The sequence below is a fragment of the Heloderma suspectum genome, chromosome 5 (assembly GCF_057233095.1).
Source record: "Heloderma suspectum isolate Gila_16-S chromosome 5, 16-S_ref, whole genome shotgun sequence".
In the NCBI taxonomy this organism is placed as follows: Eukaryota; Metazoa; Chordata; class Lepidosauria; order Squamata; family Helodermatidae; genus Heloderma; species Heloderma suspectum.
Window position 1 is genome coordinate 4327231 of NC_139462.1, and position 285785 is coordinate 4613015.

General features: G+C 48.6%; 6 protein-coding genes across 7 annotated transcripts in view; 2 read left to right on the plus strand and 4 right to left on the minus strand.

Annotated features, from left to right (window-relative positions):
• The first annotated feature begins 2817 nt into the window (after window positions 1-2817).
• Window positions 2818-15629, plus strand: LOC146343521 (uncharacterized). Of its 2 annotated transcripts, none has more exons than XR_014792554.1 (3): window positions 2818-2904; window positions 6223-6299; window positions 14234-15629. XR_014792554.1 is itself a non-coding variant. In XM_084860167.1 (3 exons), the coding sequence occupies exons 1-3, from the start codon at window positions 3115-3117 to the stop codon at window positions 14263-14265; spliced, it is 312 nt and encodes a 103-aa protein (XP_084716293.1). In that variant the 5' UTR covers window positions 2845-3114; the 3' UTR covers window positions 14266-14844. The 2 variants fall into 2 exon arrangements, 1 of the variants encoding a protein (XP_084716293.1); XM_084860167.1 differs by having other exon boundaries at window positions 2845-3317; window positions 14234-14844.
• A 31698-nt stretch (window positions 15630-47327) lies between these two features.
• Window positions 47328-54166, plus strand: TEX261 (testis expressed 261). The gene is made up of 6 exons (XM_084855246.1): window positions 47328-47452; window positions 49046-49125; window positions 49718-49871; window positions 51194-51261; window positions 52049-52151; window positions 52784-54166. Exons 1-6 carry the CDS (start codon window positions 47383-47385, stop codon window positions 52897-52899), a joined length of 591 nt encoding a protein of 196 aa, XP_084711372.1. The 5' UTR covers window positions 47328-47382; the 3' UTR covers window positions 52900-54166.
• A 4473-nt stretch (window positions 54167-58639) lies between these two features.
• On the minus strand, window positions 58640-73005 carry ANKRD53 (ankyrin repeat domain 53). Its single transcript, XM_084855248.1, has 6 exons — window positions 72762-73005; window positions 65804-65939; window positions 63853-64052; window positions 62831-62995; window positions 62330-62450; window positions 58640-60946 (listed from the first exon to the last, which is right to left on the minus strand). Exons 1-6 carry the CDS (start codon window positions 72851-72853, stop codon window positions 60209-60211), a joined length of 1452 nt encoding a protein of 483 aa, XP_084711374.1. The 5' UTR covers window positions 72854-73005; the 3' UTR covers window positions 58640-60208.
• Window positions 73006-74613: 1608 nt separating this feature from the next.
• Window positions 74614-121453, minus strand: LOC146343524 (shootin-1-like). Its single transcript, XM_084855247.1, has 16 exons — window positions 121361-121453; window positions 114696-114748; window positions 114486-114546; window positions 112764-112858; window positions 110400-110556; window positions 105011-105087; window positions 104301-104382; window positions 100037-100131; window positions 97253-97399; window positions 95680-95833; window positions 94851-94977; window positions 92415-92464; window positions 79997-80109; window positions 79168-79227; window positions 76105-76393; window positions 74614-75549 (listed from the first exon to the last, which is right to left on the minus strand). Exons 1-16 carry the CDS (start codon window positions 121395-121397, stop codon window positions 75338-75340), a joined length of 1809 nt encoding a protein of 602 aa, XP_084711373.1. The 5' UTR covers window positions 121398-121453; the 3' UTR covers window positions 74614-75337.
• Window positions 121454-123371: 1918 nt separating this feature from the next.
• On the minus strand, window positions 123372-206994 carry ATP6V1B1 (ATPase H+ transporting V1 subunit B1). The gene is made up of 15 exons (XM_084860168.1): window positions 206984-206994; window positions 206778-206892; window positions 183040-183095; window positions 174588-174686; window positions 157964-158057; window positions 147765-147842; window positions 146468-146607; window positions 144662-144763; window positions 139768-139865; window positions 138783-138906; window positions 138506-138656; window positions 134885-134967; window positions 134523-134627; window positions 133145-133274; window positions 123372-123777 (listed from the first exon to the last, which is right to left on the minus strand). Exons 2-15 carry the CDS (start codon window positions 206887-206889, stop codon window positions 123617-123619), a joined length of 1533 nt encoding a protein of 510 aa, XP_084716294.1. The 5' UTR covers window positions 206890-206892; window positions 206984-206994; the 3' UTR covers window positions 123372-123616.
• Window positions 206995-230717: 23723 nt separating this feature from the next.
• VAX2 (ventral anterior homeobox 2) overlaps window positions 230718-285785 on the minus strand; it is a 55349-nt gene continuing 281 nt past the window's right edge. The window contains exons 1-3 of the mRNA XM_084855249.1: window positions 285219-285785; window positions 257292-257479; window positions 230718-231463 (exon numbers count right to left, since the gene is read on the minus strand). The exon at window positions 285219-285785 is cut by the window's right edge and continues 281 nt beyond it. Coding sequence (XP_084711375.1) covers window positions 230981-231463; window positions 257292-257479; window positions 285219-285525 — 978 coding nt within the window. The 5' untranslated portion in view covers window positions 285526-285785 and the 3' untranslated portion in view covers window positions 230718-230980. The remainder of the gene's footprint in view (window positions 231464-257291; window positions 257480-285218) is intronic.

Consider the following 285785-nt stretch of genomic DNA (forward strand, 5'->3'; position numbering starts at 1 on the left):
CTTCGTAATGGGCTTTGTGGATGGAGTTAGAAAGGAAGGATACTGGACTGACATATCTCCATGTTTCTGGATGTTGGGATGGGGTCTTGAGGAGTGCAGGATGGGTAATTTGGAGGAGTGGTCTACAGAGGATGAACATGGTGTTCAAGTGACAGCACCCGCAGAAGACGAATGAATCGCAACCCCACCGTGCTGATTTGGAGAGAGGACTGCTGCTTGTCTTTTATCACCTGAACCAGGTTGTGCTCTGAACACTTCCCAGCTCACCAGTTATGTGGCCCTATTGAGACTCTGCCATTGGAGTTAAAATCCCACAAGTTGCTGGACCAGGTTTTGGTCTGGCCATGAGCTGACAGCTTGACTAGCTCTTGGGCCCTGGCAGCTGCATGAGTTGGAGTCCCAGGGAAGAGGGGAGCGGAGGAACAAGGTGCTGAAATTTCAAAAAGGAGGTACTGTGGGATGCTGGATTGGGACATTTTGGTATGGGCGTGTGAGCATGTAGCCTTCCTCAACCGGGTGTCCTCCAGATGGGTTGGACTACAACTCCAATCATCCCCAGTCACACTAACCCTTCCCCTTCCCCCGTACAGTGTGCTTTCTGCATTTAGCACAATCTTTGGTCCTCTCCTCTCCAACTTGTTTGGTGAGGACCAAAACCAGGCAAGTCCCTGGCTGTCACGGATCCAGCAAGCACAGTACCAGTGTTATGCCGACAGCATGAGGAAACAGGTTTGGATGGTGTCCATGTGGAGATGGATGAAGCTGCCCTCTAGAGAGATTCAGCTAGTGTGTGATATTCCAGCACTTGTGTCAAAGGGTTCCCACATGCATGGAACACATGAAAAATCATCACCCGTACTGGATTAAGGGCTCTCTTATTCTATATGCAGCAGGAAGAGTGGCAAAGAAGAATCACACAGCTGCCATCTGGCTGTAGCTTTCATGTGGTGAGTTGATTTATCTGGCACAGGGACTGGTGGTACAAATGGTCGTGATGCAGGCTCTGTGCCCTTAACAGTGCTGTGGCGGGCAGAATCTCCCTGCCTCTGTGTCTCCATGGCCTGTAAATCGGTGATAACTATGCTGGGGGTCCACCAAATAGCCTCAGGGGGCGTGGAGGAGCTGGAAGCACGCCAGCCCAGCCTTCCACCTCCTGGCAGCGATTTCCAGTTGCCAGTCCTCCCTGCCAGCCCGCATTATAAGCCCATATGATCTCTGTAAACCGCCCAGAGAACTTCGGCTGTGGGGTGGTATAGAAATGTAATAAATAATAATGATAAATGTAATAAATAATATAGGGCACATCGATGAAAATCCCGGGCAGAGAGCAGAAGCAAGGAAGATGCACTCCATGCTCTGGGCTAGCGCAGTCACTCAGTTAAGGAAACGGATTCATCACTTGAGTTTTAGTTCAATAACTGATTAATGGATTGATTATATTTGCATACATTTACATAAGCAAAATCAAGGGCTCTGAAACAAGAAAGCTGGCTTCCTTGGCATTTAGGATTCAGGGGTGCGCAACTTCCCGGGACCAGGGGTTGGGTTGCTGCACCCGTCCCCTGTTCCCGCTGCCACTGACATTGCCCCTGCCTTCGCCTCCTTGATATGTGAACCAGGGGTGCAGAACCTCTTCCAGCCAGGGGCCGGACTGCATTGCGGAATAGCTTTCAGGGGCTGCATTCCAGTGGTGGGCAGGGCAAAGGGTGCAAGGCCCCAAATGTCAAGGATATCCACCTGCTTTAGCTTAAAGCTCTGAATGCCAGTAACAAAACCTTCAGAGAGGCATTTCAACCTTTCAGAAGGGGTGGCGGGAACTGCATGAAAGCCAGGAAACCACCACGCAATCCGTGGTTGGGGGAAAGGGGGAGGGATCAGGGGAGGGGGCGTGGCCATCTGGGGAACTCCAGATCGGGACCCCAGGAGGGCTGGATCTGTCCCTGGGCCTGAAGTCTGGCACTCCTGGTGTCAGTAAATGAGACGCTGATGTGAGTTTGGCTGGAGGATAACTGGCTGTGGAAACCACCCTGCGGCTTGCTCCAGGTGACTCAAGCAAGTGAGCCAAGTTGTACAGAAAGGCGACTGAAAGGAAGCTGAAAACAAACCTGGGTTTACTAGCCAGGCTGATCTGGGGAAATGTCTTCCTCTCCCCAGAATATGGAGATGAGTGAGCAGGAAGAAAACCCGACATTGGTATTTTGTCTTAAGCACAAGGCCTCTCGTGAGCAAATGAGGAAGAAAGATCCCCTTGCTGCCTTCCATGTATCTTGCAGGGTTCACGTCACACTCAGGTCCCCCACCCCTCAAAGCCAGACTCTGTGTGACCTTCATCTCTGTGGAGTGGATGGCACAAGGAACCAGAGAGGGCGTGAGGAAGGAGGGATGGACAGACGGACGGACCAGTGAGAAGCAGAGAAGGCCTCTTTCCTGCTGTGCATTGTTGGTCCTGCCGCTTTCCTGCTCAGAGGCATCAGGCGCTGATCTTTGCCACGTGGTTCCTTGTCACCTCAGATAAGAGAAACAGCAATTGAATGTGACTCTCCGGCTTGAGGAGGCTGGGGTGGGCTGATGGTGCCCCAGACGTGATGACCCCCCCGCCCACGGGGCATTTGCTGCATGGCTCAACATGTGGTGGGCAAGACCCTCGAATGTTTAGGTGTGATGTCAAGGAAGCTAATGAAGAGGCAGAGCAGCACGTGTGTTCGTGTGGGTGGGCGTGCAACGGGGCTGGTGAGGGAGAGAGAGAAGGAGGGGGAAATGTGCTGCCCTGGGTGATGACAGGCTGCGCAAAGGGGAGTCAGCAGGGAGCCAATCCACACTTGTCGGGGTGGGAGGGGGGAAGGAGACGGAGAGGCAGACGAAATGGCAGATTCCTGTGACGGGGGGCGGGGGTCCTCCAAAGCTGTGAGTGTTATTGGGGGGGCTCCGGCTGGGCGGGCTCCCACGTGGAACAGGATGTGGGTCCCATTGGAGTTGCGATGTGCTGAGGCCGTGTAGTGGAGGCGGGGGAGACGCCTGGACCTGGGAATTCAGGGATTTCAGTTTGGGAGGGGGTTCCAGACCGGGAGAAAGCCTTGCTGCTGCCCAGGAAGTCAGCTGCTGCCTCCGGTTCCGATGCCATCGTCCTGTGCTTCCCAGAGCTCCGCTGCCCGCGGGGCCCAGCGCTTTGCCAAGGAAGCAGCATGCGGGCCCCCGAAGCCAGCAAGCCCCACGCGCTGCTGCAGCTCCCGCAACTCCTCTGATGCTCCCGGCTTGGCCCCCCACCCCCCAGGGCCTCTCCTGCTTCTGCCCACCTGGCCCCCACCTTCTGGCCCCAGGTGTGTGTGTGTCGGGGGGGAGTATGTTTCGAAGTCGGACACTGGCAACCCCACCTGAGCGCCCCGTTGGGCCTTCCCCGGTGGGGGATCCTGCCGATGAAGTCACCGTGGAGACGTCACAGCCTTTGCGGCGCCTGCCCCTCCTGCAGCACCCCGGAATGTCCGGCGATCCAGGCGAGGGGTGTTCAGCCTCCGGCCCATGGGCCACATCCAGCCCGCCGGGTTCCCCAGAGGGCCACTCCCCACCCGCAGCCATAGCGCTTTCCCCCTCGCCCGCCGCTCGCTTGGTGGGCGCCCCGCTTTCCTGCGTCTTCCCCCTGTTCTAAAAGCTCGAAATGCCTCCCTAGAGGCTGAGCTCCCGGCAGCGGGGGCTTGAAGCGACAAGAGGCTGGCCTTTGGGCCCCGCCCCGTCTTGCCCTCGGCCCCGCCCCTTCACCGTTGCCCCGCCCACCGCTGGGATGCGGCCCCAGAAAGCTTCCCCAAAATGGAATTCACCCCTTGGGCCAAAAGGGGTCTGTCGCCCCTGATCTAGGCTGTGTGGGGGGAGTTCCTGGGGTAAGTGGCAGTGGGGATGGGTGGGATGGGATGGGACGGGACGTAGTGGTGCTGTGGGCTTTCCCCCACATGGCCTCCAGAGTGGCCTGGGGGCAGGCCAGGTGGGCCCAATGCTACGGGGGTGTCTAGCAGTGGCCCATAAGCGTCCCCTCCATGCACCCAAGCAGCCACGTGGAGGAGCACGTGCTAGGGTTCAGGAACCCCAACAAGACCGTCCCGCTCGTCTCTGCTGCCGCCATCGCCATGTCCCAAGCCACTCCCGCTTCGGACATACAGCACTGCACCATGTTACAGTGTCTTCGTGCGCGTGTGTCACTAGATTTCAGTGCAGGGCATTGCCGATGCTCATGAACTTCAGGGCTGGCGCTGAGGGTAGGCCTGTTTGGGCACCTGCCGAGGGCCCACGCCCCAGCAGGGGCCCACTGCCGAGAGCCCCTGGAGCGGCTCCTCCTCTTCCTCGTGGCAGCCTCCTTGTTCGCCTGCCTCTCGCCCTGCCCAGACAAGGGTGGTGGTCAGCAGCAGGAGGCTGACATGCCGCTGCCTGCTTGCTCCCTGGCTCTCGGCCTGCCAAGCAAGTAAGCGGCATCCATGATGAGAAAGGGGAGCAGGGGCAGGAGGAGCGGCGACAATGCTGGTGGGAAGGGAGACTCATGGAAGGAGGGGCCCATGGAGGATGTCTCGCCCAGGGGCCCCCCAAAACCTGGAGCCAGCACTGCTCATGAGGAAGGTTCGCCCCAAAGTGAGTGAGAGGACTGCTCTCCTCTTGAGCTACTGAACTACGTTGTAGGCCCAGGCGCAACAAATTCCGTGAGTGCTGCTTTTGGGTAGAAAGGTGGGGTAATTTTTGTGAACCGCTCAGAGAGCTTTGGCTACTGGGCAGTGTAGAAAGGGAATGAAATAAATAGATCAACGCAACTCAAAATAAAGACACCTACTTATTTCGACATCTGTGTCCTGCATTTCTATGGTAGATCATACTCAAGGTGGTCTGCCAAACAAAAATGTAAATCAATGAACAAATCAAAGTAGAGTCCTAACAATAAAAACAATAGATACCAAACAACACGCAAACACCAATGAGACAGCGTCATAAAATCAAATCAGCAGACAGCAAAAGAAAATGAAGTGTCTAGATGTTATTAAGGCTGCACGAGGCTCACAGGTGCTGCTGCTTTGTCCTGCCCTCTGGACTGCGTGCCGCGATGTCATTGCTCGTGACCCTCCTTTGCTCCTGCGTTGCGTGCCCTACGGCAGAATTCTCCAGCCTGGGGCCCTCCAGGTGTGTTGGGCTGCAACACCCAGTATCCCCCAGCCAGCTGGATGGGGAATGCTGGAAGTTGTTGTGCTGGAGACCTGGAGGGCAACAGGCTAGGGAAGGCTCCCTGCGTAGACAGGCATGATGGGGTGCATTAAAGGGACCAGTAAGGGAACAGAGGACTGCGACAGGTAGAAGAAGTGGGGCTGCAGCTGAAGTCAGTGCCATGTCAGGCGGGGCATGGACCATGGTCCAAAAGTAGGAATCGGAGCACAGGGAGAAAAATCAAGTCGAGCAGCTGGCATTTTGAGGAGCCTTCCTCCAACTTGGAGGAAGTTGCGCAGCAACTTGGTGCACAACTGGATAGGCCGAAAATATCCTCATCCGAAGAATCCACTTTGTTGCAGGGAATTCAAATAGAAGGATTTGCTTGAGAATCTCGCTTCCAAAGGGATAGCCTCTTCCTTCTCTCCCTGACTCCACCATTGTTGTGTCCACCTCTCGCAAAATTTAGATTTGTTTAAATTTAGATATTTAGATAAAGTCATGTCTCCTCCCACGTATACCTGCTCGGAGCCTTAGGTCATCTTCAGAGGCCCTCCACTGGTTGCCCCTGCTGAAGGAAGATAGGCAGTTGGCTACAAGAGAGAGGGCTTTCTCAGTGGTGGCACCCCACTTGTGGAATAAATTCCCCAGAGAGGTTTGCCTGGCACCTACATTGTTATCTGTCTGATGCCAGGCAAAGGCCATTCTTTTCTCCCAAATATTTTAGAATCCTAGTTCTAGGTTAGTATGGCTGTTCTATTGATTCTGGTCTGTTTATTGTTTTGCATATAATGTATTTCATTCTTTTAAATATTTGTATTCTATTTTATATTTTAACTGTTATATGGTAGGTAGTTTAATTTTTAACTCTTGTAATCCACCCAGAGAACATTAGTTATTGGGCGGATTAGAAATGTACTAAAGAAATAGAATTGTAAACTCCATGGGGTCAGAGACCTGTGTGGTTTTGCTTATGTTGCTCTGTAAAATGTCATGTTATTGATGGTGCTGAATAAATACTAATTTCCCCTTCTCTCTGTTTATCTCTAGAGTTCAAGCAGCTCCAGCTCATTGGGAGATGGTTCCAGGGCCTCTGGAGCAGCCTCCCCCGATCTACTCCCCTCCAGGTGTGTTGGCCTACATCTCCCATCACCCCTCGCCAGCGTGGACATGGGTGGGTCTGGGGGTGATGGGAATTGCAGTTCAACACATCCAGAGTGCCTTAGAGGACGTTTCTTGCAAATTCTAAAATGTTCAGAGGTCCAAAGTCCCCATCCTGAAATGTCTGCCCAATTTCAAATGTATGCAAGTTGTCATTTGCAGCTTTCTGTAACACGGACAGCCTGGCAGGACACACACACACACACACACACACACTGCTGTACTAAGGCAGGCCTCTTGTTCGCACATGCCTTGCTCTGGGTTGGCTGGCTCTGCTGTCTTCTGCTGGGGGCCAGGCAGAGTCTCAAACGCTGTCCTGCCAGGATCCTACCCACATGTGCAGAAAGCATCCCAGCTGGTTGCTTTGGGGATTTTTCCCTGTCTGCATCCTTCCTTCTTCCTTTTCTCTCTGGCTTGACAGTGTCCCTCTTATTCACTCACTGGCAATCCACTAAAGTTTGCAGTTTGGGTGCTGCATTTTCTCCTTCCTCATTCTCTTCTTATATGGGCTAGTATTTTTCAAAGTCATGCTGCATCACGACTCTCTCCTGATACTGCCAAAACTCTTGTTCACCACCTCATAGTTTCTTATGTTAACCACTCATGCTCATCTTAGTGGTTTTCCACTTTGGGATCCTAGTATGAATGCTGCCACATATGTTCTGTGAGAGTAGGTGCCTGAATGGGCTAAAGTGATTTTCCTTTTCCCTGCCCATCCCTCCTTCCTTTTCTGTCGTGTCTATTAGATGGTAAGCCATTGACTGGGGTTGTAAACTACCTCAAATGCATTGGGAGACTGGAGGTATGTAAGAACATAAGAAGAGCCGTGCTGGATCAGACCAAGGGTCCACCTAGTCCAGTATTCTGTTCACACAGTGGCTGACCAGCTGTTGACCAGGAACCCACAAGCAGGATATGAGCTCAACAGTACTCTCCCGCCCATGTTCCCCAGCAACTGGTGTACACAGGCTCACTGCCTCTGGTACTGGAGGTAGCACATGGCCATCAAGACTAGTAGCCATTGATAGCCTTTCCCTCCAGGAATTTGTCAAGCCCCCTTTTAAAGCCATTCAAATTGGTGACTGTCACGACATGCTGTGGTAGCAAATTCCGTAGTTTAACTATGTGCTGGGTGAAGAAGTCCTTCCTTTTATCTCGCCTGAATCGTCCACCGATCAGCTTCATGGGAGGACCCCTTTGGGTTCTAGTATTTTGAGAGAGGGGAAAAAAATGTCTCCCTGCCCACATGCTCCACAGCATGCATCATTTTGTAGACCTCTATCATGTCTCCCTTTACCTTCCTTTTTTTGAAGCTTAACAATCCCAGCTGTTGTAACCTTCTCTCGTAGGGGAGATGCTCCAGCCACCTGATCATTTTAGTTGCCCTTCTCTGCTCTTTTTCCAGCTCTACGATGTCTTTTTTTAGGTGTGGTGACTGGAACTGTACACAGTATTCCAGGTGTGGCTGCACCATAGATTTGTATAGGGGCAGTATGATGTTGGCAGTTTTATTCTCAATCCCTTTTCTAATTATGCCTAACATGGAGTTTGCCGTTTTTTACAGCGGCTGCACACTGGGTTGACATCTTCATTGAGCTGTCCACCACGGCCCCAAGATCTCTTTCCTGGTCAGTCACTGCTATTTCAGGTCCCATCAGGCTATACTTGAAGTTGGGATTTTTTGCCCCAACGTGCATCACGTTACATTTGCTTACGTTGAACCATATTTGCCATTTACATGCCCATTCTCCCAGGTTGGAGAGATCATCTTGAAGCTCTTCACAATACCTTTTTGTTTTAACCACCCTAAATAATTTGGTGTCATCCGCAAACTTGGCCACTTCACTGCTCACTCCTAATCCCAGATCATTTATGAACAGGTTGAAAAGCATTGGTCCTAATGCAGGTCCCTGTGGGACCCCACTATTTACTTCCCTCCATTGGCAGAATTTTCCATTTATTCTTCCTCTCTGCTTTCTTAAGCAGTTACTGATCCATAAGAAGACCTGACCTCTTATTCCATGACTGCTAAGTTTTTTCAGGACTCTTTGGTGAGGGACTCTGTCTAAAGCCTTTTGGAAGTCCACGTAAACAACGTCTACCGGATCACCCCTGTCTACATGTTCATTGACACTCTCAAAGAACTCTAAAAAGTTAGTGAGACAGGACTTACCTTTGTGGGAGCTGTGTTGATTCTTTTTCAGTAGGGCTTGTCTTTCTATATGCCTATTAATTTTATCTTTACAAATGCCTTCAACTAATTTACCCAGAACAGATGTTAAGCTAACCAGTCTGTAATTTCCCAGATCCCCCCTGGATCCCTTTTCGAAAATTGGGGTTACATTTTATTTATTTATTTATTACATTTATATTCCACCTTTTTTCCTCTAAGGAACTCAAGGCGGTGTACATAATTCTCCTCCTCTCCATTTTATCCTCACAACAACAACCCTGTGAGGTAGGTTAGGCTGAGAGTCTGTGACTGGCCCAAAGTCACCCAGTGAGCTTCCATGGCCGAGTGGGGACTAGAACCCAGATCTCCTGACTCCCAGTCCAGCACTGTAGCCACTACACCACACTGGCTCATTGGCCACCTTCCAGTCCTCTGGTATAGAGACTGATCTTAGGGACATGTTGCATATTTTGGTTAGAAGATCAGCAATTTCATATTTGAGTTCTTTGAGAACCCAGTGATTTATTTGCTTTCAATTTATCAGTGAGATTGAGAATGTAATCTTTTGTCACCTCTGTTTGCCTCAGTTCCTCAGACTCCCATCCTGAGTTCAGGCACAGGTATCTGTCCTATGTCTCCTGCAGCAAAGACAGATGAAAATAATTCATTCAGCTTCTCTGCAATCTCCTTGTCCTCCTTCAGTTCTCCTTTAACTGCATTGTCATCCAATGGTCCAACTGCCTCCCTAGCTGGTTTTCTGCTTCTGATATATTTAAAGAATTCTTTATTGTCAGCCTTGATGTTGTTAGCGATATGTTCTTCAAAGTGCTTCTTTGCAACTCTTATTGTCCGCTTGCATCGCCTTTGTGCCAGCTTGTGCTGCCTTCTGTTTTCCTTACTTGGGCAAGACTTCCATTTTCTGGAGGAAGCCCTCTTTTCTTTAATAGCATCCTGCTCATTAACCATGCCTCTTGGACTTGGTGCAACCTTTCCTAACCTGTGGCATACGTTCTAGCTGGGCTTCTATGTAAATGCACAAATAAGTATATTCATTGTCATTCCATGCATCCACTCCTCTTTTTGTCCACTTCACAGACTTCCTCTTAACTTTTCAGATGCCATTGGAAATTGCTTCACCCTCCTCATTCTAAATCACTTGGTTCTCTTGTTCAGCCCAGCCTTTCATCTCCATCTCATTCTTTTCATGCCTCCTGATTTCAGCCTCACACCCATTCCTGTCCTTTTCTCCCACTGGAGAAAAATTGCATTTAAAAGACTTTCCTCAGGCTTTCCTTGGCTAGCCATCGCTACAAAGTCTTTGCGTCTTGAGTCAATTAGATGGTGAGCCTGCAGGCAGAAACCTTGCTTAACTTATTGTTAATGGGGACAGTGTGTACGTGGGCAGGCAACTGTTAAGTGCTGGATTTGTGTCAGATACCTGAACCCTCCTTGCCAATCCTAACTTCTGTAGCTGGCTAAGCGCTGTCTGAGGGACGTGGGTCCTCTCTCCCAATGTTGCTACTAGTGGGGATTGAATTTTGAAATCCTGAACATTTTAGCATTGGGGGTATGGGACGTGCTGTGCCAGCAAAAACGGATAGATTTTTAATTGATGCATCAGTGTGCGTCTGTGGCTGTAGGAAATATATGCGCAGAAGTTAGCATTTCAAAGATCCCTTGGCATGGCATGGCACCAGACCTCATGGAAATATGCATTTGACTGGCTCACTATTTTTTTATCAGCCCTTTGTTGCCTGCTTCTTTTTTTAAAGCATAATTATTATTTCTCTGTTCAAATGTTTTTTGGGGAGGGCTCATTGTATACCAGTGGACGCCATTATTGAGTCAGTTTGCAAATGTAAGTCAATTAGCTAATTGGAGCTGGCAGGGAGGCCACAGCAAAAGAAGCAAGTAATTAAAAATGGTCTGTGCTCCCATAATTGAGATTATTTCAGGGTTGCCTAGGATAGGGATTTATTTATTTATTTGGTCCATGGGAAAAGCCTCATTTTATGCAAAGTGAATGCCCAAACTGCCACGCAGCTGGGCTTTTATTCAGGATTAATAATACCATCCATTTGTTAGTGACAATGATTTCTTTAGACCCCCACCGCCACCCCAAAAATGTCTTTGCAAATTATAGGCCCAGCCTCTCAGGATCCATGTTAAACAAACCAAAAAAGACCTTCATTTGAAAACCAGAAGCCATCAGGAAAGTGTTGCCTTGACTTGCACAAGACAGGCAATTTATACTGATGCCTATTTTGCCAACTTCAGATGTAGTTTTGACATGAACCAGGGGTGCTGATTGCTGAGGGCAGGCTGAGCGGGGTGAATGCATCACCCCGTTGGGATGAAAAGTGACTGGGGGGCGGGGCTGGCCTGGCTGGGGCTCCAGGAGGAAGGGGCGTCATGTCTCAGAGAAATCCATGTCTTGAACATCGAGATCAGCCTTCCCCAACCTGGTTCCTTCCAGATGTGTTGGACTGCAACTCCCATCACTCCCAGCCAGTATGGCCAACTCCAATGGTAGTTGCAGTCCAACACATCTGGAAGGAACCAGGTTGGGGAAGGCTGATCCAGATTCACAAGACGGCCAGAGGTCTCCGCTCAGGAGTGAGTTGGTTCATTGAAGTCAATATGAGAATGTCTGTCTTGCTCACCTCCGCAGTTCCTGGCTGGGTCCATCACTTCTTCTTTTCCTGGGATGACCTCCTCCCCTCCCAGACCTCGTTTCTGCTCCCGCTTCTTCCATGTCCCCTTTTTCTTGCCCGTCTCTAGGATCTCAGCCCATGGAAACCAGAGACCCCTCTACCTGCTTTTCACATCATTGCTGCCATTCAAGCAGGGGTGTTGAACCTTAGACCCAGGGTGGCAGAGGGGGACAGTACTGGCCTGCCTGGGGTCCCAAGGGGTTCCCCACACGGAGCTTTTATCCTGCCATGCTCTCAGAAGTTTGCAGGCTCTTTAGATGATGCCATTACCCTCCAGGGTGTCTCCTGCCATTTCTTCTAGCCTATCTCATGTTTTCCCCAAATGCAAAAAAATGTGGTATTTTTTCCAGCCCAAAGAACAGGGGCATCATGACCTCCCCGTGAAATTCTCCAATAGCGGGAGAAACCGCTGTGTCTGCCTGCTGTGGGCGCTTGTTTTCAGTTGTTGGGGGTGCTGTCAGGATGTCAAAGGCATTGAGGATGGAAGCGGGGTTGCAGGGAAGGAGACCCAAGCAGATTTGACAGGAGCGAGGGCAAGAATCACCTGCCGGTTAGGTCTCCTGCCTCTGCATTGCTCACTTGGAGGGAGAAGAGGGTGAAATGCCTCCCTGCAAGGAAGGGAGACACATCTGATCCCCCACCCCACCAAGCTCAGAAGCAATGTCCTCTGTTGTTTCAGAGCACCCTATTACATTCAGTGGGGCTTACTCCCAAGTAAGTGTGCTGAGGGTTGCAGACTTACAGGGTGATCTTTTGTCTGCTTAGAAGTAAGTCCCATTGAGTTCAATGGGGTTTACTACCATGTAAGTGTGCCAAGGGTTGCGGACTTATGGCACAATCTTACATTTTATGTCTACTTAGAAGTAAGTCGGAGGTTTCCTGGGGGCTGCTAGAAAACAGTACAGCAGAATTTACGCTATGAATACAGGAACACATGCCAGGGAGGGAGGGAGGCCTGCCCTCAGTTCAAACCACATGGCTGCTGTGTAAAGAAGCCCTTCCTAATTCCACAAAGAAGCAGAAATCAGGACGCTCCGGAGAGGATGTGGGGTTTTGCGGGGGTTTTGCTTAATGTAGAAACACCCTAAGGCTCCTTTCCTCTGGCCTCACCCCCTTTCCCCCAACTGCCCATGGTTGGGTGGTTTCCCAGCATTTGCAGGTCCCTCCCCTTCCTAAAAGCTTGAAATGCGCCCCCCCCCCCCGATGATTTGCTGCTGGCCACTGTTAAAATATGCTGGCATTTTTTGTAATGTTGGGCCCACCTTTTTGGCCTCCAGCCCCTTTGCCCGCCACTGGAATGCGGCCCCTGAGGGCTTCTCCAAAATGGGATTTGGCCCTCTGGCTGAAAGGGGGCTGAACGCGATACTCCTCCATCAAAGGTGTCGTCATTGCTGCTACGGAAAAAACCCATGCGCACATCCCAGGTGCTATGCCAGAGCTTCTGACCAGTTTCTGCACACAAGGTACCCCCATTTTTTCTTTCACACGGGAGGCAGAGTTCCTTGGGCAAAGTGCTGCACCTGGGGCTTGATAGACACCCCCCGCCCCTGAAAACATGGGATATGCTGCTTCACCCAGTGAGTGGGGGACCTCCTGGGCTCACTCTGTACTAGTGCTTTTGCTCGGGATTGAAGTGCACCGATAACCATTGGGGCATGTGGTGCATTCCGGATACCGCTTTTCCAGCGTCATGTCTCACCTTTTATTCTGCATTATCCAAAATACCACAACAAATGTCATTGTGTGTGCTACAAGGTGTCAGTGTACCAGAGGGTGACCATGATGGGATCATATCAATATGACAGAGGTGTAGATCCGGCCCAGGATGGATACCCTTGATAACAACGACAATCACAACATATGAAGCACCTTCAGTTTAAGCCTTAGGCACCTGCAGGCTTCTTACCATCTGCGCAGGTTGAAGAAAAAGCTAACGGACACCAAAGGGGGGGGGGGGCACGTATGGCGAGGAGCAGATTGCTGTACTGCCACGGCCGCCTGCCAAGGGCTGAGCTCTTCGCTCCGAAGTGGAAAATCCAGTGGGCCGTGCTGATCGTGAGCATTTGCCAGCCACCCTGAGGCAGGGGCAGAAAGTGAGTTAATAAACTTGAGGGGAGATTTCCCCCTAATGGGCCTGAAAAGAGTCACAGATTTGATCTAAGAGCCTGTGTGCCAATATGCCATTTCCAAAGTCACTCGGACCTCTCATGTTACTGTACCACCTCAGAAGGCATGTGGGGATTGCTTGTTTGAATGCTTCTGCATGCCAGCATTTCTGCATGTGGAAAGCTAGTATATCAGGGTGAAAGCCAATGCTGGATTCCTTTATCCTGATGTTTCCAGAAGGCTAGTCATGTAAAGTCTCTTGCAGCAAAAACAACAAAGTGTCCTGTAGTGCCTTAAAGCCAAACTAATATATTATGGCACAGCTTTCATAAACTAGAGCTCATTCCATCAGAAGCATGGGGGTTATACATCCAGGGGAGTCTATAATCTTGGGCTGAGGATAACACTTCAACACTATCTGATGAAGTAGACTCTAGTCCACAATAGCTTATGACAGCCTTTCCCAAGTAAGGTATTACAGGACTCTGGTGTTTTTGCCCTGAAGTGCTAGCTTTCTACATACAGGGAGAATTTGATCTGGGGGATTTTTCAAACGGAGCTGGCATAGTTGTGGAGAGGACCATACCACTGGTGCAGCAGCATGTTTGAGTTAGCTCTTTGGGATTAATATTTGGTTTTAGATTCGGGGCTAGGGAAAGAATGGAAAAACTTTTTTTAACATAATCATTTCTATTCCTTCTCTTTTTGTCACAGCCATAATGCAAAGCAAAGGATAACTTTATATTTGCATACATTTAAATGAATTAAGAAATTGTAAGAAAAACAAAAGAGTGGGGCGGTGGGTAGGGGGAAGAGAGGTTTGTCTTGTTCACACCTGATTTAGGGTGCTTCCACTTGTAACCCTCTCCTCTTTTCTCACCACCTCTATTGTCTTTTTTCTTACCAGAAAAATATGTTATGTTGACAAAGATGGAATAGCTGCACAGTGCCTTTTGATGTGCAAAGCTACAAGCCATCCATCTGGAAGCCCCTTTAGGATGCAATCCTGTGGCTTTCTTCAGACGGAGCTTTTGTCCTGTGATTGAGATGACTCCCTCACGGAAGTTTGCGAGCTATTTACATGACGCCATGACCCTCCAAGGCGTCTCCTGCACTAAATGCCATTTGTTCCATTTTTAAATAGACCGCAGATAATGAGCTATCAAATTAGCCCACTTGTGTTCCGGTTGAGTTCCCTCCGTGAAAAGAGGAAACGCGACAAGAAGAGGAGCGAGATCAAAGAAAGAGATGGAAGACTCAGATACGGGAAAAAGGAGGGAGAAAGGCGGAGAAGGAAGCGGGTGAAAAAGGAAGTTGTTGTGATCCTGCATTTAAAACGGAAGCAGAAAGCCCTGTTTGAAATGCAGAATTTTAGGCTGGTGTAGAGATGCCCCATGTTGATCTGTTGAAGGGTTTTGTGCATCTGTAAAGGCTAACACATTTATTGTGACATAAACTTTGGTTGTTGTTTGTCTATAATTACCTAGAAGTGGGATTAAATTGAGTATCTATACACACAACACTTAATATAGCACTGCTTAATCTTGCAATTTCCTTCCTCGTGGCCAAGATCCTCTTGTAACATTTCCTCACAAGTAAGTCCTGTTCAGCTTCCTGTTGATTACGGCTGGAGGATCAGTGCTAATGCACCTCTCTTATCTGCCTAGGGGGGACACCCCCCTCCCCATACAGTAACCCAAGACCTGTTCAGTACAGCTTCTAACAGCTGAACACAATAATTTATTATGTTTTTAAAAAATTATTTTCAAGATCTGTATCCTGGCTTTTTATTAAAAACAACAACTTCAAGGCAGTTTACAGTCAAGATTAAAATACACAATTGTTCATAAAGAAATTATCAAGACTTCACAAAAACAGTCTAAAACAGGGGTGGGGAACCACAGGCCCAGGGTCCCAATCTGGCCCTCCTGGCATGCCAATCCGGCCCTCCGGAGTTTCCAGATGGCTCCTCTCCCTTCCTCAACCAACAAATGTTTGGTGGTTGCCTGACTTTTGAGCAGTTTTTCCTCCATTCTAACAGGCTAAAATGCCTCTGCTGAGGTTTTGCTACTGGGAAGAAGAGCTTTAAGCGGCAATATGCTGGCATTTTTGGCCCCACCCCTTCACCCCGCCCAACACTAGAATGTGGCCCTTGAGAACTTCTCGGACTGAAACAGGCTCCCCACTCCTGATGCATAAAAACTATACACATCTGAAAGGCAACAACAGGATAAAAGTATATTAAGGTAAAAACGGTGCTCTGCAAATGTGCTTTGAAAAAAATAAAGACTTCTCTGGCCATCTAAAATTGAGCAATGAAGGGGATGGTAGGCCTCACAGGAGAGAGTGTTCCAAATCTTGGAGGCCACAGAAGAAAAGGCCCTGACACAGGGACTCATCTGCCATGTTTCTGATGATGATGGTGGGGGTCTGAAGCAGAAGAGCAGCAGCGTGAGGCACACTCACAGGGTGGAAGAGGACTGTTAAAATACTCTGCTCTCAGGCTTTCTAGGGCTTTCAAGGTCAGCACCAGCACTGGAAAAATCAAGCCTGGAAACAAATTGGCACCCAGTGAAGCTGCTGGCCTGGGATCAGCATAATACGTTCTGACTGACTGCAGCCATATTTTGAACCAATGGGAAACTTCTGGATGCTTTTGAAGGGCAGCTCCATGAAGAGTGCAAGACCATAATGTAGCCTAGAGGAGATGTGGCACTTAGAATGGTCGTGCTCTTACCATGCAGCTCCATTCATTTTGATGGGGCTGAAGGAGGAGCAGCTCTCAATGGATTGTGTCTTTTGTGGCAGATGATGATAGAGGAGCAAAAGTGGTGTATGGGAGCTCAGCTTCTATGTGCATATGTATATGTCTGCTTTTCCTCTGCTGCTCACAAGGAAGAGTGGGGAGGGAGAGTTTTTGCTAAGTGGTCTTGCAGCCGGGGCATGATGCATTATTAATCCCCTAAATGATCCTAAGAACCACATCTGGGAATCCATTTAGGTCATGGGAGCTACACACCAGCTGCTCTCCAGAGAGGCTGAAGAGAACATCTCTGAATTGTTGTAGCTTTATGCTACAACAGAGCTCACTTTGCTCACAAAGTGAGCTCCATTTGAAGAGAAATTGCTCCCTCCCCCCTGGATTGTTCACCCCAAATTATTTTATTTTGTGTCATCTTCTGTTGCTCAACCCCAACACTTTGGAAGTGTGTATGGAGGGTGTAATGGCACTCTCCCTATAGCCTAATGTGGAAGTGACTGGCAGTCACTTCTAGGCGGTGACCAGTGCTGCAAAAATGCAACTTGCACATACATGCCAATAGTGCAATCCAAAACGAGTTTACTCAGAAGAAAGTCCCACAGAGTCCAATGAGTTTACTGCCTAGTAGGTGAGTTTGGGATGTCTTCTGTGCCTGTTTACTTGGAGGTAAGTCTCACTGTGTTCAATAAGGCTGACTCCCAAGTAAGTGTGTATTGCTGTGTATTATTTTGCAACACATAAAATTATGGCTTATGAATACTATTATTGTCATTATGAATAATGTAGTGCTGTAGAGTGTTCCAAGTGCTTCCCATACGTTGCCTTGTAATACTTTCAGCAACCATGTGAGGTAGGCCAGTATTGTCATCCCTGTATTGCAAAAGGGGAGCTGTTGTTATGTAAGAGAAAGGCGTGCTGAAGACAACCTCGTGAGTTCACGGTGGAGGTGAGATTTGCCTCCTATGAGTTCATGCGCATAAGAATATAAGAACATCAGAAGAGCCCTTCGGGGTCCATCTAGCCCAGCATTCTGTTCACACAGTGGCCGACCAGCTGCTCTTCGCTCAGTCTTCCGAAACTCGGTGCCTTCCAGGTGCGTGGGACTACAACTCCCATCATATCCAGCCAGCACGGCCAGCCATTCTGATTTTATTTATTTATTTATTTATTTCTATACCGCCCAATAGCCAAAGCTCTCTGGGCGGTTCACAAAAACTAAAACCAAACAACACACAATAAAACAATTTAAAATATATAGAACATTAAAACCACAATATAACAATACAACCACAATAAAACCTAGCAGCAGTACAGGAGTTTAAAATACAGATTTAAAACAGCAAAGATAAAAATTTAGAAAGCTAAAATGCCTGGGAAAATAAAAAGGTCTTCACCTGGCGCCGAAAGGAGTACAATGTAGGCGCCAGGCGAACCTCACTAGGGAGCTCATTCCAGAGCCGGGGTGCCACAACAGAAAAAGCCCTCCTCCTAGTAGCCACCCGCCTCACTTCCTTTGGCAGGGGCTCACGGAGAAGGGCTGCTGCTGATGATCTTAAGGTCCGGGCAGGCACATATGGGAGGAGGCGATCCTTCAGGTAACCTGGCCCCAAGCCGTTAAGGGCTTTGAATGTTAACACCAGCACTTTGAATCGGGCCCGGAAATGGACTGGCAGCCAGTGCAGCTGGAAAAGTACTGGCGTAATATGAGCTCGCAGGCCAGTCCCTGTTAACAATCTTGCTGCCCTATTTTGGACCAGCTGAAGTTTCCGGACCGTTTTCAAAGGCAGCCCCACGTATAACGCATTGCAGTAATCCAGACGAGAAGTTATCAGAGCATGGATAACTGTAGCTAGGCTATCTCTGTCCAGATAAGGGCGTAGTTGGTATACCAGCCTAAGCTGATAAAAAGTGCTCCGTGCCACTGAGTTCACCTGTGCCTCAAGTGACAGTTCTGGATCCAAGAGCACCCCCAAACTACGAACCTGATCCTTTAGGGGGAGTGCAACCCCCTCCAGAACAGGTTGAATATCACCTAGCCGGGCAGACGAACCACCCACTAACAGTACCTCCGTCTTGTCTGGATTGAGTTTCAGTTTATTGGCCCTCATCCAGTCCATTACCGTGCCCAGGCACTGGTTCAGAACAGCCACTGCCTCACCTGGTTTTGATGAGAAAGAGAGGTAGAGCGGGGTGTCATCTGCATATTGATGGCACCTCAGCCCACACCTCCGGATAACCTCCCCCAGCGGTTTCATGTAGATGTTAAACAGCATGGGGGATAGAATAGAGCCCTGTGGAACCCCATGGCACAATTGCCATGGCACAGAGCAATAATCCCCCAGCACCACCTTCTGGAATCGGCCATCCAAGTAGGAGCGGAACCACTGTAGTGCAGTGCCTCCAACTCCCAACCCAGACAACCTATCCAGAAGGATACCATGGTCGATGGTGTCGAAAGCCGCTGAGAGGTCCAGGAGAATCAACAGGGTCGCACTCCCCCTGTCCCTCTCCCGGCAGAGGTCATCCCACAGGGCGACCAAGGCAGTTTCCGTTCCAAAACCAGGCCTGAAGCCCAATTGAAATGGATCTAGATAATCCGTTTCATTCAAGAGTGCCTGGAGCTGTCCTACAACCACCCGCTCAAGCACCTTGCCCAGGAAGGGGATGTTGGCCACTGGCCTATAATTGTTAACATCCTCTGGGTCCAGGTTAGGCTTTTTCAGGAGTGGTCTCATTACTGCCTCTTTTAAAGCGGCAGGCACCACTCCCTCTCTCAAGGAGGAATTTACAACCTCCTGGACCCAGCCGGACAACCCCTCCTTGTTTGATTTAATAAGCCATGAAGGGCAAGGGTCAAGCACACAAGTGGTCGATCGGACTTGGCCAAGCACCTTGTCCGCATCCTCAGGCCTCAGTAACTGAAACTCATCCAATAAAAACTGGACCAGACGGTGCTCTGAACGCCTCTACCAATGGAACTGCATTAATGGTGGTGTCCAACTCATGACGAATGTGAGTGACTTTATCCTCAAAGTGCTGCGCAAACTTGTCACAGTGTGCTACCGAGGGTTCCACCATCTCTCTCCCTGGCCCAGAATGTAACAGGCCGCAAACCACTCAGAAAAGCTCCGCTGGACGACACTGAGAAGATGCAATGCTGGTGGAAAAGAACTGCCTCTTTGCCACCCTCACCGCCACAGAGTAGGCTCGATAGTGGGCTCTTACCTGTGTTCGGTCAGACTCAGCACGAGTTTTCCTCCACATGCGTTCTAGCCGTCTCCCCTCTTGCTTCATTGCCCTCAGCTCAGGTGTATACCAAGGAGCTGGCCGGGCTCTGCTCAGAGGGAGAGGGCACTTGGGCACGATCGTGTCAACCGCCCGAGTCATCTCTGCATTCCACAGAGCGACCTGGGCTTCGACAGGAGCACCAGCCATACCAGCAGGAAAACCCCCCAGAGCCCTCTGGAATCCATCGGAATCCATTAATCTCCGGGGGCGGACCATTTTAATAGGTCCCCCACCCTTGCAGAGGGGAAAGGCCGCCAGGAGTCTAAACCTCAGCAGGAAGTGATCTGACCATGACAAAGGGACAGATGTTAATTCCTCCACTTTCAGATCACCATCCTCCTGCCCAGTCGAGAAAACCAGATCAAGCATGTGTCCTTTTATATGCGTTGGGCCGATGACATGTTGGGACACCCCATGGTTGTCATGGCGGCCATGAAGTCCTGAGCCGCCCCGGATACAGCGGCCTCGGCATGGAAGTTGAGATCCCCCAGGACCATCATCCTGGGGGTCCTCAACACCAAGCCCGAGACCACCTCCGTCAGCTCAGGCAGGGAGTCCGATGGGCAGCGGGGTGGGCGGTACACCAACAGAATCCCTAATCTGTCCCGGGTACCCAACACAAGGTACAGACACTCAAGATCTGCACTCGAATGAGCAGGAAGCCTGGAGAGGGAGATTGAATTCCTATAGACCACGACAACCCCCCCTCCCCGACCCTCAAGTCGGTGTTGGTGCTGCACTGAGTACCCAGGAGGGCACAGCTGGGAGAGAGTGACCCCTCCCAGTTCCCCCACCCAGGTCTCAGTAATACATGCCAGGTCAGCCCCCTCATCCACAATTAAATCATGGATGAGGGAGGTCTTATTTTGGGCCGACCTGGCATTCAGCAGCAGCACCACCAGACCCGAGGGCAGACTGGTAAGGCTGCCAGGAACCATCAGGTTGGGGGAAGAACCAGAAGAGGGGACAGCTGTAAGGTGTCTATCCCCTCTTCTCCTCAGCTGGCCTGTTAATCCCTCAACGCCATACCTCCCCCTGCCCGTGACCACAGTTATGGTGGCACCTCCCCCACCCCCTGAGTTGTCCAATAGTCCTCCCAGGCACATATTAAAATATTAAGATATAAAATATACAACAGTTTAAAAGAATATAAAAGAGATAAAAGAGAACAGCAGCTAAGAAGGAGCAGATAGTCCACGTTTGCCCCTTCCCCTGGTCTTTAAAGCTGCTGCCCTCTGCTGCTGCTGCTATTTGCTGCTGGTGTTGTGGCTGCTGGTGTCTCTGGAGAGGCAGGTGGGTAGATCTTGCAACTCCAAGTGCGATGCTAAGTGCTCCTTCCTGAGCAGCCTCTGGCAGCCCCGCCTTAAGTACCTGTGGGTGGGGGCAGAAGCAGGCTCAGGCTCAGGATCCACCTGGTGCAGCTGCTGGCTGGTCCTCCTTCCCCAGGCTCCATTCTGATGCACCCGCTCTACGCACATGGGTACGAGCAGGATGTGCATCTTTCTGCAAACATATGGAGAATATCACCATGATGGAAAAATGCCACGTGAGAAGCAATGGTGGCAAAGGATGAACTGGGCTGGATCTGGGTCACATAATTCAGCCTGGCTGAGGGGGGGCTTCAGCCCAGATCTCTCAGATCCGAGTGCCTCTCTGGTGGACACCTTGGCTCTGAAACAGGATCTGGCCCTCAGAGGTTTCGCCCCGTGTCCCCCAAACTCCTAAGGGCACAGGCCTACTCCTTTTTTCAACCCATTCAGAGCAGGCCTGTGGGATGGATGCAGCCCAGGGCAGAGTCCATCTGGGCTGTGACCAGGGGCGTTGCTAGGCCTGGGCTGATGGGATCCCATCCTCAGAGCCATTCTCCGTGGCGCGGGACCCCTTTCCCAGAGCCATGAGCGTTCCTTGGTGCCAAGGGAAGGGTTTGTTCTCAGCTTAATTGCCACAAAGGGGGCAATTTCAATGGGGATGGCAGCTGGGGAGGGAAGGGTTAACCCCCTTCTCACCATGCTGTGATGGCCTCCAACACCCCACCCCACCCCACTGGGGCAGTTAAGCTTAGAGAAAATCCTTCTATTGATACCCATGGGAAGATGGGGGCCCAGATCTTTTAAGTGCCCAGCAGTACTCCTACCTGCGGCCGTTCTTCCTCGGTGGCAAAATTGCCTTTCCTGCTGGAGCCCCAGCGAGTTGCCAGAGCAGGGACACTGCTCCATCCCTCCTCGGGCCGCTTGCTTGGATTCGAGTTTTGCTGGGGCAGAGCATGGATCCAACTCCCCCACCACCACCACTGTCTGTCTCCTGCCAAAGGAATACCGAGGGGCCCTTGGACAGGGAGATGTTGACTTGGCTCACCCACAGTGCGGAAAAGCCCCTTGGGAAAACACTGACAAGGGTCATATCCCCAGATCAAAGCCGGGAACTGAATGGCTGTCAGCTCCAAGGTGTGGATCTCTTTCAGCAGCTTATGCAACCTGGTGCTGGCAACATGCAAGATAATTTGCCTGAGAGGCCAAGAGTGAATCTGACAAGGAAAAGGGTGATAATATCAGTGATAATGACAAAGAGACAAGACCGAGGCACGGGCAGGGAGCAGGGGGAGCGAGTGGCAGGGCGAGCACCGCCTGAGGTGGTGCGCAGCTTGGCAGTGGGAGGGAAAGCATCAGGAGCCCAGAAGGTGGCACATCTGTGAGCACAGCTGGGCCATGTGCGGGGTGAGCTTTGCCCCCCTCCCCAGCTCAGCTATGCAGAGAAAACCCACACAAAGCAAAACGGGACCGGTCGGGCCAAGGCAGGTGGCCGTGATAGGGCAGAGCAGCACGGCGAAGTGAGGCCAAGCCCGGGGAAGCCCAGAGCACACTTACAAGTGGCCTCCTTGCTCAAGGCGTCTCTCTGCGTGCTTTCCAGACTTACAGAATCATAGAATAGTAGTAGGGTTGGAAGGGGCCTACAAGGCCATCGAGTCCAACCCCCTGCTCAAGGCAGGAATCCAAGTCAGAGCATCCCGACAGATGGCTGTCCAGCCTCGTCTTGAAGGCCTCCAGTGTGGGAGAGCCCACCACCTCCCCAGGTAATTGGGTCCATTGTCGTATTGCTCTCACAGTCGGGAAGTTTTTCCTGATGTTCAGCCAGAATCTGGCTTCCTGTAACTTGAGCCCATGATTCCGTGTCCTGCACTCTGGGATGATCGAGAAGAGGTCCTGGCCTTCCTCTCTGTGACAACCTTTCAAGTACTTGAAGAGTGCTATCCTATCTCCCCTCAGTCTTCTCTTCTCAAGGCTAAACATGCCCAGTTCTTTCAGTCTCTCTTCATGGGGCTTTGTTTCCAGTCCCCTGATCATCTTTGAACCCTCTTCTGAACCCTCTCCAGTTTGTCTGCATCCTTCTTAAAGTGTGGTGCCCAGAACTGGACACAGTACTCCAGATGAGGCCTAACCAGTGCTGAGTAGAGGGGAACTAGTACTTCCCGGGATTTGGAAGCGATGCTTCTATTAATGCAGCCCAAAAGAGCATTGGCCGTTTTTGCAGCCACATCACATTGTTGGCTCATATTCAGCTTGTGATCGACAACAATTCCAAGATCCTTCTCGCTTGTAGTGTGGTTGAGCCGCGTATTCCCCATCTTGTAACTGTGCATTTGGTTTCTTTTTCCTAGGTGCAGAACTTGGCATTTAACCCTATTAAATGTCGTTCTGTTGTTTTCTGCCCAGCACTCCAGTCTATCCAGATCACTTTGAATTTTGTTTCTGACTTCCAAAGTATTAGCTATCCTGCCCCATTTTGTGTCATCTGCAAATCTGATCAGCATTCCCTGCACCTCCTCCTCCAGGTCATTAATACAAATGTTGAAGAGCACTGGGCCCAGGACTGAGCCCTGCGGTACCCCGCTCGTTACCTCTCCCCAGTTTGAGAAGGTCCCATTGATAAGCACTCTTTGAGTCCGATTCTGTAGCCAACTGTGGATCCACCGGATCGTTGTTTCATCTAGCCCACTTTGAGCTAGTTTGCTTATCAGGATATCATGGGGCACTTTGTCGAAAGCTTTGCTGAAGTCGAGGTATATGATGTCTACAGCATTCCCACGGTCTACAAGGGACGTGACTTGATCAAAAAATGAGATCAGATTTGTCTGGCAGGACTTGTTTTTGACAAATCCATGTTGGCTTCGATTAATCACGGCATTGTTGTCAAGGTGCTTCCAGATGGATTGCTTTATCATCTGCTCCAGAATTTTCCCTGGGATTGATGTCAGACTGACTGGTCTGTAGTTCCCAGGTTCCTCCTTTTTACCCTTTTTGAAGATAGGGACAACGTTAGCCCTCCTCCAGTCATCTGGCACTTCCCCCGTCCTCCATGATTTGAGAGAATAGACAGTGGTTCTGAGAGTTCTTCTGCCAGTTCCTTTATGACTCTAGGATGCGGTTCATCTGGCCCTGGAGATTTGAACTCATTCAAAGTAATCAGGTGTTCCTTGACCATATGCCTATGACTTCCTCTGCTCAGGAACACACAGAGCTCTGGGCACCGGGGATAACTGCGGGGGTGTGCTCTGTGGCGCACACCTGGCCACTGTTCACGTGGCACCAGGCCTGCTGGGCTGCCCCGTGGCTGCAGCCAAGTGGAGAGTGAATCCTGTGACGTGGGCAGTGACCCCTGCGGCTACACACTGCGATGGAGGCTTGTCTGCCTTTACTTGCCATCTCAGCGCGGAACCCTCAATAAACTTCTGAGGGTTCACAGGAATGCAGTTTGGGAAACCAGAGACTGATCGATCCATCGGTCACATGTGAACTCTGCCAAGCACTTTGAAATGGTGTGCCTGGGCTTAGCCCGTTCCATCTTCACAGTGACCCTGTGAGGTAGGCTGGAGGAGCGAAACCCAGTTGTAACGTGACCAGGGTCTCGAGCTGGGGATCAGGACCAAGGTGCCTGCCCCTCAGCACGGCCGTGTTCGCTTGCCAGAGGAGGGAGCTCTGTGCCAGCTTTCGGGGCCCTTCAGGCTTCAGCACCACTACTGCAGGGGGCCAAAGGGCAGTCTTGCAGCTCTCAGCTCAGCAGGGATCAGGTCGCACAAAGACCCAACAGGATTCCACTTGGTCCTATAAACAAGACAGATCTGGGTCTACTGGTAGATCTCCGGGCGATTTGCAGTAGATCAGCAAGGATTTTCTGACCCAATTATTTAACAGTAGTCCTAACCAAATGAATCCCAGCCCCTATCCCTGTCCTGAACCATGCTGCTGAAATGCAGTAACTTCAGGTAACCAGGAGTGGTTTTGTGTGTGGAAGGGCCGCAAGCTCTATTCAGTTCTGGTGCTCAAAGCAGAGTCCCGGGCTCAGAATTCTTTCCTTCTAAGGATCTGTCTTTCACACCTGGCTCCCCCGGGTGGATCTCGGGGTCCTAGCAAAAAACCAAAGCCAGTCCTGGAAGCTGGACGCCTGCCCACCTCTGCTTGGAAGCTTTTGATTCTGCCCAGATCAGCGTTTTTCGCTCAGGCCCCGGCTCAGCTGCTCTCAGTCGGCCTGCCTCCCTCACCTGTTGCTTGGCTCAGCTACCTGCCTGCTTGGTAGCTGCTTTGTCCCCAGACCACCGGTTGTGACCCTGTTCGCCTGGCAGCGGCAAAGGGGAAAGCAGTGAACGGCCAAGCTTATTGCATCTCACCAAGGCAAATCCTGGACTTTTCTTTCTCTCGTCTTTCTCACGTCCATCCCAGAACATAGGGAGTGTTACGGAACAGCTGGGATTTAAGGGAAATGCTTTTAGGCCTGTCAGTTCAGGATCTGGGAGCCAAAACAGCCATTACTTTAAATCCATATAGCACCTACATCTGCTTTCTTCTTCATTTTTACTCTAGAGTATGCACAAGGTCCCCAATCTGGATCAGGACCCTGGTGCAGAGGGTAGGAGGCTTTTAAGATCTAGATTGGGGCCCCTGCACCTACTCTGGAGTAAAAAATGAAAGAAAGAAAAAGACACAGCCTCTAAGGACATCAGAAGAGCCCTACTGGATCAGACCAAAGGTCCATCTAGCCCAGCATTCTGTTCACACAGTGGCCAAGCAGCAGCCCACGGGCAACCCACACTCAAGACAGGAGAGCAACAGCACCCTTCTGCCCATGTTCCCCAGCAACTGGTGTACATAGGCTCACTGCCTCTGATCCTGGATTTAAAGTCATGTCTGTTTGGGCTTTGAATTGTCACACATAAAGGGAGCAGAATATGTCATGGAGTCCATCCAGTGTCCACATTTCAGCACCACAGACGGGAGGAGTTTTCAACGGCATGTGCTGGGAAATGCATCTGTTCTCCCTGAACACCCGATTAGCAATACCTAGAAAGGAACATAAGAGGACAAGAGTGCCAGTGTGGCAGCTGCCCCGTTCTCTTGAGCCACACTCCAAGTTCCCTGAAGTTCACACCCCATGCACAGCCTTCCTAATGGCTCTGGGATTCAGGGAGTCCCATCCATCCCAAGGTGAGAAGACAGGAGAGAGGCCAGGGGGAGGCGGCCAAGACCTTGCCTCTCTGAACCGCATTAGCAGCTCCCAGAGGGCCACACAGACAGGAGCCAGCAGCGCGGTTGCTTTGATTCATCTGTGCAGAGCTGAAGTCCTTCTCCCTCGAAAGGAAAGGTCCCAAGAATCACGGTGGGCGTGAGAAAGCACACTGGGGGTGCTCCCCAGAATGCCCAGGGCTGCACTGATGGCAGGAGCGCCAAAGATGAGGTTGGTGACCCCTTGCTTCCCGCCCCTCTGTAGCAAAGGCCTGGCTGTTTAGGGAGAGCAGCACTTGGAGCTGGATTAAGCATGGGCCACTTCCGCTCATGGATGCCACGAAGCAGCAGTGGGCAACCTGGGGAAGGAGGGAAGGCATGCTGAGGACAGAGGAAAGGTGCCCCCGGCAGGCGCCCCAGGCTAATGGAGTAAGCAGGGTTACTTTCTGAAATGTTATTGGTCCTGTGATTAAGATAAACACACACTGGTACATTGAACTGCAAGGGCGGATACATGTGACCTGGCTGCCCTTTTAATACACTGCAGAAAGTAAAGTCGTTCAGTGCTGTTGGGTCTACTCAGAACCAAATCTCTTCATGTTCAGTGGGGCTTACTCCTAGCTAAGTGTGCTAAGATTGTAGCCTTTAAGCAGCTTGTTAAACTTTCTTGATCTTGATCTTCATAGAGTCATAGAATAGTAGGGTTGGAAGGGGCCTACAAAGCCATCGAGTCCAACCCCCTGCCCAATGCAGGAATCCAAGTCAGAGCATCCCTGACAGATGGCTGTCCAGCCTCGTCTTAAATGCCTCCAGTGTGGGAGAGCCCACCACCTCCCTGGGTAATGGGTTCCATTGTCGTATTGCTGTAACAGTCAGGAAGTGTTTCCTGATATTCAGCCGGAATCTGGCTTCCTGTAACTTCAGCCCATTCTTCCATTTCCTGCACCCTGGGATGATCGAGAAGAGATCCCGGCCTTCCTCTCTGTGACAGCCTTTGAAGTCCTTGAAGAGCGCTGTCCTATCTCCCCTCAGTCCTCTCTTCTCAAGGCTAAACATGCCCAGTTCTTTCAGTTTCTCTTCATAGGGCTTTGTTTCCAGTCCCCTTATCATCTTTGTTGCCCTCCTCTGAACCCTCCCCAGCTTGTCTGCATCCTTCTTAAAGTGCAGTGCCCAGAACTGGACACAGTACTCCAGATGAGGCCTAACCAGTGCTGAGTAGAGGGGAAATAGTACTTCCTGGGATTTGGAAGCTATGCTGCTATTAATGCAGCCCAAAATACCATTGGCCTTTTTTGCAGCCACATCACATGGTTGGCTCATATTCAGCTTGCGATCTACAACAATTCCAAGATCCTTCTCACTTGTAGTATTGTTGAGCCACGTCTCCCCCATCTTGTAACTGTGCATTCAGTTTGTTTTTCCTAGCTGCAGAACTTGGCATTTATCCCTATTAAATGTCATTCTGTTCTTTTCTGCCCAGCACTCCAGTCTATCAAGATCACTCTGAATTTTGTTTCTGTCTTCCAAAGTATTAGCTATCCCGCCCAATTTTGTGTCATCTGCAAATTTGATCAGCATTTCAACTTCTTTATCTTTCAAACTATTCCAAACCTGAGAGCAAATTCCTACACGCCTTTGAAATAATTAACCACTACGATCATAACCCTTGCCAGAGGCTGTTGTGCTGTCCACTGGCTTAAAGGCAGGCTTTGGAAAGGATCAGATGAGTTCACAGAGGGTAGGGCCATTAGCCAGGACAGGCAAATATTGTTGTTGTTCAGTCGTTCAGTCGTGTCCGACTCTTTGTGACCCCATGGACCATAGCACGCCAGGCCTTCCTGTGCTGCGCTCTCTCCCGGTGTGTGCTCAACTTCATATTCATTGCATTGGTGATGCTATCTAGCCATCTCAGCCTCTGCTGTCCCCTTCTCCTTTTGCCTTCAATCTTTCCCAGCATCAGGGTCTTTTCCAGAGAGTTTTCTCTTTGCATTAGGTGGCCAGAATATTTGAGCTTCAGCTTCAGTATCTGTCCTTCCAATGAGCACTCAGGGTTGATTTCCTTTAGGATGGACTGATTTGACGTCCTTGCAGTCCAGGGGACTCGTAAGAGTCTTCTCCAGCACCACAGTTCGAAAGCATCGATTCTTTGACGCTCAGCCTTCCTTATAGTCCAGCTCTCACAGCCATACGTTGCTACTGGGAAAACCATGGCTTCTTCATATTCAGAGGCAGAGGAGACGCCCAATTCCCAGATGCTGGGACAGACATTAGGGGGCAGCTATTTCCATCAGGCTCTGATTATGAGCCTCCCAGGACACCTGGCTGACCCTCATCAGAGGCAGAACACTGAGCTTAAAGAACTTTTGGTATCATCCACCATGCCAATTAAGTTCAAGCCCTTCATTAGGTTCTTCCCATCATCCCCTAGATGTCTCCTCAATATTGGGGATGGGGCTGCCCCTCCCCCCATCCTCTCCTTGACTTGCTCCTCGTCCATTGCTCCTCGTCCATTGCCCGGTTCCATTGCTCGTTCCCAGCTGCACGTGTACCAGTCCCCAACCGCGGTGCATTCACAGTTCATAAAGCACATCAACGCTTAGCAGAACTGACAGAGAAACCTTTAGTGGAACAAACGGGAATATAGTATCAGGCAAGGCTGACCGAGCCATGAACTGCATCCAAACACAGAGCAAATTATCATCAACTAAAATAGCAAGCGGTTCAGATCACTTATGTGTGAGGTACCAAATGCAGCTAGCATGTCAGGCTGCATTAGTGCATGGATGCATAAGGAGCGGTGACCTGGCATCGGCCTGCAAGTTTCCTGGGACGTGCATGGCAAACTTCACCCTGACAACAGCCACACCGCGCTGAATGCGCCCCGTTGGTGAAGCGACAGGTGATCCCACACCCTGCGTTGGCGTCATTTGGTGCCTTGGGAGGAGAGCACGGGGGGGGGGGCAGTCTCAGTGTGCACCTGGGCGTGTGAGCAAACCTAGGCTGAAATCCAGCCCGGAGTCCTCTGCGCAAGTCCCACTGACATGAAGGATCCTGGCCTGGGATAGATTCTGCCTCTTGATTGACCCTCCGGATCTACATTGGTATAGCCTTGCTTCTTGTTGCTATTCTGAAATGCACAAAAGCCAGAGTGCAAAGACTAGAACAGATGTCCCCCGCCAGAACCGCTTACAAACCACAGGCATGGCACAACAAAGACAAAGGGCCCGGGGGAGGGGAGCACGTTCCAGTTCATGGACATTCACTCGAAGAATGACTGAGAGGAATGGCCAGCGATAAGAACCCTGTTCACACAATCAGATGGTTCGAGTGGACATGGGAAGTGGGTAACTTCAAAACTGGATTACTGCAATGTGCTGTAAGTGGGGCTGCCCTTCAAGTCGGTCCGGAAGCTGCAGCTGGTGCAGAAGGCTACAGCCAGGTTGCTTAAAGGAGTGGCCTATCAGCAGCATATTACACCTATGCGGAACTGCACTGCCTCCCATATGCCACTGGGCCAGGTTTAAGGTTTGGGCACTTGTTTACAAAGCCCTAAACAACTCAGGAACAGGGTACTCCAGGCATCACTTGACCCCTTCCCTGCCTGTTTGGTTGCCGTGCCTATCAGGGGATGCCCACAATTTCAGAAGTCCAATCCATCATGGCTTGGAATAGCACCATTAGTGTCATAAGGATGACTAGGGCTGTCCATTGCCAGGAAATCCAGCCCTTTTTGGGCGTGCTGGATTTCTGTGGTGGCCCCGACTTGGCTTGCATTTGCAAGCAAAGCCAGGGGTTTGTTCCTGAAATCCAGGAATTTTTCCAGTTTTTTAAAAATTGCATAAAAACTGATTTGTGCAAATATTGGCTGTAATTTGCACGAATTATGTGAACTTTGGCTGATTTGCCAAAATTGGGCCAATTTGCAGATTTCCGGGATTTTTAATCTGTGCAAAGCGTAATTTGCACAAATGTTGGACCTAATTTGCACAAATTATGCAAACTTCAGCTGTAATCTGCGGCTGCAATTTGCGCAAATCACAGTTGAAATTTCCATAAATTGCACAAATTTGCACAGGAATTTGTAAAAATTGCTTTTTATGCAAATAGAAACCCCTGGAATCTGCAAATTAGCCCAACTCGATGCAGATCAGTTTGAGCCAGCTTGCAGGAGAGTGAGACGAAGTCCGAGGGGCCAAGCTGATTAAAGCTCAGGGATCTTCATCCCCTGAATAGATTCTTTCAAAATCCCTACTCCCCACCATGACCAATTAGGCAGGCAGCAACCCTTCTGGGTTTTTAGTGCCTTCTGAAGACATACTTTTCCCAGTAAGCATTCCCAGGAAGGTAGCCTTATCTTCTGAATATACTAATAATATGCAGTATTTGATGATATACAGTATTTAAGGGTTTTACCCTTAAAGACAGCTACAAATAATTTTAAACCTCCTAACAAATAAACAAATAAGTACCTTATGCTGTATTTTTGTACATTGCTTAGAAATTACTTGTAATACAAAAGGTCCATAAATATGGTTAAATAAATACATAATGTGGGGTGAGCGCATCTCCGCGGCAGGCTTCATATGTTCACTGGCTCTGTGCAGGAGAGCACGCATGTGAAGAGTTCAGGTGTGATCCTGCTTCTCTCTCTCCACACACCCACCATGCCCTCTTGGGTCATCTGTGCGGGGAGGAACTCAGTGGCAATGGGGTGCCAGGGGGTGGGGTGGACCTTGCTGCTGCCTCACCTTTCTCTCTTGATGGCTGTTAGTGGGACATTTCCCTGAAATCCTTCTGGGGGAGTTACTCCAGCTTTCCATCCCGAGTCTGGACCATATGTACGTTCAGCATTGTGCTTCTTCATACCAGTTGCTGGGGAACATGAGCAGGAATGATGGGAGTTGCAGTCCGACACATCTGGGGGGTGTCAGGTGGGGGAAGGCTGAGTGAAATGTCCATCAGCCCTGTACCTGACCCTTCACATCTCTGGCAGAGAAGTCAGCTTTTGCCTTCAAAGAGCTCATTCCATAATCAACCTGCTGGTTTTTAAGTTGCTGCAGGGCCCTTTGCTGGTTTTACTGTTACAACAGGTGAACATGGAGATTCCTCCAGATGTGCTCAGCTTCCTAGGGGTTCCCTCTTCCCGGATTCCTACCTCGGAGCAAAGGTGGTCACCTTCAAGCATAGACCGTCTCTCCCCACCTCCGGTCCTGTGCCAAGCAACGTGCCTTTGCTTCCGTTTGCCTTTTCCTCCCTGATGCCGGCACGCGGATGGTTCCGCTTGACTTCTTCAGCAGGCAAAGGCGGCCTGGCTGTCCGGCCCCCGGGGGAGCCTACCCAGGGATGCTTCCCAGCCTCGTGGTGCTGTTTGGAGCCGGGGAGAGGGAGAAAACAGGCCTGCTGATGGAACTGTGCTGTTTCTCTGGCTCAGTTCACACCTGCCATTGCCTTCATCCTCACGCCATTACGGACGGCTGGCGCGGCGGGGTGAAGAGCACTGGGGCTCTGAGGGGCTGGCGGTTGTTTTCTCCTGAATCAAGTCTTTGTGTGTGTGTCTGATTTGTTCTCTTTTGCACTCTGGAGGTCCAGGAGGGATTGTGGGGTGGCGGAGGAGAGGGCATTGCTGCAGCTCACATTCCAAGTATGCGGGTTGATTGACCACCAATCATTCTTCTAGAAGCATCTCTGGAGCGTGCCAGCTTGCAACAGGAGAGTTGGAGGGGCTGTCCAGAGGTCATTTACAGCCTGCTCTTCCTCCACACAGCTCCTAGTAGTTCAGTCCCACTAAGTTCACTGGGGGGGGGAGGGTGTTGAAGTAAGTATACTTAGGACTGCAGCCTGCCCTCACCGCCTGACCCTGTGTATGTTGACTTGCCCAGCCGGGTCTCTTTTCCCGGTACCCATCAAGGTGCGGAGCACCCAGGGTGGCACTGCTTCTTCGCACACCCTGGTTTTTCCTTGGAAGCTTCAGCTGGTGCAGGATGCTGCGAGGAGCCGCCTCTTGATGGGGACGAGCCGCTAGAGGCCCCTTCCGCTGGTCCTCTCGCTGGCCCTGGCGGCCGGCTTTCAGAGCTCAGGGACGCATCGGCAGGCGCTGGGCCACTTTGAAGGAGGCGGGAGGCGAGTCTGTCTGTCTGGGGTTCTGTTGCTTTCAGTAGCCACCCATCCGCCAAACTCCTGGGCTGCCAGGCTAGGCTCCACAAGCAGCAGAAGCAGGGAAGAGGCTCAGCACTTCTCTTCGGGCTCATGGGGGGCTCCCTTTTGAGGTTCAGGGCTTTGAGCTTGGCATGTCAGGGCACCCTCAGACTGGTCATCTGCTCATGCCTAGAGGCCCAGCTCTCTGACATGTACCAGCAGCACCTGTGCTGTGCTGTCACCTGCCAGAACAGGCGAGGGGGGCACGTGTCTTTTGGGCCCGCCCTTTTTGCCTTGGGTCCTGCCCACCACTGGAATGTGGCTCCCCATAGTTTCTCCAAAACTGAATTCAGCTAAAAGAGGTTCAACACCCCGACTTGCAGTCACGTGCCAAAAATTAATCCCTTACAGTGGTGATGGATGAACTCGAGCAACTTGCCACAGGCACACATTTCTCCTGCAGGCTCTTTCCCCCATCTACACATGTGCTCAATATGTTGTGTGAATTGGTGCTCCATGTGTGCATGGATGTGTCCTCATTTGCACAGGGATATCTGGCACTGAACAGCCCTGACTATTTGGGACGTATCCATTTGTGTGTGTGAGTGAAGTGACACTTTTCTGGGTGTTTATGTGCAATCTTTTCTGTGTTGGCATCAAAGTGCCTCTTGGAATTTGCTGTCACACTCATGCGCACGCACACGAGACTGAGGTGGGCCGGCTTTGCTTCACTTTGCTTTGCTCTCAAATGCCCTGGAGCTGCCTGCGGGGCGTGGGAGGAGGGGAGTGAGCTGGCCCAGGGCTGCTGCACAGGTGCAGAAGTGGTGGCGTTCAGAGAACGGTCACTGAGCACCATCACTGGGTCAGTGTGGTGACTTTGCATCAGGGAGAGACTGCCAGCCTGCATGGATGCAAAGTGGCTTCAGGGGGGCTGAGCATCTCTCTCTCTCTCACACACACACACACACACGTACACAGATATGTCCCTCCTCCCTCAAACCAGTCCTTGCCAAAGGATTCCAACTTTTGCACAAGCTCTAGTGTCAGGATTAGAATAAAGCATGCTGCTAGGGAAAAACATGAGCCCAGGGACGGGTAGCTTCTCTCGCACAAGCTGGCCTTTTGCTGGAACAGCTCAGGCACTAGCCAGATGGGGAAGGCCACATGGCACTGGCAAGGGGGTGAGTGGACTTCTGGAACCCCGTGCATAGTTCTGATCACCTTCCCTCCTCATAGTATCAGAGGGTATCATAGATTTGGAAATGGTGCAGAAAAAGCAGCAATGCAAACGACTGAGAGGCTGGAGTCTCTTCTGCCAACAGCACTTACCTGAGATAATTAACTGGAACCTCTGGGTTCAGGGACAGTCTACCACTTAGTACCAGAACCTGATGGGAGGGCGGCAGGGAGCACAACAAGGGAGGCATGTTACTTTCATGCCCAGCTTGTGGGCTTCCCAGAAGCAGACAGCTGGCCACTGGAAACAGGATCCTGGCTTAGATGGACTCTTTGATTCTGCCCTCTCCCACGCCGCCCCTCTTTTTGTGACCCCAGGCTGCAAAAATGAGGTTTTGCTATTGAGAACCCAGCATGAGAAGGCCCCTTCCAACCCTACTATTCTATGATTCTATGAGTGAGAAAGTAACTGCTTTTCGAAAGAAAATCGTGCTATGGAGAGGGCATTCTGAAAATGGATGTTTGGAAGTGTTTCCATTGGCATGTGATTTTGTTGCTAAAAACGAAGTGTGTCACCTATACAACCTCTCATATCTGCACACTTAAAAAAATTGGAAACGGAATTTTCTAACCTGTTTAGAAATCTTAAAAAAGGGTTTCAGTGGGTTTTGAACTAATTTGTTAAAAATATAAAAATGCAACACCTTCCGATTAGTTTGCAAGAACAACTTATTGACATCAGGGAGATGGAAATTCACTAGCTGAATTTCAACAAAAACCTTTGCATAATTGGTGGATAGGACTGAAAAATGAGTATTATGATTTAGTAAGCGCAGCCAGCGATGCACCTCTCCCATTTGGATCTACGTATCTTTGTGAGGTGTCTTTTTCAGCTACGACAGCCATTAAAACCAAGTATTGAAATAAACTGAACTTAGAACCAGACCTTCAAATCGCTGTATCACTAAGTGTTAAACCAAGATTTTAAAAAATAATGAAGGATATTCAATCACATTGATCTCACTAAAAATGTTATTAATCATTCTTTTTAGTGAGAGCAAAAAGGGCTTTTGAATCATTAATAAATAACATAAATTATTTTAAGAATATTCATAGACTCATAGAATAGTAGGGTTGGAAGGGGCCTACAAGGCCATCGAGTCCAACCCCCTGCTCAATGCAGGAATCCAAGTCAGAGCATCCCTGACGGATAGCTGTCCAGCCTCGTCTTGAACGCCTCCAGTGTGGGACAGCCCACCACCTCCCCCAGGTAATTAGTTCCATTGTCGTATTGCTCTTACAGTCAGGACGTTTTTCCTGATGTTCAGCCGGAATCTGGCTTCCTGTAACTTGAGCCCATTATTCCGTGTCCTGCACTCTGGGATGATCAAGAAGAGATCCTGGCCTTCTTCTCTGTGACAACCTTTCAAGTACGTGAAGAGTGCTATCCTATCTCCCCTCAGTCTTCTCTTCTCAAGGCTAAACATGCCCAGTTCTTTCAGTCTCTCTTCATAGGACTTTGTTTCCAGTCCCCTTATCATCTTTGATGCCCTCCTCTGAACCCTCTCCAGTTTGTCTGCATCCTTCTTAAAGTGTGGTGCCCAGAACTGGACACAGTACTCCAGATGAGGCCTAACCAGTGCAGAGTAGAGGGGAACTAGTACTTCCTGGGATTTGGAAGCTATGCTTCTATTAATGCAGCCCAAAAGAGCATTGGCCTTTTTTGCAGCCGCATCACATTGTTGGCTCATATTCAGCTTGTGATCGACAACAATTCCAAGATCCTTCTCGCTTGTAGTGTGGTTGAGCCACGTATCCCCCATCTTGTAACTGTGCATTTGGTTTCTTTTTCCTAGGTGCAGAACTTGGCATTTATCCCTATTAAATGTCATTCTGTTGTTTTCTGCCCAGCGCTCCAGTCTATCCAGATCACTTTGAATTTTGTTTCTGTCTTCCAAAGTATTAGCTATCCCGCCCAATTTTGTGTCATCTGCAAATTTGATCAGCATTCCCTGCACCTCCTCCTCCAAGTCATTAATACAAATGTTGAAGAGCACTGGGCCCAGGACTGAGCCCTGCGGTACCCCACTCGTTACCTCTCCCCAGTTTGAGAAGGTCCCATTGATAAGCACTCTTTGAGTCCGATTCTGTAGCCAACTGTGGATCCACCGGATCATTGTTTCATCAAGCCCACTTTGAGCTAGTTTGCTCATCAGGATATCATGGGGCACTTTGTTGAAAGCTTTGCTGAAGTCGAGGCATATGATGTCTACAGCATTCCCACGGTCTACAAAGGAGGTGACTTGATCAAAAAATGAGATCAGATTTGTCTGGCAGGACTTGTTTTTGACAAATCCATGTCGGCTTCGAGTAATCACGGCATTGTTGTCAAGGTGCTTCCAGATGGATTCCTTTAACATCTGCTCCAGAATTTTCCCAGGGATTGATGTCAGACTGACTGGTCTGTAGTTCCCAGGTTCCTCCTTTTTACCCTTTTTGAAGAGAGGGACAACATTAGCCCTCCTCCAGTCATCTGGCACTTCCCCCGTCCTCCATGATTTCTCAAAGAGAATAGACAGCGGTTCTGAGAGTTCTTCTGCCAGTTCCTTTATTACTCTAGGATGCAGTTCATCTGGCCCTGGAGATTTGAACTCATTCAAAGTAATGAGGTGTTCCTTGACCATATGCCTGTCGATCTCAAGCTGCAATCCTGCCCCTTCAGCCTGTACTTCGCCTTTGCCAGGGGGGTCATAGACCCTCTTTTGGGAGAAGACTGAGCCAAAGTAGGAATTGAGCACCTCTGCCTTTTCTTTGTCATCTGTTATCGTTTTGCCATCCTTATTTAATAGCTGAACCACCATTTCTTTCCTCTGCCTTTTACTATGCACGTAGCTGAAGAAAGTCTTTTTGTTGTTTTTAGCATCCCTCGCTAGCCTCAGCTCGTTCTCAGCTTTAGCCTTCCTGACACCATCCCTGCAATTCTGTGCTACCTGCCTGTACTCTTCCTTTGTTACTTGGCCTTCTTCCCACTTCCTATATGTGTCCTTTTTTGTTTTCAGGTCATCCCTAAGCTTTTTGTGAAGCCACATTGGCTTCTTCTGTTGTCTTCCACCTTTTCTTCTTGTTGGAATTGTTTGTGATAGTGCCTTGAGAATTTCCTTTTTTAAAAGCTCCCACCCATCTTGGACTCCTTTTCTCGTTAGCATCACTTGCCATGGGACCTTACTGATCATTGTTCACTCAGCAACATGATGATCATCGCCATGTGGAGCCAAGTTCAAGTCATGCTCCGGTTGCTTTAGTTCCCTCATCTGTGGAATGGGGATAATGGCTTCATCCTACAGGAGGGATCAAAGCAAAGGGCTAACTAGCCAGAAGGAGGCTCATGGCCATCCCAGACATGGGATGCCGGTTGGCCAGCTCCCTCCCCCACCCCCAGCTACTCACAAGATGATTCCTGCTCCCCTGATGGCTGGAACGCTCTCTCAGAGGCCCCCCCATCAGGCTTCTCATAGCTAGTGCCTCCAGATGTACTGGACTGCAACTCCTTTCATTCCCAGAGAGCATGGCCAGTGGTGGGAGCTGTAGTCCAGCACATCTGGAGGGCACCAGCTTGGGGAAGGCATATCGTCTCATGCCTTCCATTCAAATCCCTCCCCCAAACTCACTGAATCTTCCAAGCTTTGGACTGAACCCCTTAATTCTCACACCAAACTGATTCAGGGTCGGTCTGTGTCGCTGCATTGGCTGACATTCATCTCCTGTTTCCCTTTGCCTCTCTCCTCCCTTTGTTGATCCCCCCTTGAAAAATTAAACTGCAGGCTCCTTGCGGTAGAGACCTATTTTTTTTTAACTCATATTATTCTGAAAAGTACCATGTACACAACAACAACAACAACAACAACAATAATAATAATAATAATAAAAAAGGGGCAAAGCCTTTGAGGTGTGTGTGTTTAATGCACATGCAATAAAGCTCTTTTTTTCTCTTTAGGTCCTGAAGGGAGTCCATTAGGTCAGCATCTCTCTGGATTGATCCCAGAAGGATGCTATTTGAATATGGTCACACCATCTGCTCTGCACGGCTGCTCCACTTTGCTGATCAGGAGAAGCGATGAGGCCACTTAAGACAACAAGCCAGTGACACAAATGGAGGCAAAGAGGGCTTTGTTTTCGCGCACGGCCCAGCGCACTTAAAGGCCTGACAAGGCCGGGCCAGCTGTGGCGCTTCCAAAGTGCAGACAGCTCAACTGCCCCTTTAAGAAGACCTTCCTCCTTCGCCAGAGGCAGCAGACACAAGCGAGATGGTTGCTGAGCCAGGACTTCGTGTTCGCCAGGTAAGCAGAGGCGGCGGACGCCATCGCTGGCCCCGTCCGTGCTCTGGCCTGGTCACGGAGTCCATCCAGCTGCAGCCGAGGGAGCCGCTTCTCCATTTCTCGGCGCACCTTGGTGGTTTGCAGCTGCTCCTCACATGGTAGCAGGCCTGGGGGGTGTTTGCTGCTGTACTTGATTTCCCGATGGTTATCCACGGTGTAAGTGGGGTGAAGAAACAGTCCACGTGGAAGAAGTGCAAGCAGCAGGAAGCCCTTAGAACAGCTCTCCCCATCCAGGTGCCCTCCAAATGTGTTGGACCACACCTCCCCTAATTCTGCAATGATGGGTGCTGCAGTCCAACACATTGGCAGTGTGCCCAGTTGGGGAACAAATTCACTAAGTGTTCTTAGGCAAGCCTCCCCCTCTCTCTCAGCCTCCCCCCTCCCCCAGGATTGCCACAAGGATGCCTGAGAGAATGCAGGTGTGGAGCTTTGACCACCCAGGAAAAGTACAAAATAAACGCTACGTACAATGAGTAAAGAACACAGTTTGAGAGCCTCTGGCTTTCTTCACACAGAGCTTTTACCCTGCGATTGAGACGCTCCCTCACGGAAGTTTGCCTCTGTGACCCTCCAGGGCGTCTCCTGCGCAAATTAGCCTGCTGTGTTCCGCTTGAGTTCCCTCCATGAAAAGAGGAAAAGTGGCAAGAAGAGGAGTGAGATCCATGACAGAAATGGAAGACCCAAGACTTCATCACACAGAGCTTTTATCCTGCTGCTGAGATTGCTCCTTCATGGACGTTTGCGGGCTCTTTACATGATGCTGTGACACTGCCGTGACCCTCCTGCACTAACTGCCCTTTCTTCCGTTTTTAAATAGATCGCAGGTAATGAGCTGTCAAATCACCCTGTTGTGTTCCGCTTCTGTTTTGAAAAGACTGACAGCTGCAAAAAGAGGAGCAAGATCAATGAAAGGTAACAGAGGACTCAGATATGGGGAGCAGGATAAAAGCCCGGTGTGCAGGAGCCCGGTGTGCAGGATGTGAGGCTGGTGCAGAATGTCCCTGGTGCCCCTCCGCTGGCACCCCCTCCCCTTGGCACGCTTGGTCTCTGCAACACACGGGGCCCTGGGCCCAGCTGCCTTCGGCTGAGACAAGCAGGGGCTGCGCAGACAGGCCCCCTGGGGAGCCAGAGGGCCGGAGCAGAGCAGGGCAGGTGCTGTGCACCTCCCCCTTGAGTCCACCGCCCTGCCAGGTCAGCTGGAGCTCTGCCCGAAAACATCCCATTGCCCCCCGCCGCCGCCCCTCCCAGGCCACTGGTTCACCGCGCTCGGTCTTGTCGGCACAGGTTCTCCAGTGGTTCAGGCAGGAGGTTTTCCAGCCCTACCCGGAGTTACTGCCGGGATTGAACCTGGCTGGGGCCTTTGCATGCAAAGCAGGGGCTCTGCCACTGAGCTACAGCCCGGGAGCCCTGCCCTGCACCGAAGGGAGCTCGATGCCTCCCTTGGAGAAGTGGTTCCAGTCCACAAAAGTGTAAGCCCTTCCCTTCAGCTTTGATTGTGCAATGGCTCAGCCTTCCCCTGGGCTCAGCCTTTAGCAACTCCGAAATGCTTTCCGTTGCGACAGCAGCCAGGGCTGCCCCCATACAACGCTCCCTTAGGCCAGGTCAGAGCATTTGTCCATCGGGGGCCATTTCCCTAAGGCGGTTCCTGCTGCCCAAGACCCCTCAGCTGCAGATGCCAGGGCCTGGCTGTGAGGCGACCTTCCACATGCAAAATGTGTGTTCTGCTGCCCAGTCGTGGCTTACAGAAACAGAGGATGAGTTGGACTGGCCTTCCCCAGCCAGGTGTCCTCCAGATGTTTTGGACTACAACTCCCAGCATGACCAATAGTCCTTGTGTGAAGAAAGCCAGGGGTTGGGAAATGCTGAATCAGACCACCTAGTCCAGGCTCATCTGCACTGACCAACGGCAGCTGTGCAAGCCCTGAAGCAGAGAGCTCTTTCCCAGCCCAGAGCCTTGCTTTCTCTGGAGATGCTGGAGCCTGAGCTGGGGATCTTTGGCCTGCAGAGGCAGCACCTGGCTCTGTCCCCACATCAACTCTTGCAACACCGTTACAGGAACTAATGATGTCATCCACAACATCGGGGCCTTCTTCCAGCTTATCCTCCACGGTGATCACCGCCACCCTTTGCCAGCAAGGCCCTGCACTCCACAGAGGACAAACAGGCCAGATGCTGCGCAAAGGGATAAATGGACACAAATCTGGCATCAGAACTGGCCATATTCAGAAATTGGGGGGGGGATTTCAGCCTCCCAGGACCCTCTGCGGATGACCTTAAGGTGGCCACTCTTGAACAAAGGAACTTCAAAGACAGACTGCAAAGAAGAACTCATCAAGGGATTCGGCTCTGTTTCCTGTGGTTTGAATTAGGACGATCCTGTTGTTGTTTTAATCACACGGCCTATGTTAATCTGCTCACCACGGCAACGCTGTCTGTGTTATCATTCAATGTTTTGTGAATGGCAACCGGTAAGGTAACCATCCCTGTCTGTGTGTTGTGCATTTCCGTGCCCTCTTGACCACAAGGTTCACAACTCACAGCACGTGTGTCTGAATCTGCCAGTCTGAGGTAAAGACCTCACACCTCTGATGAAGCAGACGGAGTCCAGGGAAGCTCATCCTGCCAGGACGCTGACTGTGCGTCCATCTCTGAAGCACCACAAGACCCCTCGTGCCTTTGCTGCAAGGGCCTCTCGTGGCTCCCCCTCCGGAAATGGCCAGGCAGGCGGCTGTGGAAGCGGGAGAGGCAGCTCACTCATCAGGTGCGGGGGCTCAAAGGAGCCTGGAGGGAAGCAGCCCAGATCGGCAAGAGGCAGCCCAGCTGGAAGGCAGCCAAGGAGCCAAGCAGGCAGAAGGGGGTGCCCTCGCTCCATGGCTGAGCTCACGCTTTGCAGGCAAAGCCCCGCGTTGCACCCCCGGGATCCCCAATTCAATGGCTGCCTACAGAGGAGTGGGAGCTGGGACGCCCGGACCCCAGGGCCGCTCCCTGCCCCCCCTTGAGACCTTTGCAACAGCCACGGTTCCCCAAGATCCCCCCCCCGCATTTATTACATTCTGCCCAACAGCCAAAGCTCTCTGGTGAAAGCAACTGGGCACATATCCAGGGGGACTCTGTGTTGCGCCAGCCACACTGAAATTAATGGGACAGACCCGATCCTGCTCTTGCACATCTCCTGCTGTCCATTTCTCTGGGGAGACAGAAATTGCAGGGGGGAAAGGGTGGTTTACTCATTGCAGGTTGCAGAACTCCAGGCTTGGAGCCGCGGCAGCCTTGCCTGATGAAGCGGAGCCCTGAACGCCCAACCTTCCCGCTGGCTGGCTTCATTGCCGAACTGCGTGGCAAAGGACTCCCCCCCCCCCCCCAGACAGACATGGACACAAGAAGGAACTGTTAAGCTTTGGCATGAAGCTCATCCCAAATGCCACATTCTCCTTCCTGACCAGTGCACCCGATCCCAGCCAGGCCCCACAAGAGGCAGCTGCGCTGTTGGAGAAGCAGATCTGCCCTGACGTCTGCGGCAGTTTCATTGCCGAACAGCCTTAATTAAGTGCATTTCATGCTCCTTCACCTCCTCTAAATGGCATTTTCCAGGTTCTCGCTCTATATTCTCCAGCTCTTCTTTCCTGAAGGGAAATGCTATGATTGTCACAGATCGGCCAGGATGGCCGGCTCGAGCATCAGCAGGCAATGCGAAGGAACATTTGCCCCTGCACACCACGAGCAGAGCCCGCCTCTGGGACATTTCAGACGCTTCCATCAGAGGCGGCCAGACTGGGCTTCCCAGTCTGTCAGGGAAACCAGAAGTGAGAAGATCGGGTCTGACAGACAGGGCAGGGCCAAGACGTCATGATGCACCCAGGAGCTGGGCCAGGCAAGATGAGGAGTGTGTCCCAGACTCCCTTGCACCACTGCCGAGTGTGGCAGGGCAGCACACTGAAGGCGGATGCAACATTCAAGTGTGGTAGAAGCCGTTCGATTGTCAGCATCCGGCAAACACACATCATGCACTTTGGCAAAAGGAGCTCCTCGTGTTTTCTGCATGGCTCAGAAAACTGCTGAAAGCATCTGCTGCAGCCTTGCCTAATCTGGTGCCCTCCAGGCATGTGGGACTGCAACTCCCATCATTCCTAGCCAGCATGGGAGTTGCAGTCCAACACATCTGGAGGGTGCCTGGCTGGGGAAGGCTGGTCTACTGGCAAATGTCTGTCACTGTCCACATGCACCTGGAACAGCTCTGCAACTCTTCTTAAGGGGACTACACAGACCCACCGGGGTGGGTGGGAGATCTGACCAGTGGAGGCTGGTGGCCCCGATGTCAGTGGGGTGGTGCACCCGCTCTGGGTTTCAGTCAGAGCGCTAAAGGAACTCTCCAAGGTGCTCAGATTGCTCCTTTAGGGTTCTGGCTGAAATCTGGAGCAGATGCTCCACCCCACTGACATCGGGGCCACCCCTCTTCACGGCGGCTAACCATGGTTGTCTTGGCTGCGTGGGGCCTCCACAGACCGATGCAGCAGACTCCTGAAAGCCGCCTTGGGTTCCTTGCAAGAAGAAAAAAGGCGGGATATAAATGCAATAAACAAGTAAGTGCTGTGGAGCAGCAGGGGAGGCTGCCCTTGCCCCCCTGCCCTGCTTCTGGGCTTCCTGGAGGCATCTGGTTGGCCACAATGGGAAACCAAATCCTGGACTCGGTGGACCTTTGGTCCGATCCAGGAGGGCTCTTCTGGTGTCCTCAAAATGTTTGAGCTTGTTGTTGTTTGCGTGTTTGTTAAGGGGAAGGATGAACAAGTGTATATACAGCCACCTAAGTGTCGCTCATGGGAAATGTTATTTCTATTTTTATCCCGCCCGTCCCTTGGCGCTTAGCTGGCATGCATGGTTCTCGTCCCATTCCTATCCCGCAACAACCCGGTGAGGTGGGTCACGTGGAGAGCATGAGGGAATGCCTGGCCTAAGGTCAGGCAATGAGCTGCATGGCTGAGGGGGGCTGTGAGCCCAGGTCTGCCCAGGTGACATCCAACACTGATGCTGCTACGCTCCTGTTCGACACCAGACGTGAAGGAGGAGAGGTCGTGCAAGGCTGAGCTTGGCACATCTCCTTGGCCCGTGAACACACCGGTTTGGCCTTGCCTGAGAAGCCAGGTCCACATCATGGGAGAAGAACCACGGGAGAACATCTGTCTCCTTCACCCTCAGTACGTGAACTTCTCCTGTCGCAAAGGGATTGCCATGGTTGGTCAGCTGGTAGGAACGCTCCAACTGTGGGGTTCAACCAGCGCTGGCTCTTTCACACATGCAGGTCGTCACTTGATCTGATCTGCCAGATTGATTAACACGGATCTTGCACAACCCCTGGGACCTTTTCCAGAGTTCACGTACTCTCTACTTGTAGCTAGCCGGGCCCGACAGTATGAAGATGCGTTTCCCCATCCCCTTCTCCCATAACACAGGTAGGCAACCTACAGCCAGCAAGCTGCATGCAGCCCTTGGAGGGCTTCGGTGCGGCCCTTGCAAGAGCCCCCGCCTAAGTGCCCCCCCACAGCTGGCAGGAGATTCACCACATTTGCCAAATGCCCCATCTCAACTGTGCTCCCCCAGTCCGCCAAACAGCTGGGCATGGCCAGGGTCATCTGCGCAGGCCAGATGTGGCGAACCTCTTCCAGCCCAGGGCAAGTCCAGCTTCAGGGAAGCTGCATTCCAGTGGTGGGCGGGGCTGAAGGAAAAAGGGGCGAGGCCAAGAATGCCAGCCTATTTTGGCTTCAAGCTCCTACTGACCACAGCTAAAGCCTTGGAGGGCCCTTCAGCCTTTTAGAAGGGGGCAGGAATTGTCCTCCCCTTGGAAGTGTGTATGTGTGGAAAGCTCTGTGCGTGTGCATGTATGTATGTTGGAGGGGGGACCCCAGGCCCTGCCCACCACCGGCTCTGGCTCTGCCCTCTAGGAGGCGCCCTGACCCAGAGCTACAAGCGGCCCTGGAGAACACAAAGGGTCGGGGCTGCATAAAACAAGGATCCTTGAAATCAAAAAGGGGCCCTCATGATTTCATATGATTTTAAAGGGGAGACCCACAAAACCATCACTCAATCACAGAGCACATCTGCCTACATGGACTGAAATGGAGAAATCATGGATGCGCCAGTCGTGGGCACAGCCATGGTGCAAAAACAGGGATCCTTGGCAGGGATCCTCTTGATTTCATATGATTATTACAGAGCAAATCCCCCAAACTATCATCATATCACAGAGCATACCTGCCTCCACTGACTAAACCAGAAAAATCATGGATCTGCCACTTGTGGGTGCAGCCACGGCACAAAAACAGGGATCTGAGTCAGGGAGCCTCAGCATTTTAACCCCCAAACACCTTCATATTGCAGAACATATCCATGCCTGGGAATGAGTGACAAATAACATAGATCTGAGGCTTCATAGCACCGTGATGTTATAAAAACATGGATAAGTCACATAATTCAATACAGACACTCTGAATTTTTACATTGGGTCCTCCCCGCCCGCCCACCCCCCATCAAAGCACAGAACTCATCTTTGTCCAAGTATGCACACTAAGAATCCTAGACCTGCTGCCACCCAGCAGATCCCAGATCTGCTGCTTCACGTCAAATGGTGTGAACCATTTATGCAAGGCATGGATCCTGATGTATCATCTGGATTTTATATGCAGTGCATTCAAAATCATAGCTGAATCACAAAGCAAATCCATGTCAGTGGCATGGATCCTATATTTCTCAGATCCAGGATGGCAAGAAAAGAAGGATTCAAGATGCAGTTCCTTATGGGTCTTCTGGATTTTTATATAGTGTCCCCACAAATGCATCATTACCTCACAGATCACATCCATGGCCACAGTTGTTGTTGTTGTTGTTGTTCAGTCGTGTCCGACTCTTCGTGACCCCATGGACACGTGACCCCCATTCGTGACCCCAGGGGGGCCATGCCAGGCCCCCCTGTCCTGCGCTCTCTCCCGGAGCGTGCTCAAGTTCATATTCATTGCATCGGTGATGCTATCTAGCCATCTCATCCTCTGCCGTCCCCTTCTCCTTTTGCCTTCAGTCTTTCCCAGCATCAGGGTCTTTTCCAGAGAGTTTTCTCTTCGCATTAGGTGGCCAAAATATTGGAGCTTCAGCTTCAGTATCTGTCCTTCCAGTGAGCACTCAGGGTTGATTCCTTTAGGATTGACTGATTTGACCTCCTTGCAGTCCAGGGGACTCGTAAGAGTCTTCTCCAGCACCACAGTTCGAAAGCAGCATGGCCACAGAGTAAAGTATTAAAATTATTGATCCTGTATTTCATGGAGTAAGCATGATGTAAAAACATGAATCTATAATCATCACACTCCCATGCTTCTCAGAACCACCATGGCATAAAAACCTGGATTTGGGGGCATGGATTCTATGGATTTTTTAAAAAGAAGGTGCCACCAAAATAACCAGCAAATCACAGATCATTTCTGTGTCCATGGTCTTCATTATGAAAAATCATGGATCCACGGATTTGTGGTGTTGTCATGACGCAAAACATGGATCTGGGGCATGGATATTCATGATTCCCCTGGTTTTTTCTGGGGATGCCTCCAAAATCACCATCAAATCACAGATCATGTCTGTGTCCAGGGACTGAACCATAGAAAGCTCTGATCCAGAACTTCATGGTGCAACTATGGTGAAAAGCTTGGGTCCAAGTTCCAGATCCTCATGGATGTTCTAAGTTTTTATGTGGGAATCTTGAATTGGGCATGGAATGCCCAGTTCCAGCCAGTCCCCTAGCTGCCATTTTTGTTCTAACTGAAGTTTCCGGATTGTATTCAAGAGCAGCCCTACATGCAATGCATTGCAGTAATCTAACAGGGTTACCAGGGCATGGATAATTGAAGCAAGGATGTCACTATACAGAGTTGTAGCTGCTGTATCAGCCCAAGGGGGTAGAAGGCGCTTGAGCCTCAGAAGACACTTGTACCTCTAGCGACAAAGTTGGGTCTAGAAGCACCCCTAAGCTATGGGCTTGTTCCCAGTATTTGGGGGCTGCAAATCCTTCCCAGTTAGCACACCATGCACCTGGAGAGTCAAGCCACCCACCAGCAGTACCTGTCTTGTCCGGATTGAGGTTCAGTTTATTGGCCCTCATTATGTCCATGACCATGGCCAGGCACTGATTAAGCACATCCACTTCCTCACCGGGATCAGATGAGAAAGAGAGATGGAGCTATGTGCCATCAGCATGCCAATGACACTGTACTCCAAGTCTCCTAATGACCTCCCTCAGCAGTTTCAATGTGGACCTTAAGTAGCATGTGGGACAAAATGGAACCCTGTTGGGCCCCAAAGCATGCCATGGAGTTTAGCAGACACCCCCCAGCACCGCCTTCTGTAAATGGCCATACAAGTATGAATGGAACTATTGCAAAGCTGTACCACCCACATGCAACTCAGCGAGCCTGTCCTGAGGGATGCCACGGCGGATGGTATTGCAACCTACCGCAAGGTCCAGGAGAATCAACTGGGTTGCACACCCCCTTCTCTCTCTCTCCCTTAGCAAAGCTGAGGGTGACCACTGCGTTATCTGTGCTGGAACCAGGCCCAAACCCTGACTGAAGCTGGATCTAGAAAATTAATTTCATCCACGAGTGATGGGATTTGATCTGCTACCACCCTCTCATGCACCTTGCCCAGGAAAGGGATGTTAGCTACTGGCCTATAATTATTCAGATCTGCTGGATCCAAGGATGTTTATTTCAGAAGTGGCCTCACCACTCTGGCCGGCGGGGAAGAACTGACAACCTTCCGAAATGAGCCAGTCATCTCCCTTCTGGATGTCGCAAGCCGCATGGGGCAGGGGCGCTTGGGCTGACTTAAACAAGCCCCTCGCCCACATCCTTGGGGGCAGGTGTGCTCTGTGGTATGATGGTGTTTGGGGGTGTCTTTCTTGTTAAAATAAGTGGGATCCTGCCCCGGATCCTTGTTTCGCGCCGTGGCTGCGCCCACGAGCGGCGGATCCCTCACTTTCCTTTTTCAGGTGGGTGCCGCAGGTGCGCCCTGTGATGTGATACGGTGTTCTGGGGCGCCTTCTAAAAACCACGAGGGTCCCGAATTTCCCTGCTTTCGCGCTGCGGCTGCGCCCCCGAGCGGCGGACCCGCGGTTGTCCTGGTGCGGGCCGCGGGCGGGCGCGCTCCCGCCGCGGCGGCAGCTTGCGGGACGCGCTCTGTGGAACTCGCGCGCTGCTCCCCGGCGCCCAGGGGCGGCTGGCCGGGCGGGGGCTACGGCGCCCGGGGCCGCGCCGGCCCGGCCCTCGCCCCGCACGCGCCGCGCCCGGGGAGCAGGAGCGCCGCGCCCGGGCCAGCCCCGCGGAGGCGGCGGAGCGCGCGCGCGCGGGCGGGGCACGGGGCGGGCCGGGCCGGGCCGGCCGTAGTCTGAGCAGCCGCCCTCCGCCCCCGGTCGGGGAGGCGCGCCGCAGAGCCACGCCGCTCGGCCTGCCGCGGGCGACCAGACGCGGGTGCCCGCCCACGGCTGGTCGGCGGGCAGCTGCGCCGCTTCTCTCGACCGCCCGGGCGAGCGCCGCCACGGCGCCAGGGCCCTCGGCCGGCCGCGCAGCGCAGCGCAGCGCAGCGGCCTGCTCCGGGCACGGCTGCCGCTGGCGGCGCCCGCGCGGGACCGGCTGCAGGCGCCCTCCGCGCCGCTAGAGGCGCTGCGGGGCGGCGGCCGCGCCCCCCCGCCCCGCCTCCGCGGCGGGCCCGCCCGTCCCGCTGGCCGGAAGCGTGGGCGGGGCCGCGCTGAGGCGCCGGGGGGGCGCCGGCCGCGGCCACGACGACGGCGACGATGTGGTTCATCTGCGCGCTGAGCTGGCTCGCGCTGCTCGTCCAGGCCGCCTTCGTCACCCTCGGCATCGGTGAGCCGCGCTGCGGGCGCCCGTGGCCGAGCAGCCGCGCGCCCCCGCCCCCGCCCCCGCCCCGGCGCGCCCTGCGGCCTCCCCTTCGCGCGGGGCTCCCCGCCGCCCTCCTGCTGCGGCGGCTCTGCCGGGGCCGGGTCGCTGCCGCCGCGCGGGCAGGGCGCGCTGCGGCGGACGGAGGGGAGCCAGAGGGCCGACGGGCGCTGAGCCATCGGCAGGGCGGCTGGGGATGATGGGAGCTGCAGCGCGGCCCGTCTGAGAGCCCCGGGGAGCGGGAGGCTGCTTCAGCGGAGCCCCCACGTTCAGAGGCAGCATATCTGGCGGCCAGCTGCTCGGGGAAGCGGTAGGGGCGGGCGGTTGGCTTTGTGCCTTGCGCATGGCCTTTCGGGAAGAAACCAGCCAGTGCGCGGAGAGTGCATCAATTTACCAAGCGGGGATCTTGCCTTAAATCACTGGTTGCCGTTGGTCTTCTCTCTCGTTCTTTCCCCCCTCCCCCCGATCGGCCTCCCCCAACCTGGTGCTTCCCAGCTGTTTTGGAGTGCGATTTCCATCCCCAGTCATCATGGCCATGGCGTGCAAGTCCCATCATCTCCAGCTGGTATGGCCAGTGGCAGTCCAGCACATTTGGGGGGCACCAGCTTCCCAAAAGCTGATCTACATCATTCCATCCTGCTGCTTTCAGATATATTTAAACCAAAAATAAGCACTGAGAAAGCACTCTGTAAGAGCTATGCTGACTGAGACCAAAGGCCTATCTAGTCCATCTTTCTGTTTGCAAAGCATCCAACCAGATGCCCCCATGGAAAGCCCACAAGCAGGGTGCAGTAGTACCTTCCCGCTCAATACCCCAGCAACTGGTATTGAAAGGTAGACTGCCTCTGATACTGGAGGTAGCATACAGCCGTCATTAGTAGCTACTGATAGCCTTATTCTCCATGAATGGGTTTAGTCCCCTTTTAAAGTGGTTCAAGTTGTTGGCCATCATGGTGTGCTGTGTGCAGAAGTGCTTCCCTTTATCTGTTCTGAATCTCTTACCATTCAGCTTCATTGGATGATCCCGGGTTCTAATATTATGAGAGTGGGAGAAAAGCATCTCTGTCTTCTCCAGTGGTGTGGTCCCGTACTACGGGGATGTTGCAGTCACTGAATATTGAAAGAGTTTAAGCAATGTAAGAAAGACTTGCAAAACAAAATGTGGGTTGTGCTACTTGTGCAGCAATTGGAACAACAAATGGCAACAAAATCATGTTGCTTGAGTGCTACAGTGAGGGATATCTGCTGCAGAGAGCAAAAAATGCACATTTGTCATACCTATAAAATGTAGCCATAAAATGAGTACCTGGAAAAGCTCAGGGGCACAGTGTTTGAAACTTGAGATAACTACAGTTAGCAAGCTGAATATTTAGTCTTAGCATGTGATGTGAACCCACCTCTGGAGACACCAAAGCCACAAGGCCTGGAGTTGATTACAATTATATTGCTGCTTTGGAGTCCATAAGCAAGACGTTATATGGCCAGAAATGAAGGAATTGCTCTTTTTTCTCTCTCCATGGTTGCATTTTGTGTCCAACAAGCTCCTTTTCTTCATTCCAGCGGCTGGCTTGTACTACTTGGCGGAGATGATAGAAGAGTACACAGTAGTCACTAGCAGGATCATCAAGTACATGATTTGGGTAAGTCTCTGGCTGCCTTCCCTGTCCTTCATTGATGAAGTCCAGATCATGTGTGCAAGTAAGCCCTGCTTGTGTAGTGTGAGATGGGTAGGACAAGGGGGGCTTAACCTGCACCAGTATTCCCCAGGCCACATGTTTGAAGTTGAGGGCAAGAGGGCCAAACATTTGGGAGTTGTCTAAAACAGTCATGCTTCCAAGCTCAAGGAAGCAAGAATGCTGCTACAACTCTGCTCTGTGGTTTTATGGGCATGAGGAGGATGCAAGCTATCTCTGTGATCTACGTTCCCTTCAACCAGGGGAGCATTCCTGTCAGCTGCTCTGGGGGCAGCTTGTTTTAGGGGGGAATTTCCTTTGTTCCTTTTACTTTAACCTTGTAATCTCAGATTGTATAAACTTGTAGAAGTACACCAGAACCTTAGGGAATACATTTGAATATGTATCTAATTTGATGGGAAAACTGCAAGCTAGTAGAGACCCCAGAGGGATCGAGCAGGCTGGGGGAGATGTGATCAGCCGTCCTTTCATCTGCAGCCTGCTTGGCCTTTGGTTGGTGAAGCCAGTTGAACTGACTGTGATCTGTGCTCTCGTTTAGTTCTCCACAGCTGTGCTGGTTGGTCTGTACCTTTTTGAACACTTCCCAGGCCTCATGGTTGGTGTGGGCCTCTTTACCAACCTGGTCTATTTTGGATTACTACAGACCTTCCCCTTCATCATGCTCACCTCTCCAAACTTCATACTGTCCTGCGGTGAGTGCATTTGAGTTGCTGGGAGCCAGATGGAGTGTTCTTTGCATTCTCCCAGTGTTAAAAGTCTGCATTGCTGTGGCTGTACCAGACCTTTGAGTCTTGAGAATCTCAGCGGGCTTTATGATTCTCTTGTCCTCGTGGATAGCTTTCTTGTCCTCGTGGCTGATGAGCAAAGTGCTGTACCAGCCTTTCCCAACCTGGTGCCCTCTGGATGTATTGGACTACAACTCCCATAATCCCCCAGTCAGCATAGATTGCAAGCTACTTGAGGCAAGGAACTGTCTTCGTACTGGCTGGAGGATTATGGGAACTGTAGTCCAGATGGCACCCGGTTGAGGAAGGCTGCACTGTAGAGCTGCCACTGTGTTTTGCTCTCCAAGTCACCGGAGGAAGCAGGTCACAATTACTCCCTTTGGTTGTCTAGAGGAAGGGAGAGCTGTGAGAGGGAAGCCTTAGCATCAGACTCCTTCTGGTTGGAGTCTGATACTAAAATTGCTGCTGTTAGTGGAGATGGAGAACGGTGATGCAGCTAATCATAGGCTGAAACCAGCCGCTCAGTTGGTGTCTTGGAGGATGTCGAAAGCCAGAGTAGATGTTAAGATGTAGCAGAACAACTGGGCACTTTCTCAATCTGTACCTGTTACAGAGGTTTGGGCAGCTAGAGAATAAAGCTGTTGCCCGCACATAATGCAAAACTTACTTTGGGAAGGCTTTTTCTGAGTTCTCAGCCTGGACTACTGTAATGTACTGAGGAAATCAAAACATTCAGTCTAAATACTTAATCTGTCACTGAACCTAAGGCTCAATGCGTACATGCATTTGTGAATATTTTTTCCCTGTTACCTTTGTTTCTACTACTTGGGGCAAGGATCTGCCTTCTTACTTGTTCTGTAAAACCCCATGTACATTGAAGGTGCCATAGAGCTCATGCTGCATCAACAAAACTAGTATGTATTTGTTTTTGCAAAGTTGCTCAACTTAATTGCTTCATTTTGAACCTAGTACTCAGAGGTTTTTAATGGGGAATGTTAATGGGGAACCAGTAGAAGGGGAACAGGATTGCAGTTCTATGATGATGCTGGCAGCAGGTCAAATATATTACCACAAGGAGGGCTAGAAACATGCATTTTTGTTTAAAAGAAACCTGAGATTCTCTGAAATCAAACTCAAGTTCCAGATTCCATAATTTGGCCATAAACCAGGTCTAATCCTCTGTTGCTTTCCATTACTTCTTGCACAGCTGCCTGCAGAGGTCTGGGGTGACTGGGGATGGTGTTGGAGGGGTTGTTTCTCATCTGGCAATTTGCTCTTTCCTTTGGCAGTGCTGGTTGTGCTGAATCACTACTTAGCTTTCCAGTATTTTGCAGAAGAGTATTATCCATTCTCAGAGGTAAGAGATGTCATTGGATAAGGAGGCGGGGAAAGCAGGGTTGAGGTGCCATGATAAAGTTCTCAAATTTTTGAAAGAGCTGGTCAAAAAATGCCAAAAGGTGTGGGATCCTTATAGCAAAGTGTTTTTAGGATAGCTCTTGACTCCAAAACAATGGAACCTGTTCTTTTTGAGGTTGGTTTTAAGCACTGTTGCTACAATCTGAAGGGTGCCCACAGTTAAGCAAACAGCTGGTCTGTTCCATTCCCTTCTGTAGTTCTTCTACAGGAATAGAAGAACTACAGGAATAGCCTCGTTTCTCATTGCATGAAGGGGCAGCCCTAGTCAGAGCTCTCGAAATCTCTGGGTCATGCCCAGCGCATGCAGTTAAATAGCAGTGGATCCTAGCTCCACATAAGTGGGCTTGGGGTTGTGTTTGAGTGAGGGGCTGCTCACTACATAGGCCGCCGTTTTGAGGGAGTGTGTCAGTCACCCGCCTAGAGCATGTGGCGGGGCACCTGCCATGGTTCACCTGTGGAGCTAAGCAGGATTGGGCCTAAGCACCTGGAGTCTCGAGTGTCTTTGGAGAAGGGCAGGATGCCAACGCAATAAGCCCTCTATGCCGCTTGCTGTTCTTCCATGGCAGTTTGCAAATGTTGCTGATCCTGGGGGGAAAAGACATTGTCAAAAACACCTTCAGCTCTGATGTGGCTTTCTGGGGCAGTGGCTGCAGGATGCCTTGTGTTTCTGGGTGGGCAGGCTTGGCTGTGGTGGCTTTATTGACATTTTCTTCATGTTTCATCCCCAGGTTCTTGCCTACTTCACCTTCTGCCTGTGGCTAATCCCCTTTGCATTCTTTGTTTCCTTGTCAGCTGGGGAAAATGTGCTGCCATCCACAGTGCAGCCTGGAGGTGAGTTCTCCTGGCAGATTCTTTATATCCAGGGCAGGGGGCACTCTCACCATATTGTGCAGCTGGAACAATGATGCGTGTGAAGTGGCTTTGCCTATTTTTGCATAGCTGTGGATCTAGAGGAGAATTTTCTCAAAGGGACTGGAAGGAAGAAGGGAAGCAGCTGTGTAGATTGGGAGTGGTAATGTGCGGGGCCAGGGAATTGCAGCTAGCCGTGACGGAGGCAGAGGCACTGTGCTAGGCTCATTTCCATCCTCCCAGTTGCTTTACATTTCATAAGGCATCACCCACAAGTTCTTTAGCCTTAAAGACCAGAAACGACTTTCTGGATATGTGGATGCCTGGCATGCCAAGGGCCCTATCTTGCATTCACCCCAGCAAACTGATCTGTTTTCATAGATAAAGGGGCAAATCCCTAGTCTTGGTTATGGAGCAAGCAGTGGCTTGTCAGAATTACAAGCCCTACAGTGCAGCACTTGTAGGCCACAGTGGAACTATCAGCCAAGGGAGGGCTGACTCGCGCTGCATACTTAGCCAGAGGGCGGGTGAAATAGGGGATGGGGAAGGCAGTATCCAGGTTTACCTGACTGCATCCTGCGTTTAGCTTTGTCTTCTTCTCTTTGCCTCCTCAGACGATGTGGTATCGAATTATTTCACCAAAGGGAAGCGGGGGAAGCGCTCTGGCATCCTTGTCATCTTCTCATTCATTAAGGAAGCCATCTTGCCAAGCCGCCAGAAGATGTATTGATCCCTGTCCCTCCATGTCTTCTGCTCTCACGTGGACATTGTAATCCAAACGGAGTGTGAGGTTCCTGTGCCTCAGCGTTCACCTCTCCCTTATGTCTGTCCAAAGGACATATTTGGGACATGCTGGGCAAGCAACCCCAGGCATGGATAGCCCACATCTGGGAAGGTGTCCTTTGGACCACTCTGTCTTTGCTAGTTTGCTTGTGAGGTGGGTGTGGTCAAGGAAGGTGATCGCCTTCTAGAACTTTGGATCCTGTCTGTGCTACATTCTGGATGGAGGCCTGTGCTGACCTGTTGTTCATTGTTCCTGTTGAAAGCCAAAAAATTTCCACAAAAGGTGCTTCATTCATGGATGTGTCTTCCTTGGTATGAAGTTTTCCAGGCTGAATGGGGGTTTACACAGACTTAAGATCAAGGCACACAGACCCTCCTGCCACTAGAATTTTTCCATTGTGTCTGTAGAAATCTATGGAGAAGCAAGGGAGAGTGGACTTCCATAGGCACTTGTAAAATACATACCTGATGTGGAGAGATGAGCAGAAGGTATGATATGACTCCTGCATCTATCTTGGATGATATTTCTGGAGACAAATCTGTGATCAGCACTTGTGTAAATGGATCCTGGCCTCGGGGACCAGGAATTGCTTCTACCCCCATTTTTACTGGGCGTCTTTTCCTTTTGAGGATTCCTCAGGCCGCTGTAGACAAAATTGGGTGATCTAGAGATGATTATTTGCACAGATTTCCTGGATCTCCACCGTTCCTTCAGCATTTGAGTGTATAAATAAAAAGACCTGTTCAAAAATGAAGATTGCAGGCATATCCCTCTCTTGCAAAGCTTTAATTTGGAAGCTGCCGTGATGAGTGAAAATCAAGCTGCACAAATACCTGAGAATCTTGGGGAAAGAGCAACTTGTTTGCAAAGAAATGACCAGAACCTGCTGACAATGCCTGAAATGCAAAGGGCTTTTTGTAGCATCTGGTCCCCCTGGTTACTCAGACTGGGCAGCCCCCATCTTGATGTTCTGGAATGGCTTTTGAAGGGTTCCACGAGATGACTGGAAGAGTCAGAGCCACTTAAGCGGCCGAAAGACAGTTCCTACACTCCATGCTGGGGATGCAGAGAATATCATTTTGTTCTTCATCAAAAATGAATGGAAGTTTGGTTTCTATTGCATTGCAGCACACGATCTGCGTTAATAAAGGTGTTGGGTGAAAGCTGCCTCAAAAGCAAGGAAAGTGAGCAGCTCTTCTCATACAGTCGTCTCTTATTGAAGCCAGGGCTCTGAGTTCTAAACATTTTAGCAGGCTTCAGTCAGATGGTGCAGAAGGCACATCAGAAGCAAGACAAGGCAAGAGGCGGGGTGCCCACTGGGAATAGGCATGAACCACAGCTTCAAGTGGGGCTGGAGTGAGAGGGCAGAAGCATTTCCGGAGTGGTCCAGCACTTGCTTTTGGATGGATTCTGGGCCAATCTGGAAATGACAGGACTTCGCTGCAAGGAGGGGAAGGTGTGTTTGCCCTCCCCCTTGGAGGTATAGAGCAGGGGTCCCCAACTCCTGGAACGGTACCGGTCCATGGCCTGCTAGGAACCGGGCCGCAGTAGGGGTGTGCGAAACCCCCTTACCTTGGGTTTGCGGGGCGGGGGAGGCGATCCGTCTCTCCCCCCCCGGAATCCTTGCTGGCCCCGGCTGGCTCCGCAGCGGGTCCGCAGAGCTGCTGGCTGGCTCTGGCTTCTGGCCGCTGGGACGCAAATGGCGTCCGCTATGCGGACGCCATTTGCATCCCTGATCTGCAAGTAATGGGCTATGTAAATCTTTATGTAGCCTATTACTGCAAAGAACAGGGACGCAAATGGCATCCGCATAGCGGACGCCATTTGAGGCCCGGCGGCTGGAAGTCCACCTGTGGGGGGACCCCCCCCCCCAGTGGATGGAAAAATTATCTTCCACGAGACCGGTCCCTGGTGCAAAAAAGGTTGGGGACCACTAGTTTAGAGGACCTTCAAGCTCCATTCCAGCTTTATGATTCAGGGATGTTTCTGTGTAACCTTCCCCTCATCAGAATACTTCACTTTGCACGAAAGGCAGATGAGGCAAAATGACCCCCCCCCCCCCATTCCAAGATGCATAACCCCCTAGGAATATGTGACGGGGTGGTTCCGTTCTCTCATGGGGTGGGTTCTCCGCATGCAGATCTCAGATTAGGTCCCCAGCAGCTCTCGAGTCCAGACTGCTGGACCGGAAAAGAGCTTCAAGAGCTGCTTTCAGTCGGCTAGATGGAGCCTCTGGTCTGCCTCAGGAGGCATGTTCCAAAATGCAACATGTGAAAGCAAAGTCAACTGAGACACTTGCTAGGGTGCTTTGGGAACACGATCTGTTCTTAGGGTTGGCCTTGGCAGAAATCTCTGCCGTTACTACCAAATTGACAAGCCTGGCTGCCTCATGCCAGTGGAGGCCTGTGCAGCGGGGGAGCAGGGAGGAAAGGGAGAAGAGTGAAAGAAAGCAATGGGAGAAAAAGGGAACGGTGTGCCTCTGAACACCATGTGCTGGGGAACATAATTGGGCGGGCACTATTGTCTGCCTGTCCTGCATGTGGGTTTCCCAGAGGCATCTGGCTGGCCACACTAGGAAACAGGATGTTGGAGTAAGAGCAGAGAGGCCCTTGGCTTGATCCAGCTTCAGGGCTCTTATCATGATAGAGGGAGGGGCAAATGGGAGAAGACTGTTGGCTGGCTGGGGGTGTGAGTGGCTATGGGGGTGGCACCGGGTAACCCTGCCCACCACTGGCATGTGTCCTATGAGAACGTGGCCCTCCGGCTGGAAAAGGCTCCCTGCCTGCTGTATGGAATCGCTGCTGGTATGCAAACAAGGTCCTCAGGCCAAAATGTCCCCTACCGTGACCTAAACACTAGTCAGGAGTTACCATTTGCTGATAGACAGAATTTCAGGCGATTTCAAAGAGATCTTGCTGCATCGTATGCGAGGTCTGTACTTCCAGGCTTGGCATTCACTGCTGCCTAGTGACCCAACTCTGCCATGCAGCATGGGTGGGAGGTCTTTAGGCAGGCTGTAGGCCCAGCTGTAATGATGGCTCACTCCTCTTTCCCTGGTAGTGGGGACCTGAATCTTTCAAACATGAAACTGGCAAGATTTACTTGGTGCAGAAACAAAGGTGTATGAGAAAAGCAAGCTGTTGCATATGCACCTACGTGGCTCCTCCCTTGCCCGGCTTTGTACTTTGCATGTAGAAAGTTCCTCCGAAGACATATGAAAATAAGGACAGTGATAAGGAAGAATCCTTAGGTGCTTCCAAAGCTTGGGCAATGTACAGCTTAGCAGGGTAACTGCAGTAGATTGTGCCCCTTAGAAACCAAAGGCTGATGGTTTCTGTCACAGAACATGTTGAGGTCAGCACTCAGCTGGCTTTGCTCAATAGGTTTCTGTCCATATGCGAAGAGCCCTGTCTTTTTGTCATTTTCCTGTAGAATAGCCTTCCCCAACCTGTTGCCCTCCAGGTATGTTGGATTCCAGCAGCCCCTAGCCAGCACAACATATCTGGAGGCCACAGGTTGGGAAGGCTGATGTAGAACCTTAGAACTGAGAAGGATTGGTCCACCTCCTTGGTGGACTTAGATGTGTTCATACTCTGTGTCCGATACCTGATGGAATATGATGTCCAGCATCTTATTTAAACATTAACTCTACAGCTGTAGAATGTTTGAAAGCCAGTTTCCTGCTTCTTATAACTGGACATCAGCATCATGCACCCCCCAGAAGGCAGAAGCAACACACACTGCTGCTATTCTCTTCCCACTGAAGTGAAAGGCAGCCCTTTACCGATGTGGGACAAACTAAAGTCCTGTGACACAGGAGCAAAACTATCTGATAGCTGAAATCCCCTATCAGATGGTAGTAAGCATTGGATGTTAGTATTTAACTCATCCAGGTATGATGTCGTCGTTGTTCAGTCGTGTCCGACTCTTCATGACCCCATGGACTATAGCACGCCAGGCCTTCTTGTCCGCTCTCTCCCAGAGTGTGCTCAAGTCCATATTCATTGCATCAGTGATGCTATCTAGCCATCTCATCATCTGCCGTCCCCTTCTCCTTTTGCCTTCAGTCTTTCCAAGCATCAGGGTCTTTTCCAGAGAGTTTTCTCTTCGCATTAGGTGGCCAAAATATTTGAGCTTCAGCTGCAGTATCTGTCCTTCCAATGAGCACTCAGGGTTGATTTCCTTTAGGATGGACTGATTTGACCTCCTTGCAGTCCAGGGGACTCGTAAGAGTCTTCTCCAGCACCACAGTTCGAAGGCATCAGTTCTTCAGTGCTCAGCCTTCCTTATAGTCCAGCTCTCACAGCCATACATTACTACTGGGAAAACCATAGCTTTGATTATGCGGACCTTTGTCGGCAAGGTGATGTCCCTGCTTCTCACTATGCTGTCTAGGTTTGCCATAGCTTTCCTCCCAAGGAGCAAGCGTCTTTTAATTTCATGGCTTCAGTCACCATCTGCGGTGAGCCCAAGAAAATAAAATCTGTCACTGCTTCCATTTCTTCCCCTTCCATATGCCAGGAAGTGATGGGGCCAGATGCCATGATCTTCGTTTTTTTAATGATGAGTTTCAAACCAGCTTTTGCACTCTCCTCTTTCACCCTCAACAAGAGGCTCTTTAGATCCTCTTTGCTTTCTGCCATTAGGGTGGTATCGTCTGCGTATCGGAGGTTGTTGATAATTCTCCCGGCAATCTTAATTCCGACCTGTGATTCATCTAACCCTGCGTTTCTCATGATGTACTCTGCATATAAGTTAAATAAGCAGGGCGACAATATACAGCCTTGTCGTACTCCTTTCCCAATTTTGAATCAATCGGTTGTTCCATGTCTGGTTCTTACTGTTGCTTCTTGACCCTTGTACAGGTTTCTCAGGAGACAGGTGAGGTGGTCTGGTACTCCCATCTCTTTAAGAATTTGCCACAGTTTGTTGTGGTCCACACAATCAAAGGCTTTAGCATAGTCAATGACGCAGAAATAGACGTTTTTCTGGAATTCTCTTGCTTTCTCCATGATCCAGCGAATGTTGGCGATTTGATCTCTAGTTCCTCTGCCTCTTCGAAACCCAGCTTGGACTTCCGGTAGTTCTCGGTTCGCATGCTGCTGAAGCCTAGCTTGTAGGAAGGTATGACATACCAAACGGTTAATTCGTTACCATACATGAAGTAAACCCACTTTTAGCAGTATTTGATCAGAATTCTTTACTGGGATGCCTACGTTCTTGTTTTTATTTTAACTGGATGATCAGGAACAATCTGTCCCTGCTGTCTACCCTCACAGAACTAATCAACTAATCAATAAACTTTGGGGTCTGTTTTTTAGAGTAGAAAAGGGTTAAACACCCCCTCCCAGAGCACATTTCCCCAAGCAACTGGGTGGGGATGCTAATTTGTAAGGGTGGGGGGGAAGCCCTCACATCCTCTTTTGGCTTTCTAGCTTTTATCATTGTTTTTTTTTAGTCTCTTTTAGTCAATTTTTTAATCCTGTACTTGAGGTTTGTGGTTTAAGCGTACTCTATCGCCTCCATATCCAGTTGCCAAACTCACATACATACTTAACTTGCCTGGCTCTTTACTTTTTGTGTCTAATTGCTGTGGCTCCCTTATCATCCCAGTTCCCATTCTTTCGGGTTGCCCCATGCTGATACCATACGTAATCATTTTTGGCCCAAAATCATGAAGACAAATAAATGTAGCAGCACTGGTGAAAATGAAGTACAGAGTGGATACTAAAATGCACAAAAGACAGGATCTCACAGACTACAATATGATCACAATGTAGGGACTGAAACTGGAAGGCAACTTTCACTCCAGGAACGTGAGAGTTTGAATGTGTCAAATACAGGAAGGTTTCTTCTTAATTTGGCACAGACTATATACAAGAGTGGGAGGGAGGTGCTGCAGCTCGGTGGCCAAGCACCTGCTTTGCGTGCAGAAGGTCCCACCTGCAGCCCCTGGCAGCATCTCCAAGCAGGGTTGGAAAAGACCCCTGTCTGAAACCCTGGAGAGTCACTGCAAGTCACTGCAGAGCAGGGGTGGGCAACACCCAGTCCAGAAGCCATCTGGGGCCCACCACAGGTGCCCTGCACCCCAATTTCCCCAGCACACGTCACCACCTCTACTAAACTGGGCACACACGGCTTATGCAGAATTTCTGAAGCATGGTGGCAATTGCAGTGGCAGGGTGTGTGTGTGGTTTCGGGGGGGGGGGGGGTTGCACTGCCCACCTCTGCGTTACGGTTTAGGATGGTTCACTGGATGACACCAGCTCAGGTCAGTGCAGACTACTGATCAACTGAAAAGGTTTTAAACACTGAATGGATGAAACCAATATAATAGCTTATTTTAAAATATTCCAGAAGTGGTATGTGTTGGAGCCATGCCTTGGGGGAGCCATGCAACGGGAAAGAAGGCCTTGTACACAGTCAGACCCTTGGTCCATCTGGCCCAGTATTGTCAACACTGACTGGCAGCAGTGGCTCCTCAGGGTCTCAGGAGGATTCTGTTCCAGCCCCACCTGGGGATGCTGCCAAGGACCGAAACTGGGACCTTCTGTGTGCAGAGCAGGGGCTCCAATGCTGAGTTACAGCCACTCCCATCTTTCTAGGAAACAGGCGCATGAGGAATAGCCTGGTTCTTCCAGTATAGTTCTGCCTTGTCCCTCAAGTTAAGATCCTCAGGCAGTAGGATCCGGCCTGCAGAGACTCTAATTCTGCATTGCGGCGGGGGGGACCCAAGAGAACAGCAGACTAGCAAGAGTTCTTGTGGGCTTTGTTTGCAAGGCTGCAGTCAGGATATGCAGAGAAAGGGTTGCTTGGTTATAGCCCCCCCCCCCCCCATGCATGCAGGAGAAAGGGCAGAATAAAAATCTAAATGATAAACTCGTAAGTTTCTCCCACCTGGGCACACTTAACAGAATTGACCTTGATATCATTTACCTGGTCACTTTCCTCAGAATGACAAGGGCGGGTTGGGAACCCCCAGTTATGCAGGGGTTCTTTTCCACGTACCCAAAGTGTGACCTCATGACCATGTGAGCACATCAGAACTCAAAGCCAGTTAAAGGGTGGTTATTTCAGGATAACTGATTGCATAAGTGATCCTCATACCACTAGAAATCCCCCCTTTAAAAAAAAAAAAGGAATGTGCAGACAACCAAATTCTATGCTGTGATCTGCCACACAACCGAGGCAGATGCATTAAATGAAACAAGCTGCCCCAGGTTATTTACAGCGTGGTCCAAGAGCACAAAAACGTCTAGCACTGACTGCTGCTGACTTCGTTTTGGATGGAGGAGGTCCCTTCGCCACTGGCACGATCGGACTCCAGCCTCGGAGACAGCACCGTGGGGTCGCCGTAGGTAGAGAAGTGGGCCTTCAGTGTGCGTATAAAAGCAGGGTCGAGGGTCTGCCGCAAGCTCATAGCCATCTGGTCTGTCCATTTATGCTCTGGGCTTGGGGGGCGCCTGTGCTTCAGGTCAAAGAGGTGCACGGGCCGGAGATCCTTTGGGACCTCCAGGCGGGTGGTCCGCATCCGGGGAAAGAGGCTTTTGGCAATTACATCAAAGGGCAGCTCAGGCACAACAGAGACCTTTCCCATGTTGTCCATCTGAATCTCGGGGTCTCCAAAGGCATTCTTGAAGAGCAACAGGAAGGAGGTGAAGTCATGATCCATAGACTCCTCTGGGTCAACCCCCAGCCGGACTGTGTTTGGCCACACGATACATGTGGCTGGCACAGAGGAAAGATTGGTGCTGACGTTCCATGGCCCCTGCCTCCAGTCCTTCGGCAACACACCAAAGTCAAAGACTTTCTCTCTGGTCAGTGTACTGGGGGAGGTAGTTAGGCTGACCATTTTTCCTGCCTGCTTCCAGAGAGCCACCGACGTCTGACGTCTGTTTGCCACAAAGCCCAGGATCCTCTCAGAGGGGAGAGGCAAATGCTTTTTTGCTAGCCATCGTTCAAATGCCAAGCTGTTACAGAAATCCAACTCCATCTGTAACAAAAACACACAAAGACGCAGGTAAGGGGTGGAGTCATCTGTGCATTTGGGTGCGCTTGAGCAATCATCACCTCCCAAACCCTGATCTAAGTTTTCCTGCTTATCTTGCAGTGATGGGGCCAAGATCTGCTTGACAGACTTGAGAGCTGAGCAATCCAGCAGCTCAGCTTTAGTAAGACAGATCTTAAGTTGCCAAAGAGCTGAGGGTTTCTTTTGAGTCCTCATCTCATCTCGCCACTCAGGCTCTGCAAAGGTTGTGTTAATCTGGGGACAGGCAATGCGGTGCTCACGGCTGCTGCAGTGCCTGCGGATACCTCCACCTGTGCCTGTAATGTGCTCTGCTCTTACCTGTGATGTATTTGTTTCATTTTAACATTTAAATTGTTTTTCTGAGTGGCCTGGAGCACTTCAAATCAAACGAAGAGGGGGGTGTCCCACACACAACATGGAGAGGGTTGGCAATTCTACCAAATATGAGCAGGGGATCTATTCAGTACTGCCTGTCTCGCTGGGAATCCAATATGAAGCCTGTGGCTACTAATGTACATAATGAGACACATCTAATTAATATAATGCGCATATTGTCATTAACACCAGTCCTACCACGCTACAGTTTGTGGACAGCTTACCCTTAAAGGATGTGTCTGTACCAGCCTTCCCCAACCTGGTACCCTCCATATGTGTTGGAGACCAACTCTCATAATCCCCCAGCCAGCATAGCTGGCTGGAAGCTTATGGATGTTATAGTCTAACACATATGGAGGGCATCAGGTTGGAGACGACTGTTCTATACTATACATTTATACTGGTTTTGTATTAGAATAGTTTTGGGCTGCAATCCTAAATGCACTTATTAGAGGGAAAGGCTGATTAAACACAGTGGGACCCACTTCTGAGTAAACATGCATAGGATTGCACTGTAACGGTCCCAGCTTCTTCCAAAGAAGCCAAGGAAATGGTTAGGGGGCTAAGAATCTTAAGTTAGAGATCCCTAGACCCCACCCCCTCACAGGACCACAATCCTGAGTTCCTTACAGAGAGGGAGTAACTATTAAACCACTTTAAGATAGTAGTGTAGCGTCATATTTCCAGACTATTGGTTAGATCCTGACCAAGTCTGCAATCCTATACACACTTACTTTGGGAGTAAGGGTACAGATCACCGACTCTGAGTAAACATGTATAAGCACACAGCCAGAGCGTAATGACAGACACTGTATGAAAATACCATATAAATTCAGATAATTTCACCCACCTTTTAAAGAGCCGGGCTCCCCACACAGTAAAGGAGCTGGGGGGGGGGGAGAAGGAGCACTGATACCCAAAATGTTTAAGGAGGGGGCGTTGTCTATCTGTCCAATCTGAGACGTCTCTTACCTGCTTTTTTCTAAGGAATTCTTTTTCCCTCCTCTCGCAGTCCATTTTGATTTCATTCAGTCTGCAGACCTCCTGAGCAAACTTTGCCTTGTCCACTTTCCACATGGCATTGGAAAGATATCTGCAGAGACAGAGCAGTGCAGTGGAGGTGTGGTGGAGCGGCCACAAATGAACAATGTGCTCATCAAACGTGACAAACATGACAAGAGATTCATGAAATTTCCTGTACAGACATTTCTAGTGTGAGTATATGATCACTTGGGTGAACAAAGGATGCTTTCAGGATTAGACATGGAAATCTCTCCACCAAGTCTTCTGAGGTAGGTGGGTGACTCGTATCCACCACAAACATATCTACTGCCTCTTACAGGCTTTTACCTCGAGCCAAGACTGAGACCATCTAGCCTGCCGTGAGTCAGAGCACACAGCTGCCCTCCTTGCATGTGCCCCTGATACTTCGCATCATCTCTTACCCTTAGTGCCTTGTTGGAAATTACTCACTTAGCACAAGTCCTGTTGCCCCACATTCTGCACACGTCAATGGGCTCATGCCCCTCTGAGTCCTTGGCATGGACATCAGCCCCAGCGGCAACCAGAGCCAGGATGCAATTTTCACGTCCCTCGCTCGCTGCCTTGTGAAGTGGAGACACCCCAGATAGGTTCTGTCTGAGAAGTGGGAATTGAGGGTTTTAGGGAATCATTTCCAAAAAAGTAGTCACCAGATGCTTTTCCAAAATGCGTTGCTCAGGGTGAATTGTAAACAATTAAGGAGCCTGTGGAGGAGACCACACTCGAGCTAAGAGATAGCTGTCCCTGAGACTTAGTGGGTTTCCTCTCCTCTAGAGTTTTAAGTGCTGCAAAGTCATAAGCGTTAGTCATCACCGTAAGCAATGAGAGCTTTAGGCACAGATATAGGACAGGCACCTCCTCACAATCAGCAGGGCTGTGAGAGGAGGACAGAATGCCATGCAGCTGCACAGATACACTATCTCCCTCAGGGGATTTGGACTCATTCATTATTTTAACCCAGAATGAGTCCTTGGTTCTGCTGGCCCTCTTTTACTCTCCCTGACCGCTCCCCCACTACTGACTGTCAGTCCCACCCAGGGAAGAAGGCCTTGAGGGAAGACCCACTATGTCCTATGGAACAGGAAGGCACAACGCAGCGGCCCCGTTTTATGGGATCCCCTCCCTGAGAAGGTCCGCAAGACAAGAGCCTGGTGCTGCCAATCTGTAGAAAATGAGTGGGTTTGGCTCCAGGTTGCCCTTTAGGGATATGTGGGTTTACTGCTGGATTCATTTTATGAAAACAGTTGAGGTCTGCTATCTCCCTTGGCTTTCTCGATAACGAAAGGCAGACTTCGAATAGAATGAAATAAGTAAGTCAGCCCCTAACCTTCCCCTCATGTGGTCCACGTCTTATCCATCATACATGATTTTAAGGCTCCTGGTCAGGGGAACCCCCTACACACTGTTGGTTGTCCACAGGGCCATGATGATGGGAAGAGGAGGCAGGGGCTTACACGTTCACGTCTGCCCCTTTGTTGATGAGGTACTGCAGGCACTCCAGGGCCATACTCCCACTCTCCCTGCTCATCACTAGGTGGATGGGTCTCCAGCCTGTTAGGCTGGCTAGATCCGTGTCAATCTTGAATTTCTCAATCAGCATTTTTATGCAGTCCAGCCGGCCATGCAAAGCAGCACTGTGCAGTGCAGAGAAGCCCTGGCATGGAAAAGAGGAGAAAAATTACTGGACCAGTTGCTGTTATGTTGCACTTAACAAATCTTTCACAGTTCAATTTCCAGCCTGCTTCCACTGAAACCAGGTTCACATGAACACCAATGGCATTAAGAACTTCAGTAGCAATTACTCAGCAGTGAATGCCCTACTTCTGTACAGTTCAAACCCTCTTTGTACACAGGAGAATATCCCTCAATTTATCCCTGCAGGGAAAGGTAAATTCTATAGGACAGAAGAGCAGATGTAGTCTCTGGAGAGCTGGGTTCAAATCTCCAGCCATGAAATCCACTGGGTGAACATTGGGCCAATCACCATCTTATCCTACCTTACAAGATTATTGTGAAGATAAGGTGGGATAAGTCCCATGTATGTTACTCAGGGAATATGAAATAATCATACATTAATTGGGATGCTAAGACTACTGAGTAAATTGAGTAAATTTTGTATAGAACAGCATTGATTATTAATTATGCTACGACTAAAATAGTAGTTTTGGGGAAGAAGAAAAAGAACTAATACATGGCTAAACTTGGCTAGAACTATTTTCATGCCTATGGGATTAATATTGAGCCTCTAACCTACTTTTTCTTCAAATAAACAGATACTCAAAGAACTGATGCTAAGTAGTGGAATCCATATTCAGTTTCTCAAATGTCTTATTCTAATTTGGTCTGGAGAATTATTTTATAATCCTTTCTGCAACTCCTTTAAGAAAAAACATTCACAGCCTTAAGACTAGTGTATGCCCTCTGTTTTGGGGGGGAAGGGAAATTCAGTAACATCCCAACCCACCAAAGACTTTGTATGTATGAGTCTGGGGAGGTGGAAGATATTTTTTCATTAATTATTAAGTCTACCCTTATATGAGCATCCAAGGCTGAAGTTTCTTATTTGGATTCTTTGGATTCCTGGCAAATAGACCCCTCTGCTGGACCAGATATATTCATTGCTTGTAGGCAAAGATGTATTCGTTACCACCCAAGCAGCGAAATTTGCTTGGAATTTGCTTAGCTCAGCTAAGAAAATATGGGCTAGGAAAATATGAGACATATCTTTAAAAAACTTAGGGGGGAATGGATGGGAGGAGTTTTTTATATTTTATTTTTAACACCTATAGTTCACTGTAGAGGGGTTATGTATTAATACATATGACTGCTGAATATATTCTGTTTGTTTATATTGTGGTAGCCTATGGCCTTAAACAATAAAGTTTAACTTTTGTACTAAGAATACGACTTCAGAGAGAGATGGAGTTGAGAGAGGAGGAGCTTGTTTAAGGCCATCTCTGACCAAGATTAGATTTGAAGTGGGGGGTGGGGGTTCCTGCTCACACTTTTAGCCATTTACACCCCACTTGTTCTTAAGGGTGAAAGACAAAAGTGAAATGTTCAGTAAAATCCCCAGAGTTCTCTGCTCTGTTTTATAGGTAAGACTCATTCTGCGCATGGTGGACAGCCTGGGATGGGATGGAGAGTTATTCTCAAACAAAGGCTGTGTTCAGATCATAACTCTTAGCAGATCTCATTTCATTTCATCTTTTGGCACTTAATTATTTTTGTACATTCCCCATTCAGAAACACTCCCTCCTCCTGGAACTGTAGGCTTTTAAAAATAATGCTGCATTTGTAGTCACACCCATGCATCCAAAACTCTGAATAAATAAGATGAAGTTTGCCAAAAATGCACTCCCCCTGCCCCGCAAATCAGAAACCATGCAAAACAGGGGGACTTACATTAATATCGGCCTCGGTTGGACTCTCAGTTTTTTGCATACAGACCTGGAGCCAACGCACATGCCCCGCACTGGCTGCGTAGTGCTCATCCCCTGTTCTAAGTTTTGGCTGGGCCGGTTTGGCTGATTTGGGATAACTAAACAAGAATGCAGGTGCAAGTTAATCATTCCAGGTGTCTTAAAAAAAAAAAAAAAGTTTGTGGAATTCAACAATACTGTAATGCAAAAATGGCAGGTCCTTTTTACCCTTCATTTGGCTAAAATTATTATTAGTATAATAATCATTAGTATAATGGTAGATCTGGATAGGCAGAAAGTTGGACTAGATGAGTTTTCCAGGGCTATAATTCCCTCTACTTTTGATATAATAGCGTGTCTTTGCTTATACTGCCAAAGTGGCACTACTCACACACAAGTAAGAACTATCAGCTGACTTAGAAAACCCCAAAAGCATACAGGAGTACAAAAAGTATTTGGAGGTTGGAGTAGTTTACAGCAGCCTTGCAATGTAGTTTAGTGTCAATATTACAGTTCAGAGATTGGGCTGAGGGTAGTTTGCATTCCCAGTCAAAAAAGCTCCAAAGCCTCAGGTTGCATTGAGGCTCAATCTGCTTAAACTGCCTCCTCAGACCACCTCCGAGGCCAAATTACGCACTCAGTTGCATGCAGACGCCTCACACCTCATTGATTTGTGTGCAGTCTGGTTGCACTTTTAAATGTCCAAAAGCAAAAACAGAAAACAAGAAATCAGACTTGCACAAACTGCACTTGGAGTACGTCCAAAGTTACAACAGGGTCTTTATTGCTAACTTGCTTTTTTAAAGGCAGTTACCCAGGGGCTGATATAACACATGCACACCAGGAATACACTGCAGTATTTTCTTATGGGGCGTCCCTTGTTATTTATTTGCACGATACTTTTAATCTGCAATGTGGTTTATAACGTAATCTTGTTTTTTCATTCTCTTCTCACTATAGTTAATCTACTCCAGTTATTTTCTCTCCTGTCTCTTCTTAAGCTCTGTTTGCTTCCATACTAGCCTTTCCCTCTGCAATTGCTATCCTTTGTTCACTCACTTTTTATAGAGTGCCCAGACAACATCATTGTCAAATCATTGCAGTCCAGTGTTTGCTTTGTTATCTTCTCATGTTTTCTCAGATTTCTGACATTTAAATTTGTGGGAGGGCAACTGCAGTACTGGCATTTTCAGCATGAACAGGCAAAGTGCTATCAGGCTTTTAATTATTAGTGATGAACTGCCCCTTAATTGCCTTCTGGACAGCCTCTCTTAATTGCCCCAATGCATGTTTTTGTTCTGCGGGTGCAGGGAGACAACAAGGTGTTAATTGTTCTTCATTATTTTTCCTTTTCCTTTTTATAATGAAATAATGCTACATTGCTATAAAAAATGAAAAAAAAATAATGAAAAGAAACCAGTAATTATAACTCCCCCTACCTTCACAGGAACAGAAATGGACATTGCAGCAATTCAGAGAGGCTATTCCAGAAGCAAATCATCACTAACCTTCCAGTCCCAATAAACAAGGCAATTAAATGGGTTCAGTCTGTTACTGTTAATTAAGGTGGGAAAGGTTCTTTGCTGAATGGGATTTACTTAGGAGTAAACATTAAAGGAGACCCTTGACAAAGGGAGGGGGCAGTACTGGATAGTACTGCTATATTAAGCTTTGTGTGGACCTTCTGTTTTAATTCAAATTCCAGCTCGCTCCTGAAAAGCAATGCACTAAATGGCTCTAGTGGAAGAACCCTGCTTAGGCCTGAGCTATACAGGCAGCACTCCAGAAGGAGCGGGCCTGTAAGCTTCCGCTGCAGGGAAGTGGATGCCATTTTCGACTGCTGCTCCCTGGACGATGCTGCGGCATCAAGCTACTGTTTGGGTACTTTGGAAGCCTTGGGCTGCCACAAATTATTTCAGGATGGGTTCAGTCTTTGGTCTTGCACTGATAAGAATTAGTAAGGGAAACATCTTTGGATCCATTTTTTAAAATCTATAATAATAAAAGGCATGGCTGTCTGTCTGCACCACAGCATCAAGACCATAAAACGATGACACCTAACTTGGCATGCATACTAAGGGGAAGCTAGGGGCATGTACCTGAGTTATTTTGTTTTTAAAACACGTTAATTAATTTAAATGGGTCCATGTATTTGAAGCCTGCAGTTGTATCATCCATCACTAGATGGTAGACTTCCCTAACCTGTGCATTACAGTAAAGTAAAGCCAGGGCAGATCAGAATCGCTACCTCCTCCTCTGTGTTGTGGGGCAGCACCCTTCAAGGAAATGGAGTGGACAGATCCCTCCTCCCTCAGGGGGCTATGGGGTGCATCATTGCAGGGTCACACCTAGGGGTGCCAGTGGGCATTACTTTATTCACACAGGGTGGGCACAATGTGCATAAGCTTGCTTAAAGGCTTCCCTGTATCAATCTATGGGCTATATTTATTTCATTTCTATACCGCCCAGTAGAAGCTCTCTGGCAGTTCACAAAAATTAAAACCAAAAAGCATACAGTAAAACAATATAAAATATAAAAACATTAAAATTTAAAAACATTAAAACCACAGTATAACAATACAACCAGAATAAAACCTAGCAACAACACTGAGATTTAAAATACAGATTTAAAACAGCAAAGCTAAAAGTCTAGAAAGCTAAAATGCCTGGGAAAATAAAAAGGTCTTCACCTGGCGCTGGAAGGAATACAACGTAGGTGCCAGGCGAACCTCAGTAGGCAGCTCATTCCACAGCTGGGGTGCCACAGCAGAAAAGGCCCTACTTCTAGTAGCCACCCACCTCACTTCCTTTGGCAGGGGCTCACGGAGGAGGGCCGCTGAGGATGATCTTAAGGTCCGGGCAGGCACATATGTCAGGAGGTGATCCTTCAGATAACCTGGCCCCAAGCCATTAAGGGCTTTGAATGTTAATTCCAGCACTTTGAATCAGGCCCAGAAATGGACTGGCAGCCAGTGCAGCTGGAAAAGTACTGGCATAATATGAGTTCATTGGCCAGTCCCTGTTAACAATCTTGCTGCCCTATTTTGGACCAGCTGATGTTTCTGGGCCGTTTTCAAAGGCAGCCCCATGTATAATGCATTGCAGTAATCCAGAAGAGAAGTTATCAGAGCATGGATAACTGTAGCTAGGCTATTTATTTATTAAATTTATTGATCGCCCATCTGGCTGGTCACCCGGCCACTCTGGGCGATGTACAATAATAGAAACAGTTTAAAACAGTAAAATTCTACATTAAAAACATCATATTTCTAAAAATACTCTAGCCCACCCCAAATGCCTGCCTGAACAACCACGTTTTTAATGCACGGCGTGCACGGCGGAAGCTCATTAAAGAGGGGGCATGGCAGAATTCCCTAGGGAGGGAGTTCCACAGAGTGGGGGCCACCACAGAGAAGGCCCTCTCTCTCGTCCTCACCAGTGTAGCTGTCCTGGCTGATGGGACAGAGAGAAGGCCATCTGAGGCTGATCTTGTTAAGTGGCCTGTCTGGTGGTGCTGGAGGCGCTCCTTGAGATAGGCTGGGCTGGAACCATATAGAGTTTTAAAGGTCAAAACCAACACCTTGAATTTGACCCGGAGAACAACTAGTAACCACTGCAACTCCTTCAGCACTGGAGTGATGTGATTTCACCAGCAGCTGCCTTTAATCAGGCAAGCTGCTGCGTTCTGTACCAGCTGCAGCTTCTGAATTGTCTTCAAGGGTAACCCCACTTAGAGCGCATTACAGTAGTATAAACGAGAGGAGACCAGGGCATGTACTACTGATGGGAACAGATGGTCAGGAAGGTAGTGGTGCAGCCGCCGTATAAGATGTAGCTGGTACAGCGCTGCCCGGCTCACAGCTGACACCTGAGCCTCCATGGACAGCTGGGAGTCTAAAATGACCCCCAGGCTGCAGACCTGGTCTTTCAAGGGTAGCCCTACCCCATTTAACACCAGGCCAACATCCCCCAACCTCCTCGTCTCCCACCAAAAGTACCTCGGTCTTGTCAGGGTTCAGCTTATTCCTCCCCATCCAGCCACTCACCGTCTCCAGACATTTGGACAGGGATTCTACAGCCAACCTTGGTGAAGATTTGAACAAGAGGTAGAGCTACGTGTCATCCACATATTGATGACACCGCGCCCCAACCTCCTGATGATAGCCCCCAACAGCTTCACATAGATGTTGAATAGCATTGAGGAGAGGATGGAACCCTGTGGTACCCCACAAGTGAGCGGCCACGGGTCCGAAACCTCCACTCCCAGTGCTACCCTCTGGTACCTGCTGGAGAGGAAGGACCGGAACCACCGCAATACGGTGTCTCCAATGCCCAACCCCTCCAGGAGGTCCAAGAGGATACCGTGGTCAACAGTATCAAAAGCTGCTAAGAGGTGGAGAACAAGGAAGGGGCATTCACCCCTATCCACAGCCCTCCTCATATCATCCACCAAGGCGACCAAGGCCGTTTCTGTCCCATGCCCAAGCCTGAAGCCTGACTGAAATGGGTCTAGATAATCGGCTTCTTCCAAGTGTGCCTTCAACTGCACCGCCACCACCCGCTCAATCACCTTGCCCCAAAATGGCAGATTCGAGACTGGAAGAAAGTTGTTCAGAACTTGGGGATCCAAGGAGGGCTTCTTTAAGAGTGGTCTTATCATTGCTTCCTTGAGGCTATCTCTGTCCAGATAAGGGTGTAGTTGGTATACCAGCCTAAGCTGATAACAAGTGCTCCATGCCCCTGAGTTCACCTGTGCCTCAAGTGACAGTTCTGGATCCAAGAGCACCTCAAACTACGAACCTGATCCCTTAGGGGGAATGCAGCCCCTTCCAGAACAGGTTGAACATCACCTAGCTGGGCAGACAAACCACCTGCTAACAGTACCTCCGTCTTGCCTGGATTGAGTTTATTGGCCCTCATCCAGTCCATTACGGTGCCCAGGCCCTGATTCAGAACAGCCACTGCCTCACCTGGGTTTGATGAGAAAGAGAGGCAGAGCCGGGTGTCATCCAACCTGTTTAAGCCTGGTCTGCTCACTCATCTATAATAAAATAAGTTGTGTGTGTGCGTGTGTGTCAGCGCCATGACCGTGAAACTTGGTGCTTCCTATGGAGAACCTAAGGTGTGCACCTTGAGGTTATTTTGGTTTTTTTAAAGAGCATTAATGTAAATTGATGTAAATGCATCCATGTGTTTGAAAACTTGGTGATCTTCCATCATTAGGTGGCAGACTTTTTTCACCACAGCATAACTTCCTTGGATATTCTTCAGACCACCTTGCCAATTCATTTTCATAAACTACCCAGAATTCATTGTGAACCTGCTTATCTCTATACTTTCCCTTTAATACAGTTTCTACTTTTTTCTTATTAAATTGTTAATTATTTCTTAATATGAATGTTCAGTTGTTCAGCGCTTGGCATTTTATAACAAAGACACCCTATATTGTTTTGGGGGAGGTGAGTTAACAATTTCTTAGTAGCCTTCTTAGCGATTCCAATAAAGCTAAAACAATCCTTCTCTTAAAATGCAGCACAGCAGTAAGTAGAGAAGTACTGGAGCAAGAACAAAGATTCTTGACTCATTCACCCCATGTGCTAATTTGCTACACACAGAGAGTGGTTGTGGGGGAGCAGTCAAAATGGTAATCCCCATCTGCAATTTGAAGTGTTACGGTCTATTTTATCACCGAGGATGCCGCCACCACCTGATTCTGCTGAACAGGTAGATCAGGCTTCATTCGATTGGGAGGCAGAATAAACATTTAAAGTATGTAAAATGAAATAATCCTGGTTCCAGCCGTCACTTTTCCCACTCTTGTTCACAGTCACAGGCCCACGAATGCACACTTCTTATTCTTCTTTATAAGCTTCAGCATCACTCACACACCCACACCTGCACACGGGTGTCTACTAGAGACTGGCTAACTCATCTGCCTCAGACGCTGTTTTTTACTCAGATGGGGCACCTAGAACATGGGTGCCCCCATCTGGGTCAGACCAAAGACTTATCTATCCCAGCATCCCGCTTTGCACAGGAGCCAACCAGCTGCCTCTGGGAAGCCCACCAACAGGACAGGAAAGCGAGTGCCTGTTGCTTGTCCGGGCAGCTGCTAATTGAAGCCATCTGGTCTCTAGAGATGGAGATTCCATGTGCTTATAGTGGCCAGTAGACACTCTCCCCCATGTCTACTATTCGTATATTATATTTTCAACCTGCTCAGTAACAAAAGTTCTGTGGGTGGATTACATAAAGTTAAAATAATAAAATGCTGCAGTACAAGAAAGATGCAACAGAGTTTGTCCAGTCCCTTTTTAACGCCGCCCAAGCTAGTGGCCACTACCACATCTTGTGGCAACCTCACAAAGTGGGGAGGCGGCCCTCCGGCTCCTTGCGCAGGCGGCTGAAGCCGAAGCCCAGCAGGCCGGGCGCGGCGCGGCGCGGGGGGCGCAGCCCCAGCGTCTGAGCGTAGGCGGCGGCGCTCTGGTAGCTGTCTGAGCAACAGGGGGCGCTGCCGGGCCGGGCCGGGCCGGGCCAGAGCGGGCCAGGGCCAGGGCCAGGGCCCGGCCCCCGCTTCCCCGGCCGGTGGCAGCCTCGCCGCATTTGGCGTGGGCCAGGCTGCCTCCGAACGCGCGCTGCCGCAGGGGAGCGGGCCGCAGCTCGCGCGGAGCCCCTGCTTCGCCTGCGGGAGGTCCCGGCTCCCGTCCCCGAGCAGGGCCAGGAGGGAGCCCCGCCGCAACCCCGGGGGGCCCCCGCGGCCTCGCCCCCGCCGCCCCGTCTTGCAGGAGGAACCCGAGGGGGCCGGCCTCTCCCCGCCCGCCGGCCTCCGCGCCCCGCTCGCTTCGCCCGGGAGCGCCGACGCGGGAGCGGCGCAGCCCCGGCCCGAGGCAGCCCCGCCCGCCCCGCGCGCGCGCCGCCGCGGCGGGCCGGTCGTCACTGGCCTGTGGGAGCCGCTCGCGGAGCCGCTGGCGTGCGAGCTGCGGCTGGGCCTGGCCCGGCTCCGGCTCCGGCTGCCGCCCTTCGCGGTCGCCATGGCGGCGAGGCGGGAGCGCGGCGGCCGGCGGCGTTGCCCGGGCAACCGCGCGAGGCGAGGCGCGGCGGGGCCGCGGCCGCGCAGCTGCCCGGGCGAGGGGGCCGCCAACCCGCGGCCGGGGCTTCGGGGCGGGCCCGCCGGACGAGTCGGACGGCGCCCTTGGCCGGCGGCATCTGGACGGCGCCGGGTTCGGGCGGGCGGACGCGCGGCTGAGAATTCGGGAGCCTCGAGCCGGCCTCCTCCGGCCCGGCGCCCTCCAGAGCGGTCGGGCCGCACCCCGTCATCCCCAGGCGGCTCGGCCCGCGGTGTTGCAGTGCGCCCCACCGGAGGGCGCCGGGGTGGGCAAGGCTGTGCCGCAGCTCAAGGAGCAGGAGTGCCTCCCGGGAGTTCGCCCTCAGCATCGGGACTGGAACCCGCTCCGGGCTCCACCGCCACCCAAGGCGATTTTCCTTTCAGAAGCCTAGTCCTTGTGTGGCGTGGGCTGGAGAACACGCATTTCTGACGGGGAGTCAGAAGGCCTCCCCAGTTTACTGCAAGGCACTGAGTTCCCGCAGTCGATTCTAATCTGACCTTTTGCTTTAACCGGTGGGCTTCAGGACCAACCCCCCCCCCATCTCCTCCAAGTGGCCCTTCAAGTGCTTCAACCGACCCAGGTGCCAACCTGGTAAACAAGTAAACCAGAATGAGCCCGTTATATATCCTTGTAAAATGCCCAGAGAGCTTTGGCTATGTGGCAGTATAGAAATGTGATTATTATTATTATTATTATTATTAACATTAATAACTATTAATAATAATGACGATGATAATATGTATGCATATGTCTGTGTGTGTATAATATGTATGCATATGTCTGTGTGTGTTTATATGTTTGTATGTAAATGGTTGCATATTATATTACATTGCACTTTTAAGTTTTTAAAGTTTTTAAAAATCTTTGTAAACCACCCAGAGAGCTTTGGCTGTTGGGCAGTACAGAAATAAAATAAATGACATGAAATGATTACTTTTACCTGTTGCTTCACATGATACCAACCATTTTTCTCCAAAAGTTTAAAAGACTCTTTTTACAGGTCTGTTATATACACAAATATTAGTTTGCTTTTAGCTTGAAAAATGTGTTTCAGTAATTGATTATTGTTGTTTTTATGCTTTTAAGCCACTTTTTTGGAGGGGAAAAGCAGAGTAAAAAGTCTAGTTTAAAATATAACTATATCAAGGCTGTAGTGCTATACATCTCTACCTGGGAGTAATTCCCATTGAATTCAATGGGTCTTACTTTTGAAGACACATGCATAGGAAGGAAAGGAAAGGTTCCTCCTGTGCAAGCACCGGTCATTACGGACCCCTAGAGGGACGCCGCTTGCGCTGGCGTTTTCATGGCAGACTACAGCGGGGTGGTTTGCCGTTGCCTTCCCCAGTCGTGGCTACCTTTCCCCCAGCAAACTGGGCACTCATTTTACCGGCCTGGGAAGAATGGAAGGCTGAGTTGACCTGAGCCGGCTACCCGAGACCCGGCTTCCACTGGGATCGAACTCAGGTGGTGGGGAGAGTTTCAGTTGCAATACTGCCGCCTACCGATTGCACTGTAAAGAAGTTAATCAGTCAGGCTGGAGTTCTCTACCCAGTTTCCTGGGAGTAAGCACTGTTGAACTCAATGGGACTTAGTTTTAAGTAGACATAGGACTGCGTTATAAATATACTTTGTGTCACAAAGGTAATGATAATTTTTAAAGTAAAAAAATAGAGCAAAGAAGCATGAACATATCAAGAGAAAGGTTTATTCATTGGTTGTTACTCTGGAATATGACATTGCAGGGTGCTAAATAATTGATGTACATATCTTTAAAATTCAGGTACGACTTGCTGATTCATCAGATAATAAATTATTTCCCCCTCTAATAACTGTGGTTTACATTAAATATCAACTGCATCAGGACATCACATTTAAATACTTTCTGGTTTTAATGCAGTTAAAATTAACAGCCTAGCCCAATATTAGAGCTTGGATTACATGTAATTGACACAGTTACTGTAGCCACACTGATCTTGCACTGGCGTCCCAAGATCATAATGGGGGTTGCACAACAGCCCTCAAGTAAATCTGTTTTTTCCTGGTTCTGGGTCTGGCCTTGCACAGCCAGGACACGCAAGGTTGCCTCGTCCCTTTCCTGACAGACACAGACTTTTTGCATCACATGGAACTGCTATGAGGTTATAGTTGCACCTGTTGAATTTCTCACTGGTGTGTACCAGTTTATAACAGCTCCACATGATACAACAAGCCTGCGTCTGTCAGGAAAGGGAGCTGACCACCCCAAATCCAGGGGCACGATCCAGGAGCCAATTCTCCTGTGCCAGCCCTATTAAAATGAGTGGGAGCCAGCATTCAATTCACTGGTATGCATACCTATTGTTTCAGTCTTGAAACCACAAGGAATTCAAGTTTGGAGACAATGGAAGAATTGGGTGTGAGCCCTGTTTTTATACTGTGTTTGTCTTCACCTCTTTGCCTTTCCAAGCAGCTCTTGGAGACGGGATGGCTTTCAGGCTGCTCTCCTCTACTTCGGTGTAGGCCCATGGTGTGGGAGTGATCCTCCTGCTAGCCTGAAGAGATGCTGCTCTCTTCTGAAACCGAACCGCAGCCCAGTCCTCTAGATGTAGTGGGGCCTCAGCTGCAGGCTTGTCGGAGTCGCCTTAGAAAACAAAGACATCCATGCAGATATCACATGAGCTCTAGTGGCAAGCAGATCTGACGCAGATGTGGGAAATGCAGGTTCACATCCCTGCTTGCCTATGAAGCAAGCTGAGTCGCCCTAGGTGACTTTGTTTGAAATCTACTTGAGCAGTTGCAGTGCTCAAATTTGCAACTGTCAAATGGCAGGCTGTGTACTGCAGGGCATGTTTATGACAGTTGGACACCTGTCTGTTGAGGATGCTCTAGTCTGGATTTCCTGCACTGAGGACTACATGTCCTACAAGGATCCCTCTGCCTTTATGACAATCTATGACTGCCCTTCCCCAACCTGGGGACCTCCAGATGTATTGGACTACAACTCCCATAATCCCCCAGCCAGCTATGCTGGGTGGGGGATTATGAGAGTTGTAGTCCAACACATCTGGAGAATATGAGATTTGATATATATGATTATATGGATATATAATCCATAGGTAGCATCTGCGCAGAGGGCCATCCCTGGAAAATAGGGACAACTGGAACATTAGAAAAGTTTCAGCAAGCAGCTTTCTACCTGGTAGACCTTTGCTGGGATTCACGCAACTCTGCATGCTGGGATGAGGGTTCCTCGGCAGCTCTGCCTCTGATGTGGAGTAGAGACCCCCCACCTCGGCCCCTCCAGCTTTGATGAGTGGGTTGTATGCTGTTGCTGTGGCAGGTTGCTTGTGCAGGGCTCGAGTCTCGGCTGGGCAGTCGACGATCTGCCGGCGTCTCTGCAATATTGACTCCAGCTGATTGTCCGCGAGCTTCTTTTGGCTGCCTTTGCGCCGGACTGATCTCCTGACTGGCCTCTTTATAGTACTCTAGGCAGGACAGAGTTGGAATGAACCTGGATGCCAGCGAGTCTTAAGTCCTCTGCCCAAAGGCAGGAACATCTCTCATGGACCAACCTCCCCATTCGCTATTGGGACAGCAGGGGGGATGTGCCAAGAGCAGGCCTATTGCAGAACACCTCCAAATGCCTTACGCAAACAAGCCAAGCCGTAGGCAAGGGAAAGGCCACTGCAAGCCCCATGAACCAATCTATTATACTCACACCTGTATATCACTTGATTTTTCTACACTTGATTCCTGGCAGCTGAAAGTGTGAACTGACTTCAGGTAAGGCAAAATCCTATCTATGCTGTTAGATCCAGAATGGTCCATTTAGATGCACAAGTCATCCCTTGATGTTGCAGTTACCACGACCCCTGGAAAATCTGTTAGGGAAAAGATGGAAGAGCTGCACAATGCCTTTGGATGGTTAATGCTAGGACCCTTCCGTCTGGAAGCACCCAAACTTGCATGTGTGAATTAGGACTTTGTTTGTGAGGATACAACGGTGAGGAGGAGGATAATGTAAGCCGCCTTGAGTTCCTTGCGAGAGGGAGAAAGGCGGGGTATAAATGCAATAAATAAATAAATAAAGTATTAAGCACTCAAGGTTTAAATGGTTTAACAGATTAACAAAACCAGTCAGGCACAATTAATCAGTGGAAACCAATTTTAATTGGCACAGTGGCAGTTAAAGCACACTTTGGGGGGAGCAATTTTGCTTCTGGAGTGTTAACTATTATTTTTCATTAATTTTTTGTTTTCTGTTAAGATGGCCTTTCCCTTGAATCAGGACTAGTTGCTTTGTTGATGAATGTAAGTTCTCTCAAGCTTCTCTAAATATTTCAGAAGGATACTGAGTTTTGGATAATATACACATTTAAGCCCTGAGGTGCAAACTAGTGCTAACACTTCAGAGGCATTGTGCAGCTATTCTGTTTTTTTTATTTCCATAACAGATTTTTTTTTCTGGTAAAAAAATAGATGGAAGAAGCAATGGGAAACCACAGAAGGGCTACAAATGGACAATGAAAACATTGGCATATCTGCCTTTTTACAGTTGTACATCTCTTGCTGACATTGGGCCGATCTCCATTGCGCCCGCCATCACAATGAATTCGGTGTCCTGTTGGGTTAAATGCTCTCACATTAAAACGTGATTATCCACACTCGCCCATTTTCCCTGTTGCAGTGCTTCATCGAATGTGCGAGCTCAGTTCACACTCGAGCGCTGTGCTGTTTTCTTGCCCTTAAAGATGGAGGCTCTCATTGGAGGATCAGAAACTCTTCCTGTTTCTGCTGATTTCATGCCCACCATGCTCACAGCTCTTGACGGCCCCATGTCATCTTCCGGCTACTGATCGTATAGCTTCCTCAGCACTCAATGTTTCCTCAGCAACAAGCAAAGGGCTGGATGTGCGCGCGCTTGTCTGATCTTGGAAACTAAGCAGGGTCAGCCCCGGTCAGTAGTTGGATGGGTGACCGCCTGGGAATCAGGCTTCCTGCATTGAGCAGGGGGTTGTTCTATCCCTTCCAAGGAGACTAGGTTTCACCCCCTCCTATCCCCTGCTTTGGATTTTTTTTTTTAATTAAGGCGTTACCGTCCAAGCATCGTGGCTTCTCTGCGATGTTTTTCCCCCCTAATTCGGGCATGTTCTTCGAAAATTCGAAGATTTGATGAATTTTCGAATCTTCGAAGATCATGCCTGAATTAGAAAAAAAAAACATTGCGGAGAAGCCACGATTCCCAGGCGGTCGCCCATCCAACTACTGACTGAGGCCAAGCCTGCTTAGTTTCCAAGCCCTTTGCTTGTTGCTGAGGAAACACTGAGTGCTGAGAAAGCTATGCGATCAGTAGCCGGAAGACGACATGGGATGTCGAGAGCTGTGACTGGACAGGAGGGAAATACAAACACCGCCGTATATGGACATGCAGGGGAGGGGACTACGACCAGATACAGTAGCGAAGGCAGAAAATCAGAGCACATTAAGGGGAAATACTGGGATATCAGGGTATTGAAAGTAGGAGCACGGAAGCAGGAAATTCCAGTTCCAATTCGAGGTGGCGACTGTGTAGTGTGAAAGACGGGTGGTGAAACCTCATTGGAAGTGAAAAAAACCATAAGTGTAGATCAGCCCATTGTCATATTTTCCCCCTGAAAACTGATGATGGATTTCAGACAAGCAGCTGAGGGAGTGAGCAAGGGTGACTGGGTGGATTCTCTGGGCACATCACAGCCAAAGGGGCAAAGCTGCAACTCACATCTCCCAACTCACCACATCTCTCACCTCTCCCAGTATGCCCCTCTGTGCAAAAGAATGGTAAGAACTGATCAGCTACAGCCCAAACTCTTAGATGTCATATAGGTAAAGGTAAAGGTGTCCCCTACCAGTCGTGTCCGACTCTAGGGTGCGGTGCTCATCCCCGTTTCTAAGCCGAAGAGCCAGCGCTGTCCGAAGACACTTCCGTGGTCATGTGGCCGGCATGACTGAACACCGAGGTGCACGGAACGCTGTTACCTTTCCCGCTGAGGCGGTACCTATTTATCTACTTGCAATTTCTTGCTTTCGAACTGCTAGGTTGGCAGGAGCTGGGACTGAAGGTGGGCGCTCACTCCGTCACACGGCACTCAGGTCTCGAACTGCTGATCTGCCGACCTTCCAGTCTGCAGTTCAGCGTCTTAACCACTAAGCCACCGCGGCATACGCTAAAAGCCCAGAATGAAGGCCCAGAATGCAATACACTGACTGAAGCCCTTCTTACCAGGAGGCCCTGGAGCTCCATCGTAGTGCTTCTGCGCTTACTCACTGCAGCAGATGGTGCCTTGGGAAGAGATGGACGGAAAATCCCATGAGGTAGCATTTAGTCCCCATCCCTTCCCCTAAAGCAGGGGTGCAGAATTTTGGGCCTCACGGGCCAAATCTGAATGTCCTGGGGTCCCAGTCCAGTCCTCTGAGGACTCCCTAGAAAGCCATCACCCCTTCCTCTTTCTCCTGACTGTTGAATGTTTGTGGTTTCCTGGCTTTTGCGAGGTGTCCCCCACCACCACATCCTAAGAGGTTGCAGTGCCTCTCTGTTCTCAGGCTAAACTACTGGCAGACCTTTAAGCAAAAAATTGCTGGCTCTTTATTTTGCATTTCAGCCCCATCCCCTCAGCCTTTGGCCTCTCCCCATTTTGCCTTTGGCCTCTCTCACCTTCCACTGGAATGCAGCCCCCAAGAGCTTCTCCAAAACTGAGTTTGGCTATTGGGCTGAAAGAGGTTCAACACCCCTGCTCTAAACCAGTCTTCCCCAACCTGATGCCCTCCAGATGTGTGGCACTCCACTTCCCATCATCCCTGGCCAATGTTACCAATATCACACTGGCTGGGGATGACGGGAGATCAAGTCAAAGACATCTGGAGGGCACCAGGTTGGGGAAGGCTGCTCTAAGCAACTTTCCTGTAGGGTTGAGCAGTAACATTATCACTCATGAGAGCCTCGTTGTTCTGATTCTCTGATTCAGCCACTCCAAGGAGAGCTTGAGATGTCTCCTCACCCCCAGGCAGGGCCAATGCTTCCCTGGCCCCTTTGCTTCCCACTCCCCACTTACTTTGGAGATGGTCCCAGCATCCCTCCTAGCTGGCCGCAGCACCACCCCACTTTTGATCCGGGCTATCATTTCTTCCACCGCTTTTGCTTTCATATCATCAGTTCTGGTGTCGCCTAACCATAAGGAAAGGGAGACAGCTCAGTTCCACCCATGCTGTTGGTGCCTCTGAAATCTAATTGTTTGGATTATTGCTACATTGCCACATATGGAATGCTTTAGTACTGGGTGTTTTAGATGCACAAATATTAACTACACACAGCTTACTAATCAGTCACAATGTCTGTGAGACCTCAGTCCAGATATTGTGTCACAATTAGATTTTCTATCTTCCCTGGTCCCTTGAAAACAAAGAAGCAGATATTTGAACTTGAAATGTAGAATTCTGCCCTGAACAGGCACACCAAAATTCATGCTAATACCCAGAATGCAGGAACATTACTTGCGGATGAGACTGGAGGACAGCCTGCAGAGGAAGAATCACAGGGGAACCTGCATGAGAGTGAGAAAGAGGCTGAAGGTCAGTCAAACAGAGGCGATGAAACCCAGGCCTACAAGAAGAAGAAGAGAAGAGTGGTACTAGTGGGAGACTCCTTGCTGCATGGGACTGAGACCCAAGTATGTCGCGAAGACCCGTGGACTCGCCAGGTATGTTGTCTCCTGGGAGGACAGATTAGAGACGTGGCTGAAGGGTTGCCTGCACTCATAAAGCCCACTAACAGGTATCCCTTTCTTCTCATCCATGTGGGAACAAATGATACCGCCAAGCGGAGCTACGAAGAAATCACATCAGACTTTGAAGCTTTGGGAAGGAAACTCAAGAACTTTGGGGCCCAGATAGTTTTCTCATCCATCCTTCCAGTAGTTAGAAGAGGGAGAGAAAGGGAACGAAAAATACTCCGGGTGAATGACTGGCTACGAAGGTGGTGCCGACGAGAGAGATTTGGATTCTGGGACCACGGGCTGTACTTCCTGGAAGATGGGCTGTTGGCTAGGGACAGGTTGCACCTCACAAAGGATGGGAAGAATGTGTTTTGCCACAGCATGAAGAACTTCATCAGGAGGGCTTTAAACTGAATCCTACGGGGAAGGGAGAGGTAATGCTGGGGGTAACAATGGACGTAGGCACATGCACTGCAATGGAGAGAACAGCTCTGATAGCACCCAATAATAGTCTTCAGACACATGTAGGAAGAAAGCCAGACTATGAAGCACATGGTCTTTGATGTCTATATACTAATGCCCAGAGTATGGGAAACAAACAGAACGAACTTGAACTCTTAATACAAGAGGGAAATTATGACTTGATAGGTATAACTGAGACTTGGTGGGATGACTCTCATGACTGGAATACAGCAATTGAAGGATATAACTTGTTCAAAAAGAACAGGAGGAACAGAAAGGGAGGTGGGGTTGCACTGTATGTGAAAAATACATATCTCTGCACAGAAATACAGGAGGAGGAGCTTGGTAGCCCCATCGAGAGCGTCTGGGTTGAAATAAATGGAGCAAAGAATAAAAGGAACCTGGTGGTCGGAGTCTACTACCGGCCACCCAATCAAGGAGAAGACAAGAATGAAACTTTTGAAAAGCAAATAGCCAATGTTTTAAGAAAGCATGATGTAGTAGTAACGGGGGACTTCAATTTCCCCGATATTTGTTGGGAGACAAATTCTGCAAAACATGAATTGTTTTCATGGAAATTCCTGACTTGTGTGGCGGATAACTTCCTCCTACAGAAAGTAGAGGAAGGAACTAGAGGATTGGCTATCCTTGACTTGATCCTAATCAACAGAGATGACTTATTGGATAAAGTAGCAGTTACAGGAACTCTGGGGGGAAGCGACCATGTTGTACTTGAGTTCTTGGTTCTAAGGGAAGCAAAAGCTGAGTGTAGTCAAATGTGTACCCTGGATTTTAGGAAAGCTGATTTTAATAAACTCAGAACAATGATCAGTAAGGTCCCATGGCAAGCGACGCTAACGAGAAAAGGAGTCCAAGATGGGTGGGAGCTTTTAAAAAAGGAAATTCTCAAGGCACAATCACAAACAATTCCAACAAGAAGAAAAGGTGGAAGACAACAGAAGAAGCCAATGTGGCTTCACAAAAAACTTAGGGATGACCTGAAAACAAAAAAGGATACATATGGGAAGTGGAAAGAAGACCAAGTAACAAAGGAAGAGTACAGGCAGATAGCACAGAATTGCAGGGATGGCGTCAGGAAGGCTAAAGCTGAGAACAAGCTGAGGTTAGCAAGGGATGCTAAAAACAACAAAAAGGCTTTCTTCAGCTACGTGCAGAGTAAAAGGCAGAGGAAAGAAATGGTGGTTCAGCTATTAAATAAGGATGGCAAAACGATAACAGATGACAAAGAAAAGGCAGAGGTGCTCAATTCCTATGTTGGCTCAGTCTTCTCCCAAAAGAGGGTCTATGATCCCCCTGGCAAAGGCGAAGTACAGGCTGAAAGGGCAGGATTGCAGCTTGAGATCGATAGGCATATGGTCAAGGAACACCTAATTACTTTGAATGAGTTCAAATCTCCAGGGCCGGATGAACTGCATCCTAGAGTAATAAAGGAACTGGCAGAAGAACTCTCAGAACCGCTGTCTATTCTCTTTGAGAAATCATGGAGGACGGGGGATGTGCCAGATGACTGAAGGAGGGCTAACGTTGTCCCTGTCTTCAAAAAGGGTAAAAAGGAGGAACCTGGGAACTACAGACCAGTCAGTCTGACATCAATCCCTGGGAAAATTCTGGAGCAGATGATAAAGCAATCCATCTGGATGCACCTTGACAACAATGCCGTGATTACTCGAAGCCAACATGGATTTGTCAAAAACAAGTCCTGCCAGACAAATCTGATTTCATTTTTTGATCAAGTCACCTCCCTTGTAGACTGTGGGAATGCTGTAGGCATCATATACTTCGACTTCAGCAAAGCTTTCGACAAAGTGCCCCATGATCTCCTGATGAGCAAACTAGCTCAAAGTGGGCTAGATGAAACAACGATCCGGTGGATCCACAGTTGGCTACAGAATCGGACTCAAAGAGTGCTTCTCAATGGGACCTTCTCAAACTGGGGAGAGGTAACGAGCGGGGTACCGCAGGGCTCAGTCCTGGGCCCAGTGCTCTTCAACATTTGTATTAATGACTTGGAGGAGGAGGTGCAGGGAATGCTGATCAGATTTGCAGATGACACAAAATGGGGCGGGATAGCTAATACTTTGGAAGACAGAAACAAAATTCAAAGGGATCTGGATAGACTGGAGCGCTGGGCAGAAAAGAACAGAATGACATTTCATAGGGATAAATGCCAAGTTCTGCACCTAGGAAAAAGAAACCAAATGCACAGTTACAAGATGGGGGATACGTGGCTCAACCACACTACAAGCGAGAAGGATCTTGGAATTGTTGTAGATCACAAGCTGAAGATGAGCCAACCATGTGATGTGGCTGCAAAAAAGGCCAATGCTCTTTTGGGCTGCATTCATAGAAGCATCGCTTCCAAATCCCGGGAAGTACTAGTTCCCCTCTACTCAGCACTGGTTAGGCCTCATCTGGAGTACTGTGTCCAGTTCTGGGCACCACACTTGAAGAAGGATGCAGACAAACTGGAGAGGGTTCAGAGGAGGGCAACAAAGATGATCAGGGGACTGGAAACAAAGCCCTATGAAGAGAGACTGAAAGAACTGGGCATGTTTAGCTTTGAGAAGAGAAGACTGAGGGGAGATAGGATAGCACTCTTCAAGTACTTGAAAGGTTGTCACAGAGAAGAAGGCCGGGATCTCTTCTTAATCATCCCAGGGTGCAGGACACGGAATCATGAGCTCAAGTTACAGGAAGCCAGATTCCGGCTGAACATCAGGAAAAACTTCCTGACTGTAAGAGCAATATGACAATGGACCCAATTACCTGGGGAGGTGGTGGGCTCTCCCACACTGGAGGCCTTCAAGACGAGGCTGGACAGCCATTTGTCAGGGATGCTCTGACTTGGATTCCTGCCTTGAGCAGGGGGTTGGTCTCGATGGCCTTGTAGGCCCCTTCCAACCCTACTATTCTATGATTCTATGAACAGACCTACTGGATGAGACCAATGGCCTATCTAGCCCAGCATCTGTTTTTTTAATAATAAAATAATAATACATTAATTGATTAATTAAGTTCTCTGTATATCACCTTTCTGCCCTAAGAAGATTCCCCAAGAAACCCAAAACAAACAAACAGATCAAGAACAGACCTCTCATTAAAAAATTCCAGAAAGTGGAATCAACCCCGTACCAATTCCCACAGTGGCCATTCAGATGCCCCAAAGGGAAGCCCACACCAAGCAGGGCATTAAGAGATCCAGTAGATTTCTGCCTCTGAACACGGAGGATTCATATGGCCACAATGTATCGCTGAGAAAAGCCTCTTTCCATGAATTTGCCTCATTGGCCTTCAAAGCCATTTAAGGTCTCAGCCATCAGCACATCTTTTTGCACTGAAGAGTGCCTGAGGAACTATGGATGGAGGTCCGTAACATTGTTCAGGAGGCAGCAACGAAATCCATCCCAAAGAAAAAGAAATGCAAGAAAGCAAAGTGGCTGTCTGATGAGGCTTTACAAGTAGCTCACGAAAGAAGGGAAGCGAAAAGCAAGGCAGAAAGGGGAAGATATACCCAACTGAATGCAGAGTTCCAGAGAATAGCAAGGAGAGACAAGAAGGCCTTCTTAAATGAACAATGCAAAGAAATCGAGGAAAACAAACAGAATGGGAAAGACTAGAGATCTCTTCAAGAAAATTGGAGATCTCAAAGGAACGTTTTGTGCAAAGACGGGCATGATAAAGGACAAAGAAGGCAGGGACCTAACAGAAGCAGATGAGATTAAGAAGAGGTGGCAAGAATACACAGAAGAACTATACAGGAAAGATCTGAATGTCCCTGATAGCCATGATAGTGCGGTCACTGAACTTGAGCCGGACATCCTCGAGAGTGAAGTCAAGTGGGCCTTAGGAAGCATTAGTAACAACAAAGCTAGCGGAGATGACAGTATTCCAGCCGAGCTATTTAAAATCCTAAAAGATGATGCTGTTAAAGTGCTGCATTCAATATGCCAACAAATCTGGAACACTCAACAGTGGCCACAAGACTGGAAAAGGTCAGTTTACATTCCAATTCCAAAGAAGGGCAATGCCAAAGAGTGTTCAAACTACCGCACAATTGCGCTCATTTCACATGCCAGCAAGGTGATGCTCAAAATCCTACAAGCTAGGCTTCAGCAGTATGCGAACCGAGAACTACCGGAAGTACAAGCTGGGTATAGAAGAGGCAGAGGAACTAGAGATCAAATCGCCAACATTCGCTGCATCATGGAGAAAGCAAGAGAATTCCAGAAAAACGTCTATTTCTGCTTCATTGACTACGCTAAAGCCTTTGATTGTGTGGATCACAACAAACTGTGGCAAATTCTTAAAGTGATGGGAGTACCAGACCACCTTACCTGTCTCCTGAGAAACCTGTACGAGGGTCAAGAAGCAACAGTAAGAACCAGACATGGAACAACCGAGTGGTTCAAAATTGGGAAAGGAGTACGACAAGGCTGCATATTGTCACCCTGCTTATTTAACTTATATGCAGAGTACATCATGAGAAATGCCGGGTTGGATGAATCAGAGGTTGGAATTAAGATTGCTGGGAGAATTATCAATAACCTCCGATATGCAGACGATACCACCCTAATGGCAGAAAGCGAAGAGGATCTAAAGAGCCTCTTGTTGAGGGTGAAAGAGGAGAGTTTAAAAGCTGGTTTGAAACTCAACATTAAAAAAACAAAGATCATGGCATCTGGCCCCATCACTTCCTGGCATATAGAAGGGGAAGAAATGGAAGCAGTGACAGATTTTACTTTCTTGGGCTCCAAGATCACCGCAGACGGTGACTGTAGCCATGAAATTAAAAGACGCTTGCTCCTTGGGAGGAAAGCTATGGCCAACCTAGCCAGCATAGTAAGAAGCAGAGACATCACCTTGCCGACAAAGGTCCGTCTAATCAAAGCTATGGTTTTCCCAGTAGTAATGTATGGCTGTGAGAGCTGGACTATAAGGAAGGCTGAGCGCCGAAGAATTGATGCTTTCGAACTGTGGTGCTGGAGAAGACTCTTACGAGTCCCCTGGACTGCAAGGAGGTCCAATCAGTCCATCCTAAAGGAAATCAACCCTGAGTGCTCATTGGAAGGACAGATAATGAAGCTGAAGCTCCAATATTTTGGCCACCTAATGCGAAGAGAAAACTCCCTGGAAAAGACCCTGATGCTGGGAAAGACTGAAGGCAAAAGGAGAAGGGGACGGCAGAGGATGAGATGGCTAGATAGCATCACGGATGCAATGAATACAGAACTACAGAAGCAGGACTACAGAAGCAGGCAAGCTCCCAGAGAGCGAGCGAACAGAGCGAGCGAACAGGGGGAGCAAACAGGAGTTGGCCAGGGGAGTTGCAGTGGTTGAAGAGACAAAGGAGACAAAGGAGACAGAGGCTAAGAGGTAAGTGGGTTGCAGGAAGCCCAGGGCGCTGCCCTTTATCCTTCTGACTGGCTGTGAGCTCACCAGGAGCTTCTGAGAGCTCCAACTGAATTGGAGGGGTGTGGCCTGAGTACTCCCAGCAGCTGACTGGGCGGGAAGCTTCAGTCTGTTTCCCGCCTCCCAGCTGAGCAGAGCAGAGCAGAGCAAGCTGCTCCAGCTGGTCCAGGGACTACAGAAGCAGGCAAGCTCCCAGAGAGCGAGCGAACAGAGCAAGCAAACAGGGGGAGCAAACAGGAGTTGGCCAGGGGAGTTGCAGTGGTTGAAGAGACAAAGGAGACAAAGGAGACAGAGGCTAAGAGGTAAGTGGGTTGCAGGAAGCCCAGGGCGCTGCCCTTTATCCTTCTGACTGGCTGTGAGCTCACCAGGAGCTTCTGAGAGCTCCAACTGAATTGGAGGGGTGTGGCCTGAGTACTCCCAGCAGCTGACTGGGCGGGAAGCTTCAGTCTGTTTCCCGCCTCCCAGCTGAGCAGAGCAGAGCAGAGCAAGCTGCTCCAGCTGGTCCAGGGACTACAGAAGCAGGCAAGCTCCCAGAGAGCGAGCGAACAGAGCGAGCGAACAGGGGGAGCAAACAGGAGTTGGCCAGGGGAGTTGCAGTGGTTGAAGAGACAAAGGAGACAAAGGAGACAGAGGCTAAGAGGTAAGTGGGTTGCAGGAAGCCCAGGGCGCTGCCCTTTATCCTTCTGACTGGCTGTGAGCTCACCAGGAGCTTCTGAGAGCTCCAACTGAATTGGAGGGGTGTGGCCTGAGTACTCCCAGCAGCTGACTGGGCGGGAAGCTTCAGTCTGTTTCCCGCCTCCCAGCTGAGCAGAGCAGAGCAGAGCAAGCTGCTCCAGCTGGTCCAGGGACTACAGAAGCAGGCAAGCTCCCAGAGAGCGAGCGAACAGAGCGAGCGAACAGGGGGAGCAAACAGGAGTTGGCCAGGGGAGTTCGGCAGGGGAGGTCAAGGGGGAGGCCCCTAACATTTTTTTTTTATTTTTTTTTACTAACTTTTTTTCATTTATTTGTCTTGTAACACACACTTCCACACCAGTGGGACTCTGCTTTTAACCTCTACTGAGTAGAGGAGCAGGCACAGGCTAGTCTAGAACAATCACAAAGCTAGACACAAAAAGGGAGAAGAGGCTATGGAAGGACAAGACTCTCCAGTGGTGGTGACCTGCAAGGTGTGTGCAATGTTTGTTTTCTTGCCTGAGAACAACATGGCCTACACCTGCAACAAGTGCAAGTTGATCACGCTGCTGGAGGAAAAAGTAAGTGGACTGGAGCGGCGACTGTCAACCCTCCGGGGAATAAGAGAACACGAAGAGTTCTTGGACAGAATGGGGGAACTACAGCAGCAAAGGGCAGACCAGAAGCTTGAAGAGCAACAGCAAGATGAGGCAGTGGGAAATGCTGAGGTGAAGAAAAATGGAGTAGAGGATACTCCTTGGAAAACGGTGACAGTTAGGAGAAGAAGAACTAGACGCCACTCTGCACCAGTGGAAGCGGTGGAGCTGTGGAACCGATTCCAGGTACTTGCAGATGAGACTGGAGGACAGCCTGCAGAGGAAGAATCACAGGGGAACCTGCATGAGAGTGAGCAAGAGGCTGAAGGTCAGTCAAACAGAGGCGATGAAACCCAGGCCTACAAGAAGAAGAAGAGAAGAGTGGTAGTAGTGGGAGACTCCTTGCTGCGTGGGATCGAGACCCAAGTATGTCGCGAAGACCCGTGGACTCGCCAGGTATGTTGTCTCCCGGGAGGACAGATTAGAGACGTGACTGAAAGGTTGCCTGCACTCATAAAGCCCACTGACAGGTATCCCTTTCTTCTCATCCATGTGGGAACAAATGATACCGCCAAGCGGAGCTACGAAGAGATCACGTCAGACTTTGAAGCTTTGGGAAGGAAACTCAAGAACTTTGGGGCCCAGATAGTTTTCTCATCCATCCTTCCAGTAGTTAGAAGAGGGATAGAAAGGGAACGAAAAATACTCCGGGTGAATGACTGGCTACGAAGGTGGTGCCGACGAGAGAGATTTGGATTCTGGGACCACGGGCTATACTTCCTGGAAGATGGGCTGTTGGCTAGGGATGGGTTGCACCTCACAAAGGCTGGGAAGAATGTGTTTGGCCACAGCATGAAGAACTTCATCAGGAGGGCTTTAAACTGAATCCTACGGGGAAGGGAGATGTAATGTTGGGGGTAACAATGGACGTAGGCGCATGCACTGCAATGGAGAGAACAGCGCTGATAGCGCCCAATAATAGTCTTCAGACACATGTAGGAAGAAAGCCAGACTATGAAGCACATGGTCTTCGATGTCTATATACTAATGCCCAGAGTATGGGAAACAAACAGAACGAACTTGAACTCTTAATACAGGAGGGAAATTATGACTTGATAGGTATAACTGAGACTTGGTGGGATGACTCTCATGACTGGAATACAGCAGTTGAAGGATATAACTTGTTCAAAAAGAACAGGAGGAACAGAAAGGGAGGCGGGGTTGCACTGTATGTGAAAAATACATATCTCTGCACAGAAATACAGGAGGAGGAGCTTGGTAGCCCCATCGAGAGCATCTGGGTTGAAATAAATGGAGCAAAGAATAAAAGGAACCTGGTGGTCGGAGTCTACTACCGGCCACCCAATCAAGGAGAAGCCAAGGATGAAACTTTTGAAAAGCAAATAGCCAATGTTTTAAGGAAGCATGATGTAGTAGTAATGGGGGACTTCAATTTCCCCGATATTTGTTGGGAGACAAATTCTGCAAAACATGGCCCCTCCAGGAAATTCCTGACTTGTGTGGCGGATAACTTCCTCCTACAGAAAGTAGAGGAAGGAACTAGAGGATCGGCTATCCTTGACTTGATCCTAACCAACAGAGATGACTTAGTGGATAAAGTAGCAGTTACAGGAACTCTGGGGGAAAGCGACCATGTTGTACTTGAGTTCTTGGTTCTAAGGGAAGCAAAAGCCGAGTGTAGTCAAACGCGTACCCTGGATTTTAGGAAAGCTGATTTTAATAAACTCAGAACAATGATCAGTAAGGTCCCATGGCAAGCAATGCTAGCGAGAAAAGGAGTCCAAGATGGGTGGGAACTTTTAAAAAAGGAAATTCTCAAGGCACAATCACAAACAATTCCAACAAGAAGAAAAGGTGGAAGACAACAGAAGAAGCCAATGTGGCTTCACAAAAAGCTTAGGGATGACCTGAAAACAAAAAAGGACACATATAGGAAGTGGAAAGAAGGCCAAGTAACAAAGGAAGAGTACAGGCAGGTAGCACAGAATTGCAGGGATGGCGTCAGGAAGGCTAAAGCGGAGAACGAGGTGAGGTTAGCGAGGGATGCTAAAAACAACAAAAAGGCTTTCTTCAGCTACGTGCATAGTAAAAGGCAGAGGAAAGAAATGGTTGTTCAGCTATTAAATAAGGATGGCAAAATGATAACAGATGACAAAGAAAAGGCAGAGGTGCTCAATTCCTACTTTGGCTCAGTCTTCTCCCAAAAGAGGGTCTATGACCCCCCTGGCAAAGGCGAAGTACAGGCTGAAGGGGCAGGATTGCAGCTTGAGATCGACAGGCATATGGTCAAGGAACACCTCATTACTTTGAATGAGTTCAAATCTCCAGGGCCAGATGAACTGCATCCTAGAGTCATAAAGGAACTGGCAGAAGAGCTCTCAGAACCGCTGTCTATTCTCTTTGAGAAATCATGGAGGACCGGGGAAGTGCCAGATGACTGGAGGAGGGCTAACGTTGTCCCTATCTTCAAAAAGGGTAAAAAGGAGGAACCTGGGAACTACAGACCAGTCAGTCTGACATCAATCCCTGGGAAAATTCTGGAGCAGATCATAAAGCAATCCATCTGGAAGCACCTTGACAACAATGCAGTGATTACTCGAAGCCAACATGGATTTGTCAAAAACAAGTCCTGCCAGACAAATCTGATCTCATTTTTTGATCAAGTCACCTCCCTTGTAGACCGTGGGAATGCTGTAGACATCATATACCTCGACTTCAGCAAAGCTTTCGACAAAGTGCCCCATGATATCCTGATGAGCAAACTAGCTCGAAGTGGGCTAGATGAAACAACGATCATGTGGATCCACAGTTGGCTACAGAATCGGACTCAAAGAGTGCTTATCAATGGGACCTTCTCAAGCTGGGGAGAGGTAACGAGTGGGGTACCGCAGGGCTTAGTCCTGGGCCCAGTGCTCTTCAATATTTTTATTAATGACTTGGAGGAGGAGGTGCAGGGAATGCTGATCAAATTTGCAGATGACACAAAATTGGGAGGGATAGCTAATACTTTGGAAGACAGAAACAAAATTCAAAGTGATCTGGATAGACTGGAGTGCTGGGCAGAAAACAACAGAATGGCATTTAATAGGGACAAATGCCAAGTTCTGCACCTAGGAAAAAGAAACCAAATGCACAGTTACAAGATGGGGGATACGTGGCTCAACCACACTACGAGCGGGAAGGATCTTGGAATTGTCGTCGATCACAAGCTGAATATGAGCCAACAATGTGATGTGGCTGCAAAAAAGGCAAATGCTATTTTGGGCTGCATTCATAGAAGCATCGCTTCCAAATCCCGGGAAGTACTAGTTCCCCTCTACTCAGCACTGGTTAGGCCTCATCTGGAGTACTGTGTCCAGTTCTGGGCACCACACCTTAAGAAGGATGCAGACAAGCTGGAGAGGGTTCAAAGGAGGGCAACAAAGATGATCAGGGGACTGGAAACAAAGCCCTATGAAGAGAGACTGAAAGAACTGGGCATGTTTAGCCTTGAGAAGAGAAGACTGAGGGGAGATATGATAGCGCTCTTCAAGTACTTGAAAGGTTGTCACAGAGAAGAAGGCCAGGATCTCTTCTTGATTATCCCAGAGTGCAGGACACGGAATAATGGGCTCAAGTTACAGGAAGCCAGATTCCGACTGAACATCAGGAAAAACTTCCTGAGTGTCAGAGCAATACGGCAATGGAACCAATTACCTGGGGAGGTGGTGGGCTCTCCCACACTGGAGGCCTTCAAGACGAGGCTGGACAGCCATTTGTCAGGGATGCTCTGACTTGGATTCCTGCATTGAGCAGGGGGTTGGACTCGATGGCCTTGTAGGCCCCTTCCAACCCTACTATTCTATGATTCTATTCTATGAATATGAACTTGAGCACGCTCCGGGAGAGAGCGCAGGACAGGAAGGCCTGGCGTGCTATGGTCCATGGGGTCACGAAGAGTCGGACACGACTGAACGACTGAACAACAACAACCACACATTTACAGTATGCTCTGCAAAGCAGGGCTTCCTTCGGTATGTCCAGAATCTACCATCAATTTGTTTCATGGGATGACCCCGAATTTTAACATAATAGGAGAAAAAAACTTCTCTGTCCACCTTCTCCACACCATGCATAATTCTCAAAGCACACATTTCGTAAACCCGTTTTATAAACTCACTGTAGCCATTTTGTTTCCAAACTAAAAAGCCCTCCTCCAAATGAATTATCAACGTACCCTTCCTGTCCTTTCCTGCTTCCCTTCCCTCCCCATTTCCTATCCATCGGCTTTCCCCAACCTGGTGCCCTCATTGGCTAGCTGGGAATGATGGGTGTTGCAGTTCAACACATCTGGAGAGCATCAGATTGGGAAAGGCTGCTCCATGTGACGTCAGGGTTTCTGACGGGGAGAAGAGGGGCAGAACCACTCGTTTGCGCAACGCTCAGAAGTTGCCATGGATGGATGAATAGCTCATTCTGACCACCAAAGTCCAGTCCTCACCCTCTGGAACTTGGTCCTGGACCTGAGCTAGGTGTGGCAGATAAATTCTGCACCTGAGTGGCACTGCAGAAGCTCCCTCCCTCCCTCCTCCACTCACCGTGTTTCACTTGCCCTGCTCCCTTCCGCTGTCGGATGACCATCAGGGGGCTGTGAAGTTAGATCAGGTAAAGGTAGGTTTTGAATCTAATGATGCTGGATTCCTGCATAAAGACCTTCTTAAGCAATTGTATGCAGCCACAAAGTCACGTGTAGCATGTAAATGGAAGTCTCCAAAGCAGTCAACTAAAGAGCAGCAGATGGATAAAATTTGGGAGCCTATGGCTATGTATAAACTTACTCAGCAAGTGCAGCAAGAAAGGAATCCTAATTTTAAGAAAGATATTATGGCACCATGCTTTCCATTTATTTAGTACGTTGAAGCCCTTCAAACTTTTGATCAAATTCTAAACAAGTTGCCTATTTTTATTTTTTTTTACTAATACACACAAAATAACACGCACTCACCCACACTCCTTTTCTATGCTGTATAAGTTATATTTTTTACTGTTTCGTTAGGTATTGAGCTTCTACTTAGGCTGTTTTCCTGTAAATGTTCATTAAGCATATCAGTTATAACTAAGAATTATAATTAATGGATTCCTTTGTTTCTTTAGTGATCTTGATATATTATTACATATGGTCTTCTTTTTGCTGCCTTTATTTTGTTAATTTTATTTTGAAATAAAATCACATTTCATGGTAAAGGAAGAAGGGCCACACTTTTCTCCATGTGGCACTGCTGATGTAGTGGATACCTGCATTGCGCAGGGGGTTGGACTCGATGGCCTTGTAGGCCCCTTCCAACCCTACTATTCTATGATTCTATGATTCTAGTCTCCCGCAGGAGATCGCCTTCCCTTCCCTGATGCTGCAACGTGTTTTTATCTTGTTCAAAATGGTGTTGCTAAACTCTCTCATGGGAACGCAGAACACAGGAAGCCGCCTTGCGCCAGGTGAGAGGACTTGTCCATCGAACCCAGCGCTCTCTGTTCTGACTGGTACTGGCTCTCCGGGATGGACTAGAGGGCCTTCCCGACACCTGCTACTTGATCCTTTTTTTAACTGGAGGTGCCAGAACCTGGACTTAGCTCTTTCTGCATCAAGGCGTGATGTGCGCACTCCCTCCCTCTCTGATGTCTCTTGGATTATGTCCCTCTTCTCCTTAGGAGTCATACAGCAGTATTTTCAAATCCATGTGGTACAGCTCTTGGTGGGCTATACCACTTTGGAATGGAGAAGGGGGGAAATGCACAGGCAACTGCTCTGGTACATAAAATAAGCTTTCTGCACAAGAAAAATGACATGGTCAGAAAGATGGGTTCTAGCCTTGCCTGCTTTCTGACATGCAAGGCATCCATGTGCAGGGAGCTTACTTTCTATGCGGGGTGGGGGGCCTGCACATGTACAATCCCCCACCTGCATTCTGAAGTGGTACAGTCCAGCAAGAGGGTACCTCTTGCCTCTACTGATCATGTGACTAAATCTTGGAGGTCTCTGTCTCTGTCATGGATCATAAACCTCTTGGACAGGAGATGGGCCACTTGCACATGCTGAAAGGCTGCTGGCAGCCAAGTAGTCTCCATTTACTGAACCATAAGACGAAGCATAATCCAGACAAGATAGATGTGCGCCTGGCCAGGAAAAGTGCCGATGCAGGAAGAGGGGTTCGGCCTGTGTTGGCGCCCTTGAAAACTGGCTTGGCCCCTTGACCAGGGTTGTATTTGCCCAGCTCAGGCTGGAATGCCCATTCCTGGAAAGGTCAGACCTGGCTGTGGTGACACATGTCTGAGTCACACCAGATTGGATTAGGGGCGAGGAACCGCTTTCAGCCCGAGGGCTGAATTCCATTTCAGAGAAGCTCTTGGGGGCCACATTCCAGTGGTGGGTGGGGCTGAGGGCAAAAGGGGTGGGGCCAAAGCACTGAGCATACCCGCAAATTGTAGCATAAAGGCTCTTCCTGGCAGCAACTCAGGCTTAGGAGATGCGCATGGGGAAAACTGCACAAAAGGGAAGGCAGTGGGTCCAGGGGAAGGGGGCATGGCCCTCTGGGAAACCCCACAGGGCCAGATTAGGACCCCAGGCTGGTTGGATTTGGCCCACGGGCCGGAGGTCCCACACCGCTGGAGTACTGCACTATGCTCTACCTGGGGCTGCCTCTAAAGGGTCTCTGGGCACTGCAGTTGGACCAGAATGGGGCAGCGAAATTGCTGGCTGATGCTCCGCCTTGGGAACATATGAGGGCCATTTTACAACAGCTGCACTAGCTTCCAAGTCATTTCTGGGCACTAGGCAAGGTGCTGCTGATTACTTCTAAAGCCCTAAAGGTCCTGGGGCCTAAACGTGGGCTTGGACAAAGCCTTTGCACCCACCCACACAGACACACCAACGCCTCTGAAGTATAGGGTGTGTTCTCCTAAACAGGAACGGTGGGCCTCCTGAAATGCTAGGACCGTGAGAGTCTGCAAGATGTGGCCTGGTGATGTGTGACACTTACTCCACATGAGCAGGGCAGGTTGGTGGAGGGAGAGGCGGCGGAGGCGGCGGAGGCAGGGGAGCCAAGGGGCATTCTTCAAGAGGTGGGGCATCTGCAGTCCCCTGTGCCTCCTCTTCCAGGGATTTCACTGCAACGAGAATGGCACAGTCTCAGGAACCAAGGGACAGGCAGGTGTGTTTTTTGTTTTTACGGGATGAGAACAGACAGAGAGCTGGTCTGGAGCAGGGAGCCGTTGCTGATCTTCACAAAGAAATGGCTGGCCAGGGATGCATGAAATCCAGACAGTCAGGGTGAAGACAAATGGAACACTTTTACAGCAGGAGCCAGCTGCGCACGATGTGGATCGACTGCCGTCTGGGATGTTACCAAGACGCCCAATCCCTATAACAGTTTGGGGCTTTTAAACAAGTTTCCTTTCAAACAAAGCCAAGAAGGCGGTGGATGAAGGGATAGATGGACAAATATTCATGCAACACTTAAAAAAAAAATCAACCCTGTGGGCAGCTCCCTCCTAGAACATAGTTTCAAGGGAGAAGCAAAAATGACATCTGAGCCAGCATTTGACTGGCTAGTATGCACATCCGTTGTTGGGTGTGTTTTTTAACAAATTAAAAAACCAACAATATTCTGTGCCCAGGCAATCCAAATTCTGCACCAAGAAAAGCTGGGTTCTGCAACCTGTATAAATCGTGCACCTTTGGACAAGGGCATGGTCATTGTGCATGGCCCTATGGGGAATGCTGGTGGGCCAGTTTGGGCCCTTGGTTCTGCACCCCTGCCTTAAAGGAACAAGATGGAAGAATCTGGCAACCACATCTAAATGCTGCACCTCTCTCTTCCAACGTGGAATTTCTCTCCTCTGTTTGGAGCAGTCGCTTTTCCAGGCATTCTTTCTCTTCTTCCGCCATGACCAGCGAAGTCTGGAGCTTGTGCAGTTCTTCCTGCTGTGGCCGTTCCCCTAACTGGGCCTCCAGATCCTTCACCTGGAGAGCCAAAGGGGACATGAGCAGGACACTCGAAGCCAAAGGGAAAGTCCCTCCCCTCCGAACACCCAAGAATGTGGAAAAAGTGGAAAGAGAGTGGCATGGGGGGGGGGTTCTCCCTCACTCGTATCACTCGAACTCGGCACCAGTCAATGAAATGGGTAGGCAGGAGATTCAGGGCAGATGAGAAAATGCCTTCCTTCGCACAACACAGAGTTCACTTTCTGAATTTGCTGCCACAAGATGTGGTGATAGCCGCTGACTTAGCTGACTTTAAACGGGGATTAGCCAAATTGATCTCCAAGGAAGGGAGAGCTGATCTAATGGCTCTTAGTCATGGAGGCCAGCTGGAACCTTCAGCTGCAGAAGCCGTGTAGCTCTAATCCCAGTCGCTGAGGGACAAATGGCAGGGGTGGGGCTTGCCTTCCTGCCCTGCCGGTGGCCTTCCCGGGGGCGTTGGGCTGACCTGGCCACCGTGGGAGGCCGGAACAGACGGAGCGCCTTGCTGTGATCCAGTAGGCCTCTCCTCCTGTCTTAACATCCTTCTGTTGGGCAGGGGTGTCCCTGGAGGCCGTCCTGCCATGAGAGGAGGGCAGGTGGCTGTGTCAGGTGGCAGATCTGGGGTGCTCTGTGGGCTCCCAGCCTGTGTGCGTTCTTGGGAATTAGCCCCACTGACACAGTAGACAGAAGGCGCTCCCTTGGCCGAGTCAGGCGCTTGGTCCATCATGCCAGTATCGGCACTGGCTCACCAAAGCCTTTCCCTGGCTTACCCAACTGGAGGCCCCAAGGATCCAACCCAGGAGCTTGGAAAGGCACAGAGGTGGTGCTGAGGGCCAAACTACTCATGGCGTTAATGCTTCTTTGCATCTAACCAGCAGGGCTGCTGTGGTGGTTGCTGTTTCGAAAGCAAATGGCATGAGATGGGGGGTGTGTGTGATGATTAACAGTATTAGAGCAGGCGTGGAGGGGGGACTGAACTCTTTCCTCCCTTGCTGTGGTCCCAAGGAGAACCCGTCCTCTGAAGGGGCTCTTTGCATTGGGGGACACCCCCACCCCACTCCAGATGTCAGGACTGCACCAAATGTCATGCTGGCTGGGAATGATAGGAGTTGCAGTCCAACACATCTGGAGGGCACCAGGTTGGGGATGGCTGTCTTGGTGTGTTCCTGGGTGTCCCATTTGCAGGCACAGAAGCAAAAAACTTCTGAACACCTGAATAAGTGGGCTCTGGAACAATTCTGCCCCAGTCTAGTCCAAACAACATTGCATTCCATTTCAGGCATTTGTCACCCTGCACCTCCTTCCCTCTTGGAAGAGCATCGTTTGGTTCCAGGAGACTCCGCCCAAATGTCATTCTACACAAGGGCAAGAGCTCTGTCCCTGTTGAGGCACATGGGCAGGAAGAGTCTAATGACTCACCTTGGCCTGGTGTTCCTGCTTGGCTTCTTCCAGTGCCCGGGTCAACTTGGCCACCTCGTCCAGGGCTCGGAGAAGCTGGACATCTGGCCCAGCATTCTGCATCAGGATCGTGCTCTGCCGGTTGGCCTCCTTCTGCTTCACCAACATCTGTGAAGTGGGTGGTGAGGAGGGGGAACTTAGTGCTAGGGCAGGAGCTTCAGTGGCAGAAATCCAGAGCAGGCCTCACCTTCTGCCACAGTCTCCCCTCGTGAAATTGGTCCAGTCACACATGCCTCCGTTTTGTACGCAGATGCTCCAGTAAGCACACAGAGCTCCACTTTCCGGTGTTTGGGAATTTGCACATGCAAGATCCTGTGACTCTCTCTCTCTTTCTCTCTCTTTCTTCAAACAAGCAGGCAGGCAGAGTTTCTTGCTCTTGCGATCACTCTGAAAACCGCTTAACCTTAGTTCTACTGGGCAGTGTTAGCCCCTTTGTAGACAGTTATTTTTGGAGGTGGTAAATATGTGGGTGTGGGGATCCCAGCATAGTTCTAGTGTGGCTGCTTATGAATTGCCAAAAAAAGAGGGCAGTGATTTGCATAACATTTGCGTAAGCTAAGTTATACATATGGATGCGATTTTAGAAACAATCATTCTAATTTAAATAGAATTACAGTGCATCTCCCCACAGCACAGGAGACTGTGGCCAGGGGACCTGGGCGCCCTGCCTGTTCAGTCTGGCAGCTGGGGATGGGCAACAGTCAGGGGACTCAGGGCCAGAAATATTGGAACAAGGATAACTGTTTTGGCAGTTGGCCTCTGTACACCACCACATTGAAGTTGAAAGGAAGCACACCCAGATGGGAGCGAAGTCAGGACTTTCAGCTGTAATTCAAGGGGTTTGACAAAAGTGGGGCACTAACCATCCAGGAAGGACAGCCAGTGGCATACGCACACCCCCGGCGTTGGTGGCTCATAAGTAATGGAACAAACCAACATCATTTCAAACTTAAGGATCGCCTTTAATACCTGAAAATCCTTTGCAGTCAATGACTGCCTGAAGTCTGGAACCCATGGACGTGACCAAATGCTGAGTTTCCTCCCTCGAGATGCTTTGCCAGGCCTTTACTGCAGCTGCCTTCAGCTGCTGCTTATTTGTGGGTCTTTCTGCCTTCAGTCTTGTCTTCAGTAAGTGAAAAGCATGCTCTACTGGGTGGAGATCAGGTGACGGACTTGGCCATTGAAGAGCATCCCACTTCTTTGCCTTGAGAAACTCTGGGGTAGCTTTTGCTGTATGTTTCAGGTCAATATCCATCTGCAATATGAAGCGGTGTCCTATCTGTTTGGCAGCATTTGGCTGAATCTGAGCAGAAAGTACAGCCCTATACACTTCAGAATTCATCCTGCTGCTTTGATCAGCAGTTAGGTCATCAGTAAACACCAGTGACCCGGCTCCATTGGCAGCCATATATGTCCATGCCATAACACTGCCTCCCCCATGTTTGACAGATGATGTGGTATGCTTTGGATCATGAGCTGTTCCTTTCCTTCTCCATACTGTTCTCTTCCCATCATTCTGGTACAAGTTAATCTTGGTTTCATCAGTCCAAAGAATCTTACTCCAGAACTGGGCAGGCTTTTTTACGTGTTTGCTGGCAAAGGCTGATCTGGCCTGTCTGTTCTTGAGCGTTACCAGTGGTTGCACCTTGTTGTGAAGCCTCTGTATTTACATTCATAAAGCCGTGTCTTGACTGTAGATGTTGACAATGACATGCCTACCTCCACAAGAGCGTTCTTGACCTGGCTAGATGTTGTGAAAGGGTTCCTCTTCACCATGAGCAGCATTCTGCAGTCATCCACTTTAGTTGTCTTCCGTGGTCTTCCAGGCTTTTTGCTGTTGCTGAGCTTGCCAGTTAATTCCTTCTTTTTCAGGATGCTCCAAACTGTTGTACTGGCCACTCCCACTATTTTTGCTATCTCTCTGATGGGTTTATTTTGTTTCCTCAGCCTAATGATGGCCTCCTTCACTCGCATGGACACCTTTGGACCTCATGTTGGGGGTTCCAGTGAACAGCTACCAAATGCAAATGTAACACTCATTTCCTGGTACCCAGGAAACAGGCCACACCTGGCCATGCAGCTGCTTGTCAGCCATTCGTTCCATTACTTATGAGCCACCAATGATGGGTGTGTGTGTATGCCACTGGCTGTCCTTCCTGAACAGTTAGTGCCCCACTTTTGCCAAACCCCTTGAATTACAGCTGAAAGTCCTGACTTCGCTCCCATCTGGGTGTGTTTCCTTTCAATTTCAATGTGGTGGTGTACGGTGGCCAACTGCCAAAACAGTTATCCTTGTTCCATTATTTCTGGCCCTGACTGTAGGTCTTGCCTTTAAGTTGGAACTGCACAGTAGAGCCCTTCAAGCGGAGAACTCTTCAAAACAGAGGACAGTCCTCTGGCAACCCTTCAAAGAGAGGGCTGCGGCCACCCTATATATTTTCCGAAGAGCTGCTATTGAGAGGCCATCATGTTTTCCCAGCATTCAATAGACATCATCTTATTGTTGGGAAAATGTGATTCTTCCCTAGCATGCATGCCTCCTGCTTCTGTGGTGCCGGGAGGACGATAGGCACCTATTGGCCAGCGCCTGGGACATCACTGTTGACTAACTCTATATTCCTTGCCCCTCCCATGCCTGTGTCATTTAGTTTCTTTCTTGTTCAACTGAAGTGATTATACCTTTGCCCATATCCAGACACAATTGTGTGTGTGTGTGTGGGGGGGGCCTGCTACTTGAATTCATACCTGGTAAGCAAAGGCCTCTGCTTGCTGCCTCAGTTCCTCTTCCAGATCCAGCTGCTGAGACATCTTTCCATATTCCTCAGTGACCTGGCAGAATACTGGAGAATGTGCCAAAGGAGACATCCATCGACATTGCATTACACCAGGGATGAGAAGGCAGGCTGTGTTGCTACAGCAACCAGAGGCTGAGATGCCCTCAGGGTGGACTCTTTGTGATTCCTTCCAAAGCCCAGTCCTGACCTTCACTCCCCCAAGGGTTGCCACATCCTTCCTTTCAAGGCCACTGGCCCCGCCCTACCCCACGTTTGCAACAGGAGTAGCCACAAGATGCGGCCATGGCCATCAGGGCAGACGGGTTTAAAACGAAATTAGACAAGTTCATGGAGGACCAGGCGATCAGCGGCTCCTGCTCATGGTGGTGATATGCTGCCTCCAGGATCAGAGGCAGCGCAGCGATGAATGCCAGTTCCTGGGGAACCAGAGTGGGAGAGGACTGCTGTCAGACCAGCACCAAGCGCAGTCCCACTGCCAAGAGCCCCTGGACCGGATCCTTCACTTCACCCTCGCAGCCTGCTTGCTCACCTGCCTCTCGCTCTGGCCCAGACAACAGTGGTGGTGAGAAGGAGGAGCAGCAGATGCCGCGGCCATCTTGCTCCCTGGCTATCATGCAAGCAAGTGGGAGAAGGTAGAGGCACTGAGGGAGGGGGTCCAAGGAGGGGGTCTTGCCTTAGCAACCCCCCCCCCCAACCTGGAGTCGGCACTGACTGCTGCCCTTGGATGCTGCTTGTGGGTTTCCCATGGGGGCATCTGATCGGCCTCTGTGGGAAAGAGGATGCTGAACGAGAGTGGCCTCTGGCCTGATCCAGCAGCAGGGTGTTTCCTAGGTTCCCATGTTATGTTATCTTCCACCCCCAGAGCTCTTAAAAGGTCAGCAGTCCTATTTCCATTGAGTCTCTTCTTGCTCATCTCATCCATAATAGAAGATGATCTCTGCTGGATCAGAACAAGGATTCACCTAACCCAGCTTCCTGCCTCCAACAGTGGGCAGCCAGATGCATCAGGAAAGCCCTCAAACAGGGCAACAGCTCTCCCCTGTTGTTCACCTCCAGCAACTGGTTTTGAGAGACAGACTGCCTCTGATCATGGCATTTCGATTTAGCTCTCAAGGCTGCCAGTGGGTTCCCCCTTCTCCCAAGATGCCTGGTTCTGCAGCTGGAGTTGCCTCCCTTCCTGAGTTGGCATTTCCTTCATGGTCACTCACTTGTCTAGGCTTTTATTTTTTTGGAAGGCCTTTATTGGGGGGGGGCTGTTGGCTAATGGGTCAGCTTCAGACTTTGTGTCTTCCACATTGTGAGGGGGCTGGATTCTATCTGGCACAATCTACTCTTTGTTTCTCTAGGATCCATATTGTGGTCCATCAAATATGTGTGTAAATTTACAAAGCAATGTCATTTTAAAAAATGTATTTTTCTTGTAACACACACTTCCACACCAGTGGGACTCTGCTTTTAACCTCTACTGGGTAGAGGAGCAGGCACAGGCTAGTCTAGAACAATCACAAAGCTAGACACAAAAAGGGAAACGGGGCTATGGAAGGACAAGACTCCCCAGTGGTGGTGACCTGCAAGGTGTGTGCCATGTTTGTTTTCTTGCCTGAGAACAACATGGCCTACACCTGCAACAAGTGCAAGTTGATCATGCTGCTGGAAGAAAAAGTAAATGGACTGGAGTGGTGACTGTCAACCCTCTGAGGAATAAGAGAACACAAAGAGTTCTTGGACAGAATGGTAGAACTGCAGCAGCAAAGTGAAGAACAGAAGCTAGAAGAGCAACAGCAAGCTGAGGCAGAAGGGGACAATGCTGAGATGAGGAAAAATGAAGTAGAGGATACTCCTTGGAAAAGGGTGACAGGAGCAGAAGAGCTAGAAGACACTCGGCACCAGTGGAAGTAGTGGAACTATGGAACCGTTTCCAGGTACTTGAGGATGAGACTGGAGGACAGCCTGCAGAGGAAGAATTACAGGGCAACCCCACCTCCCTTTCTGTTCCTCCACATGAAAGTGAGCAAGAGGCTGAAGGTCAATCAAGCAGAGGCAATGAAACCAAGGCCTACAGCTACAAGAAGAAAAGAGTAGTAGTAGTGGGAGACTCCTTGCTGCATGGGATCAAAACCCAAGTATGTCGCGAAGACCCGTGGACTCGCCAGGTATTCTGTCTCCCGGGAGGATGGATTAGAGACATGACTGAAGGGTTGCCTACACTCATGAAGCCCACTGACAGGTATCCCTTTCTTCTCATCCATGTGGGAAAAATGATACCGCCAAGCAGAGCTACGAAGAAATCATGTCAGACTTTGAAGCTTTGGGAAGGAAACGCAAGAACTTTGGGGCCCAGATAGTTTTCTCATCCATCCTCCCAGTAGTTAGAAGAGAGATAGAAAAGGAAAGAAAAATACTCTAGGTGAATGACTGGCTACAAAGGTGGTGCCAACGCGAGAGATTTGGATTCTGGGACCCCGGGCTATACTTCCTGGAAGATGGACTGTTGGCAAGGGATGGGTTACACCTCACAAGGGCTGGGAAGAATGTGTTTGGCCACAGCATGAATAACTTTACCAGGAGGGCTTTCAACTGAATCTTACGGGGAAGGGAGATGTAAAGTTGGGGGTAACAATAGACGAAGGCTCATGCACCGCAATGGAGAGAACAGCTCTAATAGTGCCCAATAATAGTCTTCAGAAACATGTAGGAAGAAAGCCAGACTATGAAGGACATGGTCTTCAATGTCTGTACACTAATGCCCAGAGTATGGGGAACAAACAGAACAAACTTGAACTCTTAATGCAGGAGAGAAATTATGACTTGATAGGTGTAACTGAGACTTGGTGGGACGACTCCCATGACTGGAATACAGCACTTGAAGGATATAACTTCGAAAAGAACAGGAGAAACAGAAAGGGAGGTGGGGTTGCACTATATGTGAAAAATAATATCTCTGCACAGAAATACAGGAGGATGAGCTTGGTAGCCCCATCGAGAGCATCTGGGTTAAAATAAATGGAGCAAGGAATAAAAGGAACATGGTGGTCAGAGTCTAAACATCAGAGTCATGTTTAGCCTTGAGAAGAGAAGACTGAGGGGAGATAGGATAGCGCTTTTCAAGTACTTGAAAGGTTGTCACAGAGAGGAAGGCCAGCATCTCTTCTCGATCGTCCCAGAGTGCAGGACACAGAATCATGGGCTCAAGTTACAAGAAGCCAGATTCCGGCTGAACATCAGGAAAAGCTTCTGTCTGGTAGAGCAATATGACAATGGAACCCATTCCCTAGGGAGGTGGTGGGCTCTCCCACACTGGAGGCATTCAAGATGAAGCTGGACAGCCAGCTGTCAGGGATGCTTTGACTTAGATTCCTTCATGGAGTAGGGGGTTGGAGTCGATGGTCTTATAGGCCCCTTCCAACACTACTATTCTATGCTTCTAAGAATGCATGCACAGGCATAATCGATCAGACTTATCCAACAGGTAACTGGTAACCTCACAACTAGACTACTGCAATGTGCTCTATGTGGGGCTGCCCTTGTGTGTGGTTCAGAAGCTGCAGCTAGTGCAGAAGGCAGCAGCTGGGTGCTGACTGGGTCACCCAGCTATGCTCACATAACACCTGTGGTAAAAGAGCTGCACTGGCTGCCTATTAGCTACCGAGCCACATACAAGGTCATGTTGTTGTCATACAAAGCCCTAAGCAACTTGGGACCATGGTGCCTGGCAGTCCGCCTTCCCTTCTACATACCCAGGCAACCTTTAAGCTCAGCAAAGGAGGCCTTGCTGGTCATTCCGAAACTAAGGGAAGCCTCTAGTGGAGGCTTTGCGGAGGGGAGGGAAGGAGGCTGGGGAGGCCATAGGATTTGTCTTATGGCTGCTGCCCTGGTTTCTTCTCTTCCCCTCCCCAGGAACACCCCCTTCACCCCCTGCAAACTTGCATTTGTGAGCTCCTAGCAGCAGCCAGCGCGGCTCTCTGCGCTGGCTGCAGGGGGGTGAGGGAGGGGGCAGTGAGTGTGGCTCTGTGCGCAGATCCAGGAACCCAAAATATCCTATGACCCCCAGACACTGTCTAGGGGACATAGGATTGCTCCCTAAGTCTGATTTTAATATTTATTGTGAACAGCTGAGGGATTTTATTATATTCAGCATTATATAAGTGTCACAAATAAATAAACAAACATGATAATCGACAGCAGACTCTTCCAAGACCCCTTCCCCAACTCACCTTGTTTGACCCTCTTCAAAGCCCTCTGATTGTGCTCCACCAAAGCTTGCAGAGTCTGCGTCTTCACGCGTTCCTCTTCCAGCTTTGCACAAAGGAGGTTTTAAAAACAATAAGTAGAATAAACATCATAATATTTTGCATTTACAGAGCAGACGTATGTGCAAAGTGCTGCACAGACATTATTATTACAACAGCCCTGCAAGGCAGGCCAGTGTTGGTCTCCCCCTGTTGCAGATTGTGAGAGTGGAGGCTGTGGGAATAGTGTGCTTTGCCCCAGGGCTACATAGTGAGACGGCTTGGCTCAGCCCACTCTGACCGGAAGACGCTCTCCTAGATCTCAGGCAGAGAGGACGGGCCCGTTCCCAGCCCCTGCTACACGAGATGTTCTGCTGGCTGAGCCATGGGCTGACTGGGCATGGAGAGGCACAAGAGGTCTCAAAGGTGGACCAGTTTGTGCAGGGCAGGCGCCCCTCCTTCCCTCTGGGTCGGCCCTGGCAGCGCTCTTCCTGGGCCACAACAGCCAGCCAGCAGGGCAGGAGCTCGCTGTGCACTGCAGCAATGCTTCGCTGGGTGGGGATCCCGGGTCTCCAGGCCTTCCAGAACGTGAGGCTTGGAAACTTAACGGCACTCGGCCGGCACTTGGTGGGCCCCCCCAACCCTCAGCCCTGAAGCCAGCTGGCCGCTCCCTCCCTCGGGGTAACCCGCAGTACCTGCTCCCGGAGCACCTTCGCTTGCACGACCAGTTCCTTCTTCTCGCCCAGCAGCTGGGAAAGCTTTGCTTGAAGGTCTGGGGCACACGAGGGAGACAGGGAAAGGTGAGTGGCCGTGGGGCTCCATCCTCACGTGACATGCTGGCGGTGGCTGGTCAGACCCCGGGGCTTGCTCTTCTGCCCCCACCCTGCTCAGGCTGCACATCAGGCAGCCACGCTTCTCCCACTGGCCCATTTCACAGGTGCTGAGGCAAAACCCTGACGTGTGTGTGTGTCTCCACGAGTGATTTACTCTGAGCTGGCTACATTTGGAGGTCGTTAGGGATACATGATGACGTGGCCATCCAGCAGCCACCCTGGAGCTTATCAGGGAAAATCCGGATTTTCTGAGACTGCTTAAATTTTCCTGCTTACAGTCCAATTCATTTCCTCAAGTCGGGTTCTCCCCGGTATAGTTGCTGTGTGCCCCAACCCCTGCATTGACCTCAGGTATGCCAGCCCTGCCCAGGGGTGTGCCTTTCACCATGATCCCGGTCAAAGGGTGTTTCCCAGCACACACCAATTAGTGTCTACACCGAAGTAACTCCCATCGTGCTCAGTGAAGCTTGTCCCCTGAATTCCCACATCAGAATTTACAGAGATCCCCCTCAACTGACATGGCACAGTTTAAAGCACAAAGTCCCTACAGGCTGTAAAGTGTGATCTCAAGGCTCTGATTCTCCGTTGTTTGGGGACGCATCTATATGGCACTGCTTTGACCCCCCTTCCCCGTCACAACTGCACAGCAATGCAGCTTCGAGTCAGCATGCCCTGCGATACACTCACAATGTACTGCACGCTTCCCTTACAGACTCACCATGCCCTTTTGGGGGGCCATTTTACTGAAATGCGCAGCTGTGCAGTCCTGTGAGTGTGGAGGTCCAACAATTCAGTGGCTGTTTTGTATTTGAGGGGCTCTGCTGTGTCTTTCCATCTCTTTTTATGTAAAAAGTGGGTGTTCCGTGCACCTTCACTTCCACACCATCAGTTTGTCAGTTCCCCAGCCCAAGACTCTTGCGATGGTTCGCACTCACAAGTGTGAACGCTATGTGCCTAGCCATCACTCAGAAATGGTGGCCAGAGTGATGTTGGTCCTTCCCCAAGACCCCCCACCCAGCCCTTAGGTACTCAGTCCACAACTGTTGCAAAGATGCGAAGCTGCAAAACTCTGCAAAAGTGTGATTAAATAGATGAAAACACCCCTCTGTAGCTGCGCTGCTGCAAAGGGATGGGGGAAGTAAAGGGGCATCACAGAGACGCAGGCACTACACACGCCTACAACATGCCCACTGTAAGATGCGAAGTCAGTTCAGAGAAGGAACAGACAGCCCGCAACCGCAGGGGAACCTGCAGCAAACCAAAAAAATTGCAGTAAAACGACTCCTTGGAACTCCGCTTTTTCCAGGAAAAAACCACAGATGGCTGCGAAGTCGCAACTGTGTCATTTATCAGGAGGGACCTTGACTCGTGTTAATCTGGTGCTGAAAAGGGTTAACAAAGAGTAAAAATGGCTGGTTTAATCTGGGAGAGGCCTACAGGAAGAGCCCCTAGAAGACCCCAGACTCATAAGCAGCTTTGTATTCCGGACTCTTGGCCCCTGGGCAAGAAGACCGTGAAGTTTGATTCTATACTAAATGATGTTATTTCACTAACTGAGACCCTAACTGAGATTTTTTCAGGACTGTTTCTGAGGAGGGAAAAAAATGCAGCAGTCTTTACAAGCGGCTTCACAGAACTTGCTCAAGGCCACGATGTGCTGGCAGAGTGTCTAAATGAGATGAACAGCAGAAGTGAGCATGCTCAGATGCCTACTGAGAGGAGGAAAAGTACTGTTTTGACTTCTCGTGGTGTACCCCTGCTGATAAGAGAATGCCCCTACTCGATGCTAGTTGGGCAGGGAAGCATAGCCCTGAGCACGAGCGACAACTGGGAGGAGGTGTTTGGGCGGATATGACCAAAAATGGCCAAAGATGACCGGGAGTTCAAAGAAGATATACCGAAGAGCAATGCGTCAATCAAGATCGCAAGCCCAGATGGCAGACTTTCGGTCATATGTGGAGAGATTTAAAGTAGCCCGTTCATAATAGTGCCAAACACGTTCCCCGGACACATGAAATCGTGGGAGATAGATGGGACACCTTGTTTCTGATTGGTGAGCAAATGCTCTAACCACGTACACCCCATTTCCTATTAGAGGCTGATTGTCTCATTGCTCCTTGGGCCCCACCTTTGACCAGAGCAGGGGTATAAAAGCCCAGGGAATGGGAGCTCCAGGGTTGTTGGTGTCTTTTGTTCCTGCTGCTGCTCCACTTCCCTCTTTCTGCCGTGCCACCAAACCCACGGACTTAGGTAACTACAGACCTTTTTAGATTCTTAGAATTTGGGACTTAGAATGATTTCTGAGTTTGGGACTTGGAGGTTGTATCTAGGGAGGGGATTTGGAATCCCATCTTCAGAGGTGACAACTGGAATTATTCCCAAGTCTTGAGTTTTCTGTTCACTCCAACTCCTTCCTCTACTCTTCCTCTGCCTAGAGGAACTTAGTAATGCTTCAGCATAAGTTTTGTATTCAAGTAAGAAGCAGGAGGCCATGGGAGGGTTAACACATAGGTTGAATTGTTTTCGTTTAGCTTTGAACTGCAAGTAGTAAACAGGAGTAAGTTGGAAAGAGGAGTCATAACAATGTTAGAAGCTCAAGCCCTTATCTTATTGGCCAAGTTCATAGTACCAGCTTTGGCAGTTGCAATTCTTTTGATTTATCTTCTGTTTTTGTTGCATTCTCTTTCTCTGTTATTAGAGAATTTCTAACGCTCATATAACCACCATGCTATTTATTTTATTTTGTATTTCCCCTGAATTTTCAGCAATAAAGCCATAAATATGGTTTCAAGTTACAATCTTGTCTGTAGTGGTGTTTTGGGTTGATGTTTACCTGTTGGGATTGCTTAGTTACCCACTGGGGTGCTTCCAACCCATCTGGTGCAGGTTCTGAGGTTAAACAGGACCAAATTTACAACTCGCACTAGCCCCAAAGTAAAAGCCCGGTGTAGATGGGGCCCAGGTTTATTGCCTTAGGAAGTAACTACTTCACACCTTCATTATAGGAATCCTGCACAGCATTGGGTTAGAAAGGGGGCTGGTTTCCCATCCCTGTGTTCCCACCCACCCCTCTTTCCCAGCACAAGCATATGTGTGTCTACTCAGAAGTAACTCCCAATGTGCTCAGTGAGGCTTGGCCCCAAAATGTGCACTCCAGGGAGTCACTGAGATTCCCATGAATTGAAATAACGCCCTTAGGAGCCTTAATGTCAAAGCTTCGAAGTTTCTGTTGATCCAGCAGGGCAGCTGGATCACTGTGTTCCTCCTCTACTGATGGTTTATTTAATGAAGCAAGTAATGTGTGGGAAGGGAGAGAGAGAAGGAGATTGTTTGTCAGGGAGAACACTCTGTTCTTTTAATGATTGTCACTTTAAGAAAGTACTTAATGCAGGTGCAGGGAAGGGGGAGAGAGAGAGAGAGAGAGAGAGAAGGAGTGATTTTTATGGAGAAAATGGTGTTTCCTGTTTCCCAGCACAAAGATATGCGGGTCTACCTAGAAGTAACTCCCGTTGTGGTCGATGAGGCTTGCTCCTGAAATGCAGGTGCACCTGGAGCTTCAGGGAAAGGAGAAGGGGGGAGAGCCTGGGGAGGGGAGCCTCTCTTATCGGTTGAGTAGCCCCTGCCAGTCAGATGATGTTCACTCCAACCCCCACCCCCACCGGGAAGTATGTTCTGTGAAGTGATTTTTGCTGGTGCGGAGCACTCCCTCATGGAGCCCTGCAAAGACCAAAGTGCAGCAAAGCTGATTCCTATTAAAAAAAAATTGATACTCCTCCATTTGCTTCTTCTTCCGTTGTTGTGGAAACACCCCCCGCCCCCGGAAAACCAATCCCTGGCCTGCATGCTTTGCTCTGTTGCACTGCTTTTGCCACCCAGGCCCCTCCCAAGCCTTTCCAGGGAGGGGTTCCACACGCAGACCTTTCGGGTCCATTTGGATTCTCCAGCACTGGTTGTTCCAAAGTCCTGGTCAGGAGTTCCAAAGGGAAGCACCACAGTCCAGGACTCAGCCCCAGAAAGCTCAGCCTCAGAGGAGGGCTCTTAGGCATCGACCCCCCGAGACTGGCAGAGACCCCCTCCGGGGACTGCCTGAGGAGGCAGCATTCGGAGAGCCCCCTCCACTCACACACAGCCTTCCGCCCTGGATAATGGTTCCTCCCCAGAAAGCCCCTCTGTCCCTGGAATCCTACCCCTGCTACCACTCCAGCCCCAGAGGCAGCAACAGGAGAGCCATCCTGGGAGTGCTGGTGGTGCTGAGGCACTGGGCTCAGCAATGGGCTGATTCCCCTTGAACTGGGGACTGATCTCCTCCAAGGAGCTGGGGCGAAGAACACTTCCATGTCCCTGCAGCAGGATATCAACTGGGGTGTGGAACCTCTCTCAGCCAGAGGGCCGGATTCGGTTTCGGAAGAGCTCTTAGAATCATAGAATAGTAGGGCTGGAAGGGGCCTGCAAGGCCATCGAGTCCAACCCCCTGCTCAATGCAGGAATCCAAGTCAGAGCATCCCTGACAGGTGGCTGTCCAGCCTCGTCTTGAACGCCTCCAGCATGGGAGAGCCCACCGCCTCCCTGGGTCATGGGTTCCGTTGTCCATTGGGGATGGGGGCACATTCTGTGGTGGGTGTGCCAGTGGCAAAAGGGAGAGGGGGCCAAATATACAAGAGACGCACAAACATACTAGCCTACTGTTGCTTAAAGCTCCTATTGCCAGTAACTCAGCCATAGGAGAAGCAGTTCAATCTTTTAGAGTGGGGGGGGGGACTGCGCAAAAGCTGGAAAACTAAGAAATGATTGGCAGTTGGGAGAAAAGGGTGTGGCCAAGGGGAGGGGCATGGCCATCTGAGGAACCCTGGAGGGCCAGAATGAGACCCCAGGTGGGTTTGGCCCACGGGCCTGAGGTTCAACACTCATGATATAAACCCCCAGTAGGTGCCTGCCAGTGCTGGCGTAACTTATTGGGCTATTTGTTCCTAGGCTCATGATCTGCTGCTGTGCTCTCTGGCCATGTCCGGTCTGGGCTCCCAAGGTGCTGTGTCTGCCTGCCAAGCTGAGAGGGGCCAGCTCAGCTGTCAAGCTTGTGCTTTGCCTGCAGAAAGTCCCAGCTTCAACCACCACCAAAACCACGTGCGTGCTTGGGAGAGCCACTGCCCCTCGCGGGGGATGGTGCTGGGCTGGAGAGACCAGGGGCCTGACCCTGCATGAGACAGCGTCAGACCCCCTCTTGGAACAGGAGAGGAAGGGATTCTGGACTCGCCTTTGGTTTGCTGAAGATATTGACACACTGGATCCACGGCCGGTTCGGTGGTGATCTCCTCCTCGTTGCCCAGGTTCGCGAGGTCCCCTGGGAGGTGGCCAAGCATGGGCAGCAAGGCCACGCTGATCCGCTTCAGCTTCTTGTTCTCCATGTTCACCTGGGGGTGTCGAGATGCCAGGACGAGAGTCAGGTGAAGCACGTCATGAGAGCTGGAGCGGAGTTGTGGTGGGGAGAGTGAGCTCAGTGGGAGAACACATACCTTGCATGCCGAAGCTTGCAGGCTCAGCCCCGGCATCCCCAGTTTGAAAAAGGATGAGGGAGCAGGTGATGAGAACCACCCTTCTCTGCCGGAGGCCCTAGAGAGCTGCTGCATGGCAGCGTAGGCCACACCGGGCTCAATGGGTGGTGTCATGAGACAGAGGAAAGGGGTCCACACCTCCTCTCTCCCTGTACCACAACCCTGATCCAAATCACCCCCCGCCCCACTCATAGCAGGAAAAATGGTGTTGGAGAACGGAGCTGCATTCACGCATCTCTCTCATCACATCTGGTCTGGCCTTTAGCTTTCAGGAGGGAAAGAGGCCAAAGGCTTCACAGAAGAGGGTTCTGAGGAAGGTTTGACGGAAGAGCCCCAGTTATCCACACCCGCGTAATCTCCAGGCTAGACTACTGCAGTGCATTGTACGTGGTGCTGCCTTTCAAAATGATGCAGAAGCTGCAGTTCAAAATACAGTCGTGCGAAGATGCTAGCTGGCAGTCTGGGGCCAGGCACTGGAAACAAATCTTCTTGGTCCCTCCAGGTGTTGGTTCCTATAATGCCATCATTCCCAGCCAGCATGGCCATGTTGGCAACAACATCTAGCAGGACCCAGATCGCAGAAGGCTGTTTTAAATTAACGGCTAACTGGTGAACTGTCAATATTATGTAGTGAGTTACAGTGTTTATTTATTATGGTTATCGTATTTAAACTGACTTCATGCAAATTGCTTTGAGTGCAATGTATTTATGGGAAAGGGGCTACATAAATAAACTGAATTTCACTCTCGCCCTCCAGGCCCAGTTTGAAGTACTTCAAAGCCCCACACAGCCTGAGGTGGTCACCTGAAGGCTCACTGACCTCTGCAATGCAGAGATGATCTCAGTGGACAGGCAGATTCACGTAGAACCGAGGAGGGCACGCTCCATGTGTCCTGGGCCCAGTTCCCCTCCCTTCCAGGAGAGTGATTCTGCTTCCCAGCAAGGCAGGTACTCCCTGCATGCCTTGTTTTAAAGGAAAATTGCAGTGTTTTTGCCACCACTGCAGCAACAAATTCAGCGGTGGCAGTGGGGGTGTCGTGGGCTGCATGTGGCCCACCCCTTATAGGGAGTCTACATGAACCTGCCCATCCACTGAGATGACCTTCACAAGCCTTTCTCCAAATGGCCCCCCACATTGCCAGAGCAGTTGTGCAAAATGGTCAACTTGGTAGGAAATGCCCACTTGTAGAATGCTTGCTTGGTGCCCACTGATGCCATGTTGGTGCTGGGCAAAGATCTTTTTATTTCCCCAGACCTTTGAAAACTGAATTTTTAATCCTTAGTGTCTAGTTTTATGCTGCTCATCTGTCTGTCTGTCTGTCTTCTCCATCCATCCATCCATCCGTCCATCCATTACAGTTCTATTCTGCCCAATAGCTGAAGCCCTCTGGGCAGTTCACAGCAGTTAAAACCATGAAATACAGTAACAACATGATAAAACATAAAACGTTTAAACATTTAAAACTACAGTATAAAAGAGTAAAAACCAGCAGCAGTGTAAAGATCTAAAAATACAATAACAGATCTAAGACAATAAAAACTCTTCTATTGCTTTTAGACTTCATTGCCTTTGTACTTTATTGCATGAGGATGTTTTTCAAAATCATATTAGATTGTATTTTTGTATTATAGCTATTGGGTGCCTGAGAATGTTTTGGGGTGAGGACATACATTCCTTAAGGGCACAATCCTATGCATGTTTAGACAGAAAAAAGCCCTGCAACTCCCAGCATGCCCCAGACATGGGCATGGTCTACAACTTCTAGCATGAGCATGGCGGGGGCATGCTGGGAGTTGCAGGGCTTTTTTTCTGACTAAACATGCATAGGACTGCACCTTAAATATATAAATTGCAAGAGAGAGAAGTTGAATCCCTGGGGTAGCAGATGTGTGTGTGTTTGAGGAAACCAAACCTGGGCCCATAGACTGAGTTTCCTGGTTCTCTGTTGTTAAACTGGATTGAAAGTAACGGTTTAGATTGCCATCACTGAAATCCCACCCACCCACCCACTACCCCCAGCTCTATCTCCATGGAGACTGTGGTGCATCTGGCAAGCCATGCTCACCTGGGTGGCGTAGGCTTCTGCCTGCTCTCGGCATGACTTCTCGATTTCATACTCGTCTTCCAATGTGGACAGCTCTACCAGCAAGGCCTGGGAGACTGGGAATGAAAAGGAAAAGGCTGAATGTAAGAAGAGCTGTGCTGAATCTGACCAAAGGGCTCTCTAGTCCAGCATCCTGTTCACTCAGTGGGCAACCAGCTCTCCCTGGGAAGCCCACAAGCAAGAGCTGAGTGCAGCAGCACCCTCGCACTTGTGCTTTCAACAGCACCGGTGCTCAGGGGCACACTGCCTTGATAGTGCGGGCAGCATATGTCCATTGCGACTAGGCGCTAGCAGGATATGGCAGTGCTGGAGGGGGGAAGCTAGACTGGAGGTCCAAAAATGTGCCAGATTTGGTGCCATGAAGAATACTGATCTCACCTGGCCAGAGCCCTCTTAAAGGAAGATTTGGAACTGCACAGGGGTATGCGATTATAGTACATTGTTCATGGACACCCCGCTACAACACTCCTGTGCGTTTTCCTTGTGCGTGCACACATGGTTTGTGGCTTAGTGGCACATTGCTTGCCATTTAGAAGCCTATGCGAGTGCGAGAAAATGATCCTTCGAACTGGAAACCGCACGGTAGTAATGCAGAAGGGTGTTCTAGTCAAGCTTCACAAAAAAGGAATCACGAACACAACCCAAAAAAGTTTGGAGTGAGAAATATAAAACAGGCAATAAGTTGCAGACCTTATAGTGAGGAGCTGATGATAAGCAGTTCTGTGGGCATGAGATGTTAAAATGAAATCGTTGCACTCTTGTGGAATGGAAGGGTATTTTGTAAGGGAAAAAATGGATTTGGACTTTTAAAAGGGTTTTTAAAATGAGGAATCACGGTGAGTGTGCGTAGCCTCGAGGGCAGGGTTGCCTTCCGACCTGTCTTATGTAAGGAGACAGAGAGCGCATTTCCACCTGTAGTGAAGAAGGATCTTGGGATTGCCGAATATTCATAATTCCCCGGTGCCTCTTTAAGGTCAGCAGGTTGCTGACTTCTCATTGCAATGATAAATCTAGATAGCAGATTTCTGTCTTCTTGAATCTCAGTAATTTAGCCCCTGACTGTTGTCCTGCCATGTTTGGCGGAATCTTCAAGGAGGCTGTTTTTCATGGAGACCAGACTGGCTGCTGTTCTACAGTGACCACTTTCAGACACAAATGTCTCGTGTCACTTTGCCCTAATAAATATGCCATATTGGATATCTTCTGGCATTGCACTACCTTTCACCCTAACTGTGACAACTTTGCATGACTTGTCTGGAGAGGGGTTCTATGTTCTAGAATGTTTTCCTTCGTCTTTGAGACACTGGTGAGCTCTCTCTGGGGACTAGCTGTGGAGGCTGCAGGTGCAGCTTCAGCAGCAGGGTGAGGAGAACTGGGCATGCTTGAGCAGGGTTTAGGTTTCCAGAGGAGCCTGGACTGCTCCCTTTATTCGTCACTGTTAGCATCACTTGTTACATCAGCTCGCATAATACAACTTTTACTCATCCCCCCCCCCTCCCCAGAACATGTTGTATGTATCTGTTGGCTTTTCTTTTTTAAGCCCTGCTTTCTCACACTCTTAATCCAGTGTTTGAGCACCACAGTAGAAGCTCAGGAGCTTCCTGCAGAAGCAGGCAGAGGAGCTCTGTGCCAACGTCTCCTCTTGGGATAAGCAGGCTGGAGCGGGTGGCATAGTGGACTCACCACGCTCAAACTCGGCCAGCTGTTCCTTGGCCTCATCCCTTTCCTGAAGAAGATCCGCTTCCTGGAGGATGAAAGGGAATAAGTATTTGTCTGTGTTTGAGGTTTCATATTATAGTTCTACCAGTAGTAACCAGTAAAATAGTTTCCACCCTGGAAACAGAAGATGATCCCATTGGAATCAGTGGCTGAGTATGAAATGGATCCATGTACCGTGTCTTCTTCATCTTCCTCCGGTTCTGGGTTGCTGCCAGATTCCAAAATGGCTGTAGAGGAACAGAGAGAGAAAGTGGTCACAAAAAATGCAGGTCTCCCCAGATAATTTGGGGCGGGGGCAGTGACATTCCAGGACAATAGGCCCTTGCAAATTGCATCATGGGATGTTCTACTGCACAAGCCCCTTACGGAGGAGACCTTCCTGCTGACATGAGCTTTATACATGCATCGCCAGACAGCAATGACCAACATCATGAAATGAATATTTCTGCATTGAAATTTTGTCCAAAATTACATTGGAAAAGAATGTGGACGATTCTATGTTCAACATAGAAGATGCTCCCTGTAGCAGTACCACACAATTTCTTCTGATCATTTTTAACTATTCATTTATCAGTTTAATTAAATGTATTATTACCATGCCTATTGGAATGTGTGAATTGTGCGTTAAGCCAGGTGGCCATCTGGCTGCTAAGACCTACAAAAGTCTTAGGGTGGCCGGGTCGGGAGAACCTGCAGCCCTTGGCCTTTTTTCATGTAGTGCTCAGTGTCAGTGGGCTCGCTGGATGCTGCAAGTCCACCCTTGCTCTCGCCCCTCCAGCAATTGCTTCTTCTTCTCCTTTGTGGCCATGTATGTGTGCAAAAGACAGAGAAAGAGCTATGCAACCTTGCGATGTGGCAAGCTCCATCCACCAATGGTTCTGGCTCCACCCACCGTCAGATATGACTCCACCCACATTGGACCAGCCTGCAGACACCGATTAACTTTTCCTATAGGTCAACAGACCTTTATAGCTGTGGTGTTGAACCTCAGGCCTATGGAACAAATCTGGCCTGCTGGGGGTCCCAGCCTGGTCCTCCAGGGTCTTCCACATGGCCACGCCCATTCCTCTGGCCCCACCCCTCCCCCCCAACCAGCAATCGTTTGTGGTTTCCTCAACTTTGCATGATTTCCCCCCATTCTGAGTGGCTGAAATGCCTCTCCTAAGGCTTAGTTACTGGCAGGAAGAACTTAAAGCTGAAACATGCTGGTATGTTTGGCCTTGCACCTTTTACTTTCGTCCCCAACCACCACTGGAACCCGACCCCTAAGAGCTTCTCAGAAACTGAATTTGGCCCTTGAGGTTCAGTACCTCTGCTTCATAGAGAAAAGTCCCTGTTTTAGGGCATAATCCAGTGGGAAGTCTTCCTGCACAAACTAGCACATGCTCCAACCATCATATTTAGATCGTCTCCATTTTCTGGCTCCCCTGCAGGCAAATTAAGACCACTATTTCACCTCACAGGAGATTTTGGAGATGAAAAATGTGTACACGAGGTGCGTTAGTTCCTTTCCATCTGCCCTCCTCTCCCTCACCCCAACGGCTTCTCTAGATAATGATGTGTTTGAGTTGCCTCTATTCTCTAATGATAATTAAAACCATCAGATCCATTGTGAGACTACAGATTCTATTCAACATTTAAAAGTGGCTAAATAAGAAACGACACTCTTATGGACAGCTTACTGAAACTCTCACTTCAGAATCCACTGCAGGACAGGTGCTAAGAGGTGGTGATGGCAGCCCTGGGCTTTGGTGGCTTTAAAAGAGAGATAACTTGATGGCAGGGAAGAGATCCATCAAGAGCCGTGTTGGCTAAATGGGATGTCCCTATACTGCGCGAGCGGGCTGCCGCCTCCAGGCCCTGCTTGTAGATGTCCTGGCCAGAAACTGAGAGAAACGGGATGCCAGCCTAGATGGAGCCAGCGTGATCTGACCCACCAGCTCCCCTTAGACCAGCTCTCCCATAAGCTGGTCACCAGCTCTCCCATAAGGCTCTCCTTATGTTACCTTGCAGAGTAAATACATACAGAATAGAACAAGCAGAGGAGAAGAGCCTTCAGCAACATGTAATAGTGGAGGACGAGAGCATTCAGGCAGTCCTCCTCCTCCATCTGAGAATCCAGGAGCGTTCTCTGACACAATCGTGTCCCTGTTTTCACTGGCAAAGGAGCGTCAGAGGTTAGCACTTTGAAATTAATGAAGGAATGCAATTCCTCTTGCTTTTACAATTTTTTAAAAATTTGCTCCAGGGGTGTGTTTCCACACTATTGGCTTCACCCGGCTTGCAACTTTGTTGCGATGTTTCTCCAATCTCATCTGCTCCTTCTCCAGTTTCCACAGCCCTTAAAGACCTGGCTTATCATCACTGTGGCCTGGGGGCTCTGTGCTGTTTCCATTGAGCTCTAATCAAATTATTTTCTTGATGGCTGGGTGGAGTCTGGGTGAAGTTTGCATTGGGTCTGATTACCTCATCTGTGTTCCCTCCTCCTCTTGCTGAGCCCCCCCTCCCGCTTCTCCTCCGCTCCAGTTTCCCGCTCTGGCCAGTCTCCTCCCTGCCTTCCGAGCCCCCCCCCCCCGCTTTAAAGTGAGTTTTAAAGAGCAATTGCACTCTGACAAAGAGGAGTGAAAAAGCAAAGGCACAGTTGCACGTTAAGAGGCACTGCAGCCCTTCCCATTGTTCCCGTAGTGTGCCGCTCCAGTTCCGACTTCTCCGCACCATTATAAGTCGATGACAGAAACATACTTCAGGGTGGGGTGGGGGGATTGGAAGTGAACATCATCAGACTGGCAGGGATTTCTCAACCAGTGAGAGAGGCTCCCCCATCCATGCTCTAGTCCCCTTAATGGCAATCTCAGGAAGAAGCCTCATTGACCACAGTGGGAGTTACTTCTGAGCAGATTTCCCAGATCTATGCCCAATTCCGCCCATTTCCCCCCCTTTCCCTCTAATATGGATACCCTCCACATCAGTATCTTGCTATCACTCCACTGTGAAATAGCACTAACACGCAATTGCACTATTGCACGATAGCGCAAATGCGTGTTAGTACTATTTCACGATGGAATGATAGAGTCATAGGCAGATACTGACATAGAGGGTATGCATATTGATGGAAAACGACCTGAGATAAACCCGATTTTCAGTCTGTAGTGGGAGTACTTGCTTGCCCGTTATACCAGACTTATATGCACTAGTGTTCTAGCGCTTATTTTCAATGATGTTTCAAAAGTTGGTCCCTTGGCATCCTGCTCCAAAACAGTGATAAAACTTCCAGAAAACAGGCAGAGGGAAAGGGTTGGGTCACTGAGGTCATGGGCAGGTGAGCGACACACCCACAAGGGCTGGGCTACACGCTCCATGGGCAGAACTATGATGCTGAACCCAGTGCAGTTGTAGAAACAGCTCAGTAATGGAGCCAAAGTAAGCAGGAAAAGTCGAACTATAACCAGTCTCAGAAGAAGTGATTTTTTTCCACGATAAAATGCAGGGCTGGTGCTGAATGGCCATGATGTCATGGAAACACAGAAACCTCACTGCGCAGCCAGGTTGGAGTAAATTGCTGGTGGACACAGCCCAGGATAAACATGATTCACAACTGCTCCTATAAATGCAGTCACATATCTGGCTGGATGCAGCTGACTGGGCCCACATTTCTAACTGGGCCCACAGCACGTGATGAGTTTTAAACTGAACCTGGATTTGTTTTATGGTTCGGCTCAACCAATTGCTCAAAGCTATTTTTAGATATCTGTTGTCTCTGTGTATACTGTCTGTTTGTGTGTTTTTTATGCTTTTAAATTGTGCATGTTGTATTTTTTGTTTTTAACCTTTGTAAACCACCCAGAGAGCTCCACCTATGGGGCAGTATAGAAATGTAATAAATATAACCAGAAGGCATGGCTATGAAGGGCATTTTTAATCGCTAAAGGCACAATCTTATGCATGTTTAGACAGAAAAAAGTCCTAGAACTCGTGGCATTCCCAAGTCAGCTAACTTGAGCAGCCTCAGAGCCATCAGTAAGGTACTTTAGAAAAAATGGAAAGTGTTTGGGGTGGCTTCTGGGAGCTGTGTATTGACGCCACTTAATGTGGCAGGATGTCACGTGTGAATTTTAGCTATAAATCAGGAGTGTTTTATATGACAAATGTATTATACATACATGTTTTTAGAATTTATTTCATTTTAGTATTGTATTATGTTTTTGAAGTGTGTGTGTGTGTAGTCCATAAACTTCCTTCATATATTAAGGACACTACAGATTTCCTTATGAAGATCAAGAGACTAAATCAGGAACATCAATTTAACCATCATCGCCACCTCCAATGTTACTTTTGGAGACACCAACATACCCCACAAAGACGACCTCTCCGCTTTAAAACGCTTCTTAAACAGCAGAACCTCTAATGAACCCAGCACTGGAGCCTTAACATCCCTGGCGACGTTGGTTCTCACTTGTAACAATTTCATGTCCAATGGCAATGACGATTTACAACTCTAAGGTACAGCAGAGCCAGTGTGGTGTAGTGGCAAGAGTGTTGGACTGGGAGCTGGGAGATCCAGGTTCTAGTCCCCACTCGGCCATGGAAGCTCACTGGGTGACTTTGGGCCAGTCACAGACTCTCAGCCCAACCCACCTCACAGGGTTGTTGTTGTGAGGATAAAATGGAGAGGAGGAGGAGGATAATGTAAGCCGCCTTGGGTTCCTTGCAAGAGGAAAAAAGGTGGGGTATAAATAAATAAATAAATAAAAAATAAGCAATAGAAACATGTATGGCCCCATCATATGCCAATCTAGTTATGGGACAACTCGAAGAAACTATCTGCAGAATTTCTCCCTACAAGCCTAGCATATGGTGGCATTACATAGATGACATTTTTGTCATCCGGGACTATGGAAAGGGTAGCTTGATTGTTACTAAGTTTATCAACACTATCCACCCATTGATAACATTTACCAGTAACACCACAACTGAAAACCCCAAATTACCCTTCCTGGATGGTCTGTTAACTATTGAAAACTATCAAATTGTCACAGACAAATTGTATTGTAAACCTACAGATTCCCACCTGTACCTTAACTTCAAGTCATGTCATCCAAACCATCTAAAGAAGAACATTATATATAGTTTGGCTCTTGAGATAAAATGCATTTGCAATAACAAAGAAAACTTCTCAAGAAGATGTAATGAATTTAAAGAACATCTTCAACAATGTGGATACCCTGTAGCCACATTATTGACTATAACATAAATCGAGCATCAGGAATATCTGGGGATATCCCTCTTTATGAAGCGAAAGCTAACTCTTTGAAAGAAAATCACATTCCACTAGTTGTGGACTACCATCCTGCTGTCCCTAATTACCACAAGATAATTAAGAACATAAGAACATAAGACGAGCCCTGCTGGGTCAGACCACGGGTCCATCTCGTCCAGCATTCTGTTCACACAGTGGCCAACCAGCTGTTGACCAGGAACCCGCAAGCAGGACATGAGCACAACAGCACCCTCCCACCCATGTCCCCCAGCAACTGGAGTACATAGGCTCACTGCCTCTGATGAAGGTAGCACATAGCCACCAAGACTAGTAGCCATTGATAGCCTTCTCCTCCAGGAATTTAAGCCGTCCAAATTGGTGGCCATCACTATATCCTGTGGTAGCAAGTTCCATAGTTTAACTATGTGCTGTGTAAAGAAGTACTTCCTTTCATCTATCTTGCACCTCCCACCAATCAGCTTCATAGGATGACCCCGGGTTCTAGTATTTTGAGAGAGGGAGAAAAATGTCTCCTTATCCACATTCTCCACACCATGCATCATTTTGCAGAATTAAAGATAGTTACCCTATTATATCTTACTGCGCTTGTTTAACAGAAGCCATTACTTCTCCACCATGCATTACATTCAGAAAACCACCCAATCTACGTAAATTGTTACTTAAAGCTGCACTTAAACAAGATACTTGCAACCCAGGATCATACCATTGTAAATCAATGTGTTGCTTTACCTGCAGTTACCTCCAAGACACCACTTCTTTCAGGAGCACAATTACCAACAAAATGTATTGCGTTAGACAATCGTTAACATGCACTTTGACTTATGTGGTTTATTTAATTGAATGTTAAAAAAGGATGTTGTATGCAATATGTAGGGAAAACTACAATGGACCTAAGAACAAGATTCCATAACCACAAATCTGTGATTTTTACCCCAGAAAACCTGAAGCAGCCTTGTGCAAGACATTTCACCTCTCCTGCACATAGTCTCTTGGATTTACAGTTGGTTCCAATAGAATAAATAAAAGACACTGACATGCTTGACAAAAGGGAAAATGTCTGGATCTATACACTCAGAACTCTTCGTGCAAATGGCCTTAATCTGGAGCTGGAGGACAATTCGTAAGCAGTACACCAACCATACTTCCGTTTTTAATCCTAAGGAACTTCCATCTCCAGGCATTCCAAACTGCCACTCCTGATCCCCAATTAACAGCACAGCTACTGATGAAGACAGAAGCCGAAATGCTTAGCTTAAAAATATTTTTATTTTAGTTGTTAGTCTTTCTGTCTTTCTTATGTGTGTGTGTGTAAGTGTGTAAAAAAGGGGGAAGGTAAATGGAGGAATGGAGGAGGAGGAGGAGGAGGGGAATTGGGGATTGTTTGTTTTATGTATAAAGCAAAAAAATAAAATAAAATGTAAACAACAAAAAAACATTCCTTCTTAATATCTGAAAATTGTCAACCTGTCAGTTCTTAATCTTCTATCCCTAGGATGAAGCTTTTCCTCCTATGACAGTCTCCTCCCAAACCTTTTGCTGTTCTTTTAGATTCTCCTCTTACCTGCAAGCTGGCTGAGTCCATCCTCAGGAAGCTCCATCTGGGCCGGCAGGTGGACGACTGACAACTTTCAGTCCTGCTCTGCTCTGCCTGTCTGTCCTCGCATCAGCTTCTCCGTAAAAGAGACAGGACTTTCCCTGCATCAACAAGAAGTGAAACTGCTTCTCTTCTTGCGTGATGACTGCCATGGGGGAAGATGCCTTTTTGTGTGTGTGTGCTAAACTTGCATTTGTAAGAACCTGAAAGAGGCTCTTTGCAGAAGCGAGAAAGAGATCAGCAGCAACTGACTGCACAGGACTGAGTGAAACCAGATGTGCTGTGTGGTGCTCTAGCACAACCCCCCCCCCCCAGCAGTGGCCCACAGACCAGTCCCAACACCACAGCAGCTTTGCCTGGCCAGGCCAAATGCCAATTATGTGGTTTTAGGAAACCCTTAAAAATCCGACCCTCCAGGATTCCCCAAACGGCCACGGCCCTTCCCGTGGACCCCCACTTTCCACTGACCACTGATCCTTTGGTGGTTTCTTGACTTTTGCATGTCCCCCTGCCCCCCCCATTCTAAAAGGTTGAAATGCTTCTGCTAAGGCTGAATTACTGGCAGTGACTCAGCTTTAAGCTAAAATATGGTAGTATCTTGGCTCCACCCCTTTTGCCTTCACCCCACCCACTGCTGGAATGCAGCCCCCGACATCATCTTCCTCGAGCTGGAAGAGGTTCTGCACCTCTGTCATGCATCATTCAGTACACACATGTTATTGGTTAGCTATTCTGCAAGCCACACCATTCCTTTCATTTCATTTTTTTTATGAGAGTAGAACACCCTGTCATGAGGAAAACAAGGGGTTACTAGTGTGGCAGAGAGCAATTTGCTGGGGAGGATTGGTGGTAGTCGTGGTGGGGTTGCTTAACCCATCTCCCACCCACCAATTCACTCCTGCCAATGACTCCCCAGCTATTTTTAACCATTTTCCCCCGAGCAAGGCTTCAAGACCAGCAGAAGTCATTCTAGCTGGGGAAAAAGAGTCTGTTGTGTGTGTGTGTGTGTGTGGGGGGATTTGAAGGGGAGAATTGATGGGTATGGGGAGGGTTAAGTACCTGCACCTCCCCCTCACCTGTGCCTGTGCATTGCCCTAGCCAGCGTGGAACACGTGTTTGCCAAAATTTGCTAGGTTTGCGGAAAGGCTGTAGCTCAACTGTAGAGCAGAAGCTTTGCATGCAGAAGGTTCCAGGTACAACCTCTGGCAGCATCTCCAGGTAGGGCTGGAAAGCCTCCTATCAGAAACCCTGAGGATTCGCTGCCATTCAGAATAGGCAGCACTAAGCTAGATGGACCGACGGTCTGACCCAGGATGAGGTCACCTCCCATGGCCCAGCGGTAGTTCTGCCTAAGAAGCTATCAAGAACTCTGCCAGTGCCGGTGCCCAAGAACTAAGGTGGACAGGAACTAACGAGGACTTCTGAGCTCCTGCATCTTTCCTCAGGAGAACGGTTTTCCCGCCCATCACACACAAAAGTTTGATGGCCTTGTCGGCCCCTTCCAACCCTGCTATTCTATGATTCTATGAATTGATCATGGAGGGCTGAGAAAATCCCCCTTCTACTTGTAACTGTTGAAGCAGGGGGCAAACTTTGTGGACCATGGGCCACATGCAGCCTGCCAAGCTGTTTCTGGCAGCTTGCCACAGCCCCCTGCATCTGTCACCACCAAAACAAGCATGGCAGCACTGCCAAAGGTTTCCTACACTAGCGCTAGCAAGGGAATCTCTTCCTTATCTCCAGTCTCTGATGCAGCCCATGGGGCCAAAAAGGTTGTGTATCTGTGTTAAAAGAATAGAAGAGTTCTGGCCTCCTTCAGGTCTGGTCACCTTGCCTAGAAATTAATGTTTTTATCATTCTTGTGAACATGCTGGGCAAATCCAGAAACCCGTGCCCTTCCAGAGGCACATCAAAGGGGAAGAAGAAAGCAGTCTCCAGCAACAGCCTAACAAAGGCTTACCAAATGAACGTGTTCATATCCTTGCTGAAAAGATTTCACTTTTATTTTGAATCAGGACAGTGTGTGCTACAATTGACTCTTTTATGGCAATCAAAGCGAGGTGGCAGAATGTCCTGGAGGCAGCTAAGCAGAGAAAGGGAGTGTGGGAAGCCACTGAAGAAAATGTAGGTGGATCTAAGCTCTGATCCATCTCTGGGTCCTCACAGCCTGTGGCCTCCTCATACGTAGACCTCTCACAGCCAAGCTTTTTGGTAGCTCGAGATTCAGAGAACAGTGTCAGAGCTCTGGGTCCCTTTGGCCTCCCGTGGGTAGTACTCCGACAGGATGCTCTCTGGGATCCGTTTCAACAGCTCTTTGGGAAAGATCCGGAGCAGCTGCCAGCCAATGTCCAGAGACTCAAAGATGGTTCTGTTCTCATATGCCCCTGGAAGAAGCAGCAGTCACAAATTAGAGATACTTTTAAATATGATCAGCAGTATATAAAGCTATTCAATAAGTTAGTTAGTTAGTTAGTTAGCAGCATATCTAAAGGATATTCTAAAGTAGATGATAGATAGATAGATAGACAGACAGACAGACAGACAGACAGACAGACAGACAGACAGACAGACAACATGGGTCTCCATGCCCCAGGAACATCTAGAAAGAAAGATTACGAAACCACACCTCCAAAGGCTGCAGACTAAATTCATGCTATTATTTCAGGTTTTAGAAACTGGAAATTGTCCATTTCCTTTGTGGGGCTCTAAAGCAATTACTTGCTCCCCCAGCCAAATAAGGATCCAGGAGGCTGGCAATGATAATACCCACTGATAAGATTCCAGAAGAGAAAATGGCAAAATATGTCTCAAGGAGAGGCTGGAAAGCATATCAAGATCAAACTAGACACTTACAGAAAAGAGACAGAGACACCTCCCAGGAAGGGACAGAGAACTGATACATCTCCTTCAGAAAATTATCTCGTTGTTTGTTGTTCCACTGTTCCAGTATGTCATCTGTCATCTGTTGTTCCACTGGTTACCATGATCTAGCTTTTACTTTGGGGGTTCTCAGGTCAGATTTTGGTGAATGTTCTGAAGTTTGCTGCTAAAATGTATCACCACACAAAACCCTCCACACCAAAAGGGGAAAAACAAAGGAATCATAGAATCATAGAATAGTAGGGTTGGAAGGGGCCTACAAGGCCATCAAGTCCAACCCCCTGCTCAAGGCAGGAATCCAAGTCAGAACATCCCTGACAGATGGCTGTCCAGCCTCATCTTGATCGCCTCCAGTGTGGGAGAGCTCACCACCTCCCTAGGTCATGCGTTCCATTCTCGTATTGCTCTAACAGTCAGGAAGTTTTTCCTGATGTTCAGCTGGAATCTGGCTTCCTGGAACTTGAGCCCATGATTCCGTGTCCTGCACTGTGGGATGAGCGAGAAGAGATCCTGGCCTTCCCCTCTGGGACAACCTTTCAAGTACTTGAAGAGCACTATCCTATCTCCCCTCAGTCTTCTCTTCTAAAGGCTAAACATGCCCAGTTCTTACAGTCTCTCTTCATAGGGCTTTGTTTCCAGTCCCCTGATCATTTTTGTTGCCCTCCTCTGAACCCTCTCCAGTTTGTCTGCATCCTTCTTAAAGTATGGTGCCCAGAACTGGGCACAGCACTCCAGATGAGGCCTAACCAGTGCAGAGTAGAGGGGAACTAGTACTTCCCGGGATTTGGAAGCGATGCTTCTATTAATGCAGCCCAAAAGAGCATTGGCCTTTTTTGCAGCCAAATCACATGGTTGGCTCATATTCAGCTTGTGATCTACAACAACTCCAAGATCCTTCTCGTTTGTAGTGTTGTTGAGCCAAGCATCCCCCATCTTGTAACTGTGCATATGGTTTATTTTTCCTAGGTGCAGAACTTGGCATTTATCCCTATTAAATGTTGTTCTGTTGTTTTCTGCCCAGAGCTCCAGTCTATCAAGATCACTTTGAATTTTGTTTCTGTCTTCCAGGGTATTAGCTATCCCACCCAATTTTTTGTCACCTGCAAATTTGATCAGCATTCCCTGCACCTCCTCCTCCAAGTAATTAATAAAATGTTGAAGAGCACGGGGCCCAGGACTGAGCCCTGCCATACCCCGCTCATTCTCACACCTCTCCCCAGTTTGAGAAGGTCCTCTTTGGATAAGCACTCTTTGAGTCCGATTGTGTAGCCAACTGTGGATCCACCTGATGGTTGTTTCATCTAGCCCACTTTGAGCTAGTTTGCTCATCAGGAGATCATGGGGCACTTTGTCGAAAGCTTTGCTGAAGTCGAGGTATATGATGTCTACACCATTCCCACAGTCCACAAGGGAGGTGACCTGATAAAAAAATGAGATCAGATTCATCTAGCAGGATTTTTTCTTGACAAATCCATGTTGGCTTCGAGTAATCACTGCATTGTTGTCAAGGTGCTTCCAGATGGATTGCTTTATCATCTGCTCCAGACTTTTCCCAGGGATTGATGTCAGACTGACTGGTCTGTAGTTCCCAGGTTCCTCCTTTTTACCCTTTTTGAAGAGAGGGACAACATTAGCCCTCCTCCAGTCATCTGGCACTTCACCCATCCTCCATGATTTCTCAAAGATAACAGTCAGTGGTTCTGAGAGCTCTTCTGCCAGTTCCTTTATTACTCTAGGATGCAGCTCATCTGGCCCTGGAGATTTGAACTCATTCAAAGTAATTAGGTGTTCCTTAACCATATGCCTATCGATCTCAAGCTGCAATCCTGCCCCTTCAGCCTGTATTTCGCCTTTGCCAGGGGGGTCATAGATCCTCCTTTGGGAGAAGACTGAGCCAAAGTAGGAATTGAGCACTTCTGCCTTTTCTTTGTCCTCTGTTATCATTTTGCCATCCTTATTTAATAGCTGAACCACCATTTCTTTCCTCTGCCTTTTACTATGCATGTATTTGAAGAAAGCCTTTTTGTTGCTTTTAGCATCCCTCGCTAACCTCAGCTCATTCTCAGCTTTAGCCTTCCCGACGCCATCCCTGCAATTCTGTGCTACCTGCCTGCACTCTTCCTTTGTTGCTCGTCCTTCCTTTCACTTCCTATATGTGTCCTTTTTTGTTTTCAGGTAATCTCTAAGCTTTTTGTAAAGCCACACTGGTTTCTTCTGCTGCCTTCAACCTTTTTTTCTTGTTGGAATTGTTTGTAATTGTGCCTTGAGAATTTCCTTTTTTAAAAACTCCCACCCATCTTGGACTCCTTTTCTCATTAGAGTCGCTTGCCATGGGACCTTACTGATCATTGTTCTGAGTTTATTCAAATTGGCTTTCCTAATATCCAGGGTACGTCTTTGGCTACACTCGGCTTTTGCTTCCTTTAGAACCAAGAACTCAAGTATAACATGGTCGCTTTCCCCCAGAGTTCCTCTAACTGCTACTTTATCCATTAAGTCTTCTCTATTGGTTAGGATCAAGTCAAGGATAGCCGATCCTCTAGTTTCTTCCTCTACTTTCTGTGGGAGAAAGTTATCCACAACACAAGTCAGGAATTTCTTGGAGGGGCCATATTTTGCAGAATTTGTCTCCCAACAAATATCGGGGAAATTGAAGTCCCCCATTACTACAACATCATGCTTCCTTGAAACATTGGCCAGTAGTAGACTCTGACCACCATGTCCCTTTTATTCCTTGCTCCATTTATTTTAACCCAGATGCTCTCGATGGGGCTACTAAGCTCATCCTCCTGTATTTCTGTGCAGAGATATGTATTTTTAACATATAGTGCAACTCCACTTCCCTTTCTGTTCTTCCTGTTCTTTTTGAACTAGTTATATCCTTCAGTTGCTGTATTCCAGTCATGGGAGTCGTCCCACCAAGTCTCAGTTACACCTTGTTGTTGTTTATTCGGTCAGTCGCTTCCGACTCTTCGTGACTTCATGGACCAGCCCACGCCAGAGCTTCCTGTCAGCCGTCGCCACCCCCAACTCCCCCAAGGTCGAGCCCGTCACCTCCAGAATATCATCCATCCACCTTGCCCTTGGTCGGCCCCTCTTCCTTTTGCCTTCCACTTTCCCTAGCATTAGCATCTTCTCCAGGGCAGTTACACCTAGCAAGTCATAATTTCCCTCCTGCATTAAGAGTTCAAGTTCATAGAATCATAGAATCATAGAATAGTAGGGCTGGAAGGGGCCTACAAGGCCATCGAGTCCAACCCCCTGCTCAAGGCAGGAATCCAAGTCAGAGCATCCCTGACAAATGGCTGTCCAGCCTCGTCTTGAAGGCCTCCAGTGTGGGAGAGCCCACCACCTCCCCAGGTAATTGGGTCCATTGTCGTATTGCTCTTACAGTCAGGAAGTTTTTCCTGATGTTCAGCCGGAATCTGGCTTCCTGTAACTTGAGCCCATTATTCTGTGTCCTGCACTCTGGGATGATCGAGAAGAGATCCTGGCCTTCTTCTCTGTGACAACCTTTCAAGTACTTGAAGAGTGCTATCATATCTCCCCTCAGTCTTCTCTTCTCAAGGCTAAACATGCCCATTTCTTTCAGTCTCTCTTCATAGGGCTTTGTTTCCAGTCCCCTGATCATCTTTGTTGCCCTCCTCTGAACCCTCTCCAGTTTGTCTGCATCCTTCTTCAAGTGTGGTGCCCAGAACTGGACACAGTACTCCAGATGAGGCCTAACCAGTGCTGAGTAGAGGGGAACTAGTACTTCCCGGGATTTGGAAGCGATGCTTCTATGAATGCAGCCCAAAAGAGCATTGGCCTTTTTTGCAGCCACATCACATGGTTGGCTCATCTTCAGCTTGTGATCTACAACAATTCCAAGATCCTTCTCGCTTGTAGTGTGGTTGAGCCACGTATCCCCCATCTTGTAACTGTGCATTTGGTTTCTTTTTCCTAGGTGCAGAACTTGGCATTTATCCCTATGAAATGTCATTCTGTCCTTTTCTGCCCAGCGCTCCAGTCTATCCAGATCCCTTTGAATTTTGTTTCTGTCTTCCAAAGTATTAGCTATCCCGCCCCATTTTGTGTCATCTGCAAATCTGATCAGCATTCCCTGCACCTCCTCCTCCAAGTCATTAATACAAATGTTGAAGAGCACTGGGCCCAGGACTGAGCCCTGCGGTACCCCACTCGTTACCTCTCCCCAGTTTGAGAAGGTCCCATTGAGAAGCACTCTTTGAGTCCGATTCTGTAGCCAACTGTGGATCCACCGGATCGTTGTTTCATCTAGCCCACTTTGAGCTAGTTTGTTCATCAGGAGATCATGGGGCACTTTGTCGAAAGCTTTGCTGAAGTCGAGGTATATGATGTCTACAGCAATCCCATGGTCTACAAGGGAGGTTACTTGATCAAAAAATGAGATCAGATTTGTCTGGCAGGACTTGTTTTTGACAAATCCATGTTGGCTTCGAGTAATCACGGCATTGTTGTCAAGGTGCTTCCAGATGGATTGCTTTATCATCTGCTCCAGAATTTTCCCAGGGATTGATGTCAGACTGACTGGTCTGTAGTTCCCAGGTTCCTCCTTTTTACCCTTTTTGAAGATAGGGACAACGTTAGCCCTCCTCCAGTCATCTGGCACTTCCCCCGTCCTCCATGATTTCTCAAAGAGAATAGACAGCGGTTCTGAGAGTTCTTCTGCCAGTTCCTTTATTACTCTAGGATGCAGTTCATCTGGCCCTGGAGATTTGAACTCATTCAAAGTAATGAGGTGTTCCTTGACCATATGCCTGTCGATCTCAAGCTGCAATCCTGCCCCTTCAGCCTGTACTTCGCCTTTGCCAGGGGGGTCATAGACCCTCTTTTGGGAGAAGACTGAGCCAAAGTAGGAATTGAGCACCTCTGCCTTTTCTTTGTCATCTGTTATCGTTTTGCCATCCTTATTTAATAGCTGAACCACCATTTCTTTCCTCTGCCTTTTACTATGCATGTAGCTGAAGAAAGCCTTTTTGTTGTTTTTAACATCCGTCGCTAACCTCAGCTCATTCTCAGCTTTAGCCTTCTTGACACCATCCCTGCAATTCTGTGCTACCTGCCTGTACTCTTCCTTTGTTACTTGGCCTTCTTTCCACTTCCTATATGTATCCTTTTTTGTTTTCAGGTCATCCCTAAGCTTATTGTGAAGCCACACTGGCTTCTTCTGTTGTCTTCCACCTTTTCTTCTTGTTGGAATTGCTTGTGATTGTGCCTTGAGAATTTTCTTTTTTAAAAGCTCCCACCCATCTTGGACTCCTTTTCTCGCTAGCATTGCTTGCCATGGGACCTTACTGATCATTGTTCTGAGTTTATGAAAATCAGCTTTCCTAAAATCCAGGGTACGCGTTTGACTACACTCGGATTTTGCTTCCCTTAGAACCAAGAACGCAAGTACAACATGGTCGCTTTCCCCCAGAGTTCCTGTAACTGCTACTTTATCCACTAAGTCATCTCTGTTGGTTAGGATCAAGTCAAGGATAGCCGATCCTCTAGTTCCTTCCTCTGCTTTCTGTTGGAGGAAGTTATCCGCCACACAAGTCAGGAATTTCCTGGAGGGGCCATGTTTTGCAGAATTTGTCTCCCAACAAATATCGGGGAAATTGAAGTCCCCCATTACTACTACATCATGCTTCCTTAAAACATTGGCTATTTGCTTTTCAAAAGTTTCATCCTTGTCTTCTCCTTGATTGGGTGGCCGGTAGTAGACTCCGACCACCAGGTTCCTTTTATTCTTTGCTCCATTTATTTCAACCCAGACGCTCTCGATGGGGCTACCAAGCTCCTCCTCCTGTATTTCTGTGCAGAGATATGTATTTTTCACATACAGTGCAACCCCACCTCCCTTTCTGTTCCTCCTGTTCTTTTTGAACAAGTTATATCCTTCAATTGCTGTATTCCAGTCATGAGAGTCATCCCACCAAGTCTCAGTTATACCTATCAAGTCATAATTTCCCTCTTGTATTAAGAGTTCAAGTTCATTCTGTTTGTTTCCCATACTCTGGGCATTAGTATACAGACATCAAAGACCATGTGCTTCATAGTCTGGCTTTCTTCGTACATGTTTCTGAAGACTATTATTGGGCGCTATTAGAGCTGTTCTCTCCGTTGTGGTGCATGAGCCGTCGTCCATTGTTACCCCCAACTTTACATCTCCCTTCCCCGTAGGATTCAGTTGAAAGCCCTCCTGATGAAGTTCTTCATGCTGTGGCCAAACACATTCTTCCCAGCGTTTGTGAGGTGCAACCCATCCCTTGCCAACAGTCCATCTTCCAGGAAGTATAGCCCGTGGTCCCAGAATCCAAATCTCTCTCATCAGCACCACCTTTGCAGCCAGTCATTCACCCGGAATATTTTTCTTTCCCTTTTTCTCCCTCTTCTAACTACTGGAAGGATGGATGAGAAAACTATCTGGGCCCCAAAGGTCTTGAGTTTCCTTCTCAAAGCTTCAAAGTCTGACGTGATTTCTTCGTAGCTCCACTTGGCAGTATCATTTGTTCCGACATGGATGAAAAGAACAGGATACCTGTCAGTGGGCTTTATGAGTGCAGGCAACCCTTCAGCCACGTCTCTAATCTGTCCTCCCGGGAGACAGCATACCTGGTGAGTCCACGGGTCTTCACGACATACTTGGGTTTTGATCCCACGCAGCAAGGAGTCTCCCACTACTCCTCCTCTTCTCTTCTTGTTGGTGTAGGCCTTGGTTTCATCGCCTCTGCTCGACTGACCTTCAGCCTCCTGCTCGCTCTCCTGTGGGGTCCTCTGTAATTCTTCCTCTGCAGGCTGTCCTCCAGTCTCATCCTCAAGTACCTGGAAATGGTTCCATAGCTCCACTGCTTCCACTGGTGCAGAGTGTCTTCTAGTTCTTCTGCTCCTAACTGTCACCCTTTTCCAAGGAGTATCCTCTACTGCATTTTTCCTCACCTCAGCGTTTCCTTCTTCTGCCTCAGCTTGCTGTTGCTCTTCAAGCTTCTGGTCTTCATTCATACTTTAGGATACCACCTAAAGTATGAACATTGAATCCAGATTCTTATATTTTCTTGTCATACCTTAGCTCAGGATTCTGACACTACAATAATCTCTCTCTCGTGTCATTGAGATCCTATGGCATCCCTCCTAAGTGTCTATGCTGGCTCCCTATCCTATGCATTCCCATATTCAGTAGAAACACCTTGTCGTGCTTAAGCTGTGTTGCCCAGAACTGGCACTCCAGGTGAGGTATGACCAATGCAGAACAGGGTGGTATCAATTATTTGTCATGAGCTTGACAATATAGTTGTGTTGATGAAGCCTCAAATTGCATTAGTCCTTTTAGCTGCCACATGTCACTGCTGACTCATTTTTACCTTGTGGCCCACTAGAACCCCTAGAACCTCTTAACATGTGTTTCTGTCAAGCACGGTGTTTATGTATCTGATTCTTCCTACCTAAATGCAGAACCTTACATTTATCTTCATTTATCTCTGCTGAAATTTATTTTGCTAGTTTTGACCCAGTTCTCCATCCTGTCAAGATGACCTCGAATTTTGTTTCTGTCTTCTAAGGTATCAGATACCCCGCCCAGTTTAGTGTCACCTGCAGATTTCATGAGCATCCCCTCTGTTGCTTTATCCAAGTCATTTATAAAGATGCTGAACAACACTGGGCACAAGACAGAACCCTGCAGCACCCCACTCGTCATCTCTTTCCAGACTGATGAGGAGCCATTGATGAGCACTCTTTGGGTATGGTCCATCAACCAGCTACAAATCCATCTAACTGTAGTGCAATGCTTGCCTCTAAGGACCTTGGAATGTGGATCGTATAAACTTGGAGGGGCATGGAATGCAGGGAGGAGAGAGTAAAATGCCAGTTTGAAAGAGAAGACGACAAGAAGAAGAAGTACAAGAGAAGAGGAAGAGGCAGCAGGACAGGAAAGGAGGAGAGCTGAGAAGGAAATCAATGGAAACCAGCAGCATGGTGAAGAAGAGAAAGAAACAGATGAAGCAGCCTTCAGCTAGGAGAAGAGTGAACCTCCACAAGGAACTGGGACAAGGAACTGGGACAAGGAACTGCTGTTGGTCTAGCAACAGTAGCACCATGCTTTCCAGCAAACTGTGGCTTAAAGTTAGAGTTGTTCATATTTAGTTTATAGTTCTATTAGTCATTTTCTTAATATTGTTATTTACCAAATATTCTAAAGTTAAGTAAATACTGTTAGATACTGATTTGCTTGCCTCTGAAGTGATTGCAGTCTGCCCCTCCTCATCCTAGTTCTGAAAACCTGAAACATTACATAGCATCATCTAGCCCACATTTTACCAGCTTACTAATAAGAAGATCATGTGGGAACTTCTCAAAATCCTTGTTGAAATCAAGATGTATGATGTCCACACAGCACTCTCTTAATCTAAATTTTCTGTTCACCCAGCCTTTGTTGGAAGTGGTGGAATGGCTTGGACCGGCCCTGTTCCCTTTAAAATCTGACCTCAACAGAAAGCTCCTTGTGCAGTAACCTGTTTTTTTTAGATGCCTCCCATTTCTCTTTCTCCATGTGCCTTCAAAGTCATGCTTTTAACAAACTCCCACCCATCCTGAACTCACTTCTCTTGGAAGTCTTGCCTGATTATCTTCTGCTTAGAGATCCCTTCAGGCAATTGCACCCTTCTTAAGGACATAGGAACAGCCCTGCTGTATCAGACCCAGGGTATATCTCATCCAGCATTCTGTTCCCACCAGTGACCAACCAGCTGCTGTGGGAAGTCCACTGCTGGGGCATGAGTGCAATCACACCCTCCCTTTCTCACTGCCACGTGCCTCCCTTTCTCACTGGCAAATGCTCCCTCCAGGCCAGAATCCTTCCCCACATACCTTGTGCAATGAACTGCTTCTCAAACTTCTGCAGAAATTCCAAGTAGAGGAGGTCATCCGCTGACAGGGCTTCCTCCCCCACCACAGCTTTCATGGCCTGGACATCTTTGCCAATGGCGTAGCAGGCGTACTGAGCACAAAAGCACAGGAAGCAAATGACTCATAATCCTGCCCTGGGCCACACTAAGAAGCAGCCTGACTCCACTGGAGTTTGATGGCAGGGACAGACAAACCTGCCAGCTTTGCTTTCTTTCCGTTGCTCATTTTTCCAGTCTTAAGTTCGGTTTGTCTTGATCTTTAAGAATGTCTCCAGTCTTACGTTTGGCTCATTCCAAACTTTGAGAATTATTCTTTTAAAAGTGCATGAAAATTCATAAGCATTTTGGTGCACATTTATCCTAATACATGCATTTTTGTATGAATTTTGCCCAATATACACATTTTTTTTGCAAGCAATTGTCCTACGAGAATTCATTTTTGAATGTTTTATATAAAAATATATAATATTTTTTATATATTTATATATAATAAATTATAATAATGAACATTTTATAATATAAATAAAATATATTTATAAATATAAAATATGCATTTTTATATGCAGTTTTTGATTGAAGAATTATATTGCATAATTGGCAGTGATTTAAATCAGGGAGTGGAAAGAGCTAAGCACCCCTTGGGTCTTATCACTTCTCTGCTTCAAATTCGCCCTCCCAAATTTCCTTTAATTAAAAAACAAACCCACAGTGTGATGGGGTCCTGTGACATACATTTGTATGTAAGATGTAGGTAGCTCCTCAGACAGTGTCTGTGAAGTGCTTTGAATATGTAAGAATAATGGTAGATAAATGCTATGGCCATGGTTAACAAGGTCGTTATCACTGATAAATGCTATGGCCATGGTTAACAAGGTCGTTATCACCGTCTCTACATTCTGCATTTCGTTTCCCTCTGACCTCACTGTTTACAATTCCCCAACACCACTGCAAACGTGTGCACATGTATCTGTAACTCAGGGTAACACTTCATGCATCTGCTGAAGTGGACTCTAGTCAATGAAAGCTTCTGCCTTAATAAACGTGGTAATCTTTAAGGTTAGTCCTTTAGAGTTCTGGCTGGTTCTGACTGAAACCCGGAATGGATACACAGCCCCACTGAAATCGGAGCCACCAGCCTCCACTGAAGCTAACTTTGTGATGTGCGTGCGCGCGCACGCGTGGGGTGGGTGGAATAGCTTTTTGCACAGCATGACTCCTCCCCATCTCTTGACAACATGTATTGTTGTGCATATGGTTGTGCTGTGGGGTGAACACTTTTATCCTTGTCCAAAAGGCCATGGAAACGGGGTCCCTTGCAACAGAAGGTAAAAAATACTGACCAGTTGGTTGGAAACATCTCCATGGTCCTTTCTGGTCATGCCTTCTCCAATAGCTGACTTCATCAGACGGGAGAGAGATGGGAGGACATTTATGGGAGGATAGATCTGCAGCCCAAGGAAGTAGACGAGCACAGAATAATTAGTATGCCCAGTTTGGGAAATACAGTGTGTGTACACACACACACACACACACACACACACACACACACACACATGAGCCTTAGGTGATGATGCTAGACCAGAGGTTGGGTTGGACTGTGTGGGGGAGGGGTTCAGGATGCTCCCATTCCTTTTCTCAGCTCTGATGCAGCCAGAGGCAGGGGTCAGGACCAAAGATGGGAGGCAAACCCAGGGCAATGTACCTGTCTGTTGTGGAGCTGCCTGTCCACATAAATTTGCCCTTCAGTGATGAAGCCAGTCAAGTCGGGAATGGGGTGAGTGATATCTGTAAAGGATAAAACCAAGTGGACATTATTAGCCATTTGCCATGCACGCACTGCAAGACGCTTCACCTCTGCCTGGTGTCGTTTGGGTCCTCGCTCCAGTGCGTTTGCCATGTGCCCCCTTTCAGCACATGAGCAGCAGGGAATGGTGTGCAGCTGAGCAGTAGAGCAAGTTCTTTGTATGCAAGAAGTCCCAGGTTCTGTCCCTGCTGGCATCTCCAACGACGGGACCTCAGGCAGCAGGGCTGGGGAAGACATCTCTGCTTGAAACCTTGCAGAGCTGCGTCCAGTTGGAGCAGCCAATACTGGGATAAATGGCCATACATGATTTCTGCCATACTCCCAGGTGCTCTCCCTTTTCTTGAGGATCCTTAAGGCAAAAGGTGAAGGAATAAAATACCAGCATATGTCAGCTTGAAGCTCTTCCTGCCAGTAACGGAGGGCTTCTCAGCACCAGGCTTTTTATCTGGCAACTTTACCAAGGCTTCTGCCTCCAGATTCTTTGTGGGATTAAGATTGGCCCTTTAAACGCGCTTCCTCTTTTCTTCCTGGGATTTCCTTATCTGCAAGTTCTATATGTTTCATTATACAGCCATTAGTGGTGCTGTGGTACAGTTGCTGGTATATCGCAACTCTGTTATTACACGTTGAGATTCAAATTGCCAGTTTTAAACAGCTCATTATCTTTGTTACAAATAAAGCTGTGGAAATGGTCACAAAGCAAGGGAGAGGCCCTGGAGGTTGACGACATCATGTAAAGGGCCTGCAAACTTCCGTGAATAACCGATCTTGATCACAGGATAAAGGTTTTGTGTAGAGAAGCCCTAAGCCTCAGGAGAGGCATTCCAACATCTTAGAATTGGGCAAAGACTGCACAAAAGCTGGGATACCACCAAATGTTCAGTGGTTGGGGTGGCAGGAGAAGGGGCATGGTCATCTGGGGAACCCTGGAGGTCCAGATTGGGACCCCAGGAGGACTGGATTTAGCCCCCAGGCCTAAGATTCTGCACCTCTGACATAGAGGAAGATATTTTGGGCAGATGCTGCCTGCCACAGACATCCCAGTTCCCAGCCAAAGTCGACATAAGAACATCAGAAGAGCCCTGCTGGATCAGACCAAGGGTCCATCTAGTCCAGCACTCTGTTCACACAGTGGGCAACCAGTTGCCGACCAGGAACGCACAAGCAGGACATAAGTGCAACAGCACCCACACCCATATTCCCCAACAACTGGTGTTCACAGGCATACTGCCTCTGATACTGGAGGTAGCACATAGCCATCAGGACTAGTAGCCACTGAGAGCCTTCTCCTCCAGGAATTTATCTAACCTCCTTTCAAAGCCATCCAAATTGGTGGCCGTCACTACATCTTGAGACAGTGAGTTCCTTAGTTTGACTCTGTGCTGTGTGAAGAAGGACTTCCTTTTGTCTGTCTCGAATCTGCCACCAATCAGCTTCATGGGATGACCCCCTTGGGTTCTAGTATTATGAAAAAGTGAGAAAAATGTCTCCCTGTCCACGTTCTCCACATCATGCATCATGGTGTAGATAATTTTGTACCTCCCCCTTGCCATTTCTGCAGATCAGCTTTAGATCAACTATTTATTCATTATTTATTTATGTACTTATTTCTTATTTAGTAGATTTATATCCTGCCTTTCAATCAAAGGATCCTCAAGGCACCTCATAATAAATGCTGGCAATAACACACAAGCGCAGACACCCAAATCCCAAACCCACGTAACCCAGGAGCCCTCAGTCTCTGAGTTGATGCTTCTTCCCCCTGGTGCTGCCGCATGAGGACAACCGGCCTTTGGAGCAGAGGGCTACTTCTAGCAGGCAGGGTGGAGGTGAACTCCCCGCAGCTGCTCCTTCCCTGGCTGATGGATGGGGCCAGCTTGGTCTCCCCCTTGGCTTGATGGTCTTCCTGGAGGGCAGAGGGGGCAGCCTCCCGGTGGCCCCTTGATGTCCTGGCTGATGTCAGAGGCCAGAGTGAGCTTCAGCTCTGGGGTCCCACATACTTCTGGCGCCCTCCCTGTCCGCCTGCCTGCCTGCTCCCCTGCGGATGCACCCACGTGCCTCATCTTACACCAAGTTCCGAACCTGATGATTGATACAACTGGGGAGCCAGGAGGACTTGCGGAATGCCAGACGAGGAACTGAAACTTGCTTTCAGTGGCCTAGTTCCCGTTTCTTACTGCCACAATGCCCCACCAAAAGTTTGACTTCCCTTCAAAAAGTAACATGGGCTTGCTTGCCTTGGCCTTGAAGCTAAAACCACCTGGGCTGCTGGGTCATGGCAAGCGAAGTGGCCTCCTGGTGACCCAGAGACCATCAGAGGCTTCATGTGTGCTGGCAGAACCCTCTGCGTGGAAGAGCTGGGCTGCTGACAAATTCGAGGGGGGTGACTTGAAGCAGGGGAAGCAGGTTCCCTGTTTGGCCCTGAGGGCTGCATTCAGTGTGGGGTGGTGGGTTGGGGGCCACCTGTGTGCACGCACATACACGTACACACACACATGCATGCCTTGGCGCGCGCGCGCACGCACACACATGTACATGCATGGATTGGCAGTGAGGACACAGCGATCCTGGCCGCGCTGGGCTCACTGCAGGAGGAGGTGGATTAAGTCCCCTCCGCCCCACGCCAGGCTCCAGTTGGGATTCCTGGGATTAAGTCCCCTCCGCCCCACGCCAGGCTCCAGTTGGGATTCCTGTCCCGGTGCTGCTAATACCAGTGCCAGAACAGTGGCATTTCCCAGGGAAAAGTTGGGGGAAATGGGTGGGGCTTGCCTGGACTTGCAGCCAAGCATGGGCTGCCCACCCCTGATTTAAAGGGTAGCATAGGTGGGTGGGAAGGAAGAGCTGAACCCCTCCCCCTCGTTTTTGCTCCCCCCCCTCCAGAGCCGACTTGCCCCAGCTGTTTTTCTTCTGGTTGGGATGCAAGACTGGTAGGTACTCCACTGGGAGAAAAGCAGTTGAGAAAAATGTCTGGAAGGGAGTTCTTGGCACAAGGAGAGGGTCAGGAATGTTTGAGGAAAGCAGAGCTCTCAAATCAGCAGCATCGCTTGGAATTATTCTCTCGCTCACCCACAGAAAGCAAAACCTCTGGCTTTAGAAGGATACCTGCAGAGCAAACAGCCCCAGATGATTTGAGTCCCTGAGCCAAGTCACACTGTGTAGGGAGAGGCAACATCCTCCTCAGGACAGGAGCCAATCTGTCCTTCAGGGAAAATGTCTTCCTATCGCACACGCCAGGACTAACCTGAACACTTCCCATCCGTTGAGTCATTCTGTAAATTATCACTGGGTGTAACTTCACATTGGCCAGTATTTCAGGTCTTGTGCTACAGCAGTTCCTGGTGCAGGGGGCGGGGGCAGTAAACAGACCTCCTGCGAGCTCTGTGGGGTTCCTCTTTCCTTATCAGCCAGCCTTCCCTCCCCAGCAGAGTTGTCACATTCACTGAAGTCAATGTAAACCACCGCTCCCAAAAGAGTGGGCGGCCCCGGCATTACACGGGCTCTTTCCCATTCCCTCCTCACCATCATTGGGCATAGTCAGGATGGGGATCTGAGTGATGGAGCCATTCCTGCCCTCCACACGTCCAGCACGCTCATAGATGGTAGCCAGATCGGTATACATGTAGCCTGGGAACCCTCTACGGCCAGGCACCTCCTCTCTGGCTGCTGAGACCTGGCACAAGAGAGAAGAGTTCTGAATCAGCCCTCTTGGCACCTCGCTGGGCTCCGCTCCCTGCTCCATCACTGGCACCGCTTGGCCTGCCCACGCACTCTGCAAGCCAGGCGTCACTCCACTGACCTCACGCAGGGCCTCCGCGTATGAGCTCATGTCTGTCAAGATCACAAGGACGTGTTTCTCACACTGGTAGGCCAGGAACTCAGCTGTGGTCAGGGCGAGGCGGGGCGTGATGATGCGTTCAATCCTGGGATGGGGGGAGAAGACTGTCAGCGAGGGAAGGAGGGCGTGCAGGCCACGCACCTAATGCCCCTCACCAGTTGTTCAAGCTCCCCGTTCCTCCCACACCTTCAAGCTAACTTCAAGCAGTGAACTCCCAGGAGCATTCAGGAAATGGATGCTGTTTGGAATGAGATACCCATCGGAGTCTGGAGAAGGTGACACCCCTCCAGCTGAAGGAAGGCAGAGAACTTTTCTACACAAGGCTGTTACCTGTATCTACTTTCAGTTTTGCTGCAGAATTGAGCTCTGAGCTCTGCACAAAGAGCTTTTCCTTTCTTGCTTTATCACCACATAACCTCTAGGTGGCACTGTGCTACAGCAGAATAGCGTAAATACAGAAGTAGGAAAACATCTTTTCTTTCGCTTTCAGAAATAATACTCCATTTTCCCCGCTCTAAACTCCCCTGGGAAAATGCTCTTAAAAAACAGAAGTGAAACTGGAGGATCACGTTGTTGTCTAAATAACCTGTAAACACCTGTCAGTAAGGAATGATAAGTGCACAATAAATGCTTCATGCAGGAGAGCCCAGAAAGAGGAGGAAATCCCAGAAGTTTTTTGTTATTCAAAGGGGCAGAGCAGAGACAAATTGGGAAAGAATCTGGAATTAGGTGAAACTGAGGGGTGCAGCCTTCGGAGGGCTGCTCTCTCTTGAGGATCTGCCAGCTGTGGAAGAAGTGTCTGTTTGCTTCCAATGCATTCTGCTTGTTGTAAGTGTGGATTGGAGCAGTGACAAGCGGCCTCCAGTGTGGGACTCTGAAACAGGAGCAAGTGATTGCTGGGTCGTACTCCCCGGTCACTGCAATGCCTCATCCGAGGCTCACTCACGTGGGGTCGTTGGCCAGGTTCAGGAAGAGGCAGACATTCTCCATCGAGCCATTCTCTTCAAAGTCGGACTTGAAGAAACGGGCAGTTTCCATGTTCACCTGCCAGTTACAGAACAAGAAGAGAGCACTGATCTGGTAGATAAACTCATGGACAATGAGAGGTCTACTGATGGCGGTTCATAGTTCAGTGGAATCTCCACAGTCAGTGGCAGTATACTGAGAACAGACTCCAGGTCTTGGGCCATCTCCTCCCTGCCCTGCTGGTAGGGTTTCCAGAGGCACGTGGCTGGTTTAAAGATGCATGGGGGGCTGTTGCTGGGTTTTTATTTACTGAAGGTTTGAGATATAAATGATACAATATGTAAAATGGTATGACTCTGGAGTTTTATTGTGGTTGCTTTATCAAAACTGTTAGGTTTTTTGTATCGTCGTATGGTCTAACTTTGTAAGCTGCCTTGCGAGTCCCTGCGGACCGAAACTAAGCAGAGCAGAAGTACTAAAAGAAAAAGAAATACCATAATACATATAAGAATAAAACATTGTTTCGGTATCCCTTTAATCAACGTCAGCAAGATTCTGTTCAAGTAACAAGGCAATAGATTGTCTGGATTGTCTGTCCTAAAATCACAGGACTGAGAACAAAACATTACATATCTGTGGAAGACCTTCTGTACGTTAATTAAAAAAAATCTTAGCAAATTTGCAAGTGTCTAAATGTTTCTAGTCCATCAGCAAACGAATGCAGGATTTTGTGACAATCAGCAAATTTGTGGTTAGCCACATACTGGGGAAGTTTAGGCTGCTGCCTTTCATATCATCACATGGCTGTTTACAATAGTTGCTTGCAACATTCTTCCATGGGGAAGCCACATTCTTCTGAATCTGCCTCCACGTGGTCAGACATATATAAAACCATGTCCTTGGAACAACTATCACGAACCAGCCTCCCTCAAGGCATAGTGAAATATAAACCTGCCCACATGAGGGCGCATTCAGAAAAAGATCCCACCACAGGAAAATAGCAGGGGGTGCTGTGAGTGGTAACCGGGACCACAGGACACCCAGCTGGGCTGCGGGGTGGGGCAGAAATTTAGTGCTTTGCACAGCTCTTTGCCTTTCCCCTTGAATAGCTGAAGAAAAATAAATTATCCAAAACAGACACATATGCAAGTCTGCTGTATTACTAATGTCTCGCCTCTACAATGATCTCACTAGGAGGCCTTAGGCAAGTTGCTCTCTCTAAGCCTCCCCTCCCCTTCTGCAGGATGGGGACAATAGTACTGGCTTACCTTACAGGATTGTGGTAAGCATTACAAAATAATACATGAGAAAATGCCCTGAATTACCTAAAGTGCTACATAACTCTGATATAACAACAACATCTCAAAATTCAGTTTTTCCAAGTGCAGACAGGAACTGGATTATGCTGACACAGAATTTCAGCTTGCTTTAGGCTCTACAGTTTAGAGATTATGCACAGCTCCAGTCCCACCTATTGTTGATTGAGGAGCACTTCATTACTTTAGGGCACATCTGGAGACATTACTTTAAGGATACTTCAAATTTATTTAGTGTGTTAGATTGTTCAAAGTGCTAACATACATTATCCTGTTGTATTCCTTAACAACAACCTTGTAAGGTTGGTAGTTCAGTGCTATGCTCCCCATTGCAGACTGGGAGGTGAGGCTGAGCATCGCTTGCCTCAGGCCACCTGGGGAGTTTGTGCTGGAGGCAAGATCCAAATGGATTCATAGCTTTAAGTGCAATCCTATGCATGTTTACATGGAAAAAAGTACTACAGTTCCCAGCCAAGAATTGTAGGACTTTTTTCCCATCTAAACTTGCATAGGATTGTGTCCTTAGTCTCTTTCAGGCACCATGACTATGCTACCCCAGTTTATTTAGGTAACTAGAGTATAATATTATTTACTTCTTTGACTGAATTTCTTAGTCGCCTTTCTCTTTAAAAAGACCCAAGGCGACTTACAACAAAATTATTAAAACATACAAAATACAAAATAGCTAAAAACAATTTCCATTAAAAATACCAAAACATAATAAATCAATAAAAACATCAGAAGGACCAACAGCAAACAACTGATGCATAAAAAGCCCATCATATGCCTTCAATGCTTTGAGGAGCAGAGGAAAGTCTTGACCTGGTATCATGTTGTATCAGCCCCCCGCAATAAGTGTGGGACTGGGGAGGGTCCTTAGCCTGCTTAAATTCCTTGCTTGAAATCATTACAGAGACAGACAGGGTGTGCAGTCTAAATCATTGGGCTTTCCGCTTTTGGGTTTGGGAGTGGGTCCAGGGGCAAAAGAAAGGGTAATTGTCCTTTCCAGGACCCCTCTCTGGACTCTGGCCATGTGCTAACCCAGAAGCACAAAGTTTAACCTAATGGATATGTCTTCATCAGGCTTTGTGGATGGTCATTTTTATCTCCATTTCACAGGTGGAAAACTGAAGCTGACGGTGAACTGGGCACTTGTTTGTGACAAGTTTATCAGTGATGAGTACATGGCTTTCTTGGCAGCAATACACGGCTTTCTTGGTAGCAATTCTGACTTTCCACAAAATTTCAGTATTAGAATGTCAGAGATTTCACTTCTGCTGTTGCTCAACATTTATTTAGTGCAGGGCTAGGGCCACCTGGTGCCCTCCAGAGGTTTTGGATGACACCTCCCAGAAGCTCCCAGCTAGTATGGCCTATGACCCGGAATTATGGGAGTTGCAGCCTGACACATCTGGAAGGGGCCAGGTTGCCTGTCCCTGACTTGGTGCTTACAGCAGCCTTCCCCAACCTGGTGTCCTCCAGAGGTGTTGGACTACAACTCCCAATAGCCTCCAGGAGGGGGAAGGCTGGCTTACAGCATGCACTGGGTGCTGTACAGATGTAACACCATGCCCAGAAAGCCTATAAATAGACAAATGAATCATGATGGGAGACAAGACAGGGCTAAGAGGGGTGTGTGAAAAGCTGCCTGAAAACTCGCCTGTCAGCCAATAAAGGAGATGCGCAGAGTGCCACAAGAGAAGGCCATTGGGGCTGCCGGCATGGATGCGACTCTCCACTAGGGGAAGCACACTGCTGACGATTAGCCCACCTGCTGCAGGCCTGGAGATGCTGAGCCTGGGGAGGTGGAGGAAGGGAAGCATTTCTCTGGTCCAGCCCACTTTTCCTGGAGGGAGGATTCCGCCTGCATCGCTAGGCCTGCTGCCACGGCTGGCATCCCTCCAGGGCATCCTTCCCAACTCAACGAGGGGCGGATGGCTTTGGGCCTGGCTTTAAAATCCTTGGCTGTTTTCACAAGTGACTGTAAGTAAGCCAGTTATGCTTCTAACACCCTTTCCGCCTTGAACTGGTGAATATGCTTCACCTGGCATGAGAACTCATTGTTTTTCATTCAAAGGCTGATTTAATTAAAGGGGTACAGAAATTAAAGAACCCGTGCCAAATATAGAAATGCTAGTTATTTGGGGGATGGGGTGGGGGGATATCACGTATCAGAATCCACAGTGTCGGAATCTGGGGAAGCAAATTCATTTTGATACGGTGACATCTACTCAGAAGAGTCAGCTGTATCCCGGAACACAACAGAGAGCATCTGATGGAGCAGGCAGTGTCCATGAAAGGTTGCACCAGAATAGATTTGTTAGTGTTTAAGGTGCTGCACGACTCCTTGCTGTTTTAACAGAGGGCCTCATACGAGGATGGACAGAGCAGTCACAGGTCCGGAGGTGGAGTCTTACTGCAGGAATTGTAACAGCACTCACAGTTACCCTGGGTTGCTGCTATCCGACAGGTATTCAGCCTTAATTGTGTGTTAGGTACTGGACAGAACATAAAGCCAAGAAGGTCCCGCACACAGAGCTTATGATCTACAGTAGATGGGCAAGGCAGGGATGGAGGGAGAGTCTAAGGCGGGCCGTGAGTGATGGAGCTGGAGCAGGAGAGTGCTCCCAGAGAGGAAATGGCCTCAAACTGACCTGGGTCATGAGAAGAAGCTCTCCCTCCCACCACCCACACTTTCCAGGTTGCCATGAAGGTCTCTGGAAAGACCCGAAGGCTCAGGAACACAGGAAACAAGCTAGAGCGTGTTGTGGAAGAGCAGTTGGCACTCTGGCTTGATAACAGCAGTTTGAAAATGTTTAAAAGAAAAAAAGAGGAAATGATTGCTGGTTAGCGTTCCAGACAGTGAATAAAAAGAACGAAGGCAAGTGGGTGTGGTGACCCCTGTGGTGTTGGGAAGGGGACTGGGATTGGGGAGCCCAGCGGGCCCAGGGCTCTGCACCCCTGGGGTGGGGTCAGATGGCAGCAGAAAGCCAGGAGGTCGAGGGAAGGTTTTGTCTTGGGGAAGGAGGTGAAGGAGGAAAGGGAAGCAGCTTGACAAATAGTGTGGTCCCAAAAAATAATCAGGCCTTTCCTGAATGTGTACATGGACAACTGACAGCGAGGGACAGAAAGGTGGGAGAGGGAGCTCAGATAGAGACAGACAGATCACATGATCACAGTAAAGGGAAAGGCGGCGGTTGGGGGGGAGCAGATGTTGCAGGAGAGGGGGCTGACAAAGGCCTTACTGTGGCTTTGCTGGCAGCAGGTGACCAGAGCACAGACCAAGGTTTTGACATGGGAGAAAGAGAGCAAATCTGGGAGGTGCTGAAGAAGAGGAAGAAATGCCAGCCCAGGCTTGGCCTGGTGGTTGGAGCAAAAGGAAAGAAGCCAAACTGAAGATGGCCCCTGACATGTGAAAGCCTGTGAGAGGTGGAAGAGAACCATTATCTGCTGCATGATGGCGAAGTGTGTGTGGGGGCAATGGGAGACCCAGATGCCATTATCTGTTTCCCGAGGTCCTTTTGGAGCGATGCAGCTACTGAAATGACTGTTACTCACCCCCATGGCAGCAAAGACGATGGCAAAGTTATCCTCGTGGTAATCCATGACATCTTTGGACTTCTTCACCAGCCCGGCCTGCCTGCAGATCTGAGCTGCAATCTGAGATGAGAGAGAAAGGACGAGAGGGGTGCTGTCTAGCTAAGGCTCATAACCAAGGCAGGAAGAAGCTCTAACAAGCCACCCTGGGATCAGCATTCAGTTCAATACAGATTGGCTCTGCCTAGGACGTGGAATATGATTCTGTCCAGGGGAAGAAAGGTCAGCGAGTCCACGTTTCCGTACTTTCTCCTCCCACAGCAGGTAGAGGTGGATCCAATGCAACCCCAGGAGGAGGGGGGAAGAAGAAGGCAGTCCTGTCTCATTAACATACATTAACATAAATGAATATGTAAAGCCAAGTGGATTATGGATGTGGTAGAGATGAAATGAATTGGAGGGTGGGTCAAGGAAATACTCCTAATTTTTTCTTCCAAGCTTTTCGTTTATATTTTTTAAATTTGGATTTCCCTACCCTGCCCCCGAGGGCATTCCTTACCCATTCCTAATTATTAACATTATTGGTGTGTGTTTTAAAATAAAAGGGCACTCTGCACATGCTTGGAGGCACTCACTTCTTGATCACAGACACCAGAGCTAAATGCACCCTGATCTCTAAAAGGCACAAGTCTGAAGCACGGGCCGCCCAGACTGCTGGAGAGCCAGGGAAATGCAAGGTCTTTCCTAGCCTCCCATCTCCCTCCTGCATCCTTCGCTCATGCAGCAAAGTACCATCACAACAGGCCTTGAGTTTATCATATTCACTTTCATCTGTCACTCCCAATTTGTCAGTGTACATTTTCCAGCCGATTACATCTCTCAGTGCATGTGTGGGTGTGCGCATGAGCCAGTCGCTGTTTTGAGGAACAAAAATGGGTCCTTTCCCTCACTGGCCACACACCCCTGCCCTGTCCCCAGATGCATTTGTAGACCAGCCTTGATATTTCAGGGTCATCAAAGGGCACGACCGAGCGGCTGCCGCAATCCAGACTGATGCGGCCTGGCAGTTTAGCTGAAACGGATGTTTCCAGCACAGCCTCGGCTCCTGCTCTTGTCAGCTTTGATAGCCTCATTGCACTCAGCAACACGCAGTGGGAAGACTTTGGGCCTGTACTTTGGGTCTTCTGCACTGACTTTTAAAGGATGGCCAGAGGGGCACAAAAAGACAAACAGAGATCCCAGAATGAGGGCTTAGCCTGAACTAGGCCCCAACCTCAGAAACTATTATGAACACCAGTGTTCCGCCCTGGAAGGTGTGAAGCTGCTTTTGTTTTAAGGCAAGAGTGCTTCTGTGAAAGTGCAGAGTGCAGGTCCTCCACCTGGGCTTGGGGGGCAAGGGTTCCAAGTCACAGGATATGATTTTGAGGCAGGCTGGAGGGCCAACTTCAGAAATTAACCACTGCTGGCCGCAAAGTGATCAAAACAGCTTTGTACAGCTGTGCAAATGGGTGAGGTCTCAGGGAGGGGGCTTCCCTCATTATTTCCATGCTGTGAGCCTTTCTTCTGAATGTGCCCCTGCCTGGTGAAATCTGGCATTTCCTTTGTCCTGGACAGCTTTAATAGTCAGTATGTTTCCAGAGCATGATTTCCCTCATTTAAAAACACAATGCAAGAATTCATTTCAAAACTACCTTCTTGTCCCCGAAACAAACACTCCCCTCCTGTCTCCAGTCACAGGGTTCCCCCCCTCCCCTGATGGAGCAAAGTGTGGTGGTGGTAGTGGGGTAGTAGAAACAGGCCCTCCAATGCATCTTGGGGCATGCATACCTCATTGTGAGGGAGGCCTGCTGCAGAAAAGATGGGGATCTTTTGCCCCCTGGCAATGCTGTTCATGACATCGATGGGTGAAATTCCAGTCTGGATCATCTCTTCTGGGTAAATGCGCCCGTGGGGGTTGATGGGCTGGCCTGGAGAACAAGTTAGGATCAAGGGATCAGTTGGGGTGGGACAGAGCCGAGAGCCAGCCATTCAGCAGAAATTGGCCTTCCCCAACCTGGGGCCCTCCAGGTGTGTTGGATTGCAACTCCCATCATCCCCAGTGAGCACTAGATTTAAGCAGAGCGAAATGATCTTCTGCCTGCTGATGATAGCAGGCCAGAGAAAAGAGTTTCCATTCCTGCCTTGCTTACATGCCACATGGGCATCTTTCTGACATGTGTCCCTAAGACCTTCAAAGCTGCATGACACTCAGAAACCCTGCAGGTGCTGTTTGCTCCCAGGATGGAGGTGAAGGGATTGGAAAAGTTGCAGCGACTGAATTTCTGCTTGTGGTTCAGCTCTTAAAGGCCCCCCCACACACACACCATCTGCCATCCCCAGAAAAGGCATCACCACTAACTCTCTGTGTGCTTTTGGCTTATAATAAGTCAAAGGCAAATCTGAGACACTTTGAGTCAATTTCAGTCCCTGAAATGTGTATATGTGTATATTGTAAGTTGTGAGTGACCCTCCTGCAAGTTTGAGGGGAGGTTTGTGGTAGGGGAAGAATTGTTTTAAGCTCTCATAATGCACAGGAAAGTTTGAGATACTAGCCCATGTAGAAGGAATGGGGAACATTTGTCTATGCTGGCTAAGGCTGATGGGAGTTGCACTCCAACAACGTCCGGAGGGCCACAGGTTCCCCACATTCCCCATTCCTGGTTAGTTTTTTAAAAATGGATACTGCCCAGTAGTGCTCCTGTGGTCAATGTTCTTACAGATATAAGATTCCTCTATCCCTCCACCCCCACTGCCGCCCTTAGTCTTTTGTGATGAAACAGAGGAGCAACCACAGGTTTTCTCCTTTTGGAAAAATGAATGGTTCCTTATTTACTGGCAGCTGTGTTTCTGCTTCACTATCTGGGGCTGCATTTTTTAAGGGCAAAAGAATTTCAGGACTTTCACAGGTTCCTTGTGAAGGAGCGAGCACCTCAACTCACCCTCTGTGTGTCAGGTTTCTTTTGGGTTGCCACAGATTCTGTGCTGGAAACTGCATGCCACAGATCATGGCCCAAATCAGCCACACAGAGTCCATGTTCTGCTATCTCCTGAGATCATGCTAGGAGCATCTGTTAGAGGGGCTCACCGTTAATGTCCAAGAAGTCCTCTGCCATAACCACCGGCCCTTTGTCAATTGGTTTAGCAGAACCGTTGAAGACCCGGCCTGCAAAGAGAAACAACTGTGGAAACGGGGCCCCGATGTGATGTGGGGGGCAGCTGATCACATCATATAGCTACAAAAGGCCACTAATTCAGTCTCCTAACTTAAGGTAGAACATCCTAGGTGCAGCCAAAGTATCCCCACCATTGTGCCTGCCTGGTCCAAGCATAGAGTCTGCAAATACACATCCCTTGGGCCAGCCTCCCCAACCTTCCTCCACGAGCGATTTACTCCGAGCTGGCTGTGTTTGGAGGTTGTAGGGATACATGACATCAGGGCCATCCAGCAGCCACCCTGGGGCTTATCACGGAAAAACTGGACTTCCTGAGACTGCTCAAAGTCCGATTCTTTTCCTTAAGTCAGGTTCTCCCCACCGGTAAAGTTGCTGTGTGCCCCAACCCCCACATTGACCTCGAGTATGCTAGCCCTGCCCAGGGGTGTGCCTTCACCGTGACCCTGGTCAAGGGGTGTTTCCTGTCTCCCACTCCTAAATTCTCTAAAGCGCGCTCTCAAGCCTATTCTCCGTTGTTTGTTTTATTGTCTTAGGAAGTAACTACTTCGCACCTTTGTTATAGAGATCCTGCACAGCATCAGGTTAGAAAGGGGGCTGGTTTCCCATCCCTTTGTTCCCCCTGCCCTGTTTCCCAGCACAAGCATATGTGTGTCTACTCGGAAGTAACTCCCCTTGTGCTCGAGGCTCGCTCCTGAAATGCAAGCACATCTGGAGTTTCAGGGGAAAGGAGAAAAGAGGGGAGAGAGGAAGCCTCCCTTATTGGTTGAGCAGCCCCTGCCAGTGAGATGACATTCACTCCAGCCCCCACCCCTATGTTCTACAAAGTGACTTTTACTGTCATGCGGCACTTGTTTGTGGAGCCCTGCATGGGCCAAAGCGCAGCAAAGCTGATTCCTTTTAAAAAATCCAGTACTCCTCCATTCGCTTCTCCCTCTGTTGTCATGGGAACACCCCTCTGGTGCCCTCCAGATGTGTTGGACTACATCTCCCAGCATCCCCCAGCCAACATCGCTCTCTCCCTACTCTACCCCCATCTTCCTTCTCCCATAATTACCTGTTGGCTGCAGCTGCAAGGTGTCTTTCTTCCCATCCACTTTCTGCCTCTCAGGAGGCCTCTTCCCTCTTTCTGGCACCTATAATGCTACAAGAGCAGCAGCCCAGGTGCAAGGAACCCTTGGTAGACTATGTTTCCCAGGACCCATTGCACCTGGGACATAACATGCCAGGTACTGGGGAGAGGAAGGGCAATCATGAATGGGGAGGGCAGGGGAAGTGTGGAGAGACCTGCTGCCTCCACCAGATAAGTTTGGGAAAAGTGATGGAAGGGGATGGCAATTAAGAAGTTTAGAATCATATTGCAGGGGTAGGGGTGGGAGGAAACTGGATGTGTTTACCTTTTGCAATCCCTTGTGAGGAGTTAAAAAAAATTTCAAGGTGTTTTCAAGCATTTGCAAGGGGAAAAAATCACAAAATAGCTTTTTATAATGTCCAAAATGATAATCCTAGAACTCCCTACAACAATTCTGTAAGGTAGGCCAGTATTATGAACTTGAGCACGCTCCGGGAGAGAGCGGAGGACAGGAAGGCCTGGTGTGCTATGGTCCATGGGGTCATGAAGAGTCGGACACGACTGAACAACCACAAAGGCCAGGATTACTGTGTTGTGGGTCCTGTGTTGTGGGTTGGGGAGAGGAATGCGAGGGCTCCCTCTCTCCTAGCTCAGCCTTCCCCACCCGGTGCCCTCGAGATGTTTCAAACTACAACTCCCAGCATTGCTGACCACTGGCCCTACTGGCTGGGAGGATGGGAGGTGATGTCCCAAACATTTGGAGGGCACCAGGTCGGGGAAGGCTGTTGTAGTGCGTTCACGGCCCGGGCAAGGCAACTTTTGAGCCAGGGCGTGTCTAGCCTGCACTGTTCACCCCGGCACTACAACAGTCTCAGTGAATCAGGGATACGAGCTGACTGAAGCTGCAGCCCTACCGCAGAACACAAGGGAGGCTTCCCCGTGTGTTGGCCTGCGGCAGCACAAAACAACAAGAGACTCATATGGCTTCTGCCACCATCAGTCTGCTAGTCTTTCAGGTGCCCCAAGCCCCAATGTGATTTTTACTAGGAAGCAAGTCCCATTGAACTTACTCCTGAGTAAACATGGATAGGATTGAGCCATGAGGACCCCTTCTCACGACTGGCTTTGAAGTGAGGAGGGGGGAGTCGATGTCGTGACTCTGGTCATGCCCTGAGATCATAGTGTGAATGCTGATTGCGCAAGTTCACAAAACTGAACTTGCTGCAGCGTGCCAAAAGTCAGTCCGCGTGGGGTTCTGCGTGTTATGTGAGCCCTGAGCTTTTCAGATTTGTATTTTGTTCACTCCCTCGGGTGGACCTGGTCTAGAAAGGCAGCTCATATATATTTAAATAAATACATCTCTTTCTTTCTAAGCTATATAAAACACCCCATAGGATCCTGTGGTAACTGTGGCAGTAACTGTTCCGACTGGGAGCCATGTAAAGGGGTGAGGGGAGCCTAGATCTCTCTTAAAAGGACTTGCTGGAGACTTGTGGAAGTGTGAAATGGAAGGAAGGCACCCACAGGTGTCAGCTTAACACTTAAAACCCTGAGGGTCACTTTGTGCGAGTGCGATCTTGTCCCCCTTTCCTGACCTCTCACTGTCCAAAGGTGCACAAATCAGCCTATATGCAGTCTCATCTTGTCAATTTCCGTGTATGTTTCATACTGCACTGAGTTCCCTTTGATGCCCTATGAAGAGAGACTGAAAGAACTGGGCATGTTTAGCCTTGAGAAGAGAAGACTGAGGGGAGATATGATAGCACTCTTCAAGTACTTGAAAGGTTGTCACAGAGAGGAAAGCCAGGATCTCTTCTTGATCATCCCAGAGTGCAGGACACGGAATAATGGGCTCAAGTTCCAGGAAGCCAGATTCCGGCTGAACATCAGGAAAAACTTCCTGACTGTTAGAGCAACACGACAATGGAACCCATGCCCTAGGGAGGTGGTGGGCTCTCCCCCACTGGAGGCATTCAAGACGGGGCTGGACAGCCATCTGTCAGGGATGCTCTGACTTGGATTCCTGCATTGAGCAGGGGGTTGGACTCAATGGTCTTATAGGCCCCTTCCAACCCGACTATTCTATGATTCTATAGTGGCTGAAACATACAAAGACATTGACAAGGCAAGGCTACGCAGATCTGACAGTGGCAAGTACACTCTTGCGCAACTGCAAAAACCACCACCACCAAAAAATTATGAACATGTTTGCACAAATTCCCAGAACCAAATAAAAAATAAAAAATATTACAGCCCCATTTGAGCAAATGTTTGTTGTTGTTCAGTCGTTCAGTCGTTCACTCTTCGTGACCCCATGGACCATAGCACGCCAGGCCTTCCTGTCCTGCGCTCTCTCCCGGAGCGTGCTCAAGTTCATATTCATTGCATCGGTGATGCTATCTAGCCATCTCATCCTCTGCCGTCCCCTTCTCCTTTGGCCTTCAGTCTTTCCCAGCATCAGGGTCTTTTCCAGGGAGTTTTCTCTTTGCATTAGGTGGCCAAAATATTGGAGCTTCAGCTTCAGTATCTGGCCTTCCAATGAGCACTCAGGGTTGATTTCCTTTAGGATGGACTGATTGGACCTCCTTGCAGTCCAGGGGACTCGTAAGAGTCTTCTCCAGCACCACAGTTCGAAAGCATCAATTCTTCGGCGCTCAGCCTTCCTTATAGTCCAGCTCTCACAGCCATACATTACTACTGGGAAAACCATAGCTTTGATCAGACGGACCTTTGTCGGCAAGGTGATGTCTCTGCTTCTTACTATGCTGTCTAGGTTTGCCATAGCTTTCCTCCCAAGGAGCAAGCGTCTTTTAATTTCATGGCTACAGTCACCGTCTGCGGTAATCTTGGAGCCCAAGAAAGTAAAATCTGTCACTGCTTCCATTTCTTCCCCTTCTATATGCCAGGAAGTGATGGGGCCAGATGACATGATCTTAGTTTTTTTAATGTTGAGTTTCAAACCAGCTTTTGCACTCTCCTCTTTCACCCTCAACAAGAGGCTCTTGAGATCCTCTTCGCTTTCTGCCATTAGGGTGGTATCGTCTGCATATCGGAGGTTGTTGATAATTCTCCCGGCAATCTTAATTCCGACCTCTGATTCATCCAACCCGGCATTTCTCATGATGTACTCTGCATATAAGTTAAATAAGCAGGGTGACAATATGCAGCCTTGTCGTACTCCTTTCCCAATTTTGAACCACTCGGTTGTTCCATGTCTGGTTCTTACTGTTGCTTCTTGACCCTCGTACAGGTTTCTCAGGAGACAGGTCAGGTGGTCTGGTACTCCCATCACTTTAAGAATTTGCCACAGTTTGTTGTGATCCACACAATCAAAGGCTTTAGCGTAGTCAATGAAGCAGAAATAGACGTTTTTCTGGAATTCTCTTGCTTTCTCCATGATGCAGCGAATGTTGGCGATTTGATCTCTAGTTCCTCTGCCTCTTCGAAACCCAGCTTGTACTTCCGGTAGTTCTTGGTTCGCATACTGCTGAAGCCTAGCTTGTAGGATTTTGAGCATCACCTTGCTGGCATGTGAAATGAGCGCAATTGTGCGGTAGTTTGAACACTCTTTGGCGTTGCCCTTCTTTGGAATTGGAATGTAAACTGACCTTTTCCAGTCTTGTGGCCACTGTTGAGTGTTCCAGATTTGTTGGCATATTGAATGCAGCACTTTAACAGCATCATCTTTTAGGATTTTAAATAGCTCAGCTGGAATACTGTCATCTCCGCTAGCTTTGTTGTTACTAATGCTTCCTAAGGCCCACTTGACTTCACTCTCGAGGATGTCCGGCTCAAGTTCAGTGACCGCACTATCATGGCTATCAGGGACATTCAGATCTTTCCTGTATAGTTCTTCTGTGTATTCTTGCCACCTCTTCTTAATCTCATCTGCTTCTGTTAGGTCCCTGCCTTCTTTGTCCTTTATCATGCCCGTCTTTGCACAAAACGTTCCCTTGAGATCTCCAATTTTCTTGAAGAGATCTCTAGTCTTTCCCATTCTGTTTTTTTCCTCGATTTCTTTGCATTGTTCATTTAAGAAGGCCTTCTTGTCTCTCCTTGCTGTTCTCTGGAACTCTGCATTCAGTTGGGTATATCTTCCCCTTTCTCCCTTGCTTTTCGCTTCCCTTCTTTCGTGAGCTACTTGTAAAGCCTCATCAGACAGCCACTTTGCTTTCTTGCATTTCTTTTTCTTTGGGATGGATTGAGTTGCTGCCTCCTGAACAATGTTACGGACCTCCGTCCATAGTTCCTCAGGCACTCTGTCTATCAGGTCTAATCCCTGAAATCTATTCCTCACCTCCACTGTATATTCATCAGGGATATGATTTAGGTCATACCTGAACGGTTTAGTGGTTTTCCCGACGTTCTTCAATTTAAGCCGAAATTTTGCAAGAAGCAGCTCATGATCTGAGCCACAGTCAGCTCCAGGTCTTGTTTTTACTGACTGTATGGAGCTTCTCCATCTTTGGCTGCAAAGGACGTAATCAATCTGATTTCGATATTGACCATCTGGTGACGTCCATGTGTAGAGTCGCCTCTTGTGCTGTTGGAAAAGAGTGTTTGCTATGATCAACATGTTCTCCAGGGATTTGTCCAATCCCCTTTTAAAGTCATCCAAATTGGTGGCCATCACAACATCCTGTGGGAGCAAATTCCATAGTTTCACAGTTTTAACTATGCACAGTTTAACTACATGACTGCAATACTGTCTACATAGGGTTGCCTTTAAAACTAGTTTGGAAAGTTCAGTTGGTGCAGACGGGAGCTGCCAGGATGATTGTGGGGCCCGGGCATTCCAACTGTATTGCACCAGCTGCCTACTCATTTCTGGGCTTAATTTAATATGCTGGTGTTGGCATGTAAAGCCAAATGGTCTGGGACCAGTTTATTTGAAGGGCTCCCTGCAACTGTATGAACCTGCCTGGGCCCTGAGATCGGCTTCATAGATTCTGCACTCTGGCTTGCCATTTAGAGCGATTAAGTTGATTGGCATGAGAGGAGGTATGGATGGATGGCCCCTGATTGGCAGCTTTATAGTAGACCTTTAAAACCCTTTTTATTTCATTCAGCTTTTCAAAATGAAGAAGTTCTTGCTGGCTTTATATTTGAGCGCCTGCTGCTTGTTTGTCTGAATCTTATTGGTTTGTTTTAACTGGTATTATTTTGAGATATTGTTTTGTTTATTTACTTATAAGCTGCCTTGTGAGGGTTTACCCTGACAAGCAGAACGGACGGACACACACACACACACACACACAGAATCAAACAAAATAAAAGGTTCCAGCTCCAGTGTTGGGCATTTTCCATTCAAAGGACCATAGAATCACAGAGTTGGAAGGAGCCTTGGACATCATCTAGTCCGACCCCAGCTCATTGCAGGCTGTGTACTGCAAGGTGTAGCTACAACATCCCTGACAGATGGCCACCCAGCCTCTGCTTAAATATCTCTAGCAAAGGAGAACCCACCACCTCCCAAGGTGATCTGTTCTACTGCTGAACAGCTCTCACTGTTAGGAAGTTGCTCAGAATGTTAAGCTGACATCTGCTTCTTTACAATTCCCACCCAACTGTGGCCAGAAAGGCATAGTAAGGAAACTGGTATAAGGCAGCTTCCTATTTATGCAGGAGCCTAAACATCTGGTGCTGACTGCATGGTATGCCGAGAGAATTTTTCACCCCTTCTCATAATACTAGCACCTGGAGGTCAGTTGATTTGTAAGAGGTGTAGGATGGATAAAAAAGGGGTACTTTGCAGAACCCATGGTTAGTACCATTCACTACCTACAAGATATGGTGATGGCTGAAACACTATCTCAGAGCAGTCCAACATGTCATGCAGAATGAGCTGGGGAAATGAAGTGGTCCAGTTTGGACTGTACCACTTCAGGTGGTGGCATCTTTTTGAATTCTCCCACATGCAAAATAATTCTAGATGCAGGAAATTAGGCATTAGGAAGAGACCGACATAAACCTTTCAACCTGATGCACTAATTCATGTGGGGAGTTTTTTTTGGGGGGGTCCCCCTCCCCCAAAATTACCTCCATTACAGCTCCATTCTGATGTGGTACAGTCTGAAGATGCCTTTAAGAGGATTAGAAGAATCCACGGAGGAGAGGTCTTCCAGTGGCTTCTGTCAGTCATAATAGCTAAAAATTGAATCTCTGCGTACAGGAGGATACTACTACTGCTTCCCAGAGGCTTGGGTGGCTATCTCCACCATGGCCCATGTGTGTGCTGCCACCAAACGTTCCAGGAACATCTGTCCAGCTCCAGCTACAGTTGGAGAGATGGTGCCTGGCCTGGACAAGCCTGCAAAGTAAGCTCTAAACTCTAGAAAAGGTGAGGTGGTGGAACACCAACTATTTCTCAGCACCTGAACCAAGGCTAGCTTCAGTGCACAGTTGCCCCACGCCGAGTCCTTTCCTTGAGTGGCCAGCTTAACCTTTCTACCAAAGATCCATCTCGTTCTCCCTTGAGCATCCTTGTTTCCCCCAAGCACCCCCCCCTTTATAGATTGGTTATCAGTCACCACGAGGAACAAATCAATACTGCTGCACTCACCCTCCTCCCACTTTCCCCCTGACTGGCAAGTCCCCCAATATGCTTCTTTCTTCCGGTCCTTTAAGAGGGACGGGAGAAAAAGCATTGTTGTTGTCACAGCAAATGAAGATCAATGCCGAGATGGAAATGGGACGAAGGAGCCACGGACCATGAAAGGCCAGTAACTTTGGTATTCACGACACATTCTATTTGTCTTAGACACACATCACTGAAGCAAAGAAGAAGAAGAAGAAGAAGAAGAAGAAGAAAGGTGAAAGAGCAAAAGGAAGAGATACGTGTGGAGAGAAAACCTTTGCTAAACCAAGGTGCCTGCAGAAAACAAGAGCTTGGGTCACTCTGGATAACGGGCAGCTTAGCCACTTGGCTGTCCTTAACCCCTTGCACCACCATCACCCTCCCATATTCCCTTTTGCCCCCTTATGATTACTTCAGCATAAGCACAAGTCTGCATGTCAATCCTGCACTTGTTGTGCAACCTGTTGGCATAAATGACAGCCCAGACTGGCACAATCTGCAAGCGTGATGATAAATCTGCAGGTGTCAAAGTTATGCTGATAACCAGAAATCTGGGGGAGCAAGGGAACATTTTCACCACTTGGCAGGATGCTACAGACAACCAGCATACCATGTTAGTTCATGCACACTGTGGTAAGTTGCCATTTGGTAAATGGTTGTTTGTATTTACCCTGTGTCAAGCTGTTACAGATGGCAGGTTTCTTTTATTTCCTGGCTCAAAAAATAACAGGTATAAATACACCTGAGCATCCAAGATGGTGGCATGCGTGCAAGACACCTTGAACACCGTCATCCCAGTTTTGCCATGAACACATGTGGCTATACAGCATAATCCCATAGGTCAGCCTTCCCCAAGCAGGTGCCCTCCGAATGTGTTGGATGATGACTCCCATGGCCAAGCTGGCTGGGAATTATGGGAGTTGTAGTCCAACACATCTGGAGGGCACCAGGTTGGGGAAGGCTGAGATATAGAAGCATAGCTTCCAAATCCCAGGAAGTACTAGTTCCCCTCTACTCAGCACTGGTTAGGCCTCAGCTGGAGTACTGTGTCCAGTTCTGGGCACCACACTTTAAGAAGGATGCAGACAGACTGGAGAGGGTTCAGAGGAGGGCAACAGAGATGATCAGGGGACTGGTAACAAAGCCCTATGAAGAGAGACTGAAAGAACTGGGCATGTTTAGCCTTGAGAAGAGAAGACTGAGGGGAGATAGGATAGCGCTCTTCAAGTACTTGAAAGGTTGTCACAGGGAAGAAGGCCAGGATCTCTTCTTGATCATCCCAGAGTGCAGGACACGGAATAATGGGCTCAAGTTCCAGGAAGCCAGATTCCGGCTGAACATCAGGAAAAACTTCCTGACTGTAAGAGCAATACGACAATGGAACCAATGACCTGGGGAGGTGGTGGGCTCTCCCACACTGGAGGCGTTCAAGACAAGGCTGGACAGCCATCTGTCAGGGATGCTCTGACTTGGATTCCTGCATTGAGCAGGGGGTTGGACTCGATGGTCTCATAGGCCCCTTCCAACCCTACTATTCTATGATTCTATGATTCTATGGTGTCACGCAAGAGGCCATCTCTGTTGAGCCGTTCAAGGCACCCAAAGGGGGGGGAGAAAGGGGGCATGATCCAGGCATGCAGTGCCATCACCAATGCCAGACCCATTGGAGAGACTTGCACACAAGGAGCCCAAAGATGGTCTCTTGGACTCTGGAGGAGATGCACCCAAACCACTGACATAAAAATGGATCTTTCTCTTCAATAGTGACTCTCGACAGCCAATTGCAAGTTTCTGAACCATCCAAAAGGAACAAGGTGTTCTGTACCCTCTTTATGGCAGCATCAAACCTTTCTCATCCGCATATCCTCTGCCATAATGCATAAGGAAATTTCCCCTGGAAAAGAGCATCATTCAGAATATACTGAGTTATGTTACACACCAAGTAACCTACAGGACCTTTGGGTTTCACACCTGAGTTTTAGGCCTCCATCTCCTGTAGCCCTCATGGGTCTTTGAGGTACAAAAAACAAGTGGCCCCCACCTTCTTCCCACTGATTAAAATAGGTTCATTTGTACAAGTCTCTTTGGAGCAAATGAGAGCTGTGCAAAAGCACCATTCATTCCATTGCAACTTGTGCAGGAGCACTTCCCACCAGATTGTGTTGTTTCAGGGCTGTCTCCCACTCTGGCACTCCAAGTTCATTGCCTGCCTCAACTTTTCTAATGGTGATACAGCCCTGCTGTCTCAGGCAGCGCTTTGATCTCTTCCTTCCTTCCTTCCTTCCTTCCTTCCTTCCTTCCTTCCTTTTGTTAAAACAATCTAATCTACTGTCACCCTGATGGCTCATTCATCCCCTTTTGCAGCTGGATTAACTCACACTTCATTTTGTAAATGTAGCAACAAGGCATTATATCACCATGAATTTGTTCTTCCTCCATCTTCCTCCTGATGGGGTGTTACATACCTAGCATATCCTCAGAAACAGGTGTGCGGAGAATGTCCCCTGTGAACTCGCAGGATGTCTTCCTCGCGTCAATCCCAGATGTTCCTTCAAACACCTGCAAAGGAGGCCAAGGACTCGATTATTGGCAATTAGGGGGGATTAACTGCAAATGAGGCCAGGCAGGTTCAGATGGAAAGGGAGCAGGGAAGATGTCTTGCTATGCGTGTGTTCATGTGACCTGCAATTTTGAAGAATGAACTTCACACCAACAAGCTCGGTGTGTGGGCTCAGTGGGGACCAGGGTCCTCCTTGTCTGATCAGGCGGCCCTGCTGCTCTTGTGGGGCTTGTGGGTTGCCTTCCCATTCCCTGGCTGATGGCTATTGTGCTCATGTCCTGCTTGGGGGCTTCCCAGATGCATCTGGTTGGCCACTGTGGGAACAGAAGGATGGACTAGCTAGGGACTCAGCCTGTGCTGGATGGGGCTACATTCCTCCTGAAGACTCAGGTCTGCAGTCTGGGTGGGCTCCTGGACTTGACCTTGAACCTGGATGCCCAGGTGTTTGCTGTCACCAGGGCTGTGTTTGTGCAGCTGAGGCTAGTGCGCCCATTGCGCCCATTCCTAGATATATCTGATCTGGCCGTGCCTCCGTTATGCCCCGTTTGGACTACTGTCATGCATTCCACATGGGGCTGCCTTTGAAAACTGTTTGGAAACTTCAGCTGGTCCAGAATGCTGTGGCCAGACAGTTGACCAGGGCTGGTTATGAGGAGCATGTGACTCCCTTGTTACAACAGCGTCATTGGCTGTTTTGGGGCACAATTCAAAGTGCTGGTTATGACCTATAGAGCCCTATATTTAACCTGGTGGTCAGAGTCTACTACCGGCCACCCAATCAAGGAGAAGACAAGGATGAAACTTTTGAAAAGCAAATAGCCAATGTTTTAAGGAAGCATGATGTAGTAGTAATGGGGGACTTCAATTTCCCCAATATTTGTTCGGAGACAAATTCTGCAAAACATGGCCCCTCCAGGAAATTCCTGACTTGTGTGGTGGATAACTTCCTCCTACAGAAAGTAGAGGAAGGAACTAGAGGATCGGCTATCCTTGACTTGATCCTAACCAACAGAGATGACTTAGTGGATAAAGTAGCAGTTACAGGAACTCTGGGGGAAAGCGACCATGTTGTACTTGAGTTCTTGGTTCTAAGGGAAGCAAAAGCTGAGTGTAGCCAAACACATACCCTGGATTTTAGGAAAGCTGATTTTCATAAACTCAGAACAATGATCAGTAAGGTCCCATGGCAAGCGACGCTAACGAGAAAAGGAATCCAAGATGGGTGGGAGCTTTTAAAAAAGGAAATTCTCAAGGCACAATCACAAACAATTCCAACAAGAAGAAAAGGTGGAAGACAACAGAAGAAGCCAATGTGGCTTCATAAGAAGCTTAGGGATGACCTGAAAACAAAAAAGGACACATACAGGAAGTTGAAAGAAGGCCAAGTAACAAAGGAAGAGTACAGGCAGATAGCACAGAATTGCAGGGATGGCGTCAGGAAGGCTAAAGCTGAGAATGAGCTGAGGTTAGCAAGGGATGCTAAAAACAACAAAAAGGCTTTCTTCAGCTACATGCATAGTAAAAGGCAGAGGAAAGAAATGGTGGTTCAGCTATTAAATAAGGATGGCAAAACGATAACAGATGACAAAGAAAAGGCAGAGGTGCTCAATTCCTACTTTGGCTCAGTCTTCCCCCAAAAGAGGGTCTATGACCCCCCTGGCAAAGGCGAAGTACAGGCTGAAGGGGCAGGATTGCAGCTTGAGATCGATAGGCATATGGTCAAGGAACACCTACTTACTTTGAATGAGTTCAAATCTCCAGGGCCAGATGAACTGCATCCTAGAGTAATAAAGGAACTGGCAGAAGAACTCTCAGAACCGCTGTCTATTCTCTTTGAGAAATCATGGAGGACGGGGGAAGTGCCAGATGACTGGAGGAGGGCTAATGTTGTCCCTGTCTTCAAAAAGGGTAAAAAGGAGGAACCTGGGAACTACAGACCAGTCAGTCTGACATCAATCCCTGGGAAAATTCTGGAGCAGATGATAAAGCAATCCATGTGGAAGCTCCTTGAAAACAATGCCGTGATTACTCGAAGCCGACATGGATTTGTCAAAAACAAGTCCTGCCAGACAAATCTGATCTCATTTTTTGATCAAGTCACGTCCCTTGTAGACCGTGGGAATGCTGTAGACATCATATACCTCGACTTCAGCAAAGCTTTCGACAAAGTGCCCCATGATCTCCTGATGAGCAAACTAGCTCAAAGTGGGCTAGATGAAACAACGATCCGGTGGATCCACAGTTGGCTACAGAATCGGACTCAAAGAGTGCTTCTCAATGGGACCTTCTCAAACTGGGGAGAGGTAACGAGCGGGTACCGCAGGGCTCAGTCCTGGGCCCAGTGCTCTTCAACATTTGTATTAATGACTTGGAGGAGGAGGTGCAGGGAATGCTGATCAAATTTGCAGATGACACCAAATTGGGCGGGATAGCTAATACTTTGGAAGACAGAAACAAAATTCAAAGTGATCTGGATAGACTGGAGTGCTGGGCAGAAAACAACAGAACGACATTTAATAGGGATAAATGCCAAGTTCTGCACCTAGGAAAAATAAACCAAATGCACAGTTACAAGATGGGGGATACGTGGCTCAACCACACTACGAGCGAGAAGGATCTTGGAATTGTTGTCGATCACAAGCTGAAGATGAGCCAACCATGTGATGTGGCTGCAAAAAAGGCAAATGCTCTTTTGGGCTGCATTCATAGAAGCATCGCTTCCAAATCCTGGGAAGTACTAGTTCCCCTCTACTCAGCACTGGTTAGGCCTCATCTGGAGTACTGTGTCCAGTTCTGGGCACCACACTTTAAGAAGGATGCAGACAAACTGGAGAGGGTTCCGAGGAGGGCAACAAAGATGATCAGGGGACTGGAAACAAAGCCCTGTGAAGAGAGACTGAAAGAACTGGGCATGTTTAGCCTTAAGAAGAGAAGACTGAGGGGAGATATGATAGCACTCTTCAAGTACTTGAAAGGTTGTCACAGAGAAGAAGGCCAGGATCTCTTCTCGATCATCCCAGAGTGCAGGACACAGAATAATGGGCCCAAGTGACAGGAAGCCAGATTCCGGCTGAACATCAGGAAAAACTTCCTGACTGTAAGAGCAATACGACAATGGAACCAATGACCTGGGGAGGTGGTGGGCTCTCCCACATTGGAGGCGTTCAAGACGAGGCTGGACAGCCATCTGTCAGGGATGCTCTGACTTGGATTCCTGCATTGAGCAGGGGGTTGGACTCGATGGCCTTGTAGTCCCCTTCCAACCCTTCTATTCTATGATTCTATATGGCTTGGGACCAGGCCATACAGATGAGCCTGCCCAAGCGTTAAGATCTTTGGGGAGTCCCTTCTCTGGTACCGCTGCCTTCAGAGATGCTGCGTTTGGTGGGGACGCAAGAGGGGGCCTTCTTGGTGGCTGCTCCCAGGCTTCGGAGTGCTCTGCAGAGGGAGGCTGGGTTGGCTCCCTCTCTGCTGACCTTCCGCTGGCAGGCAAAGGCATTTTAATTCAGGCCGGCCTTTGGCATGTAAGCTGTCCTGTTGCTGAAGCGTTTTTTGTTTTATTTGGCTGATGCTGCTTATCGTTCTGACTCTTGTGTTTTAATTGTGTGTGCTTTTAATATTTATTTTTATGTTACGCTTTAACTAAGGTTTTGTTTCAATTTTGTTTTTATTGTTAGCCACCTTGAGTGCTACCCTCTGGTAGAAAGGCAGGATATAAATTAAATAAGAAATAATAGATAGATAGGTGTTTGGTCTTATCCCACCCAGTACGTCTTATGTCCTTATGGCCAATAGCTTTTACAAAGGGGTTAGGCAAATTCTTGGAGGATGAACCTATCCAGAGCTATTAGCCAAATGGAATCTCCATGTTCAGAGGCAGTAGACCTTTGACTACCATATCTTTGGGAGGAACAACAGGTCTGTGTGGGCCCTTGCCCCCGCGAAGCTCAGAAGCAGGGGATAAAGGCATCTAGCTGGCTGCTGTTGGAGGAAGAGTGATGGATCAGGTGGACCCCTGATCTGACCCAGCAGGGCTCCTCTTACATTTGTAGCCTGGGTCCAATCTACAAGGGCGATTTAGTGTGGAGCAACAGCACATCAGCGTCGTTTGCGACAGATGATGCTGTCACCAAACCGCAGCAACCCTGCAGCTTCCCTCTGGAAAAGGCGCATTTTTAGTGTGTCTTTTTTCCTTAAACGCAGCACCCACACGGTTCAGCAGCGTGCCCCCTTCCCCCGCATTAAATCCTCCTCGTGCCTATTTCTGTGACCTGGCTGTGACCTGGTAGTGATCTGGTCAAGGGGTGGGGCCGCCACCGGGTTTTCTCTTTTTCCCCATTCACAGTAGAACTGTTTTCCCATTCACAATATCTAGCCTCTTTTTCCCATTCCCAGTATTGCAGTTGCGCTATTTCAGGCATTCACAATAGCAGAGTAGTTGCTTTACCCATTCACAGTTTGTAGCCTGTATTTCCCATTCAGAATAGTGCAGTTGCACTATTTCAGGCATTCACAATAGCGCAGTAGTTGCTTTACCCATTCAGATTATGTAGCCTGTTTTTCCCATTCACAGTAGAGCAGTGTCTTTTATTCTTTCACAATATACCAATGGTGGATGAATGGGGAGAGGTGTAGGGGAAACTACAGGGGCTTAATTCAATGCTTCCAGTAAACTTCCCTGAGTAGGGGAGCATGGACAGGGGTGGGGAGCAAGCCTCTCACATTCACTGAGCAGCATCTACGGGGTTGATGACATTCAGTTCTACCCACCCACCCAACCCCGAAGTATGGGGGTTTCAAGTGCTGTGTGATTCATGAAAGTGGGTTTTTAGGTAGTGTATACTCTGCTTCTCTTGCTTCCTGTGCCCCGATGGACCAAAGCGATTTCATGAAAATCCAGATATAACCAGAAAGCGCTTCTCATTCCTTTTCCATGTAAATGGAGCCCTGATTCCTTAGGATGATATTTACTGCATGTTGAGAATCAGCTGTCTTTCTGTCTTTCTCTTTTCTACCTAAGGAACACTTCTGCATAACCCAACCGTGTTATGCAGCCTGCTCCTATGCATGTTTACTCGAAGGAAGTTCAACTCATTTGAGTGGGATTTACTCCCTGGTAAATGTGCAAAGGACTGTGGCATTAAATTCTCATTCAGTCCATGGATGCCACAGCCAAGATCAGGTGGGGGGACAGATCTACGGTAAGTGTTAGGAAGGATTTTCAGAGTGTAGGAGAAACCCAGCCGTGGTCCAGGCTGTTTAGGGAGGCTGCAGAATCTCCTTGCTTGACGGCTTCCAGGCTTCTAGTCGGGAGGCTTCAGGCATAGGAAGGGGCCTAAATTCAGGACAGCGTGTTGAGTACTGCCTCTTTAAGAGGCAAGCCCAGTAGGCCTCCAGGTGAGCAGGCCATGTGAGAGAAATGCTTTCATTTTGGGGCAAAAGCCACTAGGTCTCCTAACATAATCTCCTGAGAGGCCTGGACTGTACCAGTTACAAGGTTGCTTCTGTAAGTTATAATAAATAACAGTTGAGTTTGAAGACCTCTGGTGGATGTTGGTGTTTCCCATTTGCAAAACTGGGGTTAGGTTAGAAGAACATTTGGGATCCTGCCTTGTTCCAGGTTCTAGAGGATCCTAGGCATGTTCTGGCAAGAATTGATGTGGGGCAGCCATCAGAGGGCAATCTGGAGCCGGTTAAAGGCAGTGCGCTGCCTGGGGCCTGCAGGGCTTGGGAGAGCCCCATAGAAGAGCAGAGGATTCCAATACCGCCCCCCCCCCCCCCGAAAAAAAGAAAAGAAACCGTTCCTCTGACCCAGGGCCTGCAATCGTGGCTTTGGCAAAAGCTGTGCCTGTCCCGCAAAGCTGCAGAAGGTTTTCAGGGAGGAGAAGGGCCCCCCGACTTGGAGATGTCAGTTTGTTTAAAATATTTATAGGCCACCTTCCTCCAACATCTAATTTTACAACCTGTTAACAACAATACACTTTAAAACCCTAAAACACCATAGCAGTATGATTAAGAGCTAATAACAGCCAGCAGTAACACCAAAGCTGGTAACACACTGCTCAGTAAAAATAATATCAAATAAATAATTGCAGCTAAAACGACCATGCAGCAGTCCGATCAAATCCTTATTTAAGGGAAGGCAATAGCAAACAAACGTATTCTTCGAGCCCACCGAAACACCAGCAATGGTGGGGCCTGACGTCTCGCCACTGGAACCAAGTTCCCAAAACATGGGGCGTCTGCTGTGCACTGTGGTAAAATTGCCTTCTGCAATGGGGAACTTGCCCCTGTTGACATGATCAGCTGGGAAAACAATACATGCCAGGTGTTCGGTATTCTGGGGGTGGGGGGCACTGTGAGTTAGTTATGGTTTTGAACCTTGGCAGCTCCTGTAGAGTTGGGATAGCAGCAGTGGGTGGAGTTTCTGCTAAGGGCATCTCTACACCAGCTTCAAATCCTGCATTTAAAACGGGGCTTTCTGCTTCTGTTTTAAATGCAGGATCACAACTGACTCCCTTTACATGTGCTCCCCCCGCCCCATATCTGAGTCTTCCATTATCTTTCATGGATCTCGCTCCTCTTCTTTCCTCTTTAACTCTTTTCACGGAGGAAACTGAGGCGGAACACAGCGGGGTAATTTGATAGCTTGTTATCTGTGATCTATTTAAAAACGGAACAAAAGGCATTTAGTGCAGGAGACGCCTTGAATGATCACGATGTCATGTAAAGAGCCTGCAAACTTTCGTGAAGGAGCCATCTCAATCGCAGGATAAAAGCTCCGTGTGAAGGAGCCCTAAGTTCAGCAGTTATGTGTGTGATAAAGGACGGTTGTTTTCGAGGCCTGCTGAGTCTTACAGTCATTCCCTATACAACAATTTGTGGCAACAAGGATGGGATCCCGAGAGCTATACAGGCAGCAAGGACTGTGAATCCAGTGAATACAGCTAACTGGTAAGCAGTCAGCTAGGGCCGCTTAAGAACCTGAGAGAGTCGTGTGTGTGTGTGTGTGTGTGTGTGTGTGTGTGTTAAAGAGAATCAAAATCAAAATGGCTGCTCTTGGACATATCGAAGCGTGTGAGTCAACCTGCTTCCTGGGATGCTTATGCAGAACGGCTTTCATTCTATCTGGAAGCAAGTAAGGCAGCCAGTGCTGAACAAAAGAGAGCTGTGCTCTTAACTCTTTGTGGGCCACGGACATTTGCCATAATAAGATCCCTCACTGCTCCTGCCTCACCCAAAACTAAGACATTTGATGAACTTTTAAGATGACTGAAGATACATTTCTCACCAAACCCTTCAGTTATTGTGCAGAGATTTAAATTTCACAAATGAATGCAGCAACCTGGAGAGGGCATTGCCACTTTTGTTGCAGAACTGCATCATCTTCCTCAACACTGCAACTTTGGGGATTGTCTAGAGGATATGTTGAGGGATCTCCTTTTCTGTGGAGTTTATGATGAAGCACTACAATGACGCCTCCTGTCCAAACCAAACTTGACATTTGCAATGGCTCAAGAAAAGGCATTAGCTAGTGAGACTGCATCACTATATGTCACAGAACTCAAGAGAGATGCAGAGGATGTAAACGCCATCTGGAGCAAGCAGGCTGCGAATTCTGAGCAGCAAAGTCAACAGAACACAAGAAATGCACCCTCCGTAAAATCTGCAGATAGGCCCTGGCTTACCTATTCCTGCTCAGGCTATGGAGGACCACATCAGTGCTCTCTGTCCAGAGTCAAGGATGCTGAGTGCAGGTTTTGCAAGAAGAAGGGTCACCTTGAGCGAATCTGCCATTCAAAATCTGTCGGCACAAGGCCAGGGAACTACAGCAAAGAGTCACGCCACCTAGCGTCTCATGGGGTTGATTATCCACAGGGTGATGAAACTCAACAGCTATATCACATTCAGAAGGTCTGTGGCAAGGAACCTCATGTTTCTGTCTCGTATGCAACAGTATAACCAATGGCCAGAAGTGCAAAATGGAAGTGGATTCGGGGTCTGGGATATCCATAATTATTAGAGACACTTGTAAGCACATATTTTCTGGGACCCTTGCTCCAAATTTGTCAAGTCCATCATGCATTCTGCATGATTACAAGGCAAAGCCAGTGTGGTGTAGTGGCAAGAGTGTTGGACTAGGAGCTGGGAGATCCGGGTTCTAGTCCCCACTCGGCCGTGGAAGCTCACTGGGTGACTTTGGGCCAGTCAACAGACTCTCAGCCCAGCCTACCTCACAGGGTTGTTGTTGTGAGGATAAAATGGAGAGGAGGAGGATAATGTAAGCCGCCTTGGGTTCCTTGCAAGAGGAAAAAAGGCGGGATATAAATGCAATAATAAAATAAATAAATAAAAAGAAGGTTGATACCGTTGGATGCTACACTGTAGATGTACAGTATCGCTCTTTCCAAGGGAAGCTTCCACTTATAATTGTGGAGGGGCAGAGGAAAAACCTCTTGGGGAGAAACTGGTTCTCATCAATGGGGATTAGCATTCAATGAATTCACGCCCTTACTACAGGTAGGCTTGCACCAATTGTTAATAAATTTCCAAGGGTATTTTCTGAAGAACTGGGAGAATACAAAGTGAAGCCAGTGTCACTCCCTTGGATCCATCCGTTGCACCAATTTACATGAAAGCCAGGAATGTGCCTTTTGCATTGCTGGAAAAAACTGAAGAAGAGCTTGAGCATCTCATCAAGCAAGGTGTGCTAGAACCAGTTACACAGACCCAATGGGCTATGCCCATTGTGCCGATATTCAAGCCTAATGGGAAGGTGAGACTGTGTGGGGATTACTTAAGCAGCATCCATACCCAGTGCCTGCTGTCAATCAACTCCTCGCTCTTCTTGGTGGAGGGAAGGTCTTTGCAAAACTTGATCGATGATTCTACAGCAGATGCCGAAACAATAATCACTCATCGAGGGGCATTCCAAGTAAAGTGTCTGCAGTTTGGAATTTCTGTGGCCTCCGGACTGTTCCAACCATTCATGGAAACCCTACTTTCTGGAATTCCAGGTGTTGTACCATATTTTGACAATGTCCTGCTCGTGAGGAAGAACTGGCTGAACGACTTGAAGAAGTCCTACATCGCTTTGACACATCCGGCATTCATGTAAAAAAGGAGAAATGTGAAAATGGAACCTCCGGCGTAACATTTTTGGGCTGTCGTACTGATGCTTCTGGCATTCACCCCACTGACAGAAAAATACGTTCCATTCACGATGCACCTGCTCCAAAAACAGAGCAGGAACTTCAAGCCTTCTTGGGATGTCTCAACTTCTACCCTGTGTTTCTTCCACAAAAGGCTACTGTTGCTGAGCCACTGCATTGCTTGCTGGGAAAAGGAGTTCCATGGAAATGGACCAGCCAGCATGAGAAGGCTTCCCAGAATGCCAAAGACTTGTTGAGTTCAAATTCTGTGCTTGTACATTAGGATGAAACACCCCGCCCCCCGCTAATCCTTACTACTGATGCTTCTTCTTATGGGGTTGGTGCTGTGCTAAGCCACAAATTTCCAGATGGTACAGAGGCACCAATAGCTTATTATTCAAGGACTATGTCATCCACTGAAAGGAACCTTGCACCGATTGAGAGAGAAGCCTTGGCTGTTATTGCAGGAGTCAACATGTTCCAGAACTATCTCTATGGCCATGCTTCTGAAATATGCACGGACCACAAGCCTCTTTTAGGAATCTTCTCTCCTGGTAAGCCTACTCCCTGCGTACTATCACCTCACATGCAGCTCTGGAGCATTCTGCTCAATGCTTATGATTATACTCTTGTCTACAAACCAGGAAAGGCAATATCTAAGACAGATAGATTGAGTCAGGTACCACTTCAAATTCCAGATTTTGTTGTACCTCCTCCATTGGAAGTCTTGATGCTAAAAGTCCTTCCTGACCCACCTCTTCAGGCTGATCAAATTGCTAGGCTGACTGCTCAAGTTCCTGTACTGGCTCATGTTTTAGAGCATCTCTACACTAGCCTAAAATCCTGCTTTTAAAATGGGGCTTGCTGCTTCCGTTTTAAATGCAGGATCACGACGACTCCCTTTTTCACCCACTTCCTTTCCCCCCTCCCCTTTCCCCCTCCCCCTCCCTGTATCTGAGTCTTCCATTATCTTTCATTGATCTCTCTCCTCTTCTTGCCACTTTTCTTTTCATGGAGGGAACTCAAGCGGAACACAGTGGGGTAATTTGATAGCTCGTTATCTGTGATCTATTTAAAAACGGAACAAAGGGCATTTAGTGCAGGAGATGCCCTGGAGGGACATGGCGTCATGTAAAGAGCCCGCAAACTTCTGTGAAGGAGCCATCTCAATCGCAGGATAAAAGCTCCGTGTGGTGTGAAGAAAGCCTTAAACTGGTTATGGAGGGGATGGCCAGATGAACTGCCAAAGGAATTCAAGCCATTCAAATGAGATGTCTGCCCATAAAGGATGCCTGCTATGGGGAAACTGTGTTGTTATTCCAGATAAGCGTCATCAAACCATCTTGACCACAACACATGCAGCTCATCCAGGGATCGTTTGTATGAAAGCATTGGCCAGGAGCTACGTCTGGTGGCCAGGTATCGACTCAGATATTGAAGAAATGTAAATGAGTGCAGTACTTGTCAAGCCACAAGAGTGCCTATCTTTCCATGGGAAGTGACCAAGAAGCCTTGGTCAAGAATCCATATTTTGCAGGACCATTTCAAGGAAAAAATGTCTTAGTTGTGGTAGATTCTTACTCGAAGTGGCTTGAAGTAGTCTTCTCATCATCACAAACAGCCTCTGCAACAATCACAGCACTGCACCACTTCTTTGCAACCCATGGGTTGCCTGATGCTATCGTCTCAGACAGTGGGATGGCCTTTACATCTGCTGAATTTAAATCATTTGCGGACAAGAATCTTATTTGGGCTGTCACCATTGCACCTCGTCATCCCCGAGCAAATGGCCAAGCTGAACGGATGGTGCAGACAACAGAAGATGCCATGAAGTGCACTGTGGGAGGAGACTGGCCAACATGCCTTGCCAGGTTTCTCGTTGCTCAGCATGTTACTCCTTGTGCAACAACAGGAGTCAGTCCTGCAGATTTACTTATGGGGCAGTGTCTTAAAACTTGACCGTCTCCACCCAGATTTAGCTGAAGACTTACAAAGCAAATGGGAGCAAGCTCTGGATGCTGCCTTCTCAGCTCCTACTCTTTATTTGCTCCACAAGATCAGGCGTTTGCTACGAACTGTGGTGTTGGACCAAGGTGGGTTCCTTCCTCTATTATTGAGGTCACTGGACCTGTGTCATACAAGGTCCAGTGTGCAGATGGGTCGGTGTAACATTGCCATGTTGACCTGTTGAGAAGGCGTTCTGGCCAGAGTGGGTTGCCATCAACGGAGTTAGCTGCTGAAGATCTATCTGGAACTGATGTATTTCTCTTACCGCCAGTTGAAGTGCCAGAAGCACTAAGTGATGGGAGCAATACTCCTTCCTTACCTATGGCAGTTACTGAAAGAAAGTCATCTGAGCAATCTACACCTACCAGTTGAGTACAGAGACCGTGCTGTGAAAGGGTACCTCCTCGTTGGTTGAAAGTCTATGATAGCTAAGGAAGGAGGAATATTATGTATCCTGGGATGGTGGTGGTGGTACTGTGGGTTAGTTATTGTTTTGAGACTGGGCAGCTCCTGTACAGTTGGGAATGGCAGCGGTGGGTGGAGCTTCTGCTAGATTCAGCAGTTCTATGTGTGATAAATAAAGGACAGTTGTGTTTGAGGCCTGCTGAGTCTTACAGTCATTCCCTCTGCCTAGTAGGGCCCCAGGCCTGTAAGCAAGCTAACAATAGTTTTACAGATGCATAGAGATCCATAATGCTCTCTGCTTTGGTTCATTATTAGTTGAAATCCCTTGCAGTTGGGCCTCTCTGCTCGTAAGATGAGTCAAAGGCCGGTGTAGCGCCCCCTCAGCATATTCCATGCTAACGAGCTCTGGTACCGTTTATCTTATCAGAGCCTAGGATGTGCCTGAGAGTAAAACTAAGCCACGGGTGTCTATGCTGAGAAAATTCTGATAGTCTTGCTCTGCCAAATATGTTACCAAGTGCTGCTAAGCTATGCTGGGAAAACTGTAGATGAACTCTGATTAATGCTTGCACCTGTCATATTACCTCACTGCCATGCCTGAATAACATGTATGATATAAAAGTAATCTTGCAGCACAGCTCTTGGTCCAGAGCTTTGTCTGATCCACCCACTGGGTACGCGTGTGCGCTGTAAGTACTCAATAAAGTCCCCTTGTAAGCAAACCTGGATCTGACTTAACACTTTCTCGGCACCTCTAAATCTTGGAAGCCCACGGCTGGGGCATACAACCTATACAACACCGGGCAACTGCCCTTCTCTGGCACACCATACACCCCTCTCCAGATGTGAAGAGGTAGGTGGCTTCTAGAGAGAGGGCCTTTGCAGTGGCAGCACGCTGTTTGTGAAAGGCTCTTCCCAGAGAGGCCCACCTGGCGCCTACATTGTGGCCTCTTCAGCACCAGGTGATGACCTTTTTATTCTCCCAGGCCTTTTAATCGTTCCATTTTTAAAATGCCTTGGTGCTTTTCAGATCCTCACACTGCTGCTGTCCTCTGCTGTCAGCTTTACTTTGGTTTTATTCTGTGGTGGGTTTAATCTGTTTTAGGGGTTACACTGTTTTATTACACTCATGCATTTAATGGTTTTAAGACTTTCTTTTGTGAACATTCTTTTGTGAGAGCTTCAGTTATTGGGCAGGATAGAAATACAGTAAATAAATAAGCAAAAATGGAGCAGGGTGGCAGTTGTGCAAGAGTCCACGAATGCGTGGAGGTTGGGACAGGGCCTGCTGCTGCAGTCCTGGCCTCCTGCCTTCTGTGCATTCAGCAGATGCAGTTGGTTGCACGTAGAGGGCTTGTGAGGACAGCACCGTTAGTTGACCGGATTCAGACTCCTCCCTCCTGCCAGACATGGGCATCCATGCCTAGATTTGGCGTCTGGTGATTCCTCTTACCCCTCATTTGTGAGGCCTCCACAGCAGACGTGGCTCCAGGTCTGAGCAGTCCCTGGGCAAAGTCTTCCACTGGGGGACTCACTCCTCTGTCCATGGTCCTTGGTAGCAGCCCAGTGACGCCAGGTGACCCCACCAGCCCTGCTGCTCCAGAGAGCGCCCCTGAGACTCTACATCAGGTTGAACCAAAGGCCGTGCTGAGAACCTGGGATAATTATCCTAGCTGGAGGTCACCATTATCCTATGGGGAAGGGAAGTGGTCACAAGACCCCTTCCAACTTCACCATTTCAGAAAGCAACCATGGCTGAAGAAAGGGCCCAACATTCTTCCAAAGGCCACTCAGGCTGTGCTTAGCTGGAGTAAAAGGAGCCTTGTAACTGGATGCTGTCAGAGCACATCACACCTCCCCCCCTTACCCCCTGCCAAAGGGACCCCCAAAAGGCTCCTCGATTGGAATAATATTTGACACCATTTGAATTCATTGACCTCCGGACCACCACTTTGATTAGATCCATGTGGCCCCTTGGAAAAGAACGCTCACACATCTGCCAGCTGTTGCGCCAGGGGGGTGGCAGGAGCAAAGGAGGAGTAAGCCCCCACACGCCCACCATGACCAGCCCAGCTCAATGTATATCGGGCTTTTCTTCTTCTTTTTCCTAAGCTGCTTCTGCCAAAGGCCGGGGGCTGGTGAGCCTAATCCCGTAATAGGATTAGAAGGGGGCTGCAGAGGTCTCCGGAGCATTAGAGGAGTGAAATTTGGCAGCTCGCCAGCAGAGGTCCCTGGCAGGTCAACTACGCGACTACCTTGTGTCTCAACGGGGCTGCGCTCAAGGCGTCACTAATCAGAGTGGGGCAGGCAGGAAGGGCATCTCAGATGATCGCAGAGGACAGCTGGCTGCATTACGAAAGGTCAGGGCGCTTTCAGAGACAACCATTCCCGGGGGGCACCTGCTTCTCCTCCATGTAGGTGCATATTGGTCTGCTTCAACCTCTCCCCCCATGTGCCTGCGTGCATGTGCGCGCACACACACACACACACGCAAGCAGGACGAAGGCCTGCCTTGTCATTCCAAGCACCAGCTTGCCACCTGCTCCCAGGTCCGGCACATGGGTGGCATTCAGAGAGCACCGGGTGAACACTGCCTGTTGCTCTCCCCGACCCCCAGCATCATAGATGAAGCTGCTGTGAGGTCATGGAATGTTCATAAACATTCTGAACGCTGGGGAGGGAGGCAGGAGGTTAGGGTCAGTCAAAGTATGTTGACAAAACAAAGCAGCCACTGGGGAAAGTTTGGCTGGAAGACGAACTGTACACAGGACTGTTAAGAGTAGCAGTGTTCTGGGGGTTTGTTTTTTTACTGCTATCGCTCCAGCGCCTTTAACAGCAGCCAGATGATGCACAGACATGTATCAAGTAAAGCTATTCTCATCAGTGTCTCTCCATGCCAGGAACAGCTTCAGCCCCCAGATTTCTACAGGTCAGTCTGCAGAGATGAATGGACACAGGCAGAGGTGGTGGAAAGGCAAAATGGGGTGAGAGGGGAAGCTGAGCTGAGCAGAGCAAAGCAGAGGCAAAGATGCTGGGCAGCAGAGAGGGAAGGGAGAGGGCCCAGAAGGCAAGGGGGAGGACTTAGGGGCTAGAAACTTGCTTTTAAAAGACGTATGCTTACAAATTGAATTCTGTGCCCAACATCATATTCTGTGCTTCTTTGGAAATCATGGCATACCCTCCTGGGCAGTGGCAACCTACTACCCTGCGCTGTCTTCTCCCATAATTTAGCTGTGTAAAGGGTCGTCCTCTCTTTGGGTTGCTGTTTTATATCTGCACTCGATCCACGAAGGTCTGTGTTCCTGAGATTTCAGATGATTCCAGGATTCAATTTGCTTTGCCGCATTTGATGTCAGTATCTTTCTCACTATCACTCTAGCCCATTATATATTTATGGCAACTGTACTTTCACGTACGTACATGCATTGAGCTGGATGCTGCTGACTTAAAATCCTGCCCTGGTGACTTGGGCATTGATCCTTTGCATGTAGTTCAAGAATATTAAACATTAACTGCCCTCCTCTAGATACAGACATCTTAAGACAGACTGAACTGCTTACCTGGAAGTAAGCCCCATGGAACATAGTGGGACTTCCTTCTGTGTAATGTGTACAGGACAGGATTTCACTGTTAGTCTCTGTGTCACTCTTTCCCTGCAAGATATCTGATCACCTTACTCTTGGCACCAGGGCTGAAAAGAACCCTCGAATTCCTAGGAGCTAGATCCTCAATTTTCAGCAGACAGCATACTTTTAAGGAGCCATGTTGCCATCCTGCACATAGTCAAGCTGGAGGGCCGGCCCTACCATTAGGCAGGATCTTCTCCCACCACCGGCATTGAGGTAAGATTCAGCTGCCAGTCTGATTGGCTTCAGTGTGTGGAATTGGTGGTGGTGGTGGGCATCTTGTCCTTCTCAAGCAGCAAAATATCTCAGGCCAGCCCTCTTAACCTCTTTAAATCCCAGTGAAGTGTATGAGATTTAAGCCCTTGAATTTGCAGCAAAATTTGCAGCTCAGGCTGTTGAATGCCTGGGATTTATCCCCAGTCCTGCTCAGCACCTTCAAACAAGAATGTACACAGGTTTCCACCCCAAGGGGATCAAGGAGGATTTCTCCTTGTCCTGTGGGCATCCTGTCATATCTGAGGCCTTTAAGGAACTGATGTGCACCCAACTTGAGGTGGTAGACCTGTGTTAGGATCTATTAGCATGGCTGGGAAGAGCACAGGAACACTCCAGAAAAATATCCTCCTGATGGATTTGTTTTTCCCTCTAGAGATGGTTCTCAAGAGAATATGAACAGGATGTTACTTATAGTAGAATATATCACCTGCACAGTACCCAAGGCGATATATAAAGTAAAAAACCACACACAAATTTAGAGCATTGGATTTGGAGCCAGGAGGCTTGGGTTCAAATCCTTGGTCAGCCATAAGCTCTGCTGGATCAGACCAGAGTGGGCCCATCTAGCCCAGTAGCATCCCTTCCCCAAGAGTAGGCAGATGGATGTGTGGCACCTGGGAAGCTCACACAAGCATGGCATGAAGGTGCTGGTTGTCTGGTCCCAGCACCTGGTCTTTAGAGGTAGACTCTTCCTGAAGATGGAAGTTCCATTTAGGTCAGGCTTGTAAATAGCCACATACCACTCGCCCATGGCAATAAGGATTGCACCTAGGCCAGTAGATAGGAATGACTTGCAAATTGTCTGACACCCTGGGTCTTTCCCCTGCTCTCAGTCTCCATTCCCCAGTTATAAAATGGGGATTGCATTGATCTCCCTTGGAGGGTTGCTTGGAGGATAAGCAAAATTAGTGGAGCATTGTAATTTCAAAGGTAACTGCCACTAGTTGTGGTCAAAATGTTCCAAAGGTTAGCACTCCAGCAGGTGACAGGCTAAGCTCCAGATGACCCTGGTTTAACCTGAGTCCATCTGAGACTCCTGTCCAGGATCATGTTTCTCACCCACCTGGACAATCGCTTTCGACCCCACCACTTCCAGGACCTGCCCACTCCGCTGTGTGCCATTTGGGAGGGTGAAGTTGACAATCTCAGCATACTGGGCAAACTGCAAAGACAAAGCAAAGCAAAGGTTATTAGAGGGACATCAGGAGGGCAATTGGTGTCGTTTTCCCAAAGAGCTGAAACGGATCCTACAAGTTCATGACGGAGACGTCTATCATTTGCTAGTGGCCATCACAGTTAATTCCACCAGTTCTTGTATTCTGGATCCACCTTTTTTGCCAAACTTATTTTGCTAACATCTGATGTCTCAGGGGACAGAGCATTTAGGCGAGGCACAGGCTTGACTTGAACTGCTGGGACTGATTAAACACAAGCTAGAATGGGCTTCCCCAACCCGGTGCTCTCCAGATGTGTCAAGCTACAACTCCCAGCAGTCCCAGCCAGCATACAAGGGGGGCATGAAGGTGAATTTCCTCTTGTCATTTGCCTCAGCATCTGGAATTCTGAGGCATACTGCCTCTGAACATGGAAACTTCATTTTGCTATCCTAGCTTAGCCTTCCCCAAGTGGGCGCCCTCCAGATGTGTCAGACTACAACTCCCATCACCCCAATCAGTATGGCTGGGGATGCTGGGAGTTGTGGTTTGATGCATCTTGAGGGCACCAGGAGCTAGGATTTGCTAGAACAGAAAGAAAGTGAGCAGGACACCTTCATGTGTTACTTTGTGATTTCAGGAAACTGTTCTCAGGTTCAAGAGGCACGCAGACAGCCTTGGTTTATGAACTGTGTCCGTGAAAACCACCATTTTGCCAGTAAGATGTCCCAGGGCTTGGTCTGAGGGCACAGGAGGCCCTGACCTTGCTGAAGCAAAGCAACTCTGGGTCAGTGCCTGGATGGAAGGTGGCCTAGGAAGCCCACAAGTACCAGCTTGAAGGGCCATAGCTCTGTGGTGGAGCCCCTGCTTTGCATGCAGCACGTCCCAGGTTTGATCCCCGGCACCTCCAGGGCCCCGTCTACATGGCACCACGTTCACCCTTCACTCCGTCACAACTGCGCAGCATTTCAGCTTCACATTAGCTTCTGCTGGGATACACTCGCGATTCATTGCGGGCTTCCCTATCAGACTCCATTGTGCCCCTTTTTTTGCCATTATACTTTAACGCGCACCTGTGCAGTCAGGTGAGCGTGGGGGGTGCAACACTTCAGTGGCTGTTTTGTATTTTAGGGGTTCTGTTGTGTCTTTCCATCCCTTGTTAGGCAAAAAGTGGGTGTTCTGTGCTCCTTCATTTCCGCGCCATCTGTTTGTCAGTTCCCCAGCCTGAGACTCTCGCGATGGTTCGCACGCACAAGGTGTGAGCAGTATGTGCCTACCCATCACTCTGAAATGGTGGCTGGAGTGAAGTTGGTCCTACCCCAAGACCGCCCCCCCCTTAAGCAACCATTGCGAAAATTTGCGGAAGTGTGATTAAATAAATGAAAACGCCATTCTGTGCCTCTGTAACTGCGCAGCTGCAAAGAGATGGGGGGAGTAAAGGGGCTTCACAGAGTGACACAAGCACTACGCATGCCTACAACACACCCACTCCAAAATGCAAAGTCGGTTTGGGGAAGGGACAAACAGCTCACAACCGTGGGGAAACCCGCAGCAAATGAAAAACATCGCAGCAAAATGCCTCCTTGGAAATCTACATTTTCCGGGAGAAAACCATGGATGGCTGTGAAGTGGCAACTACGTCATCTGTCCCAAGGAACCCTGACTCGCAGGCACCCCAGAGTAAAAGGTTTGTGTAGATGGGGCCCAGGTAGGACTGGAAAAACTCCGGCCTGAAACCCTGGGTAGCCACTGCTGCCAGTCAGTGCTGACAAGACTGGGCTCAATGGACCCAGGGCCTGGCTCAGTATGAGGCAGGTTCCTCTGTTCCTATGAGTTCCATGATGGAAGAAAGTTACACAGGTGCTGCATTCACAATTGATGGCATTTATGGGTCTTCTGTACTTGGGAATTTGTTTCCCGGAACAGGAAGGCAGATTAGGGACAGTCTTCTGTTACAGACAGATCAGATATGCAGTTAGGATTTTATTGTCCCCATTATGCATCACCGTACACCAGTCTGCAGCAATCTGGCACCCTCCAGATGTTTGGACTGCAGACCAATACATCTGGAGGGCACCAGGTTGCAGACGGCTGCTTTACACTTTATACTAAGCCTCCTTTTTTTGCCCTTTGTTCACCCACGTAGGAAAGATCCTTCCCCGTCCTGAACAATCTGCAGACTTGACCACTTCACTGTTACTCCAGATCATTTACAAGCACACAGATCCTTGGGGACGCTGCTGCTTTTTTTGTCCACTGTGACAGCTGTTCATCTTGTCCTGCGCTCCCCCTACTTGCTATGGTTTAACCAGCTCCTAACTCATAAGTTTCCCAGGCACAAATCTCCACTCACCAACCAACCCCTGTTTCAGCCATGAATCTTACTGGGTGACTTCAGGCTAGTCACTCACTATTTCTCATCCTAACCTACCTCACAGGGTTGCTGTGAAGATAAAATGGGCAGGAGAACCATGTATGTCACCTTGATCTCCTTGAAGGAAAGGTGGCATGGCAGTGTAATAGACGATAACCAATAATGAGAAGGCCTGCCCTGTTAGCTCATGACTGATGTGTTTCTCAGGAGCCTTGGTAAGGGACTTGATAAAAGCTTTTTGGAAATCCAAGTGTTGGATGTCTAATGGATCACTCCTGTCTCCGTGGGGCTCACTGACACTCTCCAGGGATTCTAAAAGGCCTGTCAGGCACCTGTCCAGTGGTGTAGCCAGGCAACTTTAGACCCTGGATTTAAAAATCAGATGGGGGCTTTACATGGACATGTTTATTCAGTGTGAAGCATGCAACTAATACTTCTCTTCCCCCACCATTCCATGTTTACAACTGCCTTTATGCTCCTGGTATGTTAGAACTACCACCACAGCACAGCTGTTGGCCAACCTTGATTTTAAAATAATATTCTGAGCATGTGTGGTTTTTCATTTTAAACTCACATCACAGCAGCATCATGTCTCCAGGTATAAAAAGGGGGGGGTTGCTTCTGATGCCCTCATCACCTGCCACTCTCTGGGGGACATTTGGGAGTCCCTGGACTTTGGCACCAAGGTCCAGCCGTAGCTGCACCACCACACCTGACACCAAGAAACTTGGAAGCAGGTTATGAAGGTGGTGCCCAACCCTTGCAGTCTGTCTCTAGAACCAGGTACTCCGAAGTATACTGCCTCTGAACATGGAGGTTTTACCTGGCTTCCACCATCCACAGGGAACATCTGTCTTTCAGAATCAACGCACATCCCTGTTTTTAGCCAGCATCCTCCTTGCGAACGTGCCTTGCTTCAGCTGAGTCTGGACTTTGGACTTTAAGCCTTGCCGCTAAGAGGTGGGGTAGGGGGGACATCTTTGTGATCCGGCTCTTTAATTGATCTTATTAATCCCCCTTCTGCATGTATCAGAATGAAAGGCACTATAGAAATGATGCATTGTAGTGGGCACAGCCCAACAAAGCCCCAAGTGTGCTTTAATGTGTTTTGGAGCACATTCCCTCCTTGAATGTGGAATGCTTTTTTTAAATTGGTGGCATCCCAGCCTGCTTGCAGACCTGTCACCCTGGCGGCTTTTCGGCAGCAGCTGATGGCAGAAATTAGGTCCATTCTGCATTCCTACTGTTTTTCACTCAGCAAGCCTAAACAGATTTATTTGGAAGTAAGTCCCTTTGATTTTAATGGAACTCATTTCCAAGTAAGTGTGCTCGAGGACTGGCATCCATCTGCTCCAGTACACTCCGTTATGATCCTTTGTGGCAATCCATGGAAATTAGCCAGGGCCAGTGAGCAGCTAAGGCCAGACTGTGCGGCCAAAATCCAGGGGTCTGTAGCCCAGGGGCCCCCAGATGACCTCCCAAAGAATGGCAAGTGAGGAGGGCATCAGAAGTAAACCCCATTTTATTCCTGACATCATGATGATGCTATAATTTAAGTGAGCTTCAGATGTGAAACTGCACGTGCTCAGAGTATTTCTTTTTAAAAAAACTTGGTTGGCAAACTATATTTTGCTTATTGCTCTAATATATAAGGAGTGCAAAAGGAGGTGTAAAGCACGGAATAGCCACAGGGGATGAAGAGGTTCACATGTTGGATGTGAAGAGAAACATTAGTTGTGTGCTTCACACCTGAATCCACATGGCCACAGCTGATGCCTACGGCCTTCCTAAGATCTTTAAGTCCAGGGTCTAAAATTTCTGAGCTGCACCACTGCCTAGGACAGCCCTCCCCAAGTGGGCGTGCTCCAGTGGGTCAGCCTACAGCTCCCAGCTGACTGGGGAGAATGGGAATTGTAGTCAGATATCTGGAGGGCACCCGTTTGGGGAAGGCTAAGCTTGGATAGCAAAATGGAGCCTCCATGTTCAGAGGCAGTATACCTCAGAATTCAAGATGCTGGGGCAAAGGACAAGAGGAAATGCACCTTCATGCCCTCCTGGTATGCTTCTCAGAGGCATTTGGCTGTTGGGAACCAAAGCCGTGTCTAGGTCTGATCTAGCAGCAGGACTCTTATTATATTTAACTACGACTTCCAAATGAGCTTTTAATGCATTCAAGTTGCAGTCTTACCTGGAAGTCAGTCCCACTGAACTCAGTGGGCTTACTTCTGAGTGGACACATATACAATCGCAGTGTAGAGGTGTTTTGTTTTGTTTTTTAACTAAATCCTCTCAGTGATAATTTCTGAACAGAGAGGTGCCAGGGTTCACCCCACTCCCCAAACCCACAGGTGTTGGCTGGGGTAACTTCAGAGTACAAGAAAGGAACTCTGCACATGTTCAAGTGGACCGTCTTCATTATTACAGACTATTATTACAGCACTTCACCATTTATTTATTTATTTTTAAAAAGTAATGTTAAAGCAACCACATATTTCTTTTTACAAAGCCTCTCAGGATTATTGGTTTTAGGCTGGCTCTGATGTATTTGACTGCCATGTTTTATTTTCTGGTATTGTGTGGTTTTAGTGTGGATTTCATTGCTGTTTTTATTCTGCTATTCACTGCCTTCACATGATTTTTATTCTTCAAAACAGAATATACAGTATATATATATAAAAAATTAAGGCAGAGAGGAATCCAATTTCAAAAATGTACGTCAGGAGACGCTCAAGAAATAATGTTCGAACCTTCAATCCTATGCCCACTTACCAGGGAGTAAGCATCATTTAACTGAATGGGCCTTACTTCAGAGTAGACACGTATAGGATCCCACTCTTAACACTGTCGCTGAATGCAAATAGGGCAGATGTCAACTAGATCTCCTAGGGCAGGGTGTTCCAATGCTTGGGTGCCTCAACTTGGGTGCCTCACTTGCCCACCTGCTGGTCCTCATATGGAGATGAGCCTTGGGGGAGTGCCTCCGCTGGTCATCAAAGCATAGGAGCAGGTGGCCTTTTAGAGATCCTGGTCCCAAACTGTTTAGGGCTCCAACCTCTTGCCCTTCAGATGTGTTGGATGATAACTCCCATAATCCTTGTTCAGCACAGGGATTTGGCCATGTTAGCTGGTGATTATGGGAGTTGTAGTCCAACAGGTCTGGAGGGCACCAGGTTGGAAAGGCTGGTTTAGAGTTTTAATAAAGGTTAAAACTATCACCTTGCCTTGGGCCTGGAAACAAATCAGGAGCCAATGAATTTTGTACAAGACACAGGTTATACGGCCTGATAAACGGGCTCCTGCTAGCATAGGCAAAAAAATGAAGGGAAATTGCAGCAGAGGCCAGTGGGACTCACTCCAAGATAGTGTACATAGGATTGCAGCCTCAGATGTTCTCATTCGCATACCAGAACCAAAAAATAAATGAACAAGTGTGCCTTTTAACTCACAGCCCACCAATTACTTCACCAATTGATCAACTAAAGCTCTAGTTCATTAACCTACCAGTTATACCCATTAATGCTCATAAACCTCTTTGTTACTGTTCAAAAGCATCTGGGACTGTGTTTGTACATTCCAAATGAGTTCTGGGGCCGAATCAGAGCTTAAATTACATTAGGTCATGCTGTTTGGACTTGTTCTAATGAGCATAGTATCTGCCCATAGCTACTGTGTTCTAAAGTACATTAGGCTCTAAGTGTGCAATATTCTCTGTTTCCCTATTTATTTATTTATTGCTCCAAAAAACAGCTAAGTTTTGCAAAATGCACACATTTCTTCGTGCTCTAGGCTTCTGGAGGTTTCAAGGGGTGTCGGTCTCTTTGGCCACTAGAGGTCACTCTTTCAAACCAATATGTGTCTGCTACCTAATAACGTTGAAGGAGGACAGGTAAGCCCAGGTGGCCAACAGACCTGGTTAAGCTCCTTACACAGATGCTTCCATCTACCCCAATGGAACTCCAGAGGAGAAGTCCTCTGATTGCAAGGGATGCCTCTCTAGATTTACTCCCAGAGCAGAGGCATCATCAGAACTATCAGAGCGGGCTTCTGAGAGCAAAACCTTTTTGACGGGATCAGAATGTCTGCTGCCATAGCAAAGGCTGGAGGGATGTCTTTCTTTCCTAAGAGCTGCTGGAGCAGGGTGTAGTTCTGCTGCTCAGAAACAAACAAATAGGAAGGTAAGGAATGATGGAGAGTCTGACCTTGAGGGGATCCTTGAGCTGCATGACAGGCAGCAATTCCTCAGGTGCAGCTTTCCCCAGCATGGAGGTGCTCTTGTGGTCTGTTAACTCCCTCCCCCTCCACAATCCCAAGCTGCAATTATTTGGCCTGAGTGGTCCCTCTCTGCCTCCTCTTTAGGGGAGGCAGCTCAGTCCTGGCGTCGTCCTCCAACCCAGTCCTGGCAATGCCTCCCTGGAAAGAGAACAAAGGACAGAGCCCTGCTGCAGGATCAGAGCAAAGGTCCATCTAGTCTAGCCTCCCATCTCCCACCGCGACCAGTCAGGTACCTCCAGAAAACCCAGAAGGCCTCTCCCCTCTTCCACTGCTGCTGCCCAGTGACTGGCATTTGGAGGTATACTGCCTCTGCAACTGGAGGCTCCATTAGGTTATTGTGACTGATAGCCATTGATTGGCCTGTCCCCCATTAATCTGTCTCACCCCCTTTAAAGCCTGTGTAGACCAGCTTTCCCCAATCTGGTGCCCTCCAGATGTTTTAGACTGCAACTCCCATCATTCCCAGCCACCATGGTGCCAGGTTAGGGAGGGCTGGTTCCAGAGCACTTGCCTGTGACTTGTTGGGCCTCCTCACTGTGCCATCTTTTGCAAATAAAATGTATTTTTGCACCCTTGGCTGCTTTTTTCTAGGCATAGAATTTAGGGCCCCTTGATGGATAATTCAGACTTTCATTTTGGTGTAAGCAATCCTCTCCTTAACACAAACCCCACATATCATAGAATCATAGAATAGTAGGGTTGGAAGGGGCCTACAAGGCCATCGAGTCCAACCCCCTGCTCAATGCAGGAATCCAAGTCAGAGCATCCCTGACAGATGGCTGTCCAGCCTCGTCTTGAAGGCCTCCAGTGTAGGAGAGCCCACCACCTCCCCAGGTAATTCGTTCCATTGTCGTATTGCTCTGACACTCAGGAAGTTTTTCCTGATGTTCAGCCGGAATCTGGCTTCCTGGAACTTGAGCCCATTATTCCGTGTCCTGCACTCTGGGATGATCGAGAAGAGATCCTGGCCTTCCGCTCTGTGACAGCCTTTCAAGTACTTGAAGAGCGCTATCATATCTCCCCTCAGTCTTCTCTTCTCAAGGCTAAACATGCCCAGTTCTTTCATTCTCTCCTCATAGGGCTTTGTTTCCAGTCCCCTGATCATCTTTGTTGCCCTCCTCTGAACCCCCTCCAGTTTGTCTGCATCCTTCTTCAAGTGTGGTGCCCAGAACTGGACACAGTACTCCAGATGAGGCCTAACCAGTGCTGAGTAGAGGGGAACTAGTACTTCCCGGGATTTGGAAGCGATGCTTCTATGAATGCAGCCCCAAATAGCATTTGCCTTTTTTGCAGCCACATCACATGGTTGGCTCATATTCAGCTTGTGATCGACAACAATTCCAAGATCCTTCTCGCTTGTAGTGTTGTTGAGCCACGTATCCCCCATCTTGTAACTGTGCATTTGGTTTCTTTTTCCTAGGTGCAGAACGTGGCATTTATCCCTATTAAATGCCATTCTGTTGTTTTCTGCCCAGCACTCCAGTCTATCCAGATCACTTTGAATTTTGTTTCTGTCTTCCAGAGTATTAGCTATCCTGCCCCATTTTGTGTCATCTGCAAATCTGATCAGCATTCCCTGCACCTCCTCCTCCACGTCATTAATGAAAATGTTGAGGAGCACTGGGCCCAGGACTGAGCCCTGCGGCACCCCGCTCGTTACCTCTCCCCAGCTTGAGAAGGTCCCATTGAGAAGCATACAGGCAGCTGTCTTGTACCTTAACATTGTCCAGTACCACCAGTGGTCCATTCACGCCACACACGGTCCAGTAGGCTGTGGAAAGGAGGAGACAAAAGGAGAGTGATTGGGCCATCCAAGGAGGAGCACGGCCAAAAGCCAAAGAAGCCTGTGCAGACGGGGAAAGAAGAGTAGGCTATGCATAGGTCAGGTACGACCGAAGATATTTCATGAAGACCAGGCGAAGGAGAAGTAAGCATAAGGATACTCCGAATATTCTGAAGGCTCAGACGACAGTGTGGCCCTCAGCCACGCAAGAGGAGCTCCTCCATTTCTCCTTCGAGCCTTTGTTCAGCGATGTGGCTCTTAAAGAGTGATGTGAGCAACAAAGTGCATCTCTACACCAGCTCCCTTTTCCATGTGCTTCCTCTCCCCCATATCTGAGGGCTCCTTCACACGGAGCTTTTGTCCTGCTGTGAACATTGAAGGCATCTCCTGCACTAAATGCCTCTTCTGCTTCAGTTTCCTCCATGAAAAGAGTGAAAGCCACGAGAAGAGGAGCGAGATCAATGGAAGATCATGGAAGGCTCCGATACAGGGAGTGGGAGTGGGTGAAAAAGGGAGTCGTTGGGATCCTGCCTTTAAAATGGAAGCAGAAAGCCCTGTTTTAAATGCAGGATTTTAGGCTGTTGTAGAGCTGCCCTGAGACTTCCACGATCTTTCATTGATCTTGCTCCTCTTGCTGCTTTTACTCTTTTCACGGAGGAAACTGAAGCGGGGGCCACAGATTTCCTGGGAAGAGAGAGGAGGACCCCAACCAAGACCAACTGTAAGGTGGAAGGAGAGGGAATCTGCTGCTTGCTACTACCTCTGCTTCTGCCTCTGAGACTCCTGATCCACCACGTCACTGTGCGTGCTGCCTCTTCGCAGGATTAAGGCCCTGACTCTGCAGCTTCTCCAGGACTGCCACCCCTTCCCAGCCCAATTGTGTCATCTTCCTGGGCTGGGGGCATAAAGGCTAGGCTCCTGCGGGGCGGACGGCCACCAAAGGGGCGACACCAAAGGGGTTCGCCCCCTTGGCAGAGCCACTTTGGGTGAACACGAGGGCCTGCCCCTTGTCAGCAGAGGGTGTACTGGTTACACATCTATCTTTTGAGGGATGTGCTTCAAAGAAAGAAGGGGAGGGACCCAGGGAGCAGCCGTCACAATTATAGAGGGCAGAGGGAGATATAGTGGGGGGAGACAGTTACATGTTCAGGAGTGTGGGGGCCAAAACAGGATCCTGGTTGTCCCCATGCAGTCCCCCAATACAAATAACCTGGATAGCCTTGGCAGCAGCCCCCCTGGGTTGAAAATACTGTTGGTGAATGCCAGGTCAGTGAATGGTAAGACAGCAGCCATCCAGGACTTGATCCCGGACGAGCATGCCGACCTGGCATGTATTACAGAGACCTGGTTGGATGAAGCTGGGGGTGTTAATCTATCTCAGCTTTGTCCCCCAGGGTTTTCTGTAGAACAGCAGGCTAGACCTGGGGGGGGGGGGCACAGAGTTGCAGTGGTCTATCAAAGACCCAGCAACCCTAAACAAGCATCTTTGTGGGAGCTGAGGGTTGTGGAGTTTGTACATTAATTATACAAATTATAATTATATTAATTATACAAATGTAGGAGTTACCAGTGGGAAAATATGATAATTGGGTGAAGGAAGGAAGCCTGTCCAAAGTTAATATTTCCAGCTGTCCTTTGCCAGGGCAATTCACTTCTGGCTTTGACTAATTTGTTTGGCTGGCTCATTGCCATACTATGAAATCATGTTTTGTTTCATGTGAAACAACTGGTTTTGTTTCCCCCCTCTCTCAAATGGTGGTAGTTTGTTTCCAGGTTGTTATCTTTTTTGCCCCCAGGAAGTGGGGGCACTTTAAAAAGTTTAGAAAAACTGAAATATTTGCACTTATTTGACTATAAGCTTAGTTTCAGGATAAGAAATCATATGTAAAATTAATTGACCTGTTTCTACATTATCACACAGGAAAACAAGAAAGATATATTTCTAGAGAATCACTGGGGAAATTAATTGTTCAGCCTGAGGGTAAATATCTTCCAGATTGGTTCCTTTTTAGTTTTCCAAAATTTCCATCCCCCCATTTGTAATTTTTCAGTTCATGGGATAATTGTGAATAAAACTGAATAGTTTTCCCTCCAGAAGATTGATTTTCTTCTCAAAGAGGCCTCACATCATAATGTCTAACACATTATGAACACGGAGGAGGATGAGGGAGAAATGGAGCCCCCATTTGACATTTTGAGGGCCCTACAAGGTTGCAGGTCTTTATGGCCTTAAAACTGTTAACCTCAACTGCTTTTTAAAAAGTCCCTTTTTAAAGGGTTTTTTAGACTTAAGAAAACATACGACCACAGGCAGCAACACTCACTGAGGCTTGTTCAACAGACCTCTTCCGTTGCATCAGGTGTCACCATGACTCTTATCATAACTCACATTCTTTTATAATGTAACAAATAACTGGTCTCACGCTAGCTTAACCACCTGCTGCAACTTAGAAAGAGACTTCATGAAAACAGATAATTTAACTTATTGCGTGGTCTCTCACACCTTCAATAACCAGCCTCTTTTGGAAGGCCAAGAGCATCCTTCCAGTACATTCAAGAAGAGCCTCCGGGCTTGTCCTTGTTGCCAAATACTGAGCAGCCTCCTGGTCTAACGGCGGTGCGTGACATGTTTTACACGATTTAGAAGTACAATGACTAGGGTCCACTGGGGTTATTTTATCTCCTCTTTTGTTCCGTTTTAAAATCCCAACGATGCCCCAGAAATGGCTCTAGCTGCGGCAGACCTTGCTGCCTTTCTAGGGAGGCGCATTTTCGTGGGCAGCTCCCTCCCCCTCCAGCCTGGCCCACGTCTCCTGGCATCAACTCCATTAGGCCTGACACGTACAGCCACCATTTCTGTAAAGGTCATAACCTACCCAGTAGGCCTCAGCGAGGTCTGGCCTCCTTGAGCTCACACATCTGTGCGCTGAGGCCTAGCTTGCCCCTGCTGTGAGGGGACAGAGGGCAAGAGGATGAGGGCTTGTGTGTGTCCCAAATATGCTTCTTTTGTTGTTGTAATTTTTCCCCCTGTTGCTTCTGCAAGAGGACATTTCCTTCTTCCTCCATTTTAAAGATTGCATCCTTTTACTGTTACATTGGCAGCATTTCTGCCAGGCTATGACAGGTTTTCCTCCATCACCATGCACCTCATCACACACACACACTCATGCACCACCCCCCCTCCACCACTACCCCCACCATGGGCCAAATTGCCTACTGTGTAATTAATGTGGGATTACTGCTTCTCGTCACCCCAATGCACGTGTGCACGCATGCACACACACACACTTCCAGCTGCACCAAGAATTCTGGTGACATCATTTGCCGTGACAGCAGAGTGACTGGGTGAAAGGTTAGCTTAGCACGTTTCAAAATGTCAGAGTGTGTTGTGTGTCATGCTAATCCGCAAAGAAAAAGGGTTTGTCTTGGTGGGATGGAGCAGTGGGGCCTTTTGTCCAGGCCTTTGGCTCAATCCTGCACAGTCCCAAATGATCAGCCGGGAATTCCTGGAAGTCTTGAGCTGAGGAAGAACCATGTGAAACTAAGCAGAGAGCTACTGAGAACAAAAGAACAGGACTGCTGGATTGGACCAAACATCAGCTAGTCTAGTGTCATATGCCTCCCCCATGGCTTGTCCGCAGCACTGTTGGTTCAGAGATATATTGCCTCTGCACATTTATCTACTTGCCAGCGATTTCACAAATTTAATACATTTAAAAACCACCTATTGGTTATCATCATGCCTTGAGGTAGTACATATTCAATCAGTGAATTAGGCTTAATTTGATTTTTAATATTAAACAGCCAGGAACACATTAGTAGCGATTTAAAACAACAGCTACAACAGGAAGTCCAATCTTATGAGCTGCTCAGCCAGTAAAGCAATGTTCCGAGCAGGAGGATGCAATGACCACTGTGCCAGAACAATTGTGCAGCTTCATGATGTTATGCTCTAACATCAACTCACAAGCTGTTCCAAGGTGCCACATTGTCAGGGCTACCCCAAGGAATTTGTCCTGCTCATATTTCTGTTGTGCCCCTTCACATACTGCTTCAACTGCTTATGTATGTATGTGTTCTAAAAAGACCGAGCAGCCGGAATGTTCTAGGTTCATGCACATTTCATAACGCCTCATCAGTTGAGTCAACAGCTAGGGAGACCTCTTTCCAAGCAACTGAAGACAGACCTTACTGCCAATGGCTATGGAAATTTCAAAGACTGAAGCCTGCATTTGCCACAAAGGTTTTCCTTTTTTCTTTTGCTGAATTTATTTGATTTGGGGGAAACTGGCTAAACCATCACTTTTTGGACCTATAAATCTATGGGCATTCAATGAATATCTCACTCGTTTTTTTGTCAACACAGATTCACGGATAAGGATTATCCAAAGTTGGCTTTGACTTTGCAAAGTGATATACAGATAAACTGAAATCTCTCCCTTCGGAAGCCCTGTGATCACTTTTTATTGAAGCTGGCATTGGGGTGCTCAGGTTGAACAGGTTCCTGGCTGCTGACATTTTAGCTGTTTAAAATGGACTCCAGGATAATGTAGTTAACATTTAAAATCTATTATAACAGGATAGGTTATATGTATCTCTTTTCCAACCATCAGTTTGTTTTATCTTTGTGCAGCATGTAGGCATTATAAATATACTCTGTTAGCTGTCTGTCTATCAAGGCTATCCTATGCACAAAGGAATCCTCATTAAATACAATGGGAGTTACTTTTGAGTAAACATGAACAGGATCAGGATGTATATCAGCCTTCCCCAACCTGGCACCCTCCAGATGTATTGGACTACAACTTCCATCCTCCCAGGCACTGTAGACCAACACATTGAGCAGGGGGTTGGACTCCATGGTCTTATAGGCCCCTTCCAACCGTACTATTCTATGATTCTATGAACTGGAGGCACCAGGCAGGGGAAGGCTGGTGTAAATCATAGCTGGGTGCTGGAGGTTCAGAGGATGGTAGCGAGGGAGAGGGCCTTTTCTGTGGTGGCCCCCCAGTTATGGAATGCTCTCTCCAGCAAGGCCCACCTGTCACCAACATTGTCATACCTTAGACACTAGGTTAAGAATTTCTTCTATTCCCAGGCATTTGATGGCATATGATGAGCCGCTTAATGAGTCAGTTGAATGGTTTATGTAGCTGGTTTATATTTTGTATTTAAAAAAGCAAGAGACTTTTGAAAGTCCAAGTAAACAATGCCTCCTGGGTCACCCTTACTATTGTCTGATCCCTTGGGAAATGATTAGGAGATTCCTCTATGCCAGATCCCGCGATAGTTGTGCATACACACGCACCGCCCCAGATACGTCCCCTCATCCCGTGAGGGTTTTGGAGGGCCCTTTCTGTTTGGCAGCTGCAGGCACTGAGCTGCCACCGCCCACAAAATGCCCCAGCGAGCGCCCCGCATTGCCCACCCTCTTCAGCCTACCTCTTCGGGTGTCACGGGCCATCCGTCATCTGGTAAAAGAATGGACTGTGATCCCGTTGAGGAAATGCAGCTCCCACAAGAACACCCCTCCCTTTGCTTCAAAAAGCATGCCAGGCAGATATTTGAACCAGCATCCTCTGAAGCCGAGATGAGCTAAGCGATACCTTGAGCCACAGTGCACCTCTGCAGCATAGATTTAAACAGGTGTAATCGTCATTCCTCCCTCCCTTGGCAGTGCTCTAATTATGGGGGGGGGGGTGATCTCCCAGCCCCCCTTATCTGTTGTGATGCCTCCCTCAGCCTCTGTTTTTGAAGGCTCCTCTGGGGGGGGGGATAATTTGCCCCAAATCTGGAAGATTCAGGGGACGGGGCTTATGGATTGCATCAAGGTCCCCCTCCCTCTCCCCAAATTCAACCCAGAGAGCTGCAGTGCTAGGATTGCCTAGCGGAGCATTGCCTCAGCATCCTCCTCCCCAAACAGGAGGCCATCATGGGAGGAGCGACAGCTGAACGCGTGGCTTGCTTTGCAAGCAGAAGCCCCTGGTCCAGTGCCTGGTCATTCCCGTGAAAGGATCCCAGCTCATGGGGCAGGGGAAGACCCCAGGCAGCTGTCCCAGCCACAGCACACAGCACGGCTAGACGGACCAGTGGTCCAGCTCAGCAGAAGGCAACACCGGATGCTCCACCAGCCAGCACCATTCCCGGGATCCCTCGAGGGAACCCTGGCAGCTGATCTGGCGCTACGGCCGGGGCAAGCAACCGTCTGTTGAAGGCCACATTCCCTTATGATACCACCCTAATGGCAGAAAGTAAAGAGGATCTAAAGAGCCTCTTGTTGAGGGTGATAGAGGAGAGTGCAAAAGCTGGTTTGAAACTCAACATTAAAAAAACGAAGATCATGGCATCTGGCCCCATCACTTCCTGGCATATGGAAGGGGAAGAAATGGAAGCAGTGACAGATTTTACTTTCTTGGGCTCCAAGATCATCGCAGACGGTAACTGTAGCCATGAAATTAAAAGACGCTTGCTCCTTGGGAGGAAAGCTATGGCAAACCTAGACAGCATAGTAAGAAGCAGAGACATCATCTTGCCGACAAAGGTCCGTATAATCAATGCTATGGTTTTCCCAGTAGTAATGTATGGCTGTGTGAGAGCTGGACTATAAGGAAGGCTGAGCGCTGAAGAATTGATGCTTTCGAACTGTGGTGCTGCAGAAGACTCTTACGAGTCCCCTGGACTGCAAGGAGGTCAAATCAGTCAATCCTACAGGAAATCAACCCTAAGTGCTCATTGGAAGGACAGATACTGAAGCTGAAGCTCAAATATTTTGGCCACCTAATGCGAAGAGAAAACTCCCTGGAAAAGACCCTGATGCTGGGAAAGACTGAAGGCAAAAGGAGAAGGGGACGGCAGAGGATGAGATGGCTAGATAGCATGACCGATGCAATCAATATGAACTTGAGCATGCTCCGGGAGAGAGCGGAGGACAGGAAGGCCTGGCATGCTATGGTCCATGGGGTCATGAAGAGTCGGACATGACTTAACGACTGAACAACAACAAACCTGGACATGTTGGAATCCAGGCTTATGGCTTTCATATATTGAGAAGGATATAGGTTCCTTCCCCAGAGCTTGCTTAAGCTCCTTAAAAACTAGGTCAGCATGTTTGCCAAGCAGTCCAGCGCATGGTGTAAGGCCAACCTTCAGCTGGTTTGTCAGGACCTGATCCAGGTGATTCCTGCATGTACCTATTTAATATAAGGCTGAGTCATGGGGGAGGTGAAAGGGAAAAGCCAGCCTTGAATGGGTAGTGATGCAGATTTTGGTAACTAAGATTGCCTGGGCAAGCAATCTAAAGTATTTTGTCCTGGACTTTAGAACTTAGGACTTTCTGCATGCACAACACATACCCCACGAAAGGATGATCCCTCCAAGCAGGGCTGGCCCTAGGCAAAATAACACCCTTCTTGAGGAATGCCTTCCCCTGCCTCTCGCTGTCAACTTACCGCTTTCTTCTATGATTATTTATAGTGTTTATTGTATTTGTACTGCTTGTAATGTTTGGTAATGTTTCCTCAAAGTACAGATACATTCCACTGATTTTAACCTAAAAGAAATGACATCAAATTGGAAAAGTAACATACTTTAAAGCTAATTGATGGGAGTTAATTTTTGTAGCCCCCTTCATGGATCACTGCCTTGTTGTGGCGAAGGGGCTTGCGTAACTCAGTGAAGCCATAAGCTATGCCATGCAGGGCCACCCAAGACGGACAGGTCATGGCAGAGAGTTCTGACAAAATGTGGTCCACTGGAGAAGGAAATGGCAACCCACTCCAGTATTCTTGCCAAGAAAACCCCATGGAACGTATCACAAGGCTAAAAGATATGACGCCGGAAGATGAGCCCCTCAGGTCGGAAGGTGTCCAATATGCTACTGGGGAAGAGCAGAGGGTATTTCCAAGTAGCGCCAGAAAGAGTGAAGCGGCTGGGCCAAACCCGAAAGGACACTCAGCTGTGGATGTGTCTGGTGGTGAAAAGAAAATCCGATGCTGTAAAGAACAATATTGTTTAGGAACCTGGAATGTCAGATCAATGAATCAAGGTAAGCTGGAGGTGGTCAAACATGAGATGGCAAGATTGAACATCGACATCTTGGGAATCAGCGAACTAAAATGGACAGGCATGGGCGAATTTAATTCAGGTGACCATCATATCTACTATTGTGGGCAAGAATCCCTTAGAAGAAATGGAGTAGCACTCATAGTCAACAAAAGGGTGGGAAAAGCAGTACTGGGGTACAATCTTAAAAATGATAGAATGATCTCAGTACGAATCCAAGGCAAACCATTCAACATCACAGTAATTCAAGTCTATGCCCCAACCACTGAGGCCGAAGAAGCTGAGGTTGATCGGTTCTATGAAGACCTACAACACCTTCTAGAACTAACACCAAAAAAAGACGTCCTCTTCATCATAGGGGATTGGAATGCTAAAGTAGGAAGTCAAGAAATCACTGGGATAACAGGCAGGCATGGCCTTGGTGTACCAAATGAAGCAGGACAAAAGCTAATAGAGTTTTGCCAAGAGAACATGCTGATCATAGCAAACACTCTTTTCCAACAGCACAAGAGGCGACTCTACACATGGACGTCACCAGATGGTCAATATCGAAATCAGATTGATTATGTCCTTTGCAGCCAAAGATGGAGAAGCTCCATACAGTCAGTAAAAACAAGACCTGGAGCTGACTGTGGCTCAGATCATGAGATTCTTGTTGCAAAATTTCGGCTTAAATTGAAGAACGTCGGGAAAACCACTAAACCGTTCAGGTATGACCTAAATCATATCCCTGATGAATATACAGTGGAGGTGAGGAATAGATTTCAGGGATTAGACCTGATAGACAGAGTGCCTGAGGAACTATGGACGGAGGTCCGTAACATTGTTCAGGAGGCAGCAGTGAAATCCATCCCAAAGAAAAAGAAATGCAAGAAAGCAAAGTGGCTGTCTGATGAGGCTTTACAAGTAGCTGAGGAAAGAAGGGAAGCGAAAAGCAAGGGAGAAAGGGGAAGATATACCCAACTGAACGCAGAGTTCCAGAGAATAGCAAGGAGAGACAAGAAGGCCTTCTTAATTGAACAATGCAAAGAAATCGAGGAAAACAACAGAATGGGAAAGACTAGAGATCTCTTCAAGAAAATTGGAGATCTCAAGGGAACGTTTTGTGCAAAGACGGGCATGATAAAGGACAAAGAAGGCAGGGACCTAACAGAAGCAGATGAGATTAAGAAGAGGTGGCAAGAATACACAGAAGAACTATACAGGAAAGATCTGAATGTCCCTGATAGCCATGATAGTGCGGTCACTGAACTTGAGCCGGACATCCTCGAGAGTGAAGTCAAGTGGGCCTTAGGAAGCATTAGTAACAACAAAGCTAGCGGAGATGACAGTATTCCAGCCGAGCTATTTAAAATCCTAAAAGATGATGCTGTTAAAGTGCTGCATTCAATATGTCAACAAATCTGGAACACTCAACAGTGGCCACAAGACTGGAAAAGGTCAGTTTACATTCCAATTCCAAAGAAGGGCAACGCCAAAGAGTGTTCAAACTACCGCACAATTGCGCTCATTTCACATGCCAGCAAGGTGATGCTCAAAATCCTACAAGCTAGGCTTCAGCAGTATGCGAACCGAGAACTACCGGAAGTACAAGCTGGGTTTCGAAGAGGCAGAGGAACTAGAGATCAAATCGCCAACATTCGCTGCATCATGGAGAAAGCAAGAGAATTCCAGAAAAACGTCTATTTCTGCTTCATTGACTACGCTAAAGCCTTTGATTGTGTGGATCACAACAAACTGTGGCAAATTCTTAAAGTGATGGGAGTACCAGACCACCTTACCTGTCTCCTGAGAAACCTGTACGAGGGTCAAGAAGCAACAGTAAGAACCAGACATGGAACAACCGATTGGTTCCAAATTGGGAAAGGAGTACGACAAGGCTGCATATTGTCACCCTGCTTATTTAACTTATATGCAGAGTACATCATGAGAAATGCCGGGTTGGATGAATCAGAGGTCGGAATTAAGATTGCCGGGAGAATTATCAACAACCTCCGATATGCAGACGATACCACCCTAATGGCAGAAAGCGAAGAGGATCTCAAGAGCCTCTTGTTGAGGGTGAAAGAGGAGAGTGCAAAAGCTGGTTTGAAACTCAACATTAACAAAACTAAGATCATGTCATCTGGCCCCATCACTTCCTGGCATATAGAAGGGGAAGAAATGGAAGCAGTGACAGATTTTACTTTCTTGGGCTCCAAGATCACCGCAGACGGTGACTGTAGCCCTGAAATTAAAAGACGCTTGCTCCTTGGGAGGAAAGCTGTGGCAAACCTAGACAGCATAGTAAGAAGCAGAGACATCACCTTGCCGACAAAGGTCCGTCTAATCAAAGCTATGGTTTTCCCAGTAGTAATGTATGGCTGTGAGAGCTGGACTATAAGGAAGGCTGAGCGCCGAAGAATTGATGCTTTCGAACTGTGGTGCTGGAGAAGACTCTTACGAGTCCCCTGGACTGCAAGGAGGTCAAATCAGTCCATCCTAAAGGAAATCAACCCTGAGTGCTCATGGGAAGGACAGATAATGAAGCTGAAGCTCCAATATTTTGGCCACCTAATGCGAAGAGAAAACTCCCTGGAAAAGACCCTGATGCTGGGAAAGACTGAAGGCAAAAGGAGAAGGGGACGGCAGAGGATGAGATGGCTAGATAGCATCACGGATGCAATGAATATGAACTTGAGCACGCTCCGGGAGAGAGCGCAGGACAGGAAGGCCTGGCGTGCTCTGGTCCATGGGGTCACGAAGAGTCGGACACGACTGAACGACTGAACAACAACAACAATTTTTGTAGCTAGTACCACCAAAACAACCTATAGAACTGGGGGGGGGGGGGGTGTTAAAGACACTTACTGCTTTTTTTTGCCCTAGCTCAATGCAGGCAATACACTCTCAACAGAATCTGAATTACCAAGCTCAGCTCAGCACTGCCTCCAAGGGACTTCAGTCATGCCTGCTTTACATTTTGTTTTACTCAGGATCTCTGAACAATTAAGGCACAACCAATCTGTGCCAGAAAAACAGAATCTGCTTGCAGGATCAGGCCAAAGTCCACCTGGACTGGCACCCTTTCCAAGAATTTCCGCCACTAGCAGGTGCTGCTAAGTGGCTCATTGGAAATAAACGGGGCAGCTGACCACAGTTTGCCTTCTGCCCACCTTTGTGGCATGTGATGTGACATGCACAATGGCATGGGTTATCACACATCAAGGCACCAATGGAATGTGGAACTGGCTTTTCAAATTTATGGAAGCCTATAACCGTGGCAGAAGTTATAGCCCAGTTCAAATTATCACCTGGAACATGTGCCAATGGACAACTGCCGGGAGGAAAGCAAGGGGTGTTGTGAGACAGAGTTGCCCACTGTGGTGAATACTGTACAATGAGAGTCTAAGATTTCTTTTTTCTTTTTTTAACATGGAGGAACATAAGAAGAAGGGAAGGGAAGACCCACCACCGGAAAACAGTAATTCAGATCATTAAAGGGTTGAGTTGCTACGAAAAAGAAAGGGGCTTTAAGTCCTCCTGGCAGGGCAGAGTGGGTGGGCTATGGGGTTTATTTGCGAGGTGAAGAGAGTCAGGGGGAGAGGGGAAAAGGTGGATGAAAAGCTGTTGGGCATGATTGTTGATTCCGCAAATTAAAGAAAGAAAGAAAAAAGTGTGCGTGTGTGTGACACCCCCCCCCCCCTACACACATACATCTTTGAGCCTAGCCTCTGTCCATCCTCCTTCCTCGAATTCACAGCTCCCATCATTGGCAGTCTGAATTAACCCTGACAATTGTGTACTATTAACTCCCATGGGGCAGGGGGGGAGCGGGGAGCAGGGGTGGGGGGTGGGCAAGGAGCAGAGGAAATTGACCGTGCTGACAAAGGGGACAACCAGCCCAACGACACCAAATCGCTAATTGCTTCCACTCCACCAGCCCCCTCCCGTTCCTTCCCCTGGCATCTGTTGGGTGGGTCCTCCCTCTCAGGCAAGCTTAAGGGTTCCTCTGCAAAGTACTTGCTTCCCTCATCAGAGCATCTTCTTTCTGCTCCAAATGTCCCAGTCCAGTCTCTTTTTTCTTCCTTTCTTTTAAAAAAATGACTGATGGGTATTGAATTTGTAATAATTAGGGCTGGTCGTTGATCTAAAAAATGTTGTTGGTTGATTAATAGCCTGGCTTGTAACCCATTCATTAATTATATTTAAATATGTCTGCATATCACTAAAATCTCAACGTAAGTGCCCTTTTGATGCTATCGAAAGAAATGTGGTAAAATGTGCTGCTTAATAAGCAAAACTCATTGCCTGAAGTAAAGCCCTTTTAATCCCCCCCCCTTCTCACTTACAGTAGCATGCTAAAGCCAATAAACAAGTCTAGCTTTCAGTCTCGGCCCCGTCAGTTAATCAACTAAAGTCTGAATTGATTAAATGGCCTTAAGAGTGCCAGTCTGGCGATAATGGAGCTGACCACCAGTGCACAACTGTGGCTGCCCACCTGACTAGCAAACCGGACCACACAAGCCTGTTAGGGTGCACAAAACTCCGAAATTCTGAACTTTCTGGGTTTTGCCAATGAAACCTTTCCAAGCTGTAAATGCGTGTCCATTTAAGGCACAGGAACACACTTCCTGGGCTGCCAGCCTCCCTGCCTGCTCCGCTTTGTTACTACCACATTGTGACGCCCCTGCCCAGTTAGTGCGAAACAAGCGTTGGTCTTTCCTCTGTCCAGTGTGTTTTTTGCTGGCGCTTCTTGAGAACTGCACAAATACATTTAAGCCCCATCGATTTCAGTGGGGCTTAAGCACACTTTACTTTCCCTACATTGCACCCGTGATCGTTAGCGCTCAGCAGTCCTGCAGTGCTCAAAATGAACCAGGTGCTGTGAAGCACACTGAGGTTTATATGCTCCTTGCTCAGCGGGGGTAAAATCCACCAGGGTCTCATCTAGATGGCACTGCTTTGACCCCCCGCCCCATCGCAACTGCACAGCAATGCGGCTTCGAGTCGGCATGCCCTGCGATGCCCTCGTGATGTACTGCGCACTTCCCTAAGAGACTCGCTGTGCCCTCTTTTTTTGCCATTATACTGAAATGCGCAGCTGTGCAGTCCCATGGGCGTGGGGGTGCAACACTTCAGTGGCTGTTTTATACCTGAGGGCCTCTGCTGTGTCTTTCTGACCCTGTTTTAGGTAAGAACTGGGTGTTTTGTGCCCCTTCATATTCGCACCATCAGTTTGCCGGTTCCCGAGCCTGACACTCTCGCGATGGTTCACACTCACAACTGTGAGTGCTACATGCCTAGCCATCACTCCGAAATGGTGCCAGAGCGATGTTGTTCCTCCCCCAAGACCCTCCCCAGGCCTTGGGTACTGAGTCCAAAAGCAACCATTGCAAAGATACGAAGCTGCAAAAATGTGCGAAAGTGTGATTAAATAGATGAAAACGCACCTCTGTGCCTCTGTAACTGCACAGCTGCGAAGGGATGGGGGAGCAAAGGGGCATCACAGAGTGACGCAGGCACTACGTACGCCTACAACACACCCACTGTAAGATGCGAAGTCAGATCGGGGAACGAACGGCCTGTAACCACGGTGGGAACCTGCAGCAAACCCCCAAATCGCAGTAAAACAAGTCCTTGGAACTCCACTTTTTCCGGGCGAAAACCACGGATGGCTGTAAAGTTGCGACTGCATCACCTGTCACGAGGGACCTTGCCTTGCACCCGCCCTGGAGTAAAAGCCCAGTGTAGATGTGGCCCAGGATGTTCCCTACCATGCTTTCTTGCAAGGCTCCTGTTCATTGCAACTAGGCTGTACAGAACTTCTCCCCATCCACTGTCTAAAGTGGTACACTCCAGAAACAGTTTTGCCACATGATCTTCTGCACAGTGGGCTCAAGACTGCAGGCCTAATGGTACTTCCTTAGAGAAACAAAGGGCTACATCACATTTCTTTGGCCCCGATGGAGCTATGATGTCCCATATAAGACGTTAGCCATTCATTATTGGGCTTTTAGAATTTTTTTAGATTTTAAATTTAACATATCTGGGTTTAATTTTTTTTAGAGGTAAATTACTTTGGGTTTTGGTAAAGTGCTATACAACAGTCTTAAATGAATACATAAAGTAGTCATGTCAAGACCTATCCTCCATCCCTAGAAAATGGGGATCTTCAGGACCAGGAAAAGGTTTAAACCTTTACGCCACCTGTGTCCCTGAACACTCCCCTGAATTTTCTTCTATATCCATGAATTGCAACAATTTCTTCCTAAAGTGTTGCACTTGGGGGCACCATTGGGGTGGGGGGGTGGGGAAACCTGCTCCCCTGGCACTGGGGGAGGGGGCCTTCAATCCCAGAGGATGTCCTTGATGCCTTGCAGCTCTTTGATGGAACCCATTGGTATTTTTAGAGCTGTTTTATGATTTTCATTCCTGATATTACATTTGATGCTTTTGGGGTTGCGTGCCACTTTGGATGTTCTGCAGAAGAGGAGTCTATAAATGCAGCCAGTCAACAATTTAATCAACCCATCTGTGTTAAGCAGTTTGGGGCACCTTCGCCCATGTGAATCTGCCCACCCGCTGGTAAGATTTCCTTCAGAGGTGCGCCCACTTTCATATACTAGCCAGGTGGTGAGGTAACTGGGAAAAGGGCCTTTCCTGTGGTAGCACCGAAGTTCAGGAACTCTGTCTTCAGACAGGCTCTCCTAATGCTATCTTTTGAGTGCCAGGCTGTTCTCTTGTGCTTTTCATAATGTTAGAGGTCTGTCATGGGTTTTGTTATTGATTTTATCTCCCAATCTGCGGCTTTTATCTTTGTGATGTATTTTTGTTTTAATATTATATCTTATAGTGTGTTTAAGAAAACAGCATTTTTTTAAACAAGGGTAGGAAAATGCAGCTCTAGTGCGTAGAGTGTTGGATATAAATCTAGGTTCAAATCCTTGCAAAACTCCAAAGCATACCAGGTGACTACCTGACCTAACCTGTCTTACAGGGTTATTGTGAGGATAAACTGGGGTAACCTCCCCCCCACATATATACTACCCTAAACTTCTTGCAGGAAGAGGAGCAGGATGAAAATGTAAGCCATAGTAAGAAGTTTCCTGCAATGTTAACCCCTCCCCTCAGCAAGTGTGTATATTATGATTGTGTGAATGCAGCACGGAAGGTCTCCTGCCCATCACAGCAGGAGGCAGCCCAGGACGGGAGTGTCATGCGCACATATTGGTTTTGCTCAGGTTGATGTCTGGCTTCCTGGACAAAAACTTCAGTCTGAGGGTGCATTGGATGTTGCCAGGGCTGGGCTCAAGGGTAGGCATGGTTGGCACCTGCCGAGGGCCCACACCCCAGCACGGGTCCACTGGCAAGAGCCCCCTGGAGTTGCTCCTCCTTTTCATGATAGCACCCTGCTTGTTCAGCTGCCTCTTGCTGTGGCCCAGACAACGGCGGTGGTGAGGAGGGGGAGCAGCAAATGCCTGGCTCCTGCCTGCCAAGCGAGCCGGTGGGAGCCACGATGAGGAAGAGGAGCAGCAGCAAGAGCAGCCGGTGACCGTGGCGGTGAGAAGGGGGACATACTGAAGGAGGGCCCCCAATCTGGACTAGCACCCAGGAGGTTCTCCTGTAAAGGTGTGGCAATGTTGATTTACTGGAACATGTGCCATCCCTATTCCTTAGTCAATAACAACAAGAAGCATTTATTGAAGGTATTTTTTACAGTGATCCAAGCACATCACAGAACTATCTCAGCAGTTTCCACAACAACCCTGAAAGGTCAGTCCATATTATTAGCCCAAGATTACAGACAGGGGACGGAGGCTGAGGGAGTGAGAGCGACTTGTTAGCAGCCAACCAGTGTAGCTGTGGGAGGATTTGAAGCAGGGCCTTCAGGGTTCATTGCTCGGTCTCTTAGCCGCTATGGCACACAGGTAAATCTTTCACCACAGGCATCGGAGTTTCCTCTTCCGCACATGCAAAAGTATATGGCTCTCACACATGCACATCTGGGAGGGCTGCTGTCAGGTGATGATGGGGAAGCTGAGATGTTGGGGAAGCCCAACTGACTGAAACCACTCCCTATTCCAGGGGCTCAGGGCAACTGGCCATTTCTTAAGAGCACCCCGCTTCCCTCTCCCATGTCCCCGTAATCATCACACACTTTTCCGATGGTCCCTTGCGTGTCCAGTTTTCCACCATCTCCTTCTCCCTCTCTCTTTCTGTCTCTTACGCAACCTGCCCATTGTGCGATGTGTCAGTTTGTGCAGCACCGTCAAACACATCGGCCAGTCCAAGCCGAGCAGGGCTTGTGAAAGGCTCAGCAGGGGCCCGCGCACTATGCCACTAATTAGGGCCTGCAGCAGAGGTTCCCATACACACCTGCATAGTCATGTGACTTCAGTGGCGGGTGGGGGAAGCAAAGAATGACTGCTCCACCCAAGCGTGAATCAAAATGAGCTCGGCTGCAAGAGAAATAATTTTTTTTAAAAATCAAACAAGTTGTTGTGGTCGCAACAATTTCCAGGCAGACAAAATGTTCCTGCATGTCTGATTGGGTCGTGGGAGGTGGGGGTGACAAGGAGACCCCACATCTCAACACCTGGCTCCTGTTCGGCCCTTCTGGGGGCTCCATCTTGGAGGTGGCACTGATGCTGCCCCTATTTATTCCATGTTTGTTTATTTTTTAAAGAGAAAATGGCCCGGTGCTTTGCAGTCATGATTGTGTTTTGCCATCCCACACTGACCCCGCGAGAGAGGTCAGCATTATCCCCATTTCATAGGTAGAGCGCTGAGAGGCTTTCACAGCACCAGCTTGGGGATGGTGTGAGACTTTTAACCTGGCAAGCAGGAAAGCCCAGGGGTGCCTGGCGTCCCCTCACACAAACCGCAGTGACATGAATGGGAGATGCAAGAGGGGAAGTTGCTTTGCATGGTGTGGCTTGGTTCATTTACTGGTGGGGGGGCGCAGAGCCCCTTTCAGCTGGAGGGCCGAGTTCCATTTCAGAGAAGCTTTCGGGGGCTGCATTCCAATGGTGGGAGGGGCCAAAGGCAAAAGTGGGCAGGGCTAAAACACCAAATGTACCAGCCTATTGTAGCTGAAAGCTCTCACTGCCAGTACCTCAGCATCTGGAGAGGGATGTCAACTTTTTAGAACAAGGAAGAAACTGCACAAAAGCTGGGAAACTGCCCAATGATCAGTGGTCAGGGGAAAGGGGACGGGGCCAAGGGAAGATATTTTGAGGAACCCCGGAGGGCTGGATTGGGATTCCCAAAGGCGATATTTGGCCCCCAAGTCTGAGGTTGTGCACCCCTCATTTACCGGGATCTTCCAGAGCAGAGAGCCACCCTCTCTAAGAACGGGCGGTGGTGGTGGGGATTGCCTTTCAAATGTTGTCTTTCAAATGTTGTCTTTCCAGGAAGCCCCATTTTCCAGCCTGTTCAGTGTGCCTGGAGTCCCAGACCCTATGTCTGTATTGGGTTTCCCAGAGGAAGTGGTCTCGTGCTCACTGGCACTCGACCCTGGCTCTTGAATGCACAGTCTCTTCTGCTTCTTTGCAGGCCCATTTCCGTTGCGATCCCAGGGAGCTGCTTCTAAAACTCTTCAAATCCATTCGTGTGCAGGAGGCACTTTTCACCCCTGGGCATGTCTGGTGACATCAGCTGGGCATGCATTGCCCAAACTCTCTGGACTGCCAAAGGGGCTCCATAGTTATTGCTCCCAACATGCCTCAAAGTCTGGCCACAGAAGAAATGACCATGTGGGATTGGAGATGGGAAGGTAGAGGCTGGCCCCTCTCTGTTGTCCTTCTGCTGGATGGCAAAGGCGCATTGATGTAGGCAGGCCCTTGCATGTAAGCTGGTCTGTTGCTGAAGGGGTTTTTATAGGGCTGGGCACTGTTTATTTCTTTTACTGTTCCATTTTTAATTGCGCTTTTAATGTATTTGTTTTTATGTTATGTTTCAATTGAGTTTTTGTTTTAACCTTGGTTTTATTATTGTTAGTTGCCTTGAGTGCCATGTTTGGTGCAAAGGCAGGATAGAAATATATAAAATAATAAGCCGGTTTGTAAGGTCTACAAACTGCCAAAAGAAATCTAAACGTAGCAGAAATTAAGGCCAACCTAAGACAGTCAACTCGTCTCTCTGCCCAGGGCAGCATGGACTCCACATGGTATCAAAGACAGAATGCAGAATAAGACTTGCAGTGCAATCCTATTCATGTCTACTCAGAAGTGAGCCCCACTGAATTCAATGGGGCATAATCCCAGGGAAGTGTGATACAGCCTTGCTTAACATACATCGATCAGTGTTTCTCTGTTACACCTGCAAAGAACAGCTTGAAGCTGATGTGGGGAGGGGGGTAGTTGTGGGGAGATTTTAGAAGACCAAAAAGGGCTTGGTAGATGTTTGCGACAGGAAACTTTCCATGGTTAGAATTGGCTGTCTGTCGCCTCTGTGCTCTGTATGGCAGATGTGGTTCAGGTATTGCCCAGGGCAGGACTAATCCAGGCCACCCACAGGCAGGAGTTAAAAAAGTGTTTCTGTATCAACACGGGCACATCTGACAAGGCCAACTGCCAGCCATCAAAGGGCAAGGAAGGTGCCCAGCCACATGCCAGCTCTCGTCACGAGTGCCCCGGCTGGAAAGATGGCAAGTGCTGTGCTCCGGATGCTGCTGCCACCCTTGCAGCCCGGCCCGGCCCAGCCCAGCCCGCTGGCAAGGAGCGGCCTCCAAAGCAGAGGATGTCCGGGTGGCCCTGCCCTTAAAGAGCAAGTGCAGAGTTATGAAACTGATTGGCTATAGCAGCTTTCCCCAACCTGTGCCCTTCAGATGTGTTGGAGTACAACTCCCATCATTCCCCACCGTCCGTGTGGGGTAATGGGAGTTGCAGTCCAACACATCTGGATGGTGCCTGCTGGGGAAGGTTGGGATATACGAAGCAGTCTGCACGAGCTCAGGGCTCCCCTGTGCGTTGCAGAGGATTCCTGGGTCATAGTCCGAGGGCACCCACTCCCCTGATGAGGCCTCCCTGTAGCCCAGCAGGAACCGAGCACGCACCCTAGGACGCGCCCAGTGTGCGTGGCGGGGGGCCGATAGGGTGGCTTCCAGGGAATCTTCGCCATCGCTAGGCCAGAGTTTTAAATCTCCTGCATTTACCAATTCCTGCTGTTTTGATGTGTTTCTCCTGGCTGTAGAGATCATTGTTTTTCAAAGGAAGAATTATATCAGAAATATAAAAGAATGTGGTGGGTTTTTTTTTAAGAGCATGAAAGAGACATTGGTGTCTACAAACATTTTGATAATGGCTCTCCAACATTTGTTGAAATTCAAAATATGCCCCCTCCCACCACCTCTGGCAATGTTGCTCTCCTTTTTCAGTGGTCCTAGACCAATGTCTCAAAATGCAGGACATGGGGTTTTCTTTAACCCTGGATGTCTCCTGCTGGTCTGGCATTCTGCAGCCTGGGCCTCTCCACTCTCCAAATGCTCAGTCCCTCGGTCCTCCTCCTGCTACTGCTAGTTTACTGTGGTGTGAAAGTCTGCCCTTTAAAGGGCGGCGGCAGTGGCGGGGGGGGGGGGCAGTGGCGTTGCAATTGGAAAGACACATTCTGACACAGTGGTAACCCCCTGACCCTGCCGTGCCTGGGCCCATTAAGAACAGTGTGTATCTTCACGCCTGGCAGAAGAGGGGTCTTGAAGGTTATGGGGACTGGAAGGGCAGGAACAAGCCAGAGGAAACAGAGAGAGGGGGCAGTTCTTTAGCTCAGCCATGTGCAAGCACTGCAGCTGCTTCCAGGGGGAAACTATGCTCTCCTTCTTCCATATGATCCAACAACTGTCTCTCTCCTTACCTCTTTTCTGGTACCTCTCCCTGGTCAAGCAGTATTCCAAATTTTTGTCACGTTAAAATCTGAAGTCTCCTTGTTAACATTTTTAGGATTTAGCTCCTTTCTTGTGGACTCTAGAACTTAGGTCTCAGAATGGCGAATGGATGCATCGTGTCTCTAATGGACACGAGTGGAAATGCACTCACTTGTGCACTAAGACACCATGCAGTGCACCACCTGATGCTTCACATATTGCAGCTGCTGAGGCCTATTTTGAATAGTTGGACTTTTCGATTATAACATGCAGTAACATGCAGCTCATGGCCCAAATGTGGCCCCAGCCTTTTTTGAGGCCCCTGCCAGCTCCCAAGTCATGGCTGAATTTTGGTGGCACGGTGGGGCAAAAAAGAGCTGCCTTTTCGCTTTAAAACAAGGCCCACGGGGAGCACGTCCATTATTTTAAGGGATAGTTGTGTTCCTTGTTTTAAGGTGAAAAAGCAGGGAGTTTGCTGCTGCCAAATTACGGCTGAATTTTGGCAGCAATTCAGCATGCGGTGATTTTGGCGGCAAGAGGATTGTGACCCACGATGGGTTCCAGGAGTGGGAAGCTGGCTCCTGGCCCCTCTGAATTTGCCCAGCCCTGAATCATACCTTTAGAAAGAGAAAGAGCAACTCTTGGCTTTAAAACCAATTGAGGGCAGGGGCAAGGAAGCAGAGTGTTGCAATGCAAAAGTAGGCAGAGAAAGTCTTCAGTGGTGTGCTGAAATGTGTGGCTGGGTGGTGAACTTTGGGGCCATGCCTCTATTTCCATCTGTGAAATGTTGGATCCTCACACCAATCCTATGAGGCAGGCTAGGCTGATTGATAGCGACTGGCCCAAAGTCACTGAGATGACTGGGGATTTGAGAACCCAACATCTTTCCTACTGCATGCAGCAATGATTCTCAGAAGGGCCCAGAAGTTATCCTGGAAGTGTGGACACAGGGAACACAGCATCTCCCTTGTTGTTCCTGCTTTGGCACTTCCAGTAATATGCAATGCCCTGCCCGCACAGAGCGCCAGCAAACGTGAGGTCAGCAGGGATGGATGGGTCTGTCAATTGCACTTTTCTCTGTTTCTTATTTTTCCAGTCTTAAGTTTGGTTTGTCACAAACTTAAAACTGGTTCTTTAAAAAAAATGTTTGCATGAAAATTCATACATATTTTGTATGCATTTCTCTTAATACATGCAGTTTTGCTTGCAATTTTGCCTAATATACACATTTTTGCAAGCAACTTTCCTAATATAATTCATTTTTAACATTAATTTCACTAATATGTGCATTTATGGTGTGCCCTTTCCCCTACTACGCACTTTTTTGTACACAATTTTTTTTAATTGGAGGCTCCATTGTAAAATTCAGAGAAGTGTGAATTTTAAAGGTTAACAGAGTTTTGTTTTGGATATTAGTTCAACAGTGCAAAATTAGGTACATTCACATAAAAGATATGAACAGAACAAATTACTCCACCATTGCTTTAATCTCTGCTTAATGGGCTTCGTCCCAGCAACCAAACTCTGCCAGCCCTACTGTTCGTTCTGAGTCTCTGCTGCTCTCTCTTCCTCCCTCTGCCTTGCTTGTTTAACTTAAAGTATAAACCTTCTGGAAAGAGATTGTGTCACTTCTGTGTTCCATGTACAGGACCTAGCACACTGATGGAAATCAGTGCATGTCAAACTACTGTAGTAGCAAGATTCCCCCCCACACACACACACACAGGGAGGAATTGTACCTGCGGAAAAATACCTGCCCTCCTTGTGATGTGAGACTCCACTGTTTGCTGCTGGTTCAGTTAATAATAAATCCCCATGAGCTAACCAGAGCACGTATGTCCAAGCAGGGACTGGGCAGGTCTGAGCTATCTATTACCTGCTGCATCAAGATGTTTGCAGGCTGGAACTGAAATCCAGAGGCTTCTGCAAGGCCCTACGTGGTGTCCACCTTGGCCAAGGTTGTTTGGGAGTTTCCTTAATGAGGGGGGATGTCTGGGTTGCTGCCAATGTATGTGCATGTACTAACATGCATGTAGCAGATTTCTTCAAACAGGAGGAATGCGTATTTCATATGTGTGCACGTGCACAAACATAAATGCACAAGCTGACAGGCAACTGAAATCAAGCACCTATAAAATACCCAGGGATATAAGGATATGTTTGATCCCACAAAGAAAGAAATCTGTTCATAACGACAGACAAATGGACTGGCCACATCTACTGCTGGGTCATTGTTTTCTGTGATACCCAGAAATGCAGTTACATTCCTAAGCATGTATCTCTCACTGCACAATTGCAAGTCGTGGCATGCATATCGTGGGAGTAACACTTTCATGTGTTTGTGTAACCCAGTGGTATATTTTTCTTTAAGAATTCTGAGTGGGAATATTCCTGCACATGCTCAGTAAAGGAGCGAGATAGAGAGTGGCCACCATTTTAGGAAGTTAGCAAAATGCAGGTGTAAGAAGCTTGCTTTCTTCTCTCTGTAAGATTCTGAATCCTTGAGACAAGTTAGTAGGGAGGGCTCCTTTTGAATTTTTTTTAAAGAGTCATGATTTCTTTTACAAACACTATGTTCTTTTATATTATATAAAGGACTGTTTAACAAGTTGTTCCTGTGTTGCTGGATCCTGGTCCATTTTGAGAAGACTGCTGTGGAGCTGGAGTAAACCGAGTAGAGACTGTTTTCCTTCTTAAGCCAGTAGAAAAATCAAGCTTCAGAGAGAAGTTTTATTTATATTTTTGTTGTGGACTCAAGCTAAAGACAGAACTTTGGGAGGGCTATGCTCTGTTTTATCGTTTTGGTGATAAATGAATTGTTATGCATGTAAAATTATTACATGTGTATTATTATTATTATTATTATTTTTAATTAAGAAATTGAAATGATATATTTTAATTGTCCCTGTACAAGGCCTTTGCTGTGAGTCCCTTTAGAGATGCTGAAGCAAAGTGTTACATTTGCACAGTCATATCTATGCATGTGACTAGGTAGTAAGGCTCTCAGAAGCAGACCTTGAAAGAGATCCTCTGCTTTTAAGAATTGCATAGACAGGAGAAGTTCACCAAGCCAGGCTTTTCCCAATCACAGTGCCAGGAGAAGTCACACCTGCCGGCAGAGCTTCCCCCTCCCTCATAACAATGCAGAATCCTTCCCAGGGCCTGGAGCATATGTTCACCTAATTTTGCAAGCAAAATTACCCCCCCCCCCGCCAGATCTCCAGTGGCTCAGACTTGAGACTTGGGGCATTCTGGGAGCCTAACCATAGTGTCTGGTGGACCAGAGGATAGAGTTTCACAGCACCTGCCCATTTTATTTTTAAAAGAAAATCCACAAAATGACTAGCTATGGGTCCGGTCAGAGTGGTTACTAACAGGAGACAAAGAAAGAAAGATAGTTAAAAGAGGAAGCAGAGAACTTTAACAACAAGGACTAGAACCTTGGCATTCATGCAGTTTATGACAGGCTGCAGATTTCAAGTTAGGTTTATGGGTCATTTGGAATCCTCTCACCCTGTTTTAAACTGCAGATGACAGAAATGGAAGAGAAAAGTATTATTGTTGTGAACCAGTTAGATGCTCATCTTGCTGCTGCTGTCTATGTGTGTGTGAATTCCACACAGATTTAAACCTGGGCACTTATCATTTCAAACAATAATCATAATCAAGCACCATGCCGAGGATCGAGGTTTAAGGGACAGCTTTTAATTTCTTGGCAAGAAACCAAAGCTACCTTTTGGCTGCCCCTCACACTCAAGCATACTCACTCAGCCGTGGGTTGGTGATGTAGTTCCTGGTTACTGCTAGAAGGTGCTCCCGTGCCCCAGCTAGAGCTCCTCCTGGGTGGCCACTAGCCCTCACTTCCACCTTGGTAGCCATGTCCTTGGAGGGGTCTGGGGAGAATAGGCGCAAGCGAGAGCCCAGCTCCGGTGTTTTTTATCCCGGCTGTGTCTGACTGGTGCCAGCTTTGTGCTCTGCCCTGCCCCCTTCTGTGTTGTGCCTGCACACAGAAAGATTTGTTGGCTGTAAACTACCAGGCAACACAGGTTTGGGCTGCACGTTGGCAAGCTCTCACCTCATCTGGGGTGTGCTAAACTTTTTCAAGCAAGCTGTTGACTTCATTTCAGCAAGAATGTCCTTCATTTCTGTCTTGCTGTCACTGTCACATAGGTAGTCAGCATAAATTACTGCTGCTGTTCTTTGCTTTGCTTCCTTGCTGAGAGGAGAAGGGCTATCCCACATGCCTTTGCACAGGCTAAGAAGGGTGTTGACTTTGGGATATGCCAAAAACCCATCTTTGTGTAATACCTTTATTAGGCCAGCCAAAGGATCACCAAAACTGTGCATGCTTTCGAGATCTCCAGATCTGTTAATCAGGCAAGATGTTACAAAAAGCAGGTGTGGCAGGGGAGGGGGGCAGGTTCCCTCCCCAGCAATGACCAGTGGGGGCTTTTTGAAATTGCTGCATGGAAAGGAGGAGGGGAAATCCCTTATCTCTGATCTCCAATTGGAGATAAGGGCAAGGACTGGATGGGGACCTCCCATGGGTCCTGGGGCTAGAGGTTTCCCATCCCTGCCATATGACGTAAGAAGTCTTCTAAATTTTCAGCACCAAGCTGAAATAGATTTTCAGACCTATCTACTCACTCAGGCTTTTGATTAAATTTCCATTGCTGCATTTTGTAAACTACTATTTATTGGTGTATGTGCTCTCCCTGGTTTATTGGCTACTGCTGGTTTTATAGTATGATTTTATTGTGCTTTATTTGTATTGTACCTTGTACTTTGCTTTGGGATTCCTTTATAATGAAAAGTGGGTAATACATTTTATTTTATTGCAGACACATGCACATCAGGCTTATTGGAAGGACATATTATTTACAATATGGTGTCCAGCTTTTCTCTGGACTGTGTAGGGCTGATCCACAAAGTTTGGTGTTCAAGGCAGGAAAGCCAAACAAGTCCACCCTCCCCCCACCACACACACACTAAGGAACAATGAGAACAATCTCCTAGGAAGGAGGGATGAGTGAGAGTTTCATTTCAGTTTGAGGGTTTTTTGATTAAAATTTGCCAAAATCCACAAAGTTCCCCATATTTGGAACAAAACTAAATTGAGATTTAAAATGTTTCTATGTGGGAGAAACCAAAACTGTTGGATTCACCCATCCAAGCTTAGGGCTTTGACTGAGTCCTTAGCTCTTAAAAGTCTTGGTTTGACTCCCTGTGTATTCAACCGTACTAGTGCTGGATTAGGGTCGCTGTATCAGCCCCAGGAGTGTAGCCAAGTCATTTGTAGCGTTAGAGGGGCCTAAAGATTCATAATGCTTGCTTAAGGTCATTATTGTTGCAATTCCCTTGCTAGTGGGCCTCTGAGTCTGAGCATGTGAAGGTGAGTAAAAGGCCGATAACAACCCCAGCACATTCCATACTAATGAGGAGAGTGTCTAATCAAGGTGTGCCTGGGAAGCAAAGTTTGTTTATCTTAGCTGTGCTTGAGAACCAAACACTTCTAGCCTATGCTGGGAATGAACGCGAGGGGCGCTTGCTAGTTTAAGCTGCTTTATTGCTAACATGTAGGGTATTGTACCCCATGGCTCGTGGTTCAGAGAAGCTGTCTGATCCAACCACCGGGTACGCCTCTGTGCTGTAAGTTACCCAATAAAGTCTCCTTGTAAATAAACCTTTGAATCTGATTTATCACTATCTTGACACCTCTAACCTAAGAGTTTAATACTCACAGCCGGGGCAACACAGTTGCCACCTCTTTTTTCTGACAAGTTCCCCATCTTAATAACTATGTGGCTGGCAGGTACAATATGGTCCTTTCCATGCTGAGAATAGCTGTTAACTACTGAATTTGGCCAGTGCAGATGGGTGAGAATTCAGTTTCAGTTCATTTTTGATAAGAATTTGCCCACATTTGCAAAGTTCTTCATATTCAGGAGGGAATAAATTTGAGATTTTAAAAGATGCACATGCAGGAGTAAGCAAAACAGACAGAGTCACCCACCACTCCAGGAAGATCTTCTGCCTGCTCCAGCTCCATTGAAATCCTCCGCCGTGCTGTTGCACCGAATTCCCATGCATGTCTGCGTGGCTTTCCAGAGAAGGGATTGTGTCCGACACCTGACCCTCACCTGCTCTGCTGTCCCTTACTGGCACCTGAAATGTGAGGCAGCAGCTCTGGGTACCTCTCTCTCCATACTGCAATATTATTGCACATTGCCACCAATGTATGTACCAGGGAAGTGTTTTGCATTCAAAATATCTGCTGCTTACACTTTCAACAACCCAAGTTTGTTATGTTGTCAAAGGAGGGCTAGCAGGGAGCTCCCTTCTTGGAGACACGGCATTGCTCGAAGCAGTCATTCCACAGGCTTGGCCTCCCCACCGCTCCCAAGCCAAATCCTTCCTTTCGTTACATTCATATCCCACCTTTCTTGCATTATGGCTAGAGGTGGAACCAAGGGCCACCGGGAAGCTGCACCCGCTGCCTCCTAGGATAAACTTTGCAGCAAGGGGAGGCCAACCTGGCCCCACACATCAACCAGAGAGGGAGCAGGGAGCTTGTTTCACCCTTCCCTGCCAGAAGGAATACCTATAAGAACTCTGAAACTAAGGGGTTCATCACACGGAGCTTTTATCCTGCTATTGAGATGGCTCTCTCTCGGAAGTTTGCGGGCTCTTTAGATGACGCCGTTACCCTCCAGGGTGTCTCCCACCATTTCCTCCAGCCTATCTCGTGTTTTCCCCAAATGCAAAAAATGTGGTATTTTTTCCAGCCCACAGAACAGGAGCATCATGACCTCCCCGTGAAATTCTCCAATAGCGGGAGAAACCGCTGTGTCTGCCTGCTGTGGGCGTTTGTTTTCAGTTGTTGGGAGTGGTCAGGATGGGATTTGACAGGAGCAAGGGCAAGAATCACCTGCCAATTGGGTCTCCTGCCTCTGCATTTCTCAATTGGAAGGAGAAAAGGGTGAAATGCCTCCCTGCAAGGAAGGGAGACACATCTGATCCCCCACCCTACCAAGCTCAGGAGCAACATCTTCTGTTGTTTCAGAGCACCCTATTAAGTTCAGTGGGGCTTACTCCCAAGTAAGCGTGCTGAGGGTTGAAGACTTACAGAGTGATCTTATGTCTGCTTAGAAGTAAGTCCCATTGAGTTCAATGGGGTTTACTCCCACATAAGTGTGCCAAGGGTTGCAGACTTATGGCACAATCTTACATTTTATGTCTACTCAGAAGTAAGTCAGAGGTTTCCCAGGGGCTGCGAGGAAACAGTACAGCAGAAGTTAAGGTACGAAAACAAGACTCCCCGCCCTCCTTTGCACACATGTCAGGGAGGGAGGAAGGCACTCCCTCAGTTCAAGCCACATGGCTGCCGTGTAAAGAAGCCCTTCCTAATCCCGCAAAGAAACTGAAAGCAGGAAGCTCTGGAAAGGATGTGGGTTTTTGCAGGGTTTTTGCTTAATGTAGAAACAGTCTAAGAACTGGTGCTTTTCTCCTCCTGCCTCCCAATCCCCTTTCCTTTTGTGTTGTATCTTTTAGACTGCAAGCCTGAGGGCAGAGACTGTCTCATTATTACCCTTTGCAAGTCGCTCTGGGAGCCTTTTTTGGCTGAAGAGCAGGATAAAAATGCTGTAAATAGATACATACAGAGCAGAACTCAAGGCAGCATATGTGGGGCTCTTTGGTGGTCTCATATCCAGGCACTAACGCTTGCTTAGCTTCAGCAAAGTAGTTCTGTCATATGCCTTGTGCTGCACAGAAGGTCTAACCAGAGCAATTGTGTGAGAGAAGAGCCTGATGAATCATGTGGCCCCGGAAGATAAAGCTGGACAAGGGAGGAGCTTAAGGACCATTCAAGGGGCTAGTCCTGTAGAAGGCCCCTTCATGGATCACCGCCTTGTTGTGGCGAAGGGGCTTGTGTAACTCAGTGAAGCCATAAGCTATGCCGTGCAGGGCCACCCAAGACGGACAGGTCATGGCAGAGAGTTCTGACAAAATGTGGTCCACTGGAGAAGCAAATGGCAACCCACTCCAGTATTCTTGCCAAGAAAACCCCATGGAACGTATGACAAGGCTAAAAGAGATGACGCCGGAAGATGAGCCCCTCAGGTCGGAAGGTGTCCAATATACTACTGGGGAAGAGCAGAGGGTATTTCCAAGTAGCGCCAGAAAGAGTGAAGTGGCTGGGCCAAAGCCGAAAGGACACTCAGCTGTGGATGTGTCTGGTGGTGAAAAGAAAATCCGATGCTGTAAAGAACAATATTGTTTAGGAACCTGGAATGTCAGATCAATGAATCAAGGTAAGCCGGAGGTGGTCAAACAGGAGATGGCAAGATTGAACATCGACATCTTAGGAATCAGTGAACTAAAATGGACAGGCATGGGCGAATTTAATTCAGGTGACCATCATATCTACTACTGTGGGCAAGAATCCCTTAGAAGAAATGGAGTAGCACTCATAGTCAACAAAAGGGTGGGAAAAGCAGTACTGGGGTACAATCTCAAAAACGATAGAATGATCTCAGTACGAATCCAAGGCAAACCATTCACCATCACAGTAATTCAGGTCTATGCCCCAACCACTGATGCCGAAGAAGCTGAGGTTGATCGGTTCTATGAAGACCTACAACACCTTCTAGAACTAACACCAAAAAAAGATGTCCTCTTCATCATAGGGGATTGGAATGCTAAAGTAGGAAGTCAAGAAATCACTGGGATAACAGGCAGGCATGGCCTTGGTGTACAAAATGAAGCAGGACAAAAGCTAATAGAGTTTTGCCAAGAGAACACGCTGATCATAGCAAACACACTTTTCCAACAGCACAAGAGACGACTCTACACATGGACATCCCCAGATGGTCAATATCGAAAACAGATTGATTATGTCCTTTGCAGCCAAAGATGGAGAAGCTCTATACAGTCAGTAAAAACAAGACCTGGAGCTGACTGTGGCTCAGATCATGAGATTCTTGTTGCAAAATTTCGGCTTAAATTGAAGAACGTAGGTAAAACCACTAAACCATTCAGGTATGACCTAAATCATATCCCTTATGAATATACAGTGGAGGTGAGGAATAGATTTCAGGGATTAGACCTGATAGACAGAGTGCCTGAGGAACTATGGACGGAGGTCCGTAACATTGTTCAGGAGGCAGCAATGAAATCCATCCCAAAGAAAAAGAAATGCAAGAAAGCAAAGTGGCTGTCTGATGAGGCTTTACAAGCAGCTGAGGAAAGAAGGGAAGCAAAAAGCAAGGGAGAAAGGGGAAGATATACCCAACTAAATGCAGAGTTCCAGAGAATAGCAAGGAGAGACAAGAAGGCCTTCTTAAATGAACAATGCAAAGAAATGGAGGAAACAATAGAATGGGAAAGACTAGAGATCTCTTCAAGAAAATCGGAGATCTCAAGGGAACGTTTTGTGCAAAGACGGGCATGATAAAGGACAAAGAAGGCAGGGACCTAACAGAAGCAGATGAGATTAAGAAGAGGTGGCAAGAATACACAGAAGAACTATACAGGAAAGATCTGAATGTCCCTGATAGCCATGATAGTGCGGTCACTGAACTTGAGCCGGACATCCTCGAGAGTGAAGTCAAGTGGGCCTTAGGAAGCATTACTAACAACAAAGCTAGCGGAGATGACAGTATTCCAGCTGAGTATTTAAAATCCGAAAAGATGATGCTGTTAAAGTGCTGCACTCAATATGCCAACAAATTTGGAACACTCAACAGTGGCCACAAGACTGGAAAAGGTCAGTTTACATTCCAATTCCAAAGAAGGGCAACGCCAAAGAGTGCTCAAACTACCGCACAATTGCGCTCATTTCACATGCCAGCAAGGTGATGCTCAAAATCCTACAAGCTAGGCTTCAGCAGTATGCGAACCGAGAACTACCGGAAGTACAAGCTGGGTTTCGAAGAGGCAGAGGAACTAGAGATCAAATCGCCAACGTTCGCTGGATCGTGGAGAAAGCAAGAGAATTCCAGAAAAACATCTATTTCTGCTTCATTGACTACGCTAAAGCCTTTGATTGTGTGGATCACAACAAACTTTGGCAAATTCTTAAAGTGATGGGAGTACCAGACCACCTTACCTGTCTCCTGAGAAACCTGTACGAGGGTCAAGAAGCAACAGTAAGAACCAGACATGGAATAACTGAGTGGTTCAAAATTGGGAAAGAATTACAACAAGGCTGCATATTGTAACCTGCTTATTTAAGTTATATGCAGAGTACATCATGAGAAACGCTGGGTTGGATGAATCACAGGTCGGAATTAAGATTGCTGGGAGAATTATCAACAACCTCCGATATGCAGATGATACCACCCTAATGGCAGAAAGCGAAGAGGATCTCAAGAGCCTCTTGTTGAGGGTGAAAGAGGAGAGTGCAAAAGCTGGTTTGAAACTCAGCATTAACAAAACGAAGATCATGTCATCTGGCCCCATCACTTCCTGGCATATAGAAGGGGAAGAAATGGAAGCAGTGACAGATTTTACTTTCTTGGGCTCCAAGATCACCGCAGACGGTGACTGTAGCCATGAAATTAAAAGACGCTTGCTCCTTGGGAGGAAGGCTATGGCAAACCTAGACAGCATAGTAAGAAGCAGAGACATCACCTTGCCAACAAAGGTCCGTCTAATCAAAGCTATGGTTTTCCCTGTAGTAATGTATGGCTGTGAGAGCTGGACTATAAGGAAGGCTGAGTGCCAAAGAATTGATGCTTTCGAACTGTGTTGCTGGAGAAGACTCTTACGAGTCCCCTGGACTGCAAGGAGGTCCAATCAGTCCATCCTAAAGGAAATCAACCCTAAGTGCTCATTGGAAGGACAGATACTGAAGCTGAAGCTCCAATATTTTGGCCACCTAATGCGAAGAGAAAACTCTCTGGAAAAGACCCTGATGCTGGGAAAGACTGAAGGCAAAAGGAGAAGGGGACGGCAGAGGATGAGATGGCTAGATAGCATCACGGATGCAATGAATATGAACTTGAGCACGCTCCGGGAGAGAGCGCAGGACAGGAAGGCCTGGCGTGCTCTGGTCCATGGGGTCACGAAGAGTCGGACACGACTGAACGACTGAACAACAACAACAACAACCTGTAGAAGGAGGGAATCAGACAGACATTGGGAGAAATAACGGGCAAGTAGCTGCTCTCTGCGCAGAAATGTAATTTTGCTTTTGGTTAGGTGTTGTTGTTGTAAATATGTATATCATTTTCTCTGTAGAAGCACAGTAAACCAGACTTCTGGCTTTATAATTCCCAGTATTTTGAGTCCACCATAACTGCAGGCCACCCACCACACCTTCAGGCTATTTCCTGGGCATAAACAAACTGGGCATCAAATAAATGAAGGCAGCCCACCATCCATCTCTGGGGTGAGTAGTCCATATGGGTGAGGCATATGGGCAAGTATGAGCCCTTGCACGCCTCCTCTGGGAAAGTGTCACCACAGCTGCGGATACACTTTGGCCACTCATTTGCATCCACGCTCAGTGACGGTGCATAGATCAGTGAAAGGATGAGGATACAGGAAGAACTCCTGCTGGCTCAGAGCAAAGGTTCATCTAATTAAGCACCCTGTTTCCCACAGTGGCCAACCAGTTGTCTTTGCAAGTAGGGCCTACAGGCCCTCACCTGCCCTCATGGTTCCCCCTCCATGAATGTGATCCCCGCCCCATGGCATGGGGCCAAGCCCACTGGACTGGCCACAGAATCTGCCAGCACCTGGGGCCACTTCAGCCCTAACAAGGGGATTGTGTCCTCCAGCGCATCTCAGAGCCACAGGCTAGCTTAGGGAGCACAGGGCCGGCTGCAGGGCACACACCGCTCCGACCTCCGGGGGGGCTGTTGCCGTTGCTGCTCCCCATGCTCCCATTGCCTGCGGTGGCTGCCTCAGACAGCCTGGAGGGAGGGCCATGGCCATCGCCACGTTTCACGGCAGCAAACCCCGTCACAATGCTGCATGGCGCAGAATAGTACAAGGCAGAAGACCTGCGTGTGTATGCGCACCAGAGGAAGCAAGGATACCTCTCTCCAACCGCATCCAGCTCTCTCCAGTCTTCAGAATATGCTGCTGAGCGGGGGCAGCATGCAGGCGGCATGCCGCCCAAGGGACACGTGCAGCACCCCATGGCCTTTTTCTCCAGCCCCTGCTGAGGTACCTTGCTGCCCTGGGTACCGCTGCAGCAACCATGGCTGGCGCCGCGGCCACCAAAGCAGCTCCACCGAAACCACCACCCAATGTGGCATGAAAAGAAAGTGCCCTCTCCCCCGTTTTGTGGTGTCCTCTTGCCACTGTGCTGGGTTCCTCAAGCACTGCAATTGCACCACTGAAGCCTGCAAAGCAGCACTAATGCTCCGAAGGCCCAGCATGGAACTGCTGGAATTCTACAAACTGTACATAGGTGACGAGCAATTCCCAAAGCCGCGAGCGCGCACCCAGAAAATCATCTCCCTCTTTGGCTCTGCCTTCTGCAGGGAGCAGGTCTTCTCAAAGCTTTCCGTGGCTAAGAGTCCAGACAGTTCAAGAACCAGCTGAGAGTAGCCACTTCTTCCTCTCCACCAGACATAGCAAGGCAGGCTGACACAGGAAAAAAAGACCACAGATGCCCCATTAAGTAAGCAAGGTAAGCTGAAAACGTACATATTTATTCAGATACGTTTACCTACTATATACGCTCAGTGAGCCGACAACAAATACCCTGTTGTTGTTAAGCAGGGTGCAGTATGAAGGAGATGGAAATGGAGATTCACCCTGCTTCTGCTTTAGTCCTGCCCATTTTGGTTAAGCCCCACTCCCTTTGCGCTGCCCCCTCTCTCTTCAGACTTGCAGCATCCTACTGGTTCCCCAGCATGAAAAGCGGCCCATGACCACCCAGGCATTGCTCTCCTCTGCTTTAGAACGACACCCAATGTTCTTCCACAGCTGTGCATTGCAGGGGAAGACTGGAACTCACAGGCAGACTACCTAGCCTGGAAGCACGCCCTCTTTTACTCATCTCACCGAGGAATCCCTGGCAAGCTTCCAAAGGTCCCCAATGTTTTCAGAAGAATCGTTTCAAAAACCATTGTGGCATGAGCCTCCAAACCAAAGCCTAGGTCTGCTTTGAATTCTTGGGTTTTGCTTTGTTTCTGAAGTTCCTTTGGATCTTTTAGAATAGAGGCCGCAACATATTATCATCACAGAAGTGGTCTTTCTTGCAAAGGCTTGATCCTTTTCCCCTCACAGTAGAGGGATGTTAATGTAACGTAAGGGTTGCATCAGCCCTTTGGCACACCAGAAGGAGGATGTCTTAGCTAAGGGATCTTCCGCCATACAGGACTTTGCTTTTAGCACCTCTTGTAGTGAGCTGCCCCGTTTTGCTTTAGACAGCTCTGGAGGAGGAACAGCTTGACCACTCAGCCATGACGAAACTTGAACCTCCATCTAGACCATCCTTTCATCAACCAAGGCATCCTGCTAAGTGGCTTGGAAGTACTGTTTCCTTTCTGGCTTGATCCCAAGAGAGGAATGGCACTGCTAACATCACAGGCGCTCAGCCTTTTTTCTGTTTTCTGTTAAACGGCTGGCCGATTGCAAATGCAGCCCCCCCTTCCTTCCTTCCTTCCTTCCTTTCTTTCTTTCTTTCTTTCTTTCTTTTTTGTGCAGACCGCTGAACAGAGATATTTTGACAGCACCTGAGAGGTTTGAAGCCTGTGAGCTTATTTACAATTTAATTTAAAGTGATTATTGGATCAGAAGACAAAGAGAGATGAGTTAAAATTCATAGAATTTCCAGGCAAAGGAAAGACAAGAGAGCATCTCTCTGTGCCTCATGTTTGCAGAGGCCAGGAAATTTTCTTAAAGTTACTACTATGTCAAACTTGAGTTTCGCTGAGACAGATGTTGGTGGATTGGGCTTAGAAAACAGAAGGCTCAAAGGTAAGGTCAAACCTTTCCACAGGCAGTAAGCTTCTATTGATTTAAAATGAAAATTTAAAATAGAATGACCAAGAACGTTTGGTCACACCAGACAGAAATAACTCATTCATGGCTGCTTCACTTCTTATAGCATTCCAACTTACTGTGTAAGGGGAAAAAAAGCAAGCCACATATAGATTGTCATGCTGCATACTGGCGAGAATGTATAGCCATCACGATCAGTGGCTAGTAGTCATGATGGCTATATGCAACCCCCAGAATCAGAAGTACTATGCTTCGTGTAGCAGTTGCTAGGGAACATGAGTGGGAGGGTACTGTTGCACTCGTGCCCTACTTGTGGGCTTCCCACAAGCAACCACTGTGTGGACAGAATGCTGGGCAAGGTAGGGTTTTGGTCTGATTTGTGTTCCTATGCATGATTATTTATTACGGAAGCAGGATTTCAACTGCCTATAGATGCAGTGGGAGGTCCTGGTGGCTCACAGCTTCCCAGCACATCCATGCAGCAGGAACCCATGTGTCCAATAGTCCTCTGTAATTGTCTGTGAAGATATGAAGCCACCTCATACCAAGTCTCACTTGGGATTTTCTACATTGACTGGAAGTGGCTCTCAGACAGAAAGACTTCCCCTACTTGGTTATTTTACCTGGGGGTGGAGGTCGGGACCTCCACAGCAATGGGTTTAGTTCACTCTCCATTTTGCTCCAGTATTTACTGGAGTGCAGTTTTTACTGGAGTCGAATCTGCTCCATCTGGGGACACATGTGGCTTGAAAGCCTGGATTATCCCAAAGCTAGCCTGGGGCTCTCGGCAGGTCACACAGCAGTTTACTGTGAATTGTTTGGGTGGCTACCGAGTGGAGCCTCATCCACATCAGTGCTTAGAAAGCCTGTTCCCTCCCTCCCATTCCCTCCCACTCTCGCCTTGTTCTGACCTTTCTGCTTTCTCAGGACAGTGTGTGTTAGTGCCTGCCTCCCCAACCTATGTCCGATTCCCCCTAATTTTATTTTATTACTGTCCCTCTAAAACCACAGTAGTGCAATAGCAGGTATAGGCACTCCTGTACAAATGTGCTATTTCGCGATAGTGCTATAGTGCTATAGGAGGTATAGGCACTCCTGTACAAATGTGCTTTTTTGTGATAGTGCTATAGAGGGTATAGCTACTCCTGTTCAAATGCACTATTTAGCGATAGTGCTATAGCACTATTGGGGATATAAGTATTGCTACATAAGTAAACTATTTTACTATAGTGAGATAGGGATATCTTTTCAATGCGCAATTGCAGGTTCCCCAGTAACTACCTCAGGAATCACAATCTCTCAGAAACGGTGGAAACATTGGGGAAACATAGGCAGGGAAAACATTAGGGAAGCAGTCCTTGACCAGGGTCAGTGAGGTCACGGCCAGGCAAAAGACACACCCTTGGGCAGGGCTATCATGCTGGAGTAAATGCGGAGGGTTGGTGCACACCGCAACAGAAGCACAGACAAACCGAATTAAGGAAAACAATCAGACTAAAAGAAGTCTCAGAAAAAACTGGTTTTTCAGCACAAAACTCCAGGCTGGCTGAGGGATGGTCATGATGTCATGTGCCCCAAACAACCTCCAAACACAGCAAACTCTCAGTAAATCACTCATGGAGACACCTCCCTGGAGATGTCATGGATTGAAGCCGGACCTTCAGCATTCAAACTGTGTGTTGCTTGTAGCACTGAGCTACAGCCCTTCCCCGAAGACTATTCAGAGGGTGGGGAGCACACAGGAAGCTGTCTTATTCCAGGTCAGACTTTGGTCCACCTGGCCCAGTACTGTCTCCTGCAGCAGTGGGAAGACATCGAACTGGTCCTCGAGAGTGAAGTCAAGTGGGCCTTAGGAAGCATTAGTAACAACAAAGCTAGCGGAGATGACAGTATTCCAGCTGAGCTATTTAAAATCATAAAAGATGATGCTGTTAAAGTGCTGCATTCAATATGCCAACAAATTTGGAACACTCGACAATGGCCGCAAGACTGGAAAAGGTCAGTTTACATTCCAATTCCAAAGAAGGACAATGCCAAAGAGTGCTCAAACTACCGCACAATTGCACTCATTTCACATGCCAGCAAGGTGATGCTCAAAATCCTACAAGCTAGGCTTCAGCAGTATGCAAACCGAGAACTACCGGAAGTACAAGCTGGGTTTCGAAGAGGCAGAGGAACTAGAGATCAAATCGCCAACATTCGCTGCATCATGGAGAAAGCAAGAGAATTCCAGAAAAACATCTATTTCTGCTTCATTGACTACACTAGAGCATTTGATTGTGTGGATCACAACAAACTGTGGCAAATTCTTAAAGTGATGGGAGTACCAGACCACCTTACCTGTCTCCTGAGAAACCTGTACAAGAAGGATCAAGAAGCAACAGTAAGAACCAGACATGGAACAACCGATTGGTTCAAAATTGGGAAAGGAGTACGACAAGGCTGCATATTGTCACCCTGCTTATTTAACTTATATGCAGAGTACATCATGAGAAACGCCGGGTTGGATGAATCACAGGTCGGAATTAAGATTGCCGGGAGCATTATCAACAACCTCCGATATGCAGACGATACCACCCTAATGGCAGAAAGCGAAGAGGATCTAAAGAGCCTCTTGTTGAAGGTGAAAGAGGAGAGTGCAAAAGCTGGTTTGAAACTCAACATTAACAAAACGAAGATCATGGCATCTGGCCCCATCACTTCCTGGCATATAGAAGGGGAAGAAATGGAAGCAGTGACAGATTTTACTTTCTTGGGCTCCAAGATCACCGCAGACGGTGACTGTAGCCATGAAATTAAAAGACGCTTGCTCCTTGGGAGGAAGGCTATGGCAAACCTAGACAGCATAGTAAGAAGCAGAGACATCACCTTGCTGACAAAGGTCCATCTAATCAAAGCTATGGTTTTCCCAGTAGCAACGTATGGCTGTGAGAGCTGGACTATAAGGAGGGCTGAGCGCCGAAGAATTGATGCTTTCGAACTGTGTTGTTGGAGAAGACTCTTACGAGTCCCCTGGACTGCAAGGAGGTCCAATCAGTCCATCCTAAAGGAAATCAACCCTGAGTGCTCATTGGAAGGACAGATACTGAAGCTGAAGCTCCAATATTTTGGCCACCTAATGCGAAGAGAAAACTCTCTGGAAAAGACCCTGATGCTGGGAAAGACTGAAGCCAAAAGGAGAAGGGGATGGCAGAGGATGAGATGGCTAGATAGCATCACCGATGCAATGAATATGAACTTGAGCACGCTCCGGGAGAGAGCGCAGGACAGGGGGTCCTGGCGTGTTGTGGTCCATGGGGTCACGGAGGGTCGGACATGACTGAATGACTGAACAACAACAACTTTGTTTTTTTAGTAGAACCCCAAGACCCACCAACTGGTGCCTGGTGCAAAAGGCCAATGCTTAGAATGAAAGAATTCTGAGCTGTGAAATCTGCTTAGAGTACCAGAACTGGATGGAGTTCACACCCTTACTCTACAAAAATCAATTCCTGATTACCCCAAGTTGCCTCCATTTCAGGAGTATAATTGAGGGGGAAGGGGAGGGAGTCATTTTGTTGCTGCTATTGTTAAACAATGGGAAGTCAGAAATTCTTGCCAGTTGACTGTTGGTCATTCAGAGATTGACCTGTCAATCCAGATCTACCACCTGCCCACCACTGGTCTACTCTGAGTGGCATTGACAACCCAGGTCTCAGGCAAAGGGTCTTTTCCATCTGGCGGGCAGATCCTGGGCTCTCTCACTGAGGGTGCTCCTAGACTACCAGCCTTCCTCAACCTGGTGCCCTCCAGATGTGTTGGACAAGAACTCCCATAGCCCCCCAGCCAATTATGGCAATTGTAGTCCAACACATCTGAATGGAATCAGGTTGGGAGTGGCTGTTCTAGAAGGCACGGACATTTTAACATGAAACTAGATTTGCGGAACTAGAAGCTTCTAAGGAAGAGACCATCTAATCCAGCCTCCTGCTGCAGGACATTCCCCCTCCAAATAGAATTACAGATATATTTATGATTACATGGTGCACGTGGGGGAAAAACACATGAATAGTGGTGCAAGGTCCATTTTGAAGTGCAGGTGCTCATCGTGACAGTCGCCATAGCCACATGCCCAAAGAGAGTCCAAAACCCAGGTAGCTGCGTTGATCCATATCAACAATCCAGATCCAGGAGTTTTCTTCTGCTAGGACCAGGTATTTTGTAAAGCCATCGTTCTCAGCATATGCTGAAAAGTGGGTGTGGGGGACCTGTGGCCCTCCAAATGCCAATGGACTACAATTTCCATCATCCCTCACCATTGGCCATGCTGACCGGGGCTGATGGGAGTTAGAGTCCAACAACGTCTGGAGTCCCAGAAGTTGCCCACCCCTGCTGAACACTTTGACATGGGAACACATGTATTTTACCAGTGGCCCTGCTGGTTGGGGACAATGAGAGCATTGTAATCCAACACTTTTGCGGGGGACCAGGTGGAGAAAGGCCTGGTATGCTGCATGTACTGAACCTCTGTGCCTCCCTGCAAGCATGTGTATGTGGTAAAATAAGTGTGTGCATCTGTCTCGTTCATTGCAGGATGTGCACTGTGGATGTGCACAGCCTACATGCACATTGCAATGTGCTCAGAGGCTGTAAGGGCCTTCGCAAGGCTGGGCACCACACCAGCGGGAGAGAAAAGGCTGGAGGATGAAGGGAAGATCCTTGAGGGAGCGCCTTCTCCCTTTTCAACCTGCCCAGTCACTGAGATCATCAGATGGGATGCTCCTGGTTGTTCTGCATGGACCTATGGCCTGATTGGAATCCACCCAGAGTAGAGCCTTCAGTGTGGTGGCTCCCTTTCTGTGGAACTCCCTGCCACAGGAGCTCAGGCAGCCACCAACATGGTGTTGTTTTCCGCACCTGCAGCCTTCCTTGATTGACCAGCCATATTTTTATTGGTATTCTGCTTTAAAAAAACCCAAACTTTTAATATGCTGTTTTATTCTTTACATGTTTTAATATGGTGTTTTATTATTATTTTATTGGTCACTGCTCTGGAATCTGATGTCGAGCGGTGCATAAATGTTATAAGTAAATACAAACAAATAAAGGTGAAGATGATCAGCTTACAGTGGCTTCACCACATCATCACCACGTGAAAGAATGGCTGTGTGAATTGGTCCTGGCTCATATATTTCCCCATTCACAGGGAAATTCAAGACCATCATATAAGAATATCAGGTGGAATGCAGCTAATAAACCAGAGGGCATCCTGGAGTGCTTGACTCAGGGCCTTAGCCAGGGAAGGGTGGGAGGTTCTTCTACAAAGGCCTGTCCCTCCTATCATAGCCTACTCCCTTCCCTGAACATTTGTTGTTGTTCAGTCGTTCAGTCGTGTCCGACTCTTCGTGACTCCATGGACCATAGCACGCCAGGCCTCCCTGTTCTCTGCTCTCTCCCGGAGTGTGCTCAAGTCCATATTCATTGCATCAGTGATGCTATCTAGCCATCTCCTCCTCTGCTGTCCCCTTCTCCTTTTGCCTTCAATCCTTCCCAGCATCAGGGTCTTTTCCAGTGACTTTTCTCTTTGCATTTGGTGGCCAAAATATTTGAGCTTCAGCTTCAGTATCTGTCCTTCCAATGAGCACTCAGGGTTGATTTCCTTTAGGATTGACTGATTGGACCTCCTTGCAGTCCAGGGGACTGGTAAGAGTCTTCTCCAGCAACACAGTTCGAAAGCATCAATTCTTCTTCGGCGCTCAGCCTTCCTTATAGTCCAGCTCTCACAGCCATACGTTACTACTGGAAAAACCATAGCTTTGATTATGCAGACCTTAGTCGGCAAGGTGATGTCTCTGCTTCTTACTATGCTGTCTAGGTGTGCCATAGCTTTCCTCCCAAGGAGCAAGCGTCTTTTAATTTCATGGCTACAGTCACCGTCTGCAGTGATCTTGGAGCCCAAGAAAATAAAATCTGTCACTGCTTCCATTTCTTCCCCTTCTATATGCCAGGAAGTGATGGGGCCAGATGACATGATCTTAGTTTTGTTAATGTTGAGTTTCAAACCAGCTTTTGCACTCTCCTCTTTCATCCTCAACAAGAGGCTCTTTAGATCCTCTTCGCTTTCTGCCATTAGGGTGGTATCATCTGCGTATCTGAGGTGGTTGATAATTCTCCCGGCAATCTTAATTCCGACCTGTGATTCATCCAACCCGGCGTTTCTCATGATGTACTCTGCATATAAGTTAAATAAGCAGGGTGACAATATGCAGCCTTGTCGTACTCCTTTCCCAATTTTGAACCAATCGGTTGTTCCATGTCTGGTTCTTACTGTTGCTTCTTGACCCTCGTACAGGTTTCTCAGGAGACAGGTAAGGTGGTCTGGTACCCCCATCTCTTTCAGAATTTGCCACAGTTTGTTGTGATCCACACAATCGAAGGCTTTAGCGTAGTCAATGAAGCAGAAATAGACGTTTTTCTGGAATTCTCTTGCTTTCTCCATGATGCAGCGAATGTTGGCGATTTGATCTCTAGTTCCTCTGCCTCTTCGAAACCCAGCTTGTACTTCCGGTAGTTCTCGGTTCACATGCTGCTGAAGCCTAGCTTGTAGGATTTTGAGCATCACCCTGCTGGCATGTGAAATGAGCGCAGTTGTACGGTAGTTTGAACACTCTTTGGCATTGCCCTTCTTTGGAATTGGAATGTAAACTGACCTTTTCCAGTCTTGTGGCCACTGTTGAGTGTTCCAAATTTGTTGGCATATTGAGTGCAGCACTTTAACAGCATCATCTTTTCGGATTTTAAATACTCAGCTGGAATACTGTCATCTCCGCTAGCTTTGTTGTTAGTAATGCTTCCTAAGGCCCACTTGACTTCACTCTCGAGGATGTCCGGCTCAAGTTCAGTGACCGCACTATCATGGCTATCAGGGACATTCAGATCTTTCCTGTATAGTTCTTCTGTGTATTCTTGCCACCTCTTCTTAATCTCATCTGCTTCTGTTAGGTCCCTGCCTTCTTTGTCCTTTATCATGCCCGTCTTTGCACAAAACGTTCCCTTGAGATCTCCAATTTTCTTGAAGAGATCTCTAGTCTTTCCCATTCTGTTGTTTTCCTGGATTTCTTTGCATTGTTCATTTAAGAAGGCCTTCTTGTCTCTCCTTGCTATTCTCTGGAACTCTGCATTCAGTTGGGTATATCTTCCCCTTTCTCCCTTGCTTTTTGCTTCCCTTCTTTCCTCAGCTGCTTGTAAAGCCTCATCAGACAGCCACTTTGCTTTCTTGCATTTCTTTTTCTTTGGGATGGATTTCACTGCTGCCTCCTGAACAATGTTACGGACCTCCGCCCATAGTTCCTCAGGCACTCTGTCTATCAGGTCTAATCCCTGAAATCTATTCCTCACCTCCACTGTATATTCATCAGGGATATGATTTAGGTCATACCTGAATGGCTTAGTGGTTTTACCTACGTTCTTCAATTTAAGCCGAAATTTTGCAACAAGAATCTCATGATCTGAGCCATAGTCAGCTCCAGGTCTTGTTTTTACTGACTGTATAGAGCTTCTCCGTCTTTGGCTGCAAAGGACATAACCAATCTGATTTTGATATTGACCATCTGGTGATGTCCATGTATAGAGTCACCTCTTGTGCTGTTGGAAAAGAGTGTTTGCTATGATCAGCATGTTCTCTTGGCAAAACTCTGTTAGCCTTTGTCCTGCTTCATTTTGTACACCAAGGCCATGCTTGCCTGTTATCCCAGTGATTTCTTGACTTCCTACTTTAGCATTCCAATCCCCTATGATGAAGAAGACATCTTTTTTTGGTGTTAGTTCTAGAAGGTGTTGTAGGTCTTCATAGAACCGATCAACCTCAGCTTCTTCAGCCTCAGTGGTTGGGCCATAGACTTGAATTACTGTGATGTTCAATGGTTTGCCTTGGATTCGTACTGAGATCATTCTATCGTTTTTGAGATTGTACCCCAGTACTGCTTTTCCCACCCTTTTGTTGACTATGAGTGCTACTCCATTTCTTCTAAGGGATTCTTGCCCACAGTAGTAGATATAATGGTCACCTGAATTAAATTTGCCCATGCTTGTCCATTTTAGTTCGCTGATTCCCAAGATGTCGATGTTCAATCTTGCTATCTCATGTTTGGCCACCTCCGGCTTACCTTGATTCATTGATCTGACATTCCAGGTTCCTAAACAATATTGTTCTTTACAGCTTCGGACTTTCTTTTCACCACCAGACACGTCCACAGCTGAGTGTCCTTTCGGCTTTGGCCCAGCCGCTTCACTCTTTCTGGCGCCACTTGGAAATACCCTCTGCTCTTCCCCTGAGGGGCTCATCTTCCGGCGTCATATCTTTTAGCCTTGTGATACGCCCTGAACGTTTAGCAGAGCTTTTATTTCAACTAAAGCAAGTCTTCCATTTTGTCTATTTACTTACACAGATATAAGGAAGTATTTCATGAAGTTGCTCAGTAAGACAAAAGCGGTGGGGATAGATCATGGCTTCCAGCTTTCTGACCAATAAGTGCAATTGCGTTGGGGTGATTGACAAGCACATGACACTCATCACATTTTATTGAAGTTTAATGTTGTTTCATTAAAATATTAAATGCTGATTTTTCAGCATTTCACATTGATGTGTGTTACCCCTCCTTGTCTTCCCTTCGATTTCCCCTATCATGCCCTGTTGATGCCCCAAATTTGGAGTGCGGTAAACCCTTTTGCCCTGTCTGTTATGCAGGAACCGTTTTCTTTGTTATTAATTACATGTTTATCCTGCCTTTTTACCAAACTGCTCAGGATCCCCTCCACTTTATCCTTCCAACAACCCTGCGATGTAGTAGGTGGAGAGTGCGTGACTGGTCCAAAGTCACCCAGCGAGCTTCAGGGCTAAGTGAGGGATCTGTGGCTGGTCCTCCATGGCTCTTCAGTCCAACATGTGGTCCACTGTGGCACATGCTGAACAAGAGGATATGCCAGCCAGGGTGACTGACAGTGTGTCAGCTGGGGGTTTATGGGAGTTGTAGTCCAACACATCTAGGGGGCACCAAGTCGGGGAAGGCTGAACTACAGCCTATATACTTGAGCTAAAGATACATTTGAAGCCAATGCACCTTCACCACTCACCGGAGAATATTGTTGTGGAACGTGTTAATCCCCCTCCCCATATTTTTAAGTGGTTGTGCAGCACCCAGAGAAAAACTGATGATGGAATTTGAGAAATTCAAGTGCACGACTTACAGAAGGCTTCATGCACATGCTTTGTGAGATTGGAAATGAAACACCATTGGCCAATACCAGGGCTGCTGGCACCAAGGGCGAGCATGGTCAGGCACCTGCCCAGGGCCCGTGCCCCAGCAGGGCCTGCAGGTAAGAGCCCCCCTGGACTTGCTCCTCCTTTCGCCATAGCAGCCTGCTTGTCCAGCTTCCTTTTGGTCTAGCCCAGTGGTGGTGAGAAGGAGGAGCAGCAGATGCGACGGCCTGGTAGCAATGGGGGGGGCAGCTGGTGACAATGGCGGTGAGACGATCGAGGGAAGGGGCCCCACTGAGGGTCTTCCCAGGAGCCCTCAAAGCCCTGGAGCCAGCACTGACCGATACAGGTGATGTGGATGCGAGCGATGTGAGACAGCCTGCCAGGAAACAGGCGGAACCTCCAAACCTCTTCTGAGCAATATCACAAATGCCCCATCCTGTCCTATTACCTAGCCTGGCTGATGTGAGGCAGCGTACAGGTTTTCCAGCCTGCCCCAAATAGGGGGACCAGCCCTATTATTAGGCCGAGTGAGTGCCAGCGTTGAAGGAAGATTCAACTGCCGGTCTGGCGGGCTTTTGTACGTGCCCCCCATCTCAGGCAGCAAGGTGTCTTGGGCCAGGCCAGCCAAACAGGTTATCTCACCCTATCAAAGAGCAGAGACTCCCTTTAGGTGGGGACTCCCAGCTGACGCAAGGCTGTGGCAGCGCGTCACGGAGGCACCAGTCTGAGTTGAATATCCCTACTTCGGAGCTGTTCCGACTGCCTCCTAAGCTGAGGTGACTTGGGTCTGAAGGGGTCCAAGTTGAAGTGAGCTGGTCCTGAGTCTTCTGACCTGCCTGAAAGCCTCCGAGGATATGTGTGTGTGTGTCCCAGTTTGATACATTTTTGAACTGCTCACAAGCTCTGCGAGCTCTCCGTAAATGGTAGGGGTGTATGAATCACTTACCCCATTCCGCTGGGGCCATCCGCGGTGGGGGGGAGGCGCTCTGTCCCTCCCCCCGGAATCCTCCCCGGCTGGCTCCGCTCCACGGCAACTCTGCGGAGCCGCTGGCCGGGGCCGCCCACAGCTGGACTTCCGTCCGCTGCTGGGCGGCGGCGGCCATTTGCGTCCCTGCAGAGGCCGTGATAGGCTACGTATATATTTATGTAGCCTATCACAGCAAAAGGCAGGAACGCAAATGGTGGCTGCCATCGGCCATGAGGGTGTGCTTGCGCCCCCCCCCCGGGCTTTCTCAACAAGCTGCTGCTGCTGCTTGACGGGGGAGGGTCCCCCAACCACCACAGAAAGCCACAGCAAAGAGCTGGGCTCCTGGGCTCCGAAGCACAAGAGCCAGGGCCCAAGCCTTCTGGCTGGCTGTCCCTGGTAGCGTGAGTGGGCTTCACAGCCAGGGAGGATTTTACAGTACAGCTTGGTAACACGTTCTGCATGTGTGTGTAGCACAGGCTGCTTTCCTGTACCCACTCACCTGGGGGTAGGTATTCCCTGTCGAGGTCCAGAGCCCAGCCTTCCCCACCCTGGTGTCCTTCGGCGGTTTTGGACCACATCTCCCATCACCCCCAGCCACAGGCCCCACTGACTGGGGATTATGGGAGTTGTAGTGGCACCAGGTTGTGGGCAGCTGGTCCCGGCAGAGAGAGGCTTCCCCAGTCCCGCTGTCGTGACAGAGACAGACCCTGTGACCTCCTGCATGCTGCACCTGTGCTTGACCATCAAGCTTTGGCCCTTTCCTGCCCATACAAACTCTGAGCATTCCTCAGGCAGAAGAGGATGTGGCAGAGAGGCTCTGGTCATAACAAGGTCTTGCCAGCCACCCAGCCATGCTGAAGTTCCTCATTCACATTGCAAATGGATTTAAGCCACGTCCAGCCTCCCGTGCAAAGGAGTCCTGAGGAGTATTGGGTGTGCAGGTGTTTGGGCTGGGAATGTCTGTTTCCTGCCCCTCTGCACTCTCTTTCTGCTTATCTCTGCCTAGTCTGGCAGTGAATGTGCTCCGGGTTTCAGTCAGAGCCAGTCAGAACTCTAAAGGAGCTCTCCAAGGGGCTGACCCCATTTTGGGGATTGGGCTCAGCACCTTGGTTAGCCCCTTTAGAGTTCTGACTGAAACCTGGAGTGCAATCATCGTCCCGCTGACAACAGAGCCACCAGCCTCCACTGTTTGAATCTCCTTAAACAAAAACCTTGTTGCTGATTTTAATGCAATTGGCATGCTTTAAGAGTGGTCCAACCAGGGGGCCAATTGCCAAGTGGGCTCATGGGCTCTCCCTTGCATCTGTTGGGGATACACTGGCTCTGGATTTGCTGCACTGAGCAGCAGGCTGGACTAGATGACCTCCCAGGTGCTCTCCAGCTGTAGGATTCTCAGTGGTCAAACTGTGTCTAGGCTGCAAGACCTCAGAGTGCAGGTGAGGGCTCACATAACTGAGCCTCAACCTTCTTGCAAAGAAAAACAAACAAACCAATCTCTGCATACAGAACTTCCTGACTGTGAGAGCAATACAACAATGGAACCAATTCCCTAGGGAGGTGGTGGGCTCTCCCACACTGGAGGCATTCAAGACGAGGCTGGACTGTTGGGGATGGTCTGTTGGGGATGGTCTGACTTGGATTCCTGCACTGAGCAGGGGGTTGGACTTGATGGTCTTGTTGGCCCCTTCCAACCCTATTATTCTATGATTCTATGAAAACTAGCATGTCAGGGAGAAGCATTCTAGGCAAACCTTCTTCTTGACATGCTACCTTTTTCTATCCCGGGATTTTTCCCCCCTGTGCAGGAGCATTCCATCCTGTGAGCCATTCCTGCAGTCTGCAGTGGTACAGTCCAGACTCTGGTTGAGAACTGCCACGAGAACTTAGGGTGAGAAGATATCCATTGGCGAGGGTGGAGCGACGTTAAGGGCAGCAGGCAGAAATGATGGTGCAATTGCTTCTAAGGCAGGGGCGCAGAACCTCAGGCTGGGGGGCTGAATCCAGCCCGACAGGGGTCCCAATCCAGCCCGCTGAGGTTCCCCCGACTGCCACAGCCCCTTTCTCCCAACCATCCATGGTTTTCTGACTTCCTGGCTGTTGTGCAGTCAACCCCCCGCCCTTCTGAAAGGTTGAAATGCCTCTCCAAAGGCTGAGTTCCTGGCAGGAAGAGCGTCAAGCTGCAATATGTTGGAATTTTGGACCCGCCCCTTTGGCCCCACCCACCACTGGAATGCAGCCCCCGAGAGTTTCCCCAGAATGGAATTTGGCCCTCGGGCTGAAACAGGCTCAACACCCCTGCCCCAAAATCTAGTGCCAACTTTGCCGGGAACCGTCCATCCCTCATCCTGATGGTTTCCAAACCATGCATGTCTTCATCTCAATTATGGGACCTGTGGAATTCTGGTCACACAAAGGAAAGGATGGCAGACAGAGTTAAGAACGTGTGGGAGGGGCCATAGCTCTGTCGTGGAGCCCCTGCTTGGCATGCAGAAGGTTCAATCCCCGGCACCTCCAGAAAGGGCTGGGAAAGAGTCCTCCCTGAAACTCTGGAGGGCGGTTGCTGCCAGTCAGAGTCGACAATACTTGGCCAGATTGACCAAGGGTCTGGCTCCGTAGAAGGCAGCTTCCTATGTTCCTATGTGGCATCGTTGGCTAAAAGGATGGTGTCAGAAGATGGATGCTCAAGTTGGAAGGGGCCTGTTTCCTAGCAGAAAGTGATGGGCTGAGGCTCAGTGGCAGCACCCCTGCTTTGTCCTCCCTGAAACCCTGGAGAGCTGTTGCTGCCAGTCAGTGTTGACAAGACTGGGCTAGATGGACCCAGGGTCTGACTCAGGATACGGCAGCTTCTTGTGTCTCTATGTAATGTAGGAAACTGCTTTACACCAGGGCGGAATCTACACATAGCAGTTATACCGTTATCATACCGTTATCATAACTATTGGTGCCCACTGGTGTCATGTGTACCAATACTTATGATGACGGTATAACTGCTATGTGTAGATTCAGCCCAGGCCAGACTATTTATTGAAAAGGATTTTTAGGCCCGTTTTAAAAGTCAACTCTTACTTGTCCATCTAGCTTAGTACTGTCAACTCTGACTGGCAGCAACTCTCTGGGGTCTCAAGCAGAGGCCCTTCTCATCAGCATCACCTGCTCCCTAATCCTTCTAACTGGAGATGTCGGGGATTGAACCTGCGACCTCCTGCAGGCAAAGCAGGTATGCTGCTGCTGAACGATGGTCACTCTGTCTGTTGGCAATAGACCAAGAAGAGCTGCATGCTTGCTTTTTGCAGGACAGGGTGTGTGTGACTTCTAATGCTCCGACAGAGCTCTCACGAGAGGGTGACTAGTGCCTCTTTTTGGGGGACAGGTGGGCAATGGGGAAACTAGTCACAAGGGACTGACTCATGTGGGCAGCGTGGTGCAGCAGCAGTCCTGCTCGGTGTAGATGAAAACACAGCTGAGAGGAGTCTTTCCGATCCCTGCCATGCAAAGGTGCCCCCACCTGCCAAGCCACCATATCAGACCAGGTTTGTCTGCAGTTGTCATTTAATTTCTGTGAAGGAACACACTCACACTCACACACACACACACAGGCACACACCACATAGCTGACATTTGGTAAACAGTCTTTGAAATTCCGCTTGCAAAATAGAAGCCCCGGGGGCGAGGCGGGGTGGGGGGAAAGTCCGTGTGAGGGGGAGGAAGGGCAGTTGCGGAAGTCTTTTGACACGCTCTTCGTTTCTTTTAATTATTATTATTATAGTTATTATTATTATTATAGTTATTATTATTATTATTGGTTAAGGACTCGGCTTCTTGCTGGGCAGCACACCCTCTTTCCTCTCCAGCCGCATGTAAGGCTCAAAGGCAGAAGTGCCCAGTCCGTAACCGCTAGGTAATTCATGCAGGCTCCCCAGCAACGGGCTGCTGAAACAGAGCGGGGTGGTGGGGAGATGTGGGGAAGCCGAGGTTGCCAGAGAGGGGACTTGCAAGCTGAAACCCCCTGTCCCGAGAGGGCTGCCGCCGCCGCCACCACTGAGGCCTGGCGAAGTGTTCCCTGACGTGCCCATGGAGGACCCATTTCCGGAGGAAGAGCCAACGGGGTTGGATGCTGGGGAGAGCAACGTGGGAGGGGCTGGGACGGATAAGAGCCGCCCTTGTTCCAAGAGTCTCAGGATGTTGCAAGTCGCAAAAGACTCGGAGGTGGAAGTGGAGCGTTTCTCCGAGTCTCTGCTCTGGTCCTTTTTCTGTTTGGTGCGGCGATTCTGGAACCAGACCTTGACCTGGGATGGGAGATGAGAAGAGGTGGTCATGACAGGCCGCCATATTGAATCCAGCCATGCTCATCCCAGCTGAGAAGAGCTGCCAAGTCTAAGGGCATCATCCTATGCATGTGTGGAGAGAAAAAAGTCCTACAACTCCCAGCATTCCCCAGCCAGCCATGCTGGGAGTTGCAAGACTTCCTTATGTCTAAACATGCATACGATTGCACCCTAAGATTGTTTTCAACAAAGACAGAGTAGATCCATTGAGTCCAGTATCCCATTTCCCACAGAGGCATCCAGCAGCGGTGCAGCTAGGGAGTTTTAGACCACTGGTGTCACGGGACTCCCTTTAGACAGCCATGTGCATTACTTTGGTTGGGAAGCCCACAAGTTACATGTCTCTTCTCTCCCTCCCTGCAATTACATGCTTTACAACTGCTTCTACACTCCTCACATGTTGGAGCAAAACACCCCAAAGTGCTTGCCCACCCTGATATTTTTTTAAAGAAATACTCTGAGCAGCTGCAGTTTTGCATTTTAAACTCACTTAAATCATAGCCCCATCATCACTACAGGAATAAAGTGGAGTTTGCTTCTGTTGCCCTGATGCTAGATGCATTTGCTTGAGAATAAGTACCACTGCACTGTGCAGCAGGATAATATGTATTTTTAACCGAGATATATTAAGATCAGCTTCTGTAAGCATGTCCATGCCCAGCCGGCTGTCCCCTGCCTACAATCTATAAAGGAGGAAGAGGAGGAGGAGGAGGAGGGGTGTTGCATTGAGCAGCATCAGGCCTGGTGGGCGCTGGCACTCCCATGCTGGCCCTTTTAGCTGCTCCCTCCATCACTGGCCACTCGCTGGGTGGCCCTTTAGAGGCTTCCTGAGCTGTGGGGCTCCGGGATTGGTCCCAAAGTTCAGCCCTAGCTGCCAACCAGATGCCTCTGGAACCCTACAAGGCAAGAGCCCAGAAACTGATGTTCAGAGTTAGAGTGCCTTGGCACATGGAAGCCCCATTTAGCTATCATGGCTAGTAGGAACTGATAATTCCCATCCTCCATAGATTTCTTTCATTCTCTTGAAAAGCCATCATGGGCCCAATCTACATGGCCGATCTAGTGCAGAGCGACAGCACATCAGTGTCATTCACGACAGATGACACTGTCGCCAATCCGCAGCAACCTTGCAGCTTCCCTCTGGAAAAGGCGCATTTTCAGAAAGTCCTTTTCGTGCCTCTTTTCCCCTTAAATGCAGCTCCCACACAGTTCTGCTGCAGTGTGCCCCATCCCCCCACATTAAATCATGGGCATGCCTATTTCGGTGACCTGGCTGTGACCTGGTCAAGGGGTGAGGCCACCCACTCCTTCTTTTTCCCCATTTGCAGTAGGGTTGCTTTCCCATTCACAATATCTAGTCTCCTTTTCCCATTCAGAATAGCACAGTAGCGCCATTTCATTCATTCACAATAGCAAAGTAGCTGCTCCCCCCTTTCACAGTATGTAGCCTGTATTTCCCATTCAAAATAGCACAGTGGCGCTGTTTCACAATAGTGCAGTAGCTGCTTCACCCATTCAGAGTATGTGGCGTGTTTTTCCCATTCACAATAGCGCAGTGTCTTTTAATCTTTCACAATATCCCAATGGTGGATGAGAGGGTAGAGGTGTGGGGGAAACCGCAGGGGCTTAATTCAGTGCTTCCAGTAAACTTCTCTGAGCAGGGGAGCGTAGGCAGAGGCGGGGAACAAGCCTCTCTCATTCACTGAGCAGCACCTATGGGGTTGATGACGTTCAGTTCTATTCCACCCACCCAACCCCAAAGTATGGGGGTTTCAAGTGCTGTGTGACTCATGAACTCAGGTTTTTAGGTAATATATACTCCACTTTTCTTGCGTCATGTGCCCCTGATGGACCGAAATGATTTCATGAAAATCCAGATATAATCAGAAAGCACTTCTCATCCCGTTTCCATGTAGATTGGGCCCAAGGCAAGGCCTCTACCACATCTATCAATAATGCCAATGAACAATGCCAAGTTTGGAAAAGTAGAATATGAAGTAGGTAGGATGATTCCAGGAAGGGCTACAATTGAGTAGTCAAGCACATGAGCTTCAGAAGAGCCCTGAAGCTAGATCAGATCGGGGTGAGTCCATGTAGCCCAAGAATCCATCTTTCAGCCTGAAGGTGAAATTCTGTGGAGGACTGGGGCTGTGGCGGTGGTGTGTGTGTCATCTCATCCCCCACCCAAAAGTAGTTCCCCACTGCTGTACTATGTGATGGGAACGATCTCTACTGGAAACCCTGGAGAGCCACTGTCAACTGAAGTAGAGACGATACTGGCCTAGTTAGACCAATGGTCTGTTGCAGTCTAAGGCAGTTTCATATGGAAGATGCTCGGTACCACAGAGGCTGAGGCATAAGTATCCAGGTTTTAAATCTAGATTTCCAAACTGGCTTACAAAATATATTTGAAAACCAACTATATTTGAAAACCAACCAGTAATGAAACAGATAAAAACATTACAGGTGAGACAAGGTCAGTGGAATAACATTCAAAAAGCACCTCCAACTCTAAAATCAGTCGAACATTTGGGCAAAGAAAAAGACTTAGGGCACCATCATGCAGCCTTTGTCAGAAAAAAAGTTACAATGCCCAGCATTCCCCAGCCAGCCATGCAGGCTGGGGAATGCTGGGAGCTGTGGGACTTTCTTTCCTGTCTAAACATGCATAGGATTGTGCCTTTAGCCTGGCTCCAAAAAGTGATCAAATGAAGCACCAAAGAAGCAGCCCTGAGAGAGTAATCCACACATGGTGCTACCACTGAAAAGGCCCTTTCCCCGGCGCCACCCCCCTGATCTCTGATGGCAGAAGTACCCAAAGAGCGGCCTCTGAGACACATCTTAGTACGTAGGCTGGGGCATGTGGAAGGAGGAGACATTCCTTCAGGACCTCAGGTATTTAACCACACAGGGTGCTCTAGGGGTGATAGTTCCAATTGCAGTCTAAAACATTTTGTTGCTTGAGGTGGAAATCCAAACGGCTGCTAGGGATGGCGCGGGTGCCCGATTCAGTCCGGGAATCCAGCAGAAGCCCTCTGCCTGCACCCCTGAGCCCTGCTTGTCAAGCCCCTGCCCCCCTTGCCCCCTGCCCGTGCTCAGCAAGCGGCCCACGTTCACCCTGGCAGCCTCGTCGAGCTCCGTGGTTGCCATTTTTTGAAAAATAAAATGGCAGTTTCAAAAGTGTGCATATTTGCATATGTGTGAAATGTGCATTTTTGCAAAAGTGTGCATTTTGGTCATATGGAAATATGCGCATTGGCAAAATACATTTTGTGCATGCGCAAATATGTGCATGCGCAGAAATGCGCATTTTTGCATTGCACATACATAAAGATGCACACTTTTGTGACTGCCATTTTATTTTTCAAAAATTGGCAACTGTGGAGCTCGCCGAGGCTGCCGGGGTGAGTGCAGGCTGCTCGCTGAGCACAGGAGGGGTTCGAGTGTGGTCCGGGGACAAGCGAGAGGGGGCAAGGGGTTGGTGGGTGCCTGGAGAACTTGGATGGGGGGTGGGTTTGCACATCCCTTTCCCACTACAGACCATGGTGCGCAGTCCATTGGAAAGGTCTCCTGGGCAAGACCCACTGAAATGGCCCTGAGTTTCCCCAGTGTTCATTTATTTACTTAAAAGATTTATGAGCTGCCTTTTAGGGTAAATCTCAGGACTTAAAATCATAAAACTTAATAAAACAACAATAATAAGATCAGGATGGCTACTTATGAATCATGAACAAAGAGGACAGAAGAGTACATTGATTTGCATACAATTTGCCTATGCTAATATATATGTAGTCAATCCTAAAGGAAATCAACCCTGACTGCTCACTGGAAGGACAGATACTGAAGCTGAAGCTCAAATATTTTGGCCACCTAATGCGAAGAGAAAACTCTCTGGAAAAGACCCTGATGCTGGGAAAGACTGAAGGCAAAAGGAGAAGGGGACGGCAGAGGATGAGATGGCTAGATAGCATCACCGATGCATGAATATGAACCTGAGCACGCTCCGGGAGAGAACGCAGGAGAGGAAGGCCTGGCGTGCTGTGGTCCACGGGGTCACGAAGAGTCGGACACGACTGAACGACTGAACAACAACAAAATATATATGTATAGGTGAATATTTAGAAATCATTAGTTTAACTGAAACAGAAATGCAGTACAACTCACTGGTGTGGAAGACTGTGACCAAGGGGGTGTCTCCATTAGTGATTTACTCTGAGCCGGCTGCATGCTGAAGTTGTTAGGGATACATGATGTCATGGTCATCCAGCAGCCACCACCCTGGGGCTTATCACGGAAAAAACAGATTTCCTGAGACTGCATAAATCCGATTATTTTCCTTAAGTCGGGTTCTCCCTGGTATAGTTGCTGTGTGCCCCAACCCCCGCATTGACCTCAGGTATGCCAACCCTGCCCAGGGGTGTGCCTTTCACCGTGACCCCGGTCAAGGGGTGTTTCCTGTCTCCTGCCCCTGTGTTTCCTAGCACAAACCAAGTAGTGTCTACTCAGAAGTAGCTCCCATAGCGGTCAATGAGGCTTGTCCCCCTGAATGCGCATACCAGAGATCCCCCTCAATTGAAATAACGCCTTTTAAAGCACGAATTCCCTAAAGGCTGTAAAGCGCTTTCCTGAAGCTGCGATTCTCCCTTGTTTGGTTTATTGCCTTCGGAAGTAACTAATTCAGATCTTCATTCCTGCACCATATCGGGTTAGAAGGGCGGCTGATTTCCCCTCCTTTTCTCCTCCCGCTCTGTCCCAGCACAAACAAATGTGTGTCTACTCAGAAGTAACTCCGATTGTGGTCAATGAGGCTTGTCCCCTGAATGCAGGGGAGCCTCTTTTATTCTCAATGGAGAAAGGGGGGACAGCCTGGAGGGTGTGGAACCACTCTTATTGGTTGAGCAGCCCCTGCCAGTCTGATGACGTTCACTCCAACCAACCCCCACCCGGAAGTATATTCTGTGAAGCGACTTAGAATGGTGTGTTGCACTCGCTCGTGGAGCCCTGCTGGCTCCTTGAAAAATATGAGTAAGCCACAATCGGCTTCTCCTTCCATCTCCTTCCATTGTCGTGGAGACACCTGCAGGTGAACCGTGTGCCCGCCTATTCACTCTGGTGTTCAGGTGCTAACTCAGCAGTGGGCAGCACACGACCTGCATGCGCCCCCCTGTCCTCTTGTGTGGCCCTCACCACCCCAGCCCCACCATGCTGCTGAATTTGGCAGTGTGGCGGCAGCAAAAAAAAATCGGTGTTTTGCCACCCAAAGTTGCTGGCAAAGTGCTGTGGAGCCATAGAAAGGCCAAATTTAGCTTGTTTTCAAGGTAAAATTGGCCTTTCCAAGACTCCATAATCGGGCAGCAAACTGCTGGTTTTTTTGCTGCCACACCACCAAATTTAGTGACCTGGTGGTGGCAGGAGTGCACCCCAAGGATTAGTATGGGGGGGAGTGGCCCCTGGACCCCCCAAAGTTGCCCACCCCTGTTCTAACTGCTGATGGGCAACAGTCCTTATGATCATTAATCCAGAACTGGACAAGACAACCCTTCAAATAGAGCACACCTTCAAACAGTCCTCTGAAAAAGAGCACGCATGGCCACCCTAAAATTAAAAGGAACAGTTCAGTGAGCCTTGCTCAGGAGACTTTCCTGGTGGATTGTACCCAGAAGAAACTATCACCACATTTCATCTCTTACTTCTTGCAAACATCAACATTGTATTCTGACATGGTGAAACAGAAGTTTGAAGTTCTTGCAGTATTTCATGGGCACGTTTAAAAAGGAAATTTCAACAGAAATTTCAACAGTCCCTTCCCACCAGTCCCCTGGCCCCTCCCCATCCCCCTGACCACTGCTTGTTGGTGGTTTCCCGGCGTTGGTGCAGCTTCCTGCCCCCCTTCCCTTCCAAAAGACTGACATGCCTCTCCGGCGGCTGAGTTATGGCAGAAACAGCATGAAGCTAAAGTAGGCTGGTAGTTGGGGGCCACCCCTTTTGCCTTTGGCCCCGCCCACCACTGGAAAGCAGCCCCCGAGAGCTTCACCAAAACTGAATTCAGGCCTGTGGCTGAAAGAGGTTCGGCACCCCTGAATTCAACAGTTCATGCTTACAGGAGCAGGGGGAGCAGGAAAGGTGTATAACTGCAGGCGCTCAGACCTGCTTAGGCACTCAGACCCGCTTTTTTAAAGGAGCTGTTACATACACACACACACACACACACACACACACATACCAAACAAGGTAGATCTGAAATGAATTGGCTCCCAGAAACTGGCAGGATCTGCAAATTTTCTCATCTGCAAATCTTGATGCCAGATGTTCACCAGCTATTAGATGCTCACATCTCTAAAATCCTGTGATGCTTCATTTAAGTGCTTGACACATGATGGTGGTTGATAGTTGACATATCGCAGCATTACTGGATAAAGTCTCCAGCATGGTGGAGTCAACTGCATAGTTCTTTGGCCCCTCCTGCACAATTTCTTTATTATTTATTTATTTGTGACACTTATAAACTGCTGAATATAATAAAACCCCTCAGCAGTTCACAATCAATATTAAAACTACATTTAAAATACATTATTAAAAACACAACATTAAAAACACTTCCAACTGCAATAAAAGAACAATTAAGGAGCAGTAAAATGGAGCGGCATGATTGATTTAATTAAAGCCCAAGGAAAGCCTGGATGAACAGGTGTGTTTTCAGGAGGCATTTAAAAGATGCCACATTTTCTGCCTCCTGAACTGCGCAAGGGTTTTTTTCCAGACTGTGGGTGCCGTTACTGAGGAGGCCCGCCATCAGCACATTGCATGGCAACATTCGGTTAGTTTTGGAATGACCAGCAAGGCCTCCTCGGCCGATCTTAAAGGTCGCCTGGGTATGTAGAAGGGAAGGCGGCGTGCCAGCTATCCTGGTCCCAGCTTGTTTAGGGCTTTGTATGACAATAACGTGACCTTGTACGTTGCTCGGTAGCTAATAGGCAGCCAGTGCAGCTCTTTTACCACAGGTGTTATGTGTGCACAGTGCACAATAAGGGAATGTATGGAACTGTACATAATTGATGCAGGTTATAGTATTTAATTTTTTTAAAAAAACATACAGAATATGCACAGCTGTCATGGGTGAGGATGCTGAAGGAGAGGGATTTATTTAAAATCCACCCAAAGTTACATACTGCTGGACAGATGAAGCAAACATAATGACAATAGTTCACGAAGACAGAAGCATCAAATGCTAGTGAATTCTTCCAGGTGGGGATGGGGTGGGGTGGGGGTCTTCTGTTGCTCACTGAGTGGAGCAGTGGGGGGCCAGCAGGGGGCGTTCACAATTCCCAAAGCTTCCGATGGACCAGGAACACAAACACAAACGCTTGCTAGCCTCGCACTATACTTATGATGACCTAGGGCACAATCCTATGCAAGTTTAGAAAGAAAACAAGCACTACAAGTCCCAGCATTCCCCAGCCAGCATGGCTAGCTAGGTAGAAGGAAGCTTGTCACTCCCTGGACCTCCCCACATCATGACATCAATCATATTACAAATAATGTTTTCATCACCTGCGTCCTTGTTTGGGTAGGTTCCAATTCGGATGCTATGGAAAACAGCCTTAGGAACATCGGAAGTTACCTTATCCTGAGTTTGACCACTGGTCCATCTAGCCCAATATTGTCAACACTGACTGGCAGCAGTGGCTTTCCAGGGTTTCAGGCAGGATTCTTTCTTCACCCTACCTGGAGATGCCAGGGGTCGAACCTGGGACCTTCTGCACGCAAACCGGGGGCTCTACCTCCTCTACTAAAGAGGAGGGAGCTATGGACCCTCCTCTTTGGCCACAATGGCTGGGGATAATGGTAGTTGTAGGCCAACACATCTGGAGGGCACCTTCCTGGAGAAGGCTGGATTTGATATGGTACCACCTCTGTATGGTATGGCTTTGGAGCTTCAGCCTATCTGTTCCTGGAGCTGCCGCTTCATAATGTGGAGACCTTGTCCGTGGTTCCACGAGTTCCAGATAGCCGGCCCAGCCTCTGCTCAGCTGTCCCATCTTGTTGCCAAGCGAGAGGATGGAATGAATTCAGCTCCATAAGGCGGCTCCTTTCCATCATAATGGCTGAGGTCTGGTTCCACCTATAGCAAGCAGGCTGATGATGGTGTACAACCAGACTCTGTTCCCTTCCCTGTGGCCATAGTGAGCCAGTTGCCCCTTCCTGGATCAGATCTGTACAGCGCCTGGATTTAGGACGCTGTACCCATCTGACCCACCTATGGAGAACTGCATTACCCTTGGATAGGGGTAGCATGGAAAGAAGTACAGTCATTTCTCCTACCTGCCAATCTTCAGGAGGGATTTATTTCTGGCTGTTGGCCTGGTCCCTGGCTGGCAACTCCCTCTTGACAACCATGGTCCCACATTCATGCACTTCTGTCTGCCTTGGCAATTCTGCACTAGCAGTCTCCGGGAGCTTTGGCTTGCAGAGATGATGAGCTCCATTCTTGGCTGGGCTTTCTCTTAACACGTCTGGTGGTCTCATGCTGGCTTCCCCTTCCCCGTCGCTGCTTCTCCCCGAAAGAAAGAAAACGCATTTGGAGTTCCCAGCTTCGCCGGGGGGGGGGGGGGCTGGCAGGAGAGGGGGAAGCCACCTGGAGCTTATGGTTTTAACACAGGCTGCTGCCAAGTCAACCTGCTCCAGTTGGGTGTTTTTGCTGTCATGACAAAAGCAGTGGTTTGGGGGCTTTTTTGTTTTAAAAGGGCCTTGTCAGAGAGAGAAGACGTAATTAGGCATCCGGGGGAATTGCACAAGAAAGGCTGGGCGTATAATTATTTCCCATCAGCAGAAAGCTCCCCCGTCCCCTCAATTAACTGGGCCTGGATGGAGGAATAAAACCACATCAGCCATCACAAGGGAAAAAGAGACTGAGTCGGGGAAGCTCTGAAATGACCCCCGCCACACAAATGACACACAGGGCGATCCATTTTCCCCGTGTCGGCCGAAACAAAAACAGGGGCTGCAACCCCAAACAGCGTTGGCTGTAATTGCAGACCTCATACATCCTTTTGATTGGCTTTTGAAAGGCTGGTTTTGTGAGCAGAGGTGCTCAAAGGAAGTGTTTGCTCAAGCCCCAAATCCGGTGGGGCGGGGTGAATCTGTGCGCGCGCGCGTGTGGGCTTCGCCTTGGACTGGGGTCCTAGTTCAAGTACAGCTCACTCCCCACCACCACTACCTGCCGCTGCACACCCCTGAGATTTGAGGAAAGGCTTCCAGGTCAAGGGGCATGGCGTCTGCACAAGCCTGAGTCCCAGAGCCTCTAGTGAACATCCTGCTGAGCAGTGATTAGGGAGAGAAGAGGGAGCATCTCTGGAGATGGACGTGGGAGAAGAAAAGGAAGAGGAAAGAAAAAGTGCATACACAGATGTACAACACTTGAGCACTGAGCCTGCTGTGGAAATACACTTTCTGCATTTGGTTGGCTGGAAACTGGTGACATTGCTAACCAGATTCCCTGCTCCTCCACCTCCCTAAAGGAGTTTTTGATTTTTTTTTTAAATTCTCTGTGTGTGTTTTTAAAAGTCTGTGTGTAGATGAATGCACATTTAACTGAATAATGCAGCACCTGAAGAATGGCAGGAGGGGACAGAGATGTAACATTTCTGGAAATTTTTGAAGCCATAGGTGGGCTGGGGGTGGAAACAATTTCCCCATTTTCTTTCTGGGAGGAAACTGAAATATATGCAATACTTACTTTCATGTCAAACCTAGACTTGGTTTTCTGCATTAACAACATAAAATGCATAATTTATAACTTAGCATATAAAATGGTGCTATTTGGCATGTTATTGAAATTTACGGAACAAATGTATTTATTTGTTTAAATATTTTTAGGCCACTTTCTAGGGTAAAATCCCTCCCAAGTTGGCTTATGTAAAAGAATCCTATACGTGCTTACTCAGAATTAAGACTCACTGTGTTTAGTGGAGGTTACTCCCAAGTAAACATGCATAGAATTACAGTCTCAAAAGTATAAATGCCTCAGTTTTATACAAGCAAAACTGTGGCTATACCAAGTATGAGAGACAGGGGAGAGTTGCAAGCTATTGCATCTTATGCTACCTAAGCATGTATCACTTAGTTACTACCATGTGAGAAGGAAAAAATAAAAATTGAAAAATTAAACCACAAATTTTGTAGTAAAGAAAAGAAAGTGTATTATTTAGATGAAAGTCTCCTACAATCACAATAGCAAGTACTAGCAGCATATTTTGGTTCCCAAGTTAAACTCTAGAGGAATATTGAAAACACTGAGCTCCATAATATATGTACGAATTACCATTCTCTAATGCTGAAAATGGTCTTATGTAAAAAACTTCATACTACATGTTTTGAGTGAGTAAAACTTTGTCTTAAAAAGCATTTTACTTGTTCTAAAAGATGCGACATTTCATGGGAGGGTTTTTTTTAAAAAAAAGTTTCCATTTTTTCCGGGGGGGGGGGAGCGTGGGTGGGTGGGGAGAGATCTGTAGATCTGTGATTGGCTATCCTGTCTTTTTAAATTTTCTCAAGAGCAGCGGTTCCCCCTCCTCTCCCCAGTTTTGATCAGGACTGTAGTGCTGGGGCAGGAGAGCTTAACCCTTCCCCCTATGCCATTTTCCACATCCATGAAGCTGCTATTAGCCTTTCTAGTGAAAACTTTATAAAAACTTTTAAAAATGAGATGGGAAATCCAGTGACAAACATCATCCCTATTTTGGCCCTTCATGTGATGTGTGAAAAAGGTCAAAGACAGGGAGTACAGCTAAACTGAAATTCCTCTTAAACATTCCCCTCCAATTCCCTCTGCACCGTTTAGATGTGGAATATTTTCCAGCTATTCTTCATTTGCTGAACTTTCACCAAATATTTGATATCTGTTTTAGATGCCTCGTGATATTTGATTTCAGTATTTTATGTTTGACCCTAAATGCTTGCCGACATGCAGTGGTATTTAGTACTTGATTGTATTTGATAGCTGATGTGCAATGATGTTTGTATTTGACAGTGTATAAGTTGTATATTCCATGCCAGCCAAAACAGTCAAAAGATGCCAATAAATCCAATGGAAGTTTTAGGTAAGATTAGATTTCACATTCAAAATGTGAATTTGACTTTTGAATTAAAATGTTCATTTTCAAAACCTGAGGGGCAGAATTTGATGTTCTGGAAAATTTCAAACATTGGCATATATTAATTTCAGCTCTAGAATAGGAGCATCTGCTGAACTGACATTTGACCCCGACTTGCCTTCAACCCTGGGGAAGGGCTGTAGCTGAGTGGTACAGCCCCTTCTTGGCATGCAGAAGGTCTCAGGTTCAAACCCCAGTGTCTCCAGGTAAGGCTAGCAAGGAATTCTGCCTGGGACCTTGGAGAGCTCTCCCAGTCAATGTAGACCACCCTTACCCAACCTAGCATCCTAGCTGGGGGTTATCAGAATTGTAGTCCAACACATCTTCAAGGCCCCAGATTGGGGAAGACTACTGTACAAGCACGTCTCTATCTGTTGTATTAGTTCTCTGGAAGCCCGTGAAGGATGCTGCTTGCTTGTTAAACCTTGCTGGCTTATGCTGCTGTGTTCCTTCTGCCCACCTCTCTTCCGACCACTCTTTCTGTGTCTTCCTGTCTTTCACAGCTGCTTGGAAAAGTTCCCCTTCATCCAGTGCCCCCATACTGGGCCTGAGAGTTGCTGTGATGCAAGTCGCCTCTTGGTTGGTGGAAATTCCAGATGCCAGGAACAGACTGAAGTGACGGAGCCAACTGAAGAACATCATTCCCGTTATGATCACTTACTCCAAGGGCCCTGCCAGCGACCCACCGCACTGGTTCCTCAGCTGTGCTTGGCTTCTAGCTCTTCATATTCATAGCCAGGGTCAGCGTGGGGCCATGTTTCTTTACTGCCTTCACGCCCAAAGTCATATTATGGCAGATTATTAATGAGAACTTAAGTCGAGCCTTGCAGAACAGCCTTCCCCAGCCTGGTGGACTACAGCTCCCATCACCACCAGGCAGCATGGGGATGATGTAGACCAGTACATCTGGGGGGCACCAGGTCAGAGAAGGCTGCTTTAAGGTTGTCAACAGTGGCCAACCAGATGCTTCTCATAAGCCCATGATCAAGACATGAAGGTGACCGTTCTCTCCTGTTGTTTATCCTCAGCCATCCAAAAGTACACTGCCTCTATGCCTGGAAGCTCCATTTAGCTAGGGTGGTTAGCTGACTGATAAAATGGTAGAATCAGCCCCCACAAACCTTGTGATTGATTTCAGACTGATAAACGTTGCCATAAAATGGCACCTGTACTAGTGTATAACTGCAATATGACAACTAAAGAACATAAAGAAAACACTGTTTAAAATCTAAAAACGGACAGAACAAACACGGCATTCCACACAGATGAAATCACAAAGAAACCAGCAGGAAACACTTCCCAACAAACCCACGCTTCCGCCTGGCAATAGGGAACCAGGAGTGATGAAGCTGTGTTGACTCCTGTTCGCAAAGCACTCTATCACGTGGACGCTGCCATACAGAAGGGCAACCCCAGGCCCTCCCAGTCCTGACGTGCCATGGGTGTGGCGGGCGTGAAATGCTAAATGTGTACTTCATCCCAGAAGTGCAGTGGAGCCGGGGCACGCAGAGTGTCATTGCACCCCCCCAACGTCCCTGATCCCACTGAGCTTAGCTGCAATCCTCGAGGAAAGGGGTGGGGGAGGAAATGGGTTTTCCCATCAATGATATATTGTTGTGAGCTATCCCTGTTGTAATGCAAAGTATCTTGGAGTGGTTTGGTCTGGGAATGGGCAATTAAGACCCATTAGCTTTGCCAAAGACCTGCTAGAACTGATTTGTTGACTTTGAGATAAAATGTTTCTCCCTGGTGCTGGAAAAAGAAACTCCTGGAAACTGGTGTCTGTGTATGCACACATATAACACACACACACACACAAATATATGGATATCGATCGACACAGCCACCTGCGCTTTGGCACTCTCCTTGGTAGCGTGACTATGGGGGATGTCATGACGAGCGCCTGCACATCAACGTTTACCAGCATCACTGCTTCATTTGCAACCCTACCCCCAAATCTGAACTTCAGCACCATTAGGAAGGAATGCCTTACAAAACTCTTTTCCACCCCACCTCAATCTTTCAAGACAGAGCCAATGCCAAAGCAAGAAAGTTGGCAATAATTTCCTGCTAATAAGAACACTGGAACTTTAAAAAACTTTTTTCACAACTGATGCAAAGGTTCATGGTGTCTCACAAAAATAGGCCTCCAGCTATATCTAAAGCTAAAGCATCAAACATTATGCTGTAACTAAGCCTAAGTGGTTGTAAATGGAGTTATCGTTTGCTCTAATACTACTGAACTCCAGCGCCTGTCCCTTTAGAAGTGAAATGGGGCTGACGAAAAATAGGGTAGTGGTTCCTGCATGCTTGGGGAAACCTTTAGCTGTGCAAAACTATATATGGTTGTAAAGCAAAAGAAAGAAAGAACATTAAAACCCAGACATGGCTCAGTGAGTTTCCAGGACCTACAGCAGCCTTTCCTTGGTAGAAAGGAGGGGTAGAAATCAAACCAGCCCCACTGCAAGGCTTGTGTTCCAAACTGGCTGGAGTCCTGGGCAGAAGAGAAGCCCTCCTCTCTGTTAGGGGCTGGGGATACATGGCCAAATTTGTTGGGCAACAAATGCCAACACGGATCCCTCCCTTGTTTTCCCCTGCCTCCATTTCTCTCCCTTTCCTCGGTTGTCTCCCCCTGTGTCAAATTTTAGATTGGAAGCTCTCTGATGCATACCTGCAGACAGCCAAGACACCACAATCTATCATAATAAAAGAGGATGTGTGTCCGTCCGTCCATCAGCACCATCAACACTGTGAAAGCTAGACACCTGAAACTTGGCATGCATACAAATGGGACCATAGGGGTGTGAACTGTGGGGTTATTTTGTTTTTCGAAGGCATTAATTAATTCTAATTAATTTAAATATGTCCTTGAGATTGAAGCCTGCAGTAGCATCTGCAATCACTTGGTGACAGACTTCCCTAACCAGCACATAGCTTTGCAGTCCATACAGTTTGAAGCCAGGGGAGATTAGGAGGCTAAGGGACAGAGTTATACACCTGCCCCGCCCCTGCTGTGGGGCAGCCCCCCTCCAGGGAATGGAGTAGACAGGCCCTTCTTTCAAGGGGCCATGGGGGTGCCTTCATTCAGACATGCTGGGCACAACAAGTCAAACTCTGACCCCTGCATAACTTAGCTTGAAGTTTCCGCTGTATCAAAGTAAGGGCTATTCCAACTGTGCAATGCTGGATCCGTTCACAAAGGATTAACTAAAAGCAGAGGCATCCATCATCGGGCACTAAAAGCCAGCATAAACAAAGAACTTTTGGATGGCTTCTGAAAAACAGGTGGCCTTTGAGCTTCAACAGATGTCCATGGAGAGGATGGCACATAGCTTTGGGTTTATAATGCCTCTCCCTTTACCCTCCATGTTCCTGAAGCACACCTCACCAGCAGATCTCACCTATGTCAGGACATACGGAAGGAGGCAGTCCATAGACATATAGGGCTGATGGCATGATTTTGCACTGCAGATAATATAATAAACCCAGAACTGTTCCCAGAATGTAAGAGGAGCTCTGCTGGATCACACCAAAGATCCATCTAGCTCAACACTGTGTTCCCAGAGGTGCTCAACCAGATGCCTCTGTAACAGGGGAGTACAATTTGTGCCCCCCAGGCATGGATGCAGCCCCCCACTGGTGCTCTCCCCCCTGCTGGGCATGAAAGGGATAGATACCCTGTTGTTTGTTCTCAACATCTGGTACTCTGCCTCTGAACATGAAGGCTCCATTTCACCAGTGTGGCTAGTAGCCATTGATAAACCAACCTATTCCATATTTTCTTTTTCATCCTTTCTGAAGGCCATCTAAGCCAGAGGCCATCAGTATACCAGCAGGCAGCTAATTGGGATGTGACCATGTGTGATATGCTCCAGTAGTGGTTAGAAATTTAAACCACCAAACTGGTAGTAAGAAAAGAAAACAGGCATCATTGCAAAACCCAGTCCCCTACTTCAAAGAAGCGTGCCTATCTGAAGGACTATCTTATTTTATTTTATTTTATTTCATTTCATTTTGTTTCATTTGTGCCCTGCCATCCAAAAATGGCACGCAAGACAGTTTACAGAACCAATTAAAATGGATTAAAACAATAAAACAATACATTAAAATACGACAAAAACATAACAATTATAGAAAAAATATTATTAAAAACAGCATCCAACCCACTCTTGAATAAAGTGGCCTTTGCCAGCCATCGGAAGGACAGCAGAGAGGGAGCAAATCTAGCCTTCATTGGGAGGGAGCTCCACAGCCTGGGAGTGGCTACCAAAAAGTTCCTCTCTTGCATTGTCGCCAAACATGCCTCTGATGGTGGCGGTCTCAAAAGAACTATCCAGGCCCCACATACACACACAAAGCCCTTTTCTGGAAAAACTCCAAGGAAGGAGATTCCATAATCTTGACAGACAGCTCACGCTCCACCTCTGAGCCCCTCAGGGAGTCTGGATGCTGTTCCTCAGGCTTGACATCCTGCCCACATGATACAGCAGAAGAATTAATCCTAACGCTATCCAATACAACCCGGGGGAGGACATGATGGAGGGAGGCAAGACTTCCCCGAACTGGTTCCCTCCAGATGCTGGGAGTTGCAGTCCAACATCTCTGGAGGGAGCCAGGTCAGGGAAGGCCAACAGCATATCGCAGACATGCTCACAACACCCCAACTGTCATGGCCCACTCTCCCCCCACAGAGACCACTGTCCCTCCATCAATCTGCCTGTGTCTGGAGATCATAGAATCATAGTATAGTAGGCTTGGAAGGGGCCTACAAGACCTTCGAGTCCAACTCCCTGTTCAATGCAGGAATCCAAGTCAGAGCATCCCTGACAAGTGGCTGTCCAGCTTCATCTTGGGCTGGATCTACACTTACCGCCTTTTTCCGCTTCCAATGAGGTTTCACCGCTCGCCTTTCACACTACGCAGTACCCGCCTCGAATTGGAACCGGAATTTCCCACTTCCATGCTCCCACTTTCAATACCCTAATATCCCGGTATTTCTCCTTAATGTGCTCTGATTTTCCGCCTTCGCTACTGTATCCGGATGTAGTCCCCTCCCCCGCCTGTCCATATACGGCGGTGTTTGTATTTCCCTCCTGTCCAATCACAGCTCTCGACGGCCCCATGTCTTCTTCCGGCTACTGATTAAATCGTCACGTAGCTTTCTCAGCAGCCCCTGTTTCCTCAGCAACAAGCAAAGGGCTGGATGTGCGTGCGCTTGTCTGATCTCGGAAGCTAAGCGGAGTCGGCCCCAGTCAGTAGTTGGATGGGCGACCGCCTGGGAATCAGGCTTCCTGCACTGAGCAGGGGGTTGTTGTATCCCTTCAAATGAGACTAAGTTTTACCCCCTCCTATCCCCCGCTAGGGATGGACGAAAGGGACTTACCTTGTCCCGCAGCTTGCTTCGTGGTGGGGGGGAGGCGCTTCGCTTCTCCCCCTGAAGTTCAGGTGAGGGGGAGGAGGCGCCCTGCCTCACCCAGCCGAAATTCAGGCTGGGGGGGGGAGGTGCCCCGCCTTGCCCGGCCGAAATTCAGGCCGGGGAGAAGCGCCCCATCTCCCTGGCCGCGAAAGAAAAAGTGAAGAAAAAAAAAACCACCCCGTGATAGGCTACGTAACGATTAACGTAGCCTATCACGGCTAGATTTCCAAAGTCAGCCGTGATAGGCTACGTAAATCGTCACGTAGCCTATCACGGGTGACTTTGGGGGGGAAAACAAAAGCGCGTACGCAAATGGCGGTGCCCATGGGCGCCGCCATTTGCGTTCCTTATTTTGGCACGTCTGGTCTACGTAAAGATTTACGTAGACTACGGCGAAAATAAGGGAACGCTATTTGCGTTGCCCTTATTTTCGCTGTAGTCTACGTAAATCTTTAGGTAGACTAGACGTGCCAAAATAAGGAACGCAAATGGCGGCGCCCATGGGCCGCCGCCATTTGCGTACGCGCTTGTTTTTTTTCCCCCAAAGTCACTCGTGATAGGCTACGTGACGATTTACGTAGCCTATCACGGCTGACTTTGGAAATCTAGCCGTGATAGGCTACGTAAATCGTCACGTAGCCTATCACGGGTGTGTGTGTGTTTTTTTACTTTTTTATTTTGTAATGGTGGCGGCGGCAGCCGGTCGGGAGACCAGCCGCCGCCCCCGCCGAACCGCCGCCGGGTCCTGCCGCCGAGAGGGACATTCGGCCACGGTACGTCCCATCCCGGGGGGGTGCGGGGGGCCGGCGGAGAATTTCCCCCACACTTTCGGGGGGCCGAATGCGTCGGCACTTGGCCTCCCGAAGATTCGTGGAGAAATTCTCCGCCATCCCTATCCCCCGCTCCGGATGTTTTTTTTAAAATTAAGGTGTTATCCTCACAGAATCGGGGCTTCTCCGCAATGTTTTTTTTTCTAATTCAGGCATGATCTTTGAAGATTCAAAGTTTTGAAGCTTTGAGGATAACACCTTAATTTTAAAAAAGCTTTGAGGATAATGCCTTAATTTAAAAAAAAAACATCCGGAGCAGGGGATAGGGTAAAACTTAGTCTCAATTGAAGGGATACAATAACCCCCTGCTCAGTGCAGGAAGCCTGATTCCCAGGCGGTCGTCCATCCAACTACTGACCGGGGCCTACCCCGCTTAGCATCTGATATCAGACAAGTGCGCGCAGGAAAACAGCACAGCGTTCGAATGTGAACTGAGCTCACGCATTCGATGAAGCACTGCAACGGGGAAAATGGGTGAGTGTGAATAATCACGTTTTAATGCGAGAGCACTTAACCTGACGGGACACAGAATTCATTGTGATGGTGGGCACAATGTAGATTGGCCATTGAATGCCTCCAGCAGAGGACAGCCCACAATAGAATCATAGAATCATAGAATAGTAGGGTTGGAAGGGGCCGACAAGGCCATTGAGTCCAACCCCCTGCTCAATGCAGGAATCCAAGTCAGAACATCCCTGACAGATGGCTGTCCAGCCTCGCCTTGAACGCCTCCAGTGTGGGAGAGCCCACCACCTCCCTAGGTCATGGGTTCCATTGTCATATTACTCTAACAGTCAGGAAGTTTTTCCTGATGTTCAGCTGGAATCTGGCTTCCTGTAACTTGAGCTCATTATTCCATGTCCTGCACTCTGGGATGATCAAGAAGAGATCCTGGCCTTCCTCTCTGTGACAACCTTTCAAGTACTTGAAGAGCACTATCATATCTCCCCTCAGTCTTCTCAAGGCTAAACATGCCCACTTCTTTCAGTCTCTCTTCATAGGGTTTTGTTTCCAGTCCCCTGATCATCTTTGCTGCCCTCCTCTGAATCCTCTCCAGTTTGTCTGCATCCTTCTTAAAGTGTGGTGCTGGACACAGTACTCCAGATGAGGCCTAACCAGTGCTGAGTAGAGGGGAACTAGTACTTCCCAGGATTTGGAAGCGATGCTTCTATTAATGCACCCCAAAATAGCATTTGCCTTTTTCGCAGCCACATCACATTGTTGGCTCATATTCAGCCTGTGATCGACAACAATTCCAAGATCCTTCTCGCTTGTAGTGTTGTTGAGCCGCGTATCCCCCATCTTGTAACTGTGCCTTTGGTTTCTTTTTCCTAGGTGCAGAACATGGCATTTATCCCTATTAAATGTCATTCTGTTGTTTTCTGCCCAGCGCTCCAGTCTATCCAGATCACTTTGAATTTAGTTTCTGTCTTCCAAAGTAGTAGCCATCCCACCCAATTTTGTGTCACCTGCAAAGTTGATGAGCATTCCCTGCACCTCCTCCTCCAAGTCATTAATAAAAATGTTGAAGAGCACTGGGCCCAGGACTGAGCCCTGCGGTACCCGCTCGTTACTTCTCCCCAGTTTGAGAAGGTCCCATTGATAAACACTCTTTGAGTCCGATTCTGTAGCCAACTGTGGATCCACCTGATAGTTGTTCTGTCTAGCCCACTTTGAGCTAGTGTGCTCATCAGGAGATCATGGGGCACTTTGTTGAAAGCTTTGCTGAAGTCGAGGTATATGATGTCTACAACATTTCCATGGTCTACAAGGGAGGTTACTTGATCAAAAAATGAGATCAGATTCATCTGGCAGGACTTGTTTTTGACAAATCCATGTTGGCTTAGAGTAATCACACCATTGTTTTCAAGTTTCCAGATGGATTGCTTTATCATCTGCTCCAGAATTTTCCCAGGGATTGATGTCAGACTGACTGGTCTGTAGTTCCCAGTTTCCTCCTTTTTACCCTTTTTGAAGACAGGGACAACATTAGCCCTCCTCCAGTCATCTGGCACTTCCCCAGTCCTCCATGATTTCTCAAAGAGAATAGACAGCGGTTCTGAGAGTTCTTCTGCCAGTTCCTTTATGACGCTAGGATGCAGTTCATCTGGCCCTGGAGATTTGAACTCATTCAAAGTAATTAGGTGTTCCTTGACCATATGCCTATCGATCTCAAGCTGCAATCCTGCCCCTTCAGCCTGTACTTAACCTTTGCCAGGGGGCTCATAGACCCTCGTTCAGGAGAAGACTGAGCCAAAGTAGGAATTGAGCACTTCTGCCTTTTCTTTGTCATCTGTTATCATTTTGCCATCCTTATTTAATAGTTGAACCACCATTTCTTTCCTCTGTCTTTTACTATGCACATAGCTAAAGAAAGCCTTTTTGTTGCTTTTAGCATCCTTCGCTAACCTCAGCTCATTCTCTGCTTTAGCCTTCCTGACGCCATTCCTGCAATTCTGTGCTACCTGCCTGCACTCTTTCTTTATTGCTTGGCCTGCCTTCCACTTCCTATATGTGTGCTTTTTTGTTTTCAGGTCATCCCTAAGCTTTTTGTGAAGCCACATTGGCTTCTTCTGTTGTCTTCCACCTTTTTCTTGTTGGAATTGTTTGTAATTGTGCCTTGAGAATTTCCTTTTTTTAAAACTCCCACCCATCTTGGACTCCTTTTCTCATTAGAGTCGCTTGCCATGGCACCTTACTGATAATTGTTCTGAGCTTATTAAAATGGGTTTTCCTAAAATCCAGGGTACGTGTTTGGCTACACTCAGCTTTGGTTCCTTTAGAACCAAGAACTCAAGGATAACATGGTCACTTTCCCCCAGAGTTCCCGTAACTGCTACTTCATCCATGAAGTCATCTCTATTGGTTAGGATGAAGTCAAGGATAGCCGATCCTCTAGTTTCTTCCTCTGCTTTTTGTAGGAGGAAGTTATCCGCCACGCAAGTCAGGAATTTCCTGGAGGGGCCATGTTTTGCAGAATTTGTCTCTCAACAAATATTGGGGAAATTGAAGGCCCCCATTACTACTACATTATACTTCCTTGAAACATTGGCTATTTGCTTTTCAAAAGTTTCATCCTCGTCTTCTCCTTGATTGGGTGGCCAGTAGTAGACTTCGACCACCATGTTCCTTTTATTCTTTGCTGCATTTATTTTAACCCAGATGCTCTCGATGGGGCTACCAAGGTCATCCTCTTGTATTTCTGTGCAGAGATATTTATTTGGATCAGCAAAGGCAGCTCTCCTCGGGGTGAAGGTGGGTGATGGAGGGATGGTGCTGGAGCCCCACCTGGGGTTCTCCCTCCCAGAGAGGAACTTCTGGTGCCTACGTTGCTCCCCCCACCCCACCCCTGCACCAGGAGGAGAACATTGCATCCTCAAAGGCCTTTTAAGCTCTGCCTTGTGAGTTTTGCTCTGCCACGTTTAATTGCTGGTCTTGCTGCTTGTTTTTTCTTTTGTTGGTGTCTGTTTTTGTATTCTTGTTTGTTTGTTTATCTTGTTGTTAACTGCCCTGGGAACCAATTTGTTGATGGGCAGGATATAATTACATAAAATAACTAATACACAAATATGACACATTGCTGCCTCCTGTACTTGGCTGCGTTGCCTTGCTCTGCCGTTGCCTGACTTAAAAGCCAAGAGGCTGCAGAGTTCTGGTGCTGGGAATGAGGTGCACAGCGCCCTTTCTGGAGGCTGCCTCAGAACAGGTCAGAAGATGTGTCCCTCCACCCAGCATGAGTAGCGTACGAGTGGCCACAGCTCTCACTCACCTGGTGACCCACCACCTGCCACCTGCTTCTTTCAGCCAGGTTGCCTGGGACTCGAACTGGGCCCTTCTGTTTGGGGGGGGGCGCAGAACCTCGGGCCCAAATCTGGCCCTCTGGCATTCCCCAGAAGGCCACACCCCCTTCCCTGGTCTCAGTCCCCTGACTTTGGGGGGTTTCACGGCTTTTTCACTGTTTTTCTCCTGTTCTAAAAGATGGAAATGCCTCTCCCAGGGCTTAGTTACTGGAAGGAAGACCCTTCAGCTAAAGCAGGGGAGGGCGACCACTTTTGGTCTGGCGTCCGGATTACCCCCCTGGACCAAGCCAGCAGGCCGGGTGACATCAAGGGGCGGAACCTCACCCTGAGGCCCCTCCCCTCCCAGGACAGCAGGCCCCTGCTCCACCCACTCCCCCCCATTTTACCTCTGTGCAGAGAGAGGCTCGGAGCTCCGTGCAGAGGACTCAGTCAGGGCTTCAGGAGCCGACGCCTGAAAGCCCCGGCTGAATTGGGCTGTGGTCGGCTTCGGGTGGCAGGGAAACTGGTGCAGGGGAATCTCCGGCTGGTCTCTGAGATCACAGATCAGCTGGGGATTCCCCTTTGTGGCATGGCTTTCGGAGGGGGAGGTGCTTGGGGAGTGCAAGGGCAGGGCCCACAGAGGGTGCTCCCCCCCACAGGCCGGACTAGGCCTGCAGCCCCCTCCGAACTGAAATATACTGGCATTTCAGACCCACCCCCTTTGCCTTTGGCCTCACCCACCAGTGGAACATGCCCCCTAGTCACTAGTGCCAGCCCCGGAGTTTTGAGGACCTTTGACAAGGCCACGGGACCCCCTCCCTCAGGCCATCTACCCTCTCGCCGCCATGGTCACCAGCTGCTCTTGCTCCCTCTCCTCCTCTTCCTCCTCATGGCTCCTGCTTGCTTGCTTGACAGGCAGGGAGCCAGGGAGCAAGCAGGCCGTGGCATCTCCTGCCCTCCTTTTTGCCACCACCGCTGTGGTCTGGGCCAGAGCGAGAGGCAGGGGAACAAGCAGGTTTCCATGGGGAAGAGGAGGAGCAGCTCCTGGGGGATCTTGCCAGCGGGCCCCTGCTGGGGAGCTGGCCCTCGGCAGGTACCCGACCAGGCATACCAGTGACACTGGCCCTGCCAGCCGCTTCTCTGAACTGGCATTTGGCCCTGGGGCTGAAAGAGGGTTGACACCACCACTGTATATGGGAAGAGCCTGTCCTCTGCCGCTGAGCTATGTCCCCTTCAACTTCCATCCTTTTCCAGGCAACCTGCACAGGGAAAGTTCTCCCTGGCTCATGGTCTGAATGAATAAAGACAGAAGGGACACAGTCTGTATTCAAGTAGCTGTAATTCCAGCACCATCTGCACTGCAGCAGAAATCAATCTACCATGACCAGTGCCAGCTGTGGGCATGGCCAGGTGTTTGCCAGCACTCACCTTCTTCCCTGTTTACTAATGTGCAGGTGAGGCCTGAGATCTCCCATGCACAGGAATCTCAGCTGCAATCTATAGTCAATCACTGTTCACACAACACGCTAACCCACACTCAGTGGTTGAGTGTGGGTGGTTTTGAACCATGGGTTGTTTGCTGAACCGTGGGTTAGTGTGTTGTCTGAACGGAGCCAGGATGGCTTGTTAACTGTGCGGTGTGGCTTGTTAACCCCCCTGAACAACCCAACAACAAACCGTGGGTTCTCAAGGTGGCTTGTTTGAGAAAATAAGCCACACTACATGGTTAACAAGCCACCCGGGTTGCATTCAGACAACACTATAACCCACGCTTCAACAAACAACCCACAGCTCAAAACAACCCACACTCAAACACCAAGTGTGAGTTAGCACATTGTGTGAATAGCCCCACGGATTTCATAATGTATGAAATATGGGAGGCTGCTTGGAAGGAGCAGTCTTTGCTCCAGAGGCCCCTCCATTTAATCTCAATTGTTCTGAGGCTGCTTTTGCCAAGTTAAGGGGAAGCCCTTTGCGCATGTTTGAGGGTGTTGCCTCCTTTTCTCACTTTAGGAGCAAAATGGGCCTAGGAGGCACCCACTGGCAGCCACTTGCCCAGGTGAGCCTGCAAGCAGCAGCAGGACCCAGTTCTGCCACCTGCCATAAGTTCATGCATATCTCCTGGGTCCCATGATCCACACCATGCTGCACAGCAGGCAGAGAGAGGAGCAAAGGGGGCGTGCCACCCCTCCTTCCACTATCCCAGCTACCCAGAAAGCCTTGCATGCAGGAACATGCAAAGCCAGCTCCTGACGAACCAGCAGTCGATGCTCTCTCTCGCTCTCTCGCTCTCTCTCTCTCTCTTTTACAGTGCCTGGAAATAGGGACAGATGACTCAGTCAGTTTCTTCTTTCCCCGCATCTGAATTTTTAAAGATCTCATACCAGATAGGAAGAACTTCGCAAATTTTGGTAAATTCTTTTCAAAAATGAACTAAAATCCTTATCAAAAACTAATGCTAGCTGCGGGGTACTGTGAGTTGTAGTCCAACACATCTGGAGGGTGCCATGTTGCAGAAGGGTGCAATGAATAAAACAGACCCCTCCAACATAATCAGAACATGGCCTAACGCCAGGTCAAAAAAAGTTCTGTGGCTTGGGAATACGCCAGGGCTGAGCATCCAGGCTCAAGGGCTTTGCCCGGGGGCCTCTTGTCAGTGCTTGGAACGTGGGAAGCACATGTACTTTTTATACTGCACCTCTGTGGCAGAAAAGAATCCCCCTCTTTCAAAAGGATGCCCTCTCTGCTGGTGAGATCCCCAGTTCCAGTCCTTATGTGCCTGGGCCGCTGTTTGTTTGCCTCCAGTGGTGTAGCGGAGGCCGGGCTCACAGGGATGCAGCCCCAGCACTTTTTCATTAGCAGGGACTCCGATGTCATCTGCCACCCCGCTCAGAATACCTTGTTTCCTCTGAGCTTAGCTGCAATTCTCACTGTCACTGTGGGGGGAATGAATTTTCCAAGCAACAATATATTGTTCCATGTTGGAATGCGAAGTCTTTGAGATGGCTTGGTCTGGAACGGGCCATTAGGACCTATTTGCTTTACCAGAGACGTGCTCCTGGTGGAGATGAAAACGCCTAGAACTGGTTTGTTGATATGGATCGACACAGCTGCCTGACATTTTTGGACTGCCCTTGGAGACTGTCACAACGAGCTCCTGCATTTCCAAATTTACCACGATGCCACTGTGTGCCTCTGTGTGCACCAAATCATATGTCAGAATCTGTCCTAAAGGCTAAGGAGAGGCAACAAAAAACAAAACAGTGACCAGTGAAAGTGCCTCATATGGTGAACTTCTTGGATCCCCCGGCCCAAGACTCAGACTGGCATCAAATGGAACTGGTTTGCAGCAGCTTCAGGACAGAGAGAAGGACGTGCCTCTTCACCCTTGGGGATCATGGCTAGTGGAGAGGTGGTGGGATGGCTTTTGTTGAAAGCAGCCATGACTCCACTTTTCTACCTGGGGCTACAGCTTCTGTCTCTGCACATCTCTTGTGGCCGCCTGTGGCTGCCAGCTTCACCTAACCTTCCAGGTAATTGGTTCTGGGACCCAAAAGCCAGCGAGAGAGCCTTGCTGGTCCTGATGCGGTCAACGGAGCCCCTCCTGCAGCAATGGGGAGTGGTGTCGTGGAGCCAGTGTCCGCAGGGAAGCTGACGTCATCTGCCCCCAGGCCCAGGGATCTTGCTGCATCAAGGGAGGTGGCAGTGCTGCCGTCACCCACCCTCTGCCCACGCCCATGGCCGGTTGGCCTGCCCGTCCGCCTGCAAGCCTGCTTCCTCGGCCGAACAGCTGCTTGCTTGTTCCTGCCCGCCTGGCCACTCCTACCTTGTGCCCCAGCTGCAGGGCTCCCATGAGGGGTCAGCTGAATTCTTGCGAGAGGTCAGCCGACCATGCAGGAGCCCCGCAGCTGCCCACAGCAAGAGGAGAGGGCAGCGCATGCAGCAGGTTGTCCCAGAGAGCCCTGCCAGCTACTCTCTTGCTGAGGCAGGGCAGTTGTCGGGGCCCTCCAGCTGGGGGAGGCGGGGAGGCAGCGGGAGGAGACTAGCACAACTGGATACTCTTTGCACACCACTGCCTGATGCGGGCGCATGACCCTGCGTAATGACAGGGCCGGCCCTGCCTGCCATCCGGCTCCCCAAGACTTCCCTGTTCCCTCTGAGGTTAGCTGCAATCCCCACAGTAGGTGGTGGTGGTAGCGGTGGTGAGGAGAATGAATTTTCTCAGCAACAAAACATCATTGGGAGCGATCTCCGCCATAGTGCAAAGTCTTTTGGTGTGCCCTGGTTTTGAATGGGCTTTGCAAAGACCCTGCTCCTGGTGGAGATGAGAGCTGATAGAACTGGTTTGATGATATGTGTCAGCACAGTTGCCTGTACCTTTGGACTCTCCTTGGGGCTGTGGCTCTGGCACAGTCAGGATGAGTGCCTGCACTTCGGGATTGACCACCACACCACTGACCTCTGGCCTGCAGGCCTAATCTGGCCCGAGGAGGTTCCCCATCCTATTGGCTGCTAAGGCCCAATGGAAAGGCTGCAGGAGTCCTGCCGCATCCTGAGAGCCCGAGTGTGTGTGTGTGTGTACAGTCTTCAGCCCACAGCCCTGTCTCTTACCTGTGTCTCAGAGAGGTTGAGCTGCCTGGCTAGTTCTGTCCTTTCCCTGCCCACGACATACTGGCAGCGTTGGAACTCCAGCTCCAACCTGTAGAGCTGTTCAGCGGTGAAAGAGGTCCTGGTCCTCTTGGGCCGGTCCAGATCCAAACCTTTGGGAAGAACAATCTCCCGGATGGTCCCTTTGGCATCTAGAGGCAACCGCAAAGACAGAGACTTAATTCCAGTGCCCAGCCACAGTAGGAGAAGAGAGGCCCCCTTCTGCTCCCTGCTCTCCAGATCCGTCTCAGAGACCTGACTTTCTGGCCCACCAGCAAGAGCCAAGAGGGTGGCGGTACTAGTGGTAGGGCTTTCTTGGTGGTGGCCCCGCACCTTTGGAACTCCCCCCCCCCCGGGAGCTATGTATGACCTCATCAATGCTGGCTTAAAAACAACAACAACAACAACCAAAGACACATTTATTCCAGTCTGCATTTGGCGTTTAAAGATCATAAGCTGCTGCTCCTGTATGAATGTTGTAACGTGCATATTCATATTTTTGTAATGTAAGCCACCTTGTCAAGGAAGTGCACCGTGAAAGGCAGGTTAAAAATCTTTTCAATAAATAACAATAACTAACTAAGTAACTAACTGTTAACAAACTGCACCTGTGCACCAGGCCTTGAGCTGCACATGATGGAGTTCTTAAACTGTTTCTGACTCCAGGAAGTTCCCCCCAAGTTTCCTTTGGCAGATTCCAGAATTTGAAACTAGAATGTATTGGGAGATGAGGTGGGGGGGGGGGCTGCTGAAAAGTGCTATAAGGCAGCCTTCCCCAACCTGTGGGATTATGGGAGTTGAAGTCAAGTACATCTGGAGGGGACCAGGTTGGGGGAAGGCTTCCATAAGGCAACAGATGAACTGCATTTGACGCTTGTTGTAATCTTGAGGGCCTAAATCCCAGCATCATGTCTTTGCCTTGGGGCATTTTTTCTTTGCAAAGTTGATAAAAAAAAAGAGTTCACCTGGGCTTATGCAGAGTGAACCCTCTCATGTCTGAGTCACAAGACCAGCATCGGGTGGGGCTGCAATATCTCTAAGCACGAACCCCTTCTCCCACATGACAAATTCTGGCAAGCATCTTCTCTGATGTGGGCTGTAAAGAATTGTTCACACAGAGCTTCCATGAGTAGTTGTTTCACTAGAACGTTCAACTCCCATGGCCACACTGGCTGGGGATGGTGTAAGTTGTAGCCTAACACATCTGGAGGCTGCCAGGCAGGGAAAGGCAGGCACAGAGAGCCATTTCGCACCAGCAACTCATCACGCGGAAACAGCGTGGGTAAGTCACTTTGGCTTGTCTTTTCCATGCAAAAAGAAAAAAAGAGCCTGAACCAGGCCCCAGCTGGTGCCCAAGATACTCTGCTGTAACCTGAGAGGAAGGGCATCCCGCCCGGACTGGCGTCTGGTAGGAGAGGTGCTTTGATGGGGGAAAAGAGGCGGCTAGCAGGCAGGTGTGAAGAGGGGTTGGCCTGATGTCTCCTAGGAGGCAAAGGGACACCTGGTGGCCAAAAGAACACACTGCCAGTTTCTATGCACATTTCCCCCCTTCATTATATGGAATTTCTGTGCACATTTTCATTTCTATGCACATTTTCATAGAAATGCACATCCCCTCCCCTTGCATTATATCACCCTGAGGCTGCAGAGCCCTCTGACCGGGATGCTGTGGTTGCAAAGACCTGCACTGAGCAGGGGGTGGACTAGATGAACTCCGAAGTCCCTTCTAACTCTGTGATGCCCTCTAATAGTTAACTGCTGCTACATCGCTATCGCTCAGGCCTGGGGCTGGCAACCCCCTAGTGCTGCAGAGCACAGCAAGTAAAGACCTGGGTGGGGGAAGAAAAATGTGTATTTACTATCCTTTCCCCATTGCTAGAACTCAACCCACCCCTGGGAGGCCTGAGCAGTCCTTCCCAGCTCTGCCTGGAGTGGAGATGCTGGGGACTGAACCCAGGACCTTCTACCTGCAAAGCAGGGACTCCACCACTGACCAATCTCCCTTCCCCGTAAAGAGGCTCATTCACCACTAAGCATACACAGGCTGGTGATGTTAAAAGAGTATAAGAACGGACTTGGAACATCAGACCAAAGTCTGTCTAGCTCAGCTTCCCCCAAGCTGGTGTCCTCCAGATATGTTGGATTACAACCCAATCATCCCCAGGCCGCAGGCCCATGCTGGTTGCATGTGATGTGAATTGTAGTCCCACACATCTGGAGGGCACCAGCTTGAGGAAGGCTGATCTATGTCTGTGCTCTGTTTCCATCAGCAGCCAGATGGATTCCCCTGCAAGCTTCCAGGCATGGCATGAGGGGAAGAGTTCCTCCCCTCTCTTATTTGACCCCAGCATCAGATACTCTGGGATATACTGCCTCTGCACAGGGAGGTCCCATTTTGTCATGGGAGATAGCCATCAATAGACCTATTCACCATGGGTCGATCTTATCTTTTTGAAAAGCCTCCACAGCCAGTGCTCATCACTGCATCACAGATATGAAGACAAACACACGCACACACTCACACACAGTGAATTTAGATCTAGTTATTGACAGAAGGTAGGACATTTAGGCGGCAATCCAATGATGTTTAGACACAAAAAGGGCCCACAGCTCCCAGCATGCACCACCCACGGCTGGGGCATGCTGGGAATTGTAGGGCTTTTTTCTGTCTCAACATGCATAGGACTGCACATTTAGGCTGCAATTCTATATCCACTCAGGGAGCAATCCTATGGCCGCTAGTCAACAGCTAGACAGCCATAGGATACATCGGTTTCTGGGAACTGACCTCGGAGCCTGCACTCCGAGTTTGGTTCCCTGAGAACCAACCTTCCCCCCGCCCACCCTGCCTCACAGGCAGCTTGGAACAGCCCATGCTCCGCACTCGGAAGAGGAGTGCAGGCCGGCAAAAACAGGGCGTTCCGGGGGGCGTTCCGGGGGGCGTTCCGGGGCAGGAAGGCGGAAATGCTGGTACAACACATCCAACATGTCATCCAGCAGCTACTTCCCCCGCTCTGCCTTCCTGCGGCTAGACAGCTGAAATCACCTGTCTAGCTGCAAATGCAGGGTGGCTGAAGTGCGGAGGGGACAATTCCCTTCATGCTTCTCCTGCTCTGCATTGGAGGTTGTTGCCTATTCTGGTAGGATTGCTCCCTCCATGGGAGTAAGCCCCATTGAACTTAACGGGACATACTTCTGAGTAGACATGATAAGATTGTGCTGTTAATGTTTTTCCCCCTTGTTTATGTATAATCCGCTTTTTCTAGAATACTGTAATAATTGAAACTGAGACTTTAAAAACATCTATTTATACTATATATTTTCCTTCCTTTAGTTCCTTTTGTTTTTGTTGAAATTTACAATAAAAAATAATTTTAAAAATGTTTTTCCCCCTTTACAGACACAAATATAGGTGGAATCCATTTGGTACTTGGAGGTTTTATTTATGGTTCTTCATAATAACAAATTATATTTCATTTCTTTTCATAATCAGAGGAAAGACTTTGACATATATTGCTGTGTATGTCCTTGATTTGTATATAAATTAAAATCATGCCATATTTTATTTAAAGATTAGATATTTTGACCCTGCCTTTGGCTAATTGCAGTTGGCATGATAATTTTTCTGCCATGGCTGTCAGCCACAGCTCCATGTACCAGGTCTTCAGTATTAGAAGTTCTGCAGTTTCCTGACTTTTAGCTGTTACCCTGCGATTTCTGACCTTCTCCCACCTCTAACATAGCCCTCCCTTTCCTGCACACCCATAACATTGCAAATGTCCCCACAGCTTCCACCAATCAAATGTCATGTTGGTTTTCTCATAGCTCTTCCCTTGGGATTATGGGAGTTGTAGCCCAACACATCTGGAGGGCACTGGGTTGGGGAAGACTACCGGAGGGAGCAATCCTATGGCGGCTAGACAGCGGCTAGATGGCCATAGGATATGCTGTTTTCCAGGAATTGACCTTGGAGCCTGCACTCCAAGGTTGGTTCCCGGAAAACTGACCTCCCCCTATGTCCACACTGCCTTGAAGGCAGCGTGGAGAAGCCCCATCGTCTGCACTCGGAAGACGAGTGTGGAGTGACTGAAAAGGGGCTGGGCTGGGGGGCTTCTAGGGCGGGGAGAGCGGATCTACGTGTACGACACATCCCATGTGTCCTCTCCCGCTTGCCCCTCACCCCCGCACAGCTAGACAGTCGAAATCAGGTAAAAGCAGGGCAGGAGAGGTACAGACTGAACGATCCCCCTGTGCTTCTCCTACCTTGCTTTGGATAGGCGGTTGCCTCCGAGTTTGGAGGCGGACGCCTCTCTAGATAGGATTGCGCCCTTAAGGAATTTAACTTTTTGATATTAAGGGAAGGGGGAGGAATATAAAGCAGGACTCTACAGAATGAAAAAACGCCAATTTGCATTTTACTGGAAATTAAACCCCCTCTTCCCTCACTCATCTTTTCCCTCACCTTTGAATGAGATCCAGGGTGGTCTTTGAAAAGATTTTAGAAAACCAAATTCTCAGAAATCACCACCGATGCACTGCCTGGCCTTAAGTGTTCAGTAGCTGCCATTCCTACACAGTAACTAGTACACCATGGTGTACTAGTCCACAAATCATTGGACCCATTCCTTGCCTGGGAATGGCTGAACAGTTATTATATTTATTTACTTAAAACATTTCTATGCCATCTCTTCTGTTGCACAAGGTGGCTTGCAAAAACAGCAGCCAACACAATTTTTAAACATACAACACAAATATTCACACAGACATGTGTGCGTGTGTGCGCACGCACGCGCGTGCACACACACACAATCTCCTTATAAAACCTGCTGAATAAAACTGCACTGCCAGCAAGCCAACCCAGTATCAAAGCTCCTTTGTTTGCACTGAGCCTTACATTTTTGTGTAAGAGCTCTGCAAGGAAGGGCATGGCTATATTTCTTATGGGAGGTCATTCCAAGGCCTCGGGGCCACTACTGAGGAGGCCCTGCTTCCTCTGGGGGACAGGATTTGGAGTGGGGCCTTATGGGGAGACTCATATGGGGAGGGGGCTGTCGCTCAGCAGTAAAATTGTTGAATTGTTGTGAACTGCCCAGAGAGCTTCAGCTATTGGGCAGTATAAAAATGAAATAAATAATAATAAAGAAATAATAATAGCGCACCCGGACACCCCAATTGTTTACTTTCAGAGTCTGAAAGAGTAAGAATCACCTTTGTCTTGGCATGAGTCTCTCTTCTGCACAAGCCTCCTTTCTGAAAGGAGGGAACCCCAGGGTAGGTGAGTCACACAGAGATCTGGCAAGCAGACGCCTCCATCTCTGGGGGCTTTGGGCTCTCAGAAGCTATTCATGACATACACAATGTATTTCCCACAGCACACCACAGGCAGTTCTCTTGTGTCATATTAGAAGTCCCAGTCTGGGAGCTGCTGTCCAAGGTGTGCAGATCCAAGACTAAGTAGAACTTTACAGTGCAATCCTATATGTGCCTACTCAGAAGTAAGTCCCATTGAGTTCGATGAAGCTTACTCCCACACAAGTGAGTATAGAAATGCACCTTTAAAGGTCAAACTCTCCACTTTGAACTAGGCTGGGAAACTAATTATAAAATTACCAATGGAATATGAAGAAAAACCAAGGTAGCCATACTGGTCCATGAGAAAAAATAAAATAAGGGTGCAATCCTATGGCCACTAGTCAGCGGCTAGATGGCCATAGGATAGGCCAGTTCCCTGAGAACTGACCTCCACACCCTCCTGCACTCCCTTGTAGGCAGCACGGAATGGCCCTGCGCTCCGTACTCGGAAGAGGAGCGCAGAGCTGCAAAGACGGGGCATTCCTGGGAATGTGTTGGGTTGGGGAAGCCGGAAATGCCTGTATGACACATCCCACTTGTCATCTGGCTGCTGCTTCCCGCACTCCGAGGTCCCATGGCTAGACAGCCTAAATCCACTGTCTAGCCATAAATGCAGGGCGGCTGAAGCGCAGAGGGGGACAACCGCGCATCTCCCGCCCTGCATTGGATAGGCAGCAGCCTCTGAACTTGAACTCCGAATCCTGATAGGATTGCGCTCTCCAAAAATCAAAGATCCACACCTGGGCAATACCTTTATTAGGACCAACTGAAATTCCACAAAATGTGCAAGTTCTTGAGTTCTCCAGAACTCTTCATCAGGCTAGGTGGTACAAAAAGCAGGGGACAGGGGAAGAAACAGGAAAAAAAATTTGGCCAGCTGTTGTGGCCATGAGGTCTGGATTTTAGATAGACCCAAGGCTCAAAATGGAGATTTGCAGTCAGGATGAATTAGCCAGTCATAGGAGTTGCAGGTATCAGTTTTCACCTAGCAGTGGATTTTGGGATAGAGAAGCACTGGCTGATATGGTACAATTACAATTGTATAAATCCACCACAAGACAATCAATATCACTACAAACCATCCCCCATCCAAAGGAAGAGATTGTCTTCCTCTACTTTGTTCTAGTTTTCCAGCTGCAATGCATGCCAAATTTGGCGCTCTGTTGGAAACATGCTAGTCCCTTTTAATAGGTTCTTGATCTTACACATGGCAGATTGTTGATAGATTTATTTTTTTTAAGTGGAGTTAAATATTGCCCTCTTTCTCTCTTGGATAATTATATATAAAGGGCAAGACCAAAGGCAGCACATCAAATTATCACCTGCCATCCCACCATTCATGCAAAGTCCTTTACACAAAGGGACTTTTTAAAATGACCATCTCTGAGCACTGAAAGCATGCTTGCTTGTTTGTTTAAGACATTTATCCCTGCCTTTCCATAAAATGTCCACTCTAGGCAGCCAACAACATTGAAAGCCAATAAGGACAACAATAACACAACAGTATCAAAAGAGAATGGCAGGTAAATGTTTAATAACAAGCAGCTGAAAACAAAAATATGATAAGAGTCATTCAACTATGACAAGAGTCATTTACAAATTCCTAAAGGCAGCTTCAAAACTCAGAATACTTGGAGAATGTCAGAACTTATTGGGTAGGTGGATGTGGGGGAGATGACAGCTTTCTTCAGACAAAATGCCTTTCTAAAAAAGAAAGGACTTTATATACTGTGGGGGAGAGCCAATGGGGAAAGAGCAAGGCAGACCTTCTGGGGCAGAGAGTTTCAGAGCCTTGCTGTCCCCACAGAAAAGATTCTCCCCTTGGTCCCAATCAAACATGTTTCACTGGCAGGACACATACAAGCCCCACCAGCAGCGCATGAACGTGCTGAACTGTACTGACCATCCAAGATGCCCCAAGGTCCTTTCCGTTCCAAACACCTGCTGTATCACCCAGTCTTGGAGGTTCATTCCAACATTCCTTGCAAGGCAATAGTTTTAGGGGCACCAGCAAAGCAGACCTTGGTTCACAAGAGGCCGGCCCCAGAATCCTGGGCAGCAACACTGAGAATGTTATGGTGCAATGTACAGGTTCTGCATAGCCCCACATGATCTGTGGAATGTAAAAAAAGGAAGCTGTAGCACAACCCCTGGATCATGTGGGACCCTGCACAACCTGAGCATGGCATTGCACTATCTTCTGCAACATTGCGTGGGACTCTGGGGCTTGCCCGTCAGATTGCACTTCCATTGTATCTTTATGTTTACATTTGTAACCCACCCTGTGAGCTGTGATGTTGAAGGTGCAATATGTACATTCCTACAATCAAATTAATAAATGCGCTCAGCTACATTGGTGCTCCTGGAAGCAATGTTTGGTCCAAACATCCCTGACAGAGAATATTACACAATCAGGAACTGTTTGTTTTCACATGCAGTCCTTCATAGCCATTATGTTGTTATGATCATTACAAGAGCTAGTAAAGTCAGTCACTATTGTTATCAGCATGATATTGCGGTGGAAGGGGGGAGGCCAAAGAGAGAGGGGCTTGCCTAAAGCCACCTCTGCTGGCTTCATGGTAGAAGGGAGGGCTGAACCAGGCACATCCTATTTGAGGTTTCAGATGTCCTTTGTGTATATTTTTAATGGACAATTAAAACACACACACCCATCTCATCGTAGACAGTGCTATCCCATGTTTGATTATTGTGTTATGTTTGATGTCATTGGATGTTACATCCTTTTGTTATCGATGGAAAATTTAAGAAAATTTAAAGAAAAGAAAGCACGAAGATGACAATTTGCTAACCTTGGGATTATCTCTGTTAGAAAAGTGTCTTCACCATTATATATGAAGCAGGGGCACAAAGGTTTGTCTCTCTGGGGGTGCAAAGAATGGACAGCTAACGGTGTGCCTTGGAGTGGCTTCACACATGAGATTTGCCCTAGACGGGCCTGGGGTGCAAACTGGCCCCTTGGGTTTCTCAGATGGCCACGTGCTCCCCCTGGTCTCACCCTTTCACCCAGACTGCTGATCGATGGGTAGTTTCCTGGCTTTGTGCCCACTGAAATGCCACTCCTAAGGCTTAGTTACTGGCAGTAAGAACTTGAGGCTAAGCTGTGCTGGGCTTTTTGGCCCCGCTGCTTTGGCCTCCAGCCTGCACTCTTGCCTTTTGCCCGACTCACCACTGGAATGTGGCCCCTGAGATACTCTCTGAAACTGAGTGTGCACTTTAGGCTGAAACCCCTGATGTTGATGGTTCCAAGGGGTGGGGAGAGGGGAAGCCTATGTAAAAGTTGTATGTGACACTTGCATAAATTTCTGTTTGTGTCTAGGCATTTATGTTTTTTAAATTATTAATGGTATTTTTCATGCCACCCAATCACTGAGATGCTCTGGGTGATATACACAAAACTGTTAAAAATAGAATAATATAGATGATAAAATGCGGTTACCATTCAAATCACATCATAGTAGCAGCAGACCAATAAAATCTGCACACATAGGCCTTAACGCTTAAAAAGCCAAAGAACCTCAAAATCCCAATAAAAGCCCCACAGGGGTTGTTAAAGAAAAATGGGAGAATAAAAGTCTTCAACTGGCACTGAAGAGAATACAATGCAGGGGCCAGGTGGGCTTCTCCAAGGAGGGCTTTCTGCAGCCAGGGTGCCACCACTGAAAAGCCCCTCTCCATGGCAGCCACCTGCCAGGTCTCACTTGGTGGTGGCACTCCGAGCAGGGCCTAGTTAGATATATATGGGAGGGGGTGCTCCTTCACCTGGCCCTAAGACATTTAGGGAAGGGGGCAGTTTTCACAGATGGAAGTGTACATGTTCCCATGTCCCAAAGCCAGGAAAATTGTTTTGTGCAAAATGGCTCTCAGAAGAATCCCTGATCAAGCTCATGGGCTTTCCAAATGCATAGACTGTGCACCCATGTGTGCACAAACAACTTGTTCACACCTGAAGTCAGAACCTGATCTTCGCATTAACAAGCAGCATACACAAACATGACTGATCCATATATACACTCTTTCACAAGAGATGCTTCCAGCTGGAGGACTGGAAAGATGAGGGCACTGTTCCAGTATTCTGGCTTTTCCTCCTTAACAGATTTTTTTTCTAGTAAGAAAACATGGAAGAAGCAATAGGAAAAGGCAGGAGGTTTGTGAACTGACGGTGCCAGCATTGGAACCACCTGTAAAATTTCTTGAATGAGTCAGAGCAATTGCGCAATAAAAGTCTCATCTGGAAGCACATATTGACTGCTGGAGCTTGTAGTTCTGCTGGAGACTTAGAATCTCACAGAAAATCCTCAGAACACCCACAGATCGGCCACTTTGAGGGTTCCTTGTGTGAGAGGAAACAGAAGGAGGAAACTGACTCAGCGACTTGATGAGGTTTTGATGCTCACATTTCCTCGTAACTTTTTATACGGTGCCATAGCCTAGTGGAGGTGGGAAATGGTCAGCTCTTGTTTTATGTACAGTTTCTAAGATCCTTCTTGTTCTTCTGTGGAAACCTGTCATCACCAATGCTTAGAAATGACTGATGTCATTTCTGTTATGACTAATGCTATGCCCAACATTTTGTCCACATTTTGCCCCAATTGTTCTCATTCACTGTAATAGAAAAATGCTTTTAAAAAGAAATTCAAAGGGGAAGGACATTTCAAAGAAATTCTCACAGGTTGGGTTCAGGGTTCTCCTTACCTTACTGATGAGGTGGCTGAGGAGTGGGCAAAAGTGTCCTGTTTCACTATACAATCACCTCTCTGGCAGCCTGTAGCCTCCTCAGTTTCCCACACTTCAAATAATGACCAAGGGAAGATATCTTGAGGTAATTCCTCCCATAGGGCTTTTCTACGTGAGGAAGTGCAGGCAGCCTGGGGGGCCAGCAGTACAATGGAGAGGCATGCAATAGAAAGAAAGAAAAAACACATAGCACCTTGGGCCAACTCGGAGTGATTAGGAAAGCTTGAAAACGCCACCAAAAGAATTTTATTCAAAATAAGTTATAAAACACCCTGAGGGTGAGCCAAAATTTCTTAGGAGATATTTTTCTCAGAAACGTTCCGAGATTTTTCTTTTCTTACACTCCTAAAAATAAAAGGCCACTTTGCAGAATTTTCTTCAAAGTTGCTTCACCTGTCTCCCGCCACCCCATCACAATGCCCCAGAACGATGCTAGGCAAGGGGCATTGTGGAGAATGTAAAATGGGGTCCAGGCTGCCAAACAGTTGCTGCTATTGCCATTTGCAGTGGCAGTGCAAAAGCCCCCAAAACCCTTAGGGAAAAAAAGAATGAAGCTGTGCTACAACTCCTGCTAATGGTGAGCCCTAGTTGTGAGAAACTGCTGGAGAATTCCTCCTCCCCTTGGAGAAATTCAGGGAAATTATTTCCCCAATTTCTCTGCCTGCAAGTAAGGTACAGAATTTCAAGAGGCCATCTGTGTACAGCTCTAGTATATATGATGATCAATTACTGCAGTAAATGGAGAATGGGAGGCTGTCCAAGCCGTGCTGAAGGAAATGACCCATATGGATAATCTATATCCTATCTTTTGCTGGCAGATTTACAACATTCTGAACAGGTGTGTGCATGTGCGTGTGTGCGTGTGTGTGTGTGATTTTCTTGCTCAGCCAGGGTTAACTGAAACTAAAACTCTTTTTAAAAAACAGGCAGCCAATACAGAATTTCGAGAAGATTCCATTGTCAGTTGAATTGTGAGACATTCTCCTTTTAATTCTTTGTTTAAACAGCTGCCTTATCTGTTGCATTTTATCTCCAATGATGGGATCGGTTGTAGTCCAGCATATCTGGAGGGCACCAGGATGGGAAGGCTGGTTTATGCTATGGAAAATTTAGTTGGATGGCAATTGCTGGATGCTATTTAGCATTGGTAGGTCATGAAGCATAGCTTGCAAGGCAGCTGTAGGGGACAGGCCTTTTAGGGTAAATCCTTCCTAATTAAAAAACTGTAAGTGAACTGCAATTTGCAACGCACTGCTCAGAAGCATGTTTGGATTACTGCAGTGTGCTATGGGCTGGGCTGCCTTTAAAAATGGTCTAGAAACTTCAGCTGGTCCAAAATAGGGCAGTGAGATCATTAACAGGAACTGGCTGATTTCATCATGTTACCTCAGGGCTTTGTGATCTGCACTAGTTGCCAGTCTGTTTCTGGATCTGATTCAAAGTGCTGGCATTAACCTACAAAGCCCTAAAGAGGTTGGGACCAGGTTATCTGAAGGATCGTCTCCTGTCATATATACCTGCCCAGATCATCCTCAGAGGCCCTTTTCCAGGGATCCCTGTTGAATGAGGCGAGGTGGGTGGCTATGAGGTGGGTGGCTACAAAGGAGAGGGCCTTGGCACGCCAGCTGTGGAATGAGCTTCCCAGAGGCTTCCCTGGCTCCAGCATTGTGGTCCTTTCAGCACCAGGCCAAGACCTTTTTATTCTCCCAGTTTCTTCAGCCCTTCAGTTTTAAAACTTAGTGCCTTTTAAGATCTTTATACCGCTGCTGGCTTTTATCTGGATTTCTTACTTTGGCTTTATTACACTTCAAACTTATGGTTCTTATATTACGTTTTACTGTGTTATTGTATTTCATGATTTAGTTTTGTTGAGCTTCAGCTTACGGGCCGTATCAACTATGATCAAGTGCACCTATAGCTCAAAACAGGGCCTGGAGAACTCCTCACGGTGGACAGTTTTGCATCTCAGCTGCACATGAAGCCAATCCCATTGGACGCATTGGGACTGCCCTCCAAGTAAGCATGTTTTAGAGTAGCTGCTTATGTGTTGACATTCGGCATTTATGTTCTCATCCATATTTTAAAGTAAAGGTCAGCCATCCCAAATCACAGTTTTAAATAAAAGCTCTTTTCCACATGCATTCACAGAATGTGTGCCCAGTGCTGATTTTCAGGACGGTGGTGGTTTGGGGTGATTTTAACACTCAAATGCCACACAATGATTTCATTGTTGTTATTTATTAAAAACATGTACATCCCACCTTTGGCCTCATTTAGAGACACTTAAAAATTAGGTTTAGGGACAATGTTTGCTTTGTGGCAAACAGAGAATTTAGAAATGTTCATTCTTGAATTTATTTCTGCATGGTTTGTGTTCTCAACCTACCAACTCCTTCAGAGCTGCATATATGAGTATATGACCATAATCTGACTGAATATGTTCCTATCTCATAACATTAGGCTCAAACCTGTTCCCAAGGCCTTTCCTCACCAATTTTAGGTCTGTTTCCTCTCACCCAGCTCCTCTTTCTTAATATCCTCAAACACTTTAAATGTAAAATTTTATTTCCTTCTTCTCCACCACCATCTCCCTCCACAGGCCCACACCCCCACACTTTCCCTCTCTCACCCTCCCAAATGAAAGCTGCCCCACAAACTTCACTCAAATCCATTTTGGCTACCTGAATAGTATTCAGATCAGCCAGTTAGGGATGCGGGAGAAATTCATTCAGTTCACAGTTTAATGGGAACGTACTTTGCACGTACCAACTTTGCACTTTTGAACCAATATGCAAACTGAAGCTCAGTTATCCTTTGAAATTTGCACTTTGCTGAATCTTGCAATAGAGTTCTCCAGTTAAAAAAAAAAAAAAAAGCATACAAAGGTGGATATCAGGGAAAATAATGTTCCAAAATGCATTATATTAGGAAAATTGTTTGCAGAAAATGTGTATATTAGGGGGGAAAGGCATGCATGTATTAGGAGAAATGTGCAGAAAAATCCTTATGAGTTTTCATGCAAACTTTTAAAAGAAATTCTCAAGTTTGGGACAAACCGAGAAACTGGGATCGACAGATTCCTTAGTGGTGATCTGATCATCTCAATCCTTGCTCAGCTAACACCAAAAAAGTCCTGCCCCATCCCATCCTGCCCATCTCCTGTTTTCTTTTTATCCTTGTCTATCTCAGCATTATCTGCCTACATCTCACTGGAAACAAATTGTGGATTTCCGTAATTCCACAGAGCCCAAAGACGGTAATAAGAGAGACATAATTTAATTATTAGAAGCTTCTTTTGCCCCCAGTGCTTTAGTATCTCATGAAAAACGATTTACCTGTTTTTCAGAACTCAACCTTTCTGTTCTCATTTTTGTTTTAACCCTTCTCTTTCATATCTATTATTGCTTATTGTCATTATTATTAATAAAACCTTAATAAATTATGGATACTCTTAATATTTCTTTATATTTGTATATTTCTTTAAGAATGGAAAGAAAAGACAAGAACAACCAAAGGAAACAACCACACAACCTGGTAGCCAAGGGTCCCATAAGAAGGATGGGGGGGGAATATCAATGTGGGCTTCCCAAGCATAGCTGGCTGGGGGTTATGGGAATTGTAGTCCACCACACCTGGGGGGGAGGTCACCAGGTTGGGGAAGGCTAGTCTAGATGCATGGGATAGAGAACAAGCCAGGGTGAAGTACTGGATTCAAGAGTATGGATTGCCTCTAATCTATCATTTCGAAGGAAGGAAGAAAATGACGGTGTCTTTCTGGGAAAACCACTCCATGTCAATGAAGACTTAATCTGCCTCCATCCAGATCGGTCCAGTTCATTTTGCAGGACTACTCTAGCATCAAATTCCACTTCCCCAATCTTGAAGACACCGCCTAGAAGGAAATCCCATGGATTCCAAACATGGCTTCTTCGGCAATCCGGAGAAATTCCTCTCGCCTCCTCCGGAAGAGACCTTGGCGCTCATCCCACAGAGTTCAAAGGCACTTTCTCAGCCACGCGATTTATGAATGAGGTTTAGGATCGCTCTGTTCTCGTCTAGGCATTCTCCCCCCCCCCCACCCCAAGGGCAGGCGGAGAAGGGGCTTCCCCCGACTTGGGAATCGTGTGGAGGTGCGTTGGCCACGATCCCGCCGGAAGACGCTCTCCTTCGCAAGACCCATGGAAGGGAATGGGAGATGCTCTTGCGCATCTTCTGCAGCAGAGGAGACCTTCCCTCTGGATCGCGCCCATCGACATTCAGGTACCAAAGACTTATGGGGGACATTTGCCATCCATCAACGAATGGATGAAAGGGCGGACTGGCGCATATAGTGTTTTATGGATTACATAAATAAACCGCTTAGAGATCTTAGGATGTCGAGCAGTATACAAATAATTTAAATACACACAGATAAAATAAACAGTCTTCAGGCATCCGCATTATAGAAATAGTCAAATCTATCGAACTGGAGATGAAGATAATGATGAAGAAGAGGCGTCTATCCGTCCGCGCCCGCGCCACGCCACGCCACGCCATATCACTATCAGAGACACTTCTGTCCCGAGAGAGAACATCCTCGTCCCGGCCTGCCTTTGCTTACGGGAAGCCAGCCTGAAGCGCCTGATTAGCTTGGCCGGCCGAGACGCCGGTGGCGGCGGCGGGCGGCGAAGGGAATAAACTGGCCCCTCCCGTCACCGCCGGTGTGCCCCCAGCCCCTTGCTGGCGAACCAGAAAGGGCGGCGGGAGAAGAAAGGCAAGAAATAGCTGTCGTTTTAGGAATGCTTATACGACCAGTCGAATAGGCCAGGGCTGTCTAGGAAGGACATGGAGGAGCGGGAGAGAAAAACAGAAAAAGAGGAAAGGAAAGGAAAGGAAAGGAAAGGAAAGGAAAGGAAAGGAAAGGGGCGTGCCGTGCCGCGCCGCGCCGCGCAAGGCCCACGGGCTTTACTCCTCAGTAAATGTGCTTTTGCCGCTTTAGCACTTATCCCTGCGCATCTCAGGTCTTCCCATACTTTATATCAGTAATCCTTACAACAGCCCTGTAGAGTAGACCAGTATTATTATCCAGATATTGCAGCAGAGGAGGAGAAAGAGAAACGCGCCCACTATTTCCATTCCCCCCCCCCCCAGACCTTTCTGACCAAGAAACTAGATTTAAGCCGTCAGTTAACCTCCCACGATTTCAGTGGGATTGGACTACTCCGGTACAAATACCCTGTTGTTGGGACCCTCCTTCCGGGCCTGCAGTTCCTGCAAACACAGGCGCTCCCGGACCGGGCACTCAGCGCTCACCCGCGGATCTTTCCGAGCACCTCGGTATCATTAAGCCCCCCTTTTCATTTCAAAGGTACTCAGGCCGGAGGGCGCCTCGCTGGATTGCGCCAGGGAGCGCAGCGGCAGACCTCCGCGCCGTACTTCTCCCGAACGGCCGAGCTCCGAAGGGATGCCCGTTGCGTGAATCCGCGATCAGGGGTCAGCTTTTCACGCTTTACCGCGGAGAGGGCCAACTTCTCCGCTCCCAACGCGCCGGAAATTCTCCTGCAGCCCTCCCTCTTTTCCTTCCCTGAGCTGCACTGGGCCCCCTGACTTAGACCAAGACAATCCCACGAAAATCCATGGCACCTACTTCTTCCGAATAACGTGAGAGCTTTTGCAGGACACAAGCATTCGCCAACCTGGTGCCCTCCAGATGTGTTAGACTACAACGCCCAGCATGCTGGGAGTTATAGTCCAACACATCCGGAGGGCACCAGGTTGGGGAAGGCCGCGCTACACCTTTCTCTCTAAAGGTGACGTGCATAGGACCGCAGATGCCTAAGCAGATTTGACATGCGCGAAAACAGATGCGGGTGTGAATTCATCACTCTCACTCAAAGGTGGCAACACAAGAACATCTTTTGAAAAGAAAAGAAAAACGCACCGTATTTCCCTTTCTCTCCCGCTCCTCTGCGCCCCTTCTGTTTTGGGTGAACATTTTCTTTAGAAGATTGCAATTTGCAAAGGATACGGAGGAAGGGAGGAAAACACCTGCCTGGCGGGCCTCTTTCTGTGGGCTGCAAATGGGGGGACAAAAAGATGCCATCCGCGCCCTGTGGGAACGCGACAATCTCGAGGTGGGGAAGGCGCGGGCAGATTTGAACAGAGCCTCGCAACAGAATTATGACGACGCGCCCCGCCCCTTGAACTGCCGCTAGAACGCGAGGTGGCTTTGCAAATTCCCGAGATTTCCAGAATTGGCCTTGTTTGCCGATGACTTTGATTAAAAAAGAACAACCCACAAAAACAAAACCCCCACCCCACAAAATAATGAATTTGATCGCGCGAATTAATGGCTTTTCTGCGGGAGATTTTTTTTGAAGTCATAAACTGCGTGAAGAAATTCGCAAATTTGAGTATTGACCCCGGAGTAAGTGTACACCTGCATTTTGCGAGGAACACACATTTATGCGCAAAGGGAACATTTAGCGCGGTGTGTTCTGGAAGAACTTTGTGTGTGTAAAAGTTCTAAGCACGAGGTTTCTGGACTGAAGGCGCCTTTGTCGGTTCAGACGGAGCATTTGCAAAAAGCCCAGGACGAGTCACCACTCAGTGCAGCCGAGGTGTGAAGGGATTTTGTCCCATGAAGACGGATGCGTCCAAATGACCTGAAAGCCAATTGCAGCTCCTTAAGCTGTGCGTGGACCACACAACCGCAAACCAGTGAAAGGGCCTGTGCACTGGGGGGGGGGGGCTCTCCCCGCAAAGCTTTTCTGCTCCCCAATGTTGTTGTTGTTATTTTACAAACAAATGATTAAAACACACCTTTGTCTTTAAAAGGCTTGCAAACCAGATGAGCTGCCCCCTTACTTTTTTGGCTGCCCCGCCCCCCGAACTTTTAGGCTGGCTACGTCCTGGTCTTGAACATATTGTTGTCACAGTGCAAATCCCAGTGAAATGAACGGGATACTCTGTAGATCGGCTTGAGTTGCTTGCTAGTCCGCAATAAAGAGAGATTTGACCCTGGGCGAGGGGATAAAATGTCTCTCAACCAATGCCTGGCTGAAACTTCCTTTCTCCCTGCCTCAGTTCTGCCTGCCTGTTTAGCTCATCCCCCAATTTCTTTTCCTTTACTTTTCTCCATATGCAATCCTTTCGCTTTCTCCCCACCCTCGAAATCTTGAATATGAGATTACAGAATTGTGTGCGGCTGCTCTGAAACCCGATCATCGCCGCCTGTCCGGCTAGAGATACCGACGCCTAGGGTGTTTATTGCGCTTCATGCGGTATCAATACTTGATCAGTCCAGAAACAGGGGAAAGTCTCCGGGATGCCGCGGAGACCGGCGGAGTGAGGAAGGCGAGGGGAAGAACGGCCTGGCGCCCACTGCGAGAGATCTTGGATCGATTCACCTGCCGTTTAAGGGGGAATGTCTGAATTTAAGGGATACCCATGAGAACCAATTGCATCCACTGTCGAGAAGAGCAACGGTGGCTACGGTACCGCTGTAGCCCCGATGTGCATTTTGCAGGCATCACATCGAGAAGCGTCTGTCTGTCTGTCTATCTATCTATCATCTATCTATCTATTTATCTATCATCTATCTATCTATCTATCTATCTATCTCATCTATCCGATGTTTAAGATTGATCACATCGCACCTGTGGCTGTGTTGTTGTTTACGGCACCTCGTGGAAGCCAGGTCTACTGGAATCAGTTGGACCAATTTCCAAGTGAAGCTGATCTGGATTGGGCTGAAATTGAGGAGTGCATTTGGAAGAATCTTGCGCCCAAGCCAGTCACGACGAAGTCCTGTGGTCTGACTTCCACCTGGGCAACCATCGGCGGAGCCTGCGCCAAGGTGAGGCGCTTTGCCCCCTAGGAACCCCACGAATGGATCTGCGAACCACGCAGAGCCGAGATGGCCACAAAATGCCCTCCTGCCCTTCTAGAGGGGCGTCAAAGTGCGTACCAGTGAAACTCTGCACACACAGACTTTGGAGTAGGTCCCATTGAATTCAGTGGGGCTTACTTCGGAGTAGACATGTATGGGACTGCGACTGTAGCGGGATCAGGGCGCTTGTTTTGCGTAGCGCTCCCTTTCGGTGGTGTGAATTATATCGCTTGTAAGTTGTGCGTGTGCGCTCTGCGAATCGTTGTTGTGTGTATGGATAATCTGTCTCTATAATATTATACAGCTGCCTGTATAGTAAAAATAAAATGTATAGATTTTTCACACTGAAATATCAACAGCAACAATAACCTATCACACGTCTAATATATTCTCAATAATTTATTTTCATTCAAAATGGAGAGGCTGAATAAATAAAACTGAATTTCCAGTAGGTGTATTCATTCTCCAGGAATATTTAAGATCTCAACTTAAATGTGAAATAAATCAGTAAAAAGAACCCAGTGATAAAATGGTCCAACATTATCATAATAATTATTATTTTTACTAAACAATTGGTAGTGGGCGGTGGGGGTTAGGAACAGAAGACGGCCTCTGTAGTTTTCTGTGGCTTCCTACAACTGTCCCGGGTTTATTGCTTGACAGCAATTTTTGAAAAGAAAACCCGTCATTTCCCCTCTAAAATAATCGCTCAAAAGTATAAGTAAAAGCAGGCTACATTTTCAGTCAAAGCGGAGAGGTGGAATAAACGCCGCCCTGTTGTCGGCCAATTTCCATTCATTACAGTGGAGCTTGCGCAAGAGAACCCCCCCCCCCCCCGGATTATGGTCTCGCGGTTTTCTCCGCCTTCAAGGCTTGTGGGAAAGTATTCCCCCGAAACCCGCTAGGCGGGGCGTCAGGACGCGCAGAGTCCCCTCTCAAGTTCACTATGCCACATTTTTTCCTGGTCCGAAGGAGACATTTAGCCTGGTGCCTATGATAAGTTACAAATGAAACGTTATAGCGTTTGCCACCCCCCATGGCAGAAAAAGGCCTGGATTTTGAATTGATCGGGCCCCTCTTAGAAAAAATACACAGGCGGCGGCCGTCGTTGTAGCCAAAATAAAAAGGAATCAACCCGCTCAGTTATTTTTACACCGTTTTCAAGGCCGAAGTCCTAATCCTATTTCAGTGCACTAGGAAGTCAAGCCCTGGGATAACAAGGAGACCTGCTTCCAACCTAATGGGGTGAGATCCCGCGGGAAGGTCTCCTCCGCAAGCCCCTTTGAAACGAATGGCTGTTGCGCAAGCGAACTACAAGTGCTTCTAATGGGATTGCGCCGGAGACCTTTCCGATGGATCCTGTTCAAGGTTGGGGCGGGGGATAAAATGCAGGTATGTCTGCTGTTAAAAATAGGATCTCTTCCTCCCTTCGTCTTTTTCTTCTGTCATTCACAAGCTCTCCCTGCCTTTCCCATTCCCCCACCTCCTCACCTCCAAACAACAACAACGACGACGACGACGACGAAGAATTCTGCCTTGGGTGTGGGGCGAGGACAGAAAAAGAGAGAGAAACGCAACAGGGATTATATCCGGAAGGAAATTCCAGGCCGGATTTCTCAAGTGGAGATGCACCTAAATCTTCATTCTAGAAACTTACACTGGGCTAAAAACAGATATTATATCATATCATATTATATATTTATTATTATTAATAGTGGATTTTGGCCGTGAGGCTAGACACGTACGGTTGCTTTAAATTTCCCTGCAACCACGGGGCTTTTTCTTTTGTCTAAAAGTGTTGAAGAGCCGTGTCTACATGCTTTGGCCCCAATCCAACAAAGTTCATTCCGCTTAAACCGTCTGATTTCCTATGGACTTCCTATGGATTATCCCCTTGTAATTTTGCCCCCCCCCCCGCCTTGCCTCCATTTTGTGACAGATCGGGGGCCTTTGCGGTAAAATGGAGGAAATCTCATGTTTTTATTGAACGAGGCGGAAGCGCCAGGCCTCCACCTCGCCCTGCCACTTTGGAATCAGGATCAAATCAGACTTCAGAAAGGAGGCGAGCCGAGACCACGAACTGGATTCGGGAGGGGGAGGGGGAGAATCGCCCCCACCTCCACCTCGGGCTGTTTCTTTAAAAGATCCAGTGTTCCATTTCCTCAGCGGACCCAACCTGGGACCGCCAGCGGGTTTTGATAAACGCGAGATCCCCGCTGCAAATCCTTCTGCACAGAAAAGCGACCTAGAAATCTTTCTTGTAAGAATTCGGATCTTCTGCTTATTTCTCAGGGCCCGGCGCCCAAATGGGCTGGCACCTCGATTCTCAATGCAGAATGGGGCACGATCCAGTAAGAAGGACTCATGAACAAGGCCTTCCTTGCTGGGTCGCTCATGCGCCCATTCACAGGGATTCTTCAAGGTGAAGGAAATCGATATTCTTCTGGATAGATGACCACCCTTTTTTGGTCGTGTATTTTAAAATGGAAATAGGATTCCATTTTATGTTGTTTTTTAAGTACATTTCAAACTATAATTTTGTTTCCATCAGGTGGATATGACAAGTTATGCAGCTAAAAAATGAATCTTAAATTGGGAAATAGAATTCATGCAGTGCAAGGTGCCGTCGTGCATAAACTCGACAAGACAATGTTAGTATTAAAACAGATATTTACATATATTTTAAAAAATCATCTCTTCTCTCCAAAATTGTTTACAGACAACACCGTTCTAGAAGGCCCCTTCCCTTAGATTATGTGCACAACTTTTACAGAAATAAATCCCCGTCCTGTGTGTTCTTATGGGTTGCTTTCGGGTTTTAATCAAGAATGGTGAATGCGCTTGGTTCTGATTGCCAGCAATTCACTACTTGGCATGATCCAATCCAAATTAAGTGCTTTCAAGGGAGAGATTTGAAACAAAGGGACTTTAAAGTGCTTCACTTCAGCTAGACCTTGCCTCTGTCCAGTGTGGGGTTTAGCTACCCAAGTGCCCTTTCTCTCTCTCTAATTTTGTTGTGTAATGATCTATCTATCCTCTTGCAGGGTGCAGCTAGGTAATTTTAGACCCTGAATTTAATGGTCATATCGGGCCCTTTAGATGGCCATGTGTCTTCTTTCAGCTCTGAAGCACAGAACTTACATTTCTCTTCTCCCTTCCCAAACACAACTGCTATTCCATGCTTTAGAAGTGCCTCTACTTTCCGGATATTTTGGAACGATAACAACAAAACTGTTTGCCAACTCTGATGTTAAAAACAAACTGAGCATGTACAGTCTTTCATTTTAAACTCAATTAAATCACAGCACTGTCATGATTAAAGGAATAAAATGGAGTCTGTTTCTGCTGCTCTGATTGCCCCAAAGTCAGGCCCTAGATGCACCACTGTGTGTAAGCATTTATTTACAGCACAGTCCTATACAAAGGAAGTGAGGCAGGTGGCTAACAGGAAGAGGGCCTTTTCTGCTGTGGCACCCTGGCTGTAGAATGAGCTCCCTAGAGAGGTTTGCCTGGTGCCTACCTTGTACTTCTGGCGCCAGGTGAAGACCTTTTATTCTCCCAGTATTTTAGCATTTTAGCTTCCTAGTCTTTTAGCTTTGGTGTTTTAAATCAGCATTTTAAATCTCTGCATTGCTGCTAGGTTTCATTCTGGTTGTACTGTTATATTGTGGTTTTGAGCGTTCATGTTTTATTTATTTATTTATTTATTTATTTCATTTCTATACCACCCAATAGCCAAAGCTCTCTGGGCAGTTCACAAAAATTAAAACCAAAGAGCACACAATAAAACAATACAAAATATATAAAACATTAAAACCACAGCAAACAATACAACCAGAATAAAACCAGAATAAAACCTAGCAGCAGTGCAAGGATTTAAAATACAGATTTAAAACAGCAAAGCTAAAAGTCTAAATAGCTAAAAAGCTAAAATGCCTGGGAAAATAAAAAGGTCTTCACCTGGCACCGGACAGAATACAATGTAGGTGCCAGGCGAACCTCACTAGGGAGCTCATTCCACAGCCGGGGTGCCACAGCAGAAAAAGCCCTCCTCCTAGTAGCCACCCGCCTCACTTCCTTTGGCAGGGGCTCACGGAGAAGGGCCGCTGAGGATGATCTTAAGGTCCAGGCAGGCAGGCACATATGGGAGGAGGCGATCCTTCAGATAACCTGGCCCCAAGCCGTTAAGGGCTTTGAATGTAAATACCAGCGCTTTGAATCGGCCCGGAAATGGACTGGCCGCCATTTTTTTATTGCTTTATACTGCACTGTGGTTTTAATTTTTGTGAACTGTACAGAGAGCTTCGGCTATTGGGCGGTATAGAAATGAAATACATACATACATCCCTACTCAGAAGCTAATCTCATTGAGTTCAATGAGGCTTAGTCCCAGGGAAGTGGGTATAGGATTGCAGCAGTGTTGTGTTTCTATATCTCCAAACAAGGTGGTTTACAAAAAGTTAGAAAATAAAAACCATAATCAAATAAAAACATAACACATTAAAAAGAACACCTTAAAAACCACATCTATCTATCTATCTATCTATCGCCAAGTCAGCCTGGTTAGGATCCTAGGTTAGGCACGTAGCAAGACAACAAGCCTTCGGAATATTTGCTCCTAAAGAGTTTGGCAAAGAGCGCAGAAGCTTGTACGGTATTTAGGTGTCCCTGTGGCCTCGGGATGACCCCGGCTTCTCACAAGGTATCCTCCAAGCATCAGCCTTAAAAGGAGGCCAGACCGGCGCACACACTGCTGCGCACGCAGAAATCGCAAGTCCCGTTCTCCTCTGTCCCCTCCCCGCCCTAAACTCCCTGCGACACGTCCCTCCCCGCATTGAGATGTGCCCCTTCACTGACACCTTGCAAAAGCAGACCAGACCACACCTCCCCATAACTTCCTACGGCGAAACTGACACGACGAACTTGAAACATCCTACAGGCTTCCTTGGCAGCTGGGCGGCTTTCCCCGGCGAGGGATGCCAAGGCGAACGGCCTTAGAGACAGGTCAGGGGCTGACTGACCAAGACAGGGGCCGGGGAGGGGCTGTATTCAGAAATATGTTTTCTGTCGAAAGAAAAGGAAACCTGGAGCGGGGGTGGGGGGTGGGGCTTTTTAAAAAGGGTTTTCTAGATCTCCACTGAGAGAGGAAAACAGACAGGCAGACAGAATTGTAAAGAAGGAAGGAAACCCAGGAGTGATAAGGATAGCCTGGAAGATGAAAGCGGGGGTAGGGTGGGGACCTTTTGAGAGAGAGAGAGAGAGAGAGAGAAGCAAGGGTGCCTCTGGGCCAGAAAAAAATAGAGGTGAGAGGGAGAACCAGGGAAGAAATGTAGGGTGATTGTGTTTATAAAAATGCAACTTACTTAAAAAGATCATTGAGTTAAGAGGTTACGTTACACAACTGTCGCTTGAAAACTGCCATGCATGCATGGAGATGGAGAGGAAAACGGAGAGAAGGGAACACACACACACACACACACACGCACGCACACTTCCTTGCACAACCAATCCCAGAGAGAGACACATATACAGATAATAGTGTGTGTGTGCCTTCCAGCGCTTAAATCTCTCCTACTGGAATCACTTTGATTTTAAAGTGCTTAACAGTGCAATCCTGGAAATATCCACTCAGTACTATTAAGTTCAATGGGGCTTACTCCCAGGTAGGTGGATTTCACCCTAACTTAGCCTCCATCATGCCCCAAATGGCAGCAAATGTATTTGTTTATAACCATAATTTGCTTTCCATCATAAATTAGTACTACAGCACTGTAGTACCAAAGCAAATGAACAAATGAACATTCGACTAAATATCAATAAAAGCAAAGCATCTATGAAACCAAATATTTGTTTTTAAAAGGAACACCAGCCGGTAGGCCTATGGCAATTAAATAACACTAAGGTGGGGTTATATAACACAGGGCTGTCTAAATAATGTAGGGCACGATCTATCACCAACTAAACGTTGTATGTGAGTCACACAGATTTCAAGAGCAGAGACTAATGCATGTGCTGGACTCTCTTACTGAGATCAGTAGAACTTGCGGAGGGCCTAAATGTCTGGCTGCATTTTGACCCTGTGGCTCTGATCCAATGCCCACTTGAGACAAAGCGTTATCTGGATTGAGGATAATGTACTTCCTTTGAAGTAAATTGGACAGCTTGCCAAAATCCCAGACCACCTTAGTTAGAAGCCAGCAGCTCTGGGATCACTTACTTCAAAGTAAACGTGTTTCCTTGAAAACTGACATTTCCATGCAGTGGGCTGAAGATTGTGGTGAGGAATGCCACTGAGAGCGAGCAAACAACTCTTGCGTGCAAATGTCAGTGTCAAAAGGCTTGAGAAGGCAAGGATGTGTGGATATCTCATGATGTAAACTGGTAGTTTATACAAACATCGAGCACATCTATTTTTCTACCTATAATGAAATCGTTATCTAGTTATCTATCTACCGATCCACAGATCAACACATGTATCAGAGACATTTGCCAGTAAACTGAAGAATACTAAGGGGAAAAAATAGGAGAATGGAAAGCAGTCTAAAATAACTGTGTGGGGAGCCATCTTTAATTCAAGTAGTATACAAGGCCACACCGGACAAATGAAAAGAGAAACAGATGAAAGGTCTGCTGCCATTTAAATATATACCTGCCAAGTTTACTGCTTTGTTGTTGTTGTTGTTCAGTCATTCAGTCGTGTCGGACTCTTTGTGACCCCATGGACCATAACAGGCCAGGCCTTCCTGTCCTGTGCTCAAATAAATGTAAATATCGACAGGCAAATTTAGCTACTGATCTCTATCTATCTATCTGCAAAGGGAAATGGCAATGTTCTCTCTTTCTTTCTGCCCTTCCTTCTACAAATATTGCCTAGGCCCATGTTCTTTGTATATCCCGACTGCACAACTTCTTTCCATCCCCATACAAATATTCCAAACTCCAAATTTGCGGAATGTAACCTGCATCCCCTCCTCCCTGCTTCTTAAATGGGGGCAGGGGAAGATCGGTGGGAAGCCAGATTCATGGTGGGGGCGGATTTGAAAAATGCTGGGCAGTTTACACAAGACCTTCGCTTGTTTTTTCTCTTCCGCTGTTGCAACACATATTTAAAAGCAAAGCAAGCAAACCAAAAAACCGTGGAAGGAGAATATGTTGGTTTCCGTGGGAAATATCTCGTTTAAAATGGAGACTTCCTTGTGGGGTGCGTGAATCACGGAGGGGAGCTACTTTGCTTGGCTGAGGGCTGAAGCCCAGCAGCAGTGGCTCGAACAACGAGGAGGAGGAGGGCCAAAGGGCTGGCGCGGTTTTCTCTCGGCCTTGCGCGGGCAAAGGAGCAGGTTTCTCGGGGCTTCAATTCCCACCCACCCTCCATGCCTGCGTGCCTGCCAGCCTCCTCTCTTGGGAAGACCCATTAGGAATGGGCCCGTGATGAAGCCACCGCAGCCCTTTGAGGTGTCTTAGCAAATGCAAAGACCCAAATCCGGAGAGGATCCGGATCGGTCTACAGAAGCCGCTCGTTGACCATTGCAACGCTCCGGGCCTGGCTGCTTGCAATTTCCACCTGGAGGCGAAGGAGGAGAAAGGCCTCCGTCGACCGCGAGGGTCAGAGAACAAACCGGCGAGAGAAAGGGATCTCCAGAACGACCGTGGCTATCAATTCGCGGAGGGACGCTGCGTGCGCGCACAGGCAGAATCGAACCAGCACGAATAACTGGGCTATGTATTAGAATTATTCACGCGTTAATTTTCTTTAAAAGTCCGCTTGCTTTGGACGCAATGGTGGACAAAAGGCCATCAATACATCCCAGATCAGTAACAATGAATTATCTCTAAGTATCTAGCTATCAGTCACACCAAACCTTGAAAGAAAGAGAAAATAATAAAACATTACAAAGGAAAAGAACCAGACTAGGGCAGACGAAACAGTATTCCTGGTGGATGGAGAAAGCATCATAAATATGAGATTCACATTCGGACACCTCGATCCTAAAACCTGTAACTACGATGGCTGACAGTCGAGAGAGAAAGAGGAAGGAAGGAAGGAAGGAAGGAAGGAAGGAAGGAAGGAAGGAAGGGTACATAGAGGCAAAACCAACGAAGAGTCAGACTTATTCTGCCTTATGCATCTGATGCTGTGGACCCTTGCCATAATAAATGGTTGTATTTTTAGGGAGACGCAAGCCTCTTCGTGTGTGTGTGTGTGTGTGTGTGTGTGCGTGTGAGAGAGAGAGAGAGAGAGTTAACATGGGAACAGACTGAAAGACAATCGGGAGGGATCAGTTGATGGCTGCGTGAATATTCTCGGCTTTCGTAAACCGCCAGTCCTGCTGCCATTCACATCTCTTGAAGGAGGACCCACACGTGGAGCGACGGGCCTCCTCTATACTTCCTTTCGCCTCAGTTACTTTATCAGACATTCACTTGGGAATCAGTATTCTTGATCGGGAGCGCGTCCACTCCACCCGGATCTGCTCCGAATCGCTCCCTCAAACGTCCTCTCGACTTGGAAGAAAAGAAACGGGCCTGTTTCCACGCGCACACGCAGGCCAAGGGTGGGCTCGCAAGGCCCATCCTGGTGGCGCTGGCGGTGTCCCACCACCACCAAGACTTGGGCAAAGGGTTGAGCCGTTGCCTGCTACGACAGCCGCGCCGGGCTAAGCCAGGGAGCGTCAGAGGCGAGCCTCACGTTTTCTGCCTCTTCCTTCCCTTCAAGAGCTATTAGGCGGAGAGAGGGAGGGAGGGAGAGAGGGAGGGAGGGAGAGGAGGGGGAAATAGCTCTTGCCTTGCTGATGCTGCCGTGACGCTGTTTTCCTGCGACAAATGTTTGTAACCTAATGCAGCCACCCGGGATTGTTCTCCCCCCCTCTTTCTCACTCACTCACTCACACACGCGTTGCAATCGAAGGATTACGGGAGAAGAGAAGCGGACCAGATCGCCCCCCCATCTCTTTCTCCCCCCACCAGCTTGAAAGATCCCAGCCTCGCCACCCGCCGCCCCGCCGCGCGAAAGCCTGCGTCCAGATCAGCATCTCTTGCTACCGGCCTCCTCCGCCCTCGTTCTAGCCCCGCAGTGCCCTGATGGGAGGGAGGCGCATCGGCAGGGGGTGTGTGAGAAGGGGGGACCGGGGACCGGCGGAGGAAGACCTGGGGGTGGGGGTAGAAAGGGGAGGTGAATCCCTCCAGGAGGGGAGAGGCCCAAGGAGGAGGTGCCGGCTGGGGCCACGCAAGTGCTGGGCACTTAGGGGCGGGAAGGTTGGGTGGAAACCCACACCGGGGAAGTCGAGGCCCGACTGGGGCTTGGGTGGGGCATAGCGGGGCTGGCGGCCTCGCCCAGAGACCGGCGCGAGCAGGTCTTCCTCCCCCTGGCACGAGGCTGGAGACGAGGAAGCCAAAGACAAGGTCTGGGGGAGAGAAAAGAGGCAGGGGGTCTTTGGAGAGGGTCAGAGAGCATGACGGGGTGGATGCCGGAGGATGAGGGGCCGGAGAGCGGCTGTGGAGTAGCAGAAGGACAAGAGGGCAGCAGATCCAAATCTTTGCAGAAAGACAGGGCTTTCTTTTCTTTAAGGAGGGGGTTGTCTGGAAATCAGTAGCGGGGCAGGGGCGGGGGGATGGAGGAAAGAAGTGAGAAGGAGCCCTCCTCGGGGCACCCGGTCTTTGCAGAGGCGGGCTTGGAGGTGGAGGGGAGCGGGCACTGGCGAGAGGCGAGGTGGGGGGCAGAAAAGCCAACTAGAAAATGCGCCGCGCGCGCGATCGCGTGTGTGTGGTGAGTGGTGGGTTGTGTCCCAAGATAGCGAGTCTGTCCGGAGGGCGAGGGAGGTGGGCTGGGGCGGACGGGATGGGAGCAGACAGGCAGGAGAACAGCCGCCCGCGTCCGCGGGGTTGGCCCGCCTCCCGCCTCGGACGCTGGCCCTCACCTCGCACCAGGATCCGGCGGCAGTAGTCCGCCTCGCCCGCCGAGGACTGGCTGTCGGTCTCCGGTGCGCACTCCTTGGAGGAGCCGGGGCTGGATGCCGACGTCCCAGCCGCCAGGTCGCTGACGCCTCCTCCGCCTCCTCCTGCAGCCCCTGCTCGCAACTTTGCGCTCTCCAGCGGCGCGCGGCTCTCCTTGTCCCGGGGTCGCTCTGGGGGGCCGCCGCCGGGATCGCCCAGGAGGAGGGCGTGCCTGCCTGCATCGCTCCCCCCATCGCTCATGCCTGGGGGCGCCCCCAGGGGATGGAACATCCACCGGCTCACCCCCCGCACCTCACTTCTCTCTCTCTGCCCCCCCAATTGCGCTCCTCAACAGCCGGAGACCGGGAAGCCCAGCAGCCGGGTGATCCAGGCGAGCAGCATGGTGGGAGGTGATCCTCCCCCTAGCCCCCGCTCGGCCCTAGATTTTTTTTTAAAAAAATCTGTGGGTGGGGTGAGTTCCCTAGATCCCCTCCTTAGGAGAGGCAGAGGGGCAAAGGATGGCGATGGAGCAGCCAGGGAGCGAAGAACTC

Excerpts from the sequence above, each read along its gene's own strand:
- LOC146343521 (XM_084860167.1), top strand. The coding sequence starts at position 3,115 with ATGCCATCGTCCTGTGCTTCCCAGAGCTCCGCTGCCCGCGGGGCCCAG. Across the intron at positions 3,318-6,222 it reads CCCCCACCTTCTGGCCCCAG|AGTTCAAGCAGCTCCAGCTC; the intron begins GTGTGTGTGTGT and ends GTTTATCTCTAG. Across the intron at positions 6,300-14,233 it reads CCCGATCTACTCCCCTCCAG|AAAAATATGTTATGTTGACA; the intron begins GTGTGTTGGCCT and ends TTTTCTTACCAG.
- LOC146343524 (XM_084855247.1), bottom strand. The coding sequence starts at position 121,397 with ATGGAGCTTCCTGAGGATGGACTCAGCCAGCTTGCAG. Across the intron at positions 97,400-100,036 it reads CAGAGGCCTTTGCTTACCAG|ATGTTGGTGAAGCAGAAGGA; the intron begins GTATGAATTCAA and ends CCCACTTCACAG. Across the intron at positions 76,394-79,167 it reads TGGAGCTCCAGGGCCTCCTG|AGTACTATAAAGAGGCCAGT; the intron begins GTAAGAAGGGCT and ends TGTCCTGCCTAG.
- TEX261 (XM_084855246.1), top strand. The coding sequence starts at position 47,383 with ATGTGGTTCATCTGCGCGCTGAGCTGGCTCGCGCTGCTCGTCCAGGCC. Across the intron at positions 49,872-51,193 it reads AAACTTCATACTGTCCTGCG|TGCTGGTTGTGCTGAATCAC; the intron begins GTGAGTGCATTT and ends TTCCTTTGGCAG. Across the intron at positions 51,262-52,048 it reads AGTATTATCCATTCTCAGAG|GTTCTTGCCTACTTCACCTT; the intron begins GTAAGAGATGTC and ends TTTCATCCCCAG.
- ANKRD53 (XM_084855248.1), bottom strand. The coding sequence starts at position 72,853 with ATGGCGACCGCGAAGGGCGGCAGCCGGAGCCGGAGCCGGGCCAGGCCC. Across the intron at positions 62,996-63,852 it reads AAAGGGGCAGACGTGAACGT|ACAGAACCTATCTGGGGTGT; the intron begins GTAAGCCCCTGC and ends CCCACTTCTCAG. Across the intron at positions 62,451-62,830 it reads GGCAACAGGACTTGTGCTAA|ATATCTTTCCAATGCCATGT; the intron begins GTGAGTAATTTC and ends CTGTCTCTGCAG.
- ATP6V1B1 (XM_084860168.1), bottom strand. The coding sequence starts at position 206,889 with ATGGCTACCAAGGTGGAAGTGAGGGCTAGTGGCCACCCAGGAGGAGCT. Across the intron at positions 138,657-138,782 it reads ACGCGGAGGCCCTGCGTGAG|GTCTCAGCAGCCAGAGAGGA; the intron begins GTCAGTGGAGTG and ends CTCTTGTGCCAG. Across the intron at positions 123,778-133,144 it reads GAAGCAGTTCATTGCACAAG|GGGCATATGAGAACAGAACC; the intron begins GTATGTGGGGAA and ends TGCTTCTTCCAG.